The sequence below is a fragment of the Muntiacus reevesi genome, chromosome 3 (assembly GCF_963930625.1).
Source record: "Muntiacus reevesi chromosome 3, mMunRee1.1, whole genome shotgun sequence".
NCBI classification, from domain to species: Eukaryota; Metazoa; Chordata; class Mammalia; order Artiodactyla; family Cervidae; genus Muntiacus; species Muntiacus reevesi.
The window spans coordinates 81244080-81484400 of record NC_089251.1 but is presented as its reverse complement, the minus strand read 5'-3'; the positions used below and the strand labels follow the sequence as shown (position 1 = coordinate 81484400).

The 240321-nt window shown below is 40.0% G+C and overlaps 5 protein-coding genes across 14 annotated transcripts; 3 read left to right on the top strand and 2 right to left on the bottom strand.

Moving 5' to 3' along the window:
- Window positions 1-48204: 48204 nt before the first annotated feature.
- GALM (galactose mutarotase) lies at window positions 48205-104393 on the top strand. The gene is made up of 7 exons (XM_065929415.1): window positions 48205-48589; window positions 60475-60629; window positions 64975-65181; window positions 70479-70560; window positions 100785-100926; window positions 102402-102576; window positions 103204-104393. Exons 1-7 carry the CDS (start codon window positions 48400-48402, stop codon window positions 103279-103281), a joined length of 1029 nt encoding a protein of 342 aa, XP_065785487.1. The 5' UTR covers window positions 48205-48399; the 3' UTR covers window positions 103282-104393.
- Window positions 104394-114759: 10366 nt separating this feature from the next.
- Window positions 114760-120347, bottom strand: SRSF7 (serine and arginine rich splicing factor 7). 3 transcript variants are annotated; one of them, XM_065929408.1, is made up of 8 exons: window positions 120200-120347; window positions 118962-119142; window positions 118428-118604; window positions 117473-117547; window positions 117275-117385; window positions 116038-116091; window positions 115450-115485; window positions 114760-115059 (listed from the first exon to the last, which is right to left on the bottom strand). In XM_065929408.1, the coding sequence occupies exons 1-8, from the start codon at window positions 120225-120227 to the stop codon at window positions 115005-115007; spliced, it is 717 nt and encodes a 238-aa protein (XP_065785480.1). In that variant the 5' UTR covers window positions 120228-120347; the 3' UTR covers window positions 114760-115004. The 3 variants fall into 3 exon arrangements, with proteins under 3 accessions (XP_065785480.1, XP_065785481.1, XP_065785482.1); XM_065929409.1 differs by having other exon boundaries at window positions 117284-117385; XM_065929410.1 differs by having other exon boundaries at window positions 117308-117385.
- Window positions 120348-120644: 297 nt separating this feature from the next.
- Window positions 120645-160315, top strand: GEMIN6 (gem nuclear organelle associated protein 6). Of its 3 annotated transcripts, XM_065929412.1 has the most exons (5): window positions 120645-120806; window positions 156334-156512; window positions 156737-156857; window positions 157072-157215; window positions 159664-160315. In XM_065929412.1, the coding sequence occupies exons 4-5, from the start codon at window positions 157091-157093 to the stop codon at window positions 160037-160039; spliced, it is 501 nt and encodes a 166-aa protein (XP_065785484.1). In that variant the 5' UTR covers window positions 120645-120806; window positions 156334-156512; window positions 156737-156857; window positions 157072-157090; the 3' UTR covers window positions 160040-160315. The 3 variants fall into 3 exon arrangements, with proteins under 3 accessions (XP_065785484.1, XP_065785485.1, XP_065785483.1); XM_065929413.1 differs by lacking the exon at window positions 156737-156857; XM_065929411.1 differs by having other exon boundaries at window positions 156334-156857.
- An 11068-nt stretch (window positions 160316-171383) lies between these two features.
- DHX57 (DExH-box helicase 57) lies at window positions 171384-230206 on the bottom strand. 6 transcript variants are annotated; one of them, XM_065929405.1, is made up of 24 exons: window positions 230153-230206; window positions 223584-223801; window positions 215502-215660; window positions 214807-214989; window positions 213099-213934; window positions 211288-211535; window positions 209706-209827; window positions 208431-208626; window positions 207770-207894; window positions 200482-200615; window positions 199526-199580; window positions 198174-198379; window positions 194463-194579; window positions 190692-190788; window positions 189641-189814; window positions 188827-189027; window positions 187418-187694; window positions 183512-183607; window positions 183343-183426; window positions 180807-180944; window positions 180116-180190; window positions 178117-178251; window positions 174498-174698; window positions 171384-172863 (listed from the first exon to the last, which is right to left on the bottom strand). In XM_065929405.1, the coding sequence occupies exons 2-24, from the start codon at window positions 223793-223795 to the stop codon at window positions 172720-172722; spliced, it is 4215 nt and encodes a 1404-aa protein (XP_065785477.1). In that variant the 5' UTR covers window positions 223796-223801; window positions 230153-230206; the 3' UTR covers window positions 171384-172719. The 6 variants fall into 6 exon arrangements, 5 of the variants coding, with proteins under 5 accessions (XP_065785477.1, XP_065785475.1, XP_065785476.1 ...); XM_065929403.1 differs by having other exon boundaries at window positions 171386-172863; window positions 214807-214992; XM_065929404.1 differs by lacking the exon at window positions 230153-230206 and adding an exon at window positions 229913-230129 and having other exon boundaries at window positions 171386-172863; window positions 214807-214992.
- MORN2 (MORN repeat containing 2) lies at window positions 229145-238652 on the top strand. The gene is made up of 7 exons (XM_065928836.1): window positions 229145-229184; window positions 229930-230185; window positions 230265-230377; window positions 235590-235640; window positions 236064-236170; window positions 236895-237031; window positions 238421-238652. Exons 1-7 carry the CDS (start codon window positions 229145-229147, stop codon window positions 238521-238523), a joined length of 807 nt encoding a protein of 268 aa, XP_065784908.1. The 3' UTR covers window positions 238524-238652.
- Window positions 238653-240321: the final 1669 nt, after the last annotated feature.

The following is a 240321-nucleotide window of genomic DNA, read 5'->3' as shown; positions in this document are numbered from 1 at the left end:
AGGAACCACAGGTCAGCTGTTGTGTTTGGCCTGGACCTATGCTGTCCAACACAGTGGTCACTAGTGATGCACGGCTATTTAATTTAAATAGATAAATATAAGGTTCGGTTTCTGAGTCATACCAGTCATACTTATGTGATCAATGACCACAAGTACAATTGGCTGCAGCTTTGGACAGTACTGGACTGAAGTGCAACATAGAAGATGACTGTGTCTTTTTCATCTTTGTGTCTTTAAAACCTAAAACATTGCCTGGTATGTAGGAGGCACTAACTAACTAGACATTTCTTGATCTAAATCAAGCTTCTCTTTCACATAGCTCATGAAAAAGAAGCACATAAAATAAAGCATGTGAACTTTGCAAATTATGACTATGCAGGTGTCTCAAAGACTGATTTATAATTTGATGTGCTCTTCACCCATATTTGAAACGAGACCATTTGTAAGATATAATTCTGTTTTTCAGACAACTAAACAATTAGCTTATTTTATGCACTGAATGTACCAAGATGTGTATTATTTAAATGTGTAAAGCAACAATTGTATTAAATGTGAGAGAGGCATATTTAGTAAAAGCTTTCCTATTGTGGATTTTTTTCAGAAGTAGAAAATGTCTCTCCCAAAATGAGTAGTCACTCTATGGTTTATCTTTCAGAATACCTTTATATGAAAATCAGGATATGTACTGAATTGAGAATTAGGCAAACAAAAATAGTTCTCTCTAAAGGTGCTCTCATAAGCATCCAATGTTGAAACCCTTGTAGGATAAAATTATTATAACTAATTATAAACACCCAGCACTGTGTAGCACTTTGCTGTGTATAACACAGTTTCACATACTTGGCATCATTTGATTCTCACAGAAACCTTATGAGGTAGGACAGGTCCTTACTGCCTCCATTTGTCAGATGAAGTTCAGAAAGACTAATCTTTTGTCTCTAAATTCCCATCATCTTTTCATTATACCAGTGAGGACACATGAACTATCTGTAGTGATTAAATTGGAAATGGAACTTTTAATTTCTATGTTCTATTTAGATGGAACTACTTTGCTGGAAATATAATTTGTAAAACAACATATAATTTCTGTGATCTAAAAATATTGTTTGACACATCTGAAAAAAATATATATATATATATATCATCACTTGTTTCAGAAAAGGCCTTCAATAAATATTTGTTAAATCAATGAAAAATGCGTGGTCCTAAAAACAAATTGAGCAGATTATATCAGTCAAAGTTAGGCTGCAGAGAACAGAATACACTCCAGTTAGTAATACACTTGAAAAGAATAATTGAGAATATTAAGGGAGCAATTCTCAAAACCACACCTCAGAGCTAACACAAAAAGAGCTATGCTCTTCCTTTTTGAGAAGCTTGACATCTTCAGAACTTCGGCACTTTGGCCACTGTCTGGAAGCTACCAGAATCAAGAAGCTGCCCCTTCCTCAGCAAGCTCCAGAATCACACCATACCACCTGCAATTTGAACCAACAAAATGAATGCACCACCCATGCTTCCTAACGTTCACAAGACTAATGACTGAACCATGACACCTTTGGTAACTGCTACAGAAGAAAAAATTGCTTCCACATCTGTACCTATCAGAGAAACAGCTTTCCAAATCTTACATAAAGGATTTGTTGAAACCTACATACTTCCATAATATGAGAGCTGCAACAGATTCTAGAGAATGTGGTCTTGGCCTACCAGTCCTCTGCCATACAGGAAGCATATTTGAAGCTTGAAGGAGATGACTGTTAGGTGCAAGCTTGTTTATCTTCCATACTCAAAAGAATGTTTGGTTTAAGTAGACCATCCATTTTTGTGCTGCACATTTCACAGAATACTGAACATATATATATATATATAATACTCTATATATACTTTCTATATATAGAGAGAGCTCCATGCTGCCAGAAAAGTTACAAGATCAAATCTCAGATCCCAGGCAGGAAATGCACAACTTCTTGCAAGGTAAAAAACATGTTAATGATTATCTATTTTGCCTCCAAGCAGTCTAGTAATATTATCCACTATTTTCTAGATCAGTGCTCTTAAATTTTAATGTACATGTAAATCACCTGGGAATCTTATAATAATGCAGATTCTGATTCAGTAAATTGGGATAGAGCTGTGATTCTGCATTTCTAACAAGCTCCCAGGTGATGCTGCTGCTGCTGATGTGAAGGCTACATTTTGAATAGTATTTTGTCCTCTTCAACCAGGTTGCCCATTGAATGGAGTATGCTGAGATGATTCCCTTCAATCCCTGGGGCAGTTAGGTTAGGCTAGGTGCAGGCAGAGCCTCCAGGTTAGATGGCTCCACCTTACATCATTGTGCAATACACATATTAATATTTTCTACCTATACTGTGATGTGGGAAGCATTTGAATAAATGCTTGAATAAACATTTCCATTATTGAATCTTGGTCAAATATTGACCAATATGTATCCTCATTTTGGAACCTGAGTCACAGGTAGTTTTTTAAATATTAAATATTCTCTCAACAAATTAATAAAACTAAAAATAGCAATAATCAACTTATGTATCACCAAATCAACTCTTGTAATAAAGATTTTTCTTTTTTATTAAAGTATAGTTGATTTACATTTTGTAATGTTTACAGTGAGAAAAGAATATATTAATATAACTAGTTATCTTTGTCCAAAAGCAGTTTTAAGATGGTCTCAGCTGTTCTGCCAATGACACCAAAATGACCATAGGAAGGAAGAAGAAAGTCAATCTGCTTGATTATTTCCATGGTACAATGCTTTTTGCAGAAAAGAAGTGAAAATTTGTAAATATGGTTTCTCCACAAATTCCAATGTGTAATCTACAATTAAGACATTTTATGTGTATATGTTTGGGGGTTTTGTTTTTGTGGTTTTGGGGGGAGGTTGTTTTGAGGTTTTTGTTTTGTTTTGTTTTGTTTTTTGGTTTTGTCCTGCAAGCAGTAAGACGGACTTTAGTCATTTTAAACTAGGTAAGGCAACCATTCTACCTAATCAAATTGAGTTCTTTTCACAAGTGGTAACATTTCAACTACTCCTTAAACAACCCTTTTATACCCCATTTCTCAAACCTATCAACCAGCTAGAGGTGGAGTAATAAACGGGTAATTGCTGGGTGAGCAAAGAAGGGAATTTTATAATCACAACCTTACATGGAAAAAAGCTGTCTTGTATGTACCATGGTGTAGGGTTCTGAATGGTCAGGGCACCTTGGGTATTGTATGCCCAGGGAAGAAGGGCAAAGAAAGCTAAGATTGCCAAAGACAGATTTCCCCTACTTCACAACTTCAAGAGATTAACTCTGCCCACTGTTGTAGTGGAGAAGGAATGTTGGCTTGCCAGTGAGTGACCTCTAGTGCTCTTAAAGCTCTACAGCCACCTCATGTGAAGAGCTGACTCATTGGAAAAGATTCTGATGCTGGGAAAGACTGAAAGTAGGAGAAGGGGACAACAGAGGATGAGATGATTGGATGGCATCACTGATTCAATGGACATGAGTTTGAGCAAACTCCGGGAAATAGTGAAGGACAGGGAAACCTGGTGTGCTGCAGTGCATGGGGTTGCAAAAAGTCAGACCTGACTGAGCGACTGAATAACAACAGTCTTAGAGGTTCAAATAAGAAAGAGAAGAATGGGTTAAAGAAAACAATCTACAAATGGAATGGATCAAATCATCAACTATTTACTGATTGCTGTTTATCTCCTGGTATTTTAAAGGGATCAAGTTCTGACATGCCAGACTTCATAGTTTAGTAGTGGGACAGATTCAGTGATTCATAATCCAGTTGATACTACTGCCACATTTGGAAAGAATTCTTATTTATAGACACTCATAACTATAAATTCAGTTCTCTTCTGCATTTTCAGCTAGGCATACAGCCACCCAGCTAAAGACTTCACTTCCCAGCATCCCTTGTAACTAAACATGGCCACATGAGAAAATTCTTACCAGTGGAATATAAGTAGAAATGATGGTGCAACTTCTGCACCATTGGTTTAAAAAGAAATTGTTTGACTTTCATGACCTTTCTTTCTTTTTCCTATATGGCTGGAGTACAGATGTGTTGCCAAGTTAGCTTTCACCATGCACAACACCAAAAGAGCAGAATAGCGAATTAAAGGCACCTGGTCTTGGAATGGTTTTTGTAGAGCAACGCCACCCCCAGGTACTTACAGACTGTTACATGACAGAGGCAAACTCATATTTTGCTTGTGTACTTTATTTGGTGACCTGTTGTCTATGGCAGTTTCTAGACTAAACCTAGCATATCCATGTTAGACCCTCCAGGGAAGGAAACTGGATTGCTGGAAATCCCAATTTGAAAAAATATTTTATATATTCTTTTATACTTTTCAGCTTTTGTACTGTGTATATGTATTCCCTAGTTATTAAAAATTCATCAACCAGTTAATTAATTTTTAATGCCTTTGTGTCCCTGCTAAACAAAAACCAATGTTATCTTGCTCGAGAGTGCTTTTACATCCTGGTCAAGAGGAAGAGGAATGTATTTGTTCCCAAATCTTTAATATGTTGGCTTCTACCACCAACCTTAGCAGATATTTCTAGCAGAATCTGATAGCAAGGGCAACAATTCTTAAATCATTAAGTATAATGATAAGTATAAGAACGAATCATAACACGAATGCGAATGGTTTTATGGAAACACCAAACTTCCTATGCTATCATCAGCCCCAGTAAAGTCAGACACATTCAGTTAGTCACTTCATGTGTTATTGCTCTTACCCCTCTCTGACCGTTCAACAAATGTTTATAATAATGTACATTTTCAACCTGAAGTTGTGGTGGGCACTAAAGATACGAAGATGAATAAGACACCATCACAGCTCTCTCTGGATCCAGGTCAGTGTGTATATATATATATAGGTGTGCGTTTCTTTTTTTTTGACCAACATGTGGCATGTGGGATCTTAGCTCCCTGACCAGGGATTGAAACCCTGCAGTGGAAGCATGGAGTCTTAACCACTGAACCATGAGAGAAATCCGAGTACTTATATTTTAGAGAAGGCTAAGGCACATGGTTCTTTTCCTCCCATGGACTTAAGTGATATTTCATAAAACAGTGAGGAAGGTAATATGGGGAAAGAGAAATCCTCTGCTCCTGAAATCACATTGCCTATTCAAAGGCTGAAACTGTCAGATAAAATCTTCACCCAGCACCATTACTTCCCACTTACAAAATCAGAGCATTAGAAACTGTAATTAAAGGTAAACTTCAATTCCCATTAATAAGCTATTAATAATGAATGTGTTTTGCTAAGTTAATGTTTACAAGGTCCCTATACCAAGTTTGAGCCATAAAATAATACCATTTATCAAAGTAATTTTACTCATAATAATTTAGGTTTAATCCAAACAAATTTAAAAACTATGTACATGAAGGTGCTCACATTATCTATATCTGAGAGCAGGGAATCATTTACATAAATTATGATTGTCAAATAGATAAAATGAGGAATAACTCTAAGGATCTTGTTACAAAAAAAGGATGTATTATTTAACAGTTTTGAAAAGCATATAAATGTGTGTGTACATACAAGGGTTTCTTAATCTTGGGACTATTCACATTTTGGACTGGATCATTCATTTTTTTGAGAGGGGCCTATACTTTGTAGTATGTTTAGCAGCATCCCTGGCTTCTACCCATGAGATGTCAGTAGTGTACTCCTGCCCCTAGTAAAGACAATCAAAAATGTCTCCAGACATTTCCAATTGTCTCCCAGGGGGAGTGGGGATCACCTCTTGTTGAGAATCCTTATTAGATGAACTACATATATAGTATATATTTCTGTGATCACAATTATGTAAAACATATGCACATAGAGACAAAGCTGGAAGGAAATTTGGAAGATTTTTTAAAGCATTTTTAATAGGATGATGAAGTTTCTGAAGCTTTTAAACATTCTCTTTAATATTTTTGAAGTGAAAATATTAAGAGTGTTAAAATTAAGGACTGTTATGATTTATAAAATCTTCTAAGGAATTTAAATCTTTAAAGATTATTATATTGATACATTTCACTATTAGAAATAATGTTTATCTCCCCACTACAAACATGTCATCAAAAGAAACTTTATTTAGATGGTTACAAAATCATTTTTAATAAAGCCAAATTGATATGTGATTCAGATGAGGAAGAAGGACACAATGACTCATTAATACTGGATGTGACTCTTATTCTGCAGAATGCTTCTTGACTTAGTTCACATTCAGAGTTGCCACAATTTCAAAGGAAAGGAACTTCATACAAGAAAAAATTTAATTCAGAACTATTCCATCACCAGTCTTCATCACTGGATTTGAGTAAGAACTTTATGTATGTTTGACTTCAATGAGAAAGTTACTGAAAACATTTTGACAATGTCCAATTTTGTAAAAAAAAAAAAAAAAAAAGGTATTAGGGATTATAGATATAACATTTGCAGAATAAATGGGGAAACAATGGAAACAATGACAGACTTAATTTTCTTGGGCTCCAAAACCATTGCAGATGGTGACTGCAGTCATGAAAATAAAAGATGCTTGCTCCTTGGAAGAAAAGCTATGACAAACCTAGACAACATATTAAAAAACAGAGACGTCACTCTGCTGCCAAAGATCTGTATAGTCAAAGCTATGGATTTTCAAGTAGTCACATATGGATGTGAGAGTTGAACCATAAAGAAGGCTGAGTGCCCAAGAATTGATGCTTTTGCACTATGGTGTTGGAGAAGACTCTTGAGAGTCCCTTGCAGACTCTTGAGAGACTGCAAGGAGATCAAACCAGTCAATCCTAAAGGAAATCTGTCCTGAATATTCATTGAAAGGACTGATGCTAAAGCTGAAACTCCAATACTTTGACCACCTGATGTGAAGAACTGACTCCTTGGAAAAGACCCTGATGCTAGGAAAGATTGAAGGCAGGAGGAGAAGAGGACGACAGAGGATGAGATGGGTGGCATCACCGACTCGATGGTCATGAGTTTGATGGACATGAGTTTGAGCAAGCTACGGTAGTTGGTGATGGACCGAGAAGCCTGGCATGATGCAGTCCATGGGATTGCAAAGAGTTGGACATGACTGAGCAACTGAATGAACTGAACTTACAGTGTTCATTCTATCATTTAATGGAAATGAGCCCAAGAAATAGAACTTCCGTTTATGAATGTGTGCTGAGCAACACGGCCAGTATAGAACATAGAACAAAGAGTGTAGGCTATTCAACCACTGTAGGATTAGGAAAGAATAAAACGATTGTCATCATTTACATAGCCATTCTGTTCCCTGCTCCATTACTATGGAATGATTAAAAGCTAATTTTGGAAGTCTCAATGACATTATTCTGAAAAGCATTCTATCTGAAAAGCAGGTGATCCAGTGGACCTCCACTTTGGCAAAGAGAATGATGGTTCTGGGGCATATATTTGAATCTGTAAACAAACAAAGGTGTTGGCTGGCAGTTTGGGTGATTTGAAAACTGAGAAAGAAAGGAAAAGAGAGCAGATTGTGAACAAGAATCTGTCAGACCCAAGTAACAAAGAACAGAGTGGGCTGGGGATATTGTCTTCATTTCTGCATGAGTGGAGCAAAGCAAGTACAATAAGTGCTGTGTGGAATTCAGCAGACAAAAAACAGAGTTTTATCTGGTGAGTTCCAGCAACAGGGTTGGTGACTCCTTCAAGCAGATTTTGAACAAGGGACTTCCACCAGGAGATTAGACCAAGACAGGAACATGAGCAGATTTATTTCTAAGTGCGTGCAAAATACCCAGTCACAACTCCCAAATTAACTGGTGCAGATTTTGTGAGAGGAAGTTATTGCAGTCTTTTGGGTACACATTTATTGTTGATGTGACTCTTTTGGTTCCCATAGGCTAATAGGTGTGAGAGCATTCAGATTATATCTGATTAATAAAAAAACATCTTGCAGTTCCAGTTTTATATTTGTTAGGTATTCCTCACTTTATAAAATAAATATTTCAGAAAAGTTGGTAAAATTCTTTTTTTCTTATAAGTAACCATTTTTAGGTATAATTTACACACATGAAAGCATTATATTCTTTTTCAGTCAGGAAAAAATTGGATTAAAAACTTGATAAGAAGAACATTGAGACGAAGACTAGGTTGGAGAAGTCTGGGCATTGACAAGTCAGTAGGGGCATATTATCTCCTCTAAAATTATTCCTCCTCTGTTAGCCACTTCCATGGTCTCCATGTTCACAGCTAGCAATTTTTTAAGCTCATATTTATGAAGCCTAATAAATGAGGCTGTAATAGCAACCTTTCTACAGGTACGATGGTCATCACACTAAGTTAAATTTTACTTAATTATTTCTTAGAACAAGTCAGTTCCATGTTTATTCTAAAAGCTTGGAATGTTTTATATCAAATGACATAATCTCTGTTGGGGATCATGCTTGCTAGCACACAGGATAAGATTCTACTCCACAGGTACTGAATTAACCTGTAATGGACATCATTTACTTTTAATAGTCTGTTTCCTTCCCTTTAGACTAGAGCTCTTCTTTCCTGTTAGGAACTCAATGCAGGTATCTTAGTTGGGGCTGAGCTTTGAGGGCCACATGACCATCATCACAAGAGAGCACAAGTGGCCAGATGAGGCCAACCAGAGTTACCCGTTTCCTAAGTGTCATTTCTTGTTTCAGACATGTACAGGTATCCCAGCAGAACATCAGAATCACCTTCAGGAATTTTTCGTCAGAGCTATTGGGAAAAGCTTCTCTCTTTTCTGGATTTGCTAAGCTGGAAGCATAAACATCTGGGACTTGAGAAACCCAGAATGAAACTGCAAGAGATGAGCAGAGCTAGGAGGTAGGGAAACAGCCCTGATGACATCATTTGAGCCCCTGGATCCAGTAATATCTAAAGCCCACTCCATGTTAACTCCTTTTTCTCTCCTACCATCTGCTCTGAAGCAGTAGGTTCAATTGCTCCAGTCCCAGACTTATTTACCTGCGTTTCCTGCATTGCAGGCAGATTCTTTACTGTCTGAGCCACCATGGATGCCCTTGCCCAGCTCAGCGGGAGTAAAAAGTCTCACTATTTCCCAATCCTGGATTCCTAGAATTTCCTTCAGGCATTTGTGCGAATGAAACAACTGTTGAGACAGTTAGAACATGCAAGCACATGATTTATTGTCCTCATTAACTTTGACCAAAGTCAGGGAGAAAGATACCAGGTTGGAATTACCTAGAAACTCTCTCAAGTCCGTAGGGTCTAGATAATCCTTTTCACAAGCAAATTATTTTCTTCACGATACTACTCTTGTATCTGTGGTCAAACACTTCCAATCATTTCCAAAGTTCCTCTCTAGATAGTTCCCCAAGGTTCAGCTAGTGAGACTACCTATGACTTTGCCCTACAGTTATTTACTTAATGTGCATGTGGTCTTTGTCATTATGATAAAGAGTATGTTCTATTGCTAGAACTACTGTGGGAAAAGAGCGTACATATCACAACCTGAGTGAAGCTTGAACCACACCAGACTTATTTCCACTGTGTTCTTCACTGCACTTGCTTTTGTGTTCACAAAAATATAGAAATTCTGCAATTCCTACCTGTTTCTCTTGTTTGTCTCCTTCTAAAACTTCTAGCTGACATGTCCACCTTGTCTTGAATTTATTAACTTATTTTACTTATACTAATTAATATAGATAGCTTATGTTCCTCCTATATAATAGATTATTTCTCTGAATTTCTCTTTTAGACCAAAATTGTTCTTTCAGTTCCCTGAATCTCCCAACTGGCATGAGCCAACCAGTTCTTCTTTTGCTTGAGCCTGTTTGCACAGTGTTTCTTTCACTAAAAAGTGACTCAAGGACTTCCCTGGTGGTTCAGTGTCTGTACTCCATGCTACCAGTGCAGGGGTTCTGGGTTCAATCCCTGGTCAGGGAAATAGATCCCACATCCTGCAACTAAGAGTTCACATGCCGCAACTAAGGATCTCACAAAGCAGCAGTGAAGGTCGAAGATTCCACGTGCCACAACTAAGACTTGGCACAGCCAAATAAATGAATATTTAAAACAACTAAAAAATGACTCAAGCTCCTTCAACAACCTGCTCAACTGTTAAACCTTTCCTGGGAATTTTTATTCCTACAGCCAATTCTTGGGATGCTAACTGTCATAATGCCTGGGATTAAAAATCAAGTTAACTAGACAAAGGAAGAAAGACATGGCAGAGTGACCACACGTCTATTCCTCCTCTCAAGCACCAATAAAATAACAGTAAAGAAATACAAGTTGGAGGGGAAACAGAAACCAAAAATATTCAACAAACTTACAGAAGATGGAAAGTGAATGTAGTAACAACTAAGATAATAGAGCAGAGGAAGTGGAAATCTAAGCATTTCAGAGGGGAATTTCAATGAATGAGCTAATACTGAAAGTCTCAGTGTTTGGAGGTAGCAAGTACCACAAAAGGTGAAGTGAAGATGTGACTTTAAAATTAGTGGGATTGGAGGACAAGTGTGGGAAATGGTTGGATCCCCAGTCCTGGGTCCCCTTCCAACTCTAAGCAGTCAGGTAGATATTCCCGCTCTCTACTCACCAATGCTCAGGAGAATGGATGTTCGTACTCTGGAGAAATTACCCAAAAGGCTCTGAACTTGGAGACCAAGCCACACACAGGGCAAGGACAAGTCATTGAGTTAAAAACTGGTGTATTGTATAAGAAGCTATATGCTGAACCACAGAAGCCCTAGCCATGTCCCTTTCCTGCTCCCTGAATGCCAGCAACCAAACATATACCTAAAGAATCTGCCTATCAATGCAGGAGACATGGGTTCCATCCCTGGTCCAGAAAGATCCCACATGTGGCAGAGCAACTAAGCCCATTCACTACAACTATTGAGCCTGCAGCTCTAGAGCCTGGGAGCCACAATGCCTGAGCCGGTGTTCTGCAACAAGAGAAGCCGCCACAATGAGAAGCCCGCACACCTCAACTAGAGAGTGCACACCTCAACTCACCACAACTGGAGAAAACCCTGAACAGCAACAAAGACCCAGCATAGCCAAAAATAAATAAATAAGTTTAAAATAACCTCACAATTTCTGTAAGAGTTCTCATTGGTGGGTACATGTAATTATTATCTACAGTAAGTTCCAAACATGGCTACAAAAAGCATACAGTAGGCTTAAATGTGAGCCTGTCATTGTGCAAAAATAGCTCCCATACTCATGTGCAACATACTCTGTGATAAAACTTTATTCATTTCTATCTCGTTAGAACTCAAGCTCAAAGCAGGATGTTTGCAAGGATCCTGGCTTTGTTTCTATCAACAGCACCTAGAACAACAGTTGGAATACAGTAGGGCTCAATAAATATTAATTTAATGAGTAACACTCCTGACTTCCCTCTTTTCTTCTTGCTTTCCTACTCTACCTCCTACTACTTTTGCAGAAGAAAAGCACCACATGTCAGGCACATGAGGAACTTGACTGCAAAAGATAGAACTCCTGCCTAGTTCCTATTCTATGCTGTAGTATTTTCACATTGTGCAGCCGGCAAAAGGGTGTTTTCAACCATAAAGAGGTAGCTGATGCCTAGAATTGTTTTTACCATACCCCCAAAAATACGATGAAGAAAAATAATTTGCATAGACTTTATTTACCTCTACTCCTACTACCTGTATAAAGCATGTGTTGTTTATGTCATGTAATGTCATGGTTGTTTATGAATGAAGACATTAGTGACCACTGTCATTGGCAAAGCTCCTGTCTTCTTTATGCTCAAGGTTTAAGGAGGAGAGAGTAAAATGGTGAAGATAGAAGGTCATTTAGGACACAGGTCTGAAACAGTGCATTTTTAAAGTCACTTTGACGTAACCAGGTCAGAATGGCCCTATATAAATGTGAAATCACTATTTTAAAAAAGCTTCAAGTATGAATGCAATAGACATACTTAACTTTGGCCCACCCTTATCAGAACTATTACTAAGACACCATTTCCAAATTTAATGATGACTTTTTTGGAACTGAGAATAACATCCTGTTTATTTATTTTTTGTTAATGTTTTAATTTACATAGTCCCTCCTCAATCAGAGTCTAATATATACCAGATCAAGAATAGCATAATCATGAGTTGTACAGAAAATAGAAGTATCTATACTCTAGTGTAAAATAGTGTTTCTCACCATTTTAAAAAACTTTTCTCCTTTTTCAATAAATATTGATACAAAAATGCCAGCTCTAACAAATTCATTTTCCTGGAATTTCCCTAGCCATCTGATGGTTAAGACTCACTGGTTTCGCTACATGGGGACATGGGTTCAATCCCTGGTAGAGGAATTAAGATACCCTTCCCCTTTCTTCCCCACATGCCCTGGAGCTGGGCCCAAATAAATAAATTCGTTTTCCTACTTTACAAGGAGATTTTGTAAAGCTCTATGTTTTTTAGTTAGACTTTGAAAAATGCTGAATTAAATGATCTAAAGTCTCTCAGTCTTGGCTTGAATGACTCAGTAATGAGGGTAGATAGATGCTCAGTGACTTTGAGAGGATACTGGCTCAGTGATAGGAACTGTAGAATGCTGGGGCAGTAAGGGGAAGAGCCTGCAATCTAGGGGGTGTCCAGGATCCTTCTTAGTCACTGTTCTGGAAGGACTAGTTTGGTCTTATCCCTTGGTGATGAGCTTTTAGCTCATATGTTTTCTTCCTCTCTGCCATTTAAGATATTGTGCTGTTACCGCTGAGGGAGTTGATGGTTTTGTCCATTTGTTTTCAGTCATGAAGTCTCCACAGACAGAGCTCTTTGTCCCAGCACAGGCCTCTACTCAGTGGTGTGAGGCTAAATATTTAACAACTGGCTGCCTCCAAATTACCTCCGGTCCTCAGACCCCTAACTGCTCAGGGTGCTCCCTAGGGTACCTCTTGTGGACCAGCCTGTTACTCTGGTCTGCTATAGACCTTCTTGAATCTCTGGCTACTGTGAAAGAATAGGACTTCTCAAAACTCTCACAGTGTTTCTTCCTCTGGTCTCTAGATAAGTGGAGATGAGAGCCTTAGGTGGCCAGAAGTGGACAAGGACTCCAGAGAGTTACACTGAGTAAATTCATGATGGTCTCCTATACCTACCCCTTTATACCCCTTCTCATGCAAGACGGTCACTAGTCAGGTCAGAGAGAAGCTTGGAGAACAGCTAACTTTCCTTTCCCTCTTGGTCTCAGTCTCCAGTAGTCAGACGCCCATCTTTATCAATCTCATTCACTCTTCCAACAGATATTGTCCTTTATGTACAAGGTACACAGTAGTGAACAAACCATGATCTTCATTTGTTCTCTGAGACTGTAATCTCCAACAGGAGATGTGTACACAGACTATGTTTCTTTTAATAAGCACATTTTAAAAATTATTTATTCATTTTAGTTGTGGTGGGTCTTCATTGCTCTTCCGGCTTTTCTCTAGTTGTGGGCAACAGGACCTGTACTCTAGTTGACGTGCATGGGCTTCTCATTGGAATGGCTTCTCTTGTTGCAGAGAATGACTCTAAGGTGTGTGGCCTCAGTAGCTGAAGCATGTAGGCTCAGTAGTTGCAGCTCCCAGGCTCTAGAGCACAGGTTCAATAATTGTGGCACACGGGGTTATTTGCCCCACAGCATGTGGAATCTTCCCGTACCAGGGATGGAACTTGGGTTTTCTGCATTGGCAGATGGAGTCTTTACTACTGAGCCACCAGGACAGCTCCAGATTATGATCTTTTTTAATGTTGCTATAAGTGTCAGAAAAGTTTTTAAAGACAATGAAACCTCTTGTGTGGTGTTACCCCTCAAATGCTATGCAAGCATCTCTCATAGCTCAAAAGCAATCTGTATTTGTGTTGCCAATTTGTAATTTCAAGGGTATGTGTCAATCACCATTAAAAGACATATGGACTAAACATGTAAAAACGAATATGGTTCATTTGCTGAGTGAGTGAGTGACTGAAGTCGCTCAGGCATGTCTGACTCTGTGACCCATGGACTGTAGCCTAAAATGCTCCTCCGTCCATGGGGTTTTCCAGGCAAGAGTACTGGAGTGGGTTGCCAGTTCACTTGTTAGGGTGATGAAATATGTTAGGGTGATGAAATTTCCCCAACGGTTTTGACTTGCATTACCATGAGGTTTATGAATTTTTTATGTTTAAAGCAGTGGTTCCCAAACTTTTTGGTGCCGGGGACTGGTTTCATGGAAGATAATTTTTCCACAGAAGGAGGGTGGAAGAGATGGTTTGGGGATGATTCAAGTGCATTATATTTATTCCATACTTTATTTCTAATCTAATGCCACTGCTTATCTGACAGGAGTTATCAGTTCATGACCTGGAGGTTGGGGACCTCTGGTTTAAAGGAAAAAGGCTAAAAATTGTTGCCAACAACCTAGCTCCAGAGACTGATTCCCAAGTTAGCCAAGTTCATCTCCAAATTAATCTCCTGAGAATCTGAGAATTCTGTAAGATCCCACAGAACACTGCCAGGTTTACATGATCATAGCAACATTTTTTTTTAACAATTTGAGAGTGTTTTATGTATTATAGACAACATGAAATACTGTTTAAAATGATAATTGTTACACCTTTGGAAAAATGATGTGTTCAGTTTACAAATTTATACAAAACTCAATTGCCTTTCTATATACCAACAACAGAACAGAATATCTGAAAAAGAAATGAAAAAAATCTCACTTCTAAAAGCATCAAAAACAATAAAATAATAATACATTTAACCAAAGAGGTGAAAGAACTGTACACTGAAAACTCTAAGACTTTGATGAAAGAAATTGAAAGAAACAATTAAATGGAAAGATATACTGTGTTCATGAATCAAAAAATTAATATTATTAAAACGTCCATACTACCCAAAGCCATCTACAGCTTCAATGCGATCTCCATCAAAATTTCAGCAACATTTTTCATAGAAATAGAGCAAATAATCGAAAATTTGTGTGAACCACAAAATATCTTCAAAAGTCAAAGCAATCCTGGAAAGGAGAACAAAGCTGGAGAAATCACACATCCTGATTTCAAACGATATCACAAAGTTATGGTAATCAAAAGAGTGTGGTACTATCATAAAAATGGACAATGGAACAGAATCAAGAGTCCCCTTCTCCCAAAATCATGCATATATGGGCAACTAATGGGCTTCTCAGGTGGCGCTAGTGGTCAATAACCTGCCTGCCAATGCAGGAGAAATAAGAGATGCTGGTTTGATCCCTGAGTTGGGAAGATTCTCTGGAGGGGGACATGGCAACCCACTGCAATATTCTTGCCTGGAGAATCCCATGGACAGAGGAGCCTGGAAGGCTGTAGTTAATGAGGTCGAGGTCGCAAAGAGTCAGAGATAACTGAAGCAACTTAGCAAACACATGCCCACCCACAACTAATAATTTACAAGATAGCCAAGAATACTCAATGGGGGAAGGGATAGTCTCTTCAATAAATGGTGTTGGAAAACTGGATGAATGTGTGCTAAGTCGCTTAAGTTGTGTCTGACTCTTTGTAACCCTATGGACTATAGTCTGCCTGGCTCCTCTGTCCACAGGATTCTCCAGGCAAGAATACTGGAGTGGGTTGCCATGACCTCCTCCAGGGTATCTTCCAAACCCAGGGATCAAACCTGCATCTCTATCTCTCCTGCATTGGCAGGCCAGTTCTTTACCACTACTGCTACCTGGGAAGCCCAGAAAACTGGGTAATCTCATGCAAAAGAATGAAGTTGGATTTGTATCTTACACCAGTCACAAAATTAACTTGAAATAAATTAAAGACTTCCTGGAGAAAGGAATGGCGATGGAGATTAAAGACTTAAAGACAAGCCTGAAACCATATAACTTCTAGAAGAAAACATAAGGACAAAGCTCTTTAACATTGGTCTTGGCAATGATTTTTTAGGTATGACGCCAAAAGCACAAGCAACAGAAACAAAAATAAACAAGTGGTACTACATCAAACTAAAAAGTTTTTGCACAGCAAAAGAAGCAATCAACAAAATGAAAAGGCAATTCATATAGAAAATATTTGCAGACCATCTATCTAATAAGGGGTTAATATCCAAAAAATATAAGGAACCAACACAACTCAATAGCCTATCCAAAAATTGTTTTAAATGGGCAGGAGATCTGAATAGACATTAAAAAAAAAAAAAAGACATGCAAATGACTAACAGATACATGAAAAGATGCTGAACATCATCAAAGAAATGCAAATCAAAACCACAGTGAGATACCATACCTATTAGAATGTTTATCAAAATGACAAGAGATTACAAGTAGGGACAAGGATATAGAGAAGAGAATCCTTGTGCACTGTTGGTAGGAACGTAAACCAAAAAAGAAAGGGGAAAAAAAAGCCACTATGGAAACCAGTAAGATTTGAGCTAAATAAAACTCCCCCTCCTACACAAAAAGGAAATTTAAGAACAGAGGGTTGTTACCAGGAACCCAAGAGTCAGGAAATAACATCAGGCACCAAGATGGACTTGAATCAAAAAATGGAAATCTGTTAGAGGCGGTACAAATGCCTGGAATTCATATGAGGGTACTTTTGTGGTTAGTTCATCCCCATCTCTCTTTCTTCCTTAATATCTTCCTTCCTCAAGGTTTCTTGCTTCTTTCTCTGTATATCTTCTTCCTCTGTCTCATTCTTTTGTATGCCCCAGGCATTTGCTCTGCTTCTCTACGTGTGCATGGCCAAGTATAGTTGCCCCCCAGCCTGCAAGTTTACTTGTTCTAAATTCAAGTGGTCATAATTCTGAACATTAAAAGAGGAAATCCAATTAACCTTGTCTTCTTCTCTTCTGATCCAATCGAATATGTCCAGTCAGACAGTCACATAACACAAACATGAGTATAGGGCACACTCCTAGGGGAAGTTCTCAGAGAAGGAGGCTTGTGGTCTGGGCAGACTTCCCAAAAGGTATATTCTCCAGCCCTTGAGGTTAGATTAGAATCCTGGTCTTTCTGACTCCAGAGCCAGAGTTCTTAACTACCATGTTAATCTGAAAGAAGGAAACAATACCTACTGGATTTCCACATTGTTAGAGTCAGAACAGGGGCTTCCCTTGTGGCTCAGTGGTAAAGAATCCACCTGCCAATGCAGGAAACACGGGTTTGATCCTTAATCCAGGAGGATCCCGTATGCCTCAAAGCAGCTAAGCCCATGTGCCACACCTATTAAGCCTGTGCTCTAGAGCCCAGGAGCCGCAACTACTGGGCCCATGTGCCACAACTACTGAAGCCCTTGAGCCCTTATAGGGGAAGCCACTGCAATGAGAAGCCTGTGCATCACAATGAGAGGGTAGCCCCCACTCTCCGCAACCAGAGAAAGCCTGCCAGCAGCAACAAAGACTTGGTTTCGCTGGTGGCTCAGATGGTAAACTGTCTGCCCTCAATGTGGGACACCTGGGTTTGATCCCTGGGTCGGGGATCTTCTGAAGGAGGAAATGATCCAGAGCAGCCAGAAATAAAATAGATAAGTAGAAGTTTTAAAAAAAGATTTATTGTAGAGTTTTGTAGTGTTAACTCAGAAACAAATAGACCAACAGAATAGATTAGGTGACACAGAAATAGATTTACACATGGAAATCTAATATATAATAGAACTGGCATTGCAACAAGTTATAGAAACATGAACACAGTCTGACTACATTGAAAAAAAGAAGTTGAAAATAGACAAAATCAAGCAGTATATTATTTAGGGATTACCTGGTAAAACTATTTTAGACGAGATCGGGCGCGTTCAGGGTGGTATGGCCGTAGACTAAAACTATTTTAAAAAGTAAGAACCAAAACTCAAACTTTGACAACCCCAGGGCTTAGGGAGGATAAGATTGGAGAGTTTTACACAGGTGTCATCAAAAATATTGTTTCTCAAATTGAATGGGGATACAGAGGTGTTCAATTTATTACAAAGTTTTATATTGTAAAAATGTGCAACATATATTCTTTTGTTTGAGTATCTTTATATTTTTAATTTAGAAGGCCATCTCATCCTTTTTTCTGAGTTCATTTTAAAAATCAACAGGTTAAAATTTGAAAATGCATAAATAATAAGGTTAAAGCATCACTATTATATAAAATTCATATAAATTAATCAGATAAATATTGTGTTGGAAAAGGACAAGTCAAGAATAGACAAATTCAAACAAGAGATATAAATAGTAGTTAAACATATGGGGTTAAAAGAAGAAAACAACTTCCATCAAACTAAGTAGTAAAAAGAAAAAACCCTAAAATTGAATGTTTAAATACTATCATCTCTCAAATTAAAAAAACAAAAAACAGTTTAAAAGTGTTTATACTCTTTGGTTAAATAATACCATTTACAGGAAGCTGTTCTATAGACGTAATTCTTATATATCCACAAATATTTTCATTACAAAATGAATAATACTTACTGAATATTTATGTCATGTGCCAAGTATGGTGCTAAACCATATGAAACATGTAGTGTTATAATCCCCATCACAAACAGCTGAGTTTGGCTAAATCACTACTCAGATTACTCAGCCTAGATGTACTTGGGCCAGGATTCAAACCCAGGCAGTGTGCCTCTAGGGCCCATATTTTTAACTGCCACATTATACTACAGTATTGTTTCTAATTGTCAAAACAAAATATTGTTAATGATTCAATAACAGAGTGAGACAATTATTCATGGGGAAAAAATGAAAGAGAAAACTGAAAGCAACCTAAATGTCTAGTGAAAATTAAATAGCAAAAAACCCCAAAAAACAAAAAAATCCAATGAAAGTCAAATAGCAAAGTAAAGTATTTATATTTATATGCAATAGGAGAAGGGAATTACTCATTTCAGAAATTTTCATACATGGAAAAAATACATCTTAGAATGGAAGAAATGTGGTACCATGATTCATGCTAAATGTATCACTGTTAAACTAAAAATAGAATTCATACTAATGGTGAATCAATAATATACAAACAAAGGACAGCACATTCTTATTTCTATTTTAATGTTAATAATATATTCACATTGTCCAAACATCAAACAAGCATAAAAATGTGCACAGTAGAAAGTCTCACTCCCATTCAGTCCCAGATCTTTGGTTCCCAGCCCTAACCATAGCACAAGTCATTGATTTTAGAAGTTTCTTGTTTAGACTTACAAAGAATTGTTTCGAGTAGAAGACAATATGTATTCTCTGTCCTCTTACATTGTTTACATGAATAATAAAATACTATAAACATTTTCCCAGCAGCTTGATTTTTTCATTTAATGTATCTTGAAGATCTTTCTAAATCAATACAAAAAGCATGTACTCATTCTTTTCAATAACTGTGTAATATTCCAAAGTGTAATTATCTATTATTTAACAAGGCTTATACTAATTGACATTTGTGCTGCTTCCAATTTTTTGCTATTGCCCCAGAAGAATGTTGCATTGAATACTATTTCTTAGATACTATTTCTAGAATCATTATTAAAAGTAGAATGCTGGATCCAAATGTATACCCACTTACAATTTTGAAGGATACTGCCAGCCCCTAATGGGCTAACATCATCATGCCTCTAAGTTTTTCTACCCAAGAACACAGTCTACCTTTCCATTTGCCCCAGGCCTCTTTTGTGAAGGACAACAAATCTCAAACCCTTTACCTCTCAAAAAGTAGTATATACACAAAACTGTATACATTGATGATTTCAGTTATCAAAAAAAAAAAAAGAAGCTTATGTCAACATTGATTAATCTATCAGTGCAGGTGAGATTATGGTTTATATGGGCTACCACTATATTCTTTTTAATCCTTTTTTACATTTTTCAGTTCTTTATTTTGTTTTGTTACAACGAGCATGACTTTTTTTTCCTGGCTGTACCCTGAAGCTTGTGGGATCTTAGTTTCACAACCAGGGAGTGAAAGTGCCAAGTCCTAACTACTGGACCACCAGGGAATTCCCATGATTAGTTTTCTTTTGTTTGTTTTAATCTTTTGATGGAGTCACATAGCATGTTGGATCTTAATTCTCCATTCAGGGATCAAACCTCCGGCCTCTGCATTGGCAGTTCAGAGTCTTAACCACTGGACCACCAGGAAAGTCCACTCATGATTACTTTTAAAATATAAGTTTTAATAATGGTCATCTGGCCCAGCTTTTGACCTTAAGTCTGCCAAGATGAGACAACTCAAGCAAAGAGTTTAAATGACAAGTCTGGGGTCACATTAAAGTATTCATCTTTGCTAGATGAAAGTTCAAATATCCTGCCTCCCAGGATGGGATTTCCCATCCCCCCACCACCACCCCCCACACCCCCACTTTCCATATCTTGCTGCTTCATTTGGCAACAATGAAGGTTTTAGTTACTTGCTAAAGTTTGGGAAAGGGCTTCCCTGGTGGCTCAGTGGTAAAGAATCCTCCTGACAATACAAGAGACACCGATTTGATCTCTGAGTCAGGAAGATCTCCTGGAGAAGGAAATGGCAACCCATTCCAGTATTCTTGTCTGGGAAATCCCATGAGCAGAGGAAACTGGCGGGCTACAGTCCATGGGGTCCCAAAGAGTTGGACAGAACTTAGCAACTCAACACAAGCAAGGTTTGGGAAACTGAGTTTCATACATTTATCAGCCATTAGGGACTGTTTTTAAGCTTGACTTACTGCTGAATTTCTATACAACTTCAGGCAATATTTTAAACAGGTGGTCACCACATCCCAAGGATAAATGTCTCCCAAGAAGCCCCATTCATTACCACAATATTTCTGAAGATTAAGCTAAATGCAGCTTAACGTGGCCAACACCCATTCTTCTATCCTACATCTTCACGGCAAACATCTACTTGGATCTTCAAAATAAATTTCTAATCTACCAAAAGAAATCATCTTTAGGACTTTTGCTTGGTGAAATCTGGCTCAATTTTGTGACCAACAAATACATTAGACATTGTTTGACAGAAAAGGTGAGGAATGGTAGGAGATACATAGTTTTCCAGAGTCCTAGAAAGGAAACACAAATTTTTAGTTATTTTAAATTTTTTTAATTTAAAAAATCTGAGTAGTCAATAACTTATCAAAATGATAAGATTTAGCATCATTCTTCAGAAAAAAGCATAATAAATCCAAGAATAATTGGCTCAGAACATTAGGTACTTGGGATGAAATTGTAAAGTATCTAGATTAAGCAAATTTCCCCTTTGTCCTTACTATATGATAAATAGGTGACAAGATCATGAAAGATAAGTAAGGAAGAAGCTATACCCTTGCTCTGAGTTTGACCTTTCTCAAAGCAGAATGTGGTTTTTGCTAAAATATGAGCAGAATCTATCAAGGTCATGCTATACTTGGTTGTTATCTTACAAAATGTGGCAGAAGCTTGGCCCTAAACCTATCAGCAGTGCTGACAATTCCACAGAAGAATTTGTTTAGGCAGGTGCCATCACTACTGATGCATAAACTCATCTTAGGAAGCTTTATGGTCTTGGGAAACCACAGTTTAGATATGTATAATTTGATTTTCTATGGAACAGTTTGAAGAATTTATGAAGAGAAAAATTCTAATATAGAGACTCATTGAAGGAAAAATTTGCTGAAAATTTCCTTTATGGGAAATTTCCTATGTGGTGTAAATGATTTTATCCTCTTTGGTCAATTCTTACAAGAACTCTTTTTTTTTTTTTTTTAGACCGAAACCTTTGAACTTTATATTTGGGGAAGAAGGAAAGAAAGAAGAAAAGGAAAGTAAGAAAAGTCTTAAAATTTTAGCTGAAATAAGAAAGGACTATTCTCAATTTTGCTAGGGGCTCATCCTAGGGAGAATTAAAAGCAGTTTTCTCTCTTGCTTTATAACTCTCTGTATCCTCTCCAAACTTATCTGTTTTATATTTGTTCATATTGTTCTTCCCAGCCAAATTTCAAACATGGAAGCTTATAAATTCATAACATGGTTTTCTTTTCCAAGGGATATTCACATTTCAAAAAACTTTCTAAAGACCAAAAGGAACTTAACTCTTAATACTGGTGACTTAGAGACTGTAAGAGGCCGGTGTGGAAACAGGAGAGGCCCGTAGAATTCCTGACCATTCATGCAGATTGGGTACAAACACCACCTACTTAAGGTTAGTTCCAGATCCCCAAAATGCCCTAGGAAAAGAATCTTCATTACTTCTACCTCAAAATAAAGGGAGAAGGAAAATATTTAAGTGGATAGCATGAAGGTTTTATTTTTGGTTTTCAAAGAAAAAGAAATTTTCAAACCATGGCTCCAAATCTAGAATTTCATTTAATACATTCAAATTTTAACTATTAAAGGAAATGTATAAATTATTCATAAAAGTAAAAAAGGACATCTACCACACCTAATGTGTACCTCAGTACAAGAAATAATTAATCTTCCTAAATATAATTTTTCTTTTGAGGCTACCTGTCAGATCACTCAATTTTCCTGGATCAGAAATAATGAAAACTCCTGCCTGCTACAACAGATTGCGTTTTATTCTCCCGATTTAAAACAATGAGGTGCCTCTTGGACAGTTTTGTAAACTCCACAAGGTAAAAAATGTACAAATAAAGAAAATTAAGACAAAAGGTGGGAATTTCCTGGTTGAGTCCCATGATTAGGACTTCACCTTCCAAAGCATCGGTTACAGGTTTGATTCCTGGTTGGGAACTAAGATCCCACATGTCTTGTGGTCAAAAAATCAAAACATGAAACATAAACAATATTGTAACAAATTCAATAATAAAGAATTGAATTTGAATTATTTAATAAAGAATTATTAAAAAGTGGTTCACAATAAACTCTTGAATAAGTAAATAGGATATTTTTAGAAAAAGACAAGATAAATGAAGGTTAGAAAATAAAGCCATAATGTGGTTAACACATAAAAGCCATGCCACAAAGCCAACTTTCTTGTTAATATGGGTTTATGGTATGTTGGTTTTGAGCTTCTGACAGTCAAACAAGAGGAAAATTAGATCATTTAGAAAATCAAAAGCCAAGTTAAAGTTCTAGTCACAGAACCCAAGAAAACAGGGCACAAATGTGGTCAGGTACAACATCATATGTTTATTTGAGCTCTTCTATGAATCTGTTATCAAGGACCAAGACGCAGAATTGTAGCAGGGAGAAGTCAAGACATACCTAGGCGAGAGCATGCCCCCAACTAAATCTGGTGGCTGGAGGATATTCACAGATCATAGTCAGCAAGGGCTGGCCTCTGGGAGATACAATTGCCTCCTGGTTCATCCCCATCTAGCAGGGAAAACTGGACGTTCTAAGATCAAGGGCAATACCTGGAGTTCCTTACAAAAAATAAAAAAGAATGAAAACATTTATGATACAGAATAAAGAAGACTGGAAAATATGAAAAGAGAACTTAAAGGATTCATAGTAAGCTTATGGTTGATAAACACAGGGGGTGAGGCAGAGTTGGACTGTGATGATGGGTGGGGATCCAAGGTAATTAATGTATTGGGGAATATTTTATTATTTACACAAAAATATACATAAAGACTAAAAACAAATATGCAAAAAATGCCAACCACTCTCAATTCTGGGAGGTGAGAAAACTTTATATTTATCTGTATTTTTAACTCAGCTTTGTGTGTGTGTGTGTGTTTTAATAGAAGAGATTGCAGTAGAAGTGGTACATTGGTAAAGAATTCTTGGATAAAATGCTTTGAGGCAGACTGTAAAAAATGGACTCTAGAAGGCCTCAAGGAAGAATTGCAGGGTCAAAGACTGAGGAGCTTTCTGTTTGGAAATAGTCAGTGTTCTTCAGAAGCTAGTTAGGGAGTTTTTTTTGGTTTTTTTTTTTTTTTTTTTGGTGAAAGTCATCTTATCATAGAGGGAGTGTTTGGGAATGTTTACCTTATAGATTTGCTTTTTACCATCATAATGGAATCATAGGCCATTCAAACTTGAAAAGACAAAATTTTAAATGCAGTTTTATAACATAGATGAGTTCTGCAGTTGTGGTAACAATTTATTGCCGGGCGTCTGTGCCATGCTGCTAATCAATAATATGGTTCCCAAAGATATCAAGATGAACTGTTGAGGCCTATCTGTTACCTGGTTTAAAACAACATTAATGTGAGGTCAGAGTCAAAATGCTCTAAGTCCTGCAGATCAAAAAGCATAAAACCAAGCTGACCATATTCTATGGGGGGGAAAAATGTGCATATTTTCACTATAATTACTGTGTCTTAGTCCTTAATGAGATATGTCTTTTTCAGAGAAAATTAAAAAAGAAATTCTGATGCAGATAAAATGTTTACATGAAGAGGGAATGTGAGAACATTTAAATCACTCTGAAACTAAATAATGGTAAATTGTAACAGCTTCCAACAATTATTTAGTTCTTATGGAAAGTATTTACCATGGCAACCATGGCATCAAATTGTTCTTAAATAGTCCTGAGCTGTACACAATAAAAAAGGAAGCAGGAAAAAATTTGTCTACTGGACCTGTGTTTGTTCAGTTTAGAGGCAAGTAGCCTACAGTAACCTGATAATACAAGCATACTATATGTGCACCATGCTTTCCTCTTTAAATAACACTTCATATATACCATTTTTGTAGATGTGCTCACAATGGTGCAATCAGTCTCATTATCTTGATCTCCTTTCTGACATTTCAGAAAGGACTCCCTGACTAATTGTGAAATAATAGGTCTTTAGCAAATGGTAATGGAAGGGTCCCTCCTCTCATGGGATTACTGAAAATGTTAAATTCTTGAAGCCCCTTCCATAATCACAAGGCTTCTTCCATATTTGATTTCATATTATAAAAGAAAACAGACATATTCTTAAGGAAATAATTTGATGTATGGACAAAGATAAACAGTGCAGCACTAAAATAACCTGGATATTAGAGCATGCCCTGGCCCTTTTATTCTTATTAGGCCAAGATAAGAATAAAGGAGTAAGAGCATGGACACTGGAGCCAAATTGCTTGCTTTTAAATCCAGGCTATATCACTTCAAACTACTGAACAATCACACTCATCTCACACGCTAGCAAAGTAATGCTCAAAATTCTCCAAGCCAGGCTTCAACAGTACATGAGCTGTGAAATTCCAGATGTTCAGGTTGGATTGAGAAAAGGCAGAGGAACCAGAGATCAAATTGCCAACATCCACTGGATCATCGAAAAAGCAAAAGAGTTCCAAAAAAACATCTATTTCTGCTTTATTGACTGTGCCAAAGCCTTTGACTGTATGGATCACAGCAAGCTGTGGAAAAGTCTTAAAGAAATAGGAATACCAGACCATCTGATCTGCCTCCTGAGAAATCTGTATGCAGGTCAAGAAGCAAGTTAGAACTGGATATGGAACAACACACTGGTTCCAAATTGGGAAAGGAGTACATCAAGGCTGAATACTGTCACCCTACTTATTTAACTTATATGCAGAGTACATCATGTGACATGCTGGGCTGGATGAAGCACAAGCTGGAATCAAGATTGCCAGGAGAAATATCAATAACCTCAGATTGCAGATGACACCACCCTTATGGCAGAAAGTGAAGAAGAACTAAAGAGCCTCTTGATGAAACTGAAAGAGGAGAGTGAAAAAGTTGGTTTAAAGCTCAACATTCAGAAAACTAAGATCATGACATTTGGTCCCATCACTTCATGGCAAACAGATGGGGAAACAATGGAAACATAAACAGACTTTTTTTGGGGGGGGGCTCCAAAATCACTGCATGTGGTGACTGCAGTCATGAAATTAAAAGATGCTTGCTCCTTGAAAGAAAAGCTATGACCAACCTAGACGGCATATTAAAAAGCAGAGACATTAATTTGCCAACAAAGGTCCATCTAGTCAAAGCTATGGTTTTTCCAGTAGTCATGTATGGATGTGAGATTTGGACTATAAAGAAAGCTGAGAGCTGAAGAATTGATGCTTTTGAACTGTGGTATTGGAGAAGACTCTTGAGAATCTCTTGGACTGCAAGGAGATCCAACCAGTCCATCCTAAAGGAAATTAGTCTTGAATATTCATTGGAAGGACTATGCTGAAGCTGAAACTCCAATACTTTGGTCACCTGATGAGAGGAACCGACTCATTGGAAAAGACCCTGATGTTGGGAAAGATTGAAGGAGGGAGAAGGGGACGACAGAGGACGAGATGGTTGGATGGCATCACCGACGCAATGGACATCAGTTTGAGTAGGCTCCAGGAGTTGGTTATGGACAGGGAAGCCTGGCGTGCTGCAGTCTATGGGGTCGCAAAGAATTGGACACGATTGAGCGACTGAACTGAACTGAACTGATACCACTTCCAGATGCTATTTTGCTCCTGTAGTCACTGATCTACCTATGTGTAATACTAAGATCTTTTAAGCTAAGATCAGTAGAAAAGCAATGTATTTGGGGATTATCTAATTTTTCTCTAATACTTTTTTCTTTTCTTCATGTACTTTATATTTTGATATATTTTGATTTTGATATGATTTTGGAATTTTCCCCTTTTGGTAAAATTTTGAGTTGGCAAAATTGACATTCTACTTTAAATTTATCTTCACAAAAAGAAAGAAATTTCCCAAACGGCACTTTCTTGAATAATTCATGATATAAACAGAATTTTAGATAGTTCTTAAAGATTATTCTATTTAATCCATTTAATGATTAATTAATTTAATTATTTTATTTATTTATTTGCTGCATTTATTTATTTAATAGTTACACATATTATTAAAATTATAATATAATCTAATCTCTCTTATTCTGACTTTTATTATTTTCATAAGGATTTAAATTTATTCACTCAACAAAAATCTATTGTTCTTCCTATAACTATCTAGCAAATGTACCCTTAATAGTTGTATTAACTGTCCATCTGTTTCTCTATTTATTTAACTACTGAAAAGTTCTTAATAATTTTCATGGAAAATTAATATCTTTTATAATCATCATGAATTATTCTGACACATTCTTCTTCCAATAATAAATACATATTTTTACTTCAAAGACTGATAGAATTCCAATGTACAAAAGCATGCAAAGAGGTTTTTCACCCCAACTTATATCCACAAAGCTAAATTATATTTGAAAAGGAATTTCCAAATATTAAGAATAAATCCAAATTGCATGTCTTGTCCAAATAATTGGAATAGCTGAACTGATTAGCTAAAAAGTTAACTACAAGAGCATGTGATCATTGATCACTGCTTGACCCCTGAACCAGGTGCCAGGAATGATCTGGAAGCAGGATTCAGCTCGTTGGCCTTCCCAAAAACAAAGCTTATGCCAGTATTGTAGCACTTCTTTCACTTTGAAAAGTTTAAAATATGCAGAAAACCTGATTTTGTTTAGGGATATTTGAGGACAAAATTCAACTAAACACATTTTAAAGATATTATTAGCTATATTCAATAATTCACAAATTGGGCAGCATCCAGTCTAGCAGATAGAAAGGAGCTCCAAGATGCTCCACGAAATGATTTTTATAGGCAGAAGGGAGCAGGAACAAGGAAGTCGTACTTGGCAAAAAGGTAGATTGGTTATTGCACGGTTACTTTCCTTTCGGAGATGACAGGGGTCTCAGATTACCTAACTAGTGCTGATCAGGGGACTCTTAATTGACTGATTTAAGATTTCATTTCTGGAGAACGAAGTCTCATCTCAGAGACTGAGGACTTAGCTTAGTGACTCCACTTTGGGCCTGTTGTCTCGTTTTTAACAGGAATTACATGAATATGTATCACAATTACAAAGGCATGTCTGAGAGTAAGAACCAAATTCATACTTGAATGAATGAATTCAAGTATGAATTTGGTTCTTTTGTGGGAAAAGTGAGAAAAGCACTAGGTGAAAGATACACAGAAGGGCCAATCATATTTGTAATATTTCATTTCTTAAACAAGATTTGAAACTTGATTTTTTATTATATTTTCTCTACTTTTTGCATGCCTCAAAAATTTAGTATCAATAAACAAAAGAAAAAAGTAGAGAATTAAAAAGTGTGCTTATCAAGAAGTCCAGGTACAATTCTAGAAAGTGGCTCAGATGGTCGAGAATCTGCCTGCAATGTGGGAGTTTCAATCACTGGGTTGAAGATCCCCTGGAGATGGGAATGGCTACCCACTTCAGTATTCTTGCCTGGAGAATTCCATGGACAGAGGAGCCTGGCGGCCTTTAGTATACAGGGTCACAAAAAGTCGGACACAACTGAACAACTAACACTCACTTTTTCATGTACAGTTCTAGAAACCAGAAATATTACTTTCCCACTTATGAACTTTTTTTTCTGGCTTTACCATGTGGCAGGCGGGCTCCCCCATGCTTAGCTCCCTAAGCTTGCCCCCTGCAGAATCTTAAGTGCAGAATCTTAACAATTGGACCACCAGAGAAGTCCTATGAACTTTTGAAACTGGAAAAAGTTTTTTAAATTGGGATTTATCTTTCCTTCAGAGATCAAATTATTGGTTATTAAAGCATCCACTTAGCTGTTAATTTATTTAAATCTCAAAACAATAAGACAAAAATAAACAGAAAGTTAACTTTTTAAATAGCAAACTGGTACAAAATGTCTTCCTGCTATAATGATGGTAATGAAAGGCAAAGGGAAAAAGTAGCTAAGAGGAAAAGAAACTTGATAGTTTGATAGTGTCGGGGTAAGATCTCTAAGTGTAACGTAACCCAATATCAAAAGCTGTCTCATTGAAATGTTTCCTCACTTTTGTTCGGGCACAGTTTTTCATTTCTCAGTACTAACTGTCACAAACTTTCTGTTTCTCTCCACCGGTCCTCAAACCTCTGATCAGAAAGCCCTGGCCTAGAACATTTAGGTGATAGCTGCTTGCTCAGTACCTGCTTCATTTCCTGTTTTTTCTCTCATCTAGATACACCAGGCTCTAAGTAGAGCAGGAGATGACAGTTAGAGGGAATGCTACAAACGATAGTGAAAGCAGTTACTCTGAGTCTTAGACCCATTTGCTCATTTTCATTTCAGTAGGTAAATGATATTATCTCTTGCAAATAACACAAACAGGGACATGGGCTGTACCATCCCAGGGGACAAGAAAAGGCACATGGCTCAGTTAGCACTTCTAACCAGCAAATGTTTGGCCCCCAAAATCTTAGGGTTTTGTTTTTCCTAACTAAACTCTTCCCACTAATGAGATTTTGCATTTGCATTATGAGTTTTGTAACTTTATATCTAATTTATATCTTTCTAAATCTCATCTTTATTTTTTAAAAAAGGTTGAAATATAAGAAAGACAAGATTTAGAAAACAGTATGATTCTTTAGGACAAAATGAGAAAAGAGATGAGGTGCTTAAAAGTTCTGCTTTCACTGAGTTCAATACTGCATCAGTTCACACACACACACACACACAACTCTACTGTAGCAGATGAATTGCCTTCTGTGACATATTTAAATCAAATTACCTACCCCAAAGCTCATTTTTACAGTGTTCCTACTGACTTTCCAGCAGAAAATCACTCTTTAAAAATTTTTTGCTCTAAGAAAATTAGTGGTTGCCTAGGCCTGGGGGTCTGGGGGTGGAAATAAGAGTAACTGCTGCTGGGTAGGGGGTACTTTCTATGATAGTAAAAATGTTCTGAGCTTAGATTTGAGTGGTGGTTGCACAATTCTGTGAATATACAACATCATTGAATTGTTCACTTTAAATGGATGAACTTGATGGTTTGTGAATTATCTCAATAAAGATTTTTTTTAATCTGTTCTTGAGGAAGAATCTGGAAGAGAGAAGAGTGCCATAAAAAGAAGTCTTTTGGATGTGAGTAATCTCTTTGCTACAGCTTTAAGGCCAGGAAACAAAAGCCAGACCTAAGGTTTTTGATCTAATATATCCTAATATTTCACTATTTTCTTTCCCCACTTTTCATCAAGATCCTTCTTCATAATTTATCATATGAATAATCTAACCCAATGGAGCCCTGTGATAGATTTTGGGGACTGACAGCCTATCACTCAGTCAGAATGTCCTCTTCTCCTGCCCTTTTCCAATATAGGGACTAGATAGCAAACTAAAATTGACTTTCTGTATTATAGGCTCTGTATCTATGGATTCAGCATCCATGTATTCAACCAACCTCAGATTGGAAATATTCAAAACCGGAAAAGATTCTAGAAAGTTCCAAAAGGCAAAACTTGAATTTGGCACATGTTGGCAACTATTTACATAGCATTTACATTATATGGACAACTTTTAACATAGCATTTACATGTATTAGGTTTTCTGAGTCATCTAGAGATGATTTAAAGTATCAGGGAGGATGTGGGTAGATTATGTGCCAGTACTACACCATTTTGTATAAGGGATGCAAGCATTCACAGATTTTGGTATCCAAAGAGGTCCTGGAACTAATCCCCCAGTGACTATATTTCTTTTTCCATTTTTGCTGCTAGAAGCAACTGTGTGCCTTTGATCCAGTCAATACAGTGTAAGCAGAACCCTCTCATTTGAGATCTCCAGGGAAAGTTTGAGTTCCACATGAAAAGGGAATAATTACAACTGGCAGAGCCCTTTTGTCCCTTTAGTCTCTTCCTCCTTCTTCCTACCCAGAAAGCAGACGTGAGACCTGGAGATGCAACAGCCAGTTGGTGACATGAGGGGACAAGCATGGGAAAAAAAAACCCATAAGCTAAGGAAGGTAGAGCAGAAACATTTGGTCCTTGTCAGCATTTCTCAGCAGCTGTACCAGTGCTGGACTGCTCAGCTCTGGATTTCTCATTATGTAAGGAAAAAAGAAAAGCCTGTTTTTTGTTCACCTACTATTACTTGTTGTTGCAAACAAGTAGTTTGTCGTTGTTGTTCAGTCGCTAAGTTACTTGTAACCAAACGCACTTTTTAAAGTATAGTTTTTATTTATTTATTTTTGGCTGGGCTGGGTCTTCTTTGCTGTGTGGGCTTTTCTCTGGTTGTGGTAAGGGGGAGCCACTCTCTAGTTGCCATGCCTGAGCTTCTTGTTGAGGTGGCTCCTCTTGCTGCGGAACAGGGCTCTAGGGTGCACAAGCTTCAGTAGTTGTGGCACATGAGCCTTGGTTGCCCTGGGGCATGTGGGATCTTCTTGGACCAGGGATCAAATCTGTGTCCCCAGCATTGGCGGGTGGATTCTTATCCACTGTACCACCAGAGAAGTCCCAAAATCACTTTTAACAAGCCAGTTATGAGACTTTTCATATTTAAAAATTGACTAAATATTTGAGTCTCAAAGTGAGTTTATTTTAATGTCCAGGGGCTGCTTCTTTTGCATGAAGAAGTTCATTTATTGTTAATCGGGGTTTAAGTTCTTATATACTTTCATGAATTATACAAATTGGTATATACTTCATTGAATTACACAAAATTGCACAATTTTCCTTAAGCTTTTAAGTTTAATTTAAAATATTTTATCTTCCTTAAAAAGCTATTAAGTGCCATACTACAGATCTATGCAAAAATAAAGAAAAATAAAAAGTTGTTTTACAGAGACACATTTGAGCTAGGCTTTAAAGAAAGAAGAGAAAGCAAAATTCCATACAGAAGAATACATAAAATCAGAGGCATGAAAGGGTATATGACGCGTTAGATGGGCATGGGAAGCCAGAGCAAAGATGAGGCTAATTGAAGTCAAATTGTTCACTTTTACATATCAGATTAAGCACACTAAAGTTTAAATTTTATCCTGCAGCAAACTGGAAGCTCTTAGAAGTTTTGAAGGGAGTGATGTGATTATGTGGGTATTTCAGAAAGAGAAAAAGCTTGGAGAAGGCCATAGAGGCTAGTTGAAGACTATAGCACTATAACTAATGAGAGAGGATAAAGGTTATTAAAAACAACAACAACAACAACAACAAAAACCCAGTGCAGATGCTGCAGGAGATCCCAGGGCAGGAGGCCAATGGAGGATGAAGCAGAGGCTCAGTCGGAAGGAATTAAGAGGAGGCCAAGTCTGCAAGGGAGAGGGTCAATATTCCTAGGAAGCATTGCCGAGTCTGTTCTGAGCCACATGTTAACTAAAGCAGGCTGCAGCTTTGGAAACCAATGAGGCCCAGAACAAACAAGTGAACAGGGGAGCAGAGGAGGCAAGGGACGCCCAGCCAAGCACCCTGGCTTTTCCTGCTGTGACAAATACTCATAAGCCATACCTCTCCCTTTTCTTAATACCAACTCGACACGTTAGGAAAAGAAGTAGGGAGAAGGGAGTTTATCTGGGAGTTTGGTTTTGGTTTTTTGTTTGTTTGGTTTGTTTTAATGAAGACAAATTTAACATACCAGTTAAATTAATTCAATGAGGCCATTAAACTGAGGTGGCTCTAATGCCATGGGGGCCTATGTAAGCAAACTGAAATCTAAGCCTGTCAATGCCTCAATGTTAGGAAATTGAAACCTAAAGGCAACCAATCACAAATAGCCAACTAGGTTTTAAGATACAGCCTATCAGGACCCTGGCGGACTGATGGTTAAGGCTCCATGGTTTCACTGTGCAGGGCTTGGGTTTGATCCCAGGTCAGGGAACTAAGGTCTCACAAGCTTCATGACATAGCCAAAATATGTGTGTGCATGTGTATATATAGCCAATCATTAATTTCCTTACTTTGCTTCCACCTTTTTCTATAAAAGTATCTCTTCGGCCTCCTATTGGTGGAGTGTTCCTGACTATTTCCGATTTGGTGCTGCCCAATGGTAACCCATTTTTGCTCTAACAAATTCTTTAAAAGTTTTAAATGCTTCAGTTTATATTTTAACATACCTTAAGGGTTCATTAAATTATTGGCATTGTTGTGCTTTAAATGCGATGGGACATTTAACTTGTCATCACCACTACCAATAACTAACCAGTAGGTGGGAGCTCTAGAGAAGACTGCATCAGTTATGGACAAAGTAGTAGGAAAAATCCATTTTATCTGCACAACAAAGTTGAATTATATGACCCTGAATCAGAAGCCCACAAAAGAATCCAAGTCAAAACTACAAACACTAGCTGTTTATGTGACACATCACCCTGAATCTGTGGGACATCAGCAATTCAGTCATGAGAGGAAATGCCCACATACGAGGTAAGTACATTTTGGGGGACCTAGCCCCGGCCCAAATTCCCCAGCTTTCTGCTCCAATCCATGCTTATCAAATGGTCCTTGATTACTAATCCATCATAAAGTTAGTCCATTCTAGAGACTGGCAGTGGAAAACATAACCTCCTTTTGAGGAAATAGAATGGGCTTTTGTTTTACACATCAGTCTCTTAACAGTATAGCTGGTGACTAATAAGTCACCCTAAGCAGGACTCATCCTTGGGCTCTCACAAGATGGATTTTCCTCAACACAACACTGTAATTCAACTGTCCTTCAAGAGTGAGTTCCCTGGTGGCCTAGTGGTTAGGATTCAGGGCTTTCACCTGCCAACGCCAGATTCAATCCCTGGTCAGGAAACTGAGATCCCACAAGCTGTGTGGCAGAATGAAAAAACAAACAAACAAAAAACAACTATACTTTAATAAGGGAAAAAAAAAAAGACTGAGTCTCTTGCCTGAAAGGCTGAGGACCAGACCTTGGACTCATGGGTGAATCCACACTCTGGTAATCACTTGTCCAGTTTCTCCTTGTAACACCACTGTTTCCCAGCCTTGCCCCTTCAGTCATTGGCACGTCACAGTGGGCACTCCCACTTTAGACGCAGAAGGACCTACATGGAAGTAGAACAGAGTCTGGCCAGAGGTACATACCTCCTCTAAGGTCCTGCACCTGTCCCACAACACACTCCAGGGGTGGTGGCCAAGTTGGCCACTCAGTCACTCATCCCCGGTCTATTTCCTTCTGACCAACTCTTAAAACTTCTGGCTGCTGACATCTAAACTCCTTCTCCTGCTTACGTCCCCACTGCTCCTCTTGGATTTGACCTTGGCTGACTCCCTAACCTGTCTCCCTCTACCTCAACCGTGAACTGAAGGACTGCTCTCCCACCAGGCCTACCCTGGCCTTGCTGACAGGACTTAGATGCACAGAACTCTCTGGGACACACTTCTGGAACAACCTGGACTCAACCACGCTAGATGCAGCATGAGATGTGACAATCCCAGCAATTTCCAGAACCCTTGGCTAGGCTCCTCTACCTCAGGGATTTGAGTTCAGCAAAAAGACAGGGAAACACTCATCAGGACTGGTGATTTCCCAGAGAGGTTCTGAGAAGGTAGCTATTCAGTTAGTAACATTTGTAGGCAAAAGCTTTTCCTACGTGGCAGTCCAGGGCTGCCATGTCAGCGCGGCCACTTCCACAGCTATGATTATGGAGGGACTGACACTCGGTACTGTGGCGGCAACTCCAGCTCACAATTAAGTCACACCGGTTCAGTGTGTTCCCTTTTAATTATTTACCATTCTGAGGTAGGACTTCCTTGGTGGCTCAGCTGGTAAAATCAATCCTCAAGGAAATCAACCCTGAATATTTATTGGAAGGACTGATGCTGAAGCTGAAGCTCAATGCTTTGGCCGACTGTTGCAACGAGCTGACTCACTGGAAAAGACCCTGATGCTGAGAAAGTTTGAAGGCAGGAGGAGAAGGGGACAACAGAAGATGAGATGACTGGATGGCATCACTGACTCAATGGACATGAGTCTGAGCAAACTCTGGGAGATGGTGAAGGATAGGGAAGCCTGGCGTGTTGCAGTCCATGGGGTCTCAAAGAGACATGACTTAGCAACTGAACAACAACGAAGTCTGAGGTAGGTAGTGGGGGCAGACAGGGCTGAGTTTGAATGCTAACCATACCTACTTGGCTGCATCTTCTCAAGTCTTGGCTTTCTCAGCCATGAAATTATAACTTTACACTTCTCTCACAGATAAACCACCGAGAACGCCTAGCATGCACACACCTGACACAACAGACAACGACCGATGTTAATTCTGATTCCTGATTCTGATTCCAACCTGAGACAGAATCCCCAGGATCCTACTGATCATCTTCACCTGGGAGTCCTTTGTACTCAGTTGTTCATCTTCACCTGGGAGTCCTTTGTACTCAGTTGTAATTCTTCCTTGTCTTTAAGTCGGGGGAAGGTGGTAACCTACAGTCAGACTTGGGGCTCTGACTGGACAGGCTTCTAGAAAGGAGTAGTGTTGGGGCTGGGGGTAAGACTAAAGGAAATGCTTACTCCCTGGCTTTCAAACTTCAGTGAGTGTGGGAATAATTTAGGGAGTTTATTAAACTACAGGGACTTCCCTGGTGGGTCAGTGGCTAAGACTCTGAGCCTCCACCTCAGGGGGTACAAGTTTGACCCCTGATTGGGGAACTAAAATCCTGCATGCACCAAAAAAAAAAAGAATAAATAAAAATATAAATACTCTGGATCCTCCCTCAGTGTGACTGAGAGTCACTGAGAGTCAGATCCAGGAATCTACATTTTTAATACGTTTCCCAGAATATTCTAACATGCACCAAAGTATGAGAATCACTGCCCTGTCTGGAGGTTTCTCTTGTCTCCTCCTTGACCTAGTTATTCTGATAGAGCGGGTGCTGGGGTCCAGTTGAGGGTCACGGTATTAAAAAAAAAAAATTGGTCTTCATCTCCAGTTCCTGGCACAAAGCTCCCAAATCCTTGGAATTTGAATGATGAGTTTGTTGAGTAATGAGTGTCTTGAGTGATGAGTGTCTTGAGTGATAAAGGTCTTATGCTAATAGTGACTAGTCTTATGCTAATAAGATAACCCTTGGAGGGGTTTGGTGGGGGGCATGCTAGATAGCTTCAGGATGGGAACTGGTCACAAGAAAAATCAACCAAGTGATTAAGACTTGGTGATTAAGTGATTAAGACTAGACTTTCAACCCCAGCCCCTGACTTCCTCAGGGAGGCAAAAGGGGTGGAGACTGAGTTCAATAACCAATGGCCAGTAATGCCTAGCTAATATAACCTTGATTAAAAACCTAAAAAATAATTCCGTGAGCTTCCAGGTTGGTGAACACATTCCTGTTGTGGGAAGATGGCATAGCAGGAGAGAGCATGAGAGCTCTGCACCAACCCTCACTCCTCACCCCTATCCCCTATAACTTGCCCTGTGCATCTGTAGGGGAACCCAATTATCTCTTTGGCATGCAGAGTATATTGAACTGAAAACTATCAAGGTCCAAGAGACTCGGGAAGAACTTTTGACCTTCCCCCTAACTGCTTAAGAATAAACATAGAGGACTTGTTCCAGGAAGGGCACTATCACCATAGATACCTATCGTATAAACTAGGTATGATTGACAGACAGGAACATAGCAAAGTCTGTCAAAACTCCTCCCTGTGTCCTATTGCCTCTGCCTGGCCCAGCAAACATTTGTTTACTAACAAACATTGCTTATCCACCTCCTGTCAGTGGTCTTCCTCCCTTTTGAAGTCCCAAACCACTAACCCCAACATCCTCTTTTGTCTTGAACTGAAGATGGTGTGTAAGGTGAGGACTCTGGCCATTTTGGTGAGTTACTCAGCTTTCCTCGGAGAAGGCAATGGCACCCCACTCCAGTACTCTTGCCTGGGAAATCCCATGGACGGAGGAGCCTGGTAGGCTGCAGTCCATGGGGTCGCAAAGAGTCGGACACGACTGAGCGACTGCACTTTCACTTTTCACTTTCATGCACTGGAGAAGGAAATGGCAACCCACTCCAGTATTCTTGCCTGGAGAATCCCAGGGACGGGAGCCTGGTGGGCTGCCGTCTATGGGGTCGCACAGAGTCGGACATGACTGACGTGACTTAGCAGCAGCAGCACTCAAGTTTCCTGGGTCTCTTCCAGGTATACATATTATTACTTTTTGTTTCATTTTCTTCTGTTAATCTGTCTCATGTCAATTTAATTCTTAGACTAATCAGAAGACCCTAGAAGGGTAAAGGAAATTTTTTTCCTTCTCTGACACATCTCTTCCATTTGGCTGTCCCTCAGTTATATTCTTTGTAAGGAACTGGTAGACAAAAGTTAAGCGTTTTTCAGGAGTTTTATGTCATTCTAGAATATTAACAGCCCTGAGGGGAGCCCATGGGGACTCACAACTTTGTAGTTAGCCAGCCAGAGGAGTGGGTTGCCCAGGTATCTCATTTGCAGCTGGTTTGAAGTAAGGGCAGTCACATGAGACTGAGCCCCTTAACTCATGGGATCTGACCCTAATTCTAGGTAGATAGGGTGGGAACTGAATTGTTGAGGACCCGGTTAGTGTCATAGAATTGGTTGGTATGTGGAAAAACAACATACATTTAGTATCAAAAGTGGTGTCAGAAAAAAACCACTACATAGGGGCCCATCACATTGTCTCCTCCTGACTTCACCTGGCCCTTGCATAACCACACTTCTTTATAGAATGTGGTTGAGCCCAGAAGAAACAGTCAATTCCGCTGCAATTCTCTGACCTAAATTCAGTGTTAACCTTTTGAAGAGGAAAAGAAGTGGGGCTAAAATTTTCTCTGTTCAAGCCTACCCAGAAGGAGGGCAGAATTTGCCTCTAGGCTTCTGACGTACTGACTGTAATCAGTAGCACACCCAGAAGACAGTCTCCAACAAGCCAGGGAGCAGAGGGTCTGCTCCATAACAGGGCACAAGCTCATTTACTGGAATCATCTATGGACTAGCTGACTGCCTTAACTCTGGCTGGACCCTGCCTGAGCTGCTTCAAAACATTTTGAACCTGGTCATTTGTGTCTGCCAGACCCATTCCCTCTAACTAGATTCTCTGCCTCTGTTCCTCCTGGCTATTTTTCAGTGGCCAAGCCTTTCCTCAGGCCTCAAAGTTGCTGCAATAAACTTACGCAGCTATGTCCACTAGAATGTGCCCCAGGAGACCAGGTAAAGTCTTTTCTGATAAGCCTTCCTATCTTGACCTCACCTCTGAAAGGCTTCCTGTGCTCCCAGAGTTTGATGTTAGAAGGCTGTCCCCTCACTTCCTTGCCTTCTCTTCTCTCTTCCTCTTCCTGGAGAATCCACATAGTTTTATCAATCAATGCCACATCTCTTGGTACACCTGGTGGCATACCTGAAACCATTCAAAGGGGCCTCATTCCTAGTTTTTTTTTTTTTAATATGTGATAATTTTTGACAGGGATTTCTTCTGCTATAACCCTGTTCAGGACAAAATTAACCTTGTTAATAATTGTCTTACCCACCTGTAGGGAGAGAGACACAGTCAATTTGGTAAGGGAGATGACTGAGGCCTAATGTGCTGAAGTCCAAGTAGTATGAACTGGCCAAGTGCTTCCACTTTGAGCAGAGCCTCAAGTCTTCCATGAAGGAGAAGCTTCCCTGGGACTAGAAGAGTATACTCCAGAGTCATCATTATCTAGAGAAAAACACCTGCCAAATTCATGGTCATCCCAGGAACCTCAACTGAGTATTACTAAGGAGAGTGCCAGGCAACGCCTAGTCAGCCTTAGGGAATTCCTTACTGTAACTATATTGGGTCAACACTGACTCTTGGAAATGTTTCCCTCCAACTTGGTTCTGTCTCCTCTTCCATGACAGAAATAGCCCTTGTCTGGGTCAACTGACTTAGAGTATTCAATGTCTTTTATGGGAGCCACTTACATGAGGGTTGGGGGGAAATTCTGTGTGGCTTGGGCTCTTCCTCAATCAATGAACCCATCACCATCAAAATGGTTTCCTAACCTGTACCACCCACCTCTTGGCATAATAAACTTCTCCAGCTAGAGCTCCTCCAGACCTTGCCACACCGATCCTATCCTTGGAGCCTCCAGAACCTTACTCACAAATACACCATTTTCTAGAGTAAATTCTCTATCTTCTTCCAGACCCCTGATAGTCATATGATTCGTTTGTCTTCTAACTTTGGGCAATGCCTTCAAAGTGTGGGACTTGTAGTTCCATCCCAGGTGTGTACTCATAGATTTCTGGCTGTGACCAGTACACACCCAAGCCACAGGCCCAGGTTATTATTATGTACAAACAGTGGGAGGACTTCCCAGGTATAATCTTAGTGGTAAAGAATTGGCCAAGCAGGAGACATGGGTTCCATCTCTGGGTACACTCCAGTATTCTTGCCTGAGAAATTCCATAGACAGAGGAGCCTGGCAGGCTACAGTCCATGGGGTTGCAAAGAGTCAGATACAACTTAGGGACTAAACCACATACACCACAGTAGAATACCTAGAATAAAGACTATACATTTCCCAACATACCCTAAAGTTTGACATGATTATATGAATACATTCTGGCCAATGGGAGATGGAGGGAAGTGAAGTATAGAACTTGCAGTATGTGTCCTTAAAGGGAGGTGGCTGCCCTTTCTCCAGCAGTCCCTGTCTCCTCTTCTCTACCCCAGTCCTCTGTAAGTAGACATAGTGGCATACCTCATTAGCTAAGTGGACGTTAGGCCACACCCTACAGATGATGAAGCAACAGGTTAGAGGGAACCTAGGTCCCAGATGACCACATCAAGCAGAACTGCCATCCTAACCTTGGATGACCTGTTGAGACAAGCAATTGTGAGCTTGAGCATCCCTGAACTCCCCTTTCGGGTAATGCCAGCAGTGCAAGACTTGACCACTCTTCAGCCAACCATTTTCTGAGTTGAGTTTGCAATGAGCAGGCTCAGGAGATAATATCAAGGTAATATTTTCTCTCAAACAAAAAGCAGGCTTGCTCTCCCTCACTGTAAAAGTGGTAAATTCCAGTTGACTCTCAAACCCACTATATGAAGGGACCATGAAGGGACCATATGGTCCCTTCATGCTGCCTTCATGGGTTTTGAAGGGCATGAGGAACAAATACCAACATGATGCCCATTCTGCTTGAATGCAGTGAGTGGCTAAATCTTCGGTCTCAGACCTAGGAATCTTGTATCTTCAGCCAGCATCTGTGAAACAGTAATTTATTAACTGGCAAGCAAAGTAAAATCCTAGAATTTTACTTAGGAACCTGGGGACTGTTTTTAGGAAAGAAGTCAATTTGTATCTCTTTTAAGCCACAATTGTTACATCTTGTCAGAAATTTATCACTGAAGCTGAGCCAAACATGAACTATCCAAAAGCAAGAAATTGTAAAAGTGTTGGGACCTCTTGAACAAGTGGCATAGCAGATAGGAATTGAGAAAATGACACTATGTTTCCCATGATTAGCAGATATGAAAGGGACTGAATCCAAGCTGACTGAATCAGCCTGGAAAAATCATGAAAGTGGATTCTCCACATTTTTTTGAGTAAGATAATCTTTAAAAAAAACAAATTTTTTTTTTGGCTGTGCTGCACACCATCTTAGTCCCCTCCCCACCATCAGGAATCAGGCCTGCACCTCCTGCAGTGGGAGGGTGGAGTCTTAACCACAGGACCACTAGAGAAATCCCTTAAAATGTCTTTTGAATGCTATTTTATGCCAAGAATTATATACACCCATGAGTTTTGATATAAGATTCCATGTCATGTTTCAGATAAACTTGGAGAGCAACTCCCTCATCTGCCTTGTACTCTGACAAGGCAAGGATTAATACCCATCAGGCTAGACTGAATCTGAGCTAGCATTCTCTCTAGAATGTTCAATCTGTTAGGAACCAGGCCATACAGCAGGAGGCCAGTAGCAAGCTAAGTTTCATCTGTATTTACAGTCGCTCCCCATAGCCCCCAGATGGGACCATCTAGTTGCAGGAAAAGAAACTCAGGGGTCCCACTGATTCTGCAATATGGTGAGTCGGATAATTATTTCATTATATATTACAGCATAATAATAATAGAAATAAAGAGCATAATAAATGTAAAGCTCTCAAATAATCTGTAAACCCTTTTCCACCGCACCCCATTGGTCTGTGAAAAAATTGTCTTCCAGAAAACCAGTCCCTGGTGCTTTAAACTGTTGATAGCTCTTGTCCTTTGAATAGCAGCAGAGTAATTGACAATGTTGAGAAAGGTTCAAGCAGAGTTGCATCAATACCACATTAGTCAAGAGAAAAGGCAAAGATAAAACAAGAATAGATGTGAGGATGTGGCAACACCTGCTACTGAAACCACTGACAAAATGTTGAAAGTTCTTCATGAGGTACATGTATTCTGATGTGTCAAAATATTCTAAATGCTTGAACTCTCTACAAGGACTCCCTATGTAGTTATTTTTCATTTCCAACTTCTAATACTCTAATGACATTACTCTTTTTGGTGAGAACATGTTTTTGCCTGATCAGTATCCATTTTCTCCTTGGGAATAACATCCAGATTTTCCCTTGGGGAATCACCCCTCCCCACTCTCACAGTTCATATTCTTGGGTGAGCCTGACTCCACCTACCAACTACCAGTTAATCGGTTCAGAAGAGCACGTGACCAAGTGAGATTCAATACTGGGACTTCTGTTGATATTATTGGGAATGTGAAGTGTGCTTTATTCTAAGATTGCTGTATGGGCTTCTCAGGTCACACTAGGGGTAAACAACCCCCCGTCTGCCAATGCAGGAGATGCAAGAGATCCTTGGGTCAGGAAGATCCCCTGGGTCAGGAAGATCCCCTGGAGGAGGGCATGGCAACCCACTCCAGTATTCTTGCTTGGAGAATCCCACAGACAGAGGAGTTTGGTGGGCTACAGCCCATAGGGTTGAAAAGAGTCAGACATGACTGAATCAACTTCACACACACACAAGATTGCTATATAGGATGATATAAGCCTGGGGATACTAGAAATCATAGATAGAAAAGGAATGCTGGGAAAAGGGCCAGCATTGTGGAAAATAGAAATAAGAGGAAGAGAAATACCAGGTCCTAATGACATAGTTTTAGTCCGAATCCAGCCATGCCTGAACATGCCTGAACATCTTTAGACTTTTTGCTGTTAGTCAATAAATTCCCTTTTTGGCCTAAGCCAGGCTTGAGTTGGTTTATACTTTTCAGAAATAAAAAATGTTCTGACTTTTGAGAGTATTGCTATCACAAAAGATTCCTAGAAGTAGCTACGCAGTCTGTATAAAAGAAAATAATGAGCTCAGGCTAGCTGTGGCTCCAGAATTTATATAAATAGGTGTTATAGTTAAATCAGAGGGAATGGATGAGGGACTTGTTTTAAAGCTGCTTTACATAATTTGCTTAAACATCTATTATTCATATCAAAGAATGGGAGGAAGAAAAGACCCAACCAACCCTCCAGGCCAGTCCCTTGGCACCACCACTGACTCAAACTAAGTAAAGATTAATCACCAAAGTTTACAGAGCACTATAGGGTCGAATCCATATCTGACTATCAGTGTTTACCAGAGGCATTTTGATAGAGTGCCCTGGATTCAAATCCTAGCTACACAACTTACCAAGCTAAGTGACCCTGGGCTAATGTCATGAATTCTGGGATATCTAGTGTGTTTTACAAAATTTTGCATTTGACATAAATGATGTGGGCTTCCCTGGTAGCTCAGTGGTAAAGAATCCACCTGCCAATGCAGTAGAAGCCAGTTCAATCCCTGGGTCAGAAAGATCCCCTAGAGAAGGAAATGGCAACCCACTCCAGTGTTCTTGCCTGGGAAATCCCATGGATAGAGGAAACTGGCAGGCTACAATCTATGGGATTGCAGAGTCAGACATGACTTAGCAACTAAACAACAACAATAAATGATGTATCTGTATCCTTCTGCCACTGATCTGCTTCTCCCTTAAGCATCATAATTATGAAATACATGCTTGAGGTCCTGTGGAACCTGTTATGCTTTGTTTTCCTGTTTTCCATTACATGGAATATGGATCTACCACAGTACTTTTATTCATTTTTCAATTGACAGACCTTAGGTTGTTTCCAAATTCTCATTCTTTTAGGACTTCCCTGGCGGTATAGTGGTTAAGACTTTGCCTTTCAATGCAGTGGGTGCAGGTTCTATTCCTGGTCTGGGAGCTAAGATCCCACATACTGAATGGCCAAAAAAACCAAAACATAAAACAGAATCAATATTGTAACAAATTCAACAAAGACTTTATAAATTGTCCACATTAAAAAAAAATCTTAAAAAAAAACCAACAAAAATAAATTTTCACTTTTTTAGCAAATTTTCATTCTTATGCATACTATGGCCATAAATATTCTTATGCCTATATGCAAAAGATCATCTATGGTATATTACAAGGAATATAATTGTTGGGTTATGGACCATTGCTGAGTTATATGCAATTTGACTTTACTAGATATTGATGAGCTGTCCTCCAGAGTGGTTATATGAATTTAGACTTGTACCAGCTTTGTATTAATATAAGAGATGCTTCTCATCATTTCTAGCACTCAAACAGTCACTCAGCAAATATTTTTTAGTTATCTACTAATCTGTCCTAAGTACTGGGATTTCCTGCGCTCTTGGAGCAGTAAAATTTCCTGCTCTCTTGGAGTTTCATTTTCTTGGCAGGAGACATAATAACAAATAAAAAATGAATATACAAAGGGTCCAGAGGTGATGAGTGTCTTGTTTCCAAGGTCTTTGGGTGCCAAGGACTAGTTCTTCTCCTTGGGCCCTTCTTTAACTGTGTTAAGTGAATACAATGCCATCTTGAACCTACTTTCAAAAACTTATTTTTTAAAACTTGTAATTACCGTATAATTAGAAGATGACTATTTTACATTGATGTAATGTTTTAGAATTTAGTTAGTGCTTTGGAATCCATCTTATCAGTTGACCATAATACTAGCAGCATATTAGGAAGCGGCTAAATGCCCCTATCTCTGCAGTCAAGCTGCCCAGGATCAAATCTTGGTTTCCTTGCTTATAATCATGTGATCTTGAACAAATTACTTTATCTCTTTAAACCTCAATTTCTGTGTGAGATAATAGTGTTGACTCATAGGGGTGCTTAGGTGCTCAGTCAATTTTTAACACTCTACTTACTAGTGATCGATTAATAATTGGATGGGTCAATCATGTGATATTCCCATTTTATAGATGAGAAAACTGAGGCCTAGAGTGGCTGAATAAACTGCCCAGGCAGTAAGTGCTGGTGCCTCATGAACTCAGGTTTTCTGGCACCAGAATGATAAAGAATCCACCTGCAATACAGGAGACCTGGGTTGGATCCCTGGGTTGGGAAGATCCCCTGGAGGAGGGCATGGCAACCCACTCTAGTATTCTTGCCTGGAGAATCCCCATGGACAGAGGAGCCTGGTGGGCTACAGTCCATGTGGTCGCAAAGAGTCAGACACAACTGAGTGACAAAGCACAGCATATATATATGTATATCATGTATTCACTCAATGGTTATTTATTGAGCAGCTAAAATTGCCTGTCATTGTGCTTGGAGCTGGGGAATTCTAAAATATTCCCAATGTGGTGGATCATCTTTGGGCAGGTCTGAAATTACAGCTATCTTGAGGCCAGTCTCAGTACTTTGTTTCATCTGGCATTAACTAAACTCATGAATTGAATTTTAAAGATTTTACTTACGTTTTTATGGAGGAGAGAGATGAACATTACCTCACTTTAGATTGTAAATATCTTGAAAGCAAGGGTCATATTTTACCTACCAATGTACAGTCAGCACTTAGCACAGTGCCCGGTATATATTCATTGACTATTTGATAAATGAACATGTCATACAGCAAAGTTTAATCTATCTTCCTCAACAACTTTTTCCAGTCTCCATAATACCTTCCCCAGCAGCTATTTCAAACTCGTTGATGAAATGGAGATGAATTGAACTGTGAAGACTCCTACCTCTCTTGAGCTTGATGGCATTCTCCCAGGTATGCGTGGCTTCCAGATTCAAGTAGTTTTCATCTGAAACCAAATACAGTGTTGTTTGGGTTACAAATATATATATACATAAGTCAAAAATTGAAAAGAAAGTGAAGTTGCCCAGTCGTGTCCGACTCTTTGCAACCCCATGGACTGTATCCTATCAGGTTCCTCTGTCCATGGGATTTTTCCAGAAAAGAATACTGGAGTGGGTTGCCATTTCCTTCTCCAGGAAATCCCCCCAACCCTGGAATCAAACCCTTGTCTCCTGCGTTGTAGGCAGATGTTTTACCATCTGAGCCACCAGAGAAGTCTCAAAAAATCAACTCAGGGAGCTAACAGTTGAGTAAAAAGTAACAACAACAAAATGATCTAAGATAGTACATACTAAGTGTCTGGTGAAAAGAAATGATAATATACATTATTGGAATTCTGAGCAAGGAGAAAGGAAATAGAAGGGTGGAAATGTATCAGTCTGACTGAAAATCTATTCTAGGTCTCCTTATTGACAAATTGTGAGGTATTGGTTTTATTATTATATCTCAGAGTTTACTATCATTTTTTTTTTCCCCCTTTTTGGTCATGCCGTCCAACTTGTGTGATCTTGGCTCCTTGCCAGGGATCGAACCCAGGCTGTGTGAATGAAAGTGCAGAATCTTAACCACTGGATCACCAGGATATTTGGAGAGTTTGCTATTACTATGGCTCAGAGAATTGAGTATTATTGTATCTCAGAGTTTCCTCTGCGTAGCAGCCTATCAACAGCTTAAGGTTTTGGAGCCTTGATCTTCATGGACTTTAGGGTCTGATGGGCCCACCTCAGCTTTTGTGTAGAAGGAAGAGGTGGGGCCCAGAGACGGAGATTCCTCATTCCTGACTTTCCTAGCACTCAGCTTTGGGGACTAACCTCTATCTGTGAAGAAAAACAGACCTTATTCTTGACCTATTCTCCCTATACCTCACTCTCTGGTGGAAAGAAAAGGTATTCTTTGTAAGTAACTTCTCTTTGACATAACTATCACAATTCTTACACTCTTTGTCTCATAACCAAACCCTTAGCCTCTACCCTCCAAATAAAAATAAATATCCCCTAAAATTTGACAGTACTTCACTCTCAAAATTGCTACTTTGTTTTTAACCCAGTCCAACATTTGGGATGGAGAATATTTCTTTAGATTTAAATGACTTCTTCTTCTTTTTAAGTTCACAGATATTCCTCTAAAGTATTACTGTGGGACTAGGAAAATAAGACATTTTGGTAAGAAAAATAAAGATTTGTGTCTGACAGCTGACTTAGCACAAAGTGGGACACTATGTTAAACCCTTCAAACCTAAAGGAAAATTTAGGCTCTTAGAGAGGCATCATGGTATGTTTCATTTTCTACAAAGCCAAGTTACAAGACACCCACAGTAATACTTGTCTTTGGCCATCCAAATGCATTTGTTTATTTCTGTGACAACATGAGCTTGGCAGAACATTGAGAACTGGTGACTGAGAAAAGAAAATTTGGTCTTCCTGCTCACAGAAGAGATTCTAAGTCATCCCTGCTAATACAGCATTGCCAAAAGGGCTTATGTATGAATCAGACATAAATGTTAAGTGGGCTGATGAGGGTGGCAGAGTTTATGAGAATTTCTGATGAAGCAGCACTAAGAGTGCCTAGCCATTATTGTGTAAGTGCAGTGCAGTCTATAATTTGACTTGTTTGGGTCTTTTTGTTATTATATGTTATGCTTCACTGAAGCTTGTTGCAAGTTCTCTTTTTTCCCTTTTCTATCAGAACTCCCTTGATTCATGGATGAGAATTGAGGCTTTGTGACAAGAATGTTAAATATTCCTTCAAACTACACAGACATGACTGAGAGACAGTTTTGTTTTATTAGCACTTGATTCCCAGAGTGTGACCCCAATTCTCCCAATTTCCTAGACATAGGTGCATTTTGGCTTTCACCATAGTCTAGCTCGCCTCCTAGGTTACTCAATAGTAAAGAATCTGCCTGCCAAGCAGGAGACCCAGTTTCGATCAGTGAGTCGGGAAGATGCCTGGGAGAAGGAAATGGCAACCCGCTCCAGTATTCTTGCCTGAAGAATCCCATGGACAGAGGAGCCTGGCAGGCTACAGTCCATGGGGCCACAAAGAGCTGGACACGATTGAACAACTGATCATACATTGTCTAGTTGGTATATATGCTGCCGAAGCGAGCACAACACACATTGTCTAGTTGGATCCCCTCTGAAGTATCTAGAAACCAAAACAAAAGCAGTATCAAGCAAAGATGAGATGAGTATATAGACAGTCGAGTAAAACATGTTGTTAGGCTTCCAGAATCCTTCCCCCTCCTAGGCCCAGTACTGTTTGGACAGATTAGCAAAGAAATACCAGGCCCCTGTATTTTATCTGACAATCCTAATAAGGCCTTTCATATCTCTATTTTAGTCCTCTGCCATCAGTGGGGGAAGAAAAACCAAAAACATCTGAGATTAGTCATCAAAACCTGGAGCAATATTTCTCAAGGTCTCGTCCCAGATAGACTGCATTAAAATACCATGAAGAATCTGTGAGAAAAGGAGATTCCTGAGTTTCACCCTAGACTCACAGAATCAGAAACTCCAGGTATGGGCCTGGGGATATGTAACTTTTTTTAACCTCTATAGATAATTCTGAGGCACATCAAAGCGTAACAATTATCCATGACCTCTGTGTCTTTTCTAGCAGTATATACTTAAAGCATTTTTCTGCTTATGGAAAGGAGATAATAAAAGTACTGCGTGTTCACTCACTCAATTGTGTCTCTTTTCAACCCTATGGACTGTAGTCCATCAGGGTCCTCTGTCCATGGAATTTTCCAGGCAACAATATTGGAGTAGGTTGCCGTTTCCTTTTCCAAGGCATCTTCCTGACCCAAGGAACCTGCCTCTCTTACATTGGCAGGCGAATTCTTTACCACTGAGTCACCCGGGGAAGCAATCAAAGTACAGTATTTGACATTTATTAGGACCTTAATAAATATTTATCCTTAATCCCTTTTTAAAGGAACTTTGGGTTTTAGGAATAAGAATGGGTATATACCCAAGGTCCATTCCCAGTTCCCTGAGGAAAAGAAAGTCAGAGACTGCCTCTGACTATGTCCTAATCTCTACATGGGACCCTGTGCAGGCTGCTACTGCAGGCTGGCAGTCTGGAGAGGCTCTCTGCAGCGAGAAGCAGAAACACCTTCAGAGTTGTTTGTGCGGGACAAACAGAATGGATCCTCAGTCAGTGCCCAGAGAAACCTGCAGTTATTTACCCCTTTTCTAAATTAGCTTTGTACTTCTTTCCCATCTGGATCAAAGAGTTAAAAATCAAAATTTCCCACCAAGATTTCCTCCCCTCACCATTCCTAATTCTCATCTCTTCAATTCTCAGCGTCTTATCTGAAAGTCAGCCACCATTAACGGATGAATCTTTGCTTGTTAAGAACCTCGTGCCGGAAAAACGGTAGAACATTGCAGTCAGGATTTCGGTTTAGAAAGACTACAGGCCCCAAAATGCATTTTCACATTCCAAAAACTACCATTCCCAAAATGCAATGCAGTCAGAGGTCCAAAGGAAAAGAACTGACTGGAACTTGCCAGCCTAGCTGGAAACTTTGCCTTCCCTCAGGCAGAGGAATGATTTAGAGAAGTCCCAGAGGATATTTTTTTGCAGGAGTGGTCACTCCTTAAATCCAGGCAAGAAAGGGGAGGAGTGTGAGCCGTCCCGCCTCTTCTCCAGTAAATTTCTGCCGCTCCAGGGTTAGCGGCGGGAGTTCGAAGGACTTGGAGCCGCTGCACACCCAGAGCTCAGCATGGTTTCGGTGACCAGAGCCGTGTTTGGAGACCTGCCCCTGGGAGCAGGGACAGTGGAGAAGTTCCAGCTGCAGTCAGACCAGCTGAGAGTGGACATCATCTCCTGGGGCTGCACCATCACAGCCCTGGAGTTCAAAGACAGGCAGGGCAGAGCCTCAGATGTGGTGCTCGGCTTTGACGAGTTGGAAGGTGGGTTGAATTCCGCCCCGGGCTGCGGACGGGCCCAGGCCCGCTGCGCACACTGCCCCACACCCCAGCCGGGGATGCGGCGACCGAGGGGAAGTACCGAGCTTGTGGCCGCTGGGATCCGGCTGACTCAGTGTGTTGTGATCCAGTGTTTGGGAAAAGACAAAGTGAACAGAAACTGCCGTAGCACTTAGCTTCCGGTTATGCTTTCAGGCTTTGCCTTAATTAAAAAGTCAGTTGAGGGAAAGATAAAACTTCAGCAACCCTGGAGCGATCTTTGAACTGCCTGATCTCAGAGGGCGGGAGAGGAGACACAGAGGCTGGAGCGGGTGTGGCTCCCAGCTCTTTCTCTTGCCATTTCTGAAGAAGGGGAAAAAAAAAAATCAAAGACGTGCGTCTTCTACTTCCTTTCTTCTTGATCAGATTCTCTTTGAGGTCTGGTTGTTTCAGAAATGCTTCATAAGGTAAGCTCAGCGGGTGCAGAAGCTTATCTGCTTTGTTCTGTGGAGTTCGGTGTCCCACACTCCCTGGCTAATCAATAACCGTGTACTGGAAGAACATGGAAGACCAACTTACTGTCGAGAAATGAGCCTCCTTATAACTGGGGTGGATTTTATTCTGCAGGAATCTATGACAGCTAAGAACGTGTATTAATTCATGCATTCAATCATTGTTGATTCAGTTATCTCATTCCAGGAGACAGGTCCCCACCCTCATGCAGCTTGCAGTTTAGATGTGGAGATAGACTTTAGCCAAATAATGGCATAAACAAATAATTAAAACTGCAACTTCACTGCAACTTCTTGGGGCAAAGGAAAATGTACATAGTGCTTGCTGTCTCTTGGCACAGTAAATAAGTAGAGAGAAAAAAAGATCGAAATAAAGTTAGCAAAGGGCAATTGCTTGATAATTAATTCTCTGCTCAGTGGTAAGCATGTGGACAAAATCTGTTAAGAGAGGAGGTTTGAGGTTTTCCTTTAGGTATGTGTCTTTCTGTCTGTTTGCTTCTTCAGCAACATAGCCCAGGATGGGAAGTCAACAGAAGACAGAATTGGTTTTCCCTTAGCAGACTGAAATTGGCTCTTCATTTCCTTAACAAAAATGTTTTCTAAATATTCCTGAGAATTCTATTCCTTGCCCTCTGGTGGGTTGTCTTTAACTGCCTTGGAGCCTCCACAGCTTGGCTTGGAGAAGGTGTCGGTAGCATTCAGCAGAATTTCTCTGGTAATTTCAGCAAGCCTGTTATAGGAGACTCCGCAGTGGGAACGTGCAGGAGCTGGGAAAATCAGCTCCACTGTCCCCTTACTCTCTACATCCCTTTCGGTTTCTGGGGTGGGTGTTCCTATCCCCTGTCTTCAGAGTCAGAAGGCAGGAGAGTTGACAAGTGACAAAAAAAGAGAATGCTTTAGAATCACATTTGCTGAGTCATCTTTCTTTTAGCATAACCATTTGCTTGGCGGAAACGGAATCACAGAGATTACTTAACTGGTGCAAAATTGCCCGTGGAGACCAAGGAGAATTGGATAGATGACCTAGAATTTCTGAGCCTATAAAGCACTGGAGATGATATGTTGTATCTGCTTTTATCACCTCGTTTACATCTCTGCTTTATCACCATTCAGGAGGTAGCTACCCTACCCTTCCCTCCCCCCACTCATACACACACTCATTTCTTACTAGTTTTAATTATTTTTTTTATTAATAATATTTATTTGCTTGTTTTATTGGGTCCTAGTTGCGGCACTCGGGATCTTTGATTTCTGTTGCAGCATACAAACTCTTAGTTGCATCATGTGGGATGTATTTCCTGACCAGGGATCAAACCTGGGCCCCCTGTATTGGGAGCATGGCGTCTTAGCCACCGGACCACCAGGAAAGTTCCTAATTTTAGTTCTCATGTAAGAGTCACATGGATCTTAAAACAAAAGGCATCTTTGCACAATTCGTTCGAAAAGTGTGCCATGATGATGATATGGCACCTGAGAAGCACCAGATTCTTAGTAGGCATAGAAGTGCCAATTTTGTGAATGCAGTAATGTTGAATATGTTGTCTCTGTGAGTCTCTGAGTTTTGTGGGAATCTAGGTGAAAGAAAGTATTATCATCAAATGTTCTTAAAAGGGAGGAAAAAAGATAGATCGCCTTGGATTACAGTGATCTAGCTTTTATTGACTGTATTGCCCCCCTCCCATGTTGTTAACATATCTTGAGAGATTTAAATGGCATTCTTTTGTCAGCATCCATGACTGGCGCCACAAAATGCCAGGTCGAATCAAAGCATCTAAAGTATATTCTAAAAAAAATAAAAATAAAAAATAAAGTATATTCTAGATACTGGGAATTCCCTGGTGGTCCAGTAGTTAGGATTCCAAGCTTCCATTACAACTGGCGGAGGTGGGTGGGGCACAGGTTCCATCCCTGGTCGGCGAACTATATCCTGCAAGCGGTGTGGCACATCAAAAAAAGTGAAGTTGTCCAGATGCTGGATCGAGAGAAACATTTTCAACCTTATGCTATAATTTAGATAATTTAACTGTTTACTTAAAAAGGAAAGCAAGCTATTTTCAAAAGACTAAAGAAGTGTTTAGAATATCAAGTACGATATTCTGATATGTTCAGCCATCTTCAGGGATGAACATATATGTCATTATGAGGGTACAGTTCAGTTCAGTTACTCAGTCGTGTTCTACTCTTTGCGACCCCAACGACCGCAGCACACCAGGCTTCCCTGTCCATCACCAACTCCCAGAGCCTACTCAAACTCATGTCCATCGCGTCGGTGATACCATCCAACCATCTCATCCTCTGTTGTCCCCTTCTCTCGCCTTCAATCTTTCCCAGCATCAGAGTCTGTTCCAGAGAGTTGGTTCTTCTCATCAGGTGGCCAAAGTATTGGAGTTTCAGTTTCAGCATCAGTCCTTCCAATGAGCATTCAGGACTGATTTCTTTTAGGATGGACTGGTTGAATCTTCTTGCAGTCCAAGGGACTCTCAAGAGTCTTCTCCAATGCCACAGTTCAAAAGCATCATTTCTTTGGTGCTCAGCTTTCTTTATATTCCACCTCTCACATCCATATTTGACTACTGGAAAAACCATAGCTTTGACTAGGTGGGCCTTTGTTGGGAAAGTAATGTCTCTGCTTTTTAATATGCTGTTTAGGTTGGTCATAGCTTTTCTTCCAAGGAGCAAGTATCTTTTAATTTCATGACTGCAGTCACCATCTGCAGTGATTTTGGAGCGCCCTCCGCCCTCCCCCACAAAAGTCTCTCACTGTTCTATGAAGTGATGGGACCGAATGCCATGATCTTAGTTTTCTGAATGTTGAGTTTTAAGCTAACTTTTTCACTCTCCTTTTTCACTTTCGTCAAGAGGCTCTTTAGTTCTTCTTCACTTTCTGCCATAAGGGTAGTGTCATCTGCATATCTGAGGTTATTGATATTTCTCCTGGCAATCTTGATTCCAGCCTGTGCTTCATCCAGTCCGGCATTTTGCATGATGTACTCTGGATATAAGTTAAATAAGCAGGGTGAGAATATACAGCCTTGACGTACTCCTTTCCCAATTTGGAACCACTCTGTTGTTCCATGTCCAGTTCTAACTGTTGCTTCCTGACCTGCATACAGATTTCTGAGGGGGCAGGTCAGGTGGTCTGATATGCCCATCTCTTGAAGAATTTTCCACAGTTTTTGGTGATCCACACAGTCAAAGGCTTTGGTGTAGTCAGTAAAGCAAAAGTAGATGTTTTCCTGGAACTCTCTTCCTTTTTTAATGATCCAGCAGATATTGGCAATTTGATCTCTTGTTCCTCTGCCTTTTCTAAAACCAGCTTGAACATCTGGGAGTTCACGGTTCACGTATTGTTGAAGCCCGGCTTGGAGAATTTTGAGCATTACTTTGCTAGCATGTGAGATGAATGCAATTGTGCAGTAGTTTGACCATTCTTTGGCATTGCCTTTCTTTGGGATTGGAATGAAAACTGACCTTTTCCAGTCCTGTGGCCAATGCTGAGTTTTCCAGATTTGCTGGCATATTGAGTGCAGCACTTTGACAGCATCATCTTTTAGGATTTGAAATAGCTCAACTGGAATTCTATCACCTCCACTAGCTTTTTTCATATTGATGCTTCCTAAGGCCCACTTGACTTCACATTCCAGATGTCTGGCTCTAGGTGAGTGATCACACCATTGTGGTTATCTGGGTCTTAAAGATCTCTTTTGTATAGTTCTTCTGTGTAATCTTGCCATCTCTTCTTAATATCTTCTGCTTCTGTTAGGTCTAGACCATTTCTCTTCTTTATTGTGCTCATCTTTGAATGAAATGTTCCCTTGGTATCTCTAATTTTCTTGAGGAGATCTCTAGTCTTTCCCATTCTTTTGTTTCCTGTATTTCTTTGCATTGATCACCGAGGAAGGCTTTAGTTATCTCTCCTTGCTATTCTTTGGAACTCTGCATTCAAATGGGTATATCTTTCCTTTTCTCCTTTGCCTTTAGCTTCTCTTTTTTTCTTATTTTGGGAAGGCTTTCTGATATGTTCAGCCATCTTCAGGGTTGAACTTCATATATGTCATTATGAAAAGCAGAATTGTCTCAATCATAATAGTGTGAATGGCAGCATATTACTCTTTTGATCAATTCTAGTGTATTAAAACCCGTGTTAAGAAATTGGTGACAGAAGTTGTGTTTGAGAAGGAACTCTGGGTAGCTGTGGTACAGGGATGGGAAGAAGGCTAGATTGTCACTGGATAATCTTTGTAGTCTGAGTAAGTATTATATAAACAAACTGAGGCAAATAGTTTAAAGCAATACGATGTGACAGAGTCAGGGTTTATCTTCACGTTACTATGTCCCCAAAATATTTTGAGCCACAGGGAAGAGCTAAGCATGGATAATTCCATGAGACATGGTCCTTTTGTAATTACCAGGTTAGATGTGAACTCTCTGATTTCCCAGATAGATTATGTAAGCTACTTGGATGCTGGCCACGAATGGAGGTCAGAATAGTTCACATACTCCCTAGGAAATGAGATCTTTGTTCTGTAGAATTCTAATGAGGTAAATCATATGATCTTTTAGTTATAAGCTAGAAAAATCAGTAATGCCTCCTGTGAGGTTTTTCTCCTGCCATTTTTTGTATTGAAAAATTTTTTTCTTCCTTTTTGGCTTGCTGGATCTTCGTTGTAGCGCGCAGGCTTTTCTAGTTGTGACATGCAGACTTAGTTGCCCCTAGGCATACAGCACCTTAGTTCCCTGACCAGGGATCAAACCTATGTCCCCTGGTTTGGAAGGCTGATTCTTTACCACTGAACCACCAGGAAAGTCCCTTGAAAATATTTTTTAATGTTTTTTCATCTTCGTGTCCCACTGGCAGTCATTATGACTTCTTTCAAAACCTTGGTGAGAATATTTGCTCATGAGCTACAGGTATAAATAATCTACCCAGATAATCAACACGATTCCTTTCCTTTCATCTTCACCTCAGTTGCCACCAACACCCAGCTATTACTGCCATGAGAGGCATTATGAAAAGATTAGGAAAAAAATCAACTTAGTGCTTTTAGAAAACCTGAGTTTATAAGAGGTGGTGGGAGGAAAAGGGACCAGTTTAGAGGCTGCAGTTTCATATTACAGATGCCCAAGAGTGTCCTTTTAGAAGCATTAAGGATTCCTAGTTTAAATTCTCTGCTTTGTCCCTTATAGCTCTGTGATCTTGGGCAAGTTATTTAACCTCTCTAGAACTATTTCCTCACCTGAAACAAATAGATAATGATTAAACATGCAATTGGCTATGATTGTGTCTGACTATATTGAACAATTAATAATTTTAATCGTCTTTACTTCCTTTGCCCCCAAATATCTTCCTTCACACTCCTCGAACATCCTATTTCACCTTGTTAACACTGCACAAAATGGCATGGAGATTCATTTGGGACAACCAGCAGCAATTGTAAAACATATAAAAATTTGGGATGTTTAATGTGCTCACCAATTAAACTAGTGTTGATTTTCCTCAAAAGGCCAAAAGAAAGTCGTTCAGGGTGTGGAGGGTTTGTCTGAGAATCCTGAGCAATTTTATTTGAGACTTTTAGGGCACTCTTGTTAAGGTTTGGGCAGTCTGAGGTTGATGTCATAGCTGGAATCCTTGGGATGTTTGAGGAGTGGAGAAGACCATACCCAGTTTATTAATGTATTCTGGCCAGTCCCTCGCCCAAAAATTTCTCTGTCATTTACCCTACATCAGTTCAGTTCATTCATTCAATTGTGTCCGACTCTTTGCAACACATGGACTGCAGCATGCCAGGTCTGCCTGTCCATCTCCAATTCTTGGAGTTTACTCAAACTCATGCCCATTGAGTTGGTAATGGCATCAAACCATCTCATCCTCTGTCATCCCCTTCTCCTTCTGTCTTCAACCTTTCCCAGCATCAGGATCTTTTCAAATGAGTCACTTCTATGCATCAGGTGGCCAAAGTATTGGAGTTTCAGCTTCAACATCAGTCCTTCCAGTGAACATTCAGGACTGATTTCCTTTAGAATGAACTGGTTGGATCTCCTTGCAGTCCAAGGGACTCTCAAGAGTCTTCTCCAACACCACAGATCAAAAGCATCAGTTCTTCAGTGCTCAGCTTTCTTTATAGTCCAACTCTCACATCCATACATGACTACTGGAAAAACCATAGCTTTGACTAGATGGACCTTTGTAAATGTAAAAGCAAAGTAATGTAAACTCTTGGAGCTTTTTAATATACTGTCTAGGTTGGTCATAATTTTTCTTCCAAGGAGTAAGCGTCTTTTTATTTTATGGCTGCAGTCACCATCTGCAGTGATTTTGGAGCCCCCAAAAATAAAGTCTGACACTTTTTCAACAGTTTCTTCATTTATTTGCTGTGAAATGATGGGACCAAATGCCATCTGAATGTTCAGCTTTAAGCCAAAATTTTCACTCTCCTTTTTCACTTTCATCAAGAGACTCTTTAGTTCTTCTTCACTTTCTGCCATAAGGGTGGTGTCATCTGCATATCTGAGGTTATTGATATTTCTCCCAGCAATCTTGATTCCATCTTGTGCTTCCTCCAGCCCAGCGTTTCTCATGATGTACTCTGCATGTAAGTTAAATAAGCAGGGTGACAATATACAGCCTTGACGTACTCCTTTTCCTATTTGGAACCAGTCTGTTGTTCCATGTCCAGTTCTAACTGTTGCTTCCTGACCTGCATACAGATTTCTCAGGAGGCAGGTCAAGTGGTCTGATATTCCCATTTCTTGAAGAATTTTCCACAGTTTATTGTGATCCACACAGTCAAAGTCTTTGGCATAGTCACTAAAGCAAAATTAGATGTTTTTCTGGAACTCTCTTGCTTTTTCAATGATCCAGCAGATGTTGGCAATTTGATCTCTGATTCCTCTGCCTTTTCTAAAACCAGCTTGAACATCTGGAAGTTCACGGTTCACATATTGTTGAAGCCTGGATTGGAGAATTTTGAGCATTACTTTGCTAGCATGTGAGGTGAGCGTGTGAATTATGCAGTAGTTTGACCATTCTTTGGCATTGCCTTTCTTTGGGATTGGAATGAAAACTGACCTTTTCCAGTCCTGTGGCCACTGCTGAGTTTTCCAGATTTGCTGGCATATTGAGTGGAGCACCGTGACAGCATCATCTTTCCAGATTTGAAATAGCTCAACTGGAATTCTATCACCTCCACTAGCTTTTTTCATATTGATGCTTCCTAAGGCCCACTTGACTTCACATTCCAGATGTCTGGCTCTAGGTGAGTGATCACATCATCATAATTATCTGAGTCGTGAAGATCTTTTTTGTACAGTTCTTCTGTGTATTCTTGCCACCTCTTAATATCTTCTGCTTCTGTTAGGTCCATACCATTTCTGTCCTTTATTGAGCCCATCTTTGCATGAAATGTTTCCTTAGTATCTCTAATTTTCTTGAAGAGATCTTTAGTCTTTCCCATTCTTTTGTTTTCCTCTATTTCTTTTCACTGATCACTGAGGAAGGCTTTCTTATCATCTCCATTTTATTCCTTGGAACTCTGCATTCAAATGGGTATATCTTTCCTTTTCGCCTTTCCTTTGGGCTTCTCTTTTTTTCACAGCTATTTATAAGGCCTCCTCAGGCAGCTATTTTGATTTTTTCCAGGTCTTTTTCTTGGGGTTGGTCTTGCTCCCTGTCTCCTGTACAATGTCACGAACCTCCGTCCACAGTTCATCAGGTACTCTGTCTATCAGATCTAGTCCCTTAAGTCTATTTCTCACTGCCATTGTATAATCACAAGGAATTTGATTTAGGTCATACCCAAATCGTCTAGTGGTTTTCCCTACTTTCTTCAATTTAAGTCTGAATTTGGCAATAAGGAGTTCATGATCTGAGCCACAGTCAGCTCCCGGTCTTATTTTTGCTAACTGTATAGAGCTTCTCCATCTTTGGCTGCAAAGAATATAATCAATCTGATTTCAGTGTTGGCCATCTGGTGATGTCCATGTGTAGAGTCTTCTCTTGTGTTGTTGGAAGAGGGTGTTTTCTATGACCAGTGCGTTCTCTTCGCAGAACTCTATTAGCCTTTGCCCTGCTTCATTCTGTACTCCAAGGCCAAATTTGCCTGTTACTCCAGGTGTTTCTTTTTTTTTTTTTCCTTTTATTTTATTTTTTTTCAGGTGTTTCTTGACTTCCTGCTTTTGCATTCCAGTTCCCTATAATGAAAAAGACATCTTTTTTGGGTGTTAGTTCTAAAAGGTCTTGTAGGTCTTCATAGAACTGTTCAACTTCAGCTTCTTCAGCATTACTGGTCAGGGCATAGACTTGGATTACTGTGATAGTGAATGGTTTGCCTTGGAGACAAAGATCCTTCTGTCGTTTTTTGAGACTGCATGCAAGTACTGCATTTCGGACTCTTTTGTTGAGTATGATGGCTACTCCATTTCTTCTAAGGGATTCTTGCCCACAGTAGTAGATATAATGGTCATCTGAGTTAAATTCACCCATTCCAGTCCATTTTGGTTCGCTCATTCCTAAAATGTCGCTTTCACTCTTGCCATCTCCCGTTTGACCACTTCCAATTTGCCTTGATTCATGGACCTGACGTTCCAGGTTTCTATGCAATATTGCTCTTTACAGCATCGGACCTTGCTTCCGTCACCAGTCACATTCACACCTGGGTGTTGGTTTTGCTTTGGCTCCATCTCGCATGTTGGGCACCTACTGATCTGGGGTGTTCATCTTTCAGTGTTCTATGTTTTTGCCTTTTCATACGGCTCATGGGGTTCTCAAGGCAAGAATACTGAATGGTTTGCCATTCCCTTCTCCATTGGACCACGTTTTGTCAGACCTCTCCACCATGACCAATCCATCTTGGGTGGCCCTACGTGGCATGGCTCATAGTTTCATTGAGTTAGACAAGGCTGTAGTCCATGTCATTAGATTGATTAGTTTTCTGTGACTGTGGTTTTCAGTCTGTCTGTCCTCTGATGGAGAAGGATAGAGGCTTATGGAAGCTTCCTGATGGTAGAGACTGACTGAAGAAACTGGGTCTTGTTTTGATGGGCGGGGCCATGCTCAGTACATTTTTAATCCAATTTTCTGTTGATGGGTGGAGCTCTGTTCCCTCCCTGCTATTTACCTGGGGCCAAACATCAGTTACTGACTAGATTAAACCAGCATTCTTGGCTTGACCTAAAAACTGCCCTTTTTCATGGAAAATAGTATTTTCTGCATTTCAGAAACAAGCTTCTTAGCCCTATTCAGACTTTGGGGGACTGTCACTTTTTGTAATTTTGATTTGATTTAAAAGCTTAGTAATAGGGACTTATGTGGTGGTCCAGTGGTTAAGAATCCACCTTCCAATGCATGAGACTTGGGTTCTGGTCAGGGAGCTAGGATCCCACATGCCCAGGGGCAACTAAGCCCAAGGACCTCAAGGAGAGGCTCTTGTGCTGCAACTAGAGAAAGCCTGTGTGCTGCAACAAAAAGTTGTGCTTTTTCTTACAAAGACCCAGGGCAGTCAAAAAAAAAAAAAAACTTAGTAACGTAAGAAAGTAATATAAACTCCATTTGTTCTGAAGAGTTTCTCAGAGACAGTTAGGAGCAGTCATTTCTGCTGTCCTTACCGTTTAATCCTTAACTCTTCATCTAAAAGAAGGGGTTGAAAAGTGCTTCTTACTTCAGTGGGCTTATTAATTGTTGCCAAAAAGTGGTCCCTTTTGAGGGAATTCTTGCAAGTCCATGATGCAGCTTGCAGTTGAATTTGTCCTTGTCTCCGATGCCAAGCATGTGGCTGGCAACGAGTAGGAGCTTGGTGTACACCAGTTGAATGAATCAAGGTAGGAGTCAAAAGGAGATGTAGCTAAATGATTTTTGAACAGAAGTCCTGCTTTTCACATTTCGAGCTCCTGGAAAGCAAATGAAATTTGTTCCACATTATATGTCATCAGGGAAAGGGAAATTAAAACAACATTGAGACCTATTAGAATAGCCGAAGTCCAGAACACTGACAACACCAAATGCTGGCAAGCACATGAAGCAACAGGAACTATCATTCTTTGCTGGGAATACAAAATGGTGTAGCTACTTTGGGAGATAGTTGGCAGTTTCTTGCAAGATTAAACATACTCTTACCATATGGTCCAGCAGTCACATTCCTTGGTATTTTACTCAAGGGAGTTAAAAATATATGTCCATACAAAAACCTGCATATGAATATTTGTAGTAGCTTTATCCATAATTGCCAAAACTTGGAAGCAACCAAGATGCCCTTCAATAGGTGAATGGATAAGTAAACTGTGGTACATCCAGACAATAGAACATTATGCTGTGCTAGAAAGAAATCAGTCCACAAAAATATATGGAGCAACCTTAAATGCATGTTATTAAGTGAAAGAAGCCCATCTGAAAAGCACATGCACACGTATACTGAAGTATTAAAGGGAACACGCAGGTCTACATAGGAGGGAATTCCCTGGCATTCCAGTGGTTAGGGCTGTGAGTTTCCACTGCAGGAGGCGCTCAGTTGATCCTAGGCCAGGGAACTGGTGGGGCTTCCCTTGTAGCTCATTTGGTAAAGAATCTGCCCGCAATGCAAGAGACCCGAGTTCGATTCCTCGGTTGGGAAAATCCCCTAGAGAAGGAAATGGCAACCCACTCCAGTATTCTTACCTGGAGAATCCCATGGACAGAGGAATTTGGCAGGCTACAGTTCATGGGGTCACAAGAGTCAGACACAACTTAGTGATTAAACCACCACCACCAGGGAACTGGGATCCTGCAAGCCATGTTACATGGCCAAAACAACAAGCAAAAAAAAAAAAAAAAAAAACCAATATAGATATACATACAGATATAAATGGTGGGCTCCCCTGGCGGTCCAGTGGTTAAGCATCTGCCTGTCAATGAAGGGGACATAGGTTCAGTTCCTCACCTGGGAAGGTTCCACATGCTGTGGGACAAGTAAATCAGAGCACCACAACTGCTGGAGCCTGCATGCCCTAGAGCCCAGCTCCCATGCTCCTCAGCAAGAGGAGCCACTGCCATGAGAAGCTTGTGCACTGCAACTAGAGAGTAGCTCATGTGCAGCAACAAAGACCCAGCACAGCCAAAAAATATATATATACATATTAACAGTGGTTCTCTCTACTGAGAAGGTCAGGATGATTTCAGTTTCTCCTTTGTGCTTTAGTCTTTTTAAATGTTTGTAAAGAATATGAATTACTTTTGGAAAGGGGAAGGGTCGTGTGTAAAGAACACCAATTTTCCCTGCTTCCATGCACACATAGTATGCCCATGTTGTTAATACTTAAAGCTGCCCTGAGAAGGAAGTGGTGGGCAGCAGAGTGAGCCTCATCTTTGGTTTGAGGTTTTAAAATTACTGTCATCCCATATCCTTGCAGGGTACCTCCAAAAGCAGCCCTACTTTGGAGCTGTGGTTGGCAGGGTGGCCAACCGAATTGCCAAAGGAATGTTCACTTTGGATGGGAAGGAGTATAAACTGGCCATTAACAACGGGCCCAACAGCCTGCATGGAGGAGTCAAAGGGTTTGACAAGGTGAGTTGAAGTCATTGCACAGTGTCCTCTCCTGGCACACTTCACTAAGTACCTTCAAGTGTGCCTTGCCTTTGCCAGGCACAGCCCTGGGCCCTAGAGTCAATGCGTGGTGAGGTGATCCAGGAAAGAGGCTGCTCTCGTGGTTTGGGCCTGGGGGGACGCAGATTGCTGACTGTGTTCCAGGACCCAGCTGCCTCTAGCTAATCTGACTATAGTAGGCAGGGGAGCCCCTGAGTGAAAGGATGACAACCTTTGACTTAGGAAAGACAGGAAACGAACACCTGTCTCACAGTTTTGGAATCAGAGAGTTGACTTTAGGCGGAACAGAAAAGTGGATTAAAGACAATATGTACCACTTCCTGCACAAATCATTTGCATATATTATCTCCCACTCTTATTAGAACCCCGTATTATCACCAGATGAGAAATCTGAGGCCCTGAAAGGCCACACAACTCATAAGTTGGGCTGCCTGACCCAAAGCCCTCAATCCTATACTACAATTGCTGGTGTCTGCCATAGTCACTGGCATACCCCCAACCCAACATCCCCCTAGTATCGGTCTATAAGCTCTTCCCCCCGACCCCGACTGGCATGTATTGTGCTGCCATATCCAGGCTACCCTTCCAGTGAAGGGTCTCACGCCTCAAAATGACGTCAGATTCTCCCCAGTTCTCCCTTTCCACATTAACTCCCATCCTGTAAGTGAATTCCTGGAAAAGCAGGTTAGGAAAACAAATTGATCAGACAGCTTCTCCCTGAGGTGGGAATGCCTGGCTTCCTGTTCTTTCCTAGTTGTGTGGGAGTCTGCAGGTTAAGCTCCGTGATTCTCTTACTAGTCTAATTTCAGAGAGGTAATTTTGGTAGTTAGCTTTCCTTTAAATTATACCACCCAAGTTATTTCCTAGAGAAAAGCCAGAGAAGACAGAAACATATATGGCATGTTAAGAATCACAATTTCTTCTTTTCTACGTCTTAACCACCAGCTATCCTGATGAAGGAAGTTGGTCACTCTCTGTCTCCCCTGTTCTGTCAGCTTCCTGTCTGTGGCTTAAAACCAGACAGCCCCATTACTTCCCCTTTCCTCCATGATGAAACTCTTCATGCCAGAGATGGCTGAAGGCAGAGGATGGCTTCTATCCTGGCAATATTAGGGCAGAGGATCTCTGGAATATGCCAAGTCCATGGGCAAACCCCAACCAGAGGAAGTTAGCTTCAGCTCTGTTTGGCCAGGGGTCTTCAGAGGAGCCTAAGCACCTTGTTCTAGCTTGTTCTTTCGGCCTCTGTTCCACATGGAGTTTTCTGTGGTGTTACGTACAGGGCATGCCCTGTAGGAACAAACACATAAAGATAGTGTTTATATCCTTCTCTGCCGTGTATTTACTGAGCCTCTTCTGTGAACCAGGGAGCATAATAGGATGGAGATTGCTGATACTCCAGTATAGTGAGTATCATGTAGTAAGTTACATGAATAACAGTTATAGGCAACGAGCCCCATAATATAGATGCCAGAGGTGTGCTACAGGAACTGGTATTAATGGCAGCTAGGGAGGTTAGAGTTGAACTGTTCTTCAAGAAAAGATAGCATGTCATTTAATAAGTGGATATTTGAGAGAGTGGCTGTGCAGCAGCTCACAGAGGGTGGGGAAAGACTCGGAATATAATCATGAAGCCATTGAAAGTTTTAAGACACTAGGTTTTCATGGAGCAACATGAGCAGTATCACATGAACTTCGTTTTCAGTTTTGTTTGATTTCAACAATTACTGCATAATTGTCGGTTTGCAGGTAATTGTTTTCTTATTTATACCAACACATTTTTTTAACGATGAAATTTGAATAACCTGACAGGATTAGAAATGGTGTAAGTAGGCCAAGAGAAAAAAATTTGGAAGTTTTCAGGAAAATTTGGAAACTGCTGAATCAGGGAAACCCTCCTGTGAATAGGAATTGTATTTTCCACTTTATCTGATGATATTGACTTACACAAAAATCTTTCCATTGTGTCCTTTCTCTAAAAGAGAAAAATTAGGTAGCAAGCTAAGACCATTTTATTTCAAATATTTTATTTATAAAATTTCCCATTTGGGGGATTCCTTTTTCTTTCAGTTCAGTTCAGTCTCTCAGTCATATCTGACACTTTGCAACCCAATGGACGGCAGCACGCCAGGCTTCCCTGTCCGTCACCAACTCCCGGAGCTTGCTCAAACTCATGTCCATCGAGTCAGTGATGCCATCCAACCATCTCATCCTCTGTTGTCCCCTTCTCCTGCCTTCAATCTTTCTCAGCATCAGGGTCTTTTCCAATATGTCAGTTCTTCGAATCAGGTGCCCAAAGTATTGGAGTTTCAGTTTCAGCATCTGTCCTTCCAATGAATATTCAGGACTGAGTTCCTTTAGGATTGACTTTAATTGACCTTTTTCTTTAACCACACATATATCAGGTTTTATATTTTAAGTGTTTCAAAAGTTCACCGTTTTCAGGAGATAATTAGGGTATAAAATTAATTTTTTACCAAGGTCACTGAATTCATTTCAAATACCAGCTGCCTTCACTGTAGGTGAAGGCAGAGACCTCCCTTCCTCCTGGGCCCCACTTCCTGGCAGATGTAGTGTCAGTGAGAGATGCAGGCCATGTCAGGAGTGGGTAGGCAGAGCCTGGGCTCATGGGCCACTCTTACGGCCCACACAAGTTACTGTCTCCCAAGTCTATTTGGAATGACAGTGTTTGGTCTCAACTCTGCTGTTGAAAATGAAGAATGGAATAAAACATTCACTGAAAGTAAAGATGTGGAATAGTGTAGACTGTCAGGCTAAGTTTGAACCCTAGCTCTGTCACTCATTACATGTATGACTTTAAACAAGATTTTTTTCCTTTTAAATAACTGCATGAAGTGTGAAAGGGTTCTACTCCATCCTCTAGAATGTGGGAGGTAGAGTTAACACCGCCCACTTTAAGGGCAAGTTAACACCACTGAACTCAGTTTGCTAATCTGTAAAATGGGGGTAATGATATTAGTTGTACCCATATGAAATTACCAGTGCACAACTGTTTTGACCTACAAAAATGGTAATTTTAGTTGGTTCAGCCAAATCCTTATCAAATGGTTTGTGTAAAGCACTAGGTCAGTGGCTAATGAGCACCCAACAAATGAAGGTCTCATGTCAGCAAAGGTCCCCTTTACTAGTGATCCCAGGGCTCCCCAAAGGGACTGGAGGTCTCTGGCTACCTCATCCTCTGATGGTGTAGAATAAGGAGTCAGGCTGTAGCATTAGACCACTTGATTCAAATCCAGCGTTTTACTAGCTGTGTGGCCTGGAACAAGCAGTTTATCCTTTCTGAGCTTCTGCTCTCTCATCTTTAAAAGAGGATAATGGTACCCACTTTAAGTCAGTCCTGAGACAGAAAAGATAGTGCGTGTGATGTTTCTAGTGAGTCCCTGGGCTCATAATGGGCACTCGATAAGGCATAGAAGATTACGTACAAATTTCAGGTGTATAACATAGTGATTCACAATTTTTAAAGATTACATTCCATTTAAAGTTATTATAGGCTCTTCCCTGATGGTTCAGTAGTAAAGAATCTGCCTGCCAATGCAGGAGACTCAGGTTCAATCCCTGGTGCTGAAATATCCCACATGCTGCGGAGCTACTAAACCCGTGTACCACAACTACTGAGCTTGTGCTCTAGAGCCTGGGAACCACAGGTACTGAAGCCCGCACGCCTAGAGCCCATTCTCTGCCACAAGAGAAGCCACCGCAGTGAGAAGCCCACACAGTGCAACTAGAGAGTAGCCCCTACTCGCTGCAACTGTAGAAAAGCCCATGCAACAATGAAGACCCAGTGCAGCCAAAAAAAAAAAAAACAACAAAAATTAACCTCTTCTCTAAATCAATAAAGTTACTATAAGTGAAACTGAAAGTCGCTCAGCCATGTCCAACTCTTTGTGACCTCATGGACTATACAGTCCTTGGAATTCTCCAGGCCAGAATAGTGGAGTGGGTAGCCTTTCCCTTCTCCAGGGGATCTCCCCAACCCAGGGATCAAACCCAGGTCTCCCACATTGCAGGCGGATTCTTTATCAGCTGAGCCACAAGGGAAGCTATTAGCTATATTCCTCATGCTGTACAATATATCCTTGTAGGTTATTTATTTTATACATAGACGTTTGTACGTTTAATCCCCTATCCCAATGGCAACACTAGTTGTTCTACCTGTGAGTCTGCTCCTGTTTGGTTATCCTCACTAGTTTTATTTTTTAGGTTCCAAGCTGTCCTTAAATATTGCAGTGTGGCGTTTAGCTCGGCACTGGAGTGACTAAGTAGCTTTGAAAACACTTTCTTCCAGGTCCTCTGGACCCCTCGGGTGCTGTCAAATGGTGTCGAGTTCTCACGGGTCAGTCCAGATGGTGAGGAAGGCTACCCTGGAGACTTAAAAGTCTGGGTGACGTACACGCTGGATGGCGGCGAGCTCATGGTCAACTATCGAGCACAGGCCAGTCAGACCACCCCGGTCAGTCTGACCAATCATTCTTACTTCAACCTGGCCGGCCAGGTAAGGGAACTTGCCTCTGCTACCTGCTGTAGTGTGACGTGTCACTTGCCTCTTCTCTCTTGCACTGAGCTTTGTGGAATGACCTGGGGGTGGGGGAGGAGGCGGTGACTGAAGAGACTAACCCAGTAGGGAATTGCTCTGGAGATGGGTCACCCTTGGAGTGAGGAACAGCACCCAGCAAAGCATCTGACTCATAGTAGCTGCTCAACAAATGGAAATTATAGGGAAGGGAGTACATTGAGTAGCTTGTGCTGCCCACCTGCTCAGACAGGTAAAACTAGCTATTTCAAGAACTCCCTCTCATCGGGGACTTCCCAGGTGGTCCAGTGGCTAAGACTCTGAGCTCCCAAAGCAGGGGTCCCAGGTTCGATCCCTGGTCAGGGAACTAGATCCCACATGCCGAAACTAAGAGTCCACGTGCTGCGACTAAGAGTTTGCATGCCACAACTGAAGATCCTCCAGGCTCAGCCAAATAAATAAATAAAAATATTAAAAAAAAAAAAAAGAAAGAAAAGAACTCCCTCTCCTCTAACTGTGACAAGGGCTTACATTTGCTTCCCCTGTTCCACTCCTCCCCCTCCCCTAAAAATTACTTCTAAGTAAGGCATTTTCCGCATTGGATCCTTGGAAATGTACTTAGCCCAGTCCCTTTTAGGAAATGCTGTCAGTATCGGAGTGCTCCCACTGTACAAACCCACCTGAAGAGTGCTGTGCAGACACCGAGAGAGCCTCTTAGGTAATTCCTTAGGTAATTCCCCCCAACTGTAATATTTTAGCTTATTGAGGAAGCTATTACATGACACAGAATAAAAGGCTTAGCTAAACTCTAGATTCTATGACTTTTTCTTCATCTGAGAAGCTCATCATTGTTCACTATACTTGAATCACTTTGGCATGATTTCCTACCACAAGGTGATGTTCACAGCCAGCTAGTAATACCTTACATTTTTATACTTTTTCGGAGTTTGCTGGTGATCTGCTGATTTTTTTCTAGAATCTTTTCAAGTAGCATGAGCTAATTTGTTCTTACATAATTTCCAAAGCTCTTCCTTTGAAAATAAGAAAGATGGCTCTTCACTTGCTCATTCCTTATGTTCAAGAACCATCCTTCTTGAGATCTTAAACCAAAAAATAATAATAATAATAATAAGACAAACATGCACAAGCCATAAAAGACTCTGCAGTCATAAGCATAAAACCCCACTTTTAAAAATAAGTTCAGAGAGAAACTTCACAGAAATAACATAAAATATTAATGGTATTATGTGGGTAGCAGATCGTGGTGGTTTTTCACTATTTTCCACATTTTGTAACCAAGGGGGTGATCTAAAGGAATAGATTGAGAAATAGAGAAATTAGGTGTGAAGTATTACATCTGCCTGTGTGTTCCAATGAAGGACATAAAATAGGGATGTAAGGTTCACTAAGGCTCTTTCTGTTTACCCGAGAGGAGGACCCTCCTGACCAGAATTTTCCACCCTTCCAATACTACAAGGACTTGGAGGGACAGGTATTTCTAATTTTATTTTTTTCCAGAGGCTGGATAGTTTCCCAGATCACAGACCCCACACAGAAAAGTGGTCAGGGCGAACTCCCTTGCGTGTGTTATCTTAGTAAGTACAGCTCAAATCCACAGCCAGTAGCTTCACGAGTCGGGGTGGGTGAGGGCCACCAGCCTTTGGAGCAGACATGTAAGAGTTGCTGGGCAGTTAATCAGCCTGGGGTCAAGGGGTCTCTCTGAATTTTCAGAACATCTCTTGCCCCACCGGAAAAGTATTATCGTGTGTTTTAAACCCTCCCCAGGAAAAATAGCTCAAAACTTAATATTTAAAGCAGTCAACTCATCATATATATTTTCTTTTTGTTTGTCTTTTAAATTTAATAAGCAAAGTTTTGTCCTACTTGGGGGGGTCAAGCTTTGACTCATCACTTCTAAGTTTGAGTGTTGAAGGCCTAGAGACAGGAAAGCTCGGTGTTTTTCAAAGAATGGAAAAGGTATGTAGATTGTAGATTAGTCGAGGGTTTTTTTTTTTTTTTGACTGTTCCTTTCTTATCTAACGCAAAAGTGGGTGAACTTTTTTTAAAAAAACAAAACAAAACTGAAACTTTGCCTTAAGAGCTATGAAAACAGGCCTGGGGCAATTTGAGATGAAAAGCAATAGCTATGGTTCTGGTATGTCTTTGTAGGTATGTTATCAAGGACCCAAATTCTTCCTTCATTCCATTCTGCTTTTTCAGTGTTATGGTTTTTGTCTTCAGGCTTATCCCCTCATGATTACAAAATGGTTGCCACAGCTCCACAAGTCACCTTTTCATATAGTCACATCCAGAGATTTTTAAAAAAGGGCCTACTCTTTTTTTTCATATCTCTAATGTTCCATTTTTAAGAAGAAGCAAAACTTTTTCCAGAAGCTCCTCAACAGACTTTCCTCACATTTTGTTGGCCAGAGTGTGTCTTATGCTCTGCTTAACCCAATCACCAGCAAGGGAATTAGACAAATCAAAGTTTGCTCTCTGGGACCCAGGTGGGGGTCCTATCCCTGAATATATCCTCCTTATGGGATGAATCAACTAGTCAGTATTCTGCCAGGGGAAAAGGAGGGTGTTTGCTAATAATGGAGTTAGATGGCTTTTGGGTAGGAACCAACGGTGTCTCTCTTGCTAGAGGTGATTAGAGTTGAATTAAGGTGGTGGTCATGGCAATGCACAAAAAGGTCTTTAATGCCCCCATCCAAGCCATAGTGAGCTCTAAATGGTTAACATTATTAATACAAATAGTAGCAATCAAACAAAGTTAACAAAAGCAAACACTGAACTCAGAGATGGGCCTCAGTTCTGTTTGTGACTCACCATTCCTTGCCAAGTTTTCATCACCCTGGAAAAGAAAATAATCCAACAGTAATATTCCACTAGAGGAGACTTTGCATTATTCCAAGTAAGAAAGTCATAAACTGAAAAGCATGCTTTCTTTACTGAAGGAGTGTTACTGCTGTTTAGTGACTCAACCATTAAGAGAGTGGGTGCCTAGTCAGTGTTCCTTTCTTTCTTCTCCCAGACTTCTTCTCAACATCTTGGACTCAATTTATTGGTCTATGATTTTCATATGGAATCATTTTCTTCCTGCTCTAGTGTTAAAAAAAAAAAAAGTAAAAGGAAATTCCTAAGACACTCTATTCATAATAGTAAAAAAAAAAAAAAATTCAAAGCAACTCAAAAGTCATAATAGTAAAAAAAAAAAATTCACAGCAACTCAAAAGTCTATTAACAGGAGAACAGATAAACAAGTGATATATTCATACAGTGGAATACTACTCAACCTTGAGGTGAGCATTGAACAAATAATTAGAGCCAAGGAAAGAGTCCCAAGTTCTCTTCCTCAGTCTGAGGGGCCTCTTGGGTGCTCTCATAGCCTGAGGCATGAGACAATGACACAGGGAGAGTCACACAGGGGAGAGACCCTTCTAGGCTATAACAGCTATAGGCAGCGATGCAGGCCACTACCATCTTGGACCTGCCTTCCCAGGTCAGGTCAGGGATGAAAGGAGTGGCTAAGGTGTGGGCAGAGGCCCCTGCTCCAGCCTGGTCTCCCACCCACTCCTACCCCTGACCACTGGGACAGCCCAAGAGAATCCTAGTTCCTCAGAAACAGAGCCTCTTGGTAGTGTAAATAAACTAGTCTCTGTCGTGTGTAGACATCGATTCTCATGGCCTCTAAAATCTTGGCCTTTCTCCTCAGGATGACTCCATTTGATTGTGCGGCCGAGGCCATCTCACCATAGTCTGTTTTCAGTTTATCCCCAGAGCGCACTGCCTCTCTCTGCCTACTTCTCAGGAAACTGCAGAGCCTTCAGTTTACCTCAGCTCAGGGTTTCTCAGCCTCAACACTGTTGACATTTCAGGCCAGATAATTCCTCGATGTGGGGGTGGGGAGGCTCTCCTGGGCATGGTCGGCTGTTTGACAGAATCCAGGGCCTCTTCCCAGAACTACTTCCCCAGGAGCATGACTGTCCCTGGTCATGACAATCAAACATGTCTCAGGAGACCCGTGGGGCAAAATCACCCCCAGTTGAAAACAACTGGTGTCGTTTACTTTTGAGCATTCACTCAGCAAAGCCCTCAGCTGCTTTCCGTCTCACATCTTTTGCTGGGAAGCTCTAAAATACTGCTGTTAGGGCTTCCCTGGTGCTCAGTGGTCAAGAATCCGCCTGCCAACGCATCAGACACAGACCGGGGAAGATCCCACATGGTGCAGAGAACTGAGCCTGTGCACCACAGCTGTCGAGCTTGTGCTCTAGAGCCTCGGGACCACAGTCCTGAGCCTGTGCGCCACAACTGCTGAAGCCCGTGCGCCCTGGAGCCTGTGCTCTGCGACAAGAGAAGCCACAGCAGTGAGAAGCCCTCACACCGCAACTGAAGAGTAGCCCCAGCTCTCTGAAACTGGAGAAAAGCCCGTGCAGCAGTAAAGACCCAGCACAGCCATAAATAAATAAATTATTTTTTTTAATTAACTAAAAAATACTGCTATTAAAATATAATCCTTCTTGTTAGAAGCATATATGTGTATTTTCCAGTTTGCAAGCACATTTGACTAAACTGTTCCCCACGAGAACCCTGGACAGAATGGGGGCATCAGCCCAGTCTTATGCTGAAGGAAGTGAGATTCCAGGAGGTTTAGTGACTTCCCTGGGCCACTCACTGGGAGCCAGGATTAGACCCCAGGCCTTTCTGACCACCAGCTAACACTTCATGTACTAGCTTTGGACTCTGCCAGGAGGGCAGGCTGTCTTTATGGAGGAGCTGGGACCCCAGTTCTGACTCCCAGTCTTCTGCTATGTGGCAGGGAATGGGGGACTTCGGACCAGAGAAGTGGTGACATGGCCCACCCCTAGTGAACCTACAGGCAATGCTTTGAACACCTAGCACCTGTGTTACAGGTCACTGACCCTGCTCTTCTCTTTGCCTGGGATGTGAGGAGAGTAGAAGGAACCCCTCTGCTAATAAGTGAAAACCCTAAAGGCTTTCAAACCACCATTGTCTGTCTGACTTTTCACTTTCATCATTCCATTCAGAGACGTCATGCTGGGGTCACCCTTGAAAGCTTCTTTCAGATGTATCGGCTACTATTTTGAGCCCCTACCTACCTAACTTAAATGAACATATTAGTCATCCTCATCGGTCAAATGAGATTTCTAAAGTTTTCATCAATACTTGAAATCATTTCTGCAAGAGAAGTTGTAAGCAAATATATAAGACTGAGCATTAAATCTTCATTTCTTTCTCTACTTTTTCTCTCCCAGGGTTCCCCAAATATATATGACCATGAAGTCACTATAGAAGCTGATGCTTTTTTGCCTGTGGATGAAGTCCTGATTCCTACAGGTTGGTGAATTTAAACCTTTTATAGGAATGCAGAGCTGGGGTGCAATGTGAGAAACATTAAAACTTCATTTCCCTAAATTTATTTCCCCTGTTGGCCTGACACAATGCCCATAGTTGCCATGATCAGTCATTTATTTTGGGTAAGGTTGGGAGACCATGTACTTAGACGATCAAACCATGACAATTTTGAGAGAGAAGGAATGCTGTTAATAATTAAGCCAGGGCCACAGGCATATGCTGAGATAGTCCCAGACAAACTGGGTCAGATGGTCATCCCAGCTGAGCCTTAGACTTCAGAAGGTCTCTACTAAAGTGTCAATCTGTTATTTCTTAGCATCTTAGCAGAGGGGAATTTACCTAAGCATTACCCTACACATGCAGGACCCTGATAGAACATGTCATGGTTTTTGACAGAAGAAAAGGGTGGGATGGCTTGCACCTTGAGTAGGACAAATGTGGGTATATCACCTCTGAAACACAGGGGAATGGTGTGGAAGAAGGAGTCCTGCATATCAGGAGGGAAGGTGAGGTGTTGCCAGAGAGGAATTTCATGGGGGTGTGTGTGTGTGTATCTGTGTGTTTGTGTGTCTCCTGGGTTAACTGAATTGAGGTCACCTTGGTTATTATTATTTGGGATCAAAAGTACCTTGGTTCAGTAGGCAAATCCATAGAGATAGAGAGTTGATTAGTGGTTTCCCAGGGGCTAGGGACAGAGGAGAATGGGGAGCGATAATGAGTATGAGATTTCTTCGGGGATGAAAGAGTCTGGAATTGGATAGTGGTGATGGTTGCACAACCTTGTACATACACTAAGCATTGCTGAACTGTGCACTTTGAAATGGTATGTGAGTTATCTCAGTTTAAAAAAAGAAAGAAGGGACCTTGGTTCATGTATTATCTCCAGGATTGACGGGTGTAATTTTGTACTAGATCATATGTGTACCCCCACCTGGCTCCAGGCGACAGATGGATGACAACAAGATGACTTGCAGGGGTACTGTTATTTGTGGCAGGTTATAGAAATTAACTTGGAGTAATTATCCCCAAAGCGGTATGTACATATTCTTATTGGGATTTTGTTAAAATCAGAGATAAGGTGAATGTTAAAAGCATCATCAAAGAAATCTAAAGTAAAAGTAGAGGATGAAGGGAAGGCAGAGCAGAAGTCTAGAAAGACAAATGCTTTCTTCATCAGCTCCCCTGATTACAATTTTTTAGCATCACAGAGTTGAATGTTTTCCTGGCTCCAGGGTTTTTTTATATTTACCTTGGTCTGATAACATGTGTTATCTGATATGGACATGGCCCAATAGGTAGATGCAGAATTATTGCATTGGAACTCTTATATTGTGAGCTGCAAGGGAAAAATAGTGGCAGCTACTGTTGTGTGACTGACAAGAAAATGAGGTAAGCAGCTTACAAGCGAGGTGATGAAATAAGGGCATAATTCTTTCTGTATATTTACAAAATTTTATGCTATCCTACTGAGTTTTGATCAGATGAAAGTCACACCAAAAAATGCATAATTCATGCCAGGTAAAGATTATTTGTCATGATTGTAAGAGATAATTGTGGCAAAGCACAATACAACTTAACATGTAATCTAATTGACCATGTAAAATTCACATTCATCACAGTTCTACACTGTAAGTAGCTTTAGGTCAAATTCTCCCCTCTGTACTAATCCAGGACACCTGTGAAGCTGAGTAGGCTGTAAAAGCTCTGAACTTTCAGGAGGCAAGAGCCCAGGTTCCAGTCTTGGCTTGGCTATTGACTGGCTATGGGACCTTCAGTGCATGTATAATACTTTATTATTTGAACTCTCTAGACTCCATTTTTTTTTTTTTTTTTGCAAATAGGATGTTGAACTCAGGGTTCATAAATTTTTATAAATCATACTCATAAATTCTATTTTTAAAAATTAGAGAGATTTATCTCAGGTTGTTCAACTTTTCATTTTGCCAAGGCTAGAAAGCTATTACAAATACAGAGCTATTAAAATTAATTGGGAATATATGCATATTATATTTTGATTTAAAAAATTTAACTGATTGGGATAATAATAAGAAGCAGAGTTAAATAGGCTACATTAAAAAAAAACTACCATTCATAGTCACCGTTTTTCATAAAAGAAAGAATATATTAATACCACAAAAATGGGAAAAATTTAATCTTGGAATAAAGAAGGACCTTTTAAATTGAACTTATCTTACTTTGTAAAAGAATATGGCAACTGATTATCCAAATCTATCTTAGTTTTCTGTGGACCAGTGAAAATTTTATCATGTATTCATGATTGCCTGTGCACTCAGTTGCTTTAGGCGTGTCCAACTCTTCGCGACCCCATGGACTGTAGCCCACCAGGCTCCTCTGCCCATGGGAATTTCCTCGCAAGAATACTGGAGTGGGTTGCCATGCCTTCCTCCAGGGGATCTTCCCTACCCAGGGAGCAGACTTGTGTCTCCTGCATTGGTAGGCAGATTCTTTACCGCTGAACCACCGAGGAAGCCCCATACTCATGATTAAGAACCAACAATTGGTCTATAAAGTCACTTGTAACTCTTACATTCTGTAATTCTATAAGGCTCTTAGTATAACATTTTACTGCCATCTCCACATCCTTCAAATTCTTTAGAACTCTATTACATAAATAAGTTGCAACAACTTCAGAGCTCTTGAAAAATTTGTAATTTTCTTTTACATAATCATACTTTAGCTGTTCCCTCATAGATTATATCTGTTTGCCCAGTGGCACTTAAACTGAAATTATAGGGATTTTTTTCTTCCTTCTTTCTCAGAAATGCTTAAGAAACAACTATTGTTCTTTGAAACTTCCTCCAAAAAGGGCGGTAACTTCTATTCTCCTCCTCAGTAATGTAAGATTTCACATGTCTGGCCAACTTTCAGCCAAGAAGAAATCTGTAGGAGCTCAGATTACATCTCTTTTTTAAACTTTTTATTTTATATTAGAGTATAGCCAATTAACAATGTTGTGATAGTTTCACGTGGACAGCAAAGTAACTCAGAATACATATAAATGTATCCATTCTCCTTTATCTGACTCTTAACATTACCCAAAAGCCCACAGGCAAGTGGCTTAACTGAGGCCAGTCCAGAGTCATTTGGTCATTCAGAAATGCCTCCCCAATTTTGGTAATGATGGTGGATTTTGAGGCTCTGTTTACCTGGCTCTGAAGATGATGGACTTCAAAGGGTGAAGATTAAAAGCTTCATGATAGTTTCTGCTTTTGTTGTGGGAGTTTGCTATATGGTTTAAACATTCACTGAAATATGTTTGTTCTTAGAAAAAATTTTTTCTTGCCCAATATGTGCTTTTATTTATTTTTTTTCTCATTTATTTTTATTGGTTGGAGGCTAATTACTTTACAATATTGTAGTGGTTTTTGCCATACATTGACATGAATCAGCCATGGATTTACATGTGTTCCCCATCCCGATCCCCCCGCCACCTCCCTCCCCATCCCATTCCTCTGGGTCTTCCCAGTGCACCAGCCCCATGTGCTTTTATTGTACCATGAAAAAAAAAAAAAAGCCTCCCCAGTGTAGCTGGGATCACCAGCAATTGACTGGTGGAGGAGTCAGCCAGAATATTATCCACTAACCTGGAAAATATTGTCAAGATAGATGTAATTCCCAGATAGAAGACATGAGAATGAAATAAATCTTGGAAGGGCATGTATAATTTTGCCAGGTAATGAGAAGGAGAAAGATGTTTTGGATGGAGATGAACACGAATGGGCAGTGCAGGAAACAGCAAGACTGTCCCCAGGGAAGTGCTCGGCTTCTGAAGCATTCAGGGCATGCTTTTGGTGGCAGAAAATTATAGATGGATCAATAGAGGTTTGTGGGGGCCAGGTCAGATCTGCACCAGGCTCTGGTACGGCTGCAATCCTGGGTTGGCCCTGGATGACCCTAGGCTTGCCTGGGGTTCAAGGTCAATCTACCCAGGGCAGATTCACAGGTGTACCAGGTATTCAGCCAGAACTGGGCTGCACTGAACCCCAAGCCCACTTCCTTGAGACAGGCTATAAGAAACCTGTTAGACCAACTCATTAGGAGTTCTGGGAACTGATATACAGTAACTAGAAATGGCAGTTGTGTTGAGTCAAACAAAGGAAGATACTGTCTACCTGAGAGATGAGGTGAGGGTTTATGATAATCAAGGCTGGCATTTCAGAGAGCCCTTTATAAATAAAGAGTCCATACCACAACCCTATAACCAGGTTCTGCTCATTTTTCTTATTTAATGAAGGTGGGAACTGTAACACAAGGAGTTTGAGTCACGTACTGAGGGGCACTCAGTTAAAGAGCAGTGAAAGGCTGGGGTTCAAACCCAGGCAGTCTGGTGTTAAATCTGGGGCTCTTAACTAGACCTGTATCCTACAGACGGTTAGATGTCAAAAAACATTCTGGGAGATGGGAAAGGAAGAAAAGAGAGGGGAAAAAAAGAAAAGTAAATGAATTTCTTGACTATATAGACAGACAGGATCACCATACAGCCAAGAAACAGAAAGCTAGGAACTAAATAAATAAAGCTTTGGATGGTTGTCAGTTCTCATTCTTCTGCCACCTTTTATACAGGTGGCCTCCCCGCTTCTCTCACTATTTTCCTTCCCGTTTCTCCTTTTTCTCAGTTTATTTCTGCTTTTCTGCAAAGAAAACAGAAAACATGTTTGTTCAAAATATTTACAAAGAAAAAAAGAGAGAGAGACAAAGATAGAGGCCAAGTCTCCATCTTTTGTGGCTGTTAATTTATATTTGTTTTTCACCTCCCTCATGAAAGCTGTAACCTGAGCTCTTAAGGGAAATGCTGATGCAGATCTAAACTTTGGGGGTGTTTTACCTTGGTTACAGACCCTCGGTAAGTAACTTTTCAGGTAATGGGAAAACCCATTGTATGAGAAAGTAACACCTCTTACTGTGCAGTAGTTGTAATACTATGGCTGAGCTACTCAGTAAAAAGGAACTTTCCCCCCATGTGTGTTTGGGGTAGAAGTTAAGTCCTGTCCTCCATTTTGTTTTTCTCAGTCTTACTGATTGGGTGTTATTACAGAGAGAGGAAAGGAATACTCTGACAGAGAATTTCAGGGAACCAAAGCAAGCATACTATGATGAGATCCCCTCATCTTAAACTTATAGCCGTGTTTATTATTTTTTTCTAATTTTATTTTTGTTTCCACTGGGTTTTCGTTGCTGCTTGAGGGCTTTATTCTAGCCGCAGAGTCTGTGCTTCTCATTGCAGTGGCTCCTCTTGTTGCAGAGAAAGAGCTCTAGGGCACAACGGCTTCAGTAGTTGTGGCGCACAGGCTTAGTTGCCCCACGGCCTGTGGAATCTTCCTAGACCAGGAATCAAGCCCGTGTCCCTTGCATTGGCAGGCGGATTCTTAACCACTGGACCACCAGGGAAGTCCTATAGCTGCCTTTAGACCTCTCCTACAGGCAGGGTGCAAGGACCTCCAGCAACCTTGGGCAGCTGTTCTACTCCTGCCTTTCTTCCTGGTGACAGTTTTGGAAGGACATATAAAATGTCTTCAGCCCTTTCCGTCAATAAAGCATGGAAGACAACAGCCTGCACTACGTGGCCTCTTCATTCTTCCCCTTTCTTGCTCTGGTAGAAGGCTGTCCTTTTCCTCAAAGCCCACCAGAAATGCCCCAGCAAGTGTGAGGCCTGGTCCTTGCTCACAGGCACCTCTCTCCTGCACCAACAGGTCTCTGCAAGGCTGAGAGCTCATTTCACCTGTAGACCAGGAGCAAAGCTGCAGCTCAGCTGTCAACACTGGGTTTGCATATCAGCAGTTCGTGGAGCTTAGCTTCTTCTGAGCAGCTGTTTTTCTCCACTTTAAAAAAAAAAAAATGTGCAGCCCATATAGCATTTGCTACCGCTTAGGATGGGCACATGCTCTGTTACCTGAGGCATCTTCAGCTATTCTTGAGAATGCTTTTGATGTTGCCGTCAGGGCTGTCCCTGCAGTTTCCCAGAGGTGAAACTCCTAGAAGCTGTTTACCAGGAAACACAGGTGGAAGTCCACAGAGACCCAGCACTGACAGGTCAGATATTTAGCTTCAAGGCTTGAATCTAGTATCCTGCCCTGTGACAACAGGAGGAAACCGGTCCTTGGTGCCCTGCTTAGGTTCTGAGCCCGCTGAATGTGAGCAGGTGAGAAAATTCAGTCCTTCTTTTCTCCAGGGATTAATTCACTCCCAGGGCTGTAAATATTATATTTCATCCTTTTGCCTTACAGAACTGTGAGACTTGGAGGCGATCTGGGCCACCTGCCCAGCAAGACTTTATGATGCATACAACACAGTACAGAATTAAGCATGTGTCTTTATAGGCATTTAGAGCACACAGCTTTTTTTTTTTTTCCTTCTTCTAATTTTGCTATTCTTTACTCGTAGTTGTAGATAAGGAATTAAGTTAACAAAGTGAATGATTTGATTTGCCTCTTAAAGTAACATTAGTAAAGACTCATCTTCTTCTCTTCCTTGAGATGAGATACTTTTCATTTTTATAAAATGAAATCCACCCTGTCCCCCAGCCCATCTGTGTTCACTTGCGGTTCTCGCTGCTCTCCATTTTTGAAAGCTCCTTCTAAAATTACATGAAAGCAAACCCATTTTGACAAAATTAGAACTGGTAGGAAAGGCTTACCACGAGGCTGCAGAGAGAAGCTCAGCAAGACGTTTGTATTTTATTTCAACCTCTCTGGGTTCAACCTACAATTCAGTTGATTTTATAATTACTTCCCTAGGGCAGGTCTAAGTCTCTGACCTGGAGAAATAACAAATTCCAAAGTAGTCTCCTGGTTCAAAGATAGTGCAAATGAAGACTGTTTTGATCTATGTGTTTTAATCTTTGCAGAGCTTCTTACAGAAAACTCCTTTGGACTTTATATAATTCTAAAGTAATGGGTATAGTATTAGTTTCAACCCTCCATCAATAGGTTTCCTCTTACCTTTTCATACTACCTCCCGACCCCACTCAGTATCATTGTCAGGTCCTACTGATTTTTTTTAAATAAGGCTTAATCTTTTTTAGAGAAGTTTTAGGTTCACAGCAAAATTGAACAGAAAGTACAGATATTTTCCACACCCTCTACTCTGACATATGCATGTTGCTGTTGTTTAGTTGCTAAGTTGTGTCCAACTTATTCAGCCCTGAATATTCATTGGAAGGATTGATGTTGAAGCTGAAACTCCAGTACTTTGGCCATCTGATATGAAGAACTGACTGCTTGGAAAAGACCCTGATGCTGGGAAAGATTGAAGGCAGGAGGAGAAGGGGACGACAGAGGATAACATGGTTGGATGGCATCACTGACTCGATGGACATGAGTTTGAGCAAGCTCTGGGAGTTGGTGATGGACAGGGAAGCCTGGCATGCTGCAGTCCATGGGGTCACAAAGAGTCAGACAAGACTGAGCGACTGAAGTATGTCCAACTCTCTTGCGACCCCATGGACTGTATTCCACCAGGTTCCCCAGTCCATGGAATTTCCCAGGCAAGAATACTGGAGCGGATTGCCATTTCCTTTTCCAGGGAGTCTTCCTGACCCAGGGATCAAACCTGTGTCTCCTGCATTGGCAGGTGGATTCTTTACCACTGAGCCATCAGAGAAGCCCCACATAGGCATAGCCTCCCCGTTATCAACATCCTCCACCAGGATGGTGCGTTTATTATAATTGATAAACCTACGCTGACACATCTTTATCACCCAACGTTCACAATTTACATTAGGGTTCACTTTTTTTTTTGGCTGTGCCATGCATCTTGCAGGATCTTAGTTCCTGCAGTGGAAGCAGATTCCTAACCACTGAACCACCAGGGAATTCCCTAGGGTTCACTCTTTGTGTGGTGTATTCAGTGGGTTTGGACAAAGGTATAATGACCTGCATCCATCATTATGGTATCATGCAGAGTATACTCTAAAAATCCTCTGGACACAGTATTAGTTCCAACCGTCCATCAGTATGCTTCCTTTTCCCTTTTCAGTCCCTCCCCCCACCTATCCCCATATTGTTAGTCACTAGGTCCTGATGATTTTTTAAAACTTTTATTCATTTATGGTTGTGCTGAGTCTTCCTTGCTCCACACAGGCTTTCTCTAGCTGCCGAGAGGGGGGCTGCTCTCTAGCTGCAGTGCGCAGGCTGCTCGTTACGGTGGCTTCTCCTGTTGTGCAGCATGAGCTCTAGGGCACGAGGGCTTCAGTAGTTGTGGCTCCTGGGTTCAGTATTTGTAGGACATGGGCCTAGTTGCCTTGCTGCATGTGGGATCTTCCTGGACCAGGGATCGAACCGTTTCCCCTGCATTGGCCCACCAGGGAAGTTCCAAGGTCTTGATGATTTTTAACAACAAAGTATTTCTTGAACCCGTCTCCTCAGTATGTGTTACTGAGTCCTGGTGTAGGCTATCTTTTCTTCTCTAGATCAGTGCCTGGCTTATATTACAAACTTCATAAATTGGGATCAGTGAAAGAACAAATGAATGCGGATAACGGTTCTCTAACCAGGGGGTGAAAAATCTCTCTAGATTTGTCCTCCATCTAGTTACTAAAGTTATCTAGCCAAAATGCAAATCTTACTTTATAATACTTTCCAGTTTAAAAAAAAGTTTTACATGGCTCCCAGGTCAGACACCAGCTGCTTCCCTGGTGCCTCGCTCATGCCTCACGCTGTTTCAGTACCTCCCTCCCAACCACAGGGACCAGCTGATAACCCTTCCTTGCTGCACAGACCCCCACTCTCCTCAAGCATCCCACTTCCTCCTTAGAAATATTTCCCCTACTTCTTGGAAACAGTGGATTCTTTGTTGCTCTGGGGGTTTTGTAATGACATAATCTGTTTCAGAGTTTATGTGCCCAGGCTTATTTTCCTCTCCATTAAGCCTATGTCTACTTCAGATAGTCTATCAGGATTTAGTAGTTATAGATCCAAAGTAGGAAGCTAGACGGGAGTTTCAGGTTGGGTTTCTTTGGCTTGAAGCTAGAAAACTTATCTATGCTAAACAGAAAAGTGAAACCAAGAAGTAGCCACCGTGCACATGCTATCAATTACTCCTTCCTTTCCCCATCCCTGTGGCTCAGATGGTAAAGAATCTGCCCACAATGAGGTGGACCTGGGTTCGATCCCTGGGTCAGGAAGATCGCCTGGAGAAGGGGTAGACTACCCACTCCAGTATTCCTGGGCCTTCCTGTAAGTGGAAAGCCAGAGCATGGTGTTCTGTCTGTTACCCTCAGCTCTGCAGTTCTGGAGACTAGCCCCTCCAGGTCCAAGTCTGTCCCCCAAGTTTCTCCTCCCGTGCCCTGTCGCCAGGTGACACCACGTACTAGGTGCCAGGTACAGTACAGCCCTGGGGAAGGTAAAAGGCTGAGCAAATTAGGTATACCCAGCCTGCGTGGAGAACATACAGCTATGGACATAGCACAGGTAGCATCCCCAAAGAAATAAAGTGAAAGTGAAGTCACTCAGTCACGTTCTGAGTGTTCGCATTCTCTGCGACCCCATGGACTGTAGCCCACCAGGCTCCTCTGTCCATGGAATTTTCCAGGCAAGAGTACTGGAGTGGGTTGCCATTTCTTCCTCCAGGGTATCTTCCTGACCCAGGGATCGAACCTGGGTCTCCCGCAATTCAGGCAGACTCTTTACTGTCAGGACTTCCCTGGTGGTTCAGACCGTAAAGTGTCTGCCTACAATGCGGGAGACCCGGGTTCAATCCCTGGGTCGGGAAGATCTCCTGGAGAAGGAAATGGTAACCCGCTCCAGTATTCTTGTCTGGAAAATCCCATGGATGGAGAAGCCTGGTAGGCTACAGTTCATGGGGTGGCAAAGAGTCGGACACGACTGAGCGACTTCACTTTCACTTTACTTTCAGAGTCGCCAGGGAAGCCCCTAAATAAGGCTACAGTTAAGAAAGTACTTGAATGACACTAAAGGAGTAACACTGGTGCATCGGGTCTTATAGACTGTTATTTACCCTAGAGCTGTTTTGTTTGTGACAGATCCCTCCTACAGGGTACTCAAGGAAGTTCAACTGTAGAAACTCCAAGGACCTCTCCTGGCAGCAACAATGCCCCCCAAGGGGATGTGTTACTGAATCCCACTCTATAAAATGGCCTGGGAACAACTTTATGAGATCCAGAATAACTCCCAAAGCTACTCGTGTTCCCTGCTAGAAAATATCACTGCTACAAGATTGGCAAGCATGAGCCAGCATGGTGAAAATTTGGCAGGAAGAAAGCTCAGAAATAGCGCTTGGCCAGACATTGTATAACTCCTCTGGAAAGTTCAGACTAACATCAAGTTAATTTGTCAGAGGGGGAGTTTGCTAGAACTCTGACTGACACCCTTTGAAAGCGGATGGTTTAACAGCCACCCCTCTGCCCTCGGAGGTCTGGACAGAGGCCTGGCTCTCGTTTATAGCTGGCGCATAGCAGTCCTTAAGAGGTCATTCTGAAGGGGATGAGAGGTGGCTGTGGGTCTGAGGCTAACTCAAGCGAGTTCTCAGAGCAGACTTGTATTCAGTTCAGCTAACATTGGTAGAACACCTGTGGACTGCTACGTGCTGCCTGGGGTGCTAGCCAGAGAAACAGTATCTGTGCTCTTGAGAAAGCTCACAGGGAGTGGAGACTCTGATGTAGTCAGGGCAGTGGCAGCGGTGATGCCCATGGAACTGAGGGACCATAGAGATAGGATTGCAAGAGGCGTTCTGGATATCACTCTGAGCTTTGAGAAGTGTGTCTGTGAGGGTCTAGCAACAAGGAGAGTAAGAGTACTAAGCACAAAATGTGGGAGTGGGGGGTGGACTGTTAAGTCAGAAGCTACAGAGACAGTTTGGGCAGGGTGGAGGCTAGGGTGAGTCAATTTTATGGTGCAAAATGTAAGGCAGCACTCACTCTCATGGCCATGAAGGTGCAGGGTCAGCACCCGAGAATGAGTGTCTCCTTAAGTTTTGAACCCTGGTCCCAGCCTGGTAGTTGAATATAGTCACCATGGGCATTCTGTGCCATCCTAAGGAGCTAGGATTTTATCTTTCATTTCTGGAAGACTTTGAAGCATTTAAGTCAGGGGATGGACATAGCAAGACTGGCATTTTACAAATATCACCCCAGCCACTGTCAGGAGTGGGGCTTGACTAGAGACAGAGTCTGAGGTAGAGTCTATTTCAGTAGTCCAAGCAAGAAATAAGGATGACCAGAACAAGAAGTCAGATGGGAGAAGTGTAGTCTTACAATATTTAAGAGCTAAAAGTCAGGAAGCCTGAATGACATGTGGTAGATGAGGAAGCAGGAAGGCTATAGGATGGCGTCTGGGTTTCTAGGGCAGCTCCCGGGCAGCAGAAATGGAGATATTAAGAGATATTAAGTAGCACAGGATAAGGAGGAGGAGCTGGCACAGGGCTGGAATGAAGGAAGGGAGGGGCTGGGGGAACTGTGGATTTGGTCTCAGGGATGTTTGAGGTTAAGAGGCCTGGGGGGCAACCAGGTGGGGATGTCCAGCAAGGAGTTGGACGAATGGGTAGGTTAGGAGAGAAATGAGAGCAGGAGTGCAATTCAGCATGTGTTTTGTAGATTAAGCCGTATGGATTTCCCAGGGAGGAGCCATAGACTGAGATGGTCAAGGGGTCTGAGGGCTGAACCCAGGGGAACTGGAGGCCACCCCCAAATTTATTTAAAGTGCAAGAAAGACTGACACTAATGGCATTGAGGAAGATGGTCAGAGGAAGAAGGCGAAAAAAAGAGAAAAGGTTCCCACCAGTCTTGGAGTGCCCGGCCACGTTAGTTCCCAGAGAGGTCCTGGGAAACCTGGGCGGCGTGCCTGGGCCGTCGTGACTGTCACTGCTGCCCTATTTCTCAGAGTGTGAGGAGAGAAGGCAGGCTGACAGCTGGTGAGGAACTGGAAATGAGGCGAGAGGGTCAGGGAATGTAGGCCAATGAGTGGTTCCGAGCTAAGGCAATGTCTAGATACGGCATCTCGGGACCGTCCTAGAGAATCTCATTCATTTGCTCGAATGTAGAGCCAGGGAATCTGAACTTGTAAAAGCTGCCTAAGTGAGCTCAGGAAGCCCCTGGTGTTGAATCTGCGTTCAAACTCAAAAAGAGGGAAGAGGATGCCTCCCTAAGATGGAAATGCAGGATCAAGGAAGAGGAGGGCTTTGGTGGGAGAGGAGCAGAGCTGACTGAAGAGGAGTGAGATGTTTGCAAGTGCTGCTGAGACTCCAGGAGAGGACAGCGACTGTGAAATTGTGGTGGGTTCAGTTGTTTCTGGGGGTTCTCTCCATTTCTCTCAGTAACTGGAGTCAGAAGCAGAGAAGGTGGATTGTGGGATGATCCCTTGTTGCATTTTGTCAGGAAGGAGGAGCAGGAGCAGGGGACAGGGCATAAGGCCGGACAGCGAGGGTGTAACTGACCGAGTGGCTCAGGTCATAGACAGTGGGCCGGGGCAGGTGACAAAGGATGTGAGTGCCCTGATGGATACCTTGAAGACCAGGGGAATACATCGATGCTCGGGAGGAGAGCGGGTCTAGCAGGAAGGCAGTAGGTGAACTTCAGCGCAAATCCCCAGATACCATCCGGATGAAAGTCTGGGGTGGAAAAATCCTTTGCATGAACAGGCCTCACACGGGACCATCTGTGAAGTGTAAAATTGCCTTCTCACCTGAAAAATGTCATGTGACGGTGTTCGGCATTTTCTGCTTTAGATGGCATGGAATATCCAGAAGCAGTGCCCTCCCCCACTGTAAGTCAAGATCAAAAAGTTCTCAGTGGGGAAAAAAGAAAAAAAAAAAAAACACAGCAGCAGCATAAAGCTGCAAACTCAAAGCAATGGCAAAGGAAAGAGAAAAAAACCTGCAGCAGAGACAAGCTTTGAGGTTGTGTGATCTATGAAAATTTATAGAAATGTTACCTTAAAAAAAAAAAATCCCAAGGTGCTTAACTTGCCAACCACTGGAATGAAGTCCAAATTCACACCGAGGCTGTTACATTTAATTATCATTCTTTTTATGTCATTTCCTAAAATAATAACGGGCATTCTAGAGATGATTCGTCAAGATGGCTTAATTAGATGTCAGATGAGTAGCTGTGCCCACAGGCCCCATTACCGCTGGCTTCCTTATGCAGATTTGGCTGACTGTTCTGAACCCGACTGAAGACACAGACATCACTGGAGCAGCTTGGGATGGAAGGCACAGCTGGGCCATCCCCATGGAGACCAGACTCCAGGTCTTCCTCCGGTCCCACCTTTTTTTCTTTTTCTTTTGGAGACGGAAGCACAGCACACGTGAGCCCAGGTCTCTCTTAGATGGTTTCCACATCCCTGCCTTTCACCTTTAAAGTGCACACGAGTCACCTGGTGGACTTGTCGGTGACTCTGACTTGGTGTGGGTGGAGCCTGTTTTTAACAAGCGCCAGGTGATGCCTGCGCTGATGGTCCCTGGTCCGTGCTTTGAGTAGCTGTTGAAAAGGCTCTACGCAACTCTGTGTAACCTCCTGTAACTTTTGTTGCTTTCCCCACTCTGGGCACCTATTTCTGCTCATTGACTTCTCTTCTCAACAATCCCGAGTCCTCCTGCTACCCCTTAGCTATCTCTATACCCCATTCTGCTCCAGCACTTCACATGTCAATGCTTTATAAAAAAAAAAATTATTTATTGTTGGCTGCGCTGGGTCTTCATTGCTGCCCATAGACTCTCTCTAGTTGTGGTGAGCAGGGGCTACTCTCTAGCTGCGATGCGTGATGCCTTCTTCTGTTGTGGGGCATGGGCTCTAGAGCATGCAGGCTTCAGTAGTTGCGGTGTATGGGCTTTGTTGCCCTGCAGCACGTGCAGTCTTCCTGGACCAGGGCTCCTGCCTTGCAAGGTGAATTCTCAACCACTGGACCACCAGGGAAGACCCAGGGCCTCTCTTACAAAAATCCTTTCTTTGTAACTCATTCTGGAAAGAACTGCTCTCAATCAATGGCTTCCTTAGGTAAGACAAGCTGAGATTTTTATTTAAAAAAGAGGAAAGAGTTAACCAGATATCACAGGGTGCCCCCGAAGGGAACAACTTTCTGCATTGTGTTTGTCACATGGGCCGTTGTACCTATAGCCCTGGAATGTCCCAGCTGGACAGGACCTTATCTTCTCCAACCACCACTCACCTGTCGAATATTTGAATCTCAGAACTGTTGGCTTTGCTGACACTGGACAGGATGCTCACTGCCCATCCTGGGCCAGCATGTCAGAAAGGTCTTCCTGATATTGAGCTGAAATCTGTCTACCTAGGGCTGGCCCCCACCTGGCTTAGTTCTGGGCCTTGGGTCCCTAAACAGCAGGCTCATAACTTTAGCAGGCAGCTGTCCTGTCACCTCAAAGTCATTTCTTCTTGAGGCGGAACATCCTCAGGTCATCCTGTGATGCCTCTGCTGCAAGCAGTAACAGAACTGTCAACACCTCATTACAGTCTTTACGTAACTTCCATCGAACTGACTGCCAACCACATCCTTAAAGTCATTTTCACACCTACTGTGGCTTAGCTACATCTCTCCTTGGTTGGTGGTTCAGTCGCTAAATCGTGTTCGAGTCTTTGCAACCCCATGGACTGTAGCCTGCCAGGCTCCTTTGTCCATGAGATTCCCCAGGCAGGAATACTGGAGTGGGCTGCTGTTTCCTTCTCCAGGGGATCTTCCCGACCCAGAGATCAAACCCATGTCTCCTGCATCACAAGCAGATTCTTTACTGCTGAGCCACCAAGGAAGCCCACGTCTCTCCCTTAGTCAGTAATAATTTTACTAACTAGACTTAACCTTTATGAGAGTTAGGATAATATGATGGTTAAGAACCACCTGCTCTGGAACCATACTGCCTGGGTATGAAGCACTGTACAAAGAACCATGTATTAACTGTTCTTAATCCTCATGACAGCTTCATGAGGGAGGGGCTACAGTGTCCCAGTTTCACTAGTGGGGAAATAGAACTTCAGATTGTTTTGTACCTAGGATTAAGAGTTATAATCTAAACTTAGGTGGTATCCTTTGGTTTGGGTTTTTATTTTTCAGACACATGCAGGACTCTATCTGTTCTTGTTGTCTATAAATTTCATCTTGTAATCAGTGCTTTACCCCCCCACTTTATACTTTCTTTTGGATTCCTGGTTCTGTTATCCCAAGTGTATCTGCCTTCCAGCTTCATGCTCTCTGTCATCGTTTGAGAAAAATACCTCCTGTATCTTCATCTAGATTAGCCACAGATCAGAGGCTGTTTGATGATTCCCTGCAGACTCTGCTCACTGAAGCCCGGATGCTTCATCCCTCCAAGCTCCCTGAGCCACAGGCCATGTGACCCAACCTGAGAAGTCAGTGGTTTATATTTGAATGCAACTGCGTTTGGTTCCTGGGGTGCGTGCTTCCTCTTTCCTTTTATGTCTCCACTCCAGAGTTCTTCTGCAGGACAGAGAACGGCTCCCAGATTTGTAGTATGTGAGATTATCCTTGTGGGCAGGGCCAGGTGCAAAGACAAAATAGAACTCCGGGCATGTAGAGCACACTGTCGCAGAGAGGATAATGACCACCTCTTGCAGGCAGTGAGACCGGAGCGGCTGGCCCTGTGTTTCAAGGCTGCCTGCCTCCAGCTCCACTAGTACAAACACAGAACTTCTGTGTTCAAACTAAGCCAAAGGAGGCTGAACAGCTATAATGGAACCAACATTTCTGTGTCGGAGGAGCTTGGGGCAGCAGATTCAGGATGAGGGAGACAGGCGTTTGTGTGGTATGTTTTTAGATGGTATGTTTGTGTGGGGTGATTTGTGAGAAGGCGAAGCACTGATGGAGGTCAGAGGGGCTAAATCCCCCACATAAAGCCGTTTCTTGTCACAGCCACTGGGTCACCTGACCAGAAAAACCGGACTGGTTTTCCCCTCTCCTTCACAGGTTCTGTTCTCTGACCTAGGCTGTTCATGTAATTTGGCTCTCTGTGTTCAGTGACTGTTTTCTATGGCGTAAGAACATCAGCCCACCTGTCCCTGCTGCTCTTGTTGGCTTCCTGTGAACCATGACTGTGGAAGCCTTGTGACTCTTGGGGGGGGAGCAGAAGGCCAGGGGTTTCCTGTGAGCCTGGGCTTCCTGGTCCCCCTTTGTAGTTGGAGCCTCTGAAGCAGCAAAACAAGCATGCGGGAAAATTTTTCTGCCCCAATGTGTTCACCTTTTGAAATCCTCAAGCAAACCCCAAACACTGTATCTCTGTGTGGTCAGGTAGAAGGGCTGTCCCTCTCACATCAGAGCAGTTAAGGGCCGGAGTCCAGTGGACGCAGGAGGGTTTGGGAAGGTGGTCTTGACCTTCCTTTCAAGACCACCTTCCCAAACCCTCCTGGATCAATATCCTCTGACCCTGGAAATGCACCTGCTTCTGGGCAGTAGGTCCTCCACCATGGGGCCATGAAACTTACAAGGCAGGCAAGGGAGCCCCAGCCCGAGAAATGGACTCAATAATTGAGTTCTTGGTACAACCATGAATGGCTATTTAAAAGGACTGATTTTGACTCATCACAATCAGAAAAACACAGTAGTTAACACAGACTCAAACCTTGACTGCTTAGACTTCAATTCTCACGAGCTCTGTGATGCTGAACAGTGTACTTTACCTCTGTGGGCCTTATGTGTAAAGTGGAGGTAATAACTGGACCTACCTCATTGGTTGTGAAGATTTAATGAGGTAATGTGTGTAAAGTGCATAGAACAGTTCCTGGAATTTAGTTAAGAGTTTATTAAGTATTAGCTATTATTATGACCACCATCCGGAGACGGCAATGGCAACCCACTCCAGTACTCTTGCTTGGGAAATCCCGACGGAGGAGCCTGGTAGGCTACAGTCCACGGGGTCGCAAAGAGTTGGACACGGCTGAGTGACTGCAATTTCATTTTTCACTTTCATGCACTGGAGAAGGAAATGGCAACCCACTCCAGTATCCTTGCCTGGAGAATCCCACGGACGGGAGCCTGGTGGGCTACTGTCTCTGGGGTCACAAAGAGTTGGACACGACTGATGTGACTTAGCAGCAGCAGCAGCATGACCACCATCATCATCATCATTGTCACCATTTACTGTGTGTTTAATATGTACCAGACACTGAGCTAAGCATATGTACATGCCTTAGCTCATTGAATTACCCTTTGAAATAGGCGTTATGCTTCAGTTAAGCCTCATTTGGAAAAACATGGGCATTTGGAGGGGTCAGGTAACCTGCGCAAAGTTAAACGGGTAAGTCATTGGTGAAGTCAACATTTCTAGCCAAGTTTCCCCAGCTCCAAAGTCTATGCTGTTATTGCCCTTGGCTATGGTCCCTAGTAGCAACTGTACTACTACTCCACCATTTTTTTATAGCAAAGAAAGCCAGGGTTAAATCCAGGCCTTTCTGACTCTCAAATCCATTCTGACATCTATTGAGTTTCCCCAACAAGTGAACAGGATGCTTCTGAAGCTGGTAATAATAACTGGTGATGGTGACTCTGATATATCCTGTGACCAAGAGGACAATTTGCTTAATCAGCTGTCATGGGGGCAACTTCCATTTTCTCAGATACATAGTTTTCCTGCAGTTTCTTTGGGCTGTTGACTTGCTCAGATTAAGACTAGCTTCTGTGTCCTTTCACATATTAGCTGTCCATGCTGCAAGAATATGGAGGAGTCATAAACAGTCTGGAAGGAGGCCCTGGTGTATTGCGCAAGGCCTTTACAACATTGCTACAGGAGGAATCTGCCAGGAGACACTCAGTCTGCGTTTCCTGACTAAACACCTCAGGTTATGGGACTGCAACATTTCAAAGGTGCATTTTAGCGTCAGAGGGCAGCTTGTTTTGTGACAAGTAGTGAGATAGGCAGAAAATACTCACCAGGCTATATAGATCAGAGATTCTTAACCAGGCGTGTATCACTGCACTTTGGAGGTTCTAGGAACATTGTGTGTGTGTGTGTGTGTGTGTGTGTGTGTGTGTGTGTGTGTGTGTGTGTGAAAGGAGCCCATGATTCAGAGACATTTTAAAAAACCGTTGTTTTAGATTTAAAAATCACTAAGAGAGAAAGTTTCAAAAAAGAGAAATCTTTTTTAATGAAAATGCCAGTGCTCTCTGGAGGAAGTAGTATACTTTTCTTTAGTATTGATAACTTAAAGACCATAATAAATAATTGTTCTGTTCTCTGTATTTCTGGAGTGTGTGTGCGTGACAGACAGAGCACTAACTATATGCCAGGTGCTGGCCAAGAGATACAACCCCCTTCATGGCATTCTCTCACAGCACCTGGGATTTCCCTGCCAGTTCAGTGGTTAGGGCTCTGTGCTTTCACTGCCGGGGGCATGGGTTTCATCCCTGATTGGGGAACTGAGATCCTGCAACCTGCACGGTTCAGACAAAAACAAACAGACAAACAAAAAAAGAACAAAAAAATCACAGTATCTGTATTTGGTAGATAACACTATTAGCTCCATTTTATAAGTGGGAAAATTGAATTTTACAGAGGAAAAGAAATTTATGAAGGTCAGTTGGTAAGTCTGTCTAAATCCTAAGACATCTTACATAGATTCATAAGTCAATGTATAGGACAAATCATAGAAAATAATTTTTGAATAACATACTTTTTTTTTACTATTTATTTTTCAAAGGAGAAAAAATTATTAGAGAAAATATCTTCCCACCTACCCCTCCCCCAAAAAATTTTTCTAGAATGTCTATGCTAGACATTTTCTGTTTTCTCAAAATGGTTTTTAATTGTTGTTGTAAACAGGAGTTACTTGTGCTAAGGACTGTCTGGAGGGATTCTAGTTTTCATTCTGCACTTATGTTGCTGAGTTGTGTGAGATAAGTTAGAAAGGAGACCTGCCAAAAAGGAGAAGGCTAAAAAATGAATAAACATGAAGACCCAGTGACTCCTGCAGTGACCATCTGTTTATCTTCTCAGAGTCAGGCATTAGGGCCACCAGGTAGCAAAAAGAGTTATTTCAGATGATGGGAAATTAAAAGCATTGCATTAAAATTCACCCCAGGTGAATTTTCTGTCAGTTACTGAGAAGAGTATTCATGTCCAGATGTTACACAGAACATCATTTCAGTAGTCAGTGTTTAGTCAGGAGTTCATAAGGACTAACTTACCTTCTGCTCTAATTCTTAAGTCTTTTGCCCCAAAAACTGTCAGAGCTGGGAGCCCATAGGATATGTGTAACATAACTGTCTTGCCTTCACCCCAAATAGAGACAACAAGAGTCCATCCCTGTGACAGATTTAATGCCTTGTGACGGAGATCTGGAATGTTAGAGCTTGTTTTCAATAATCAGATATACCTCATCTTGCAAGAATGAGGAGCTGTAGTTGCCAGAGTGACACTCACGTGACCACTCTTGTCATTCACAGGTGACAGTAGTCCGACGCCTTTGTCAGTAGCCAGTTCTGACTTACCTTTCCAGATTAGCCTCATGCCACACCTTTGGAAAACCTTTCCTGACCTTGCTGCACTAGGCTGCTGCTGCCGGCTCCGTCAGGGTCCTGTGAACATCATACTCACTGCATCTGTCATACTCTCCTGTAAGGTTTTATTTTTTTGTCTGTCTCTTTCATCAGATTCTAAGTCCCATGAGGTCAGATGTGGTTTTGTTTTAGTTTAATTAATTCACTAATTTGACTGCCTTGGGTCTTAGTTGAAGCACTCGAGATCTTTACTGGGTCATGCAAGATCTTCTCTTGTGGCTCTCAGACTCTTTAGCTGTGGCATGTGAAGTCAGTGGTTTCAGCATGCAGCAGCATCTAGGATCTTAGTTCCCTCACCAGGGATCGAACCCACACATTACGAGGTAGATTCTTAACCACTGGACCACCAGGGAAGACCCCCTGAGGTCAGATTAATGCCTGGTACATAAAAGATACTCAAAAAAGGGTGAGCTAACAAATTTATATTTGTTTGTCCAAAAGTAATTGCAAGGGTTAGTGTTCTTAAGGCAGAATCATCTAAAGGGACTTCTGACTATGTAAAGATAGCAGGGAGGGGTAAATTCACCTCCTGTGAGGACTTGTCAAGTGCCAAGAGGTGAAAACATCCCAAGGCAGTATACTAGTTATCTATTGCTATATAACACTTTATTATCTCTCACTGTGGCCAGGAGTTTAGACAGGGCATATCTTGTCTCTGCATATTGATGTCTAGGACCTCTGTTGGAAGATGAGAGCCAGGATGGGAATCATCAGAAGGCTCATTCGCTTGCCTGTCTGGCAGTTGATGCTGACTGTTGGTTGGAGGCTGTCAGCCAAAATACCCCTTTTGACATGGCTTTTTGATGCAACTTGAGTTGCCTTAAAACTTGGCAGCCAGGTTCAAGAGCAGATGTTCTGAGGCAGAGAGGACCAAGCCAAAGCCACTCTGTATTTACAACCTGGCCTCAGAAATCACAAAGCATCACTTGTGCCACATTCTATTGGTTAAGGCAGTTACAGGGGTCCATCCAGGCTTAAGGGAGGAAACAAGACTCCGCCTGTCAGTGAAGGAGTGTCAACATCACATGTAAGCAGAGCCTGAGGGATGGATCTGTCCTGGAGTGGCCATCTTTGAAAAATGCAGTATGCCACAAGCAGTCATGGAGAAAAGGCCAAGTTCCGATAAGAATCCCTCATTTGAGAGAAGAGATATGAATCAAGACAGATGAGTTTCACGAAGGGTGAGTTTTTCCTTTACTTCCAGAGATCAGGTAATTATAACTCTATCAGGAACGCAGAGAGAGGAAGATTTAAGGCCTTGTGACAGAGATCTGGAATGATAGTCCCGTTTCCACTGCTCAGGCCCACATTATCTTCTTGCAGGAATGAGGCAGCTGTAGCTGCTACAGTGACACCCCATGAGCTCTCTTTGTTGAGCTACTCTATAGACTTGACCTTATTCCTGGCTCACTGTCACTTCAACAACACTCTTGTCATAATTCTTAATTATTTTATTATCCGTATTGATGATCCCTTGACCTTTCAGCTTCTTGACATCCTCTTGCAATGATCTTGTCCTCCAAGCCTTGCAGCTACTTACTCCAATGGTCTGTGGGTCATACCCCTGACTTTGTCACTACCTCTTATTGCTGCCTTCTATTATCATAATTTAAGATGTCTGTTTCAGCTTCAGTAATTCTTCAATGCCACAAGAACTTGTAGTCACTTGATCCTACCACCCTTCCACTGTTCCTCACCTCCTTCCCTACTCAGATCAAAAGCCCCTTATTAGGATCACCCCTTTCCATATGCTCTCAATGCCCTTGCCCTCTCTTTTTCTTTGTGCTCTCCTAACAAAGCCCAACCCTAAATAGTCCTACCCCTCCATACTCTTTACAGTTGCCATCATAAAGCTAGTCTCACTCAGAATTCATGACCTCAAGTGGATCATGAAGCCTCAAGTGGGTCCTTAGTTGGGCCTGCAATCAGACTTTCCCTGAAATGGGGAAACAGAAGTACTGCCTCAAGCCACTCCCCTGTCCCAGAGCTATAACTCCGTATCTTTGGGTCAGAGCCCAGCATCTGCAAGGCATTGCTGCTCAGACCTTAGCACACACCCACCCTTATTCAGGATAGTAAGAAATCCTCATCAGAAAACAGCTTCTTGGGGACTTTCCTGGTGGTCCAGTGGTTAATATTTCACGCTTCAAATGCAGGGGACGCAGGTTCAATCTCTGGTTGGGGCACTAAGATCCCACTTGTCTTTGGAGTGTGGCCCAAAGAAAAAGAAAACAGCTTCTCTCTGCTGACACCATAGCTTTCTGGTGGCTTCAAAACCGAAGTCTGGTGATGTGACATCCTCTCTGAAGGCACCCTCTTCATTTCCGCTTCATTTTCTGTACACTCAGCGTTGCTGATAGAGCTATTTTGACATCTCCTTCTATTCTTAGCACCAGAGCAGGAACTCACATATGCAGATAAACACAAATTAAAAGAACTGCACATTCGTTTTCCAAATTCTTAGAAAAATCAAGAGTATTTGGGGGTTAAGGGTGGGAGGGGTTGTGGCCAAGTCCATCCAAGGGGAGGTGAAAAGTGCCTGAGTAGGGGCCTGGAGACTCTGACACGATGGAGACATGTCACCTTGGGCAAGTCCCCTTAGCTGTCTGGGTCCTAACCTTATCTGCAAAGTGAGGGGACTAGATGAGGTAATTCCTAAGGTTCTTTCTAAATCTTTCATTCTGACTTTGTCACAGGATGCTACAACATTCACAGTTTCCCCTGTTTTTTTGTCTACTTGATTCATTCATCAGGTTTTCAATCAAGTAAAGGCTCTGCTTAATGCTCAGAAGATACAAAAGTCAGTAGGACACATACAGTCCCTGCACTTTAGGGGCTCACATACCCCATAGATATATAGCTTGATATAACCCTAGAGTTATGCCTTAATGTGATGAATGTTTGGGGGAAAGTATGATCAAAGTAGGATGAACAAAGTCAAAAAGGGGGTTTGTTCTAGCTGTGGATGATATATTCCCTCACAGAGGAAACAGTATTGGAGAACAAGCATTCTTAAATAACATAGTGGACTTTGCCAGAATGGCGTGGGGGCAGAAAGCTCACTCCAGTTATAAGAAAGAGTCCAAAGACATAGTGAATCTGGGAGACAAATACTAAAGTTTTCATATGCCTGACCACTAAGTACATGAGGGAGTGTGTCAGGGCATAAGGCTGGGAAAGATTCGATTGGAACCTTCTCTTTTTCTTCTCATTTAGCAAAAATCTCATTTTAGGATTATCCCCATTGTCTAATTTTTGAGTCAGGACTTCTCTGCTATTCTTAAATTCTTACCCTCTCTATTCTCTGCTTGTGTTATATATATATATATATTCCCTGAAATTTGGCCCCTTTATTTATTCCATCTTCCTGAAAATGTTCAAGCATATCATTTATCAAATATTTCCATGTAATGTGTATGGCAACAAATAATAGCAGCTTTGTTTTACAGAGAGAAAACCTAAAGTAAACACTGATTTGTAGATTGCACAATATCAGGTTAATAGACATGAAAGATGCCCTGGGGTGCTTCCTTCATGAAAATTCCATGACTTTCTTTTTTCTTTAAACTCAAGAAAAGTAAATAATCTTGACTGACCCAAGCAATTGCATTAGGATTATCTTAAAAGGGTTAGATTTTGAGTCATATATGGCTTTAAGAAAGCACTAAATATTGTGAGCACCATTTAAAGTTAGGAAAGAAAGCAAAACATAAATGATCACTCAGAATGTGTTGGTAAGATTAAAATCTTGTTGAACCCATGAAAACAGCTGCTTTTTCCCAGTCTAACTGTTGTCTTTTTTAAAGTCGGTGTGTGAGGTGGTTGGTCACCCAGACTTCGGAGGACAGTAGTTACGCCCCGGTGGGGTCATTCCCACCCAGGATTTGACGTTAGAGACCCAACAAGTTCAGCCATCAGAACTGCTCAAGGTTTAGAGGACTTGACTGAACTCGGTGTGGATGTTTGTAGAGTAAGCTCTTTATATTGTGTCTCTAGCACCATCTACTGGGAAAAAAAGTGCCATGATTAGAATTACATTAGAAAGTGTCAGAAACCCAACTCAGGAAGCAGAGGAGAAAAGGGGAGGAAGGAGTTCAGAAGATTCTAAGAAACAGAGAATTGAGTATATTATGTTGAAGTTTCTTGTATATAGATGTAACTACTAAAACAAAAATACAAACTTTCTAAATTATTAGTAATGCACAAACACAGACCATATTGTAAAAGATTTTTTTTTTTTAACAAAGCAACTAGAATTCATAAACACATACCATAAAATACAGTGACAAAGAACACTTAGAATATACATATGTCATCTTAATGCATGCGTGCTAAGTTGCTTCATTCATGTCCAATTCTTTGTGACCCTATGGACTGTAACCCTACCAGGCTCCTCAATCCATGGAATTCTCCAAGGCAAGAATATTGGAGTGAGTTGCCATGCCCTTCTCCAGGGGATTTTATGTCCAATCTAAGACTCTTATGTCTCCTGCATTGTCAGTCAGGTTCTTTACCACCAGTGCCATCTGGGAAGACCATGTCATCTTAATAACCCCTATTAAACAGTCTCAGATTAAATCACACAAAAAACCCCTACAGAATGCCATATACAAACCAAGTGATTAACTTGGTTTGAAAGGTTCAAAATATGAGCACTCGAAAGCAAACCAAGCAAGCGAAAGCCCAAGTAGCAGAGGGTCTCAATCTGAATATCAGAAAAAACTGATTTCAGGACAGAAAGCATTCAATTCCACAAAGGAAGACACTTGGAAATGATAACGGATGCAGTTCACAATGAAAGTTCACCCCAAAGTGACTGTATCTCAGACCATGAAGAAAACCTCTAGCAGTTTCACAAAATAAAATGCAGCTAATACTGACTTAGAAACGTTTTAACTCTTTATAATTCTTGGATCAAAAGAGAAGTCAAGGGACTTCACTGGTGGCCCAGTGGTTAAGACTCCACGCTTCCAATTCAAGAGCCGCGGGTTAGATCCCTGGTCAGGTAACTAAGATCCCACATGCTGAGTGGTGTGGCCAAAAAAAAAAAGGAAGTAAAAAACAATTTTTTTTAAAGGAAGCCAAACCCCAGAACTAGGGATATCAGAAAAATAATTATGTATAATGGAAATGTATACATAATATTTAGGACTATATAGGAAATAAATAGTATAATATTATAATTATCTATAATGAAATGCCTACATGTGATATAATAAAAGTAATACTCAGAAAAATTTAGCACTACTTATATGTTAATTAAAACTTGTGAAATCAAATGAATTAGGCTTATAATACAAGATATTTGAAAAAGAATTTAAAAATAAATCCAAGAGAACAAAAGAAAAATTAACAAAAATAAAAGAAATTATAATTTTGAAAAGAATCAGAAAAGGTAGTACTCATAAATTCAAGAGCCACTTCATTGAGGGGGAAAATAACTCAATAAAAATATAACAGTAGATAACCTATTCAGTCCACAGAATTAGATATGAGCATAGGCAAATAACCACAGACAGATGGAACTGAAAGGATCATAAATTATATCTTTCCTTAACTCTTTGCAAATAAACATGAGTGTAATATAGATTAAATAGATAATTTTTCTAGGAAAATATATAAATTTGCAATTGTGAGCCCCAAAAGAAATTTTAAATAGATTATCAGAGAAAAATACGAGTGCAGTGGAGTTGTCTATGAAATACAGGCATACATTTAGCAACAGCCTCCAAGATAAACTGAGTGAAAAGATCAAGGTGGATACAGGCTGTGCTTTGTGGATATGCACTTAGATGCTTGAGTATTCTTGTAGCATCTCTGGAAGGAAGGTACGTGAGAAACAAGTGACTGTGGTTGCTTCTGTTGAAAGAAGTTGGGTCTGTGGGGAATGGAAGAGAGAGAACTTCTTTACACTACAGAGTATTACTTCGTGCCTTTTACGTTTGTCATCTTTTAAACTGATTACATGTGTAAATATTACCTACTCAAGAATTTTTTTTGGAAAAGTAGAACCAAGACAAAGGAAATAAATGCTTTTAAAAGATGTCTTCAAGAACACTACTTAACTTTTCTTAAAGCTGACTCTGGTTAAGAGAAAGATTCTCTTGGTTGAACAGGGACACGAGACTTTAGAATGGTCTTGGCCAGGCCTCCATGTCTCTCTCAGGGGCTTGGGACCCCAGGTACCCTTGCAGCTCTGTGTGAACTCAAAGACCCTAATTACTCACACATCAGGAAGAATACATTTCTGAGCAGAAGCTCTGAGTTAAAAAAAGAATACCCTCTTTTCACCCAAAGGCAGGACATCCCTGTTACTTAGTATTTAGGAACTCACAGAAGCAGAACCAAATGCTTTAAATGGCTAAAAGTCAGTTCTCTGTTTACCTATTTAATTTTTTTTAATGGTAAGATCCATGTTCCTAATTTTTCTTAGCCTCTAAGATTATAGTTCCACTTTGCATAGTATGCCTCTCAAAAACAGACGAAACCAAGTTCCTAAAACATCTCCAACTGACCACATGAAAGGAAAAATGACTCACATCCTGAAAGAATATGTTAAACATCTAATGTCTGTACTTATCTCTAAAATATATTATTAAGTTCTGGGACAATACAAAACTTTTAAAAGGACTAAACTGTATCATTGTGTAAGGTTCTATCCCTTTCCGCTTTCCCTCTCAAGAAAGATTGGCCAGATTGCTTGGCCTGCTGCAGAGGAACCTAGGATTCCTTGCATTTGGGGAAAGAGCCTAGGACCAGGGGCTTCTCACTACTGAGACATACTTCTAGGGTAAGATGGCAAACGCCTCTGCTATTATCTGTTCCTAAGGTTTTCTAGCTGAGCTGCTCAGAGCCTGTACTGGCTTCACTCTAGCTTATATATATTTGTATTTGTAAATTTTTATTTACATATTTTTGGTTGTGCTGGGTCTTCCTTGCTGCACACAGGCTTTCTCTAGTTGTGGCCCTGCATTGGCAGGTGGTTTCTTAACCACTGGACCACCAGGGAAGTCCCTACATATATGTATTTTATGTTGTGTACATTTAATCTTTGAACAATGCAGAGGCTAGGGGCACTAATCCTCCATGCAGTCGAAAATCCACCCATAACTTGACAGTTGGCCTTCCAAATCCCAAGTATTCGATCAGTCAAGGACAGTGTGGTACTGTAATACTATTGAAAAAAATCCACACACATAAGTGGAACACACATTTCAAACCCATGTTTTTCAAGGGTCAACTATATATGTATATTTATTTTATGTGTGTGTTTGTTTATTGAGCTCCTTTCTGAATGTTAACAATAAATTCTGCAGGAATGGGGTAGGGGTTGAAAGTCAGTGATTTAGTCCAATTTATCCATTGCACTGATGAAAAACCCCAGGCCCAGAGAAGTGATTTCATCTAATTTAGCTTAATCTCTTTCCTTATCTGAGGCAGGTTCTACCCTCCTCCTCCTCCTCCTATTACTACTACTTCTTCTGCAGCTATTACTGATATGATAAACTGCCGGGGTCCAGCCCCAGCAGGATCCAGGGGAGCCCTCAGGATGAACGGCGTCGGCGAATGACAGAGAGTGAGACAAAGCTCGGGGCTGAGTCTGGAGTTATCTTTGCACGGCCCCTTTATACCCTTAACATCATCTTTGGGGGAAGTGCATGTTGCTTACACACAGGGCATCTCAAAACATTACAGCAACTTGACCTTCAACAGAAACAGGATGTCACCCACATACTTTTTCATTCACAAGAGTCTTTCTTATCATTTGGCCTTTAGGCTTGCTAACATTTTATGGCTTGCACCTGGTGTGACTTAAGCAACTTCAGTAGCCGACCCTGTTTTTCTTATAATTAATCTATTTTCTTCCTAATAAGCGTCATCTCTATGGGAACTAGATAGGATTACATTTTTATAAGAACAGATATGCGAAGGAAGGACTGCAGAAACAGCAGATATGGCACAAAACAGGCTCTTAGTCTAAAAGTTAACCACCTGCAAGAAGTCGCCAGCTAATCTCTATCTAAACTATTTTCTATTAGGCACATTCGTGGCTATCATATTTGTGGAGCTTTTCTCACCCCGTGAAGGGGCCTATGCTTAATAGTTTCTTTTGTTAGCGTACTGTGCTTAGGATGTTTAGAACAATCAAGAGCATTTTTTGCAATGAGAGCACATATTTATCAAACAAGCCAGAATGCCAGCAGAAGGGTTTGAATTGAAGCATTTCCTTCATCCCTGGCCCCTTCATAGGGTACCAGCGTCCAGGAGATTTATTAATTAGCTTTTAAGTTGGTCCTCATTCAGTGAAAGAGGAGCAGGAGAGCTCTCGGCAGGCAACACAAGAATCTGCAGCAGGGCAAACAAGAACAACAGCAGGAAAGGGGGGAGGATTCAGGGTGGGGTAGAGGCCGAGGCCAACCTGGGGGGTCCCTTATCCTAGACGGCCTTGCCTGCCCAGTATTTTTTTCATGACCTTGTCACGGGCGGGACCCCCATAACGGCTCCCGGCAACAAACACACACAAATCACCTTGTACTTAAGCTGTTTTTCTCCATGTCAGTTATTCTTCAAACTTCTTCACCCATTCAGCCTATTATGATCTCACCTCAGGTCTCAGCTCAACCACTAAACTTTCATCCATGAAATCTCCCCAGTCTGCCACATCTAAGCCAACCCGTTCGCACCGCCTGTCTTCTTTTTACAGCCGTGCCTCTGCTGGAGCACTCTACACTCTATGGTTATGAGCTGCTTATATGTCCATTTCCTCCTTCAGGCTGCAAGCAGCTGAGAAAGATGTGTTCCATGTCTCATTCTGTGTGGCATCTCTGCCCATCAGAGTGCCTGCCATACAGTAGGTGTTGATCAATCGAAAGAGTGACTGAGTGAATGGCACCTAGCCCGTTGCTTTGGCTTTGACACATTCCAGGAACATGCCTGTGGGGGAAGGCTTCCCCCACATTCCCTCAGCTTTCTTGATGGAGCTAAAGTCAAAATATTTGTGTACCTTGTTTGAGATGGCTCGGCCTAACATCTAAAGAACAGACCTGAAAGTTGGGAAAAGAATGAAAGGTAATAAAGCAAAATGGCACAATATTCAGAAGAATGTAAAATCCATGTTACAGTCTTTTGGCAAACCCTGTCTAGAGGATTGTCTATTGAGAAATTCACTCTTTCCCTTGGATCTCTAGAAAATTCACTCATAAGATTATTCTGATTCCTCTTTTCTACCCTTGAAGCCCAGACTTCTCCTTCAGTGGTTTTAGTAGAGAAGAAGATGGGGTAAACTATTTTCACATATTTTATCAACTCTGAAATGCCATTGATTGTACATTTCACCATTATTTTACATTATTGTTGTTATTTAGTCACTCAGTTGTATCCAACTCTTTTGCAACCCCGTGGACTGTAGCCAGGCTGCCCTGTCCATGGATTTCCCAGACAAGAATACTGGAGTGGGTTGCTGTTTTCTGTCTCCAAGGGGTCTTCTGATCCAGGGATCGAACCCAAGTCTCCTGCATTTCGGGTGGATTCTTTACTGCTGAGCCACTGGGGAAGCCCTTATTTTACATACTATGAAATAAACAAACAAAAAAATCTCTGCCAGTTAAAACATGACATGATATGATTTCAGAGATTTTAAAATATGAAAGTATCTTATAATAAATTGATGAGATGTGTATATTAACATCACGGGTTATTTTTTGGACAATATCAAAAGCTTTATGGATCTTAAGTCTCATCTGTTACATGAGTGGTTTGGAAACGACAAGCTCTGAAAACCCTTCTGGTCCCAACATCCTTGAGTTCTATGATGCCACGAAGGGATGTTCTTGACTGGGCATCATTTTTTGTGTAATAACCACCAAGATGGGGCTTCCATCCAGATTTCTTCTGTACTTTTCGCTTTAAAAGTTGAGGGTCTTCAGACTGCAGTGTCCTCCCCAGGATTGGTCCCTCCCACCCACATCATTGTAAAGAGGCTTCAGAATGTCTCACCTTGATAAGAACAAATGTACCCATTAGAGGTTGAGGAATCTGGCTTACACACTGGAAGCGGGCAGTGCTTGCCAACTAAAACACCTTCAAGAGTCCCTCCTAGAGACACAAAGCTTTGACTCTAAAACTGGCTAATAGTAGAGTGATCATACATCCTGGTTTGCCCCAGACTGTCCTGGTTAACTCATTTGTCTCAGTGTTGTTATTAAGAGTTCCCCCTACAGTTCAGGTATAAAGACTGATCAGGGAAGTGACTGGGGAAGAGTGGTTACCAGTGCCACTTTGGCTAATAATGGCACCAAATGGTTTGAAAATCACTAGTCTCAGGGCCATTGTTAGCATCTGGTTAGCCAGTACCAGGTGCTGATGCTTGGATATGAGCCCTAGGGTATCTCAGAATTAAAGCAAGAAATGTCAACAAGGTAACTGACTCAAAAGTTAGGACAACCTTTATCCACCTTATCCTTTAATGAAAATTAAGTGCTTCCTTGATTTCTGTACTTTTTCCCACACTTGAATGATTCTGAATTTTATCATCTTGCAATCAGTAACACCTTACAATTAAGGAAATCTAATAATTTATTCTTCTTAAGATCTGACTCCCACCTCCTTTACAAATTGAAATTAAGGCTGGGATGGTAGAACCAGTAGGGTCTTTAGGGTATAAAGATTTTATTCCGGCATTTATCACTCTTTTTTTCTGCTTCTTCCCACCAGGAGAAATTGCTTCAGTGCAAGGAACTGCCTTTGACCTGAGGAAGCCAGTGGAGCTTGGAAAACACCTGCAGGAGTTCCACGTGAATGGCTTTGACCACAATTTCTGTTTGAAGGGATCTAAAGAAAAGCGTTTCTGTGCACGGTAGGTACTTTTCATTTGCTGCCTCTGTTGGGAAGAGATCCTAACTCCTATTTGAGGAGCTTTTCCTCTGGCCCTATTACTGCCAGTTACTATGCTGTGGGGGACTATCTCCCACAACTCAAGTGTCTTTTCAAAGCTCTTATTCCACGGGTGACTTCATCCCCTCCGCCCCCCAACCTATCTGCCTTTATCCCTGCCTGGCATTCTGTCTCTTTGGTTCCTCTCTCCCCATCTCTGCCCCATCTCTCAGGTCTTTGTATTTTTTCCTGTTAGAAGCTCCAGTTCCTCCTGCTAAAGTCACCTCTGCTTTCCTTGAACTTCCGGAGTCCTTTGTCCTTTCTTGACTCCTCTGCTGCCTTGCATGGAAGGCTGGAGGTTACGTTTCCCGTATAGTGCTCATCACCCCCAGCCTGTCTGATAGGCATCTGTGGCCACACTGTCCTTCTCACTAAATTCCAAGTACTTCACATCATCTCATCTTTGTGAATCCCTCCCTCTACCTTGACACCTAACACCATGCTTGGCACTAGCACATAATCAATACATGTTTGTAGAATGGACAGACCTTAAATAAAGCAGAGAAAATGATTGAAGCTCTAACAGAAACAGAAAGAACTTCAAAAGCCTTCCCTCCCTCACAGCCCCAGCACCAACCCCAGCTGTGTTCCTCTATCTGTGCCTCCTATTCACATCTCTCTCCAGACGGCCTCCACCTGAGGAGACCTCTCGCCGCTCCTGCCTTCTCTTGCTGTTCAATCCCTGGCCTTTCTCTTTCTAAACATCTTTCCCTGAACCTCATTGTGGGATGTTTTACCTTGATAAGGCTATGAGAGACCTAGCCTTATGTATATCCCTTTGGCCCCAAATATAAGACCAAGTAGGTACTCTCTCCTCTGTAGAGCTTTTCTTTTTTTTTTTTTTTTTAAAGAAGGGAACAGTCTAACAGTCTATTCTGGGGGGATAGCTGACTAAGGAGCCCCCTGCCTGCTCTAGCCCCAGTGCGGCAGGTAGTTTAACTTAGAAAAGCATCTCTTCTCTTTCAAAAGACATAATTGGTTGTCTTGTCAGACCAAGCAGAGAGCTCCAACTCCTTATGAGAAATTATTCCAGTCTCCCCGCTGAGCCCTAAAACTGCCTCTGTCCAACCTGGCTCCCCTGACACACACAAACGCATCTGACTAGGGTAAGTCGCGTTTGCCTTCCCCAGGGAAGCCAAGCTCAGAGTGGGAAGGTGCTACTGCAGATCTTCAAAACCACCTACTTAAAAAACAAAAAAACAAAAACCAAACCACCTACTTAGGCCTCCTCTGAGAGGCTGCGAGAATCTCCTACCATGCTCTTCTCATCTTTTTCTCTTCGTATCCTGCCTGGCTGCGTGGCTGGGTCTGACTCCCATCTCAAAGCTGCTTCCCAGCTTCTCCCTGTCTGCTTTTTCACCCTGGACCTACATATATGTGGTCTGGCTTTATCTCTAGGGTCTATCATGCTGGAAGCGGGCGGGTCCTGGAAGTGTACACCACCCAACCTGGGGTCCAGTTTTACACGGGCAACTTCCTGGATGGCACGCTGAAGGGCAAGAGTGGAGCAGTCTACCCCAAGCACTCCGGATTCTGCCTTGAGACTCAGAGCTGGCCTGATGCAGTCAATCAGGTAAGTCCACAAGCCAGCTTGTTAGAGTGGTGGTATGTCCAGGGTCATACCAGATGACGGAGATCACAACACTCAAGTCAGATCTGTATGATTCAAAAGTCTGTGTGTGTTCTCTTCTCCAAGTCAAGATAAACATAGGAAATTCTTAGCTATGTTACTAACATGGCATTCACATGTTAAAAAAAAAAACTATTTTGTACCTTCAAAGCCTTTATTCAGTTTAACCTTTCTCCTTATCAATATTTACTCATTTTATACAACCACACTATTAAGATGATCCTCCAAATCTTTTCATCCTTTTGCTTCCTCCTTTCTTTTCCAGCTACTGCCTAGAGTAATGCTCCTCAACATTCAAGCCCATAAAAAGACGCTTGCAGCCTGTACCAGGATGTAAATCAACCCCTCTTCCTTCATTAAGAAAGTCTTGCTGTGACAAAGTGTGTTTAGTGATGTGGTTGATTTTCATCCTGGTTCAAGTTCTTTATCTCATTGCAAACCAATAATAAACAGTTCTTACCCTGGTTCACATTAGAACTGGTCTAGAGACCAGTCCAGAAGCCATCCTGAATGGTTAAGGGTGAAACCTGGGTTGGCAAGGTGTAACCTGTATTGTTTTCCTCTTCACAGCCCCACTTTCCTCCTGTGTTGCTGAAGCCTGGTGAGGAGTATGACCATACCACTTGGTTCAAGTTTTCTGTGGCTTAAGAAAATGTAGAGATATGACCTGCTCCAAGGCCAGGCGGGGAGCCCCTTTAGCAGCCTGACTCTCCTATCAAGAGATGACCTAAAGATTTAGAGACTTTCAAAGTGATTCTGTGATTTAAAATCATACAAATGGTAGCAGTCAGGGCAGTCAAGTCTGAATATTGATTTCCTTCTCAAAGACTGGCTCCAGGCCAGGTCTAATGACCAGCTCTCCTCTCTGTGAAGTGAAAAGGGACCCAACCACCTATGTCACCCATCATCTCAGCCTTGATCCTAGCCCAGAAGTGGCACCTGGGCTCCATATGTTGGCTCCATCTGTCCATTCTGCCTCTTTCTTTTCTACTTTCCACCCTTTCTTTCTTTGATCCTACTCAATCCTTTTTTTTCCCCTCCTTCTCTAGCTCACATCACCTTGCCCTATGCATCCTGTGGAGTTTTCAGGTCACTTAGCTCATTCAGCCTGCTGGCAGAGGGACCCTGTCTGCCTCAATAAGGCAACAAATGATGGAGACATGAGTCAACTTAGGCTTAGAAGGGATAAATGATTCACCTAAAGACACTGAACTAGGAAAAATTTTAACCAAGACTCTAAGACGGGTTATTTGCATGAAAAATGTGCAAATTCAAGTCCCCTTCTTTGTCTCCACTCCAGTCTTCAGGAGCATCCCTAGCATCAACTCATGGGCACAGAGGAGTCTAATCCTTACTGTTAGCCAGCCTTTCTTCCAAAATTCACTTTTATAAAAAGAAGCGTGAGTCTGTTTGAGCTTTACAGATGATGTGATTTAAGGTGCAAGATCAAAATGTCCAGAAAGCATCTGTAAATTTGATTCTCTGCCTTCACAGTTAACTGAGAAGGCCAGTTCAGCCCAGGTGTAGGAAGGGTCACTGGAGACAGGAGCTGTGTTAGCGTGAAGAGAGGACCTTAGCCGAGAGAACTGCAGATTGCACTGGAGAGCACCTGTGTTATGTAGATCAGCCTGGGCTTCCCACCTTTCCTAACTGAATCATCAGTAGTGGGTTTGGGTTGGTGGCTTTTAAAGAAATGTATCTTATACTATTATACACTAATAATCAGTTTAAATAAAATCAAAATCTGTACCTTCAAAAAACTCCCAGTTTCTTCATTCTGTCAGGCGTGAGCCTTTGGGAAATGGATCAAATATAAACCGTGTGTTCTGGATTCTACTATGCTCTCCAGTCCCAGCTCTAGCAGGGAATACGATCTACTAGCAGCCTGTGGACCTTCCTACATACTTCCCCTTTCTCCTTGTTGTTCAGTTGCTCAGCCGAGTTTGACTCTCTGGGCCCAGGCTGCACGATCCTATAAGAGTATAGTATCCTCCACTAGCTCCTGGAGTTTGCTCAGATTCATGTCCATTGAGTCTGTGATGCTATCTAATCATCTCATCCTCTGCCACCCCTTGAAGATACTGTTTATTTTTTAGTTCACTTTGACATGAATTTTCTGAGCACTTAACAGTTCTCTCCTGGGTCTTTTAAGCAGTTTAAGAGGTGATGTCCAAGATATACTATGTTCCTTAGGAACATCACAAATCTCTTTGGGGAAAACAAGACTAATAGTAACAACTAGATGATGTAGAATTGCACCATGACAGAGCTGGGAGCCCTGACCACTGACTTTGCTCCTGGCTTTTTACTACATGGGCAATCTAATTTCACTTGGCCTGTTTTCTCACCTCTGAGGCAAAGGGAATAGACTGTAATTATCTGGAGGATGAGTATAAGTCTGCAGGCAGAAACTAAAGCTGGCCACTAGTACAATTAATGTGAAGTGGTGAAAACAAACCATGGTATTATTTGGTATGGAAAACACCATATATTATAGAATTATTAAAGACTTGTTGAAAATGTAAATATCTACTCACATGCAACCCCCACCAAGAGTAAGTCTCCAGATCCCCAGAAGTCCATGCCTTCTTTACCATACACGCCCCCGACTCACGACCAAACTAGTACTATATTATTCTGAGCTCTGATCTTTCATAGGTGAGCATATTATTGATTTCAGTCCAGTGATCTATGTATTCCTTTGTTTCAAATTCATGACACAAGTTCTTATCGCTGACTGAAATTTTCATTTTTCCAGTTCCCACCCATTTTGCCTAACAAGGTAAGATTTAACATTAAATAATTTGCACAATCATTGCTATAAAGTCTAAGATGCATGCTATGGATGTTGAAGTGTTGTGACTGTTAGGTGACCAATGACAAGCTCAAAGACTAAAGGAAACTAGCTAGCATCAATGAATAAATGGGTCATTTGCAAAAAGTAGAACATGAGAAACTACCAGCAGAAAACAAAAAGCACAGCATATACCCTGTTCCCTAGCCAGTTCCCATCACCAGTTATAACTGATAACTGTTTAAAATGAAACAATGGAATCAGAAGTTTGCAATGGGCTTTTTTTTTCAAGTATTTATTTGGCTGCTCCAGGTCTTAGTTGCATGCAGCATGTGGGATCTTTGATCTTTGTTGTGGCATGTGAACTCCTAGTTGTGGCATGTGGGATCTAGTTCCCTGGGCTATTTGGAGAGTTTGGGCAGGACTGTAATCCTTTTTCAATCAGGCAATTTTTATCTTCTTTTAAGTTCCAGCTTCTCAAATTCAATTACTCAAATCATAATGAAAGTCTCAGATGATCTGGGTAGCACTGCCAGCTATGGTTAAGTGAAGTCAGCAAACTCTCTTCTCAAAAAAGCAACTATAATGTAGAAAAAAACTGAGACAAAACAAGTTTGTCACTCTGGCAACTAGCCCAAAACATACAAGACATGTTTGTTTGAAAAACTGCTGAACTTTGAGTAGAAAATGTAAGACTGTGTGTGGCATCCTTGCCTGGGGCTGCTCCCATTCCCTTCACTTCCCCAGCTCACTTGCAGTGAAGCTTCTGCCAGGGCGCAACAGAGCATGAAGACCAGGAGACTGCTACTGCTATGGTTTCAGGGATGGGAGGGTTCTCTCAGTTTGGAGTGGCAGGTGATATCCATACCCAACTGCTTTGTTAATAAAAATAATGATCTTGGTGCTCTATAAGCAGGGAGGCTAATGGCTCTACTAGCCTGAGGTTGCAACTGTGGTTGGAACAAGCACACCTCTGGGTGATCAGAGGCTACACATGCACAGCAAAGACCAGAGGGGGTCAAGCTATTCACACCCACACTCCTGGCCAACTCTGATGCGGCAGGCACATGCAAAGGAAATTAAAAGGACTTAACAAAAATGAAAACAGATTTGAGAAAATGTCTAAACACTGAATCCACTCCCTACCTTCACACAGATCCATCAGCAGAGGACAATAATCGGGCTGAAATGTGTGAGCACTACTACCCAGTTGCTGACCACTGAGCCAGCTATGCAGACGCAGGGCAACCCCTACAGAGCTGAGCTTAAAAATAAACACAAGAATGTTCTTTTAGAAATAGCCAAAATACTGAATAGAGATTATAAAAAAAGAACCAAGCAAAATTCTGAGGTTGACAGGTACAATAACAAATTATAGTTCCAACTACAGAGGCTCAGAAGCAGATTAAAGATGGCAGGGGAAAAAAATAAATGAGCTTGAAGACAGAAAAATTTGAAAGCAAAAGGAAAAAAGTCTTGTCACTACAGGAGACCACCAATACAATTAACATCTGACTTTTTGCCTGCAACAGAGGGCAGGAGGCAGTAAAGGGCACAATCAATGTGCTTAAACCCCTAAATTACCCTTCAAATGCAAAAGTGGGACAAAAACATTTCCAGATAAAGAATCAGAAAACTCACTGCTAGCAGAACTACTTACAAGAAATACTAGAGGAAGTCTTCCTTTAATGCTGCAAGGGAATTAAGACAGTAACTCAAATCCATAGAAAGAAATGAAAAATACCAGAAACAGTAAATTTTCTCATCTTTTCTTTAAAAGACAGAAGGTTGTATGAGGCAATAATTAAACACCATGTTACCGAGTTTATAACACATAATGTAGCACAGGGAGAGAAGGTTGGGAAAGGAAAATATACTGGAACAAAATTTTTGGGTTTTACCAGACTATTAATCTGAAGGAGTTTGTGATAAATTAAGATCCAGCTGTTTAACCATCAAAGCTATGGTTTTTCCAGTAGTCATGTATGGATGTGAGCTGGACCATAAAGAAAGCTGAGCGCTGAAGAATTGATGCTTTTGAACTATGGTGTTGGAGAAGACTCTTGAGAGTCCCTTGGACTGCAAGGAGATCCAACCAGTCAATCCTAAAAGAAGTCAGTCCTGAATATTCCTTGGAAGGACTGATGCTAAAGCGGAAACTCCAATACTTTGGCCACCTGATTCGAAGAACTGACTCACTGGAAAAGACCCTGATGCTAGGAAAGATTGAAGGTGGGAGAAGGGAACAACAGAAGATGAGACGGTTGGATGGCATCACTAATTCGATGGACCTGAGTCTGAGCAAGATCTGGGAGATGGTAAAGGACAGGGAAGCCTGGTGTGCTGCAGTTCATGGGGTCACAAAGACTCGGACACAACTTTGTGACTGAAAAGTAACAAGATACAACCACTCAGGAGATAACTAAAAAATAGTTTTAAAAAATCAAGAGGAATTTGAATAGCACACTAAAATAATATTTAATACAAAATGGTAAAGACAGGACACATACAGAAAACAAACCCCAAACGTAAACCCAACCATACTAGTAATTCTATCTGTAGATGGCTTAAACAAACCAAAAGGCAGTTTGTTAAGACTGAATTAAAAGTCAAGATCTAGCGACTAACTACAGTTGACCTTTGAAGTAGCCCACCACCATGACCACCAAGTCAAAAACCCACATGTAACTACAGTCATCTGCAGCTGCGGTTCTACATCTGCAAATCATGTAGGTATATAGAATCGACTGAAAAAAATATCCGTGTGTAAGTGGGCCGTGTTGGTCAAGTGTTAGTCACTCAAGTCATGTCTGACTCTTTGTGACTCCATGCACTGTAGGCCCACCAGGCTCCTCTGTCCATGGAATTCTCCAGGCAAAAATACTGGAGTGGGTTGCCATTTCCTTCTCCAGGGGATCTTCCTGACCCGGGGATTGAACCTGGGTCTCCCGCATTGTAGGCAGACTCTTTACTGAGTCACCAGGGAAGACCATGCTGGTCAAACCTGTGCTATTTAAGGGTCAACTGTATATGCACCAATAAGCTGAAAGTAAATAGATGAAAAAGATATACCATAAACACAGTAACCATAAAATAGGTAAAGTGGCTATATTAATATCAGAAAAAAAAAGACTTTAAAACAAGCAGATATTTGAGATAAAGACTAGAGATATTTGACAATAAACACAATCAACACATCGCAAAGCTATAACAATTATAAATGTATATGCAGTAGAGCCTTAGATGGTTTGAAGCAATTATTGTGACCAGGGGCCACGTTTGGAGTTCACTTCAGTTCAGTTGCTCAGTCGTGTCCGACGCTTTGCAACCCCTTGAATTGCAGCATGCCAGGCCTACCTGTCCATCACAAACTCCTGGAGTTTACTCAAACTCATGTCCATCAAGTCGGTGATGCCATCCAGCCATCTCATCCTCTGTCGTCCCCTTCTCCTCCTGCCCCCAATCCCTCCCAGCATCAGGGTCTTTTCCAATGAGTCAACTCTTCACATGAGGTGGCCAAAGTATTGGAGTTTCAGCTTCAGCATCAGTCCTTCCAATGAACTTAGTGTTGGACAAAATCCAAACAGTTCTGATAAATACCCCTTCAAATTCCTTGAACAGAATGTTACCTTTTTAAAAAATAAGTATTTCTCTTGAGCACAGTGACCTCTAGTGGTACTAATATAAACTTTTTCATAGAAAGGTTCCATTCCATAGAGTCAGTTAGTTAAAGGATCCTAGAGGATATGTTGTAGAATCCTTTTAATCACGTGAGTGCTGCTCTTTTTAATATCTATTATGACAATAGCAGTAAGCCAGGCCAAGTCTGTCTAATAACGTTATAGTGAAGTAGGAGCTAGCTAGAACTAACCCCTTCAGCAGTAATTTTCAATTGTGGCTGTATATTAGAATCACTAAGGGAGATTTTTTGGAATATTAATGCCCAAGCTACCCTCAGCAATTTTGATTTCATTACACTGTTTTTAAAGCTCCCTGGGTGATCCTGATTTGTAACTAGGGATGAGAATCACTGGCCCTAGCATAAAGTAAAAGCTTTCCTCATAGTAATGAGTCTCCACATTCACTAACATTATAAGTGCATTAGTGTGCTTAGCTAGAATTTACTCTCTAGCTTCAGGAAGCACTTCAAGATTGAGTCAGAGAAACTATCTTCCCAGACCAAAAGTATGTCTTGTTAAGACCCCAGCAACCAGACTGACAATCCTGGCCCCATTATGTTGAAGACTAAATAGTTAGAGAAATGTCGAGGAAGATCTCACAGGCCTTGCATCATGGCCCCCGAAAAAAAGAGGTAAGTGTAAATCAGGGACTTGCACACATTTTCTGTAAAGGGCAAAAGACGAAGTATTTTAAGCTTTGTGGCACTTAATCTGTTGCAATTACTCAACTCAGCCACTGTAACACAAAATGTCACAGGGTACCCATTCTTAGGCAAAGAACTCATAACTTGTTACAGGGGCCCAGGCACTCTGGTGATGGTCCTCCCAACAATGACCAAGGCAAACAGACCTATCTCCCTTTACCTCTGCCACATCGATTATATTTCTTTACAGCTAGATTTTTTGATCCTTGGCAGTGAAAAGGATTCATTTTCTAGAACCCAGATTTCTTGAAGGTATGTTATTAACCAAGATAAAAACAATCTTTTAATAGGATCACATCCAGCCTTCTTCAAGCTTCAGTCACTTAGAATCCCAGGGAATCTAGAGGTGGATAAGACATAAACTTAGGCATCTGTCATAAGAAATGGATGATTTGACCTTCCTTATGTAGGTTAGGCTGATTCACCTGGGCTCACCAGTTCTTGAAGGGGGTAAGGAAGTTTGAACCCTTAGTAGCAGAGAATTTTCTGCACAGAAATTCTCTACTCTTTCTGAGCAGAACTCTCAGCCTCTCAGTGTTAACCCAGATGAGGCACAAACCTTGCACTAGAATTGCAGAGTAGAGCTGGGCATTGTAAACAGCAGCCTAAGGATCTACGTCCCCTGCAAGCAGATGCAGACAGAAGTCTGATTGGCTACGAAACTGAAAATATGGGCTTTTAATTGAAATGGTGATTAATTATAAAGACAGTTCTAATTTTGCTTGGTTTAACAGATTAGAATTCATGCACTCATCCATGAATTCATTCATCAGATGTTTAGGTGTTAATAAGCACTAGGCAGTGAAGAAACAGAACAAGGTACCTACGGTCACCATGTGCCTTGCGACAGCATACCTGCAGAGAAGTAACCCGCATCCCAGTGTTCTCCTATGGAGGTCAGTGTGCTGAGAGCAAGGGAACCTAAACCAGACTTGAATACACAACAGTTTACAGAAGTTGGGGGAAAAACATGTATTTTACCACGAAATTAAACTATGCTGATACCATGTTTCAACACAAGATTGGTAAAAATCAACAACGTTGATGGCCCATCATGTGGCTACACCACATGTACCAAATGGGCAATGTCAGAGAGAAATAGGCTCTCCTATTTCTCCTGTTTCCACCAGGGCAAACAGTACCAGCAAAAATATAAATGCACGGACCCTCTGACCCAGCAATTCAACATCTAGGAATTATCCTAGATATATACACAGGGTCAGACATGTGACATACTGAGTAAGGTTATTCACCGCAGCACTGTAATAGTAATTAGAAACAACTCTCACATCCATGAATAGAAAACTGATTAAACTGCTGTTACTTGTAGCTCAAAAACTCCAAGGAAATCAGGGAGTCCCTTTCAAGGCATACAAGGTCCTACACGATCTATAATCCTACATCCTCCTTCCTAAACCATCGCTTCCCACTCTTCCCTCTGTTCACTGCCTCTTGGCCTCCTAGCCTCCAACTACTTTAGGCCTTTGCTGTACTGTGCCCCAGAAGTTGGTGTGGCTTACTCTCACTTGCTCAAATGTCACCGTCAGAAACCTCCCTGGACCAGTCCTTACACAAATGCAACCAATCCCCTATCCTTTTGTATCATCATTCTCCGTATCATTTATTACCCACCTGGTGTTTGTTCATCTCCCTTCCAGAACTCAATGAAGACTGAGCTCAAAGACTGTTCACTTCTATATTCCAAAGCTAACAGTACCTGGCACACTGGAGCACAAAAGTTTAATGCACAAATTATCCAATATCCAAGCAACTTAATAGTATGCAGCTTTAAAAAATGCCATTTTTACTCATGTAAAAGATCTCTAAGGCCAGTCCAGGTTGGATGCATGAGACAAGTGCTCGGGGCTGGTGCACCGGGATGACCCAGAGGGATGGGATGGGGAGGGAGGCGGAAGGGGGGTTCAGGATGGGGAACACATGTAAATCCATGGCTGATTCATGTCAATGTACGGCAAAAACCACTACAATATTGTAAAGTAATTACCCTCCAACTAATAAAAATAATTGGGGGGAAAAAGATCTTTAAGATATTAAATGAGAAAAACAAAGCTTATGTATTTGTGTTAAGAGAAAAAAGGAGGGTCTCCTTGATGGCTCATTAGTAAAGAACCCGCCTGCCAATGCAGGGAACATGGGTTCGATCCCTAGTCCAGGAAGATCCCAAATGCAGCAGGGCAACTAAGCCCATTGCTACTACTAAGCCTGCACTCTTGAGGCGCCACAATGAGAAGCCACTGCAACGAGAAGCTCATGTACTGCAACTACAGCCCTGACTTCCCGCAACAGAGAAGGCCGGACTGCAGCAACCAAGATCTAGCACAGTCATAATAAATAATTTTTTTAAAAAAGAAACAAGGAGAGTGGCAGTCCAGTGGTTAGGACTCAGAGCTTTCACAGCCAGGTACCAGGTTCAATTCGTGATTGGGCAATTAAGATTCCACAAACCACACAGTGCAGCCAAAAAAAGGAAGAAGTTTCTATGTACAAATGACAACAATGGTTGCTTTTGGGGAGGTAACTGGGTAGTTCAGAGTCAGGGGTAGAGCCTTCTTGCTATATACACCAAATCAAAAAGTGACATGAAATGGCAAATAGGTTGGGCCAGCAGCCTGTGGGAAATGGGAAAAGCATTGGCTTTGGCAACTGGCTTTGAGGGCTCATTATTTGGCTACATTCTGTGTTCTAGAATTACCCTTCTATCCAGCATCTTTTCCCCATTAGGTCTGGAAAGAAAATAACCAAGTTATTAACACCAACACCAGCCAAGACCCCAGGTATTTCTACTTTAACCATGCCTTCATCACATCTTCCCAGTTATAAAATTACATAAACATCTTCTAGACTATTCAACCTTCCCCTGTAAAGGTCTCCAAGCAATTAATTGCTCAGAGCCAGATCTAGTGAATTCTTTGCTACTGTCCTTCATTGAAAACTGTCAACATGTCAGCTTTACAGCTTTCAATTCCTACTTAGCTTACTATATCCTGGAAAACACTCAACTTCAAGATAGGCTACACAATGATGAAAATCACAATACTACACTATCATTCATTTAACCTAGTCACAAATTGGTATTATTTCAAGAACCCCCCAAAGTTTCTTCTTTCTCAATAGAGGGGACATGGTAAAACACAGCACTTCACTTTGCCTTGATACTTAGCTTAGTTCAAAGCCTGAAGGAGAACTAAAGTGAAGTCCTGTCATGCTTTACTTACCTCTACACCTAGGAGAGAGTGCCAAGAAAGGTTCTATGTCCAAAGCAGTGTCTGACATGTTCAATCAGCTACCAGGTTAATAATGGAGTTAAATATGAAGCAACACTTTTCAAATCAATCACACAATCCATTTAGCAGTCCCAACCTTGAAATTTTTTTAAAAAGGTGCACTGTGCCAGCCAGGTCATCAAGATGAATACCAAATGTGGGTACGGGGTTGTCATGGCTACAAAAAAGGTATTGACCTACATACCCTGTACTCCCTTTCCTGCAAGGGTAAACAGAATTTTCTGTGCTTACTAAATTCATTTTTTGCCCCTAACCCCTCTTCCGTATTTTTATCCTCTCACAACTAATCTCTAGGATGCTGCTAGTAATCCATCCCAAAGCTACAGAATTAATGATTCCTACTATGGGCTCAGAACTCCCAATTCCACAAATTGAATGTCAGGACTGTTTATTCTCTGCAGATTTATTGTTGAGTAAACTTATCTTTATATATACAGAACAAGTAAAGCTGACCAAGTGCAACAAACAAGCCTGCTGATTACACATAGCTTTACAGCAACCATGTAACGCAGCCAGTTGTCAAAATTTCAAAAACAAAAGCATCCAAACTTTGAACATACTAATGATCATTCAAACCAGTAAACATGAGGCAGATCAGTATTCCCAACTGTAATGCTATCCAGTAATATTGTTTGAAAGTGTCAGGAACAAGGACAGATAGCCGTGCCATCAGCACTAAAAACTTTGTTTTGCACCAAGGCTAGAGAATACATGAAAAAGTTTGACCAGAAAATTCAAAATTAACTGTCACTGTCCTATGATGCTTAAAGTCCAAATAAACAATCTACTGGTGCTAATATTCTAAAGTCAGATGCTGCCAAAAAGTAACTACAGTGAGGTGTTGCTAAATATAGTTTGAATTTACAGACTGCTTTAGTCTCATTAACATTTCTGATTGACATCTTTAATTCCTTTAATTACTTTGCACCAGCCTGGCAAAATAAGATGAAGTATGTTGGTTTTCAGGAACTGAAGAAACCTAACTTGGGAATTAATATCTCTGCTCAAAATAAGGCAATTCATTTGAAGAGACAGAAGAGACTATCTAGGCTGGATAATTTTGCAAAGCTGGTTTACATAAAGGTTTTGTTCCAAATTCAGACAATTCCTCTAACATGCAAAAGTTTTGTTATAAAACTTCTTTAAAACAAAAGAACATTGAGTATAACTTTCTAGAATGGAGAGTTCTAACGTGATACCACCCCATCGAACAGCCTGAAAACCTCTAGTAAGTAGGCTTTTGCAAAATCCAGCTTCTCCAGCATCAAGTCCAGCTACTTCTTACTTAGTTCCTGGTGTGCTCACTTAGAGCAAGTCAGTAGTCCCTACAGCCCTACATAAGAAATTAGCCTTACTGCTAACATCTAAGAATACCAACTCTAACAGAACTTAGGGACTTGTCATGATGCATCCATGCTGTTTAGGGAGACCCAACTCAAGTTCTTACCATCTGACCCAAAGCTCTACGGGTAAAAAGGAATTTTCCAAGTGTGTATATATATATATATATATATATTTGTTAATTATGTTTAAGACTTATCATTAAACTTTAAATGTAGGTCTGTATGAATATGGTTAATATCAAGGTTGACTCCTGAAGCGTACCAAACTAAGGAGTATTAATATTGAACACAAATCAAAAATCTAATTAGAAACATTTTATTTTAAATGTGCCAAATAAAAATCCACATTTTCAGACCATAGGATGTTAATACATTCAACAAAAATTTGTATTATCTTACTGCTGTAAATTTACAGAGTAATAGTCCAGATCCATTTTGATTAGATGGTTGAAATACCCTCCCTAAGTTACACTTTACAGACATCACGAATCCCTTATAATAATGTAAACAAAATAACTTTTCCCTAAAAGGTGAACTTGAGTACTTCAGTCCACTCTTTCAGGACTTGCACTTCTTCTCGGACTTCCTGATGGGGAACGACTAAAAAGAAAAAAACATTTAAGTTTGGAACCAATTAGTGTCTAACAAAACTCTTCTTGCATGTATGTCAGAGTGAAACTAAGTTAAGAAATGCTAAGGTGGCCAAAGGGTAGTAAGCTCCTATAGCAGAAGTGTGAAAAAAAAAACCAAAACAACCCTGTAAGGTTTAACAGCCTCTTCACTAATCTTACAAAACTTAGGTAAAGTTAATTATTTGCTTTTTGGAGATTTGGGGCAGGGTGGGGGGGGGGGGGGTCATCTATGAAACTCTATTTAGTAGTTTAACATATAGCACCAATTCTCCAAAGAGCTCAGGGAAGTAGCAGTAAGCAAAATTCTGCAGAGGCCACACTTGACAGTTAAGATATGGCAACAAATTATTTAGCTTACCTTCTTTTTGGAGACGGAGATCTGGACTTTGATCGGCTGTCAAAACATGAAAAGGTTGTGTTTTATTTTTGTGTGAAAAGTACTATCCAACCCCTTCAGTTACAATACAAAGAAATGAACCCCCAAAGTGTCCTGAGGTTAAACTATACTGCAGTTAAACTGGAAATAAAAACCCTACCACTTTTTTCTTTTGCTAAAAGTCAATCTTCTAACACTTGTTCTTCATAAAATAATCTTTCATACTCTAAGCACAATGATCCCAGAATGCTTCTCCATACATCTATCAAATCCAACACAGGCCTCTTAATACAACCCCCAATTCACCAAGTTTTCATTATAGCTTGGACATGACATAAGCCCAAATTCACCAACTTTTCACTATAGCTTGACATGCCCCTGCTGACAAAGTCAGCCAGAACAGGCCACGTATAAAGGAAGTTATAAAGTTTGGTTTACTAATAAGATGACTGTGCTCTTCAACTTACTTCTAAGCTCATAGCTAACAAATTCCAACAATTCAAAAACACTTTGAACTCTGGATATTGGTGCCACATAACTAAAAGAACATCAATAAGATTTTTACTCTACCTGCTTCGAGGCCGTGAAAGAGACCTGGATCTTGATCTCGACCTGGACCGGGATCTTAATAAAAACAAACACATTTATACCCAATTAATTTATACCAATTACACCTTCTGAGTACCTTTTTAAGGTAGGCTAGAAAGAGGCTAAGACTGACCAAGATGCCCTATCAGTCTAAGACTGGACAAATACTTGGAACTACCATTTCAAAAATCTATCGTGAGTTTCTGTACAGACGTACAATATTCTTAAACAGAGTGTAGCATCCAAGAAAATTTATGGCATTTGAGAAAACTGGTGTTAAAAGAATCCTATCAACCTCCTGAATGGAAAGTTCGCTTCTTCAGGTGTTAAGTTCAGTGAAAACTCCTATGACTGGGTAGAGCTCTGTTCATGGATCAACAAACTATTTATGGTTCAGGACCATCAATTTGTCAACACACACCAAATGAGGCTGACATATACATCTTGAGGTCCTGCGACCAGGTTAAATGCATTTGGTTAAATGCATTTATCTATAGAGTTCAGGTTTTTCAACTGGACAAGTTTTTCAATTCTGGCATTTATAAAGACTGTGCCATTACTGAGTAGCAATAATTTTCAGTAACATTCCCTACCACTGACACGAGTAGCATTGTCAACTCCTTTTATTATCTAGAATGTTATCAATTTCCATAACCTTTGAAAACAAAAAAATGCTGAAGGGTCCAATTTGACTTTTAACTTCTCAAATTTCAGTGTCTAAACCAAATATCTGGTCAAACAAGCCACATTCAATCTATGTGTATATTATCCTAAATTTTCCATGGTCTCAACCTTCAAAAAAAGAAAAATTTTAACTTGCTTCTGAATCTCTTCCTTGTTCTAATAGGCCTTATCAGGGACCAAGTAACTATCATCTTTTAGTGCTATTATCATGTGTCTATAAACTAACTTATAGGTAAATGACAGTAGATCTCAAAAGATATAAAGCTGACTCCAGAAGTTTTCAACATGTTTACCCAGAGTGCTCACTGGAATGATTTGAAGATTTATACCTTAGACCGCCCCCCCCCAATCACCTCTGTAACGCCCTTAAAATCTTTAGTTGGCTTTTCTTCATTTGGACATGTTCATAGTGAACTTTTTTCCCCAAATATCTTCTGAGGCATTCCATTTCAATTAGGTCCGTAAGATACTCCACCGCTGTCATTAAGACGGGACAATCCAAATACAAATAAGGGGGAAAAAAGGTGCTACATACTGGAAATACCTCGATCCTTTTATAGAACCAGACCTAGATCGTCTGAGTGAAGCTGATCTTGATCTACGAAGAGACACAGATCTTGATCGCCGAGGAGATGCTGATCTTGACCTAAACATTAAATCAAAGTAATTTCAGTGTGATGCCAATTAAACTTCACCACTTCTTACCAGTTAAAGTTTAAACAAGATCTCTCACCTCCTTCCCCTGCTCCTGCTGCGTGAGCGAGAGTATCGTCTACCTCTGGATCTCGAATGTGATCTAGACCGTGACCTATTTTTCAAGTCAGAAAAAAATATAATATTAGATGGCAACTCGTTTTAAAGTCGGTATGCCTCTGCTGAAACCAAATCTCAAAACTATTTAAATTTAGTGTCTCATTTGGAAATAAAACTCTGGGCCTATTAGTTGTCGTTTTTTTTTTTTTTTTTTTTTAAACTACCTAAAAAAAGATTTGTTAAAAGCTCAATTACATTTTAGATTAACATAATATAAAACACTGTAATGTGTATTTAAAATAAACCTTGCAAGTTTGCAGGTCGACCCTCTTTGGCCCATGGTCTAGTAGATCTAGACGATCTAGAAGTATCTATAGCCGATCGCTGCATCTAGATGTTTTCTTCAATCTACACGACGATCAAACTGACAGCCAAATGAGCCAGGTGAGGCTTGATTGACGCAAGAAGATTTTTCTAGTTGGGAATGTGGTCAATCTGGTGTTCCTCTTTCTAAACCGGAGGGGCCCCCAATTGTAAGCCAAATTTACTGTTACGGCGATCACCGTCTCAAATTTTCTGCCCTTTAAAGAATAAGGTGAAGCTAGGTGTAGATGACTCGAGGGGATCTGGCCTCTTATGCTGATCACCTCAAGGTCTAGGAGGATCTTAATTGTCGGATTTGCAAGGCGCCTCAGCATGATATCATAAGGCTCGTGACATTCTGAATCAAGGCGACTGACTCAAACGAAGAAACCTGAAAGGTTTTGACCAGGTTGATTATTAATACATTAACATTTCTTTAATTAAACAAAAATTGTAAAATACACCTGTAACAATTAACATTCAAGTTTACAGAAAAATACGTTTGTGCCTTGCTAATAAAAAAATTACTTGATTAACTAGTACACTAACCATTCCTTTATTAAAATAAATACCTGCTTCTTCTTCGGCGGCTATAGCGATGACAATCATAAGCATAATGTCCCTTTTCGCCACACTCATAGCATCTATCATTGGGATCAAAGGGACGTCGGGCAGGTGGTCTATCAAATCGAGATCTCCGAGGCATGCCTGTTGATAGTTCAACTCTCACTCGGGAACCACAAATAACTCTACAAAAAACAACAATAAAATTGTAATGCTAAAAAAAAAGTAAGCTCTGTATTTAGAACTTTCCAATCACTCTCTTTGCCCTCAGAAGCTCCAGCTACATCTTGTTTTTTTTCCATTTATTTTTATTAGTTGGAGGCTAATTACTTTACAATATTGTAGTGGTTTTTGCCATACATTGACATGAATCAGCCATGGATTTACATATATTCCCCATCCATATCTTTATAAGTCCTTCAAACTTCACTTTTGCTTTCAGTTCCTGTCTTGATAAAGTGATCAGCTAGTTATTTAAAAACTCCTCCAGACTACAGAATTCAAGCCTGGCACAGGAATATTCTCACCAAGATCTCACTTACTTTCCATCCAAGCCTCGAACTGCATCTTCTGCATCTCTAGGGTCTTCAAATTCCACAAAGGCAAATCCTGGAGGATTTCTGGCAATCCATACAGTTCTCAAAGGCCCATAATAACTGAAAGCCCTTTCTAACTCTCCTTTGCCAGCACCAGTTCCCAGGTTACCAACATACACCTTGGTTTCTGTTTAAAAAAGGCAAAGAAAAGAGCGCATGTTATGCAAATAATCTGGCCTAAGTTTGAATTCTTTGCTTAAATCCATCTTTAACAGTGCAAAACATACTTAGTACTCTATCAAGGACTAAATTTAGTCTTAAAACCAACGAAGTTCGTACAGTTCTGAAAAGCTAAACGAACGAACCAAGTTCTTAACATTCAATGGGGGGCTGGGAGCCCCGCGGGAAACCTCCAAACGCGAGCACACCAGCGTGGTGGGATACTCCGAGGCGTGGGGCGGAGTCCGCCCCGGTCCCGCCCCCGAGTCCCGGCAGCCCCAGGCACACGGAGCGCGCGCGGGCCGGCGGCGGCAGCGGCAGCGGCGTTCTCGGTGAGCGGGCCCCAGCGGAAGGCGGACCGGGAGCGGGGCTGCGCCGACTCCTCTACTCTGCAGCACGCGCCCCAGGCGCAGGCTCGCCCGTGACTCCAGCTCCCCGCCCCAGAAGCCATAAACCGTGCTCGAAAAAGCCAAAAGACAAACACCGGCCGCCAGACTTAAAGATCCCGCTTCCATTCCCACTCAACAATCAGACCGTTTGACGAGAATGCGCAACTCGAAGCTGCCAGTTTTCTAAGTCTTAAATTCATCCTTTCTTTTATTGCTGCGACCACATCTGTCAGCTAAAGTGGCGGGAAAGCGCCAAAGAAATGCGCCACCATGCTCGTCAATGTGCGCAAAATGGCAGCCGAGGCGGGGGGGGGGGGGGGGGGCAGGTGGGGGACGGGCGGGCAGGCGGGCAGCTCGAAGAAGGGCAACAACAAAACAGTGATTGAGGGCCTGGCTCGGGCTGGGCGGGAGACTAAAATGCCCAAGAACTGAAAGATACCCGCCAGAGACCTACCCCAGCCACCCGCTGTTCTCCTGCGATACCCCGCCGCCGCCGCCTCCAGCTTCGTATGGTGTGCGCCGAAGCCGCCATTACGCACGCGGAATAACCGTCTCCCAACCGCCGCGCCAACCTCACGACCTCTAAATACTCACTACACCCACAGCAACCTCCCTTACTGGCCCCCAGCCTCTTACCTCCTCCGTACCGCCCATAGCGCGACATGATGACTGGCCTGCGAGCTGGGCTCTTTCAGCTCGCAGCGCCCAGAGAACGATCAACACAAAACCAACGAAACCGCCTCACTCCCCAACGGTCCCGGCGGCACTACGAGGAAGCGCCTGGGTTCGCGCTTATATATGCGGCAGCTGGGTTTCGTTGCGCATGCGTCATCTCGACGTTCTGCGCGGCACAAAGGAGCTGGGCGGAAACAGCAGAGAAGCGGTGCGGAGGGAACTCGTGGGGTTGAAACGCGAATCCTGGGCGGAGGGATACGTTTCCATGGCAACGCGGCGATCCAGCCTGTAAACCCTTGGCCCTTCCCCACGTAGTCCTGCCCCCTCCCCTCCCCCTTTTCCCTGGGTCCTACTCATTTTCCTTCCCTCAGTCTCCTCCCCCCCCCCCCCGCCTTCATTTACGCCCCCTCGCATCTAGGGACCCTTAGCTGTGGTAATCTTTCAGATGCTCTAGACAGGCCTCATGAAAGGCTGTAAGGTTTAGCCGCCGATGTTGCTGCCGTCGCCGCCTTTCTGCTGGGGGACCTGACCTCGACTGCTACTCATTGATCTTTGGGGCTCGTCAGAGGTAATCGGGAGCTTGGGCCAGGGTGAGAACCCGCTAAACCCCCACGTTCTGAGTAGTGGTCCTCAAAACCACCATGGGCCTCGAAAGGGGTGACGCCCCCAAGGGACCGCCAGCCCTGAATCGACCCTTCTGCCCCTTCCGAACCGGCCACCAGTTTTCCCCAACACCGTCCGAGTTCTCGGAGTCAGGGGGACAAAGGAGTAGAGGGTCCCCCCCAACCTCCTTTTATTGAAATCGTGACATAACCCTAAACCCTTAAATCATTTGTGGTAGTGGCAATTCTGAAATCATTAGCATTTGACGCACAAAGTGATAGCTGTGCTTCCTTTCTAGTGCTTTCTGCTTTGCACTGTAGTACCACATCTCATCCACTAATACTGTATCCTGAGGATGGGGAGTTTCTTAAGTCGTCTCTGAGTAAGCAGTCTTGCTGCTCAGTCATTCTATATATCAAATAAGTGAAAATCTTTTGTTAGAATCGCGTAAAAAATGCAGTTTCAATTTTATACAATGTATTTGCCAGACACCAGCTCTGTAAATACAGATTTCACTTTTACCATCCATTTAAAAAAAGGCATTGCACAGTAAATACTTGAAATACATGAGTTGGAAATGTTCCACAAAACAAGAGGAAATTCTTAGGTTTTTTTTTTTTTTTTCTTTTTTCATCTGCTGTAACTTCACTTGTTATGTATAGATGTGGGATACACAGTACAGGAGGAAGGGGACTTAGTTAAATTAGCATGTATTCAGGTAAATAAAAAATGAATTCTTTCAGAGTAATACTAAGAATTTCCATTATTTCCATAACTTTTCAAATTATGGAAGGAATTGGTCTTATGTTTTTGTTGTTATCTACTTAACAGAGATCTTCTTAAAAGGATTAAACAAAACCTATCCTTTACATGATCATTTATATACATTTTAAATAGAAAGAGCATAGGTACAAAGCATAGATAATTTTAAAAAATAGTGCTTATTATACTGCATAGTTTCTCATAGACTTCAATAAATATTTTGGGGGCTCTGAATACAAAGTCTACTGTACAAAAGAATTTTTGAGCATTTTGAGCAAATAACCATGTAAACAGTATGAAAAGAAGCAACTGTCCAACTTACAACAAACTGATTTCAAGCACATTAAAGGGAAAGAGGTAAACCTGGACTGGCTTGCCTGATTCTGTAACTTAAGTCTCTCTCATTAAAGGAGGGACAATTCTAGGCTGGGCTTTGCTAACCTCATTGCCATGAAAAAATAATAGTACTGTGTACTTCTTTTGTACCCCGTTATATTGAAAACTTTCTCTCTAAGAACAATTCTTTTCACTAAATGTCAGTCCAATTAGGGAGATATTTTTGTACAGTTCTTTTATTCCTACTGATTGTTTTTAAATCAGTTTCACATAAATTTCTGCCTCTACAATTCTGTATTAATTTAAGGTCAAATTCCCAGTTTCAATTTGAATGTGAAAGTTAATTCAATTCAACAAATATTCTAATATTTCCTATATGACTTTTTTAAATCTTAAGTTTCTGTTGTTAAATATTAATATTATTAGTTTAATGAAGGGAAGGGTAATTCTTTTGAAAGCTGCAGCTTTCAAAGTGTATCTACATTCCCTAGATTCAGTATTTCCAGAGAAACATTAGAGAAATATTCACCTTTTTTAATGGAAGGAAATATGAAAAGAGGATTTAATGTTAACTGCCTATAATAAAATGAAACAAAACAAAGGAATTAACCTCCCAAAAAAATTCACCTTTTATCTTTATTTTTGGTTTCACTTTTAAGTCATTGTCATCATTTTATTTGGATGTGAAAACTTTAAAACAAGAAAAACAGTTTTAGACCTTTTGCTACATGTATTACTTTTTAGTCAGAGATAATCTTTATTTTAGAATAGTACTACCAACAATGGTTCCCCTCCCCACCCCCCCAAGGCTTTCAGGATGTTAGTTCCCCCACCAGGGATTGAGCCTGGGCCCTCAACAGTGAAAATGCAAAGTCCTAACCACTGGACCTCAAGGGAATTTCCCCAATATTAGTCATTTAATATATTTTTATGTATGTTCTGTGTATGTTTGTCCTGAGATGAATCCAAACAACTGTGTTCAACTACAGCTTCCTTTTTTCAATATTTCATACTCTGCTATTCCCTCTGGAATATCTTAAAATTCTGGGAAGAAACAATTATTAGAGACAGGCTTATAAGTCTTTCATACTGTATAAAGAAATTAGCTTCTCATTAGCTAAGTACTGGACTGCAGTTAGTACTGAAGTATATAGGAGGGAGAGGGGAACAACAGTTAAAGAGCCACAAATGCTTTGACCAACTCTAAGGAGTAAGTAAGTTGTGATTTAAGAGTGCCCCACTGATACAAATACTCCTAAATGGATGGTGCATTTGGAGCAATCCAGGAAGAGTGAGGCTCTCTGAGGAATGCCTATTATGTTAAAAAGTGTGAAACTATTAACTGTCATCAAGCCCTAAACCAATCACTTGTGTTGTTCCTTCTTTAAGAAAGACTATTAATGAAAGTGACTTGATCAGCTTAATGTCATAATTAGAGCTAGACTAGTTTAGACTTAGAGTTTAGCACTTAGCACTATCTAAAAATTTAATATGATCTGGGCCCTTGGACAAAATTGAAATTTCCTCAAAGCCGGGGACAAAACTCTGAAACATGGTGCTGGCCATCCTTCAGTGGCCACTCCTAAGATGTCTCTCTTAACTCAATGACTGCAGGAAGAGCAGTTGTCATTTTTCTTCTTTGACTCAATGCACATAGAGAAAAATCATCTGACACATATAACATGAAAAAACTCAAAAGAAAGGTTTTTCATGAAAAGTTAATCCCCAGGAATCCCAAAATCACACCCTGAAACCTTCTTAAAGGTTCTATACAAAGGTATTTGCCAATGGAATGGGGAGATATGTATTTGTGAGCAATGTGGAAACTGTCACTTTTATCACCAAATTTAGCCTTGGAGGCTAATTTCTATGAGATTAGGTATACCTTAAAAAAAAATTACATATTTATAGGGAATTATCTGGTGGTCCTGTGGTTAGGACTTTCTCTTCCATTGCTGGGTTCGATCCCTGATTGGGGAACCAAGATCCTGCAAGCAGCACAGTCAAAAACATAAAATGAAACACTAAAAAAAAAAAATTTAGGGACTTCCCTGATGTTGCAGTGGCTAAGACTCCTTGCTCCCTTCGCAGGGGGCCCAGTTGGATCCCTGGTCAGGGAACTAGATCCCACTGGCCTCAGTTTAGTGTTCAAATGCCACAACTGAAAGATCCTGCATGCTGCGTTTAGGTGCAGGGAAATAAATTTTTTTTTAACTTTTTAAAATGGATAGAATCTATTTCAAAGCTTATGGCAAATGGATGCATAAACATCCATTAACTCTCAAATAGATAATTAAAGTAAGATTGTATATGAAAGAAATGCCTTGAAATTAAGAGATAAGAGGACTTCTCTACCAGATCACTAGTCTAACCACCTCATTTTTCAAATGAGACTAAACCTAGAATTGCAGCATGATGAGTGCAGTGGTTCCCAAATCCTACTACAAAGGCAGTCAGTCTGTCTGAGCTTGAATGAAAATTTCTCCGGTCTCAGAAAAATATAAACTATTGCCAACCATTCTTTCTTGGGAAAAACCATCCTTTTTTTCTGTTAAAATATTCCCCCCATCATTTTTTAAGTGAAAGAATGCTAAGAACTTTTTTAAAAATTTCATGTGTTTTCTTGATAGAAAAAGTGTGTCCTCTCTGTCCCCCAATTTTTTCAGACCTGTCTAGTTCTCCAAATTCAAGGATCCAGAATTTCTAGTAAAGAACAAATCATGACTTGACCCAATAAAAAATAGAGAAAAAATCAGACAGTAAGAAATCAAAGTAAAAGCAGAAAAAATGTCTGTCCTTAATAAAAATGCAAATTAAAACTGCATCCTATTTCTATCAGGAGTGCAGTGAAATTGCCACTTATACACACTAATGGGAATGTGAAATAATACATTTGAGGAGGTCAATTTGGCAATGTGTTTTAAAATTATTAAGTTACATGTATATTTCGGACTAGTAATCTTGCTTCCTGGAATTAATCATAGATGCACATAAAGATTTATCTGGAAAAATGTTGGTAAGATACTATCTTTTCAGAAGTTGGAAATAATTTGAAAATCAAACATAAAGCATTGGTTAAATGTTGTTGTTCAGTTGCTAAGTCTCGTCTGACTCTTTGTGACCCCAAGGACGCAAGGCTTCCCTGTCCTTCACCATCTTCCAGAGTGTGCTCAGATTCATGTTCATTGAGTTGGTAATGCTATCTAATCATCTCATCCTTTGTTGCCCACTTCTCCTTTTGCCTTAAGTTCTTTCCCAGCATCCGGATCTTTGCCAGTGTCGGCTCTTTGCTTCAGGTGGCCAGCCTATTGGAGCTTTAGTTTCAGCATCAGTCTTTCCAGTGAATATTCAGGATTGATTTCCTTTAGGATTGACTGCTTTAATCTTGCAGTCCAAGGGACTCTCAGGGGTCTTCTCCAGTACTACAGTTTGAAAGCATCAGTTCTTCAGCGCTCAGCCTTCTTTATGGTCCAACTCTCACATCCGTACATGACTGCTGGAAAAACCATAACTTTGACTAGATTCACCTTTGTCAGCAAAGTGATGTCTTTGCTTTTTTAATACACTGTCTAGGTTTATCATGGCTTTTCTTCCAAGGAGCAAGTGTCTTTTAATTTCATGACCACCATCACTGTCTGTAGTGATTTTGGAGACCAAGAAAATAAAATCTGTCACTGCTTCCAGTTTTTCTCCATCTGTTTGTTATGAAGTTGATAAGACCAGATTCCATGATCTTAGTTTCCTGAATGTTGAGTTTTAGGTCAGCTTTTTTACTCTCCTCTTTCATCTTCATCAAGAGATTCTTTAGTTTCTTTTCACCTGCTGCCATTAGAGTGGTATCATCTGTATACCTGAGGTTGTTGATATTTCTCCTGGCAGTCTTTCTGGTTTTTTTTTAATTGGCAGTGCTAGGTCTCTGTTGCTGTGCAAGGACTTTCTCTAGTTGCCATGAGTGAGGTCTACTGTCTAGTTTCAGTGTGCAGTCTTCTCATTACAACAGCTTCTCTGTTCGACTTCAGTTTTTTTGTCGTTAGTGGTTGGGGCATACACTTGGATTACTGTGATATTGATGGTTTGCCTTGGAAAAAGACAGAATGATCTCTGTTTAGGTACTGCATTTCAGTCTCTTGTTGACTATGGGGGCTACTCCATTTCTTCTAAGGGACTCTTGCTCAAAGTAATAGATACAATGGTCATCTGTATTAAATTCTCCCATTCCCATCCATTTTAGTTCACTGATTCCTAAGATGTCAATGTTTCACTCTTACCATCTCCTGCCTGACCATGTCCGATATACCTTGATTCATAGACCTAATGTTCCAGGTTCCTGTGCAGTATTGCTCTTGACAGCATTGTGCTTTACTTTCATTACCAGACACATCCACAACTGAGCATCGTATCCACTTTAGCCCAGTTGCTTCATCCTTTCTGAAGCTATTAATGATTGCCCTCTGCTCTTCCCTAGTAGCATATGGGACACCTTCCAATCAGGGGGCTCATCTTTTGGTGTCATATCTTTCTGCCTTATCATACTGTTCATGAGGTTTTAGTGGCAAGAATACTGGAGTGGTTTGCCATTCCCTCCTCCAGTGGACCACATTTTATCAGAACTCTCTACTATGACGTGTCTGTCTTGGGTGGCCCTATATGGCATAGCTCATAACTTCATCGAGTTATGCCATCCAGTTCGCCACAACAAGGCACATAAATTGGTTACATATATTATGACCATTAAGAATCACATGGTAGAATTCTTCAATGTCAGAAAAATGTTAATGGTATGTAATTAAGTAAAAAAAGCAGGTTTGAAAATGATATGCACAGAATAATTCTGGTTTTGTAAAAATAAACTATATTAATAAAGTAAGTTTTCTTGTTTTATTTTTCTGTATTTTACACTTTCCTATTCTTTTTCTTTTTAAATTGAGAGCCTTGGAGACAAAGGAGTTCCAAGTTTGAACTGAGAGTCACTGTTTAGTAGTTGTGTTAACTGGAACATGTGGCTCTACTTTTCATTCTAGGTTCGAGATTTTGCAAAAGAAAACATGGGTTTTAATGATGCTGTCTGTGGGTGTGTGGTATCATGAATGTGTTTCTGTGGTTTTGATTATTTAAAAACTTTTTTCTGTTATGACCTGAATTGCTTCTAGTAAAAAATTGAATGTAATCTAAATATCAATAAATATAAATATTTTAAGTGGAAGTCATAATGGAGGAATTAAACAGGATAGTTAATCTAGGGAGAATCTTGTGTTAGTATGTAACCTCCCACACTGTTAACTGTGGTTGCCTCTGGGAAGTGAAATTTGGTTGAAGATAGAAAAGGGCCTTCATCATTTAACTGTACAGTGAGGTCTTCTGTATTGTTTGCAGGTTTTATGTTTTTGTAAACAAATATAGTACTTTTGTAATAATGCTTCAACATTATCACGTGCCCTTCTCCCACAATCTCTACACAATTTACTCAACTTTATCTTCCTTCATAGCTCTTCTAACCTCTAACCTTTTCATTTACTCTGTGTGAGTTTATCACAGTGTGAGATCCACAAGGGCAGCGACTTTGTTTTACTCCCTGATGCATTCCTATTGTCTGGCATTGTGCCTGGCTTGTACAGCACTACATTCTCAATAGTTGTAGAATTAATTCTACTAAGAAACTATTGCACATGGTTGTTGCTCAATTAATATTACAAAACATTTCCCTTGTGGCTCAGCTGGTAAAGAATCCTCCTGCAATGTGGGAGACCTGGGTTTGATCCCTGGGTTGGGAAGATCCCCTGGAGAAGGGAAAGGCTCACCCATTCCAGGATTCTGTCCTTGAGAATTCCATGGACTGTATATCCCATGGGGTCACAAAGAGTTGGACACAACTGAGAGACTTTCACATTGCATTATCACATTGCATATTTAGATATTTAGGTTCCAAATCTGAACCTCTGATTCTCTCAGTCCATAGAGATTTCTTTTGCGCCACACTGCCTTCCTAGAAGTAACTTGTTTTGGCTTTTTCTCAACTCTTTGAGAGTTGTAGTGAAACATTTATTTTACACTATAAAAATCTGCCTGTGAAACCTGCAGATTACCACCATTTTCCTGTGGGGCACTGTTGGTATTTAAAGCAACAACAACTATAGAAACTCTACTATATTCTAAATCATTTTTAAATTGAAGTGTAGTTGATATACAATATTATATAGGGAAAAGGTGTACAATGTAGTGATTCACAGTTTTTAAAGTTAAGCTTCATTTATAATTATTGTAAAACTGTATTGTATATTTCCCATGTTGTACAGTACATCCTTGTAGTTTATTTTATACCTTAGTTTATACTTTTTAATCGCCTACTCCTATAATGCCCCCCTACCTTTTCTCTCCTCACTGGTAACCACTAGTTTGTTCTCAGTATCTATGAATCTGCTTCTTGTTTGTTATTTTCACTAGTTTGTTGTATTTTTTAGATTCCACATGTAAGTGATAGCTTACAGTATTTGTCTTGCCGTGTCTGACATGTCACTTAACATTATGCCCTCTAAGTCCATCCATGTTGCTGCAGATGCAAAATTTCATTCTTTTTTATGGCTAGTAGTATTCCAATATGTATAAATATATGTATATACATATGTGTGCATGCTCAGTTGCTCATTTGTGTCCAACTTTTTACGACCCCATGGAGTGTAGCCCACCAGGTTTCTCTGTCCATGGAATTTTCCAGGCAAGAATACTGAAGTGGATTGCCATTTCCTACTCCAAGGGATCTTTCCTACCCAGGAATCAAACCCAGGTCTTCCACATTGCAGGCATATTCTTTACCATCTGAGCCATCAAGGAAGCCTATATATACATATATATATATATATATATATATCATATCTTCTTTATCCATTCATCTATTGATGGACATTTAATGTTGCTTCTATATCTTAGCAATTGTAAATGATGCTGCTTTGAAAATTGGGATGCATGTATCTTTTTGAATTAGTACTTTTGGTTTTTTCTAGTGTATACCCAGGAGTGAAATTGCTAGATCATATGGTAGTTCTATTTTTAGTTTTTTTGGGAAAACTCCAGGCTGTTTTCCATAGTGGCTGCACTAATTTACATTCCTGCCAGGGTTCCCGTTTCTTTTTTTTCTTATATATATTTTATTGAATATATTTACAATGTTTCAGGTGCACAGCAGGGTGGTTCAGTTGTACATATACACATATTATTTTTCAAATTATTTTCCATTATAGGTTATTACAAGATATTGACTATAGTTTCCTGTGCTATACACTAAACTTTTGTTGCTTGTTGCATATCTATTTTTTTTAATTAGAATTTATCATTCTGTTCATACTAAGTCAAACAAGTGGATCAAGATGTCATAAATTTTTTAGCCTAAAATTCATAAGTTTTCTAAAATAGATATATTATACATATTATTTATATATATGTATACAAATATTTTTCTACTATGCTTGAGAAAGAACATCAAGGAAAAGAAGAGATGGAGAAATTGGAAAACAAACTAAATGAAATGGGAGCACTGAATATGAAATAGAAAAAGTGAAGCTAGGTAAAAGTAAAATATCATCATATAGTCCAATTGTTTTTAAACATGGCTGCTCATTAGAAATATATCTGGAGCTTTGGAGGAAAAAAGAAAGCAATAGATGGGCATTTGTATTTTTCAAACAATTCAAAGATCATTCTGATATGCATCTGGATTTTAAAAAATGATTACAGGTTTTTCTATTAAATGGTAGCTTTGGTGATATAGGATGATGTTTACCAGCTTTCACAATCCAAAAGGATGATTATAATTGCAAGCCATAATGGGGGCATGATTAATCTAACAATTTAAAGTAATTATATACAGTTTGCGGGGGGGGAGCGTCAAGCAGAGTGATGTAGTAAGTGGAAGTGCATATATGCACATGTTTTCATCTACCCAGCCAGTCTCTGTCTTTTGGTTGGTGCATTTAATCTATTTACACTTAAGATAATTATCGATATGTATGATCCTATTACTATTTTAATTGGGTTTATTTTATGTAAGTCTTTTTCTTCTCTTGTGCTTCCTGTTTTAGCTTTTGTCGTAAAGCTGGTTGGATGGTGCTGAATTCTCTTAATTTTTGTTTGTCTGGAAAGCTTTTGATTGCTCCATCAAATCTGAATGGAGAATAGCCAGACAAAGAGCGTAGAGCCAGACTCTACCCAGCCAACTCTTGCTGGGTAGAGTATTCTTGGTTGTAGTTTCTTCCCTTTCATCACTTTAAATATATTGTGCCATTCCCTTCTGGTTTGTAGAGTTTGTTGAGAAATCAGCTGATAACTTGATGGGAGTTCCCTTGTATGTTATTTGTTTTTCACTTGTTGCTTTTAACATTTTATCTTTATCTTTACTTTTTGCCAGTGTGATTATTATGTGTTTCAGTGTGTTCCTCCTTGGGTTTATCCTGCGTGGGGCTCTCTGTGCTTCTTGGACTTGGTTGACTATTTCCTTTGCCATGTGAGGGAAGTTTTCAGCTATTATCTCTTCAGATATTTTCTCAGGTCCTTTCTCACTCTCTTCTTCCTCTGGGACTCCTGTAATGCGAATGTTGGTGTGCTTAATGTTGTCCCAGAAGTCTCTTAGGCTGTCTTCATTTTTTTTTGTTGTTTTTTTTCCTATGTTCTGTGGCAGTGATTTCCACCATTCTTTTCTCCAGGTCATTTATCCATTCTTCTGCCTCAGTTATTCTGCTATTGATTCCTTCTAGTGTAGTATTCATCTCTGTTTCTTTAGTCTTTAGTTCTTCTAGGTCTTTTATAAGCATTTCTTGCATCTTCTCCGTTGTTTCCCCAAGATCCTGGATCATCTTCACTATCATTATTCTGAATTCTTTTCCTGGAGGGTTGCCTATCTCCACTTCATTTAGTTGTTTTTCTGGGATTTTGTCTTGTCCCTTCATGTGGCACATAACTTTCTGCTTTTTCATCTCGATTATCTCCCTGTAATGTGGTTTTTGTTCTAGCTGCTTTGGCATTGTGGTTCTTCTTGCTTTTTCTGTCTGCCCTCTCATGGAGGAGGCTAAGAGACTTGAGTAAGCTTCCTGATGGTAGGGACTGATGGGAAAACTGGGTATTGCTGTGGTGGGAAGGGCCTTGCTCAGTTCAGTTCAGTCACTCAGTCATGTCCGACTCTTTGCGACCCCCTGAAACCGCAGCACGCCAGGTCGCCCTGTCCATCACCAACTCCCAGAGTCCACCCAAACCCAGGTCCATTGAGTTGGTGATACCATCCAACCATCTCATCCTCTGTCATCCCCTTCTCCTCCTGCCCTCAATCTTTCCCAGCGTCAGGGTCTTTTCAAGTGAGTCAGCTCTTCACATCAGGTAGCCAAAGTATTGGAGTTTCAGCTTCAACATCAGTCCTTCCAATGAACACCCAGGACTGATCTTTAGGATGGACTGGTTGGCTCTCCTTGCAGTCCAAGGGACTCTCAAGAGCCTTCTCCAACACCACAGTTCAAAAGCATCAATTCTTTGGCGCTCAGCTTTCTTTATAGTCCAACTCTCACATCCATACATGACCACTGGAAAAACAATAACCTTGACTAGCGGACCTTTGTTGGCAAAGTAGTGTCTCTGCATTTTAATATGCTATCTAGGTTGGTCATAATTTTCCTTTCAAGGAGTAAGCATCTTTTGATTTCATGGGTGCAATCGCCATCTGCACTGATTTTGGAATCCAGAAAAATAAAGTCAGCCACTGTTTCCACTGTTTCCCCATCTATTTGCCATGAAGTGATGGGACCGGATGCCATGGTCTTAGTTTTCTGAATGTTGAGCTTTAAGCCAACTTTTTCACTCTCCTCTCTTACTTTCAAGAGGCTCTTTAGTTCTTCATCACTTTCTGCCATAAGGGTAGTGTCATCTGCACATCTGAGGTTATTGCTATTTCTCTTGGCAATCTTGATTCCAGCTTGTTCTTCCTCCAGCCCAACGTTTCTCATGATGTACTCTGCATATAATTTAAGTAAGCATGGTGACCATATACAGCCTTGATGTACTCCTTTTCCTATTTGGAACCAGTCTGTTGTTCTGTGTCCAGTTCTAACTGTTGCTTTCTGACCTGCATACAGATTTCTCAAGAGGCGAGTCAGGTGGTCTGGTATTCCCATCTCTTTCAGAATTTTCCACAGTTTATTGTGATCCACATAGTGAAAGACTTTGGCATAGTCAATAAAGCAGAAATAGATGTTTTTCTGGAACTCTCTTGCTTTTTCAATGATCCAGTGGATGTTGGCAGTTTGATCTCTGGTTCCTCTGCCTTTTCTAAAACCAGCTTGAACATAGCTTTAATCCAATTATCTGCTGATGGGTTAGGTTGCACTCCCTCCCTGTTAGTTGTTTGGCCTGAGGCTACCTAACCCTGGGGTCTAGGAGCTCTAGGGTTAGTGGCCACTTCCAAGAGGGCTTGCACTAAGGGGGACCTTCCTAGACTGCTGCTACCAGTGCCCCTGTCCCTGTGATAAGCCCCTGCCAATTCATGCCTCCGCAGGAGACCCTCCAACACTATCAGGTAGTTTTGGTTAAGTCTCCTATAAGGTCACTGCTCCTTTCCTCTGGGTCTTGATGTGGGCAAGATTTTGCTTGTGGCTTCCAAGGCTGGAGTCTCTGTTTCCCCCAGTCCTATGGAAGTCCTATAATCAAATCCTGTTGACCTTCAAGATCAGATTCCTTGGGAATTCCCAGTCCCATTTTTGGATCCCTCAGCTGGGAAGCCTGATGTGGGTTTCAGAACCTTCACAACAGTGGGAGAATTTCTTTGGTACTATTATTCTCCAGTTTGTGGGTCACTCACCTAGTGGGTCTGAAATTTGATTTTATAGTGAATGTGTCCCTCCTATCATCTCACTGAGGCTTCTTCTTTGTCTTTAGACATGGGGTATCTTTTTTTGGTGAGTTCCAGCACCCTCCTATCAATGGTTGTTCAATAGCTAGTTAAGATTTTGGTGCTCTTGCAGGAGAAGATGAGTGTATGTCCTATTCCACCAACTTGAACAGGGTTCCCTTTTCTTTACATCCTCACCAGCATTTCTCATTTATGTACTTTTTGATGACAGCCATTCTCACAAATCAAATGTGGTTTTGATTTGCATTTCCCTGATGTCTAATGGTGTTGAGCATCTTTTCATGTGTGTATGTTGGCCATCTGCATTTCCTCTCTGGAAAATTGTCTATTCATATCTTCTGTCCATTTTAAAAATTAGGTTGTTTGAGGTTGTTTTTTTTTTTTTTTTTTTGGATGTTGAGTTGTATGAAGTCTTTTATATATGTGGGATATTAACCCCTTATCAGTTCATGTCACTTGTAAATATTTTCTGACATTCAGTAAGCTGTCTTTTAGTATTGTCAGTGATTTCCTATGCTGTGCAAAAGCTTTTACATTTAATTAGGTTCCATTTGTTTATTTTTGCTTTTATTTCCTTTGCTCTTGGAGATGGCTCCAAAAAAATACTGCTACAATTTATGTCAAAGAGTGTTCTGCCTATGTTTTCTTCTAGGAGTTTTGTGGTATCTGATCTTATTTAGGTATTTAGGTCTTTAATCCATTGTCAATTTTTTTTTGTATATGATATAAGAATATTCTAATTTCATTCTTTTACATGTGGCTGTCCAGTTTTTCCAGCACCACTTATTGAAGAGACTGCCTTTTCTCCTTTGTGTATTCTTCCTCCTTTGTCATAGATTAATTGACAGTAAGTGCACAGGTTTATTTCTGTGTTCTCTATTCTATTCTCCATTGATCTATGTATCTGTTTTTGAGACAGTGCCATACTGTTTTCTTTTTAAATTTTATTATTTGTTTATTTATTTATTTTTGGCTGTGCTCATTGCTGCACATGGACTTCCTCTAGTTGTGGCGAGCAGGGGCTGCTCTCTAGTTTGTGGTGCATGGGCTTTTCATTGCAGTGGCTTCTCGTTGCAGAGCATGGGCTCTAGAGTGTGGGCTTAGAAGTTGTGGTGCATGGGCTTAGTTGCCCCACAACAGGTGGAGTCTTCCTGGACCAGGGATCAAATGCATGTCCCCTGCATTGACAGGCAGATTCCTAACCACTGGACCACAAGGGAGGTACAGTACCATACTGTTTTGATGACTGTATCTTTGTAGTATGGTCTGAAGTTGGGGGTGTGATTCTTCCAGCTTTGTTCTTCTTAAGATTGTTTTGGCTATTTGGGATCTTTTGTGTCTCCATTCAAATTTTAAAATTATTTGTTCTAAAAAAATTTTTTGTTCTATTTCTGTGAAAAATGCCATAAGTATTTTGATAGGGATAGTACCTGAATCTATAGATTGCCTTGGGTAATGTGGTCATTTTAGCAGTATTAATTCTTCCAACCCAAGAACACAGTATATCTTTCCATCAGTTTGTGTTGTCTTCAATTTCTTTCATCAGAGTCTTACAGTTTTCTGAGTATAGAGATACAAATATACCCTTCTTAGGTAGATTTATTCCTAGGTATTTTATTCTTTTTAATACAGTGATAAATGGGAATGTTTTTTTTAATTTCTCTTTCTAATAGTTCATTGTTACCATTTAGAAATGCAGCAGATTTCTGTATATTAATTTTGTATCCTTCAGCTTTACTGAATTCATTGATGATCTTTGGTAATTTTTTGGTGGCATCTTTAAGATTTTCTATGTCTAGTGTTATATCATCTGCAAACAGTGACAGTTTTACTTCTTCCTTTCCAATTTGAATTCCTTTTATTTCTTTTTCTTCTCTGATTGCCATGGCTAGGATTTCCAAAACTATGTTAAATAAAAGTAGTGAGACTGGGCATCCTTGTCTTGTTCCTGATCTTAGAGTAAATGCTTTCAGTTTTTCACCATGGCGTATGATGTTAGCTGTAGATTTGTCATAATGGCCTTTATATGTTTATGCTATTGCTAGGTATCTAGTATTGGATTTGTTTCTCTGGAGAACTAATATAGTGTATTACACCATAAACAATTTTCCAAGTCATTAAATATTCTATAATCTTATAGTATTTGCATAGATTTCAGTTGTATGGGTATCCTCTATTGTAAGAAATTTAGATTATTTTCATTTTCATATTACAAATAATGCTGAAGTGTATACAACTTGTGTAGATGCACATCCCTGACTATTTCTTTAGAATAATTCCACAAATGAAATTAGTTAGAGTATTAAAAATTATAAAAGTTTTAAAGCATGTTGCCAGATAACTCTCCAAAAGGGTTATAGCCATTTATACACCTCCCTAATTAACCTACAAGGGTATTTGATTCTCTACTTTCATTAATATTGGATGTTATATTTTTAACTTGCCAAATTTGGTTTTTTTATGGATTTTTTTTCATTTGTATTTTGTTGATTTACAGTGAAATTGAACATTATGCTCACTGGCAATTTGTTTCTGTCCTTTGCTAATTTTTCTGTTGGAGTGTTTCTTCTATCTAATTGATTCATGGCAATTCTTGCTATATTAAGAACTTCAGTTATTTGTATTCACTGAAATTTTTTAGACTCGTATAGATCTTTTTCAGAACCATACATTTTTAATTGATATATTCTTGACATAAAACATTGTGTAAGTTTATGATTTACAACAAGTTGATCTGATGTATTTGGATATTGTAGTATGGTTACCACTGTAGAGTTAGCTAACATGTCTGTCATGTTACGTAATTATCATTTCTATTTTGTGGTGAGAACAATTAAGATTTAGTCTCTCAGACACTTAGAAGTTTATAATACAATATTGTCGACTATAATCACTATGCTGTGCACTAGATTTCCAAGATTTATTTATCTGCTAGTTACAAGTTTATACTCAGACATTTCTCCAGTTTCCCTATCTCTCAGCCTCTGATAACCACCATTCTACTCTCTGTTGCTGCAAGTTTAGCTTTTTCTTTTTATAAAAAAGTTTTAAAATGAAGTATATACAGTGTTGTGGTAATTTCTGTTATGTACCAAAGGAATTCAGTCCATAGGGTCACACAGAGTCGGACGCAAATGAAGCAATTTAGCATGCATGCACACAGCATATATGTGTGTGTGTGTGTTTATATATATTTATGTATATATGGCTTGTAGCCCATCAGTCTCCTCTGTCCATGGGATTGTCTAGGCAAGAATACTGGAGTGGGTTGCTGTGATCTCCTCCAGGGGGTCTTCCCAACCCAGGGATTGAACCCAAGTCTCTTATGTCTCCTATACCGGCAGGTAGGTTCTTTACCACTAGCACCACTTGGGAAGCCTATACATGTGTATGTGTGTATATATATATACATAATACATATATATATACATATTTATATTAGTCTTTATTTTTTTCCCACTATGGTTTATCTCAGGATATTGATTATAGTTCCCTGTGCTATACAGTAGGACCTTGTTTCTCCATGCTATGTGTAATAGTTTGCCTCTGCAAACCCCAGACTCCCAGTCCATTCCCCCCACTTCCCATCTTCTCCTTGGCAACCACAGTCTCTTCTCTATGTCTGTGAAGACTCTTACAGTTTTAACAGCAATTGATTATTTCATTCTGAATTTATCTTAATAGATGTAAATAAAAAACTGTCATAGTCATATGATATTCATTTAGTTTAATGAGTAAGAGGCAGGCACTGTACTCTGTGATGAAGACAGACATGAAAGATGTGCTCAGAGCCGAGCCTTTTAGACAAATGTGTAATTAACTTAGCTTTCCAATGAATAGTGATAATAGTTGCTAATACTGAAGCATAACTAAACCTTAAGGTTTAAAAACAAGCAATTTAAGTAGAATAGTATGTTTGAGGCTGTCATCTCCCTTTATTTATTTTTTTAACATTGAACATATTTTCCCTCTGTTTTCTCTTCCCACTATATAAAAATCTGTATACCTTCTGCTTTTCTCTTTCTTTTCCTTTGATTATTCTCTGTTTCATTTTCCCCTCCTGTCATTTAACATATAAAAATACAAAATTAAAGTACATTTTAATCTATGTTTATAATTGTTGTAAAGCATTGTGAAAATTACTATTGAAGCATTTTGCTTGCAGTTTCTTTTTTTTGGCAGTTTCTATTTTTAAGAATAGATTAATTGGACCTATTGTATTATTATGAATATATTAAGTAGCTAGTTGTTTGAAATTGGTTTTCCATTGTGCTCACATCCACCCAACCTTCCTACCAAGATATTATAGTAATGCTGTGATAAAAACTGTTGCATTTGAGCTTTTTTCCTAATTGCAACAATGCAAGGAAATCTTTCTAATTTACACAGCACTTTCCATTCCAAAGTCTTATATAACTAACCATAATATTTTATTAAGACGTAGTTTTCTGTGAAAATATATGCAAGTACAGCAGTGGTACTAAGAATAACAGGTGTTGGATTTTTAATTCTCATAATCTGTATTCTTTGGTGTGGACAATTTACCCTTTCCTCTAGTCTTAACTAGAAACATATGTAAATACATTTCTCTTTCCAGCCAGATTCTTGCCCCCAAGGTCTTCCTACAGAGAATACATTATCTTTGTTCAGCGGTCATTGTACGTTTCTACAACACAAATACACAAAAGAATGATCTTATGAAAATGATAGATTGGAGGGATGGTTCACAAAGGACCTCTTTGGTTTACAAAGGATTTGCTTCACAGTTTTCTAAAAGAGCATGTTTTCTTTAGTATGTTCCAAATGATTTTAACTTTTCAGAAATTCATCTTCTAGGTAAATAAAATTATCTTTTTTTCTCCCCTTTGTCTGACATAGATGAGAATATCTTGATACTGAACCTCACAGCTCTAAGTCTACCTCCATTATAACAGCAAGATTTCAGGCCGTGGAAGAAGTGACCCCAGTTAGGAGATCAGGAGCTACCCTCACTAAGGCCACATCTCTCTACTTCAGATACTTCACATCTCTAAAGTAGGGAAACGAATATGTCGCTTACTCTGAGTAAAAGAGACGATATGGAGCATGAGTTTACATCATTTAGTAAGGGAGAAGATAAGGAGGACAAGTTTGAAGATGCCTATGAAATTATCCCTGCAGCAGCAACAATGGATCTAGTATCTTCCTTGGAAGAATGCACAACGGGATTGTATTTATTTCTAAATAACAGATTCTCTGATGCCATACATCTCATTTATCCATGGTCAAAAAACAGCATATACCATGCTCTAATCTATAGCATCCTTATGGTTGTCAAGGCCTTCTTAACTTTTGATCCACAGGATATAGAGATTGGGATGACTGCCACAAAGGAAGCTTTGAGGGTCTGTAACAATTTCCGAAGAAAATCTAGGGTGTTAAGTTTTTCTCGTCTAGTTAGCAAGCAGGGAATAAAGGCTATTAAAGAAGAGGAATTGCATGCAGAAGTCTGCTATGCTGAGTGTTTGATGTTGAAATCCACTGTAACATTTATACAGGATGACAGTATGTTTAGTTTTCTTAAAAGTGGGATCAACGTTGGTTTAAGTTACCAAATATACAAAGACTGTCAACAAGTATTAACACAGATACCTGATTACCAAAGCAAAACCTACAGACACCTGGTTGGAGGCATAAAATTTGGACTTGGAGTACTCAACTTGTTATTATCACTTGTGCCACCAAGGACACTTAAAATACTCAATGTTGTTGGATATTCTGGCGATAGAGAGGTAGGCTTGACTTTGCTTCATGAGAGTGCATCTGAATCCCATATAAATAATATCTTTAGTGTTTTGGTTCTACTGTTTAATTACAATTATCTCTCCATAGCTTTTGGTGTTGAAAAGAACCATAGTTCTGCTGTGGAGAATCTCTTCCTAATCTACCTTCAGAAATTTCCAAATTGTGTCATACTTAAATTCTTTCATGCACGTGTTAGTATGCTGAAAGGATATTTTAAACATGCCCAGTTAACATTAGAGGAGTGCATTTTTATTCAGAACGAATGGAAGCAGGTTCAACACCTCTGTTACTGGGAACTCATGTGGTGCCACATTTTTCTGCTGGAATGGAAGCAGGCTTACCACTATGCCCATGTGCTGGTTCAAAACAGCAGGTGGTCCAAATCAATATATTCTTTCGCTAAAGCTTCCCTACTGGCTGTGCTTCCTCCTGATTTTGCGAAATCAGTAAATGAGGACATGAGCTCCCTCTTCCTAAGCGTGGATAGCCTGAGAATCAGAATTTTAGGAACTTCTGTGCCGATAGAAAAATTTGTTGCTGAGAAGGGTCAGCGCTATGCGACAACTGCAGGCTGGTTTACAGCACAGCCCATCCTGGAATTCATGTATGCCTGGAGTGGTTTCCGAGTCATAAGCAAAAAACTAGAGCTTATTTCAACCTGGCTAGCAATCATTGACAAAGGAGAAGAACTCTTACAAGAAACTCCAAACAAAGAGTATGTCATAGATGACATAAGTTTATTAAATTTACTGAAAGGTCTGTGTCTGAAATACTTAGGCAAATTTTCAATGGCTGAGTACTACTTTAGTCATGTCATTCAAATGGAGAAATTGTTAAAATATGACCACTATTTGGTGCCATATTCTTACTATGAGCTGGGAATTCTATACTATCTAAAAGGAGATTATGCCAGTGCAACAAAAACCCTAGAAAACATAAAAAATTACAAAGACTATTCCATGGAAGCCAGATTACAGTTTAGGGCTCACATAGCCCTTGAACAAATAGCTAAAGAAAAAGTGATTTAAACACAAGTGTGATTTTGTTTTTTTTTATGAGTGAAGTGTCTACTATCATCTTGGTAATTAACAGGTAGAAAAATAATTTCTTTATGGAAGAAATTCAAGAAGAGTCAACTGCTAAGAGTCTGACTAGTAACAAGGAAGAAAGGAATTGGCCGTTACTTTTTTCTCTTCCCTCCACCATACCTATAAAATGGAATGTTTTAGACTGGCAAATGGAGTGATGCATATTCTTGAAAAAGAAAAGGTAAATGATGTACATTTTATTTTTATTATTTTATTTTTTAAAATTTTAATTGGAGGCCAATTACTTTACAGTATTGTAGTGGTTTTTGCCATACATTGACATGAATCAGCCATGGGTGTACATGTGTCTCCCATCCTGAACCCCCCTCCCACCTCCTTCCCCATCCCATCCCTCAGGGTCATCCCAGTGCACTAGCCCTGAGTGTCCTGTCTCATGCATTGAACCTAGACTGGCGATCTATTTCACATATGGTAATACACATGTTTCAATGCTATTCTCTCAAATCATCCCACCCTCACCTTCTCCCACAGAGTCCAAAAGTCTGTTCTTTACATCTGTGTCTCTTTTGCTGTCTCGCATATAGGGTCATCATTACCATTCTTCTAAATTCCATGTATATGCATTAATATACTGTATTGGTGTTTTTATTTCTGACTCACTTCACTCTGTATAATAGGCTCCAGTTTCATCCACCTCATTAGAACTGATCCAAATGTGATCTTTTTAATAGCCAAGTAATATTCCATTGTGTATATGTACCACAGCTTTCTTATCCATTTGTTTACCAAAGGACATCTAGGTTGCTTTCATGTTCTAGCTATTGTAAACAGTGCTGTGATGAACATTGGGGTACATGTATCTCTTCAATTCTGGTTTCCTCTCTGTGTATGCCCAGTGGTGGGATTACTGGGTCACATGGCAGTTCTATTTCCAGTTTTTTAAGGAATCTCCACACTGTTCTCCCTAGTGGCTGTATTAGTTTGCATTCCCAGCAACTGTGTAAGAGGGTCCCCTTTCCCTCACACCCTCTCCAGCATTTATTGTTTGTAGACTTTTTGATGGCAGCCATTCTGACCGGCACGAGATGTTACCTCATTGTGGCTTTGATTTGCATTTCTCTGATAATGAGTGATGTTGAGCATCTTTTCATGTGTTTGTTAGCCATCTGTATGTCTTCTTTGGAGAAATGTCTGTTTAGTTCTTTGGCCCATTTTTTGATTGGGTTGTTTATTTTTCTGGAATTGAGCTGCAGGAGATGCTTGTATATTTTTGAGATTAATTCTTTGTCAGTTGCTTTGTTTGCTATTATTTTCTCCCATTGTGAAGGCTGTCTTTTCACCTTGCTTGTAGTTTCCTTCGTTGTGCAAAAGCTTTTAAGTTTAATTAGGTCCCATTTGTTTATTTTTGCTTTTATTTCAGTTACTTGGGGAATCCTGCTATGATTTATGTCAGAGAGTGTTTTGCTGATGTTTTCCTCTAGGAGTTTTATAGTTTCTGGTCTTATATTTAGATCTTTAATCCATTTTGAGTTTATTTTTGTGTATGGTGTTAGAAAGTGTTCTAGTTTCATTCTTTTACAAGTGATTGACCAGTTTTCCCAGCACCACTTGTTAAAGAGGTTGTCTTTTCTCCATTGTATATTCTTGCCTACTTTGTAAAGATAAGCTGTCCATAGGTGGGTGGATTTATCTCTGGGCCTTCTATTTCATTCCATTGATCTATGTTTCTGTCTTTGTGCCAGTACCATACTGTCTTGATGACTTTTCTTTGTAGGATAGCCTGAAGTTAGGCAGGTTGATTCCTCCAGTTCCATTCTTCTTTCTCAAGATTGCTTTGGCTATTCGAGGTTTTTGGTAATTCCATACAAATTGTGCAATTATTTGTTCTAATTCTCTGAAAAATACCATCAGTAGCTTGATAGGGATTGCATTGAATCTATAGATTGCTTTGGATAGCATACTAATTTTCACTATATTGATTCTTCCAATCCATGAACATGGTATATTTCTCCCTCTGTTTGTGTCATCTTTGATTTCTTTCATCAGTGTTCTATAGTTTACTATATATAGATCTTTTGTTTCTTTAGTAGATTTATTCCTAAGTATTTTATTCTTTTCGTTGCAATGGTGAATGGAATTGTTTCCTTAATTTCTCTTTCAGTTTTCTCACTGTTAGTGTATAGGAATGCAAGGGATTGCTGTGTATTAATTTTATATCCTGCAACTTTACTGTATTCATTGATTAGCTCTAGTAATTTTCTGGTGGAGTCTTTAGGTTTTTCTATGTAGAGGATCATGTCATCTGCAAACAGTGAGAGTTTTACTTCTTTTTTTCCAATCTGGATTCCTTTTATTTCTTTTTCTGTTCTGATTGCTGTGGCCAAAACTTCCAAAACTGTGTTGAATAGCAGTGGTGAGAGTGGGCACCCTTGTCTTGTTCCTGACTTTAGGGGAAATGCTTTCAATTTTTCACCATTGAAGATAATGTTTGCTGTGGATTTATCATATATGGCTTTTATTATGTTGAGGTATGTTCCTTCTATGAGGGTTTTTATCAAAAATGGATGTTGAATTTTGTCAAAGGCTTTCTCTGCACCTATTGAGATAATCATGTGGTTTTTGTCTTTTAATTTGTAAATGTGGTGTATCACATTGATTGGTAAATGTTGAAGAATCCTTGCATCCCTGGGATAAAGCCCACTTCTTCATGATGTATGATGTCTTTAATATGTTGTTGGATTCTGTTTGCTAGAATTTTGTTGAGGATTTTTGCATCTATGTTCATCAGTGATATTGGCCTGTAGTTTTCTTTTTTTGTGGCATCCTTGTCTGGTTTTAGTACTAGGGTGATGGTGGCCTCATAGAATGAGTTTGGAAGTTTATCTTCCTCTGAAGTTTTCTGGAAGAGTTTGAGTAGGATAGGTGTTAGCTCTTCTTTAAAGTTTTGGTAGAATTCAGCTGTGAAGCTGTCTGGTCCTGGGCTTTTGTTTGTTGGAAGATTTCTGATTACTGTTTTGATTTCCATGCTTGTGATGTGTCTGTTAAGATTTTCTATTTCTTCCTGGTCTAGTTCTGGAAAGTTATACTTTTCTAAGAATTTGTCCATTTCTTCCAAGTTGTCTGTTTTATTGGCATATAGTTGCTGACAGTAGTCTCTTATGATCCTTTGTATTTCTGTGTTGTCTGTTGTGATTTCTCCATTTTCATTCTTAATTTTGTTGATTTGATTGTTCTCCCTTTGTTTCTTGATGAATCTGGCTATTGGTTTTTCTATTTTATTTATCTTCTCAAAGAACCAGCTTTTAGCTTTGTTGATTTTTGCTATGGTCTCTTTTGTTTCTTTTGCTCTTATTTCTGCCCTAACTTTTGTGATTTCTTTCCTTCTACTAACCCTGGGGTTCTTTATTTCTTCCTTTTCCAGTTGCTTTAGGTGTAGAGTTAGGTTATTTATTTGATTTCTCTCCCGTTTCTTGAGGTAGGCTCGTATTGCTATGAACCTTCCCCTTAGCACTGCTTTTACTGAATCCCATAGGTTTTGGGTTGTTGTGTTTTCATTTTCATTCGTTTCTATGCATATTTTTATTTCTTCTGTGATTTGTTGGTTATTCAGAAGTGTGCTGTTTAGCCTCCATATGTTTGTATTTTTAATAGTTTTTTTCCTGTAATTGACATCTAATCTTACTGCATTGTGATCAGAAAAGATGCTTGAGATGATTTCAAGTTTTTTGCATTTACTAAGGCTAGATTTATGGCCCAGGATGTGATCTATCCTGGAGAACATTCCGTGTGCACTTGAGAAAAAGGTGAAATTCATTGTTTTAGGGTGAAATGTCATATAGATATCAATTAGGTCTAACCTGTCCATTGTATCATTTAAAGTTTGTGTTTCCTTGCTAATTTTCTGTTTAGTTGATCTATCTATAGATATGAGTGGGATATTAAAGTCTCCCACTATTATTGTGTTACTGTTAATTTCCCCTTTCATATTTGTTAGCATTTGCCTTACATATTGTGGTGCTCCTATGTTGGGTGCATATATATTTATAATTGTTATATCTTCTTCTTCAATGGATCCTTTTGTAGTGTCCTTCTTTGTCTCTTTTCATGGCCTTTATTTCAAAGTTTTATTTTATCTGATATGAGTATTGCTACACCTGCTTTCTTTTGGTCTCCATTTGCGTGAAATATCTTTATCCAGCCCTTCACTTTCAGTCTGTATGTGTCCCTAGGTTTGAGGTGGGTCTCTTGTAGGCATCATATATAGGGGTCTTGTTTTTGTATCCATTCAGTCAGTCTTTGTCTTTTGCTTGGGGCATTCAACCCATTTACATTTAAGGTAGTTATTGATAAGTATAGTCCCATTGCCATTTGCTTTGTTGTTTTCGGTTCCCGTTCATACGATCTTTCTGTGTTTCCTGTCTAGGAAAGATCCTTTAGCATTTGTTGGAGAGCTGGTTTGGTGGTGCTGAATTCTCTGAGCTTTTGCTTGTCGGTAAAGCTTTTGAATTCTCCTTCATATTTGAATGAGATCCTTGCTCGGTACAGTAATCTGGGTTGTAGGTTTTTCTCTTTCATCACTTTAAGTGTGTCCTGCCATTCCCTTCTGACTTGAAGAGTTACTGTTGAAAGATAAGCTGTTATCCTTGTGGGTTATTTGTTGTTTTTCCCTTGCTGCTTTTAGTATTTGTTCTTTGTGTTTGATCTTTGTTAATTTGATTAATATGTGTCTTGGGTGTTTTGCCTTGGGTTTATCCTGTTTGGGACTCTCTGGGTTTCTTGGACTTGGGTGATTATTTCCTTCCCCATTTTAGGGAAGTTTTCAACTATTATCTCCTCAAGTGTTTTCTCATGGCCTTTCTTTTTGTCTTCTTCTTCTGGGATTCCTATGATTTGAATGTTGGGGCATTTACCATTGTCCCAGAGGTCTCTGAGGTTGTCCTCATTTTTTTTAATTCTTTTTTCTTTTTTCCTCTCTGCTTCATTTATTTCCACCATTCTATCTTCCACCTCACTTATCCTGTCTTCTGCCTCAGTTATGGTACTGTTGGTTCCCTCCAGAGTGCTTTCTCAGTTATTGGATTATTCATTATTGATTGACTCTTTTTTATTTCTTCTTTGTTAAACATTTCTTGCATTTTCTCAATCCTTGTCTCCAGACTATTTATCTGTAATTCGATTTTGTTTTCAATTTTTTGGATCACTTTTACTATCATTACTCTAAATTCTTTTTCAGGTAGACTCCCTGTCTTCTCCTCTTTTGTTTGGTTTGGTGGGCTTTTATCATGTTCCTTTACCTGCTGAATATTTCTCTGCCTTTTCATCTTGTTTAGGTTGCTGTGTTTGGCATGGCCTTTCTATATGCTGGAAGTTTGTGGTTCTTCTTTATTGTGGAGGTTCCTCTTTATTGTGGAGGTTCCTCCTTGTGGGTGGGGTTGGCTGAGTGGCTTGTCAAGGTTTCATGGCTAGGGAAGCTTGTGTCAGTGTTCTGGTGGGTGGGGTTCCATCTCTTCTCTCTGGAGTGTGATGAAGTGTCCAGTAGTGAGTTTTGAGGTGTCTGTGGGTTTGGTGTGACTTTTGGCCGCCTGTATTTTTATGCTCAGGGTTCTGTTCCTGCATTGTTGGAGAATTAGCTTGGTATGTCTTGCTCTTAAACTTGTTGGCTCTTGGGTGGAGCTTGGTTTCAGTGTAGGTATGGAGGCTTTTGTTTGAGCTCTTGTCGATTGTTGGTCCCTGGAGTCAGGAGTTTTTTGGTGTGCTCAAGTTTTGGATTTAGGCCTCCTGCCTCTGGTTTTCAGTCTTATTCTTATAGTAGCCTCAAGACTTCTCCATCCATACAGCACTGATGATAAAACATCTAGGTTAATGGTGAAAAGATTCTCAGTGAGGGACTCCCAGAGAGGTTCACAGAGTTGCATGAAGAAGAGAAGAGGGAGGAGGGAGATACAGGTGACCAGGAGGAGAAAAGGGGGAATCCAAAGGGGAGAGAGCATTCTAGCCAGTAATCAATTCCCTATTTGCTCTCCACAGTCTGGAACACTCAAGAGAGGTTCATGGAGTTCCATAGAGAAGAGAAGAGGGAGGAATGAGATAAGAGGAGACCAGGAAGAGAGGAGGAAGAGTCAAAAGGAGAGAGACCAATCTAGCCAGAGATCAGTTCCCTAAGTTTTCTCCACAGCCTGGAACACCCAAAGAGATTCATAGAGTTAAGTAGAGAAGAGAAGGGGGAGGGAGGAGATAGAGGTGATCTGGGGGGAAAAAGGAAAGTCAAAAGGGGAGAGAGCAATCAAGCGAGTAATCACACTCCTTAGTAAAAATGGGTACTGAAGATTTGATTCTTAAAGGTACATAATTGATAACAAATACCAAAAAGCAAAGATTAAAAATCTAGGGTCTCAAAAATACAATATTAAAAAAACAAAAATAATCACAAAAGTTATGTAAAAAAATATGAAATTTGCTTTAAAAATAGGGTATTTTTTTTCAAGGTAATAGTAGGTTTTAAAAATGAAAGTTAAAGGAGTAATAAATAACTTAAAAATAAAAAAGTTAGAAAATTATAATAGTAAAATATATCTAGGAATTTCTCTGGCACTGTTGAGGGCAGTGTGTGGTCAGTTCAGTTTCATATAGTTCCTTGTTCCACCTTATACTTTTCAAGGTCTATAGGTCCCTTCCTATGTAGCCAGTGCTAATTACAGGATTTTAATCTGATGCACCCATCACTTTTAAAGCGATTCCCTCTTTTTTATTTATTTTGGCCGCCTCTGTTTGCAAGTCTCTTCAGTGTCTAACTTCCGCCCTGACACAAGGAGGGAAGGTGGTCACTTATTTAGGCTCACTTGCTCAGTTGTGCTGCAGGGAGGGAGGAACACTGCAAACGAATGTCACTGGCATGTGTGGGGAGCGCTTGCAGTGTCTGGGCCACACTGGGTTTATCCCCACTCACTGCGGCGTGTGTGCTTTCCTGGTCTACACTGTTCAGGCTCCAGGTTGCTCTGCAGGAACTGTCTAAAGCAGGTACTGGCTTGTGTGCACTTCCCAGGTCTAGGCTGCTCAGGTTCAGGTTCTCGGGTAGTCCACAAAGGCACAGATAGTTGGGCCTGGGTTTTGTGCCCTTCCCAGGTCCGAGCAGCTCTGGTGACCGGGTGCTTGGCGAGAGCACTCTCCCTAGGTGGGGGGTGCGTCTTATCACCTCCCTGTCCTGGCCACTCGGTTTCCTGGGTGCGCAGCGGGAGTGCCATTTCAGGTGTGCCGTGTGTCTCCTCTGGAGAGCTGATCTCTGGCTGCGACTGTTCTGGTGGATGTCAACCGTCCAGGATCCCAGGAAGATTTGGTTAGCAACTGGGAGCCTGCTGGCAGTTTTGTAGGGGATTCCATCTCTGGGGCCGAGTTTGCCCCTTGCCTTCTGGCTCTGACTGTAACCTGCCTGCCTCCCTGCCTCCGGTGGGGGATGGGCCGGTCCGCTGTTGGCTAGCTCTCCTCTGGTATTCACTCAGTCCTTTTTTCTGTGAGCGGCCGGCCGGCAGTGCCTTGATGCTACTGCTGCTGCTAAGTCGCTTCAGTTGTGTCCGACTCTGTGCAAACCCATAGAGGGCAGCCCACCAGGCTCCCCCGTCCCTGGGATTCTCCAGGCAAGAACGCTGGAGTGGGTTGCCATTTCCTTTTCATGCATGAAAAGTAAAAAGGGGAAGTGAAAGGGAAAGTGAAGTTGCTCAGTCGTTTCCAACTCTTCATGACCCCATGGTTTGCAGCCTACCAGGTGCCTCCACCCATGGGATTTTCCAGGCAAGAGTACTGGAGTGGGGTGCCATTACCTTCTCCACTGGCAGTGCCTTCAGTTCAGTTCAGTCGCTCAAACGTGTCCGACTCTTTGCGACCCCATGAATCACAGCACACCAGGACTCCCTGTCCATCACAACTCCTGGAGTTTAATCAAACTCATATCCATCGAGTCGGTGATGCCATCCAGCCATCTCATCCTCTGTCATCCCCTTCTCCTCATGCCCCCAATCCCTCCCAGCATCAGGGTCTTTTCCAATGAGTCAACTCTTTGCACGAGGTGGCCAAAGTATTGGAGTTTCAGCTTCAGCATCAGTCCTTCCAATGAACACTCAGGACTGATCTCCTTTAGGAGATCTGGCTGGATCTCCTTGTAGTCCAAGGGACTCTGAAGAGTCTTCTCCAACACCACAGTTGAAAAGCATCAATTTTCGACGCTCAGCTTTCTTCACAGTCCAACTCTCACATCTATACATGACCACTGGAGAAACCATAGCCTTGACTAGATGGACCTTTGTTGGCAAAGTAATGTCTCTCTCCTTTTTAATATGTTATCTGCTGCTGCTAAGTCACTTCAGTCATGTCCGACTCTGTGTGACCCCATATACGGCAGCCCAGCTGGCTCCCCCGTCCCTGGATTCTCCAGGCAAGAATGCTGGAGTGGGTTGCCATGTCCTTCTCCAATGCATGAAAGTGAAAGTGAAGTCACTCAGTCGTGTCTGACTCTTCACGACCCCATGGACTGCAGCCTACCAGGCTCCTCCATCCATGGGAATTTTCAGGCAACAGTACTGGAGTGGGTTGCCATTGCCTTCTCCATAATATGCTATCGAGGTTGGTGATAACTTTCCTTCCAAGGAGTAAGTGTCTTTTAATTTCATGGCTTCAGTCACCATCTGCAGTGATTTTGGAGCCCCTCAAAATAAAATCTGACACTGTTTCCACTGTCTCCCCATCTATTTGCCATGAAGTGATGGGACCAGATGCCGTGATCTTAGTTTTCTGAATGTTGAGCTTTAAGCCAACTTTTTCACTCTCCTCTTTCACTTTCATTAAGAGACTTTTTAGTTCCTCTTCACTTTCTGCCATAAGGGTGGTGTTATCTGCATATTTGAGGTTATTGATATTTCTGCCAGCAATCTGGATTCCAACTTGTGCTTCTTCTAGCCCAGTGTTTCTCATGATGTACTCTGCATTATAAGTTAAATAAGCAGGGTGACAATATACAGCCTTGACGTCCTCTTCCTATTTGGAACCAGTGTGTTGTTCCATGTCCAGTTCTAACTGTTGCTTCCTGACCTGCATACAGATTTCTCAAGAGGTGAGTCAGGTGGTCTGGTATTCCCATCTCTTTCAGAATTTTCCACAGTTTATTGTGACCCACACAGTGAAAGACTTTGACATAGTCAATAAAGCAGAAATAGATGTTTTTTTCTGGAACTCTCTTGCTTTTTTGATGATCCAGCAGATGTTGGCAATTTGGTCTCCGGTTCCTCCGCCTTTTCTAAAACCAGCTTGAACATCTGGAAGTTCACAGTTCACGTATTGCTGAAGCCTGGCTTGGAGAATTTTGATCATTACTTTACTAGCGTGTGAGATGAGTGCAATTGCGCGGTAGTTTGAGCATTCTTTGGGATTGCCTTTCTTTGAAATTAGAATGAAAACTGACTTTTTCCAGTCCTGTGGCCACTGCTGAGTTTTCCAAATTTGCTGGCATATGAGTGCACAACTTTCACAGCATCATCTTTCAGGATTTGAAATAGCTCAACTGGAATTCCATCACCTCCACTAGCTTTGTTCGTAGTAATGCTTTCTAAGGCCCACTTGACTTCACATTCCAGGATGTCTGGCTCTAAGTGAGTGATCACAGCATCGTGATTATCTGGGTCATGAAGATCTTTTTGTACAGTTCTCCTGTGTATTCTTGCCACCTTTTCTTGATACCTTCTGCTTCTGTTAGGTCCATACCGTTTCTGTCCTTTATCAAACTGATCTTTGCATGAAATGTTCCCTTGGTACCTCTAATTTTCTTGAAGAGGTCTCTAGTCTTTCCCATTCTGTTGTTTTCCTCTATTTCTTTGCATTGGTTGCTGAGGAAGGCTTTCTTATCTCTCCTTGCTGTTCTTTGGAACTCTGCATTCAGATGGGAATATCTTTCCTTTTCACTTCTCTTCTTTTCACAGCTATTTGTAAGGCCTTCTCAGGCAACCATTTTGCCTTTTTGCATTTCTTTTCCGTAGGGATGGTCTTGATCCCTGTCTCCTCTACAATGTCACGAACCTCCATCCATAGTTCATCAGGCTCTCTGCTATCAGATCTAGTCCCTTAAGTCTATTTCTCACTTCTACTGTATAGTCATAAGGCATTTGATTTAGGTCATACCTGAATGGTCTAGTGGTTTTCCCTACTTTCTTCAATTTAAGTCTGAATTTGGCAATAAGGAGTTCATGATCTGAGCCACAGTCAGCTCCCAGTCTTGTTTTTGCTGACTGTATAGAGCTTCTCCATCTTTGGCTGCAAAGAATATAATCAGTCTGATTTCAAATACCCAGTTGTTGATGTGACTGGTGATAGAAGCAAGGTCTGATGCTGTAAAGAGCAATACTGAGTAGGAACCTGGAATGTTAGGTCCATGAATCAAGGCAAATTGGAAGTTGTCAAACAGGAGATGTCAAGAGTGAATTTCGACATTCTAGGAATCAGCTAACTAAAATGAACTGGAATGGGTGAATTTAACTCAGATGACCATTATATCTACTACTATGGGCAGGAATCCCTTAGAAGAAATGGAGTAGCCATCATGGTCAACTAGAGTCTGAAATGCAGTTACTTGGATGCAATCTCCAAAATGACAGAATGATCTCTGTTCATTTCCAAGGCAAACCATTCAGTATCACGGTAATACAAGTCTATGCCCCAACCAGTAATGCTGAAGAAGCTGAAGTTGAATGGTTCTATGAAGACCTATAAGACCTTTTAGAACTAACACCCAAAAAAGGCGTCCTTTTCATTATAGGGGACTGGAAAGCAAAAGTAAGAAGTAAAAAAACACCTGGAGTAACAGGCAAATTTGACCTTTGAGTACAGAATGAAGCAGGGCAAAGCCTAATAGAGTTTTTGCCAAGAGAGCACACTGGTCATAGCAAACACCTTCTTCCAACAACACAAGAGAAGGCAGTGCCTTAGGTTAGAGCTTTTTGCAGGAAAGTTCTCTGTCTTTCCTCTTTTTTCCCCCACTCTCTGGCTATCCCACAGTTTGGGTTGCTATCTCACATTAGCTCCCTCAGATTGCCCTCAAGGCAGTTAGGCCTGTCCTAAGTAGTGCAGCCTGTGCCTCCCGGTTCAGCCCCAGCTTGCTGGTGGCTGGATGTGCGCGTCCGGGCTACTTCTCCCCTGGCAGTTGGAGATAGGCGCGTAATCTGTGGGTTTTATTTATTTTTTCCTCCCAGTTATGTTGCCCTCTGAGATTCGACAACTCCCTACAGACCCGCCAGTGAGAAGGTTTCCTGGTGTTTGGAAACTTCTCCTCTTTTAAGCCTCCCTCCCCAGGACGGGTATCTGTCCCTAACTCTTTTTTTTTTTTTTTTTTAATTTTATTTTTTTTATTAGTTGGAGGCTAATTACTTCACAACATTTCAGTGGGTTTTGTCATACATTGACATGAATCAGCCATAGAGTTACACGTATTCCCCATCCCGATCCCCCCTCCCCCCTTCCTCTCCACCCGACTCCTCTGGGTCTTCCCAGTGCACCAGGCTCGAGCACTTGTCTCATGCATCCCACCTGGGCTGGTGATCTATCCCTAACTCTTTTGTCTCTCTTTTTATCTTTTATATTTTGTCCTACCTCCTTTTGAAGACAATGAGTTGCCTTTCTGGGTGCCTGGTGTCCTCCACCAGCGTTCAGAAGTTGTTTTGTGGTATTTGCTCAGCGTTCAAATGATCTTTCGATGAATTTGTGGGGGAGAAAGTGGTCTCCCCATCCTATTCCTGCACCATCTTCTGACTCCATGATGTACATTTTAAACATACTGGCTCTCTTATATGTAATGAATTTACCAATTAAATTAGACAGCATTTTTGAAAAGAAAAAAATATTTTTTTAAACATCTCAGTGAATAATATAGACAGCTCACAAATAAAATAGGGGAAGTAGCTATACTGGGAATCCCAGTGCCTTGTAAATGTTTTTATTTAATTATTAAAGAAAGAAAAAAGACTTTAAGATGTTACTGACGTTTCAAAACAATGATGTACTGAATAGCATAGACTCTTGAATGGTTTTCCCTTGTACACAATTCTTTTTGTTGGTTTTTTATACCAGAGACGATATCTTTCCCTGTGTGATCAGTGCTATATTTTATCCTTTTTTATTAGGAAGCTCGAATATGGGCCTATAATTTGCCACAAAATAGGGAAGAAAGAGGCCTCCCTTCCACACACACATAAACCTTCTGAAAATAATTGGAGGACAAGAGGATAAATTCACTGGATAGAAAAAAAGAAAAGACTAGGTTGTTTGAGGGAGAGGTTAGTTACTGCATAGCCTCTCTTTAGTTGCCCTCCATAAGGTATAATTCCTCTGAAGATCAGCTTTTCCACATCATTGAGCCGCTTGCATCTACGCTGCTGCCACTGTTCATGAGCTACACTGAGAGTAAGCAGCAGCTGTAGGAATGGGGCTTCTTATGGTTTTGCCTGCTTTAAGGATAAAATCGTAACTTCCAAAATATTATATTTGACTGAGTATATCCTTCTTGCAGTTACCCTTGGAGACAGAATTTGCTGGGAGAGTTTAGTTTGCTAGAACACGTGGGTTAAGCACATTAACTTAGTACTTTGGGTGTCCAGTCAGCCAACTGGAGCACAATGGGAAACTGGTGTTTTAGAACACTTACTTTGAAAAGCATGTTTCTCACTAGCTAAAAATAGACTTTTAGGTGACACATTATACTTGAGTTATTCCCTATTATTTAATTAGTATGATGCAGTGGTTAAGAGGACAGGCTTTGACCTGACTGCCTGGTTTGTATCCTACCTCTGTCACTAACTAGTTCTGTGGCCTTGGGCTTTTGTGCCTCAGCTTCGTTAGCTGTAAAGGATAATGGTTTATATGTTCATTAAGATTGAGTTAATAGCATTTTTATTATTACTACTGCTACGATTAGTAAGGATAGTAATACACCGTAGTCTTCAGTGGAGCAGATTTAAATTACTTTCTTGAAAAAAGCAAAGGTCCCTTTGTTACCTGTTAAATTACTTTCTTGAAAAAAGCAAAGGTCCCTTTGTTACCTGCTTTGCCAATTTAAAATTTGACCTGTCAATTTGCTTTTTCTGTTCTTAGTTTATCTTGGTCCCTTATGAAGTAAGTAACTCTTTGCTTAAATTATGGTTTTCTGTTTTTTCCCAGATTTCCCCAAAGAACAGCAAATGTATTAATTGACTAAACAAATCTATGCTGAGTGCCTGTTATATGCAGGCATTGAACAAGGTACTGAGAATATAAAGATAAAACAGGCTTTCTCCTTTGGGGATTTTATTAGGGAGATAAACTAGATAAGGATTTTGTTGGGGTGGAAACACTTGAAACAGTTGTTTAAACAGAAAGGAGTTTATTTGTCCCAAATAAAATAAATAGAAAGGTAGGTAGTTCAGGTTTGCTGTGGATCTTTTTCTTTCTTTTATCTTTCTGTGTGGCATGTAGCTCTTATATTTATCTCCTTGGTGCAAGTGACTACTGCACATCCAGTGGGCTGGAGGAGAAATGATTAAAGGATCAAAAAGGTTTTCTCCTCCTTAGGAGAATTTTCTGTTTTATTTTGGAAGGGACAGCTGTCTTAGGTACTTACGTGTATGTCTCACTGGCCAGAAGTATTCCTGTGGTCACTTTTACCATCATGGGAAGCTGAAGATTTTTAGCTTTCAAGCCTCATTAGAGGTTTTGGGAAAGGTTTGTTAAATGAACCAACCTACAGTAACTGCCAAAATATAAATGTGAATAACAACAAGCTATAAAATGGTATCAGAGCGCACAGTTGAAAAGGGGTCACGGTGACAATGAACTCTTGAAATCACCTGGAGAAGTCTGTATGGAGATCCAACTAGAAACTCTGCAACTGGCATTTCCTTGACATTGCTACCCACCGTCCTGGTTCTGGCCTTTAACTGGCCCAACAGTTGACTAGACACATTGAGACTGATCCTCACCAAACTCGCAAGAGATTAAGGTATAATGTACTCTGCTAATTTATTCATTTATCAGTAGGGACTATTCCAGAGTCAAAAACTCAAACTTCCTATAGGAATCAGGCAAGAAATGTTAAACATATGAATCAGCCAAGTGTGTAAAATAGTAAAAGTGGTGGAAACTAGTAAAGAAGAGAGAAAACCTATCTGAAGGCTTTCAAATTAAAAGACAAAATTTAGGGACCTCCCTGGTGGTCCAGTGGTTAAGACTGCCAAGTTTCCAGTGCAGAGGGCATGGGTTTAATCCCTGGCCAAGGAAGTAAGGTCCCATGTGCCATGTGGCACAGCCAAAGGAGCAGAGAATGTGAGAGACGGGATCTCAACTGGGAATGAGAGGCTCCAGGGAGAACAAGGATAAGAGTTGACCAGGGAAAGGAAAGGCCACACCCTCTGAACTCAGTGAGGACAAGATAGAGAGGGCCTGTCTGAGAACTTGTGTAGGTAATGGGCTGGGTTCAGTTTGCTAGAAGTCAGTGATTTGTATCAGCAAATCTGATAATGAGCCTTTAGTTAGGAGACTAAAGGGAGAGGGGAGAGAAGGGAGGGAAGTGGCCCTGTCTCACTCATGGCTTTAAGGGGCTAACTTGAGGGGTAAGCTTGAGGCTAGCAACTACCTGTAGAATTTCATGTATATAAAACAGAGGCCAAAGTCTTTCATTCTGCAATATAGATAGGCTTAAAATGCAAATGACGCATTGTCACAAATATCTCTTTTGGGCTGAGTTTTTATGAATTCAAATATTTTCCTTCACATTACAATAATAATTGCTATTTATGTTAGTTCTTTGTAGATTTATAAAGGACTTAGAGGTTAGATTAGATTTTGTAGATTAGATGGCAAAATCTTATCTACAAAAGCCACCTTAATATCATAAGTCAGTCATTCAGTGAGTGAAGGTTTGGGTAAGGATTACTTGAAATGATGACATTAGAAACAATACACTTCAAGGATTATATGGAACTCAAATCCAAGTTGTGAGGGGAAAACTGGTTAACTTTTGGTGTTTCCTGTATTGTTTGACAGTCCTCTAACTCAGTTTTTTAAAATCTGTATTTGCAGATTTGCAGGAACTCAAAATTTACCACCTTGCACCATTTTTCAGGATCATAGTCTGGAAAAATTCTGGACCATGCCAGAAGCCAACTAAGTACATGACCACAGATTTGTGATGGAAGCAAGTCCCTTGCACTTTAACATGTGGGCATTAATTCAGCCCTATCCAGGGCTTTTCTTTCCAGCTTCTGTACCCCCTCAGTTCAGTTCAGTCGCTCAGTCATGTCTGACTCTTTGCAACCCCATGAGCTGCAGCACACCAGGCCTCCCTGTCACCAACTCCCGGAGTCCACCCAAACCCATGTCCATTGCATCGGTGATGCCATCTAACCATCTCATCCTCTGTTGTCCCCTTCTCCTCCTGCCCTCAATCTTTTCCGAGACTCAGGGTCTTTTCAAATGAATCAGCTCTTGGCGTCAGGTGGCCAAAATATTGGAGTTTCAGCTTCAACATCAGTCCCTCCAATGAACACCCAGGACTGATCTCCTTTAGGATGGACTGGTTGGATCTCCTTGCAGTCCAAGGGACTCTCAAGAGTCTTCTCCAACACCACAGTTCTAAAGCATCAATTCTTTGGCACCCAGCTTTCTTCACAGTCCAACTCTCACATCCATACATGATACTGGAAAAACCATTGCATTGACTAGATGGACCTTCGTTGGCAAAGTAATGTCTCTGCTTTTTAATATGCTCTCTAGGTTGGTCATAACTTTCCTTCCAAGGAGCAAGCGCCTTTTAATTTCATGGCTTCGGTCACCATCCGCAGTGATTTTGAAGCCCAGAGAAATACAGTCAGTCACTGTTTCCACTGTTTCCCCATCTATTTCCCATGAAGTGATAGGACCAGATGCCATGATCTTAGTTTTTTTTTAATGTTGAGCTTTAAGCCAACTTTTTCACTCTCCTCTTTCACTTTCATCAAGAGGCTCTTTAGTTCTTTACTCTCTGCCATAAGGGTGGTGTCATCTGCATATCTGAGGTTATTGATATTTCTCCCGGCAATCTTGATTCCAGCTTGTGCTTCCTCCAGCCCAGAATTTCTCATGATGTACTCTGCATATAGGTTAAATAAGCAGGGTGACAATATACAGCCTTGACGTCCTCTTCCTATTTGAAACCAGTGTGTTGTTCCATGTCCAGTTCTAACTGTTGCTTCCTGACCTGCATACAGATTTCTCAAGAGGCAGGCCAGGTGGTCTGGTATTCCCGTCTCTTTCAGAATTTTCCACAGTTTATTGTGATCCACACAGTCAAAGGCTTTGGCACATCTCAAGATTAGGCATCTTAACTGCCTCAACTGCCTTACCACAGGGCAAACAAGAAATACATTGGTTCTGTTTCTCTTCCCCAAGGCAATGTCACCTCACACTTCTAGAGTTTTAGGATTTACACGAAGGATTGATTCATGGCAAAATTGGAATTCCATTTTTATTCCAGAGGAGGAGGTGGCACAAGTCTTTCTTCTTAAGATTTTTATTTTAAAATGTCCATCAGTAATGGCAGTGAATGGGGGGACCCTAGTGAACAAAGAAGCTTATTATTATTACAGGAAAAATCTTATCCCCTGCCCACACTCTGCACTCTGCTTTTATCATCCCAGGTCTCCGGACTCTCAGACTTCGAGGTGTGACAAAGCCACGGACTACAAAACAGAGAATTCTGGGGGAAGGAAGTGACGACATGGAGCAAAGCACGCTGGGCTCGGGCGGGTTCAGCTCTAGTGATTCCTTCCTCTCAGCGTGGTTGCAGAGAATCGAGCGCTGCTAGGAGTTTTAACTGGTATTTTTCTCATTTGTTAGGATTACACGTTAAGTATTACCTGTTTTGAGTACAGTTCTGAGTATCATGCGGCTGCGGGTCTCGGTTGCTGTCGCTTCGTTTACGCATCTCTGAGCGAGTTTTAAGATGAAATTGTCACATATCCGGGGCCTCTCCGGATCTAGCGAAAACCTAGAGGGACTGAGAGGGACTGGGTGGATAACAGAGGAGTTTTCTTTTTTCAGTTTTGGTTAATAGTGGTGTGGAGTGAGCTCCTTTGATGGAAGGAGAGCTGAGTTAAAGGGTTGGAGCATCTGCGGACTAGTCGAAGCCAACGTCAAGGCGGTCTGGAATTGAGATTGGGAGGTGAGATACAAGTGTGCCAGATGAATTCCTCCAGACGCGTCCCCGCGGCAACTCGTGGTCCCGTGGCTTTCAGACTGAATAGTAAAATTTAACTTTTTCTGATATGGAACGTGATGCAAATCTCTGGTGTACTCTACCTCTAGAATGGAGATTAGGGGTAAGACATTTCCTTCGGGGGGACATATATATTAATCCTAACTGGTGGTTGTTTTAGATCTAGCCAGCTGGCAGCCATGAATGAATGGATGAAGAAAGGCCCCTTAGAATTGCAAGATTACACTTACAAAGCGGTCAGCGTAACAGCCAGTGACAAGGAGTACAAAGGATGGGTTTTAACCACAGACCCAGTCTCTGCCAAGTGAGTACCAGTCCTGCTTCCCTGAAATCACCCCTTTGCACTGCCTATATGTTATATCCATATTAAAGAAAAGAGAAAAAAAGAAAAGTGAAGTCACTCAGTCATGTCTGACTCTTTGCAACCCCATGGACTGTAGCCTACCAGGCTCCTCAGTCCATGGAATTCTCCAGGCAAGAGTACTGGAGTGGGTTGCCATTTCCTTCTCCAGGAGAGCTTCCTGACCCAGGGACTGAACCCAGGTCTCCCACATTGCAGGCAGACGCTTTACTGTCTGAGCCACCAAGGAAGCCCTATCCCTACTAAGAAAGCAGATAGATACATGAAAAGCTGATTATTCTCATATAAGTACTTAATTTCCTTTGAGCCTAAATACTGTCAAACTATAGATTTCTGTCAGACCAGCCCAGTTTGTAGAAATGGGACACTCCTTTTAATTACATTTTATTGGAAAATTTCAAATATACACAATTGTGAAGAGAGTAATAATAATAAACACTAATCTTATTCTGCCTTCCAAATATTTTAAAGCCTGTTACTAACTTTTGTTCATAAATCCTTAAATAGATCTCTTAGCAGATTAGGACTCTTTCATAAATGTAACCACGTACCTTTATAACCACCTAACAAAAGTAATAGTAACTTTAATATTAGCTAATTCCTAGTTTGAGTTCAGGTTTTCCTGATTGTTTCCAAAGTATGTTTTTAATGTTGTCCTATCAACTTTTTGATATGTCTCTTACGAATCTTAATCTGTAACTTGGTACTTTCTTTTTGGTTTTCCATGTTATTTTTTGTTGAAGAAATGGAGTCATTTGTCTTCGAATTGAACACACTCTGAATTTAGCTCATTGCATTATCATGGTGTAGTTTAACATGTTCTTTTATCGTTTGCATTTCTTATAAACTGGTATTCATATTTAGAGGTTTGATTAGGATCAGAATTATTTTTTGCAAGGTTACTTTAAAGTAGTGATACACTCACACTTTATTTTGGAGTGATTTTAGATTTACAGAAAAATTGCAAGGAAAGTACAGAGAGAACCTGTGTATTTAACTCCCCTAATACTAACAGGTTACACAACTGTCAAACACTTGTCAGAACTAAAAATTTTCACTAAGTAAACTACAGTCATTTGGATTTTATCAGTTTTTCCACTGATGGCCTTTTTCTGGATTCCAAGCCAAGGATTTTCTGCTCTAGAATTCAATCCAAGGTCCCACACTACATTTAATCACCATGTCTCCTTAGTCTCCTCTGATATGTGACAGTTTCTCAGTCCTTTTTAAATTGTTTTTCATCATCCTGACACTTTTGAAGAGTTTTGGTGAGGTATTTAATAGAATATCTCTCAATTTGGGTCTGTATGATGTTTTCTCATAGACTGGGATTATAGGTTTTTAGGGACAGTACCACAGAAATGAAATTCTATCATGTCACATTGGATCATATCATATCATATATATTATATTTTAGTTAGGATTTTTGCATTTGTATTCATAAATGAGATTAGCTTATAATTTTATTTTTTAATCCTGTCCTCTGCTTTTGGTATCAAGGTTATATTAGCCTCATTAAATGAGTTATGGCATAATCTCCCTTTTATAGTCCTTAGGAGAATTGGATTGGTTGGATTGGAAATGTTTGATTCTTGAAAATTTTATAGAATTTTGTGGTAAAATTGTCTGGGCCTTTCCCCCTCTCAACCCCTGCCAGCTCCACCCCCCAACCGCCACCCCCATCATGGGAAGATTTTAAACTGGTTATTTCAGGTTTTTTTTTTTAAAGGTTATAGGACTATTTACATTCTGTCTCTCTTTTTGAGTCAGTAGTAGAAATACATATTTTCTAGGAAGTTTTCTAAGTGTCAAAATTACTGGTTTAAATGTTTTTAATATTTTATACCATTAATTTTTGCTACCTTATTCCTAATACTATTTATGTGTGCCTTCTTTCTCTTTTTATTAGTCTTGCCTGAGTTTTCTGAAATTTATATACACTTTTCAAAGAACCAGCTTTTGGCTTTGATGATCCTCTTACTGACTTGACTCTTTTGTTTTCTGTTTCATTAATTTTGTGCTGTGTTATTTTCTTTGGTCTGCTCTGAAGGGGAGTTATTCAGTTGTTTCCTAACTCTAAAAGTTAAATCTGTACCCTCTCTTCTTTCCTAATACATATTGAAACATTCATAACTTTTAAAGTAATGCTTTAACTACATCCCACAATGATTAGCTGAACAAAAGGTTTAGATGTTTAGGACCCTCAGAGAATTCAGATGGAACAAGTGAAAACATTTGGTGGTGAGAATATTAATTTAAAACGGAGAGAATATTCCCTATTATTCTAGTGACCTGATGGGGTTGATGCTCTCATTTCATTGCTTCCCTAGTTTTATGGGCCTTTAGGTTTTTCTTTTGCAACTGTGCTCTGAACTTACTTTTTCTTCAAAGTATTGTCCTCGTGAACTTCCTTGAAGATGGCAGCATATCTGTGACTGGAATTATGGGACATGCTGTACAGACTGTTGAAATTGTGAATGAAGGGGACCATAGCGTGAGAGAGAAGCTGATGCATTTGTTCATGTCTGGAGACTGCAAAGCATACAGCCCTGAGGATCTGGAAAAGAGGAAGAACAGCCTGAAGAAATGGCTGGAGAAGAATCACATCCCCATCACTGAACAGAGAGATTCACGAAAGACTCTTTGTGTGGCTGGGGTCTTGACCATAGACCCACCGTATGGTCCAGAAAATTGCAACAGTTCTAATGAGATTATTTTGTCGCGTGTTCAGGATCTTATTCAAGGATATCTTGAAGCTTCCCAATGAGAGGCTAAGAACTATGGATGCACTGACTGAAATAAGATTTTGTATTTTTGAAAGTTCTTTGTTATTTTAGATGGGGATTATCGGTACTAATAAGTGAACTGGGCAAGGATGACATCTCAAACAAAATTAACTTGGGGACAGCAGAATTACAAGAATCTCTTCTTTTGATGGGAATACACCTCCATTTCTATTAGGCAAGAAATGTATTTGGAAAAGATGCAACATGTTAGATTCAATATAAAATGCTATGGTAAAATCATAGTCTTGTTAACACTGCTTATTCTAACTAGATGTGTCTTTTTTTTTTTTTTAATTTTTATTGAGTTGTAGTTAACATACCATACAATTCACTAGCTTTCCTTGCACAGTTCAGTGACTTTTGATGTATTTACAGTGTTGTGCAACTATCACCACAGGCATAGATTTTTTTTTTTTGGTGGTTTCATGATGTGTGGGATCGTAGTTCCCCACCCAGGGATTGAACTCTCACCCCTGCATTGGAAGTGTGGAATCTTAACCACTGGACCACTAGGGAAGTCCCTAGATGTGTCTTTTTAAAAAATGTCTATTAAAAAAATTTTTTTTTAGTGTAATGATGAAACAGCTTCTGAATTAAAATATATGCCTTTTTGGTTGAAACTTGAAAGTTTTGGTAAAATCTTAACACATAAGCCTTGTAACTCTCAAAGTCTTAAAAGTGAACACTGGCTAATATATTTGAGGAAAAAGGTAAGTGTGACTAGTATTCTGGCTGCTGAGGGGCTGTAAGGGACCGGTCTCAGCTGCTGGTTTCCCTGGTAACTGATGAGGCAACCGGACATCAATTCTTGAATAAATGGTAGCCTCCTCCCTGCTGGGTGAGGGCTGCCGCCAGGTTATGCCCACTATCCGCCACACACAGTGGAGGTGTTGCTCTAGGACCTTGCTTCGGACATGTAAGATCCCTGTGTCCAATAAGCTGTTAATGTCTTTGTTGCAGTCTCTGGGCTCTTTCTGGTCCTAAGGCTGGACATCCACAAGGCTTGTAGCCCAACAATTCACAAAACAGCCAGGAGGCTAAGGGTACTCCTGTGACCACTGAGATGTAAGGACGGGGAATGAAAAGTTGTGGGGGGTCAGGAGGAATCTCAGGATGGCCGTCCACTAGCGTGTGGAGCCCTGTGGCAGTTGACTGCCCATGAAAGATGGTTTCTGTCTTTTATTGCATTGATGATATCCTGTTAAACTCAGTCTCTTAGCAGTTTATAGAGCAGTCCTATGCCCGTGGCTCATCTGACTTGACTGCAGGGGGATGGCTGGTGAACATAGACACAACACAAGGATCTGAACTACCTACAAAGGACAAGCATACCCCTAACCCACCACCCCTAAACAATTACAGGCTTTAGGGATATTAACTTAGGATATGAATTGGAATTGGACATGGCCAGTTACCTGGAAGAGTTTGGTTCAGGTCTGTGCAATGACAGAATAATCGCAGTACCCTTGAGCTTCTGCTCCCAGCTATGGAAGGGACAGCGCAGTGATGCAGTGTGCTGGAACAGCAATTATATGTAGTCTACAAAGTATTGTAACAGGTGAGAGACGTTATAAAAGGCCTACTCAAGTTGTCGAGCAATGCAAAAAACCACTATTTAGGATCTAGAACAGCTGTGGATGACATACAGCACCCCTGTGGACATAATAGTGGCCAAGGAATCCACTTCACTGGCCATAAAGTTCAGATATGGGCCAGTGAAGATGACACCCTGGCATTTCTACCCACCCTATGACCCTACTGTGGCCAGGTTAGTTGAAAGGATGAGTGGATTACTTCAACAACCAAGATAGGAAATTTCTCTACCTGTGGGCCCAGGAGGCTAACTCCAGCCTAGGAACTGTAACTCAGCATCCCAGGAATAATTGTCCCAGTGCTTATGCCATGTTAACCCAGAGGTAACTGGTCAGCATCATCCAAGTTCAACTGTTTACCCCCAAAGGGACCGTTGTCGACTACCGGTTAGGAGAAAAACTCACTTTTGCCCTTGCCACAATTTCTGCCCTCAGGAATGTATTATAAAAGAAATGGCTCTGGAATTGGCAGGTAAGTCCCCTGTGGTTTGGGTAAGTCCCCTGTGGGGAATAGGATTAGAAAGGACAGATTTCACCTGTCTTATACCTGCCCCACCTGAGACCACTAAGGTCTCAGGCCCTTACTGGAGGAAGGCACCATTTATTATATTAATCTTAAAATCTATTCTACCACCTTGCCTGTATTTGGCACAGTTTGTGGGGACAGGGTAGCTGGGTGGGATGAGGGTAGGTTTGGCTAATGGTCGCGATCTCCCCTGTATCGTGCCTTTTAAACATCTTGCATTTCACACTAGTCTGAGCGGACGGAGCTGCTCACAGATTGGGAGGTATCAGTGGCCTCTTTGTGAAAAGAGTTTGATTGCTGGGTCTACAGGAAGATGTCTTCCTTGGGACTTCCATGAAAAATGGACCCAGTAAGTGCCTGGCTCCAAATTTACCCATGTCTTACACTTTTGATACTCTTCAGCTGCTGTTGTCTGTATTGCACTTGTTTTATTGGGTGGCAGTGCACCTCTACATACCTGACCCCAGGAAAATCACATAAGAGGGGCAGACTTCAGAGGGTAAGGCTTGTGAAGTGTATGGCCAGGTCACTCGGGATGGCTGCTCTTTTGCTGTCTGTACATCCTCTGCTTGATGAGTCCCAGCTGCACCTACACTGTGTTGGAACAAATGTGCTCGCCCTTGCCCCAGCCAGTGAGTGTTCTAATCCTTGGGCTAGAATGGCTCCACCTGCTAGTTTATTAAAGGGAAACATCTGCCCTCATGATGGTTGTTAACCTGAGGGGCTGTAAGGGATGGGTCTCAGCTGCTGGTTTCCCTGGTAACTGAGCCAGTGTGATGTCAATTCCCCCTGTAAAAGGTAGTCTCCAACCACCTTTTAACAGGTAGTCTTTCCTGCCCCCCCCCCCCCGCCACCCGCCCCCAGCGAAGACTGCTGCCACCACCGTGTCCTGCTCGCCACCTTTTTTGTCTGCCACGTGATGGGTTGTTGCTCCAGGACTTCTCTTCAGGTGTGTAAGCTCCCCCATCTATTAAACCATTGATATCTATGTCACTGTTTCTGGTCTCCCCCTCTGGACTGACTTGGCACCTGAAAGGCTTGCAGGCCTGTAGATGCAGCCCAACTGGGACTTTCCAGGGGAATGTCTGCAGTGACTCCAGGGTTCCCGCATCAGGCTAGAACCCAAGGATGGGTTAGCACACTTCAGGCCCTCGGCAGAATCTAGCCTGCTGCTTCTGTTTATTAAAGTTTTATTGGAGCACAGCCATACCCACCACTTTGTGTATTGTCTGTGGCTGTTGTTGAAACACAGTGGCAGAATTGAGTATTGACAGAAATGATATGGATTGTATTTACAGAAAAATATGGCCGTTTACAGAAAAACTTGCCTCAGGAGAGCCTTGAACTAGCATGGTCTACCAGGGGTCAGGGAGGGCTTATGTCCCATCCATACAAAAGGAATCTTGTGCCTTTTGGGAGAAATACTTTAAACTACTTGGGTTTTAGGGGGTCTTTGAAAGCACTTTGATAACATAGCTAAGTTACTTTCCTGCATAATTGTCTAATATTAACAGGATGTAACCGAGTGCTTTTTGTACTTTTGCAAGCATCAGAATCAGCTGGAGGGCTTGCTAACACAGCTGGGAGTAGGACCCAGCAGTCATTCTGACCTGGTAGGGGGCCAGGAGCTTGCATTTGTAACAAACTCCCAGATAATGGTAGCTACCTGTCCCAGATTAGATTACCCTTGCAAAAGCAGTTTAGTAGCCTGGGGGAACAGAAAGGCCTTCCCTCACAACTGTGGAGTTCCAGAATCCTAAAAGTGAAATTTATCACATAGCCTTTCCCCTTCAAACCCTCAGATGTCTTTGGACATCAGATAGGGGAAGGGGAATAAGAACAAGTTGAAAGGATTCTGACAAAATGAGGGAGGTTTTGAAAAAAGACATGTAGGAAATTATCCACAGTGTTGGTCAGGAGTGAACCTTGGCCCAGGGGCAGGTGCACTGGTGTTGGTAGACTTATTTGCTGTCAGATTAATGAGCTGGGGGCAGACTTTCTTGGCAGCTGAGTCCTCTGATTTGTTTGAAAATTGCCCTTCTGAGCCAAACCTGAGGATTTGGCCCTGCCATGGAAACCTCCCTGCTTAGGGAGTTGGGCCAGTCAGTTCTTCAGCTCAAATTTCCCCTGAGAGTTTAACCCGCCTGTTTCTCATCCCTCTCCTGGTTCCAGATTCCCGGAGGGAGATCCTCCCCAAAGCCTGCTCCACGGCAGTCTTTGAACACAACTGGTGTCAAGAATATTTTTCACAACAAAAGGTTCTCTTGGAGCAAACTTTCCTCTGTATCTTGCTATCAAGATCTTGTATACAAACCTCTGACCTGTATCTTGCTATCCATTGTTCACTTGATTTCCTAAATCTCTCCTAAATGTTATAGCTGAAATACACCCCCATGAATTGTTTTCAATAAAATGAATGAAATTTAAAACATTCACAATTGTTTTGAGAACTAGAAGTTTTATGATGCCTCTTGGAGTAGATTCTAGAATGCTAGAGTCAAAGCTAATGATTACTATAAATTTGGGGAGAAATCAGAGCAGTGAAGGACTATAATTACACATGTTTAACTGCATTCACTGCCAAATAAAACTGGTTAAAAAAAAACTACTTTGACGAAGGAATAACATACAAAAAATGACATATTTAATGTATACAGCTTGATGAGTCAGAGATAAGCATACAGCCACGAAACCATCACCACAGTCTGTGCCATAAACATATCCATCACCTCCAGCTTGTCCTGCCTTCATTGTTACGCCACTGGTTTTTGTTTTTCAGACATTAAAGGATTTCTTTATTAAAAATTATACTGTTATCAGACATGCTTTTTTACTTTTGCATACAATGTATATATTTTTTGTTTCTGTAGCTTTCATGATTTAAAGACAACTTTGTACTGTGTTGATGGACTAAAACCTACTAAACATTTTCTTTTGACATTTGTTCTTTTTGCTATCATAGTTTATGGTGCAAAGAATGTCTTCATATGTCTTCACTGCTGTTATCAACAGCTAGTGCTTAGAGGGAACTTCTGGTGGTGCAGTGCTTCTCTGTTGGTCTGCGCCTCCAGTGCAGGGGGCACAGGTTCGATCCCTGGTGAGGGAACTAGATCCCGTGTGCCATAACTAAGACCGGGTGCAGCCAGATGCTAAAAAAAAACCCTCCAAAACTAGTGCTTAGAAATGAAAGTACAATGCTGCTTAAATAGTCTGTGCTACTTGACATCAACAAGAACAATAATGTGTATACACATTTCATTACACCCTTAGACTATTAGTATCTTATTTAATTTTTATGACTGAACATAAGATGGTGTTTTACAGTTGCTTTACTTTGTGTTTATTAACATTTCTCTATGTGTTTCCAGTATGGGTACTCTTTGAATCATACCTTAATTTTTTTTCTTTAAATCTTCATTTTCAAAAAGTTATTTCCTCCCATATTCTCCTTATCATAACTTTGTGTTTATTTTTACTCACATGGCTGTATATTAATATGTTAATAAGCAACTGTTAATTGTACATGCATTGGTTCTAACTTATTTTGACATAATTTTAGAGTTACAGAAAATATGCAAGAACAGGACAAAGAACTGTCCTATATCCTTTATCCAGCAAATGTTAACATCTGACCACATTTGCATTTTCTATGCATGTGTTCATGTTCTTCTTGAGCTGTTAAAACTGTGGATACAATGGAAATGTGAGAACATTTTATTAACCATGGTACAGTTATCAAAACTAATATTCATACAGTAGTATAATTTAATACAGACATTATCTAGATTTTGCCTATTGCTCAATGTTCACTATATCAAAAAAAGACTTTTTATTTGGATCATGCCCTTTAGTTTCCTTTACTCTGGAGTAATTCCTCAATCTTTCTTTGACTCTCATGACATTGACATTTTTGAATATTGGCCAGTTATTTTGTGCAATATCCCTCAATTTGGGTTTGTCTGTTTCCCAGCAATCCATATCTGTGTGCATTTTTGGGACAGGAAGGCCCTGGAGGTGACAGTGTATTCTTCTCAGTGCATCAGGAGGGATACTCTGCTGATTTGGCCCATGTTTGTGATGTTAACTGTGATTACTTGGTTAGGTGGTGTCTGTCAGATTTTTCCACTGTAAAGTCACTTTTTCTCTTTTGTAATCAAAGGCATCTTCATACATATTTCTAAAAGCTTCACTGAGATATTAACATATAAAATTCATCCACCTCAAGGCATAATTTAGTTTCTTTTTTTTATTTTGGTAAATTTACAGAGTTGTGCAGCTGTCATCACAATCTAATTTTTTAAACATTTCCATTGTCACCGCAAGACCCTCTGTCTCATTTGCAGTAGATTCCTATTCACACCCTCCACCCCAGGCAATCACTAATCTACTTTCTGTATCTATAGATTTGATTTTTGGGGGTATATTTCCTTTAAATGGAATCATATAACATATAGTCTGTATCTGACTGACTCCATTTAAATTTACTCTGGTTAGAGAACTAGATCCTGCATGCCACAACTTAAGACTTGGAGTAGCCAAATAAAACATTTTTTAAAAATAACTTTACTCACTTGTATAATATTTAAGACTATATCTATGTGTTGATGAACCACAACTTATTAAAATATTCCCCTAAATCTTGAATTTGACCTCCATATTGTATCAGTGGCTTCTTTTTATTACTGAATAATATTCCATTGTGAATATACTTATATTTTGCTTATTGGATATTTGGATTGTTTCCAGTTTTGGGCAATTATGAATAATGTTGCTGTGAACATTTGTGGCAAGTCTGTGTGTGGGCACATACTTTCATATTTCTTGGGTGAAATACCTAGGAGTGGAGTTGCTGGGTTACATGACAACTAACATTTTAGGAAACTGTCACAGTATTTTCCAACACGACTGCGCCATTTTACATTCCATAGTACGTGATTAAAATAAATTGGTTATATTGAAATTATGAGTATAAATGTGAGAGGAATTTCTGTAACCCCAGTATGGGTTTCAAATTAGCCGTGTAGCACGTTAGTTATAAAGTGGACAATCGGCCTTCTTGTTAACTAATCAGATTGCATGCTTCGATTAATCCAGTCTTAGCCATGCTTACTGTAGAAAAGGATGGTATAAAGGTTTATGGGCTAGAAATAATGGGGACAGCTGGAGCTTAAATGGGAAAGAGCACAGGTGAATTTCAGAGACAGAAGAGTGGCATTAAGAGAAATGTCTATAATTACAAGTTGTTTTATGCTGGGTCTGTAATTAGTGGATTAGTTCCCTCACATGGGTAGTCCCTCGGTGCCCATGGTATCGCACAGCCTCTGTCTTTTAAAGTACACAACACATTTTTGACATTGTCTGGTCATCTTACTAATAATAATCAAGTCCTAAGACAAAACTGATTTTTTTTTTTTTTTCTGGCTCAAACTATGGGAGGAGGATTACTGAACATAGAAATTATAGTTCTGGTTAGGCTTCATGTTAGATTTAAACATTTTACAATCACACACCTGTAGTGCTGTATACTCCCACCCACCCCCCACCCCCCCTTTTATTAACCCAATTTGTGTTCTAGCTTATTGGCCAAAGTCTACTAGATTGGACTCTGTTCAGAAAGATAAGGGTGCATGTGTTCATGTTTTAAACACCTTAATATGGACCTAAGTATGAAAACTTAACTTTTGCAGTGGAAAGTGTTAGCAGTGTTAGTATCACATACAATTATATTAACTATAACATTTTCAAAAAGCATGTCTTGACTTTTCACATTTTCAAAATAAATGACTTAAAAAATTTTTTTATGGTAGAACATCTTTTTAAAGGAAAAGTACCCTGCTTATCTGTGCATGACTTTGCCATTCTTACATACATTTACCTCAATTTCTCAAGTACTATGTATTTTTAATAAAATGATATATACTCTTAAGCTCCTAGTCACATAGTGCATGTTTATTAGAGTTGATTTGGCAGAGATTTTGCTTTCGGTTAGTCCAAGTATATTTACATTTTTAAAGACAACTATGGGCATACTTTCTGACTAATAACTAATAAGACTTTATAAGCAGTTACCTATCTCATTTCGTTTAGAATGGTTTTCTTTACCTTGGCACTGGCAATTTGAATGGGTGATTTTTTTTTTTTTTTTTTTTTTTTGGTTCAGGTGTCCTGTGCATGTAGGATATTTAGTGGATATTCTAACCACTAGTTGCCAAGGATACTCTTTCCCCCTTCATATGTGACATCTCCAAATATTGCCAGGTGTCCCCTGGTGAGCAAAATTGCCCCAAGTTGAGAACCACAGATTTTAAAATAAAAACTACATTTTCTTCCATGAGGAAACTTCTTTCGTTTTTGTACATATATTTGTTATAATTAATCTCTCTGGACAAATAAAGTTCAGACAAACAAAGAGAAGTATCTGTTAACCTTGTTTTTTTTTCCTGTTAACCTTTCAATTACACATTTGAAACCCAAGAATGGAATGAGACAAAACTTATTAAAAGCAGAATCTCATAAAGTAAATGAGTCTTTTTGGTTAAGTTAGCTTGTCTTTTAATTGTTGTAGAAGAAACAGCCAAGGATAGTCTCTTGATTAAAATCACTGAACATAAAAGAAAAATTAACTCCTTCAGGTCATTTTTGGTAAAAGCTAGGTTGGAGGGAGGCAGCAGTAACTTCATTTTCTACATAAGGAATAATTCTTAAAAACTTCGCTATTTTGAAATGCTTCTGTTGAAAATGTTAAATTATTGTATACTTTACCATTTTAAGCAATATTGTAACATGTCAGGGTCATCATCCTAAATACTGCTTCTCATTATTGGTAGTTATGGGATTGGGCTGAATTTCCAAAGCCACCCCTGAGTAGTTGCTTTTCCAAACAAACCCCTCTTATGCTGGCTTTTGCTGTCATTTGTTTCTCTCCTAAAACACTGAAATAGAGGTGAAAAAACCCAGTCCATTCCAAGGCATCCTCTTCCCAGCCATCTCACTGGGGCACTGTTTTCTGGCTTGTTTACCAAGCAGCTGGTTAGAACTGATTTGGGAGTAGAGCTGGGTGGCTCAAGTCGGGCATGAATGGGGCAAAGAGGCCAAACTGGGAAAAAGTTCACATTTGGGCTGCTGTCCTGTGTATTTATGAAACATTGATTCTGCTCTTTGGTGCAACAAATTATGAAAACAGAGATTTTAAAGCACCTTAAGGATCAATGATTGGCTGCAAGTCATATTTAAGATCAGTCTTTTGATAAATCTTTTGGGTGGTAACTTAGAAATGGCAAGAAAAAGTTTCTCCATGTTAATGACCCATTGTGGTTAACTGTTCACACTGTCATTGCAGTTTTAGACATGGAAGAAGCCTGTCACTCTAGAAGGATCTGAAACTACTGCAGTGATAAAAAATTGTACTCATTGTTTAAGGCACTCTGTACCGTGGCACTCGAATATTGACTGACACAGATTCACAATCAAGCTCTAATTTCTGAAAACAATATAGCTCACCTTGTACATATTAAGCAAATACCTCCCTGCATTTGGGGGGAAATAAACCCTAGGAATTATGCTTAATTCTAGCATGATTTAGGAGGAAAGAGACAGCCTCTGCCTAGGCTTGTTCAAGCATAATAATGGCAGTATGACCATAGTCTCCCGTCCCTGGGAACCCCCAGGAATCCATTATTTATGTAGTGACCGCTATAAGTGAGTGACCCCTATAAGACACCCTCAGAGTGTGAAGCCCAAACTCAGGAGCTCTCGTCCAGCAACTGAGACCACAGCAGAGTGCTGTCCCCTCAGAGCCAGCCTGGGCTGCATCTGAAAACCACACCCTCAGTCCTAACTTGGCTTACATTTGCTGTATTTTAATTTTACAAAGTACTTTTGTTACTGACTAGGGTTCTTGGCCTCCTTAATCAGTGGAAGTTGACAAGAGGCCAAACTTGGGCAAGGCTTTTGGGGGCTCCTACTGCAGCAGGAGGGAACAGAAACAAGCAGGTTCCCTTGCTCACTCCCTGAGGAGGGGTGAGCCGGCTCCTTAAACAGGGTGAGGGCAGGGGTGGATGCAGGGATTAGGCCAGAGGGATGGCGTAGGTGGTCTGCCCACACCCTTGGCAGTGCTGTGTGGGTTTTTGCTCTTTTTGTATCTTGTTCATAAGTTGCCCCAATGTCCATTTATGTAGTTATTTTTAGTCCCTTACATATATATATATATTTTGTTGTTGTTGTTGTTGTTACTTTGTTGCTCCAGGAGACGTTTGCCTAGGTACAAGCACTACAGCAAAGAGCCCCAGACCCCAGCCTATAAGTCACTTTCACAAGGTCTTATTCTATGACAACCTCTCAGGGACCTTTACACACCACTGCCTAGAAACAGAGAAATTTTCATGTCTACAGATCCACAGTCTGCATGCTTTGATATAGGAAACTGCTCAGATAACAGAATGGGGAGGATAAAGACTAAAGTTCATTACTTGTCAGGGAGTTTGAGTTGTAACATTCAGATACGGAACTCCAAAAGGAAGACAAAGCTAATGTTTTATCAACCTGACCACATCCCTAAGTGTTGAGCTATTTCCATGTTGGACAAAACAGCAGTGTGGCCTAATTTTGTAGTGAGAATTTCATTTAATATTGTTCCCAAACGAGATTCCTGTAAAATGAATATTTGAGAAATCATTTACAGACTTCTCCATAAAATTAACATTAAAAGCTGACCATCTTATTAGTGCTTGGAAATCCAGTTTCACCTTGAGATACTACTGCATTCTGACTTGAATCACAAAGAATCCAATTTCATTTCTTATTTCAAAATTGTAATAATGAGCTTAAGAAATTTAGTTTGAGGTTAGGATTTTCTTATGAATGCCTTCAGTCAAGGCTTTCCAAACTTTTTCAGTCTGGCATATCTAGAGATCAATAGGATTTATGTTCTTGTTTTTTTTTTGATTGATATAGTTAATTTATTGTTTCAAATGTACAGCAAAGTGATTCAGTTATACATATATTGAATATACTTCTTCATTCTTTTTATTACAAGATATTGAATATAGTTCCCTGTGCCGTACAGCAGGTCCTTGTTAACCTATTTTATACATAGCAGTATGTACATGTTAATCCCAAAATCTTAATTTCTTTCCCACCTCTCTACCTCCCACCCTGCTATACCCTTTGATAACCATAAGTTTTCTATGCCTGTGAGTCTATTTCTGTTTTGTAAATAAGTTTGAATCACTTTTTTTTTTAGATTATACATAAGTGATATCATATATGCCAGGGGCCCCCAACCTCCGGGATTTAATGCCTGATGATCTAAGGTGGGGCTGATATGCTTGAATCATCCCCAAACCATTCCCCCCACTCAAGTCCATGGAAAAGTTGTCTTCCATCAAACTGGTCCCTAGTGCCAAAAAGGTTGGGGACCACTGATATATGTGACCATTTGGACAGTCTAGGAGGTTTCCTGCAAACTTAAAATAATAGCTTGAAAGGTGAACATCCTTCACTGAGGTGCTTTTGTTGAGTTAGTGTGAATTCTGTCTGTAGCGGGAAACCTGTAGTAACTGTCTACCTGAGGGCTACACATGCAAGAATACGTCTTCCACTCATTTTTCTGGAATTCTTCTTGGACACTGAAAACTATCTAGCCAAGGTAAATGTATTCATATTTTTTTCAAAATGCGAGTGCCGCATTAACCTAAGTGGTGACTGAAAATAAGCACTCTCATAGAAGGTATTTTTATGGCTGTAAATTTGACACTAGCAAGGCAACTTTCTCCATGAACCTGAACTATGCCAACTATGTTCTGAGAATACCATTCCGATAATGTGAAATGTGGCCCTTAGATCCAAGTGAGTTCAAAAGACAGAGTAAGACTCATAAATGGAAAACCCAAAAGAGAATGAAAACACCCAGGTTGTTCTGTTTTTAAGAATAAGAGTGTTACTGATAAAACCAGCTCACATTTTAATAACAAATAAGAACTCAACTTTTTTTAAGCTGAATTTTAATGAGTAAAAATAAATCCCTCACAAATGAAGTTTACATAATGACCTATGGCTGAAAATGAAGTTCTAATTTTTCTTGCTCACATGATTTTTTCCCTTCTCTGTTCTGATTTCTCTCAGTTGAGCTTTTATGACAGAAAAAAACAACTGGTATTTCTCCTCATGCCCCCTTATCTCACTCTAATAAAAAGCAGGAAAAAAACAGAGATTAAAACAACTGTATTAAACGTTCACTTTTGTGTTATCAGATGCATTTCCTTCATTCCAGGGTAGTCAGAGAGAAAAAAAACAGGCAGGTTGGTTTTTAAGCTGTCTCGCATCGACACTCCCAACTGTGCCAGGAGTGCCCGCTGCTTGGTTAGCAATACTCAGTCTGGAAAATGGCCCCAAAGGTGTGCGTGGCCGCGGCTCACTCAGCAGAGCCTGTCCTGGGCTCCTTCCCCAGGGCAGCCCCCATGCGCTGCAGCTGGATGTAGAAGTGCTGGTATCAGCTCCCAGCTGAGCAAGCAGGCAAGGAGTGCGCACTCGCCGTGACAGGTCTTTACTGTGTGGTGACAAGTTTCACAATCATGCTGATGATCCGTGACCCTCGAGGACAGGTGCACAGATCTATGCTTGGGTTTTTTATCTTATCCTGGAGGAGCTGGTCAAGTTCACAACGAAGTTCCTTTACTAATTCAGCCACCTAAAATGAAAGTCGCGATGTAAGCAGTGCTTGGACCACTGGGGAGGAAGTGTGGTTAAAGCAAATTCTCCAGTTGTGATGATCATTGTTCTAGGTCTCTGCTATTAATTCCATGGGGGGAGAAAGAAACACTTTTTTTCCCTCTAAAAGTGCTTTTAAAGTTTCTTGATGCAATTATAGGAACATACAGCTCTGTAGTGTACTAACTGGGGACCATTATAAAAAGGCTCCTCTGTCACATCTCACTTAAAGAAAAGATTAAATCCAAAAATGGCTTTTATGCAGTGTTCTGCATGTTAAAGCTTGGTCAGCTTTTACAGTTAGCTCCGAGAGGAGAAGCAGGAAAATGGAGAATTAAAAATGGTGGACATTAAACCAAAAAATCTCTTTAACTTTGGAATTTTTATGCATTGGTTGGTGAGGAGGTGGGGTGGGAGACAGCACCACACTGCTTGTGCTGATGCAGTGCCCCTGTGGGCGTCTTACCAACATCTGTCTGGCTCCTCCTCCACTGTGTGGCGGCCCTGGAGTAGACACTCTGATCTAATCACATAGGCTCATGCCATGCACCAGAGTGAACGGTTCAGGGGATTCAGGCCTTAGAGGCCATGACATTCTTCAGTGACAGGTACCGGTTTAGAAGAAGAGGTGTGCTTTCAGGAAAGCAGCATTCCGTCTCCACTTTGGGCAGTATGTGCTGCATGGACATGAGGCAGGAGCTACAGCCATCCTATACCAGGGGCCAGCCAGGCTTTTGTCGTTAAACAGTTGAATCAAACCAACCCTGCCTGGCCCTCCTGACCTGTACTGTCCCATGTGGCTAATCTCACTGCACATGAAATGTGCCTGGTCTAAACTGAGATGTACTGTGATTATAAAATACATACCAGATTTTGAAGACTTAGTATGAAAAAGGATATAAAAATCTCAATTTTTTATATTGATTACATGATATAATGAAAACTTTTTAATGTTTTATGCTATATAAAATATTAAAATTATGCTATATAAAATACATTAAAATTAATTTCACCTATTTACTTTTTTAAATGTGGCTACTAGAAAAATTACTAGGTATGTGCACATATATTTTTCCTAGACAGTGCTGCTTTAGACTTTAAAGGGAATTCATTGGTGTATTTCACTGTAACGTTTGAATTGGTATTCCTGCCCCCTGCAATAGATTAGAAGATTTCCAACGGATGCAAATGTTAAAATTTTTTCTTGAATATACTCTCCCTTAAATTTTTCTCGAGACTCCATATACTAATTTGAGACCTGAGAATAAAGACATTTAGACCCATTATCTTTTTTTTTTTTTTTTTAATGTTGGCTGTGGAATCAGGGTAATTTTTACTTACTTCTGCTCATCTGTGTTTTCTTTGAATCTATATTTCTATTACAGAAGGCTCCAACACCTCACTCACGGCTTCTGTCCTTTCACACCACTGTCCTGGGCTTTCCCTCCCAGTGCACTTCTTCAGCTCTTACCACAGCTCCACCCTGGCCTTACTTCAGCCTCAGTCTTGCTCAGTGTCCCCTGCACACGCGTCATTCACTCTAACTCAGCCCTGTTGTCCTTGTTCTCTGAATGAATGCCCTGTACTCCATGTTATCAGAGCCCCATCCCTTACCTGATGGGAAGCGGCTGCAAAGCGGATCCAACCATCATCCAAGGAAACAACAAACTCTCCCTTTTGGAGCTGCACATTCACCTGGCCTCCTCCAAACAAGACCAGTGGGTACACAGACACCATGGTGCAGTCTCGGATGAACACGCGACTCGTTTTGATCTTCTCGTGGTACACCAGGTAGGGACTGTCAAAGTGTCTGACCTGGAACATGACAGTGATGTCACTGGCGACATACGCAGAAGCCCACCAGCCCCGGGGATTTACCTGTCACCTGTCCAGTGACCCCCCAGATGACCGCCAGCCTGCACCTTCCCTCAGCTCTAGCCTTGTACTCGCAGCTGCTTACTGGATGTCTGCACCTGGACAGCTAACAAGCATCTTGGACTGCTTATGTTCAAGGGAGCTCTCCATTTTCCCATGCTTGTCGGGTTCACTATCACAGTGAGTGAGACTGCCATTCACCCAGTTGCTCAAGCCCCAAATTTAGAAGCATCCTTGATTGCTTTCTCTCCCTCACTCTAGCTCTATCATCACTAAGTCCTGATGGTTCTATTTTCAAAATACACAATGAACTGACATAGTCCCTCCATTTCTACAGTCACCACCTCGTACAAACCATCATCTCATACAGGCCACTGCAGTGGCTTCCTATGTACTTGCCCTTTGCATCCTCACAGTTTCTTTTCCATACGGTAGCCACAGTGACCTTTTAAAAACCAGTTAGGGCTCAAAACCCTCCAGAGATTTCTCAAGGATAAAATCTTAGATCTTTACTGTGGACTACAGGGTCCTACACGACCTGATCCCTGCCTGCTTATCCCAACTCTTCTGTCACCGCCACCCCTAACCTTCCCCCTCATTTGCACTGGTTGCCTTCTTGCATTTGCCGGAACACACCAAATGTGCTCTCATCTCATGGTCTTTGCATTTATTTCCCCGGCTTGGAATGTTTTCTTTTTAGATACCTGCATGACTTGCCCTTTACTTCATTTAGGACCTGTCCAATTATTTCTCCTCAGAGTTCTTCCCTGACCACACTATATAAAACAGCTCCTCTTGGGAGGGGGAGGGATTAAATTAGGAATATGAGATTAATAGATACCACTGTATATAAAAGATAACAAGGATTTACTTTATAGCACAGGGAACTGTAGTCAATATATGTAGTAACCTATAACATAAATGAATCTGAAGGTATATACCTTATTTACAGTACTGTGTTAATTTCAACTATAGTTAAAAAAAAAAAAAACCCTCTCCTGTCACTCTCAATATCTTATGGTTTTATTTTCTAACATCTGTCATTAACCTGAGATTGTTTACTTATTTCTTGCCTGTCTTCCCCTCTAGAACGTAAGCTCCCTGAGGGCAGAGACCCTGTCTCCCTGGCTCATCTGCTGTCCTCCATGGCCTACCACAGTGCTTGGGACATAGGTGGTGACAGGTACTGATTGGATGCATGGATGACTTAGATTTACTGTAGAAATGTCATGGTAAACTCAGGAGAGGAGTGGAGATAACTTGGGCCCCTGGTTGCTAAGTACACATGCAGTGGACAGGGCAGATGATCTCCTAGTCTTCAGACTCTTCTGAGCTTAAGGAGATGTTTTTCATGCTTTGTTGATACTTCATTTAGTAGTTCCAGGGGTTGACCAGCCCTCACACTTCAAACTCTCTAAATTCTCTTTTCCTCCATCTCTTTATCAAGATGAAGCTTTGTTGAACATATGCCTTCATGCTGGCGAGGCACTGTGCTAGACATTGAGAATGTGGAAATGAAAAAAATTCAATTCCTGTCTTCAGGAATTTGAAAAGTCTATGAATGAGACATACCATAAACCATAAAAGAATGTGATAAATGTAACAGTAGAAAAACACATACTATACAGTGGTGGAACAGAAGTAAGGAGCAACTTGGAGAGGAGCACTGGGCTTGAAGGATAAGGAGCCTGCTGGGGAATGAGAATGCCACTCCAGGCACAGAGAACAGTGTCATGGCTCCGGGAAATACTGCCGGTGGTCTGGTGTTGCCTGGCGCATAAAGAATGACAGAGGGACCTGGGGCAAGGGGACGTGGTCTAAGAAGGGGAGCGATGTGAAAGGTTATAGGAGAGTTTACAGTAGACTCCACATACAAAGAGACTCCACAGATGAAGAGTTTTAAACAACGGTATGACATGAACAAAGGTGTGTTTTGTAGAGGTGGGCTTCCCTCGTGACTCAGACGGTAAAGAATCTGCCTGCAGTGCAGGAGACCTGGGGTCCAAAACACCCCTAGAGAAGGGAATGGCAGCCCACTCCAGTATTCTTGCCTGGAGAATTCCATGGACAGAAGAGCCTGGTGGGCTAAGAGCCTGCGGTCCAAGAGGCCGCAAAGAGGTGGACATGACTGAGTGACTAACACTAATGACATGATCAGAGGTGTGCTTTGTAAAGGTGACTCTGGAAGCAGCAGTATAAAGGGTTAGAGAGCAAGCACCGGAAGTAAGATTAGTACTTCAGGCAAGAGACAGATGTCTGGGGTCTGAACTGAGGAAATGGCAGCAGGGACAAGAGAAGTGGGCAAATCTGAGATATGTCAAAAAGGTGGAATTGTTGGGACCTGGTGACCAATTAGATTAGCATCAGGAGAAAAGAAGCAGGGTTTATGTGACTCCAGGGTTCCAATTTGGTACCATTTCACCAAGAGAGGGAACAGAGAGGAGTGAATTCAGAGATAATGAGTTTGGTTTTGCAGCTTTTGAGTTTGAGGTGACAAAAAGGCACCCAGATGGTGATTTCTAGCAAGAAGTCAGAGAAAAAACCAAGGATGAGAGACATCTGGAGTTGTGTCAACATGTAGGTGGCAGTCAGGACTGTGATGCTGTGCTCTGGTGGTTCAGGAAGATTATGTGCCCAGCAGTAAGAACATAAGGACAGGGACAGAACCATGATTTCAGAGAAAGGGAGGAGAATCTAGTAAAGGAGCTAGAAGGGGATGATCAGAGAGACAGAAGTGATATTTCAGAAGCAAAAAACATTAAAGATAGTGTCAAGAGGTAGGGAGGTCACCAGTGTCATATACCACATGAGTCAAGAATGATGAGAAGCCAGAAATTTGTTCCCAAGATTTGACAACTTTCAAGTTATTCACGACTTCTTCATTCACGATGAATTTAGTGGGGTGATGGGAGCAGAAGCCGCCCAGCAAGAGGCTGAAGGAAGAGTGAGAGCTGAGAAGGCTGGATCAGAGTATAGGTCAAGGCCTCTTAAGGCACAGATGGAGGCACAGGATTACATCACAACCTCTTAAGTTACTTCTGCAAAGAAATAATTTTGTACCTGAAAGCAGGCTTAATAGTTCAATTTCTAGCACATCTGTGCTTATTCAACCTTTCCCAAGTCAGCACCTAAGGACAGCAAGTGATAGAACAAAGTTTGGGTGAATTAAGGGACTGTTTCTCACCCCAGGACCTGCCACATGTAAAAACAGCTGACCCTTGAACAAACAGGCTTTGAACCATGTGGATCCACTTACACTCGGATCTTTTCAGTAGCTAGTACTACAGTACTACACAATCTGTGTTGGCTGAATCTGTGGATGTGGAAGCTGACTGTAAGTTTACCCAGCCATCCTGACCTGATAGTTCACCGATGAAGGGTGAATGTGTACGTATCCATCGTTCTTGGTGACAAACTTCAACTCATCTGATTTTGGCTGCATTCTGACAGCTCCGGTACTGGTCTTCTGAAATTTCCCCTCTGGGCTTTTCACCTAAACAATACATAGTTATAAGAAAAAATATATATATGTATTTCCATTGTAGGGTATATTCAGACACAAAACCAATCTTGTTTGAATGCCTTTGCTGCGTCTTCCCTCTTGGTTTCCTTCTGAAAGCAGTGTAAGCATGCTTGCTTTGTTCCTCTAACCATGAAGAAGTGTGGATATGAGCGCAGTAGTCCTGGGTGACTGTGCTGCACACCAGCCACATGGGGGGAAACCACGCCGATGTTTCAGGTGTGCCCTGAGTATCGGGGAAGGAGACCCTGCTGGCAACACCGGCCAGGAGTCCGCGGACACTTCCAATACCAGTCCAGTACTTCCAAATGAATTTTTCAAAACAGTAAAAAAAAAAGAAAATAAACTCTATGAATGAATAGATTGTTTCACTTGAAACAACTGAAAAGCTTATGTGCACACACGTACCCCATGTTTACTGTAGAAAGTAACAGTACTGCGTAACACAGGGAACAATATTCAATATCTTATAATAACCTATAATGGAAAATAGTCTGAAAAAATATATATAACTGAATCACTGTTCTACACCTAAAACACAATACTGTTAATCAACTATACTTCAATAAAATATATATATATATACTAGGAAAAATCTCTTGTAATCTCATGATTAAGAAATAACTAAAAAAAAAGAAAGAAATAACTATTTGAGAAACACTTTAGTTTTCTATTAGATTTTTATAATATAGAAATGGAGGCAAACGAATGATATAAAATATATACCCAAACTAATATAGGATCATTTTTCATATTTTCCTAAAACATAATTCTAAATTAGCACCTCACTGTAATGACATATAATAATTTAACCAATAAATTCCCTATTATTAGAGTTTTAGATCATTCATTCTAGTGCTATTTATAATTGCAAACATTCTCCTAGCTATATCTTTACATAAATATGCAATTATTTTTTAATAATAAATCCTTAGAAACAAAACTGCTATCTAGAAAGGGTGTATCAATTTATACTCTTACCAAGAGTAGAAACATTCATTTAAAAAAAATTGTCAAATCACAATCACCCAAAGTCCACAGTTTACGTTAGGGTTCACTTTTGTTGTTGTATATTCCAAGGGTTTGGACAAGTGTGATACATATCTATCATTATGGTATCATGCACAGTATTTTTACTGCCCTAAAAATCTTCTGTGTTCTGCTTATTCATCCCATCCACCCCTGATGTTTTAATTGTCTCCATTGCTTTTACTTTAAAAAAATCATTTGGAGAAGTTGCAAATGGTTTCAAAAGCATGCAAGCACTAAGCAAAACTAAGCCATAAATGAATCGACAGATGTCAACTGAGTATGTAACAAAAAGTTAAATGAGACGTGCTTCAGTACTCTAACAAATTCACATTCTAAGTTTGACAGGGACGAGATGATCAAACCTCAAATAAAAGTCCAACAGTCCATTCAGGAATGATTTCCAGAAGAGATCACAGATGTCCCATGGCAAAGCACTGACTTGACTTTGTTCTTATCTAATTTTAGTCCAGAGTAGACGGCATAATGGGAGTTGTAGCAGAATCAAATTTCGACCTAAGCCTAGGTTAGTTATGCACAGACTGGCTGACAGTGACATTTATGCCCATTTTGATTTCTGGAATGTCATGTCAGAAGGATTAAAAAGGCACCTTCTTTTATATAATGAATGTGTTCTTGAAGATTCTATATCTAAACACATTTGGGGAATTGAAGGATTGGAAATATAAGCTAAGTTTAAAAGGCTGTGTGTGTGTGTATCTTTAGATGATTAATGTGAGTGTCTTATGTCTCTTGGCTACAAATCCAACAAACAAGAAGTGGGAGGACCAGGAAAACATTCTGTTACCTGCACTACATTCGGATACAGAGCAGCACACAGCATTGCTGATATCAACTTGGGGTTCTCAGCATTTGAGTTTGCCTGCGAGAGAAATACAGCATTAATCTTATAAATAATGTGGCTATTTCCGTCTGTGCCTTTGAATTTACTATTGTATTTCTTTTGACTTCTATCTTAAAAGCATCTGAAAAATGGACTATGTTCACAGAGGATCCATTCCAAGAAGCCCACAATTACTTTCAAGATCTCTGCAAAGCAGTTATAAAGACAGTGTTCCTAAGGATCAGAGGAGAGAAAGATTCTGGTTTGTGAGATGTTCACAATTTCCAGAAAGTATTAACTGCACTGAGAGTGACATCAGGTTCATCTTGAATTGTTCTTCCTATAGTTAAATATAAAACTATCCTTGGCTTGAAAAAAGCTGGTCTGATTAGGAAGACATTATTGGAAAGTCTGCTCTATCTCTGATGGACTCATCAAAAATAAATGTAAATAAAAAACAGCAGAAGCAACAAGCAGCAGAAAAACCCTTGTTTTTATGAGTGTTAGTTGACATTTGTGGAAAGAAGAAAATCAAGAATGCCACTAACCTATTGCTCCTAGGGCTTAAGTGAAGAAGGCCTACAGGTATTCCTCGGGTAATAGATTAAGCATATGATCATTAAAGAGAAATAAGAGCTAACTGCATACATTTTACCTCTTCTCCTGTGGCATCCAATATACCATCTCCTCCTCCTTGGGTCCTTTTCTCAATTTCCCTTGCTCGGAGTCCCTCCTTAACAAAGCCTATGTCCGATAACAGTTCAGTGAACTGTCGTTTCAGGCTTGCCATTTCCTGAAACAAGTGGAGAAAGTCTTTAAGCAGAGACACTGACACATTAAAGGCAAGAATGACTACAAAAATGAATTACTTGAGTGGACAGTGGACTCATGGGTTTACCAGGCAAGTATGAAGAATATCTTGTCTGTTCATTCCCAGAAGGGCAGTTTTCATTTATACAAACCGGGAGACAGAGTAAAACTGTTACACAGAAATTCACAAATTTCAGAAAATCCAAAGATCATTTAATTGTAAATTATGTTTAAAAAAAAAATTAATTGGATTTTGCACAGGTCTGATTTTTTCTGGCAGCGCTTAGGACAGCCGGAAATATGGTTTACTGCATTTGGAACCCTACTCGCGGCGCTGTGACCCTGTTCAGTTTTCCTGCTTCCTTTCTGCTGGGTCCTTACAGCGCCTTCTCTGAGCTTAAAGGGGCTGGCATTCTCTCCCAATGGATGCAGAATACCCACCTGAGAAACCTTCCCTTTCTCTTACCCTGTGGACTTGCTGGCTCGCATTTTCCCCTGGGATAGGAATATTATTAAGTGGTTTAGATTTACACACCCGTTCTGTAGCTGAGCACAAGTGTGAGAATGAAAAACACCAACCTCTTTTTGGCTTCTGTTCAAATACTGGCTATCAGACAACACAAAAGCAGATGATGCCAATCAAAGGAATGGAGAGCTCTGTCTCTGATGACAGTTTAAGTGTTTTCCTGGATTGTCTCAAGTACAGGTGGATAACACGGCAAAAATACAACTGGGATTCAAATATCCCAGAGTTCTGTTTTTTTTTTTTTTTTTTATCTTAGTTGTTGTTATTTTTTTTTTTCAGTTTTATTTATTTATTCATTTTTTTACTTTATGATATTGTATTGGTTTTGCCACACATTGACATGAATCCGCCATGGGTGTACATGTGTATTTCATGACAAGCTTTCATTGATATCGTATTAAACTAATTCTATACTCTAAGCTGGAATGTAGTGAAAAGAGGTAACGGATGAACCTCATAGATCACTGAAAAATCTAAATACAGCCTAAGGAAAAATATTAAATTTAGTAAATATATATATATAAATATAATTTAAAATATATTTTTTACACTTAAAAGTCTTAAGGACTCAAGGAAATATTTATTATTGCACTTTACATATAAAATACCTTTAGACCAGTGGTTCTCAACCCTTGCAGGATATGAGAATGACTTGTTGAATTCACAACAAGGAGAATAAACAGACACTCAGGCCCTACCCCTAGAGATTCAGATGTAACTGGCCTGGGATGGAATTTGGGCATTTTGCATTTTTTTTTTAAGCTTCCTCAGGTGAATCTAATGTGTGGCCATGATTGAAAATCACTGCTTTTGTTATACTTAGATTAAAGCCAGAGCCTCTGTCTTCTCCAAATGTCTCTTTGTAGTATACCTAAAGACAGAGGAGGAGGAAGGCAAATACTGGGATGGTTTTGAGGTCTCTTACTTCACTGTCAATAAACAAACTCATTCATTCATGCATTCAATGAATTTTACCAGGCATCAACTATGTTCTAAGTACTCTTCTAGGCACTGGGGATATAGAACTGAAGAAAACATAAAATCTCTGCTCTGACAGTTCTTATGGGGTAGAGAGGTAACTAACTGTCAGGTATGAACATTAGTTTTGTGTTCTATTCCAAAACATCATCTAGTATGGAAAGAAAGTCCTTCCACCTCCATACCCTCAAAATTTGAGTGAAATGGAGGCTCTATAAATACATACACTGTTGTTATTCTGGATTTTCATGCTACTATGGAAAGGGGCCCAAAATATTGTCACAACAGAAGACAGAGCCCTGTCTATTATTACACAGAAGATAAAAAACCTTTCTCATGTACTCGTTATTGACATAGTAGCCTCTGATGGACAGAAGAATTAATAAAGAAAATCTGGTTCACTATTTGTTCTTTGGTTTTAGGGAGAAGGTAAGGGGCTTGGGGATGGTCATAGATCCCTTAAGACTCGATGAAAGCTATGTTCTCTTTGTCCAGGATAGTGCACATATGTGTAAGGGCGTGACTTTGCAAACAATTTCAGAGGGTTATGGATCCAGGTTAAGGATGTTTGATATAATCACTGAAAAAAGTGACTTCTAGTAAGCAGTAATCTTCGGAATGGCTACATTCCTGTAGCGTCCATGTAAGTTAAACACAGATTCACTGAGAAGAGGAAAAACAGGTGAATTGAAAGATTCAACACAGAAGGCCTGATGTCATAGTCCAGGAGTCTGTTTTACACAGCTGGTGAAGCCAAGCATATTCCAAAAATAATATTTTCAATGTCCAGGTAGGACAAGCAAGATAAAGTTGCAGCACCCTCTGGTGCACTACTACAGTAAATGAATGAAAACAAATTTCCACAAAAACAACTCACCTGAAGAACTCTTCCTGACAAGAAGTTTTGTCTGCAGTAATTATAACTTGCACGCATACCTTCTTTCATACTTAGTTGCCATCCCTAAATTTTTGAGAAAATCAAAATGTTATTCTGTCTTTAGTGTCAACTCTGGTAATAAACCTCAGCTATTAGCTTATATACTTACCTTATATGCTCGTAGAAGGGCCAGATAATCACTGTTTGCAAATGCAAATTCTAGCTTTTTCTGGTTAGCTTCCTCTTTTTTATCCCAGGGAGATACCTAAAGGAAGAAAGCCAGGTTTGAAGGACACATTTTATCCAAGGTTTCAAGTGGCACTTTGCTACCACTGAAGTCAGGTGCTTGGGAAGTGCGTTGAGTGGGTCAGAGTACAAAGTGGGTGACTGGTTAAAAGTAATTATGGTGGTTAAGTGCCAAACCAACAGTCCTTATTGTCTGTGTGAGTCCGTCTGCGCACTCAAAATAACCTCTATTGGGTCTTTTACTTCCTAGTGGCAAGATGTCAAAGAGCTACTCACTCTAAAAGCTACATCTAAAATCCAAGATTCTGTTAACTCTGTGATATCTTCATTTTACAGACTCTTTTTCATCTTTTATACTTAAGTCTCCCCTATTTCTATACCCACAATTCATGCTTTTTCCTCTTAAAAATACAGGTTCTCCTTTTCCCTAGAAATTAGTGACATTAACTGAGAACCTAATTTTCACTGCCTTCTTTCACTATAATATACACATGTATCAATACAAGGTACACATGTATCAATACTAAAGATACCAGCATGTTACACTGAGGCCCTAGTATCACACTGAAAGTCATTCTAAACCAACTATGATGCTTCTTTCTAAATTTGTATATCTGCACACCTTTATAGCCAACACAATAATATTAAAATTTTATTTATTTCTACTTGAAAATAAAATTTCTTCTGTTTTAGGAAGGCTAGTGGGGAAAGGATTACATCTGGGAATTAACATTAGGCTTATAGAACCCAGTAAAGGACGGGTGTTCAGTTTTGGCTAAGAGTGACACCAGTATTTCTAATGAACAATTTCTATATTCCAGTAAAAGAAAACAGCCAATGAGAGGTTATTTAGATTATGTGAGAATAGGCAGTGGAGGTCTTGCTCACATCAATACTGACCGTATGTTGCTGAGTAAGCTCCATCACCTAGTCTGGTCCTTGGTTTTGTTATCTGTTGTTAAATGAAGGGGCTGAACTAAGGTCTTTTTGTAGATCTGTGAGTTTGCAATTCCATGAAGTATAACATTAAAACTGAAGAAAATTATTACATCTATCTGTTCTCCTATCTGAGAAAAGCCCTGGTGAAAATAAAGGCAGAGTGACACTACCCAATAACAGCTGAATATTCATTCTCAAGTCTACATGGGATACTTTCCAGGATAGAGCATATGCTTAGCCATAAAACAAAGATCATAATAAGTTTTAAAGGACTAAAATAATAAAAACTATATTCTCTGACCACAACAGAATGAAATTAGAAGTCAATAACAGGAAACAATTGGGAAACTCATAGATGCATGGACATTAAACAACACATGCCTAAATAACCAATGAGTCATAGAAGAACTGAAAAGGGAAATTAGAAAATACTTGAAATGAATGAAAATGAAGACACAACATACCAAAACTTATGGGATGCAGCTAAAGCCGTCCGTAGAAGAAAATTTATAGCTGTATATGTCTATATTGAAAAAGAAGAAATATCTCAAATCAATAACCTAATCTTTCACTTTAAGACACTGGGAAATGAACTAAAACTGAAACAAATAGAAGAAAATAAATCACAGAAATTAGTAAAATAGAGAACAGAAAAACAGTAGGGAAAAATCAATGAAAGCAAAAGCCGGTTCTCTGAAAAGATCAACAAAACTGACAAACCTTTAGGCAAGCTGATCAAGAAAAAAAGAGAGAAGGCTCAAATTACTAGAATCAGAAATGAAGAGGGACATTACTACCAAGCTCTCAGAAATAAAAAGGACTATAAAATACTATGAATGTATATTAATAAGTTAGGTAATTTAGCTGAAATGGACAAATTCCTAGAAAAATGCAAATGACTCAAAAAGAAACAGATAATCTGAATACACCTGTAACAAGTGAAGAAGCTGAATTATTAAAAAAAACTAACCACAAAGAAAAGCCCAGGTGACTTCACCACTGAATTATACGAAGCATTTAAAGTATTAATTCCTCACAAAATCTTCCAAAAAAAGAAAAAAAAAAACAGTTGGCAAGAACACTTCCCAAATTATGTGGCCAGTATTACTCTGACAGCAAAGCCAGATAAAGACATCCCAAGGAAGGAATACTACAGACCAGCATCTCTCATAAATATGACGTAAACATCCTCAAAACACTAACAGAACAAAGTTGGAGGACTCATACTTCCTGATTTCAAAACTTACTACAAAACTATTCGAGTTTTGTATTTTGAATCAAGAGTGTGAAACTGGCATAAGTAGACATATAATTCAATGGAATAGAATTGAGAATTCAGAAATAAAACCATGTATTTATGGTTAATTGATTTTTTATAAGATGCAAAGACCATCCAATGGGGAAAGAATAGCCTTTTTAACAAATGATGATGGGACAACTGGATAGTCACATGCAGAAGAATGAAGCTGGACTCTTACTTCACATTATATACAAAAGCTAACTCAAAATGGAGCAAAAACCATAATGTAAGAGCTAAAACTACAGAACTTTTAGTAAAAAATATACAGATACATTTTCATTACTCTGGATTTGGCAATGAATTTTTAACCATTACAGCAACAGTTTGAGCAACAAAAAACTAAATAAACTGAAATTCATAAAAATAAAAAATTTTGTATTTCAAAGAACAGATCAAGAAAGTGAAAAAGGCAAACCACAGTACAGGAGAAAACATTTGCACATCACATATCTGTTAAGGAACTTATATCCAGAATGTATAAAGAATGCTTAGAATTCAATAATAAAAGGACAAATAACCCAATTAAAAAATGGGCAAACTATCTGAATAAGACATTTCTTGTCAGATATACAAATGGACAAGAAGAAAATGAAAAGGTGTTTAATATCATCAGCCATTAAAGAAATACAGATCAAAGACCACAAATTCACAGCATGTAGGATAGTTGAAAGAAAAAAGTCAGATAATAGTGTTAGTAAGGATGTGGAGAAATTACAATCCTGATAAAATGCTGGTGAAGTATAAAATGCAGCTACTCTAGAAGAGTCTAGAAGTTCCTCAGAAAGTTAAACAGTATTTGACCAAATTATTTTACTCCTAGGTCTTACACCTAAGACAAATGAAAACATATGTTCACATAAAAGCACGTATATGGAAGTTTATAGCCAAAGGTGGAAACAATCCCAAATGTCCTTCAAGTGCTGCATGGATAAACGAAAGGTGGCACGCCCATACAAAGGAATATTACTTGGTCATAAAAGGAATGAAGTTCTGATACACACTATAACATAGATGAATCTTAAATGCATTATGCTAAGTGAAGAAGTATTATACTGTTTCAATAATATGAGATGTCCAGTAAGAGGCAAATCTATGAACACAGAGAGCCAGCTGGTGGTTGCCTGGGAATGGAGGAGATGGGGAGATTGGAGGGAAATGGGAGAGTGACAAATAAGCTTTTTTATGAAGTGATAAAAACATTCTAAAACTGACTAGGGTGATGACTGCACAGTGCTAAAAACGACAGTGCACTTTAAATGGGTGAATTATATTTCAATAAAGCTGATAAAATTGTAATCCAATGTATTTATTGTTTTTAAAATCATGCAGGGACACTTTTATTTTTTGATTTTACTATAATGGGCAAGTAAAGGAGATACAGAAAAAGCATATTTAGATGATTTAAATAAGCTGGATCTCTAGTTCTTAATCTACTTGGGGCATGGATTTCTTTGAAGATCTGATAAAAGTTTTAGACATGGTGCCTTGAAAGAGTCACAGAGAATACACTCAGAAGAAAAATTTTAAGAAGTTCACATAACCCTGAAACACCCCCATGGAGTCCAGCTGAGATGAATGCTGTTTACTTACAAACGGAGACTTAAAAGCTAAACTGGCAGCAATGGTGAGAGCAGGATCCAAACATCGGAAGATAGACCCAAACAGCATTAGTTTGCCGATCCTCACATCTACAGGCAGAGAGGCCAAGTGATACCCTAGAGGGGTCAGTGTTTCATCTGGAGTTAATGCTCCCAAGTCTCGTAATCGTATTTTTGAGGCACGAAGAGAATCATTGTGCGGGGGTTCAATGAGCCGAGAGAACACAGACTGGAGATTGTGAGTGCTAAACATCTCTAAAATTTTAATTCTGAAAGAAGAAAACAAAACAGTTTGTCAATTTTATTTCTGGTGGGATGACACAAAGAAGTAAGCTTCTGCCATGAATGAAAATAATTTATAATTTCCCAAATATATGCTTTTATAAACCAAACAATGCCAGTTTAAATTAAAAAAAAAAAAACCCTCTTATGTCTTGTACTTCTCCTAGCAATAAACTGCAGAAACACTTTCAGGTTCTGAAATTTACTTAGATTCAGAACATATTTCTCTCTATAAACTTCCAAAATACTTCCCTCTGTAACAGTGGATTCAAATCACAAAATAACAATGAAATGATCCACCTACTCTTTCCCACATCTGAAATTGCACAGTAATTGTTCATGAAATTAATGTGCATTGTGTCTTGCCTGTGGCAGCTCTAGAAAAGCTGTTTTTAAATTATGAATTTAGGTAATTTTCGAAAGAGAAAAATTTAATATGTGAAAAGTTCATTTCACTTATAATTCCTTTACATTTTTACTAATGTAACAGAGGAACTCAAAATACACCAGCTGGATAAAAGAAGAGCATATTATCTTTGTACAAGCAACTTTTTTCCCTTTGGGGTAACATACTATGGGCATTCTCCCTCAAAATAATGACTCGGTCAAAGGGCATGGATGGCTTTAGAGTTCTTATATAATGCTATGAAAATTTTCAGAAAGGCTGAACCAAAGGTTTTCCAGCTTCAGTAACATCGAGTTTAATCATTCATTCACTACATTCTATTTTATGATATTCTTGTTTGTTCACCAGGTAAATAATGGTGTTTCAAGTTGCTTTTGTTCACTTTGTTCTAATTGATAATGAGGGTGCAGATTTTCCCCTGTGATGATCTAATATTGGTGCTGCCCTAGCAGAAATTTCTTGGTAAGTTAGATTACTTTCTTGACTTATAAGTGTTATTCTTAAACTCTATTTTAAGGCCATCCTCTGCAATGCAAGAGATCTTAAAGTGAAGCAATATGGTAAAGGCAACACTGAAGAGCTCTTTGCAAATGAATGAGTTCATCCAAGTGCATGTTTAGCAAAACATCTCGTACCAAAAAAACGAAAACATGGAACGTAGGGTGAGAAACACTGGGACCTTTCGGAAGCAGGACACGAGGACCAACGTGTACCTCAGACAGAGCTGTTCCAATGGCACTCTTTGTATTTCTGGTAGCTGCTGCTTTAGAAGTTGGTGATTGAAGTGATGGCTGGTGAATAAATGGAAGCAGACCCCAGATGCTACACGACCTGCTCGACCTTTTCTTTGCAGGGCATTGGCTTGAGAGACAAAAGTATCCTCTAAACTTTCCATCCCTTTGCTGGCATCATATCTATAAAGTAAAGGAAAAGGTAAAAAGGAGTTTTACTTTATAAAAATGTGGCCAAGATTTTATTTGGCATGGACAGATCAGATGAACCACTCTACTTCTGTTGAAGGACAGTGTCCTGCGTGTTCTGGGAGAGTTGAGTGCTAAGTGTTAATTTAAATGGCTTCTTTAGTATGTACCACATTCAGTTTTTTTATTCAACTTAAAAAAAATTATTTTTCATTTATTTTTTATAAATAAAAATTATATATATTTAAGGGCTACAATGGGATGTTTTGATATATGCACACTTCATGAAATGATTACCAATCTTCTGGTAATTAACATATCCATCACCTCCCATACCAATTCTTTTTCATTCAAGTACATGTAAAGCATATGAATGAAAAAAGAAAAATAATTATTTCTAAGGTAAAATTTTAAACTTTCACCTCTCTTTGGGGGGGAATGTAAGATTCATGGCCCTAGCTATAGAAACACGCATATATCTACAGAGTTTGCATAAAGATTTTTTTCAAACAGTAATCTACATAGCTTAATAGCATTAGCCTTTAATAGCTGTGTTGGTCCAATTGAGGCATCTTTAGCCCCTCTTTACATCACTGAAAGAGGATACCTCTTTTCTTTCATTTTCCCAGAATCGATGACATAGACAACATCATCGATGGTTATGGATGTCTCAGCAATGTTGGTGGAAATTATAATCTTAGTTACACCTGTAGGAGGTTTTACAAACACAGCCTGCTGCTCTTCACTGGATAAAGACGAATGAAGTGGGTGAATAACACATCTAAAAAAATAAAAACAAAAACATATTGAATGTTCTAGCACAAAACACTGAAATCAGGTTATAATGGGTGGATTTCTATTAAAGCAATATGACTCCCAAAACGAGCAGCTTCTCTACAATCTGTCCTCAAGAGCCAAGTCTTCCAAGTGAAAAGACTTTTCCTAGCCTTTACAAAGTACTTACTGAGTTCTATGAACTAAAAACCTTGCATCAACTTGGGAAAAACTGGAGTGTAATTCAGTAGTAAATAGTTAATAAGAATAAATAGACCCAGTGTCTTCTGCTATTGGAAGGGGAACCACTGAAAATCATTTTTTCTCAAAATGGTAGCATTTCTTTGTTGTTATTATTAATACTGGCTTCTTTAATCCCTGGTATCTGGCAACTGAAATAGCAGTTGACCATTGAACAATCCAGGGATTAGGGAGAGCCAATCCTCTGTGCAGTCAAAAACCCACATATAATTTATAATCAGTCCTTTGTTACGTGGTTCCTCTGTACCTGTGGTTCTGCATCCGTGGATTTAACCAACTACAGGTCATGCAGTACTACAGTATCTACCACTGACAAAAAAACCCATGTATAAATGGATCCGTACAGTTGAAACCCATATTGTTCCAGGGTTAACTGTACATGCAATTTTGCTGAGATACTACGCTAAGTGAAGAGAAACATTTTTCTATAATGGAATAGAGATATGAGTTGACTTCCTGGAACAAACTGCTTTGTCTATTCCCAGCTGGCATAAACAAACATATTCTTGAGGAGTGACACCAAGGTCTAAAGAGGGTGATGATAGTCAAAGAGATCTTTCTGGTAATTCATTTTCACATATAACTGCAATAGATGATTAAGAATATAAAAAGCAATTACTTACCGATTACTACGTCTATTGTTGAAAAGAGAATTAGACTGGAGCTGTTCATATAGCATTTTGATTTCTGCTAGTCCCGGTAAAAATACAAGTATAGCACCTGGGTATATAAAAAGAGTTGGACCATAAAAAAGGCTGAGCCCTGAAGAATTGATACTTTTGAATTGTGGTGCTGGAGAAGACTCTTGAGAGTCCTTTGGACTGCAAGGAGATCAAACCAATCAGTCCTAAAGAAAATCAACCCTGAACATTCACTGGAAGGACTGATGCTAAAACTGAAACTCCAATAATTTGGCCACCTGATGAGAAGAGCCAACTCATTGGAAAAGACCCTGAGGCTGGGAAATATTGAGGGCAAAAGGAGAAGGAGACAATAGAGGATGAGATGGTTAGATAGCATCACAGACTCAATGGACATGAACTTGAGCAAACTGCAAAATATAGTGAAGGACAGGGAAGCCTGGCTTGCTGCAGTCCATGGGGTTGCAAAGAGCCAGACACAACTTAGTGATTGAAAAACAACGTATAAAAAGAATCAATCTGATAGATGCAAAAAAGAAAAAACTATTATAGATTATAATTTTAAGTGAAAAATGTAATAATCTGAGACTTTTTCACCATCAATTTTCTCTTCTTTGTAAAGTGAAAGTCACTTAGTCGTGTCTGACTCTTGTGACCCCAGGGACTGTAGCCTGCCAGGCTCCTCTGTCCATGGAATTTTCTAGGCAAGAGTAATGGAGTGGGTTGCTGTTTCCTACTCCCACGTCTTTGTAAAGTCCCCAGGGAATTAAGTGGAAAGCAAACTTTTAAAATATGTTTTCTGACTTAATAACTAAAAAATGGATGAGGTATTGTATCTTTCTAAAACAGAAAAATATATGACATATAGAAAAATAAAATACCTTACATTACATAAGAATCATTAGTAAAGCTCGTTAAACATACTTCTTCAATGTACTGGCTCTGACATTCTCTTTCTATAGACAGAGTTATCCTTCTAATCTTATAAGACAGGAAGCCTCTTCTCTACATTACTAAGTAAAATCCATAATTTCACTGGAAATGAGAAAAAGGAGCTATAACTGGCCAATCTGGTAATCTAGATTCAGATATGTGTTGAAGAGGCCACACAGAAACTAACCATGCCATAATAGTGGCTTACGGGTTTTAAGATTTTACACTGAAGATAATGAACAGTGATAACTGATCACAGTGTATTTCTGTGTCAAGAGCAGTCACTCAGCAATAGACACCCTTTGTGCTTCATTCAGAGAGGAAGCTGACACTCTTCAATTGCCCCTCCTTTAATCTCACAAATATTGGGTACCTTTGTCAGTTCTGTCCTAGGTACTATAGAAGGTAAAACAAAGATCTGCCCACAAGGAACTCATGATCAATTATTTATCATGCTTATTCTCCCCACAAAATAAATAAGGAAACTAAATTATTACAAAAATTGAACTCTGAAGTGAGGAAAAAAGACATCTTTCAGTGTTCATTCTAATACTTCATAGTTTACAAAGAATGTTCTTATGGATTATCTCCATTTGATCCTAATAACCACCTGTTTAGTACCCTTAAGTTGACTGAGTCACATATTCGGGTAACAGAGCTTAATAGGAAGGGTGTGCAAACACAAATATGGGGTTTCTGGTACCAGACCTATGCTCTTTCCATTACATACTCCATGCTTCACTCTATTAAAGTAACACAAAATTTAAGAGTGGTAAAATAATCTACATGAAATGGGAAAAAACTGTATATTTCTTTTTTTTTTTTCCTCTAGTTGCAACGAATGTGGGCTACTCTCCATTTGCATTACATAGACTTCTCACTGCAGGTGACTTCTCTTATTGCAAAGCATGGGCTCTAGGGCAAGTAGGCTTCCATACTGTGGCGTGTGGGCTCAGTAATTGTGGCTCCTGAGTTCTCAGGCTGGAGAACACAGGCTCAGTAGTAGTTGTGTACAGGCTTACTTAGTTCAAGACATGTGGGATCTTCCTGGACCAGGGACTGAACCTGTGTCTCCTGCATTAGCAGGTAGATTCCTTATCACTGAGCCACCAGGGAAGCCCAAAACTGTATATTTCTATGTGCCTTTGATCTGCTCTGCACTCATGGCTTGGCCATCAGTATCAAGGTTATCTTTAATATTCACAAATATGTCACCAACTGCCTAATCACTAGAGCAACTTTACTTTGAATTCAGATAACTTTCCAACATTTCTTTTTGACTGCTATACTTTAATTTTTTCAATAATAGTCTTTTCCTTTGGGGTGAAATAAGATATTTAATCCAGTGATAATGCATTAACCAACACTGGCTATTTCAATAATTCTGTGTGCTTCACGTTTCTTTAGAAAATACCACATAATGATTAAAATCTAGGCAGAAGAGGGCAGTCAGTAAGCACTGTGTAATGAGCACATAATAAAAATTTTCTGATCTATGATTCCACTTAATTATCACTCAATAATGGCTGCAGCTATTTATGCAACAAATATTTATTCCATACCTAAATATTCCTGGTACTGTTCTGGGCCTTAGGAACATCCCTCAGACCCTAGGACAGAATTAAGAAATCCTTCTTCATTCTTAAAGAGTTTATATTCTACTAAAGGAGACCATTAGTAAGCAGAACTACAATTTTGGATAGTGCTAAAAGTACTATAATAAAAATGAAACCCATTTTTGGGTATTATGATAGTGAGGGGAGAGACCACAGATAGGGGTGGTCAGCGAAGACTTCTCTGAAGAGAAGACATTTGATGGAAACCTGACTAATGTCAAAGATCCAGTTATGAGATCTGGGGATTCATTCATCCTGGGGATGAGGGGCTACAAATGAGGTAAGAAGGCCACTAAGACGACAGTGAGCAAGGCAACAGTAGGGATTTCCCGGTGTTATTAACAGGAGGGGGAGGAGTAATAACAGTCATAATAATAACAATGATAAATAGACTAGCATAATTTTAATACTGTTAGGGGCAGTAGCTACTGGGCATTAATTATATACCAGGCACTGTGCTAAGTGTTTCAGATATGGTTTCTTTTAATCCTCAAAATAGAGGATTTATTATTGTCTTTGTTTTACCACAAGGAGCCTGAGGCACAGAAAAGACAAGGGCTTTTATCATCCAAGGTTACAGAGCAGACAACAGGGAAGTTGAACAGATTCGCCAGAGTCTGTTCTCCTGACCCCATGGTCCTGTGGTCTCCAACTGTCGAGTCTTCCTGTGACTCACTCATTGCTAGATTCCCATTTAGCCAGGGACTCCCAGATGGGGCAGTGGTAAAGAATCTGCCTGCCAATGAAGGAGATGCAAGAGATGTGGGTTTGATCCCTGCTTGGGAAGATGCCCTGGAGGAGGAAATGGCAACCCACTCCAGCATTCTTGCCAGGAAAATTCCACAGACAGAGGAGCCTGGTGGGCTTCAGTTCAGGGGTTGCAAAGAGTCAGACATGACAGCGATTGAGCAGGCATGCAAAGAGGCAAATGAGTGTTGAATATGTACACACCTAGGCCTTCTTTTCAGCCTTCTTCCTTTTGGACTTTGTATTGTTAATGTCCTTTTACTCAAGTGGGTAAAAGGTAAAATTTCCCCCTGAAAAACCTAATAAAGAACTTTATAACAACTGGGGATGGAAAGGTGAAGAAAACTGGGGTGAGGGCTCCAGGAAGACAGGTTGTCCTCACAAACCCCACTGTCTCAGGAAGGAGGATCCCTGCCCTTGGCCGGTTCACACTTAAGTGAAGACAAGCAGCAGTTACCTGGAGGGTAGGAGTGCTTTCCATCCACAATCCACTCTAACAAGGCCTCGATTAATTCAAGATTAACCTTTTCAAAGTCCATAATGGACATTGTTTTGATGACCGATTTGCTAACTCCTGCAAGAAAGGTAAAAATAATAAAGATATTAATAGTTTTATACCTTATTGAAGAAAATATGCCTGGGAACTAGGTGTATCTTGATTTAATAACACAGATGTTCACAGTGAATGCACTGAAATGAACTTTTTTCCTTCAGTCTCTCAGCAAGTACAGGCTCACTAGAAGCACTTTTTTGCCTGAAAAGTGACCTGAAGAGCAGGCTCCTGGCCCTGCTTCAAAGGGCCAGAGAGGCAACTTTTCACTGTCTTCCTTCCTTCCCCTTTTATCTATCATACATCTATTGACAGTTTAAGTTCAAGAAACAAAATTCAAAGTCAAATGTATTTCAGAAAACCCTTCCAGATTTAATCAAGTCGTGAGTCATATCAGACAAAAGTCCAGTTAACAGTGACTAAAAATCAAAGTACAGAGACCACAGCTTTCAGCATCATTTTTATAACAGTGACTTTTAATGTTTAGATTCCTTTGAGAAAATCATAAGAGTTACGAATCTTCCCTGAAAAATACATGTGATATTGATGGCTTCACCAACACCTCTGAAGTCTACTCACAGACCCTCAGGTTAAGGGTCTACAATCTCCTTCTAATTCATATGAATCCTAGTAAAAGACATAGTTCCTTATGTTGTACTATAAGTCTCAGTTCCTTTTAAAAACAAACAGCAGGGACTTCCCTTGTGGTCCAGTGGCTAAGACTCTGCGCTCCCAATGCATGGAGCCTGGGTTCCATCCCTGGTCAGGGAACTACACCCCACATGCCATAACTAAGAGTTTACATGTAGCAACTACAACAAAACAAAGTCCCCAAACCAAACAAATGAACAGCCTAAACTGGGGAAGACTAACTCTCCAAAGATAGCTGCCCTTTCCTGTAGGTCTTTCTAATGACCCATCACCTGAAACAGAATCTAACCACAGCAAAATAACTGTAGCTGGTATCAAGGAAGGGAAGCTTCCTATATTTTGCGGAAAAGCTTGAGGAAAGGCAAAAGCCATTTTTAAACAATGCTGTTCTAACAGTGAACCGTATGTCGGTAAAAAATCAAACAAAGGAAGAAACAGGCTACACAAGCAAAGATGTGGATGGTGTGGAAGGCAGAGCGGGAATCATTTTTATTTGCCAAGATTCCAAATAGCCAGACTTTTCCAAAAGGAGAACCAGTTAACTGAAAGAAAAAGGGAAACAAACATTTATTTTTTAATTAAAAAAAAAAGTTCAGCAGGGCTTACTAATCAATTATATATTTTAAAAGACTTATTATTCTCTTTCAACTAGTAAAAGTTTTAAAAATTGAGTTGGGACCAACATTTAATTTTCTGAAAGGTGAAAGAAAGCACTGAGATCAACTAGATAGAAGTCACTGTTTCAGAGGGAGGAGACTAAGAGAAGCTGAGATCCGCCCAGCATCACACAGAAAACAGCAGCAGGGCCAGGTTCCCCGACCTCAGAGCCTTAGAAAAGATTTCTCAGAGGCACTTTTTGAACTTCTGTATCCCTATGCTGGACATTAGAAGGACTCTGACTTAGATCCAGTCATAATTCTTAAAGAAAACTCTGGAATTTCAAAAGAGAAACCAAACAGATTCCTGTTAACTCATTTAACAGAATAAGGAAATGGGAGTTGTCAGCTGGTCTGAAGCACAGAAAGAACACAAACATGTGAGTCAGACATTCTCATCAGAATCACAAATCTGCACTAAGTGACCGGGCACTATGCTGTAATTTGTATTGTCTTATTTAACCTCCTAAATAACCACATTTTATAGATAAGGCAACGAGCAATAGAGAGGATGAAGAACTTGCATCTAACTGGTTTTATGACAGCCTGGGGAGTTAAGTCCAGGTCTGTAAGATACAAGTCTATACTCTTAACCTTGCTTCCCAGGATGTTGGGAAGATGAAGTGAAATGTTTGGGAGCTATGTGTATCTTCCTGAACAGCAGAACAAATGGCTACTGCCCTAGTTCCTTTATGATCACCATTTCCCATGCAGGACTGAGTCTCTGGTGGAAGGAGGAAAAGGAAAACTTATTTGCCTTTTCTGCCATGGAAGTAGCAAGGATCTGAGACCCTTACACCTTGAAAGGTAAACAGTTTTTGTTGTTTTTTTTTTTGGAAGGACCAAGAGGAGTTGGGGTGGCAATCCAGGAAAAAGAGAACAGGAAAAGCAGCTGAGACCTGTCTAGGCTTTAAAAAGAAAGCAAAAGTAGTCATCTTAGGATTTCTATGGATTCAGCCCAGCTGAACATATGGAAGGCTATCTAGGAACAAAGTTGGGTGGGATCCAGCATGGGAGGAGAGAGAGCCTCACAACACAGGTAAAATCGCTCAGCACAGGGTGAACCCTAAAAAAAGATTTTTTAGGCCCATTTTAGGTCATTTTCTAGGCCCACTGAATAATGCTAAAACTAGTAGGTGAAATTTTGAGGATATTTAAATAGTTTCAAATCTTTCTCCACAAATGACTCATCAAACTACCAAGGGAATAAATAACTACACAAAGAAGAAACACAGGCATCATCTGAACCATTTGGTGAAAGTTAACACTGCCAATAATCAGACAAGCCAACATCATGTGCTCCTGATGGGATGCGCTGAGAACAAGGTTCAACATGATTTCTGTGGTTTTCTAACCAAAAACATGTAACCTAAAATTAACCATCAGGCAACATTAGACAAATCCAAATGAAGGGACATTCTACAAAATACTTGGCCCAAACTCTTTAAAACATAAAAGAAAAATAAAGGCTGGCAAATTTTTCCAGATCAAAAGAAACTAAAGACACATGATGACTGAATGCAGTATGTAATCCTGGGTTGGATACTGTACCATTTAAAAAACAGCAATAAAGGACATTATTGAAATAACTGACAAAGTGAGAATATGAATTATGGATTAAACAGAAGTACTGTATTGTGTTCAATGTTTTCATTTTGATCATGTCCTATTGCTGTGGGGTTTTTCTTTTGGCTGTACCGCAAGGCTTGCAGGATCTTAGTTCCCTGACCAGGCATGGAACTAGGACCAGTGATCGAATCTGGCCCTGGAAGCGGTTCTGCTAAGTCCTAACCACTGGACTGCCAGGGAATTCCCATGTCCTATTGTTATGTAAGAGGATGTCCTTGTTCCTAGAAAATATATACTGAAATATTAGGGGTTAAGGAACATCATATCTGCAATTTACCCCCAAAACATTCAGGAAAAATAATGTACATGAACACAGAGCAAATGAGGCCAAATGTTAGTAACTGATGAATCAGGGTAAAAGATACAGGAGAGTTCATTGCAGTTCAGCAAACTTTTAATTCTAAGTTTGAAATCACATCAAAACACAAAGTTACAAAATACTCAAAAATATAATTTATGGTTTACCATCTCCTCATTTTTCTATAATGAACACATTTCTTTCACAATCAGAAAAAAACCCACTGGTGAATATAAATAATAATGACTTTAATATATATTGGAACTGTTATTTTTCTATTATTCTGATGAATTAAAGACAAGATAACTAAGAAACAAGAGCTACATTTTTCTTTTTCTGGTTATCTTTGGCATAACTGTAAAATTCCCCCAGGAAGCACATTACCTTGATAGCGGGCAAGGAGCTGTTTAAAATCTAACTGCTGATCTGGTACCGCATCTTTGACAGAATCCTGATCGTGGAGGTGCAGGGAGAGACGCAGGTCCTCCTCCACCTCCTCAAACGCGGTTCTGCTGCGCCTGGCCTTGAGCTTCTCCTTTGACATCTGTTTCATGGAGCGGGCATATGGGCTCCCATCCGGCAACACATACCTGAGCGAGGACAACAAGGGAACGTGTGGGTGTGGACGTGGGTCTGTGGTGAGGAATGACAACAGTGACCTGTTTCACATCTCATTTAGCACAATGTTGTTCTGCTGCTGCCCAATTCACGGGTTCTTCCTCCACCAGTCCAGGATTCCATCATGCCCTACTGCTGCTGGAGAACACAGTGGAAGGCTTTTGGCTCTGCTTTAAGATAACTTTGGGGGTAGCGAGTTTGGAAAAGTGAGAGAAAAAAGACAGGGAAACTAGGTGAAGGATGATTTCTGCAGAGGTTCACATTCAGTGGAAATGGGATACAGCCCACAACACAACTTTAATGAGCTCCCTAAGTATGATTATTGCACTAGGAAGTTTGAGAACCACTGATCTAGGGTTGTTAGCCTGAGAATACTGCATCATTAAATAAACAAAGAATTAGGAGGGGGCTTGTAAGAAACAGAAAGAGCAGAGAGAAGGAAAAAATTCTGGTTGTGTTTAAGGTGTCAGATGTGACAGGTGTTTTCATTCTGGAGTTCAGAGGTTAGGAATGAAGACACTGATCTGGGAGTTCTTGGCACAGCAGCAACAGCTGAAATCACATAAGTCTGAGAAGAAACAGTGCAAGAACAAAACTCTGGGAATCTTAATGTCAAGGAGTAGGCAGAGAAAGCAAGGTTTTTCAAAAAGCAGCAATCAGCTGGTATCCAACAGACATTACCATCTTTTATACAGTACCAAACTTAAACAGACATCTTAACATCCACATGTGCTGCAAACTCCTTGAAGGCAGAATGATAATAACAGCTAACACAAATATATAATTATGCATCACCGACTTGATGGACATGAGTTTGAGTAAACTCCAGGAGTTGGTGATGGACACAGCCTGGCGTGATGCGATTCATGGGGTCACAAAGAGTCAGACACGACTGAGTGACTGAACTGAACTGAACTGAACCGAATACATAATATATTGCCTGTGAAGTCAAACAATTTGAATAGTAAATATCTGCTGAAATGAGAAAGCAAAATGCTCAAATTGAAAAATTAGAAGAAAAAATAACACATTTATCAGTATCTGGGCACAATGAGGTAAATTAGTGATTTTGTTTTCAAGGACTTTCATCAAACCTTAATAAATAATATCTTCCTTACCTTGTCACAGCAATTGCATCTTCCAGAAAAAACTGATCAACAGGAAATGTACGACCTACAAAAACAAGAAGACAGAACAAGTAAGTCTCAGAATTCCCATTCAACTATCTTGAAATTGTTTGTATATGTAAAATATTCCTAAAATGAAGGCTGGCACAATAAGGTACTATTTGCTCTGTGGTCTTAAAAGTATCCAAAAATGCTTTTGATGATAAAAATTGGAAGGAGTAGATTCCCGTTAATAAATAAAACAAGTATATAGTTGGAGAAATGATCATTTGCTAATAAGATGTTTTTTACCTCTTTAAAAAAAATCTGTTATACCTTTTCACCCCCTACTTCTTTTCTCACAGGGGACCTTACAACAGTCAAAAATTGTATTCTATATCAAGAATATAACTTCATCTTTAAGTCTACTGTTGATATTCTCTATAATGAGAACAAGTAGTACTATTATCAGTGTTTCCAAATTGTTCCTTTAGCAATCAACTGCAGAAGGATAAGCCAAAAGCCCAAGGTGATAAATTAATCCCACAATGAGACTGAAAGCACCAAAGAAGACACAGACTACCCAGCTTCACTTACTCCCAGGGTGGGCAGCATCCAGAAATTTAGCAGAATTCATCAGTGAACATATATGCCATACACAGATACAACTTTCCTCTTTATGACAGATTACCGTTATAAATTCACATTTTGATATTAAACACAACAGAATGCTAGAAATCCAATCACCTAGACTTTTTTTTAAAGCACATATAAATTAAAATCTCACAGCAAATGAATACAATATTACCTCTTTATTAATTTCATTATATGGTTATGATTTTGTTATAAACAATCATTCTTCTCTAGAAGGAGGTAGAAATACTTATTCATTTATGTCTCAAATGAAGTTTAAAATAACTGTATTTGCTTATTAGGACAATATTTATTTAATGATGCATTTTAATCACCTGGTATAGTGATAACTGGGCAGGAATTAAAATATTCTGAAAAGAGCTCGGCGTTTAAGGTTGCACTCATCAGAATAACTTGAAGAGTTGGTCTCTGCAACACAATGTCTTTCAAAACTAGCAGTAAGAAGTCACTAGAGGAAATAAAAGAAACACCTGAGGATCAAACAAATTTAATATATGAAAATTAATAAACTTTGACATATTTCAAGCAAGTATAATACCTATGTGAAAAAAACTTACAACACTCTGAGAAAGATGTATCATGTTTCTAGATGTAAAGACTTAATGCTATCAATTTCCCATCAAATAAACTATGTGTAGTACCAATTAAAATACCAACAGGATTTATCATTACATTTGATAATTCTACCTCTTGATATCTATATGCACATAAAGAAGCATACACAATGATTTTCATTATAGCATAGTTTGTAATAGTAAATCAACGCAAACTACTGAAATGTCTATCAATCAAAAAATGATTAAGACAGTATCATCCATTCTAAGGAAAAATATGAGGCAGGTAAAAGGAATAAAGTAGAACTCTAGATACAGACATGAAAACACCTCTAAGACATACTGTTAGTGGAGAAAGAACCCACGCTGTAGAACATTATGTACCACAGAACAGCAGTGGCCTAAACGGTCTCCCCAGCCCTTGACCTCTTGAAATCTATTCTCAATATGGCAGACCAATAATTCTGCTCAAATGTAAACCGGACTGTTCCACTCTTCTGCTCAACATCCTTCAAATGACTTACCAAAGTTCTTACTAAGGAGGCCCCAGAATCTGCAGCCCCACTACTCATTTCCTGTCACTCTTCTTGTTCACTTGGCTTCAGCCACAATATTCTCCTCGATGTCTTTGAGACATGGATCTCAGGTCCCTTGCATGTGTTATTAATGTGCCTAGAAAGGGCTTCTCCCAGATATTCAGAGGTAAGCTCACTCAGTCAATTTCTTCAAATCTTGCCTCAAAATGTGCCTTTTCAGCGAGGCCTTCCCTGGCCACCATGTTTAAAATTGCAAATGCTCTCATCTCTTGCATTTCATATTACCCTTTCTCTTCTTAGCACTTAACAAACATATTTTATATTTTACTTCTTTATCTTGCTTAATGTTGGGCTTTCTCACTAGAATACAAGCTCTATGAGGACAGGGATTTTGGTTATTTTGTTCTACAAGATACAACTTTAGTACCTAGACCAATGCCTGGGATATAGCAGGTGCTCAATAAATCCTTATTGATTTACTAAATGAATATATAATTTGTAAAAGAAAAAAAGGTCATGAAACAAAAGTACCTATTTCTGACAAAGCAAGCATATATGTTAGTATTTATCACCAATCTGACTGCTGTAGTCTCTACAGCCGTCTACAGCGATGCTTTGAGAGTGTTTCAGAGGACTTCTGCTTTACCTACACTGTTCAATTTTTCATAAGAGTATCGGGTGGCCAAAAACTTAATTTGGGTTTTTGGCCAACCCAATAATTTATGGTATATCCATACATTAGAATTTCCTCATGCAGTTATTAATAATAATTTCAAAGACAGTTCATGCTATTAAATATTAGATCAAAAGCAGCACACACTAAATAATCCCAATACTGTTTATGGACACACATCTCTTTCCTAACTCCCAATATACTCCCAGAAGAAAACAGACCAAATTCTAACATGTAATCAGCTATTCTATAAGGGAAGATTTTCTTGACATTTAATATTGCCTAAATGTGTTAAAATAATGTTGTCTCTATGATCAAAAAATCTATTAAAATTTTTAAATATAATTTTTCACTATTCAACCTTTTACCTTATTTCTTAACTGATCTTAGTTCCTAAAATTTGCTATTTTCTGCCTTTTTCAGCCACTTATTCCCTACTTTTTGTTATAGTTCCCCTACTTTTTCTTATAATTTGAACAGTCCATTCCCATAAACTGGCACTGGTATTTGTAAATTCTCAAATCTCCCTTCTCCAGTGTCTTATTTATCTTTATTCGGACATGAAAATATTTTGAGTTTTTAACTGCTAATATTCTATATGTCATTGTGTGTGCTAAGTCGCTTCAGCTGTGTCCAACTCTTTAGAACCCTAAGAACTGTAGCCCCGCCAGGCTCCTTGGTCCATGGAATTCTCCAGGCAAGAATACTGGAGTGGGCTGCCATGCCCTCCTCTAGGGGAATCTTCCTGAACAGGGACTGAACCCCGACTCCTGCATTGCAGGCAGACTCTCTGCTGCTGAACCGCTAGGGAAGCCCCTGTATGTCATTAAGTTTTTATAAGATTCTTTTTCTGAGAACACCATTGCAGCCAGGAACCAGATCCAGTGCTATCCTCAAGTTTCTTTGAGTTTGTGGAAGCACAAATGTTATAAAACCCAGAGCTATTTTTTATGTTCAAAATAACTTCCCCTAAAATTTAAAAATTTATTTTTAGAATACGATCATTTAAATACCATTTTGGTAGAATGCTTTGATTCCTTCTTTAGAGTTGTTCAGTGATTCTTAATTCTTTTTTCAAATATTCATTTTACCATTTACCATTTATCATTTTACCATTTACTTTTCCCCACTGTTCTCGGAGTCTCTACAAAAAGAAGATTTGCCCCTCAAACATAGATTTTCAGTGCTTTCTATACAGCTACTTAAAATTTATTATTGTTTTGTTCTAGGAATTCTTTTTATTATTCTTTATTTAAAACGTTTTGGCTACACCATGCAGCTTCCAAGATCTCAGTGCATATGTGTGCATGTGTGTGTTCAGTTGTGTCTGACTCTTTGTGACCCCTGTGGACTGCTGACCAGGAATCAAAACTGGGGACCCAGCAATGAAAGTACTGAGTACTAACCACTGGATTGCCAGGGAATTCCCTGATCTATTCTTTTTACATAAAAATCCTTTTCTTTAGTTTCAAATTTCTTTGTATTTCCTATTTATAACTAGATCAGTGTTACTTACTTTTTCTAACAGTCTACTGGTTGCATGTCCTCCCTGTTCAGTTCTTGAAAACTTTTTATCAGCAGTAGCTGGGACCTCTTTTCACATGTGTTTCTTTCTCCTTTTTAGCTTTACTATGATCTATTTCTGCTTCTCTGTCAGCCCATGAATTTTACTTAGACTTTTCTTCTTCTCAAGATACTTATAATAGTATAGTCCTTTTGTTAAAAGCCTCATTATTTTCACAGGATCATCTTTTTTCCCACTACTTTACTGCTTTAGAGCATGATCTACATGACAAGATTGCCAGGAGAAATATCAACAGCCTCAGACATGGCAATGATACCAATCTAATGACAGAAAGTGAAGAAGAACTAAAGAGCCTCTTCAGTTCAGTTCAGTCGCTCAGCTGTGTCCGACTTTTTGTAACCCCATGGACTGTAGTATGCCAGGCTTCCCTGTCCATCACCAACTCCCAGAGCTTGCTCAAACTCATGTCCATCAAATTGGTGATGCCATCCAACCATCTCACCCTCTCTTGTCCCCCTCTCCTCCTGCCTTCAATCTTTCGCAGCATCAGGGTCTTTCCCAGTGAGTCAGTTCTTCGCATCAGGTGGTCAAAGTTTTAGAGTTTCAGCTTCAGCATCAGTCCTTCCAATGAATATTCAGGAATGATTTCCTTTAGGATTGACTGGTTGGATCTTGCAGTCCAAGGGACTCTCAGGAGTCTTCCCCAGTTCAAAAGCATCAATTCTTTGTAGCTCAGCTTTTCTTATGGTCCAACTCTCACATCCATACATGACTACTGGAAAAACCATAGCTTTGATTAAATGGACCTCTGTTGGTAAAGTAACGTCACTGCTTTTTAACATGACTGTCTGGGTTTGTTGTAGCTTTTCTTCCAAGGAGCAAGCATCTTTTAATTTCATGGCTGTAGTCAGCATCTGCAGTGATGTTGGAGCCCCCCAAAATAAAGTCTCTCACTGTTTCCATTGTTTCCCCATCTATTTGCCATGAAGTGATGGGATTGGGTGCCATGATCTTAGTTTTCTGAATGTTGAGTTTTAAGCCAACTTTTTCACTCTCTTTCACTTTCATCAAGAGGCTCTTTAGTTCTTTGCTTTCTGCCACTAAGGTGGTGTCACCTACATATCTGTTATTGAAATTTCCCCCAGGAATCTTGACTCCAGCTTGTGCTTCATCCAGCCCAGCGTTTCTCATGATGCATTTCTGCATAGAGTTAAATAAGCAGGGTGACAACATACACCCTTGACATACTCCTTTCCCAATCTGGAACAAGTCTGATGTTCCATGTCTAGTTCTAACTGTTGCTTCTTGACCTGCATAGAGATTTCTCAGGAGGCAGGTAAGGTGGTCTGGTATTCCCATCTCTTGAAGAATTTTTCCAGTTCGTTGTGATCCATACAGTCAAAGGCTTTTGTGTAGTCAATAAAGCAGATGTTTTTCCGGAATCCTCTTGCTTTTTCGATATTCCAATGGATATTGGCAATTTGATCTCTGGTTCCTCTGCCTTTTCTAAATCCAGCTTGACATCTAGAAGTTCATGGTTCACGTATTGTTGAAGCCTGGCTTGGAGAATTTTGAGCATTACTTTGCTAGTGTGTGAGATGAGTGCAATTGTGTGGTACTTTGAACACTCTTTGGCATTGCCTTTCTTTGGGATTGGAATGAAAACTGATCTTTTCCAGTCCCATGGCCACTGCTGAGTTTTCCAAATTTGCTGGCATCTTGAGTGCAGCACTTTCACAGTATCATCTTTTAGGATTTTAAACAGCTCAACTGGAATTCCATCACCACCTAGCTTTGTTCGTAGTGATGCTTCCTAATGTCCACTTGATTTCACATTCCAGGATGTCTGGCTCTAGGTGAGTGATCACACCATCGTGATTATCTGGGTCATGAAGATCTTTTTTGTATAGTTCTGTGTATTCTTGCCACTTCTTCTTAATATCTTCTGCTTCTGTTAGGTTCATACCATTTCTGTTCTTTATTGTGCCCATCTTTGCATGAAACGTTCCCTTGGTATCTCTAATTTTCTTGGAAAAGATCTCTAGTCTTTCCCATTTGTTGTTTTCCTCTATTTCTTTGCACTGATCACTGAGGAAGTCTTTCTTTTCTCTCCTTGTTATTCTTTGGCACTCTGCACTTAAATGGGTATATCTTTCCTTTTCTCCTTTGCCTATTTGTAAGGCCTCCTCAGATAACCATTTTACCTTTTTGCATTTCTTTTTCTTGGGGATGGCCTTGATCACTGCCTCCTGTAACAATGTCACGAGCCTCCGTCCATAGTTCTTCAAGAACTCTATCAGATCTAATCCCTTGAATCTATTTATCACTTCCACAGTATAAATGTAAGGCATTCAATTTAGGTCATACCTGAATGGTCTTGTTTTTCCCTACTTTCTTCAATTTAAGTCTGAATGAGGTTGAAAGAAGAGAATAAAAAAGCTGGCTTAAAACTCAACATTCAAAAAACTAAGATCATGGCATCTGGTCCCATCACTTCATGGAAAATAGATGGGGAAAAATTGGAAGCAGTGACAGATTTCCTCTTCTTGGGCTCTAAAATCATTGTGGACAGTGACTGCAACCATGAAATTAAAAGATGCCTGCTCCTCGGAAGAAAAGCTATGATAAACCTAGACAGCATGTTAAAAAGCAAAGACATCACTTTGCCGACAAAGGTCCATATAGTCAAAGTTTTGGTTTTTCCAGAAGTCATGTATGGATGTGACTGTTGTACCATAAAAAAGGCTGAGCACTGAAGAATTGAGGCCTTTGAATTGTGTTGCTGGAGAAGATTCTTGAGAGTCCCTTGGACGGCAGGGAGATCAAACCAGTCAATCCTAAGTGAAGTCAACCCCGAAAATTCATTGGAAGGACTGATTCTGAAGCTGAAGCTCCAATACTTTGGCCACCTGATGAGAACAGCTGACTCATTGGAAAAGACCCTGATGCTCGGAAAGATTGAAGGCAAAAGAAAAGGGCGGCAGAGGATGAGATGGCTGGAGAGCATCACTGACTCAATGAACACGAATCTAAGCAAACTCCAGGAGACAGTGAAGGACAGGGGAGCCTGGCATGCTGTAGTCCATGGGGTTGCAGTGAGTCGGACACAACTTAGTGACTGAAAAACGACAACTACGTGACAAACTATGATTAATGCCATCTATTTACCTGGTCCTTCCTTTAAAAATACTGAGAATTTTTGTTTTATATTTCAAGCCTTTAATGCCTAATTCCATTAAAGTAAAATCCAAATGCTTTATTATTCACAGTGCACAGTTTCCTGCCCCGCTTTTTTTAACTGTCACCTTTCCTCTCATTTCACTACATACCAGCTTCACTGGCTTTCCCCCAGTTTTTAAATTCATGAAGCCTTTTACTACTGCAGAGTCTTTGCAAATGCCTGTCTTGCCCTCTTATGTCTCATGAGACTCCTTTCCATACTTCTGTTTTTAATTTAAATGTAATTTCTTCAGAGATATAATCTCTACTATATCAAGGCGCTCTCCCCCCAAACACAGCTTCCTGTTTATTCCTTTATGGTACTTATTCCAATTTGTAGTTTTTTACTTATTTATTTACCTGCTCATTATTTGTTTTTCCTAGCAGACCATACGAGATCAAGGGGAACCATAAGTTTGTTCACTATAGTATCCCCAGCAATTAATACGCCACCTGGCACTTAATACAGGCTGAATAAATATATGAATGAATATCATAACTGAATGGGCTTCCCAGGTGGTGCCAGTGGTAAAGAACCTGGCTGCCAATGCAGGAGATGTAAGAAACATGGGTTCGATCCCTGGGTTGGGAAGGTCCCCTTGGAAAAGCGCATGGCAACCCACTTCAGTATTCTTGCCTGGAGAATCCCATGGACAGAGGAGCCTGCCAGGCTACAGTGCACAGGGTTGCAAAGGGTCGGAAACGACTGAAGCAATTCAGCACTTAGCATATCAGGACTGAATGACTGACCAAATGAATAAAGAAGGAAGGACATGCTGACTAATCCATCAGCTGCAACATGACACACGACATTCCTGCTAATAAGTACAGTGCCCAGCTCAGCAAGGTGCTTCTTATTAGATGATGCCCATCTAACAGGATGACTCTTCCAGTGATGAACATGCGCTGCCTAGTATTTTCCGTGTCACAGACCCTGGAGACCAGGAAAGCAGTTCCTCTTCTTTAACTTAGGCCTTCTCTATGGTAACTACCATTACTAGCCCTAAGGAATTGAACTGGAAGCAGAACAAAATTCTTTCAGCCTTGTCTCCATTCTATGTATGTGGGTGCTCATTTGGAAAATCTTTGTTTTACCTTTCTTCTGTTCTCTCATGAACTTCATCAACAATGATATGGGTGACTCCCTGTAGAGCTGTGTCTCCCTCCAGCCTTCTTAGCAGCACTCCTGTGGTGCAGTATAACAACCTGGTGGCTGAGGACTTACACGTAAAAGGGCACAGAAAACGTTAATGAAATTTTTGAAAAAAGGAAACACTTTCCCAGCAAAGCCATTTTTAATGGGTAGGGATAAGAATAGTGAACACACCAGCAGTTCCATTTAACATAAACCAAGAGATTAAATGCCTAGTTTCTTGCTGGCAATGACATCAAAAGCTTTCCCACTTCAGATGAAAATTTAGAAAGCATTTAAAAATTATTATAAAACATAAAGATAACAGTGAATGATGAAACAAATTCTGAATTTATTCATTCTATATTTGATTAAATGGATGAAGTCCCAGTCTTAGGAATAAGGCAGCACTTACTAGATCACTTCTGCCAACAAAGAACAGAAGGTCTTTATGGAGGAAATTAAGTATAGCCCAATAACAGTTTAAACCAAAATATGTCTAAAAGGACTTCAGCCCTGTTGAAGTATATATACCAACTTGCCTGTGAATCTCCAGACACCAACGGCTCTTTGTACTTGAAAAATTAAACTTCTGTCATTAGGAAATAAGAAGAGCATACAAACCTTGACACTTTCTAACCGGATCTGGTATCCCACGGTCAGACCCACTCTTTCTGCCCTTTCTTTAGCAACGCGCTCAGCAACAGAGATGGCAGAGATTCGTCGGGGTTGGGTACAGATGATGTTAGCCACCTTCTCAGGTGGTCCGTTCAGAGAGTCATCCAGAATAAACTGTGGAATCTGTGTGGTTTTCCCACATCTGTATGTCAAAAAAGATGTAGGACAAGTAAGTACTAAAATGAGGGTTTTCAAGTGCTACTTAACTGAAGAAGCAATCATACGCAATGAGGAAAGTTAAGAAAGCTAGTCAGAATAAAAGCTGTTCAGCTTCATCTATCTTTCAAACCTACCTACTGACTTATGACCTACAGCTGATAACTCCTAGGAATTTGCACGAAGATTAACAGAGCAATCAAATAACAGTTTGCTATTATTTGTAAAAGTGGGAGTACTGAATAAACAGTAGCTTAAGGTCTATAAATGCCTCCAGGAATGTGAACTCTACATATGAATCTTAGAGAAACAGGAGTATTATCTTATGATTATTAAAATACTTTGTTTCTCCCATTGGTGTGGCATTGCTTCACTATAAATGGACTTAAAAAGACAAGAAACTGGAAGATACAAAGTTACTACTATATCTGTGAGTCTGGGCATAAATTAAATTGAAAACCCTTAAACACAGAAATGGCAACCCACTCCAGTATTCTCGCTTGGAGAATCCCATGGACAGAGGAGCCTGGCAGGTTACAGTCCATGGGGTCGCAAGAGTCGGACACGACTTGGTGACTAAACCACCAAATACAGAATTAAATTAAGCCTGCAGCTTGTCCCTGATAAACAGGTTTGGATCACATATGGAGAGTGTGAACAAGAAACAGTAAGATACCCAAAGCTGTTCTTAAACAAAAGCTTTAAGGAATTCAAAATAAATTTAGAAGATGAAGAGTTTCAAGCTAAATGGTCTAGAACTATTCTTTACATTTTAAAATGGGTCTTGTTAAAAGCCTTCAGCTAGGCATTTTGCCTTAAACTGACTCAAGGCAGAGGTGTACAAGGTCTATAAATTTCCAAATTTCTGAGTTTTGTTTGTTTTGAATTGGTTACAGTTGCCACCACGTTTGCCTCTGGGAGATATTATTTAATATTTGACAGGAAAAAGCACAAATAACACCAGCTACTGTTTTTTCCTTTTTTAAAGAAGAACTAGTTGTGGTAGCCAGGGCACACACCATATTCACAGAAGAAAGCTGCATTACAAATAAATTACATTCTTACCCCGTCATACCACTTATAACAAGCACTTGGTGTTTGCTCAACACTTTAAGAATGTTTTCTCTTTCTTCCCAAGCAGGGAGCGACTGTCTTTCTTGTAGAACTGACTGGAACTGTCTGGAGGTCTAATAAAACAAAAATAAGACATCAGTTTAGTTACTCTGAATAACCTTTCATGAAGCTCTGAATGCGGAATCCCAAAGTTAGACATACCTTTTCTGTTCTTTCTTCATCAATTTGCTTACTGACAGAAAGTGAAGATTTGTTGAGGGTGGGATGCTGGTCAGAAGGCTGTTCAGAGAATCTGCCAGAACAAGCTGTGGAATCTGTGTGGCTTTCCTACGTCTGAATAAACTGAAGGATCTTAGGAAAAAACCCCTCTTGCCTAGCACCTATCCAGCTCTTTTTGTAACAATCTCTACACCAGCACTATTCAACAGAACTTTCTATGCTGATGGTAATGTTCTATATTTGCATTGTCCAATATAGCAACCTCTGGCTACATGTGGCTACTGAGCATTTAAATAACATCAAGGAACTGAAATTTTTATTATACTTAATTTTAATTAAACTTTAAATAGCTACACATGGCTAGAGGCTACCACATAGAACAGTGCAGCTCTACACAGCATCAGATTTTTATCCAAATCACCAACAGTTAAGAGGACTCACTAAAGGGTTTTCGGCCAATCACCACATCTATATAACCCTTTGACATCTAATGGCCAATGCTATAAACGTTGTACTGTAGGTCAAAACTGTGGATATTGTATTTTTGACTAATGTAAGGAATTTATATTAACATATACATTATCTGTATATAATTTAATCATATAAATTTACCACTGTAAACACACTACTCAAGCTGAATGGGTAATTTCAAATTTCTACCATCTTATTATTTACGATATGATTTTTTAATTCAATTTGACACTCTATGGGTGTTGCAGCATATATGTACTTGTGTTAATACTGTGTCAAAAATCAGAATCATAGAACTTTAAAGTTGGAAAGGCTCTTAGACAGCATCTAATCCAATCCCCAAACTGGTTTAAGTAACTCATCTTTATCCTACATCCAACTCTACTGTAACAGTTCACTTAATGAATTCTTTTAAAACAATCTTCATGTGAATGAGGTAAAACAATATGAGCTTTGGAAACAGAGAGAATTAGCTTAAAACCTTGTGCTGCCACTTAGCAGCTATGTGACCCTGGATAAATGATTTATCCTGTGAGGCCTTGAAATGGGGTTAAGAGTCCCTCCTTATCCTTTTCTGCATTGGTATTTCTAATGTAAATCACAGTACTAATTTTTCTTTCACTTATCAGATTTCTATCACAGTATCAAAGCCACATGATTTTCAGAATATTTGGTATATACATGTTGCATTTTCATCAGCCATCAGATTTTCCAAAATTAGTTAGAACATGCACCCAAGTTTGTGGTGGCATGCAGAAACTCTGACCAATCAGAGTAAAAGACTGAAAATATACTATGGAGAGTAGCCAAGGCTTCCTAATTCCTAATCCCTTCATCCATACATTAGGGAGGCAGTACTAGCCATTCTCTTAGAATACCCTACCTGTTTTATTCGGAACTGCTTGCAGATTTTGACATTTTCAGCGTGTACTGATTTTGCCTGCCAGTCATATCTTTTGGAAATCTTTTTCTTAAGGTTGACATAGCTCTCATCCTCCACCATCACTGGTGCTGGACCTTCATCCTCATCTGTCTCCTCCTCAGGCTCTGATTCTTTTTCAACTTGAAGGGGATAAAAGGACACGTTTTCGATATGGAGCCCTTTCTTTAGCAAAGGGGGAAAGCCACTATCTAACAAAGTAACAACAACAACGAAATCATAAAATGGAGAAAAAGTTAAAGCTCGAATAAAACAAATTCATTCATTTCCATACTACTACTTCTACTGCTAAAAAATTTAAAATGCATCTTCAAATAAACTTATAATCAATAAACTTATAATCAATAAACTTATAATAATCAATAATCAATAAATCAATAATCAATAAACTTATAATCAATAATGGCTTTGCTTAAACCAAATTAAGAACAAAGAAGAGAAAATCATGGCATGCCTCGTTAATTAAGGAATTAAATATTTGCAGGTGTTCCTAAATTTCCATGACACAAAATAACCCAAATGACTATCAAATGATTAATCGATCAATAAAATGTGGTATGGCCATATAATGGAATATTACTCAGTAATAAAAAGGAATGAAGTACTGATACATGCTACAACATGGATGAACCTGGAAAACATTATGTATGCTAAGTGAAAGACACCCATTACAAAAAGCCATGTGTTTACAGTATGATTTCATTGCCATGAAATGTCCAGAATAGGCAAATCCATAGAGACAGAATGTAGACTCATGGTTTTTAGGGCTTGGGGAAGGGGAGAAATGAGGAGTGACTTGCTAACAGGTATGGAGTTTCTTTATGGGGTGATGAAAATGTCCCAGAATTAAACAGTGGTCATGGATGTGCAATTCTGTGATATACTAAAAATCACTGAATTGTACACTTCAAAAGGGTGAATTTCATGGTATGTAAATTATATATTAATAAATCTGTTATCCCCCATCAAAATCCATGACACATAGTTTGTCATTTCTTGAGGAATACATCTGAGTCCCATATGCCAGAACTAGCTGCAAGCTGGGAGTAAGTCAAGGGGCAGGTTAGTGAACCCAGCCAGCTGTCTAGCATCCACATCTTGGTGGTTTCACTGTTCTCTACCTGTTGATGTCTATCTGGGAACTCTTGGGAAATGATAAAAACTTGTTTCTCTGAATCCTATGGTGAACTTTGAAAGGGGGGTAACTTCTGTAGAGCACATCTGGATCTGGAGAAAGCCACAGGCTTGTACAAACATTTCTCTATTTGAGGATTTAGGGATTCATAAACAGAGCCCTGTCCTGATGAATTTTGGGGGTCTACCATGCTAAAAGCAGGAGGTTATGGACAGTGGTCCAGAAAGAGAAGTATCTCTAAAAACTCATTTGAAAGTAATCCTATAGACAGTATCAGAAGTAATCACATGAAACCAAATGGATTAAATGAAGCAGATTTTCTGAAAGGATGCTTTAAGGTTCTTCCAGCCCTCACCTGCTAAAATGAGTTTATATACATCACTATAAACTTATGATTGATTCAGTGAGCTGGAATACAGTGACACAACTGGGCCTTACAATGAAAGTCAGGTCACAGTTCAGGGGATTCTCATCCCTTTTTGCCCTTAAACTGAAGAGAATGACTTGCCTAAGATCACTGGAGATCCCAGATCAGCCCTCAAAACCTCTGATTTCTTTAATCCATCATTCCAAATGCCCCACTCCACAACACCCTCCACCTGGTCAGTGCCGTACGTACCTTCTGGAGTTTGATTCGAAAAAAATGAATTACTTGGAATCACTGGTTTACGACAGACAGGATTATTTAGTCTGATTCCAGGTGATACTGGCAGATTCACAGGAGGGACACTGTACTTGTGATGGGTATTTGTTAGTAACTTGGTTATTTCTGATTCTTCCTCTAAAAGGGTTATCAAAGAATATACAACAGGTTCTGAAGTTTCTGCAAATGTCAAGGCTTTGCCATAAAGGAACTCAGAAATATGTAAACGACAAGCCAGAGGTAGATTCTCATTGGTGGAATAAAATGCCACAAGGGGAGCTTGGTAAGGGTATTTGTGGTCTTTAGAAAATCGAATTTCAAGTTCATATAAAAAGGATGCATCTTCATTAGCATTTAGATGAGAATCATCTACATTTCTTTCGACTCTTCCGACAATTTGATTTGGGGGCACTTCATGTTTAAATTTGCACTTTGATCCAAATTTACAATTTCCTTTGAGGTAAAATTTGCAGACTTCAAGTGAAGCCTCCTGTATATTTTTGGTACTTTCCTTTTGCTTGAATTTGCAGAATTTACTTGTCAAATACTCCAGTTCTAATCCAATGGTCCAGACTCTATTTTGGATTCTTTCTATAAATTTTTCTCCACAGATTGACTTGAGAGCAAATGCCTCTTCCTGTCGCTGTTCCACACACTCATCCAAGTTTACGTGAGCAACTGCCTCAGATATCTTCATCCTCTCTCCAAATGTCTCTGAAAAGCACTGGGTGAGCAGGTGTTCCAGTGATGCCCCGACGTCTCCATCGCAAATCCTCAGGGCTGCCTGACAGTGTTCAGTGTGGAAACCATACCTGCCACGTGTGAAACATGACAAAAAAAGACTAATATCAAAAAGTAGTATCAAACCACAGAAGAGAAATTCATCTAAATACATGTACATGGGGCTTCCCTGGTGGCTCAGTGGTAAAGAATCCACCTGCCAATGCAGGAGACACGAGTTCGATCCCTGATCCAGTTAGATCCCACATGTTGGGTAGCAACTTAGCCCGTGTGCCACAACCATCGAGCCTGTGCTCTAGAGCCCATTAGCCCTAGAGCCCATGCTCCACAACAAGGAAGCCACTTCAGTGAGAAGCCCATGCACGGCAACCAGAGTAGCTTCCGCTTCGCCACAACTAGAGAAAAGCCCACATAGCAATGAAGACCCAGCACAGCCAAAAATAAGTAAATAAATAAAACCATTAAAAAAAAACCACACATGTGATGATATAAGCATAGAGATGCAGGGTCTGTATTCTGAAGAAGTCTCCCTGTAATACTAACTCCTCCTTCATCTACCTATCCTAAAAGAGAGGCCACTGAGACTATCAAGTACTGCTATGACCTACCCCACAGGAGAGTGTCACCGCTGGGACCCACGCCACAGCAGAGTATTACCACTGAGACCCACGCCACGGGAGAGCGTCACCGCTGGGACCCACGCCGCGGGAGAGCGTCACCGCTGGGACCCACGCCGCGGGAGAGCGTCACCGCTGGGACCCACGCCACAGCAGAGTATTACCACTGAGACCCACGCCGCGGGAGAGCGTCACCGCTGGGACCCACGCCGCGGGAGAGCGTCACCGCTGGGACCCACGCCACGGGAGAGTACTCAGGAAGACGCAGTTGGGGTTACAGTATGGCTGTGTTTCCTTCAATTCTCCCACAAGTGATGAAAGCAAACCTGGAAAGTCTGTGCACTGCAAATGCTGACACTGTAAATTCCGGCCTGTGAGGCTCCACCAGGCCTGAGCCAGTGCATTCCAAAGGATCAGAGTCAGGAACCAGGGAAGCTTCTCGTCCAGGTGACCAGTACTGCTCATCATCATAATCAGGCTCATCATCTTCTTCTTCCCCAGAAACACCTCTTCTGGCAAAAGTAACATTTTCATATATCATATATTAATTTCTACTTGCTTCAAAGAAAAAATTGGTAAGAGTCTAAGAATTCACAGAATCAAACCACATAGGATAGGATCCTGACCACTATTGAGTCACTGATTTAATTCTTTATTGACCTAATAACTTATATATTGGCAATTAACAGCACATATTACTTGCCAGGCACTATGTTAAATATTTTATATGTACTATCTCTTTGAAAATCTTCACAACAACCCAGCCAGATACTACTGGAATCTCCATTTTTTTCTTTCCCAGATGATCAACTAAAACTTAAAGAGACAATTAATAACTAAAGGTTACACCGTAAAGGACAACTAGTTGCTGAATAATTATTCTTGTATTTCTCTTGGCTCACTTTCAACTTAGTTACATAGCCACAATACGATTAGTATTGACACAGTATTCCAAAGACACAGAGGACCCTCACATTTTATCTTCCTCAATATAATAATTTATTCAAATATAATAATTTACTCAGATCCAGCATCCGCATCTTGTTCCTGCAGGTCTCGGAGAAGAGCTTTCACCTTTTCTTGATTCTCAGAAGTCATGTGTAGAGTCTGCAGGGGCACTTTGGCTTCGGGCTTCCATTTGGGGCGTGCATCCCCTTTTCTCACGCTACTGTTACTAGGTCTGCAAAGGACACAAGAACAAAATTACACACTTATTTGTTATCAGAATTTTTACTCTCCTCAGGGTCTCCATACATACACAACATGATTGGATTGTCATGTATCTTATAAAAGGGGACATGAATGTGGAGAGAGTCTCCATTTTCTACAGTATTTACTCAACTTCATTATATTCTAAACGCTGGGAAAAAACCTGATCAGTTTCTTTATCATTAAGTCTTGCTTCACTAACTCAAGAATCTTCTGGGGAAAGCAATGCTGTGATGACTCCTGCACCAGTGGACTTTCACAAGAAATATGCTATGTACAAAGAGTATATATTTCACTTTATTTGAGGTACTTAATCTGAAAACAACTAAGAGTCCTATCTTGTGACTATTAGGCCCTATTTTTTGAAATATTTATTTAAATTTTTTACTTCTTGATTATAAATATAATAATACACGTTTACTGTAGAAAAGTAGAGAATAAAGAACAGAAAACATCTTTAATATCATTCCTTTTCACATACAGTTTTTATAAAATTATCTAGCATATGTAATTTTTTATAATCTGCTTTATTTCCTTATTAAAATCAAACTGGCATTTTCCCCAAATTAAACATTTTCCTACAACTTAATTTTTAAATTTTAAACACAGAGGGACTAGAATTTATTTCACTATTCACTATCTCACTAATCTCATTTTTGGAATTTACAGTTTTTTAGGGACACTTTTTAATATTTAAAAAAATAATGGATTCTAAAATTTACCTTTACTCACTAAGTTTCTTTTCTTTTTTTCACTTGGCATGTTTCATTATACATTTTTACAAATCTAGGGAAATGGTAGAAACTTCTCTGTACTGAAAATCCAACATATTACTAAGACTTTGAAAAGAACCACACATTTACACTCTCTCAACTGGGTAGCAAAGGAGAAAATAGAAGAGACTGGGATTTTTAACCACATAATTGCAACTTCTAAAAGAAATGTTATTCAAAATTCATCATTTCCCCTTTTTGTTTCAAAGAATTGTTAGTCTATAAAAATTTATAGCATTTATTAAGATTCACCAATAACTGTTAACACCTGCCATACTTACATGCACACACACATTTACACCCTTATTTCCTCTCTATATGCACATATATATGCATATGTATATAAATGTTCCCCCATATAGACACATGCATGTTCTCAACCATCTGAATGTAAGCTGCTGACATCATATTCACTCATAAATACTTCTGCATGTTATTTCCTAAGAACAGAGACAAAACTTTTATATAACCATAATACTATTATCACTCACAAGATATCACTATTTTATATTGATCTCATCTAACATATCATTTAATTTTAAATTGATATCATCACATCACGGCAAACATGGAGAAACAAAGGAAACAGTGACAGATTTAATTTTTTTGGACCAAAATCACTGCAGATGGTGACTGCAGCCATGAAATTAAAAGACGCTTGCTCCTTGGAAGAAAAGCTATGACCAACCTAGACAGCATACTAAAAAGCAGAGATGTTACTTTGCCAACAAAGGTCCGTCTAGTCAAAGCTATGGTTTTTCCAGTAGTCATGTATGGATGTGAGAGTTGGACCATAAAGAAAGCTGAGCACTGAAGAATTGATGCTTTTGAACTGTGGTGTTGGAGAAGACTCTTGAGAGTCCCTTGGACTGCAAGGAGATCAAACCAGACAATCCTAAACGAAATCAGTCCTCAATATTCACTGGAAGGACTGATGGTAAAACTGAAACTCCAATACTTTGGCCACCTGATGTGGCCAAAGAAGAACTGATTCATTGGAAAAGACCCTGATGCTGGGAAAGACTGAAGGCAGGAGGAGAAGGGAATGACAGAGGATGAGATGGTTGGATGGCATCACTGACTCAATGGACATGAGTTTGAGCAAGCTCTGGGAGCTGGTGATGGACAGGGAAGCCTGGTGTGCTGCAGTTCATGGAGTCGCAAAGAGTCAGACAAGACTGAGCAACTGAACTGAACTGATATTCAAAGTTCCTAATTGCCTCAAATCACATTTACAGATTTTCTGATTATCTAGTTAAAAATGACATTAAGTTATCTGTTTTTCAAACTCCTTTAATTTAGTTCCCTATCTATTTCCTGATATTGACTTTTTTTTTGACGCACTCAGGCCAGTTTTTTTGTAGAATTCTCATAATTTGGATTTATCTGTTTCTTCATGATAAGCGAAAAAAAAGGGGGGGTGGGTGGGGGAGACCTTCCATATGCTATTTCATCTACCACTTATTCGAAAACCTCGACACTTTGCCTTCCTTCCTGTTACTAAGGATGAACCATTCTTGATCCTAAAAGTCAGTCCCTCTGTTTGTATATTGTATCTCAATTTGTTCAGTCTCCTCAAGGAAATCATTCTAGCACTTATCCTCCTCTCTATATCATCAGTTCTTCATTCTCTTTTGGATCACTTCCACCAGCATATATACACGCTATGTAACATTTACCATATTAAAAAAAAAATCCTCCCTTTGACTTTATATTCCCCTCAAGGTATTGTCCTATCCATCTTCCCGCCCCTGCCCTTTACAGTAAAACTCCCCGAAAGTGTTCTCTAAATCATGTCTTTGTCACCATTTTTTATCTTCTTCTCTCTAAAACACACTCTATCCCAACTATACTATACCAAACAGCTCTTGTCTACCCACATTGCCAAATCCAGTGGACAACAGTCAGAACACATTTTCCTTTTCTTTTGGCCATGCTGCATGGCTCGTAGGATCTTAGCTTCCAACCAGGAATTAAACCTGGGGCCCTAGCAGTGAAAGTGCCAAGTCCTAACCAATGAACCACCAAGGGAACTCCCATTTTTCTTGACCTACTAGAAGCATTTTTTAATACAACTTGTATATCCCTTTAAAGTATCCAATCCAATCTGATTGGATAACCCCCTTTAAAACACCTTCCTTCCTTCCTTCCATCTGACTTCCAGAAATCAGCTTTTAGTTTTCCTCCTACTTCACTGGCAACTTCTCAATCTACTTTGTCTGATTCTCCTAACCTCTTTCAACCCTAAATCCTAGAGTGCCCAACGGCTCAAAATTCAAACCTCTTTTCTATATCCTATCTCATTTAGTCTCATAGTTTTAAATAGTATTTACTCAGAAAGAACTCATACATTTACTTCTCTAGTTGAGATCCTGCTCTTGAACTCCAGACATATTATCAAATTGTCTAGGACACTGGGGAGAGAATCTTCTGACTGGTCTTCCTGCCTCCACTCGTGGCCCCTTGCAGTCGATTCTCCACAGCACCCTGCGGCAGGCCTGCCGAGCGTGGACGCACAGACTGTGCACTATGCAAAGGCTCCTGAAGCGGAGGAGGAGGGGACAGCGAGAGCTAAAATCCAGTGCGTTCTCTGCTTGCCAAGACATGCATTCTGGAGCTATAACTGACCAGAGAAAGGGGCATTTTCTAATTCACATTCACCATTTTCTAATTCACATAAAAGGATATAATTAATGGCAGTAACTCTGGCCAGAGTGATTGATGACCGATACTCTCGCCTCAAACCCTTCAATGGCTTCCCATCTTACTCAAAGCAAAAGCCAAAGTCCTTATAATAGCTTTTCAGCCATGGTACACAACTTGGCTCAATCTACTTCAACATGCTGACAAACCTCAAGGTTGGTGCTTGAAAGAAAGAACTGTGGTGCTTGAAAGAAGCTTTTCAGGTAGACAAGGTGCATCTGCAGAGTACATTTTGCAAAATGCTGGGCTGGATGAATCAGAAGCTGTAATCAAGATTGCTGGGAGAAATATCAACAACCTCACAGATGCATACGATAACACTCTAATGCAGAAAGTGAGGAGGAACTAAAGAGTCTTCTGATGAGGGTGAAAGAGGAGAGTGAGAAAGCAAGCTTAAACCCAACATTCAAAAAACTAAGATCATGGCATCTGGTCCCATTACTTCATGGCAAATAGATGGGGAAAAAGTGGAAATAGTGACATTTTATTTCCTTGGGCTGCAAAATCACTGCAGATGGTGACTACAGCCATGAAATTAAAAGAGCTTGCTCCTTGGAAGGAAAGGTATGACAAATCTAGACAGTGTATTAAAAAGCAAAGACATCACTCTGCTGACAAACATCTGTATAGTCAAAGCTATGATTTTTCCAGTAGTCAAGTACGGACATGAGAGTTGGGCCATAAAGAAGTCTGAGCACCAAAGAATTGATGCTTTCAAACTATGGTGCTGGAGAAGACTCTTGAGAGTCCCTTGAACAACAAGGAGAGCACATCAGTCAATCCTAAAGGAAATTAACCCTGAATATTCATTGGAAGGACTGATGCTGAAGCTGAAGTTTCAATACTCTGGTCACCTGATGCGATGAACTGACTCATTGGAAAAGATCCTGATGCTGGGAAAGATTGAAGGCAAGAGGAGAAGGGGATGACAGAGGATGAGATGGTTGGATGGTATCACTGACTCAATGGACATGAATTTGAGCAAACTCCAAGAGACAGTGAAGGAAGTACAGTCTGGCATGCTGCAGTCCATGCGGTCATAAAAAGTTGGACACACTTAGCAACTGGACAACAACAAGGTATATCTGAACATGAGATGACTGACAAACAGAACAGATGTTTCTGCTTTCCTTGTCCCTTTCATGGTGGCAGCAGAGGTGGTCTTTTGAGAAGGTGTCAGATATCTTTGAGAATATATATCTGCCCCATAGAGAATTTCTGTAGAATTCAATTCCATTATTTAAAATAGTTTTTCTACCAAACAGCCCCAGGCTGAAGATTGACACAGTAACTAGACTAGCTATTCTGCAACTATCTTAAGACAACTTTATGAACTGTGCTTTAATTTTCAAAGGTTATGTTAAAAACCCAATTCTTTTGATTACTCTAAAGATTATATGTTCCAAAGTATCCTTTTAAACACTTGAATTTTGGGAATTCTCTGGCTGTCCAGCGGTTAGAACTCTGCGTTTTCACTGCAGAGGGCCCAGGTTTGATCTTTGGTAAGGGAACTAAGTCATACAGCAAGCCACACAGCTTGGCCAAAAAACCAACTAAACAAATAACCACACACAAAGAAGAAAACCCCTTGGTTTTATGTGCTTAGTTCTTCTACAATAAATCATTTTAGTAACTAAATTTGATCCTGCTGACAGAAGACAGATCAACACATTCCTAAGGACCAGTTCATTGCAAAGGGCATGGGCGAGCTTTGAAGAGCTGCTGGTTACAGAGATGACTGCATTTGTCAAATTTTAGGGTGAGCTTTACTGAATGTAAATTACACTTCAATAAACATGATTTTTAAAACTCAAAAACAAAACAAAATCCTTATACTGGCCTATAAGATTCTACACAGCATAGCCTGTCGAATCTAACTGCCTAATACGTCTTACCCATCCATGCTAGCCACATGGCTTCCTTTTCATTCCCTCAATCTTCTTAAAACTCCTGCCTCAGGAACTGTTCACTTGCTATTCTGTCTCAAACGTTCTTCCCTCAGATAGATTCATGGCTTACTCCTTCACTTCTTTCGTGTCCTGGTTCAAATGACACATCAAGAGAGAAGTCTTCTCTGATCACTCCACAGAAAGGAGCAACCATTTAAAAACACCAGCAATCCAGTTTGGCATTTTCTATTCCTTTGTCCTTTATTTTTCTCCATAGTACTTACCACCTGACATATTTTTACACCTTTGTTTACAGTTTTTATATCTCAAACCTCCTTCTACGAGCACCAGGACGATATTTTATTCATTGCTATGATCCTGGTCACTAAAACGCTGTCTGGCTCACAGTAGGCACTAAGTCAGTATTTCCTGCGTGAATGAACATCTAAGACCCTAAGAACCTACAAAGTAAGTGTTTTCAGGAAGAATGGAGCTGCATCTAACTCAGCAGTTAGGTTCTTAGGTCAGCAGCTAATGTGAAAATATAGCTTTAGATTATTCTGGAAGATTTCTTAAAAAGGAATCAAGTTTGAGATTGATATATTATCTTTCAGTATGTCCAAAAATGACCATTTTTCATTTAGAATGGAGAAAAATGTAGATTCTCTGGTTGCATACCAAGTGAAGTATTTGGTTATGGTACAGGCTATGTATAAGAAATATATATTTAAGAAATACACATTAATATCACATACTCAGTGCATCAAGAAGCTTAAACTAAATAAAGCACTTGGACACTAGACTGACAGGAATGAGCACCTTCCTCTCTCATTATCCTGTTCATGATGGAGTTCAGATTCATTCAGTGGCAAGTTTAACTACTTAAATACCATTTGTTCTTCTTTACCTTTTTTCCCTGAATGCATACAATTGAATTCATTTAAATTAAAAGCCACCTATGATGCAGTTAAACTTCAGCACTCACCTATATGTCTAACCAATATTTAGTTGGTAATTATTCCCACAAGAGTGTGTGTGTGCCTGTGTTTATATACATAAATCTAAAGAAGTTTCGCTATCTCTAAAAATTTAAGTAAACACCTTAAAGTGCAATTTGAAAAACAATGAGATGCATAACATGCAGTAGAAAATCTTTACTTTCATTAAACATGTATTAGAATTATTGGAATTTATGCAGAGTACATCACGTGAAATGCTGGGCTGGATGAATCATAATCTGAAATCAAGATTGCCAGGAGAAATATCAACAACCTCAGATAGGCAGATGATATTACTCTTAATGGCAGAAAGCGAAGAGAAACTAAAGAGCCTTTGGATGAGGGTGAAAGAGGAGAATGAAAAAGCTGGCTTGAAACTCAACATTAAAAAACTAAAGTCATGGCATCTGGTCCCAGCACTTCATGGCAAATAGAAGGGGAAATAGTGGAAGGAGAGATAGATTTTATTTTCTTGGGCTCCAAAATCACTGAAGACTGAAAGTAAAAGACGCTTGCTCCTTGGAAGGAAAGCTATGACAAACCTAGAGAGTGTATTAAAAACAGAGACATCACTTTGTTGACAAAGGTGGTCATATACAGATGTGAGCTTTGGATCATAAAGAAGGCTGAGTGCCAAAGAATTGATGCTTTCAAAATGTGGTGCTGGAGGTAACTCTTGAGAGTCCCTTGGACTGTAAGGAGATCAAATCAGTCAATCCTAAAGGAAATCAACCTTGAATATTCATTAGAAGGACTGATGGTGAAACTCTAATGCTTGGCCACCTGATGTGAAGAGGTGACTCATTGGAAAAGATGCCAATGCTGGGAAAGATTGAAAGCAAAAGGAGAAGGGGCAGCAAAGGATGAGACGGTTAGGTAGCATCACCGACTCAAAGGACATGAATTTGAGCCAACCCTAGGAGATAGTGGAGGACAGAAGAGCCTGGCGTGCTGCAGTCCATGAAGTTGTCAAGAGTTGGACATGACTTAAGTGACTGAACAACAACAAAACAATGTTCACTAATTAAAAGTTGACTATGAGAGAAGCCTGGGCATGATATCTATCTCTGGTCATCACATTAAGCTTCAGTAAATATTTGGTTGATCGGTTAGAAAATAGATAATTCATCAACTAAGCAGAAGGGATATAGCCAGATCTCATTTGGGGACCTTCAAACTACAATGCCTAAGAAATACTTAATATAATTTTCAATTACCCTCACCATTTCCAATATTTACTTTTCTGCAATATTGATTACAATAACAATATTACACTCAATTTACAGTGTCATATGGAAGTTAAAGTTAAGCTCAGATTTCAATGCCCACCCCTCTCCCAAAGGTGTTATTTACCATCACGCTTTTAAACAAATTCACAAAGCAGGGGACTGCAAGGCTTTAAAATAAGAGGAAGAGTAACTTAGCCAGAATTACTTGGCATTTTCCCTCTTTGTCTTAATAACCATCTTTTGCCCCATACATCAGGAATTGATAATGTTTTCATATTTGAACATTCAATGAGCATAATAACCTGGATGAATGCCTTGATTCACTGAAGATACAAAAGTCATCACCATCGTCCCAGATTCTACTTGATGCCTTTCTATTGCCACCAATACCACCGCCACTGCTGCCGCCCCCGTGAGATTTACTAGCATGACTCCTGCCTCCTCTTCCTCCTCTGGAAGACCCTTTTCCACCTCCTTTCCCTGGCTTGCCTTTCCTTCTTACTGAAGAACTCATTTTCACCTGCAAGAGAAAAAAGTAATACAGACATCATAAAACCAGATAGGTATAATAATTCTTTGTCAAAGTTAAGGATATAGCCTATTTTAAAGAAGAAAAAGGAAAACGCACTCAAAGGGCCAGTTCAGAAGACACATGAACAACCTGCTTCACAAAAGATTAATAAGCACATCTTCCTAGGACTAATATTTAATAAGTTTCTCTGACACAAGTTTCTTAACCAGGAGGTGCATCAGAAACACAAGGAGAAGTTTTCAAATCACACATGGGGTGTGTAGGGTCCCATGCTACATTCTGATTTGGTTAGGTCTGGCATGGGGTTTAAAAACCCTAGAAGAGATGTTTCATGTATTTAATATATGATTTGATAAATAAAATTTATATTTACATATATATTTTTAGAAACAGTTCTGGCTAAGAGATTGTGCCTGGAGGGGAGTAAAAGTGTAAAACTCTTGTATGTGATCCAAGTTAAGACGCTATCAGCTTAAAGTAGAATGTTATAAGATGTCTTACATTAGCCTCATGGTAAAAAACAAATAAACAAAAAAGTTACACATTAAAAATCTATAGTAAGAAAGAAACTATAAAAGAATAAAAAAATTTTTTTTAATCTATAGTAGATACACAAAAGATAAGGAGGAAAAAAAATCAAAGCATACCACTATAGAAAATCATCAAATTATAAAGGAAGACAGCAAGAGAGAAAGAAAGAAACAAAAGATCTTAAAAATGTCCAGGAAACAACAATATGGCAGTAAGTCCTTACTTATCAATAATTACTTTAAATGTAAATGGACTAAATTCTCCCATCAAAATACATAAAATAGTTGAATGGATAAAAAAATAAGACTCAACTACATTCAGCCTGCAAGAGAACAGCTTCAGCTGCAAAGACACACAGACTGAAAGTGAAGGGATGTAAAACATAGTAAATGCACATGGAGACGAAAAGAGAGCAGGGGTAGCTATACTCAGACAAAATAAACTTTAAGTCAAACACTGTAACAAGAGACAAAGAAGATCAATATACAATGGTAAAGGGGTCAATTCATCAAGGGAATCTAACGATTATAAACATTTATGCTCCCAATATCAGAGCATCTAAATATATAAAGCAAATATTAACATAATTGAGAGGAAGTAGATAGCAATACAACAATAGGAGACTTTAATATCACATTTTCAACAATGGTCCGATCATCCAGAAAGATAATCATCCAATAAAAGAAAAATTCGACTTGAACTATAATAGACATACACAGAACATTCCATTAAAAGTCACATGAAATATTTTTCAGGATAGATCATATGTTAGGCCATAAAACAAGTCTTGACAAATTTAAGAAGACTAAGAACAAATCAAACATCTTTTGTGATAACAATGGTATAAAACTAGAAATCAATAAAAGGAAAACTGGAAAATTCATAAACATATGGAAATTAAATAACATCCTCCTGAACAACCAGTGGGTCAAAGACAAAATCAAAATATCCTCAAACAACTGAAAATGAAAACACAACATACCAAAAATTATGGGATGCAGCAAAAAGAGTTCTAAGAGGGAAGTTTATCACAATAAAAGTCTATGTTAAGAAAAAGAAATGATCTCAAATAAACAACCTAGATTTACATCATAAGGAACCAGAAAAAAAGAACAAACTAAGCTCAAACTAAGTCAACTAACTACACCCAAACTAAGTCCAAAGTTAGTAGTATGAATAACAGGAATACCAGAAGGATAGGAGAGAGAGAAAGAAAAGAACAGAAAAAGTATTTAAAGAAATAATGAAAGAAGACTTATCAAATTTATTGAAAGACAATAACCTACACATACAGGAAGCTCTAAGGACTTCAAATAGGATAAACCCAGAGATCCATAAATAGACACAATACATAAAAATGCTAAAAGTTAAAGGCAAGAAGTCTTGAAAGCATTTAGAGAAAAACAACTTGTCACTTACAGATATAAACCCAGTAAGATGTGCTTTACAAAAAAATACTATAGGAATTTGTTTAAGCTGAAGAAAGTGACCCTAGATGGTAATCTGAACTCACACACACACAAAAAGGAGCACCCGTAAAGGTAAAGGTAACTATGTAAATACAAAACAAAATCAACCCCCTCAAAACCTACCAAATAGCATATATCCATATTTTCTTCTTTCTTCACATAACTGATTTAAAAAGCAACCATATAAAATAATATGTATATAATAGAGGGTTTGTGATATGCAAAAATGTAATGTATTTGCTGTAACAGAACAAAGCAGGTTGGTGGGAGCATAGATGGATTGGGTTAATAAAATGACTACAGACGGTAAAGTAATAACTATAACAATGCACAGTTGGGGATGCAACCTAAGGTTTCACTGACAGATGAATGGATAAAGAAAACATGGTAGATATACACAATAGAATATCACTCAGTCATAAAAAAGAATGAAATAATGCCATTAGCAACAATATAGATGGACCTAGAGATTATAATACTAAATGAAGTAACTCAGACAAAGACAAATATCATATGATATTGCTTACTGCAATATCTTTACTGCAAAAAGGAGGGGAAAGGCATACAGCTATATGAGAGTAACATTTCTATATATTACCAAAACTGAGTTAGTATAAATGTGAAGTTGACTCTGATATGTTGAGGTATACGACAAAATCCTTGAGCAGTCACTAAAAAGTAAACCAAAAATTCAAAAAAAAAAACACTAAAGAAATTAAAATACTGCATTAGGAAATATTTATTGAATAATTTAATGCAAAAGAAAACAGTAAAGTAGGAACAGTGAAACAAAATAGACATGAGACATATTGACAACTAAAAGTAGAATAGAAAAAATAAATCCCCCTATACCAAAAACAATATTAAATGTGAATGAATTAAACAATCCAATCAAAAGACAAATTATTTGTGAGTAAAAACAAGATCCAAGTATATGCTGTCTATCACTTTAAATTCAAAGATACAAAAAATGAAAAGTATAAGGATGGAAAAAGAGAAATCATGCAAACAGAAACCACAAGAAAGCTGTAGCAACTACGCCAATATCAAACAAAATAGACTTTAAAGCAAAAAAATCTTGTTAGTGATAAAGAAGAACATTTCATAAAGATAAGAGAGTCAATCCATGAGGAAGATGTAACAATTATAAATATTCTGTACCTAGTAACAGAGCACCAAAACACATCAACCAACAACTGACAGAAATGGACAAAGAAATACACAACATATAACAGCAGGAAACTGCAATATCCACATTCAGCTATGGTAAAAAAAAAAAACAAACTACACAGAAAATCAATAAGAAAACAGAAGACTTGAAACACAGTAAAAACCAACTTGACCTAAGAGACCTACAGAACATTCTACCCAACAAAAAATATACATTTTTCTTATATGAAGAAGGAAAATTTTCCAGGATAGACAATATACTAGCCTATAAAATCTTAATAAATTTAAAAAGACAAAAATTTTAAAAGTATGTTTTGCAACCAAGCTAAAATGAAATTTGAAATCAAAAGCAGAGAAATAACTGAGAAACACAAATATGTAGAAATTGAACTAGGTCTCTTGATATTCCTTTCTTCAAAATCCTTTATAATTATACATATTTATTGTTTCTTTGATGTTTATCTCCCACCCCACCCCCCTCTCAGAAAGCTCTCTGAAGGCAAGGAGTATATCCATGTTGATTGCCACTGTACCTCTAACAGTGTATAGCAAATAACAGGAATTCAATATGTATTTGAGGAATGGCTGAGGGTTGAATAAATGATATGAGAATGGAGAGCCATTCATTTATTTATTCATTCCACAAATATTTATTGAACACTTATTAAGTGCTAGATTCTAGGGATACAACAGCAGAGACAACAAAATTCTTGCCTCATGAAGCTCATCCTCTAGAGATTAAGATGACAACAAACAAATATACAATATTAATTAAATGCTATGAAGAAAAAAAACTGAGTCTTTTTTCAGATAGAGTGGTCAGGTTAAGAGTGATCATCTTTCTGAGATCATATTTGGGCAGACATGTGAACATGCAGAAAATGAGTCATGAAATATTTGTAAAAAGAACATTCTAAGCAGAAGCAATAGTAGGTGAAAAGGGTCCAAGTCCAGAATAACATCTTCAATGCAGTGGGCTGAACAGTGAGGAGTCTTGTGGGTCTGCAACACAGTAAACAAAGGAGATGAGGTCAGAGAGCAGAGATGGCCGTATAAGCCTTGGGAAGAACTTTGAATTTTATACTAAATATAATAGAAAGTCAATAGAGATCAAAGGCAGAAGCCTGGTATGACTGACTTCAGTTCTGAAACAATTATTCTAGCTGCTATGTGAAGAATAAAACAACTGTAGGGAGGTGAGGAGAAACTACTCAGTTGTTCAGGTAGGAGATAAAAAACAAAACTAAACAGTGAGTTGGACTACAGAGGGAACAAGTAGAGTTGAAAAGTGGCCATACAGTCTCAATGCATTTTAATGGTAGATGAATTAGATGAAAGGTGTAAGTATCTAGAATTACTGTAAAATTTGAGGGCCTAGCTTAACTAGGTGAATAGGGGTTCTGTGTTCAGCCATGTGATCAGAATGGGAATGTGAAGTGAAGTGAAGTTGCTCAGTCGTGTCCAACTCTTTGCAACCCCATGGACTGTAGCCTACCAGGCTCCTCCATCCATGAAATGTTCCGGGCAACAGTACTGGAGTGGGTTGCCATTTCCTTCTCCAGGGGATCTTCTCGACCCAGCGATCGAACCTGGGTCTCGCACACTGCGGGCAGACGCTTTACCATCTGAGCCATCAGGGAATGGACAGGAAAAGATATAGGGAGTGTCACAAGTTCAGAATGGGTGTTACACTGGAGATGCCTTCTAGACATTCAAATGGAGATGTGTAGAACACAGTTGGAAATATAAGTCTGCATGGAGGGGAAAGATTAAGGTTATTTCAGTTATTCTGTAAAACTCCTAGACAGTAAATATTACTATCTGTATTTTATAGAGGAGGAAACTAGAGTACAGATAAATTACACGACTTGTCCAATGTCACTACTATAGAAGCAAAGCCTGGAGCTAGGGTCTGAAATAATCCCTTTGACCCCAAAGCTGAAATTCTTTCCCCCACACTTCTCTCTTACCCCCAAACATGTACTTTATATCTTCAATTCAAAATTTAATGTTAAGCCAGACCCGCTTTGACTTTTGCCTGGGCCTTGGTTTATAAAGGTGATTGAGTGCTGACACAGAGAGATTAATACCATCAAAAGAAAAAGTTTAATGTTACTTACAGCTCTCCTAAAAAGGAGAGGTCTGTCTGCCTCCGTAGGTCATGCCAGGGAAGCACCTGTGTCAGGAGCAGGCAGAAAGGGGTAAGGCCACCCCGCAGCCTTTCTTGGTTTTTCCATGGGAAAGAAGAGGCCAGGCAGGGAAAACAGCTTAGGACTGGCTACTTGGAGTAATTCCCACAGGCTCTAAGGTCTAGGGCTTGTCCCTAGTTGCCTGGTACTTGGCCCTGGACTGATTTAGGGCAGGTGAACTACAGGCTTGGTAGTTAGACAAAGGAGGTTGTTGGAGGAAAGGCAGGCAGGATTGATTGGTGTGCATCTAAAAGGCATGCTGTCAGATTAATCGTTAATTAGCCAGCCCTGGGAATGGCAGTTTTTCCCTGGTCAGGCAGGCCCCATAAGACGCCAAAACATCAGAAATCCATTTAGTCTGGGAAGATCTCAACTATCTTTATTCACCGTGGACACGAGAACCCAAGTTTGGCTCCCAAGAACAGAATCACCAAGCTGGGCGCTGAAACTGACCACAAACCACTCCCCTCCCAGGCAAATCTCTGACTGAACCCATATATCCAGCTCCTTGCAGATACCCAGACCTGGTACCTTTCTTCCCGCATACACCGTTGCCAATCCTCTCCCCAAACAGCCACCAACTGGAGATGGAGCTAAGACACAGGAAACGAGCCCGAGGCCCTCCAATTCAACCCTTTATCTCGCAGAATTCAGCTCCCCGGCCTCAGATATACAACCCTCAGCTGTCGACCCAGGCCAGGCCTGGTCGCAGGCCTAGGATCCTGCTGCTACAGACTCACCGGCCCCTGCCAGACAGGCTGGATCCCCCCGGGCCGGCAGTCTCCTCAGACCCTGCCCACTGCGGGAGAGGCTGACGGTGGAAAGGTCCGCACACTGACCACCATACGGACACACATCCCTCGTCCGCGGAAGGCGCGACCGTCCCGGGGTTGTGGCGCTGCTTCCCGGGCCACCTGTTCGGACGTGGCGCCCAGCGGCCAAGGGCCCTGCCTGGGCGCTGCCACCCACCCGGACCTTACCTGGAGCGGCTCCGCAGCGGCCCAGCTACAGCGGCACAGCCCTGGCGCCTTCTGATTGGCTCAACCTCGGACCCCTATTCGCTTCCGGGTGAGAGGTGCCTGGTCGCCCTAGCAACCTTGTCGCACCCGGCGCTGAATTACGGCTTCCGTCCCTCCAGGCCACGGAGCTGGCGGCCCAGGGGGAATCGCAGAGTCCAGAAAATCTGCCCCGCAGCCCTGTGTCAAGTGAGTGCCCCATCCTCTCAACGTCTCTTAAGTAGAACTCGCAGTGAGCTGGCCCCTGGCAACTGCAGTAGGGATGAGACAGATTTCCTGAGCCACGGGTGGGATGGGGGTACAGAGAGAGCCCCAGGAGCGGGAATCTGGAGACCTGGATTCTAGCTCTCATTCGGCCGTCGATTCGCTGTTGTGACACATTAGACCAGTGCCAGCGTACTGCCAGTCTGCACCTCTTAGGTTCCCTTCTTCTAGCTCTGACATTCCAAAGTTTCGGGTGTGGAACCATTTAAGGGCAATTGAGACACACACACACTACAGTAGGGATAGACCAACACACACACACACACACTACAGTAGGGATAGACCAACACACACAGACACACACACACACACACTACAGTAGGGATAGATCCAACACACACAGACACACACACACACACACACTACAGTAGGGATAGACCAACACACACAGACACACACACAGACACACACAGACACACACACTACAGTAGGGATAGACCAACACACACAGACACACACACACACACTACAGTAGGGATAGACCAACACACACACACACACACACTACAGTAGGGATAGATCCAACACACACAGACACACACACAGACACACACAGACACACACACTACAGTAGGGATAGACCAACACACACAGACACACACACACACACTACAGTAGGGATAGACCAACACACACACACACACACACACTACAGTAGGGATAGATCCAACACACACAGACACACACACACACACACACTACAGTAGGGATAGACCAACACACACAGACACACACACACACACTACAGTAGGGATAGACCAACACACACACACACACACACTACAGTAGGGATAGATCCAATACAGACACACACACACACAGACGCACATACTACAGTAGGGATAGACCAACACACACACACATAAACTCACACTCTACAGTAGGATAGACGAACACACACACACACACACACACTACAGTAGGGATAGACCAAGAGTGTTGTGGGGGCTCTAGAGATAGACCCAGAGAAGGCAATGGCAACCCACTCCAGTACTCTTGCCTGGAAAATCCCATGGAGGAAGTCCATGGGGTCGCAAAGAGTCGGACACAACTGAGCCCTCTTCATTTTCACTTTTCACTTTCATGCATTGGAGAAGGAAATGGCAACCCACTCCAGTGTTCTTGCCTGGAGAATCCCAGGGATGGAGGAGCCTGGTAGGCTGCCATCTATGGGGTCGCACAGAGTCGGACATGACTGAAGCGACTTAGCAGCAGCAGCAGCAGGGATAGACCACACACACACACACACACACACACACACACACACACACACAAACTACAGTAGGGATAGACCAAGAGTGTTGGCGCTCAGCTTTCTTTATAGTCCAACTCTTCAATACATGACTACTGGAAAAACCATAGCCTTGACTTTATTGGCAAAGTAATGTCTCTGCTTTTCAATATGCTGTCTAGGTTAGTCATAACTTTCCTCCCAAGGAGTAAGCGTCTTTTAATATCATGGCTGCAGTCACCATCTGCAGTGATTTTGGAGCCCAAAAAAATAAATTCAGCCATTGTTTCCACTAATTCCCCATCTATTTGCCATGAAGTGGTGGGACCGGATTCCATGGTCTTAGTTTTCTGAATGTGGAGCTTTAAGCCAACTTTTCCACTCTCCTCTTTCACTTTCATCAAGAGGCTCTTTAGTACTTCAATTTCTGCCATAAGGGTGGTGTCATCTAAATATCTGAGGTTATTGATATTTCTCCCGGAAATCTTGATTCAAGCTTGTGCTTCATCCAGCCCAGCATTTCTCAAGATGTACTCTGCATATAAGTTAAATAAGCAGGGTGACAATATACAGCCTTGACGTACTCCTTTCCCTATTTGGAACCAGTCTGTTGTTCCATGTCCAACTCTAACTGTTGCTTCCTGACCTGCATACGGATTTCTCAAGAGGCAGGTCAGGAGGTCTGGTATTCCTATCTCTAGAAGAATTTTCCACAGTTTATTGTGATCCATACAGTCAAAGTTTTTGGCATAGTCAATAAAGCAGAAATAGGTGTTTTTCTGAAACTCTCTTGCTTTTTCGATGATCCAGTGGATGTTGGCAATTTGGCCTCTGGTTCCTCTGCCTTTTCTAAAACCAGCTTGAACATCTGGAAGTTCACGGTTCACGTACTGCTGAAGATTGGCTTGGAGAATTTTGAGCATTACTTTACTAGCGTGTGAGATGAGTGCAATTGTGCAGTAGTTTGAACATTCTTTGGCATTGCCTTTCTTTGGGATTGGAATGAAAACTGACCTTTTCCAGTCCTGTGGCCACTGCTGAGTTTCCCAAATTTGCTGGCATATTGAGTGCAGCACTTTCACAGCATCATCTTTTAGGATTTTAAACAGCTCAACTGGAATTCCATCACCTCCACTAGCTTTGTTCATAGTGATGCTTCCTAAGATCCACTTGACTTTGCATTCCAGGATGTCTGGCTCTAGGTGAGTGATCACACCATCGTGATTATCTGGGTCATGAAGATCTTTTTTGTACAGTTCTGTGTATTCTTGCCACCTCTTCTTAATATCTTCTGCTTCTGTTAGGTCCATACTATTTCTGTCCTTTATTGTGCCCATCTTTGCATGAAATGTTCCCTTCAGTTCAGTCGCTCAGTCATGTCTGACTCCTTGCAACCCCATGAATCGCAGCACGCCAGGCCTCCCTGTCCATCACCAACTCCCAGAGTCTCCCCAAACCCATGTCTATCAAGTCAGTGATGCCATCCAGCCATCTCATCCTCTGTCGTCCCCTTCTCCTCCTGCCCCCAAGCCTTCCCAGCATTAGGGTCTTTTCCAGTGAGTCCACTCTTCGCATGAGGTGGCCAAAGTATTGGAGTTTCAGCTTCAATATCAGTCCTTCCAGTGAACACCCAGGACTGATCTCCTTTAGGATGGACTGGTTGGATCTTCTTGCAGTCCAGGGGACTCTCAAGAGTCTTCTCCAACACCGCAGTTCAAAAGCATCAATTCTTTGGTGCTCATCTTTCTTCACTGTCCAACTCTCACATCCATACATGACCACTGGAAAAACCATAGCCTTGACTAGATGGACCTTTGCTGACAAAGTAATGTGTCTGCTTTTAAATGTGCTATCTAGGTTGGTCGTAACTTTCCTTCCAAGGAGTAAGCGTCTTTTAATTTCATGGCTTCAGTCACCATCTGCAGTGATTTTGGAGCCAAAAAAAATAAAGTCTGACACTGTTTCCTCATCTATTTGCCATGAAGTGATGGGACCTGATGCCATGATCTTAGTTTTCTGAATGTTGAGCTTTAAGCCAACTTTTTCACTCTCCTCCTTCACTTTCAACAAGAGGCTTTTTAGTTCCTCTTCGCTTTCTGCCATAAGGGATACCAATGTTCCCTTGGTATCTCTAATTTTCTTGAAGAGATCTTAGTCTTTCCCATTCTATTGTTTTCCTGTATTTCTTTGCACTGATCACTGAGGAAGGCTTTCTTATCTCTCCTTGTTAGTCTTTGGAACTCTGCATTCAAATGGGTATATCTTTCCTTTTCTCCTTTTCTTTTTGCTTCTCTTCTTTTCACAGTTAAATTATTCATTTCCTAAATTGTTAATTATTTTTCATAAGTGTCTACTCCTTTCTCAAGGCTGCTGGACTCTCCCTTTCTGATGATGTTTAAGTCTTCTGCCTATTTTGTTTATTAACTCTGTTTCCTCAGAGGGGATGAGCTTCCAGTCTTTCTTAACTGGCACGCAGGTTAGTATTCCAGTTGAAAAGATCAGTTCTCTTGTCCCACCCATAGAGATACTGATTCGGCAGTGTATAGTAGGGCCTAGCAACTTGTAAAGCATCCTAAATGATTCTAATGCATGGGCCACACCTTGAGTAACATTCTAATAGGCTGTTGTTCTAGAAGTTATAGTTTACTTATCATCTCCAATATATGTTTTCTTCAGTATTGGAAAAAATTAGTTTCTAATGTTTTAATCGACTAAATGTCCCACAGCTTGAGGCATAGATTCCACTCCACCCACTACCCCCCAGTCCTGTGGTTTTCTTTTTTCATTTTTTACCTGTCTTCATTCCAATCTCATTCTATTTGGACCCTACTCCTTCCCCCGCCTCTTCTCACTTACTATCTTTTTTTTCTATTTCTTCCTACTGCCAATTCTGAGATTGCTCACTCTACCTTACATCTGTGAAATAATCCATAGATCATATACCCAAGAGAAATAAAAACATATGCCCATACAAAAAATTATACATGAATGTTTACAGTAGCATTATTCATTCTAGCCAAAACTGGAAACACTCAGGTGACCATCAACTGATGAATGGATAAATAAACAAAATATGTTATTTTTGTACCATGAACTATTCAGCAATAAAAAGTGATAAAATACTAATACATGCTGCAACATGGATGAAACGTGAAGCTGAGTAAAAGAAGCTTCTCACAAAGGACCACATATTGTATGATTCCATTTCTATGAACTGTCTGGATTATACCCGTACATAGAGACAGATTAGAGATTATTGTTTGCCAGGGCCTGGGGCTGGGGTTGGGTAGGTTTTAGGGTAATAGAGAGCAACTGATGATATGTACAGGATTTCTTTTGAGAGTGATTAAAATATTCTAAAATTAGATTGTGGTGACAGTTATACAACTTGAGTATGTGAAAACAAATGAGTTTTATATACTTTTAAAGAGTAATTTAAAAAAATAAATAAAAAATAAAGAGTAATTTTTGTGGTATGTGAATTATATGTTAATAAAGCTGTTAAAATACACAAATAAAAATAGATCATCTAGACAAAATTATTTATTTCCCCAGAACCCTACACTCCACTATGGAAATGCCAAGTAAACATGAATATAAAGTGAGTCTGTTTGGTTTGCTCTTGCAGCAAATTTGTTATAGGTCTTATAACATAAAAATGTTTAAGCTTGAGACTTCCCTTATGGTCCACTGACTAAGACTTCACCTTCCAATGCAGGGGGTGTGGGTTTGATCCCTGGTTGGGAAGCTAAGATCCCACATGCCTCTCAGCCTAAGAACAAAAACATAAACCAGAAACAATCTTGTAACAAATTCAATAAAGACTTTAACAATTGTCCATATCAAAGAATAAAAAACTTTAAAAAATATTTGTTAATGTGATTTTTCTTAAATCTTTTAAAACAGCTCCTGAAGTATTTAAGATAAACTTTATATTTCCAAATGGAGACAAGTATGGTAAGCATACATTTCAATTACTTTTTTCTATATAGATTAAAATTAAATAGCTTAAGAGTGCAAAACTGAGACTGTCACACTTGATAAAAGTACTGTTGACATATTAACTCCATTAAATAAAATCATACAGAAATACTAATGGAGAGAAAAAAAGATACTAATGGAGAAATAGATTTTAAATCTTAAACTCTAAAGTTCAGTATAGACAGTGTGCCTTGGAAACCTATGGGAGGGCCATAGCCATGTGTCAGTCTTCCAGGCCCTTGAGTCTCAATGATTTAAAGGTCCGTGGAGCGCCTCATCTTGGTGCCAGGAAAGCAGAGAGACCCACTGTGATGCAGTTGTGATTAAGGTTGAACATACTTTAATACTTAGTCAAACAGGGTTCCCGTTTATAATCTTCAGTATTTCTCTCTCACTTAGATGGGGACTGTACAAGAACATCTTCTGGAGTCATTGAGAGAAATGGAATAGGTATTCATACCACTCCGAATGGGATTGTCTACACAGGAAGCTGGAAAAATGACAAGGTATTATTATTGTTTTGAATTTTGACAGTAGATAAGTAACTCAGTTGGTTAAATGATTCCTCGCATTTCGCCATTTCAAAAAACATGTATGAGTAGACCATGTAGTAAAAATAACAAATTATTATATTTAATATATATGAATGTAAGGAATAGTATGAAACTCATTCAGAGAGCTAATTGTCATCATCTTTGTCATTTCCTATTCGTTGAACAAACTAAACTCATTACATAATTTTCTCATTAATCCTCATAGCAGCCTAATGAGTTCGATACCATTCACATTGCTGTTTTACAATTGAGGGAAATTCGGCTCAGATTTCTTGCCCAGCTAGTAAGTGATGAAGCAAAAATATGTTCTTGGGTCTGCTTGAATACAAATTTCTGTCCTTAACAACTTCTTTGTGCCATTTCTGGGCTAACTAAACTGGTTGGCCTTTAAGATTTTTGATATGTTCAAGGTATCTTGAGGAGCCCTGTTATTACCATTATGGACCTCCAAGATGTTCAGGCGCCCCAGATCAGAAACACTGACTTTGTCAGCTTCACAGAGACAGACATACAAAGGACAATGATAAAAATGTTGTCTTATTTTTGTGGAAATAAAGGGTGATACAATGTTAGATTAAATAACTAAGTGGATGACAGACATATGTGTATACTTTTTAGAAATATACTAATGAAACTGAAGATTAGTTACTGAGGTCATTTCCTCTGTTACAAACAGATGAATGGTTTTGGAAAGCTTGAGCATTTTTCAGGAGCAGTATATGAAGGACACTTTAAGGACAATATGTTTCATGGACTGGGAACTTACATATTCCCAACTGGGGCAAAGTACACTGGAAATTTCAATGAAAACAGGTGAGTTTAAAATAAAAAGTCACTGTAGTCTAAAAGATATTTCTCAGGCATATTTGCCTAAAAATTTAGTTAATGCTAAATTTCTTTTATAATGTATTTAGTTAAAATATACTTATATTTTAGAAGAATTGTTGGATTATCATTTTATGGAAAAATGTTATGAGAGAGGCTAAGGCCATCATGAGCTTCCAAAACATATCATTCCTAGTGATAATCTATTAGATTTTTCATTTATTTCCTCTGACTCCTTTATTCCTGTGGAACTTTTTGCAGTCATATTGGAAATGGAAAGTTTGTTGCAATTATTGAGAAAATTTAGGCCAAAAATTATTTTCGCTTGAAATATCTTGACAAAGTTTTTTTATAGTTTTAAATTTTATTTTATATTTTCTTCCAGTTTGAGATGTAATTCACATACAGCACTGTATAAATTCAAGGTATACAGCATAATGATTTGATTTACATATATCATGAAGTGATTGCCACAATAAATTTAGTGAACATTCATCATATCACATTGATATAAAGTAATAAAAAAAGAAAAATATTTTTTTCTTGTGATGAGAACTAAGGATTTACTCTCTTAACTTTTATATATAACATACAAAGGTGTTAATTATATTTATCATCTTATACATTACAGTCCTAATACTTTATTTATCTTGTATCTGGAAGTTTGTAGCATTTGACCGCCTTCATCCAAATCTTCACCCCACCCTCACACATCTTTATAAACTTAATCCGCACACCAAATACTATGTCATCCAGAGGTTTCATATTCATTTATAACTACTCTGTTATTATTTCCAGAATTAAAAATGCAACCTAATTGTTATGAAGTGGTTGATACATATTGAGGCGGGTAGAAAAGGGTTTACCTGTTCTATTGCCAAGTCTGTGATGACAACATAAAAACTTTTCACGCTGATATTAATAAAGGGAGAAACCTCTAACCCATGGGATAAAGGTCTGTTTGGTTCTGTGAAGCACATTTTCACCACTCCAAAGAGTCCAGAAAACACTAGCATAGAGCATAGCATCTCACACATAGTTGAAGATCAATAAACATTTGTTGAATAAATGAGCTAATTAAGTCAGGTAACCAATATAAACTTTTCACTTTATGACTGTTTTGGTTTTGTCTAAACTAAGCATATGTAATCCTAAAATCTTAAAATACATAAAAATTTGTATAATGACAATGCTTGTTTGGAATAGTAGTATTTTTTTTTGTAGGATATAAAAACAGGATGTCAGGTTTTAAATCAAAGTTTGAAAGCAGAATGATATAATTCTTCAGACATAGTATATAATATACTAGACAGTCTTATACCTGGACTGTAAATTTCTAGTCTTGTTAATGAACACACTTATTTTTTACTGTTGCAGGGTGGAAGGTGAAGGACAATATACTGATACCCAAGGACTAGAATGGTGCGGTAACTTTCATTTCACAGCTGCTCCAGGCCTGAGGCTGAAGCTCCATATGTAGACAGCCTGCATTAAAGTTTTAATGTGGTAATTGCAGCTTTTACTTGTAAGGAAAACAACTAAATCTGTCATCTGAAATAACTTCATACACTATCTAGTTACTTTTGCCAATAAAACCATCAGTCATTTACACCTTTTTGAACTTTCTTTTGATCATCTTATAATTAATTTAAAATAAATTATGTGGGGACTTCCCTGGTAGTCCAGTGGTTAAAAGTCCGTGCTTCTACTATAGGTGGCGCAGGTTTGATCCCTGGTCAGGGAACTAAGATAGTACATGCCAAAAAAAAGAAAAGAAAAAAAAAAAAAGAAATTATATGATTCAATTGAGAGTTTGTTTGTTCATTTTAATTTAAACTATGCAGATCTTGACAAAGTCAGTTTCCAATCCTGTACCTGAATTTTGTCATCTTTAAAAAGTATATCTATTTCTTAAAGGAAACTATCAAGGAATGAAAAGACAGTTCACAGAATGGGAGAAAATACTTGCAAATCATATATCTGATAAAGGTTTAGTTTTCAGAATATATACAGAACTCATATATAAATATACATAAATAAAAAGACAGCCCAATTTAAATACAAAGGATTTGAATGGACATTTTTTCAAAGAAGATATACAAATGTCTGATAAGCAAACAAAAAGATATTCTGCATGATTATTCTTTACCATTTCTCAATCACTAGTATGGCTGTGTTAAAAAACATAATAATAAAGATTGGTCTGGTGGGAATGAAAAATGGTACAGCACTGTGGAATACAGTTTCTCAGAAAGTTGATATATTAATTATCATATGTTCCAGCAATTCCTAAGTATGCACGTTAAGAGAATTGACATGTATACAAATGTTTATAACAGCATCATTCATATCAGCCTAATACTGAAAACCCACATGTCCCTCAACTGATAAATGGATAAATAAAATGTGACATATCTGTACAGTGGAATATTTTTCAGCCATAAAAAGGAATGAAGTACTGACATATGATATAGCATAAACCAGCCTTGAAAACGTCGTGCTAAGTGAAAGAAGCCAGTCACAAAAGGCCACATATAATACTTTTAGGTGAAGGATCCAGAATAATTAACTTCATAGAGACAGGAAGTAAATTAGTAGTTGCAAGGGAGGGAGGAATTGGGAGGCATTGGGTTTCTCCTTGGGGTGATGTAAATGTTCTAGAGTTAGTAGTTGTACAACTTGCAAATGCAAAAAACCCCTGAATTGTTCATATTAATTTTAAAAGGGAAAATTTTGTGTATGTTGTATGTAAGGAAGCCACCCCAAACGTGCCAACCCAAAATGTGTCTCTTTGGCATGAGTATTAATTTAGGGAGATTTATTTTTAAGAAACAGCCTTAAAAGTCTTTCCTTTAAGTCCTAAAGTCTTTCTTTTCACCTGCCCCTTAACTGCCTAAAGAATTTAGATAAAGCGTCTATTGCCAGAATAGAGGTATCACCAGAGATAATCTGCAAAGGATTTAGGCTAGGTGTGGTGGGGGAAACTCAGCAAGGCCCAGACATTTAGAGTCCACTCTGTCTCATTGTCTCACCCTGGCCCAACAAACAGTTGTTTACCAAACATTTGCTTTTCTAACTTACTTGAATTACCCTCAACATCCTGCTTTGTCTTTAGCTGAAAGTGGTTATTAAGATCAGGGCTTTGACCATTTTAGTGAGCTATTCAGTATTCCCGATTCTCTCCCACGTTATTAAAGTTTTGATTTTCTCCTGTTAATCTATTTCATGTCAAATTTACTGTAATTCTTAGACCAGCCAGAAGAATCCAGAAGGGTAGA

What these genes read in the sequence shown, in the direction of transcription:
- GALM (XM_065929415.1), top strand. Translation starts at nt 48,400, where the DNA reads ATGGTTTCGGTGACCAGAGCCGTGTTTGGAGACCTGCCCCTGGGAGCA. An exon ending in CGGCTTTGACGAGTTGGAAG is followed by an intron (nt 48,590 to 60,474) that starts GTGGGTTGAATT and finishes ATATCCTTGCAG; the next exon opens with GGTACCTCCAAAAGCAGCCC. An exon ending in TGAAGTCCTGATTCCTACAG is followed by an intron (nt 70,561 to 100,784) that starts GTTGGTGAATTT and finishes TCTTCCCACCAG; the next exon opens with GAGAAATTGCTTCAGTGCAA.
- SRSF7 (XM_065929408.1), bottom strand. Translation starts at nt 120,227, where the DNA reads ATGTCGCGCTATGGGCGGTACGGAGGAG. An exon ending in CTATGGGCGGTACGGAGGAG is followed by an intron (nt 119,143 to 120,199) that starts GTAAGAGGCTGG and finishes TTTTTTAAACAG; the next exon opens with AAACCAAGGTGTATGTTGGT. An exon ending in GTTCGAGGCTTGGATGGAAA is followed by an intron (nt 118,605 to 118,961) that starts GTAAGTGAGATC and finishes TGTTTTTTGTAG; the next exon opens with AGTTATTTGTGGTTCCCGAG.
- GEMIN6 (XM_065929413.1), top strand. Translation starts at nt 157,091, where the DNA reads ATGAATGAATGGATGAAGAAAGGCCCCTTAGAATTGCAAGATTACACT. An exon ending in ACAGACCCAGTCTCTGCCAA is followed by an intron (nt 157,216 to 159,663) that starts GTGAGTACCAGT and finishes TTTTCTTCAAAG; the next exon opens with TATTGTCCTCGTGAACTTCC.
- DHX57 (XM_065929403.1), bottom strand. Translation starts at nt 223,795, where the DNA reads ATGAGTTCTTCAGTAAGAAGGAAAGGCAAGCCAGGGAAAGGAGGTGGA. An exon ending in AACAATAGACGTAGTAATCG is followed by an intron (nt 189,815 to 190,691) that starts GTAAGTAATTGC and finishes TTATTTTTTTAG; the next exon opens with ATGTGTTATTCACCCACTTC. An exon ending in TAGCTTTTAAGTCTCCGTTT is followed by an intron (nt 183,608 to 187,417) that starts GTAAGTAAACAG and finishes TTCTTCCTTTAG; the next exon opens with GTATCTCCCTGGGATAAAAA.
- MORN2 (XM_065928836.1), top strand. Translation starts at nt 229,145, where the DNA reads ATGCCAGGGAAGCACCTGTGTCAGGAGCAGGCAGAAAGGG. An exon ending in GCAGCGGCCCAGCTACAGCG is followed by an intron (nt 230,186 to 230,264) that starts GCACAGCCCTGG and finishes TGGTCGCCCTAG; the next exon opens with CAACCTTGTCGCACCCGGCG. An exon ending in TCCAAATGGAGACAAGTATG is followed by an intron (nt 235,641 to 236,063) that starts GTAAGCATACAT and finishes TCTCTCACTTAG; the next exon opens with ATGGGGACTGTACAAGAACA.